Source organism: Salmo salar, chromosome 26, assembly GCF_965601325.2.
Source record: "Salmo salar chromosome 26, fSalSal1, whole genome shotgun sequence".
Taxonomy (NCBI): domain Eukaryota; kingdom Metazoa; phylum Chordata; class Actinopteri; order Salmoniformes; family Salmonidae; genus Salmo; species Salmo salar.
The window spans coordinates 17,102,701-17,391,058 of NC_138316.1; the positions used below are offsets into that span (position 1 = coordinate 17,102,701).

Consider the following 288,358-nt stretch of genomic DNA (forward strand, 5'->3'; position numbering starts at 1 on the left):
CCTGCTGTGCTGCAGTTGTTACTTTTTTTCTAATTTTGTCCCCCACCAATATTGGTCTTGAGATTCACTTCAACGAAAATGCAGAAACGCTGTTTGAGGAAAAGGCTTGTAATCCTGTATCTTACCTGGTTTGATGTGATCATGATTAAGGTGAAGTAAACTCAAAAAAAGAAACGTCCTCTCACTGTCAACTGCGTTTATTTTCAGCAAACTAAACATGTGTAAATATTTGTATGAACATAACAAGATTCAACAACTGAGACATAAACTGAACAAGTTCCACAGACATGTGACTAACAGAAATTGAATAATGTATTCCTGAACAAGAGGGGGGTCAAAATCAAAAGTAGGAAATCACGCACAGACCGAGCAGTATGGCTGGTGGCATTGTCATGCTGGAGGGTCATGTCAGGATGAGCCTGCAGGAAGGGTACCATATGAGGGAGGAGGATGTCTTCACAGCGTTGAGATTGCCTGCAATGACAACAAACTCAGTCCGATGATGCTGTGACACACCGCCCCCAGACCACGACGGACCCTCCACCTCCAAATCGATCCTGCTCCAGAGTACAGGCCTCAGTGTAACAGTCATTCCTTCGACGATAAACGTGAATCCGAACATCACCCCTGGTGATCCTGCCAGTCCTGTCTGGTCCAGCGATGGTGGGTTTGTGACCATGGGCGACGTTGTTGCCGGTGATGTCTGATGAGGACCTGCCTTACAACAAGCCTACAAGCCCTCAGTCCAGCCTCTCTCAGCCTATTGCGGTCAGTCTGAGCACTGATGGAGGGATTGAGCGTTCCTGGTGTAACTCGGGCAGTTGTTGTTGCCATTCTGTACCTGTCCCGCAGGTGTGATGTTCGGATGTACCGATCCTGTGCAGGTGTTGTTACACGTGGTCTGCCACTTCGAGGACGATCAGCTGTCCGTCCTGTCTTCCAGTACCGCTGTCTTAGGCGTCTCACAGTACGGACATTGCAATTTATTGCCCTGGCCACATCTGCAGTCCTCATGACTCCTTGCAGCATGCCTAAGGCACATTCACGCAGATGAGCAGGGACCCTGGGCATCTTTCTTTTGGTGTTTTTCAGAGTCAGTAGAAAGGCCTCTTTAGTGTCCTAAGTTTTCATAACTGTGACCTTAATTGCCTACCGTCTGTAAGCTGTTAGTGTCTTAACTACCGTTCCACAGGTGCATGTTCACTAATTGTTTATGGTTAATTGAACAAGCATGGGAAACAGTGTTTAAACCCTTTACAATGAAGATCTGTGAAGTTATTTGGATTTTTACGAATTATCTTTGAAAGACAGGGTCCTGAAAAAGGGCCGTTTCTTTTTTTGCTGAGTTTAGTTGGTGCTAATTACTATTATTTACTAATTCAGTTCAAACAACAATACAATAACAAAACAGAACATTTACAAACAAAAAGCAAGTTGAATTAGGAACAATATGATTGTTCATTGTTCAAATAGGGAGGACCAATGAGTTGAAGTTTACTGGTGGCTACTGTAGTTGAACCAGTTTAGAGGTGGTGGGTGAACAGATGGTTCCTGTCTGAGTAGGGAGTACTCAGCTGAAGATGAATACAACACACATCCTATTCAGAGACCAATTTCTTTGTGTTACTAAGATCTTCAGTGGAGTCACAGCATCACTGAGAATGATGCAATACATCCTGATCTAAAACCAGCGGAGCATTTCTATGGAAATGGAGAAAAGAAGCCATTGCAATTGATCAAAATGTTCAGTTCATTATGACTCCTATACATTGTGTTAGGAAAACAACTAGCCAGTCTACAAATAAGTCTACGTGGGGTTTTAGACCTGTCTAGCTGTTCCATAACCTGTCTGACTGACTGAATAACGTGAAAGTAAGCATAAGTGACTAGTGTGCATGTGTCTAGCCCTTCTCATGACTCCAAATGCTACAGCATTGGAGTCATTCTACGTTCTTTTTGAATACCTATCGTGATCATTCAAGTTTGAAATGCTCTATCTATAAACAATTGATCATGATACGTTTTTGGAAACCTTGAACACTCAACTTAACCTACTTATTATCCAAAAATAACTTTCCAAATACAAAAGATACACTTTCTGTTGGCTGTTTTACCACAGATTTCCACTAATGTTTTTTTGTGTAACAGCTTCGAGCCCACAGGTTTTTTTTGTTCCCTCCCATGTTTCTATTAGCTCAGGAAGTGCATTGCAGTGACATGAAAGTAGACTTTTCGATGTTCCCGAAATTGTATTGCACTCGGTGATTAGACACGGTTAGACGCAGTTAGACAGAGCGTCGGGACAGCTGTACACATTGGTTACCCACTGTGGTCAATTGCTAAACTGAGAACCCTATGGCTATATGGCTTGTGTTCTCAAGAGCTGGCATGTTCCTAAGAAGACAGCTTACTTACCAGGATCCAGGGCGAGCTCTGTCCTGACTCTTTAGTCCACCAGCCCAAGCAGGTTGCAATGTTCCTAGATGGTGACCAAAATAATATTAATATACACAAAATAAAACAAAAAGGAAATCCATAACAAAAAGGTATCAAACAAATAAGGTAAGACCCTGTTAGGCCAGAAGGCTCCTCAATCCACCTCTCCCTCTGCCATCACCTACCAATCCCTACTCTCTCTAGACAGATGTGCCTCCCACAATGTACCAATCTTCCGGTTTGCTTGCTACTGCCTACGTCATTGATTTATCCGCTTGTTGCCCACATCCCCCGAACACAAAATAGTAGCTAGGAAGATGAAGATCACAGAGGTTATTTTTAATGAGTGCATTCTGCAAATGGCTAGTTTGCATCATCTACCTTCACTAAAACAACGCAAAGAACTTGCGAATTGCAATGTTCTGGCATGTCTGCCTCGTGATTTGTTGGGGGAGTTGTCTGTCTGAAGAGGACCTCCCCCGGATTTTTTTTTGCCCCCTTCAAAGTTACCAAGAGTCTGTCATTAATCCCAGACCCTAGTCACTGCTGTTGCCTAGGGTGTGGATTTCAGAGACTTGCCAATCCCCAACACATGAACAATCAACACGTCCTGGCTGTCAAATCAAATCAAATCAAATTGTATTTGTCACATGCGCCAAATACAACAGGTGTAGAACTTACAGTGAAATGCTTACTTACAAGCCCTTAACCAACAGTGCAGTTTTAAGAAAATACACCAAAAAAGTAAGAGATAAGAATAACAAATAATTAAAGAGCAGAAGTAAATAACAATAGTGGGGCTATATACAGGGGGTACTGGTACAGAGTCAATGTGTCAGAGTTATTAAAATGGCTATGCATAGATAATAACAGAGAGTAGCAGCAGCGTGGTGGGGGGACAATGCAAATAGTCTGGGTAGCCATTTGATTAGCTGTTCAAGAGCCTTATTGCTTGGGGGTTTAGAAGCCTCTTGGACCTAGACTTGGCGCTTTGGTCCTTCTTGCCATGCGGTAGCAGAGAGAACAGTCTATGACTAGGGTGGCTGGAGTCTTTGACAATTTTTAGCGCCTCTCTCTGACACCTCCATGGTTTCTGGTTGGGGTATGTACGTACAGTCACTGTGGGGACGATGTCCTCGATGCACTTATTGATAAAGCCAGTGACTGATGGGGTGTACTCCTCAATGCCATCGAAAGAATCCCGGAACATATTCAAATTTCAAATCAAAATCAAATCAAATTTATTTTTATATAGCCCTTCGTACATCAGCTGATATTCTCAAAGTTCTGTACAGAAACCCAGCCTAAAACCCCAAACAGCAAGCAAAGCATGTGAAAGAAGCACGGTGGCTAGGAAAAACTCCCTAGGAAAAACTCCCTAGAAAGGCCAAAAACCTAGGAAGAAACCTAGAGAGGAACCAGGCTATGAGGGGTGGCCAGTCCTCTTCTGGCTGTGCAGGGTGGATATTATAACAGAACATGGTCAAAATGTTAAAATGTTAAAATGTTCATAAATGACCAGCATGGTCAAATAATAATAATCATAGTAGTTGTCGAGGGTGCAACAAGCACGTCCGGTGAACAGGTCAGGGTTCCATAGCCGCAGGCAGAACAGTTGAAACTGGAACAGCAGCACGGCCAGGTGGACTGGGGACAGCAAGGAGTCATCATACCAGGTAGTCCTGAGGCATGGTCCTAGGGCTCAGGTCCTCCGAGAGAAAGACAGAAAGAGAGAAAGAGAGAATTAGAGAGAGCATATTTAAATACACACAGGACACCGGATAAGACAAGAGAAATACTCCAGATGTAACAGACTGACCCTAGCCCCCCGACACATTAACTACTGCAGCATAAATACTGGAGGCTGAGACAGGAGGGATCAGAAGACACTGTGGCCCCATCCGATGATACCCCCGGACAGGACCAAACAGGCAGGATATAACCCCACCCACTTTGCCAAAGCACAGCCCCCACACCACTAGAGGGATGTCTCCAACCACCAACTTACCGTCCTAAGACAAGGCCGAGTATAGCCCACAACAATCTCCGCCATGGCACAACCCAAGGGGGGGGCGCCAACCCAGACAGGAAGACCACGTCAGTGACTCAACCTAGAGGCAGAGAATCCCAGTGGAAAGAGGGGAACCGGCAAGGCAGAGACAGCAAGGGCGGTTCGTTGCTCCAGCCTTTCCGTTCACCTTCACACTCCTGGGCCAGACTATACTTAATCATAGGACCTACTGAAGAGATAAGTCTTCAGTAAAGACTTAAAGGTTGAGACTGAGTCTGCGTCTCTCACATTGGTAGGCAGACCATTCCATAAAAATGGAGCTCTATAGGAGAAAGCCCTACCTCCAGCCGTTTGCTTAGAAATTCTAGGGACAATTAGGAGGCCTGCGTCTTGTGACCGTAGCGTACGTGTAGGTATGTACGGCAGGACCAAATCGGAAAGATAGGTAGGAGCAAGCCCATGTAATGCTTTGTAGGTTAGCAGTAAAACCTTGAAATCAGCCCTTGCCTTAACAGGAAGCCAGTGTAGGGAGGCTAGCACTGGAGTAATATGATCAAATTTTTTGGTTCTAGTCAGGATTCTAGCAGCCGTATTTAGCACTAACTGAAGTTTATTTAGTGCTTTATCCGGGTAGCCGGAAAGTAGAGCATTGCAGTAGTCCAGCCTAGAAGTAACAAAAGCATGGATTAATATTTCTGCGTCATTTTTGGACAGAAAATTTCTGATTTTTGCAATGTTACGTAGATGGAAAAAAGCTGTCCTTGAAACAGTCTTGATATGTTCTTCAAAAGAGAGATCAGGGTCCAGAGTAACGCCGAGGTCCTTCACAGTTTTATTTGAGACGACTGTACAACCATCCAGATTAATTGTCAGATTCAACAGAAGATCTCTTTGTTTCTTGGGACCTAGAACAAGCATCTCTGTTTTGTCCGAGTTTAAAAGTAGAAAGTTTGCAGCCATCCACTTCTTTATGTCTGAAACACAGGCTTCTAGCGAGGGCAATTTTGGGGCTTCACCATGTTTCATTGAAATGTACAGCTGTGTGTCGTCCGCATAGCAGTGAAATTTAACATTATGTTTTCGAATGACATCCCCAAGAGGTAAAATATATAGTGAAAACAATAGTGGTCCTAAAACGGAACCTTGAGGAACACCGAAATTTACAATTGATTTGTCAGAGGACAAACCATTCACAGAGACAAACTGATATCTTTCCGACAGATAAGATCTAAACCAGGCCAGAACTTGTCCATGTAGACCAATTTGGGTTTCCAATCTCTCCAAAAGAATGTGGTGATCGATGGTATCAAAAGCGGCACTAAGATCTAGGAGCACGAGGACAGATGCAGAGCCTCGGTCTGACGTCATTAAAAGGTCATTTACCACCTTCACAAGTGCAGTCTCAGTGCTATGATGGGGTCTAAAACCAGACTGAAGCGTTTCGTATACATTGTTTGTCTTCAGGAAGGCAGTGAGTTGCTGTGCAACAGCTTTTTCTAAAATTTTTGAGAGGAATGGAAGATTCGATATAGGCCGATATTTTTTTATAATTTCTGGATCAAGATTCGGCTTTTTCAAGAGAGGCTTTATTACTGCCACTTTTAGTGAGCTTGGTACACATCCGGTGGATAGAGAGCCGTTTATTATGTTCAACATAGGAGGGCCAAGCACAGGAAGCAGCTCTTTCAGTAGTTTAGTTGGAATAGGGTCCAGTATGCAGCTTGAGGGTTTGGAGGCCATGATTATTTTCATCATTGCGTCAAGAGATATAGTACTAAAACACTTTAGTATCTCCCTTGATCCTAGGTCCTGGCAGAGTTGTGCAGACTCAGGACAATGGAGCTTTGGAGGAATACCCAGATTTAAAGAGGAGTCTGTAATTTGCTTTCTAATGATCATGATCTTTTCCTCAAAGAAGTTCATAAATGTATTACTGCTGAAGTGAAAGCCATCCTCCATTTGCGAAGGCTGCTTTTTAGTTAGCTTTGCGACAGTATCAAAAAGAAATTTCGGATTGTTCTTATTTTCCTCAATTAAGTTGGAAAAATAGGATGATCGAGCAGCAGTAAGGGCTCTTCGATACTGCACGGTACTGTCTTTCCAAGCTAGTCGGAAGACTTCCAGTTTGGTGTGGCGCCATTTCCGTTCCAATTTTCTGGAAGCTTGCTTCAGAGCTCGTGTATTTTCTGTATACCAGGGAGCTAGTTTCTTATGACAGATGTTTTTAGTTTTTAGGGGTGCAACTGCATCTAGGGTATTGCGCAAGGTTAAATTGAGTTCCTCGGTTAGGTGGTTAACTGATTTTTGTCCTCTGACGTCCTTGGGTAGGCAGAGGCAGTCTGGAAGGGCATCAAGGAATCTTTGGGTTGTCTGAGAATTTATAGCACGACTTTTAATGCTCCTTGGTTGGGGTCTGAGCAGATTATTTGTTGCAATTGCAAACGTAATAAAATGGTGGTCCGATAGTCCAGGATTATGAGGAAAAACATTTAGATCCACAACATTTATTCCATGTGACAAAACTAGGTCCAAAGTATGACTGTGGCAGTGAGTAGGTCCAGAGCATGTTGGACAAAACCCACTGAGTCGATGATGGCTCCGAAAGCCTTTTGGAGTGGGTCTGTGGACTTTTCCATGTGAATGTTAAAGTCACCAAAAATTAGAATATTATCTGCTATGACTACAAGATCCGATAGGAATTCAGGGAACTCAGTGAGGAACACTGCATATGGCCCAGGAGGCCTATAAACAGTAGCTATAAAAAGTGAGTGAGTAGGCTGCATAGATTTCATGACTAGAAGCTCAAAAGACGAAAACGTCATTGTTGTTTTTTTTTTGTAAATTGAAATTTGCTATCGTAAATGTTAGCAACACCTCCGCCTTTGCCGGATGCACGGGGGGTATGGTCACTAATGAAACCAGGGGGTGAGGCCTCATTTAACACAGTAAATTCATCAGGCTTAAGCCATGTTTCAGTCAGGCCAATCACATCAAGATTATTATCAGTGATTAGTTCATTGACTATAACTGCCTTGGAAGTGAGGGATCTAACATTAAGTAACCCAATTTTGAGATGTGAGGTATCACAATCTCTTTCAATAATGGCAGGAATGGAGGAGGTCTTTATACTAGTGAGATTGCTAAAGCGAACACCGCCATTTTTAATTTTGCCCAACCTAGATCGAGGCACAGACACGGTCTCAATGGGGAAAGCTGAGCTGACTACGCTGACTGTGCTAGTGGCAGACTCCACTAAGCTGGCAGGCTGGCTAACTGCCTGCTGCCTGGCCTGCACCCTATTTCATTGTGGAGCTAGAGGAGTTAGAGCCCTGTCTATGTTCGTAGATAAGATGAGAGCACCCCTCCAGCTAGGATGGAGTCCGTCACTCCTCAACAGGCCAGGCTTGGTCCTGTTTGTGGGTGAGTCCCAGAAAGAGGGCCAATTATCTACAAATTCTATCTTTTGGGAGGGGCAGAAAACAGTTTTCAACCAGCGATTGAGTTGTGAGACTCTGCTGTAGAGCTCATCACTCCCCCTAACTGGGAGGGGGCCAGAGACAATTAATCGATGCCGACACATCTTTCTAGCTGATTTACACGCTGAAGCTATGTTGCGCTTGGTGACCTCTGACTGTTTCATCCTAATATCGTTGGTGCCGACGTGGATAACAATATCTCTATACTCTCTACACTCGCCAGTTTTAGTTTTAGCCAGCACCGTCTTTAGATTAGCCTTAACGTCGGTAGCCCTGCCCCCTGGTAAACAGTGTATGATCGCTGGATGATTAGTTTTAAGTCTAATACTGCGGGTAATGGAGTCGCCAATGACTAGGGTTTTCAATTTGTCAGAGCTAATGGTGGGAGCCGTCGGCGTCTCAGACCCCACAACGGGAGGAGTAGAGACCAGAGAAGTCTCGGCCTCCGACTCCGACTCGCTTAATGGGGAGAACCGGTTGAAAGTTTCTGTCGGCTGAATAAGCGACACCGGTTGAGCATTCCTACAGCGTTTCCCTCCAGAAGCCATGAGAAAGATGTCCGGCTGCGGGGACCGTGCGAGGGGGTTTATACTAACGTTACTATCTGTACTTACTGGTGGCACAGACGCTGTTTCATCCTTTCCTACACTGAAATTACCCTTGCCTAACGATCGCGTCTGAAGCTGGGCTTGCAGCACAGCTATCCTTGCCGTAAGGCGATCGTTCTCCTGTATATTATAAGTACAACGACTGCAATTAGAAGGCATCATGTTAATGTTACTTAGCTTCGGCTGTTTGAAGTCCTGACGAACCATGTCCAGATAAAACCTCCGGGGTGAAAAAGTTGAATGAAAAAAGTTGAGTGAGGGAAAAAGTAAAAATATACGGTAATGAAAAAGTAACAGCAGCGTAAACAAGTCTGCAAGTTGTGACCGGAAACAGGCCAGTCTGTGCTAGCAAAACAGTCCTGCAGTTTAGCATCTGCTTCATCTGACCACTTTTTTATAGACCGAGTCACTGGTGCTTCATGGTTTAATTTTAGCTTGTAAGCAGGAATCAGGAGGATAGAGTTATGGTCAGATTTGCCAAATGGAGAGCGAGGGAGAGCTTTGTACGCGTCTCTGTGTGGTGAGTAAAGGTGGTCTAGAATTTTTTTCCCTCTGGTTGCACATTTAACATGCTGATAGAAATTAGGTAAAACTGATTTAAGTTTCCCTGCATTAAAGTCCCTGGCCACTAGGAGCGCCGCCTCTGGATGAGCGTTTTCCTGTTTGCTTATGGCGGAATACAGCTCATTGAGTTCGGTTTTAGTGCCAGCATCGGTCTGTGGTGGTATGTAGACAGCTACGAAAAATACAGATGAAAACTCTCTAGGTAGATAGTGTGGTCTACAGCTTATCATGAGATACCTCAGGCAAGCAAAACCTTGAGACTCCCTTAGATATTGTGCACCAGCTATTGTTTATAAATATGCATAGGCCCCCACCCCGTGTCTTACCAGAGGCTGCTGTTCTGTCCTGCTGATAAAGCGTATAACCCGCCAGCTGTATGTTTTTTAATGTCATTGTTCAGCCACAACTCGGTGAAACATAAGATATTACAATTTTTTATGTCCCGTTAGTAGGATATATGTGCTTTCAGTTCGTCCTATTTATTTTCCAGCGATTGAACGTTAGCTAGCAGAACGGAAGGCAAGGGCAGATTAGTCACTCGTCGCTTGATCCTCACAAGGCATCCTGATCTCTTTCCGCAAAACCTACGTTTCCTTTTCCAGCAAATCACGGGGATCTGGGCCTGGTCGGGTGTCTGTAGTATATCCCTTGCGTCCGACTGAACTCCTCGTCTAGTTTGAGGTGAGCAATCCCAGTTCTGATGTCCATAAGCTCTTTTCGGTCATAAGAGACGGTAGCAGCAACATTATGTACAAAACAAGTTTCGAAAATTGTGGAAAAACAAACAAAATAGCTGGTTAAGAGCCGATAAGACGGCAGCCCTCACCTCTGCCGCCATCTTGTACAGTCTCTCTAGACAGATGTCTCAGCACCTGACCTGGTAGCTGCTGCCCCCTAGGGATGGGAGGTGTTCAGTGGTCTACTTAGGGTCTTCAATACTTACTGCCTCTCTATCTCCGTGTGGTGTGAATAACCCAGTTTTATCAGGATCAACAATCCTTTAATATCTTACATAAAGACTTAGAAACAGTCACAGAATGTCTGGTATGGTTCTGGCATTGAGAAACTGATGAAGTTGTTGTTGGACATAGTGACAAGAAAACAAAGGCATCAAATAAAACAAAAGCTTTTGATTTTTACATTTACTGTTATTGAGAGGGACAGTAAAAACGCATGACATAAAATCATACACTTAAAAGGATTTCTCATGGGTGTACTGCTTTGTAGCTAGAGTCAAGTGACAGTAATACATTATTTTGATGCCGGATGAAATTGTATGCTTGACTCAATTATGATATGACATATCAACAGTAAAACATCTAGGAAAAGCTTTGATGCATTTATAAAACTGAAAAAAAGATACATCAAAGGGAAATAAAGATGAGCAAGTCATCCTATGATTGACAACTCTCCACTCCTTATGCTTACTTTATCCATGACATGCAATGTGCATTGATAAGGAGTCAAAGTTGCCGTATGTCGGCCTTTATAAATATGACTTTGTTCCGCTGGTCGTGCCCCTAATGTGACATAGCTACAAACTTTTATGTTGATACATGAATAAGCTCTTATTTCATTAGAAACCAAACATGCTCAAAGGAACATGGGCCTATTTTACAAATTAGCTGATGCAATTGTTTGAAGTTCAAATATATATGAAGGTTTTTAAATGTAGAAAAAACACTTATGCATGAGTACAGATTCAGAACAAGTGAGACACATTTCATATGAACCGATATTTAGTGGCCAACTGGAAACAGTATAACGTGTTCATTGGCATAGTTTTTGCTGAGCATGTAAAACCCCTGACAGCTGAAATCTGTCACTGAACTCCCTCTTAGAATGGCTGTCTTTACAGAGACAAAGCCTTTGGAACATGAATGCCACAACAAATCGGGACATTATTACGATTCCACATCTTTGTCAGAGAGGAAATGCTGCATTTCACAATACTCTCAGATCAAAATGCCAAATCAAATTAAATAATGGCAGTTTTGCAGCTTTTTATATTTGTAATCTCTGTGGCGCTTCTTCCTTCTATCCCCGTCCTCTAAAAGCGAGACTCTGTCATATGTCTTCTGTAAAGCCTCGTGTCAACAGTACACGTACAGTATGCCTGCTTACCATTCAGAGGGGAACAGAGTAGTGTTAGCGATTCACAGGTGCTTTCAAACTTTTTTTCCTTCCCAGCATGATTACATACTGTTGAGGAATATTTATCTGAGCCTCTATTGAAACTGTTTTGTCCTTCAAGATATTCCGATCCGGAGGTAAAACACTATGAAAGAACAAACTTTCCCTTTTGAAAATGGAAGCAATGACAGCCTCTCTTCTCTGTGAGCATTTGGTAAACTGTGGAGTACCAATCTATCCCTTGCGTGACCTGATCAACTTTCAAATGACAACAACATTGATCTACTCTGACAGTACAATTCAGGGGGAAACGTTGCAACATAAACATGCTTTCAAACCTTGTTTTCATGTTTTGATTGATGAGCAGCGCGTTCGATTTGGTATTTTGCCCATCTGTTCCTCAGAGCTGTCAATGTCTTGACAATCCTGACAGTTTTCTCCATGTTGACTTATTTCCTAAAAAATGTAGAGGTCCAAAGGACGTTGATGGGTACTGGTTTCCCTTTAAAAGTCCTATTACACGTTTTAATAAATGTACCTCTCTGTCATAAATAATTACCCAGAAAATCAAAAGTATCAAATCAAATTAAATCATAACTATTAAGTCAGTCCAAAAACTATGACTGGATAGTCAAGATTGGCTTTTGGAAATGAATCCTCACAAATAGTTGAATCGTGTGTTTTTCTCTGTCTAGCGGTGGGTATAACACCCTGGAGCATGGCTGCTGCCAGTAGTTCTTCATCTATTATTGACTATATTGCACTTTTTAAGCACCATGTGCTAAAGTTTCAAAGACACTTCTCTCGTCCCTTGGTTACCAACGGCTGTTATATTGATTGCTTTCTTTCTCCATACTAAATACACAACTCAATCCCCCTGGCGCGAGGAGAACCATACAGTTTCAAATGTCTGCTGTGAGGTTTTCTCCATTGCTCAACAAACTGTGATATTCCGGTTAACTTTCCACTTATTCCAAACAACACAATAGAACAAAAAATCTGGCTACAGACTCCGGACTCTAGAATAGCATTTGATGCAAATATGTTTACAGTGAGTAATCTTGATTTGAAAGTGTCTCTACAGTACAGTACCCACTGGGCACAGACATCCGTTCAATGTCTTTGATTTACATTTGGTTGAGTTGTTAACCCCCGTGAATTCAATGTGAAATCAACAACAAAAAATGTCATTCTATTTAGTTTAAAATTTGGGTTATGTGATGACTTTATGCAAATCTAATTCGTTTCCACGTTGATTCAACGTCATGTGGTGGGTGAATCAGAATTAGTTGGGTAACATAGATAATTAAGATGTTTTATTAGTATAATATGCTTATGTGAGATACTTGTCATTAGAAAGTGTCCTTTGGACTCTGGTGTCTTTCAGTTGCACGTTTCCCTTAGCTGGGGCTCAGACACTTGGGGCCCAGAGAGGGGAGAGGTCAGACTTGTTTTTACATGTCTCTGTTGCTATGTAGAATATCAGCAAGAGAGGAGGACTGAATGAAACATTGTCTTCATATGTGAATGTGTCTTTACCTATTCTTAAACCATGTGAAGGGATGGCGTGATTAATGGGGAACCAATTATTTGTCTCCACAATGTCTGTGCGCAGATCACTCCCCTCAGTGAGCTTGTCCAAGAGTGGGAACAAGAGGTGTTTTACTGAGGATGGGCCTCTATGAGATAGCACTGACAGAGGAGATTTATGATGTATTTTGATAAGAACGCCTAAAAAGCATTCCAGAGGACATGAGCTAATAGTTCTGTTCTATACCGTACCAGGGAGGGACGGTTCTAGGGAGACCAGACACCGGTCTATATAATGAACACTGTTGAGATAGCAGTTGCTGTCTTCTGTGTTTTATAGATATCTTTTCATACAAACTTAACCTTGTGACCCATTCTATGTATCTGTGGTTCGTCATGTACGTTGAGAGGGGTTGACCTTGAGTATAAAAGCTCTTTGTATTGAAGGTGTAGTCACCTTTTCAATGGCATCATTGAAGGTCAAGTGCTTTTGCAAAAGTATCTTAATTATTAAAGATGTAGTTTAACTCAGACTGCTGTGTTTGTAACTCTCCTCATTTGGTAATGCAGAAATTAGCCACCACAGTCATCAGATTGTTTTTTTTTAGGTTGAAATGACATGGAAACAACGTTGATTCAACCAGTATTTGCCCTGTGGGGTAGCTTCTCTGTTGGCACATTCAAAGAAACCTACTTCCCAATGAAAAGAGGCCAGACTCTGACATGATGAGTTATATACTTGAGGACTGGGAATCTACATCAATATGAAGGGAAGTGGATCATTTACAGGGCTAACAAGCCATTCTGATTTGCCAAAAATCACAGAACCTACAGAGTGGAAGTGAAAGTGATTGGAAATTACAGCATTGTGCTATGTGTGACAGTCTTCCAAATGAATGAGGGCTCGGCGTTTGGTCCACTTGTCTCGCTAGAATGATTTTTCAATCTCAAGGTGCAACAACAGTGTCTAAAGAAGCAGTCAGTGACAGGACCAGTCATTGAGTCTGGTGTAGAGTTCATGCTCCATCTCAGCTTGATGGAATTGATGGGAGAAGGCCAAACTTACAGAGACATTGAAGTCTGAAGACGTTTATATGAAATAAATAAATACAAATGTATGAGTTTGGTTTCAGTTTCCCCTGTTCGTTACTCATTCTAGCACAGTAATCCCCACATGCCATCTGCCCCCTATTCCTCACCTGTAAGATTTAGAACTCCTTGCAGACATCCTGAATTTAGGAAGGCCAGGCAACATAGTATAGTCTTTGAAGTAGAAACTGTTTCAAGGCTGGCATTTTCCTTCTTAAATCCCATGACATTTCCTCCCTGCTCCTGAATGGGAGAATGAGAGTGACACGGAGAGGGGGCAACCAAATAAACCCTTCCTAGGGGCCGAAGCCACTAATCTGTAATTTAATTTCAAGCGGGTGTCTGGGCCATGAGGGCACATGGCAAGGTCAAGGGCTACTGTACAGAGAGCGAGAGAGAGATGTGGATTTGGAAGCACAGCCTTCGGTTTGATAAACAGCTTCATCCAGCTTAGAAGTAATAGTGAGGGGGGGGGGGGGGGCCCTTCCTTTCCTACTTCTCAGAGACAGCCAGCCTGTCCGTTCCACCAGCCCAACCGCAGCCACTTATTTCACACACGACAGTAACAAATACTCCTGGAGGAAATTCATTATTCAAACAACTAAGATGTTTGGGATGAATAAGCATCTGCAAGTCCCTAAGAACGTGAGAGCGTAACTGGCAATTTAACACGTCCGGCTAGATCTGCATGTAAATGAAAGATTTGTATTACTTTTCACCATTATTCTTGTTTTCCTCATTATGTAGAGGAGTATAGTCTGCAGATAAATCAGTTCTAATGGAAAAGTGGAGGTATGAATTGTGAGCAGTGTGGCTAATTCCATGGGTAAGGAGATATGTGTAATAATAGAGTGGATCTTGTTCTCCATGAACACACATGCAGTGGCCCTGGAAATGGACGCAATAATTACCAGTGACCACTCGGGAACATTTTCACCATGTCTCTTTAATGCGAATCGGCACCGGGTTCTTTTATGGACGGCTCTGGCATTCATACGCACATTGACATTTGGCACAAGGACTTGCACGAGTACCTGTATACTGTAACAGAACCTATACAATCACCCACCCACCCTCCATCTTGCATTCATAAAACATTCCACCTTGGCAGACAAGAGTAGCTGAGAAGAGTCCATGTTCATTAAAAACCTTACATATAACGCTGCTGTCAGGTCACTGAGAGAACCAGGGTGTATCCCATGCACCATTTGCAGTTTGCTCGAGCTTAGCTGGCATTCAATTTCAATTCCCCCAAGTTATTGAATATACGAGAGCGGTAGACACTGACAGGTACAAGTTACTCCACGGGCAACCATTAATTAGTGAGTCGAGGAGTAAATGGAGAGCTACACAGCTACACTCTGTCTCTGGCAGGTAGGCAGCTAGGGAGACACTGATGGCAGCCTCAGCTTGGTCATCTCTTAAGCTGTTCACTTCCTATTAGAAATGAGATCCTGGGCCTCTCAAACTTCCTACCTCGATACATAGTGAAGAGAAAATGATGTCCAGGTTTGAGACAGGGAGCCTGTCAAATCCAGTGGCCTTCAAGTGGAGCTTCTCTTTAGCCTATTGCATAGAAATGAATACGACTTCACATCCGCGTTCATATACTGCAGCAGTCTTCGTTAACTGAAAAAGTAGCAGGGGCAGGGAAATGTATAGTGCTGTAATAGGATATGATGGGTTTATGTCTTTTTTGGAAACCCAGGAGGAAGTGGTCCTGTAGGGATGGGTATGATGGACTCATCGTCAGCTCAGTAAGGACTGGACACTGTGTGGGTAGGAGACAGTGGAACCAGTCTCTCCGTTGATGGATAGGTGTAGTGGGATTAAATATAAGACTCATCGCTGTCTCACCGTCTGCCTCCTCACTCCTGAAAAAAAAAGAAAAAAAGATTGTGTTAGAGAGAGGGAGGTTGTCAGACCAAAACCTTATAGGGATTTGTGCTATGGAGAAAATACATTACCGAGACACTTTCTTATTCCAACAGGACAATATTACGGTTTGTTCCTTTTGATGACTGCAACATCCCAGTCTTTAGCCACTTGACCTGTTTTCCATATTACAGGTAACTCTTCTAAACTTTTAATGTAGTTTACCGACTCCGGTCCCAATAGACCCCTCCACACCACTGCTAATGCTACCACAGCAAATGAAACTGCTCTCCCTGAATCATTAAACTGGTTGGAGAATTAACTCAGACACATAGGGTTTATAATGGTGCGGCAGGTAGCCTAGTGGTTAGAGCGTTGGGCCAGTAACCGAAAGGTTGCTAGATTGAATCCCTGAGGTGACAAGGCAAAAATATGTTGTTCTGCCCCTGAACAAGGCAGTTGACCCACTGTTCCTAGGCCGTCATTGTAAATAAGTATTTGTTCATAACTGACTTGCCTAGATAAATAAATAAAATAATGTCACACGTGAAGCTCTCCTAGTTTCAGATTTTAAAAAGCAATATAGCAGGGTATAACCGTAGAGGTTCAGTTGATGTAATTAGAGTGGCTTACCCATAGCTACCTGAAACCTACTGCTCTGGACTTCCAATTGAAAAGAAAAGAGTTCTAAAAATTATAATTTGTTTACATTTTTCAGTAAAATTATAATTTAAAGATGTACATGAAAGGAAATATATAAAAAACAAAGTTTGAGGAAGAGGAATACTTAATGCATTATGACATTTTGCAGTAGCCTACATGCTCTATGTTCCAGAAAGGCCTCATCTCTACTTCCTGTCCAAACCTGTCATGCTTATAAAGCTCCTTTTGATTCTGATCTGTCTCGAAGGACTGAGATTGCAGACCATCAGCAGATGTAATACTCTCAAGCGTGGGGTGAATGCTGTCTTGGTCACTTTGGCTGGAAAAATGGCTGCTGCCACTGTTTGGAAACCTCTCTATCACTTCTTAATCATTACATCTTTTCCCCTTACTGTATCTGTGGCACTTGATATATCTCTATGAAGTGGAGAAACTTTAAATAAACCAACAGAGACGACTTGATGAATTATATGAGTCAAAAGAAGTCAGACTGTTGACATCTGAGTCCTGACAGTTTCCTAGAGGTCTCTGTAAACTCGGTGGCTCTGGATATCCATATATATTAAACAGCAGCTCTCCATTTGAAAACTCACTCCAGTTCCCACTTTCCTTGCCTCCTCTCAGAGGGCAGTGCAGCTTGCCTCCTAATCCATCATAAAAATGAACACAACACAATATTTTCACACCTGCATGTTCTCATCGGATTCAACTCTACTTTTAGATATTCCCCCTTTGGAAATGCATGATGTGTGTGTTCAAACAGGGGGTCATTCTTATTGAGTCCAGGACAGCAGCGTCCTGAAATGAATTTCAGAAATGAAAGACCACCCCAGACCTTTACCAAAGGCTATAGAGATTGTTTGGCTGCATATGCGATACGTGCATACACAAAAAAAAAACTCATAGCTTCACGTCAGACTCCTGACTGAATAGACTGGGAAGTAACACAGACTATCCAAACTTGAAGAAAACTTTCTCTCTATCCAAGAGCTCCAGCAGACAGACATCAGGAGGACAGAACCATTCCATCCCACTTCTTCTTAGCAGGTTGAGATGCTGCATGCTGACAGACAGTTTCATTTACAGCCAGTGCAGGGGATTGCACACTAATTTACTCAGGCTATAGGAGACTGTTCACTTAAAGCAGCAGCGTGCTGGGTCCATTCTAATGAACCACTGTAAATCCACACGGCACTCATTTCAGTCCTCATTTGCATTGAAATGGAAGTGCCATATTTCATTGTCTTCCTTGGTAACCTTCCACCACTTATTTATATATTTGGAGAACCCTGTACAGGGAGCCACGGGCCCGCTGTTTTCAGACATTGATGTAAATGACAACAATCTGAGTCATTATCAGAGAACAACTCCAGCTGGGGGATTCTGACATAAACACAGACGTTTCCAGAAGTCAATACGCAGCTTTGGAGAGATCTTAAAACTGACAAGGTAGGCCAGGTTGTCCATAAGGCATTATGAAATACACAGTGTCCTTATAAAGATGTATTGAACACTTCATTTGTATAATTTGTATACATTTGTATAATTTGTATAAATGCATGTGGTATATGCGTTGTAACACTGCTGGTGGTAAGCACACCACAATGAATTATTACAGACATGACATTGATAAATAATACACAAAGTAAACCATTCCGTCATACATTCCCTCCAAGACGTCACAGTCACAGCTTCACTGACTGTCACCTCAATGCAGCCTCACACATCGCACACACGCCAAATAAATGTCATATGCACCTTTCCCCGTATTTTTATTATGTTGTGTGATTTCCCCCCTCCAATTTCCTCCAAGCCCCCCTGGTGTTAATTATCAGGCTTCTTTCCCCTAGAGCAGCACAGAGCTGTGGAAGTGCATTAATCTTGATTCTACACTCCAGTACAAAGCCTTGTTTGAAGAGACTCCTGTGGTAAGCCCCAAAGGCGGAGTGATTCAGAGTCAGAAGAAGAGAGAGGAGAGGGAGAAAGAAAAGAGTCGCAGATCGCTCTGTGTTTACACTGGAAAACCTGGCCGCCTGGCAAAGCAGCATGCAAACCATTCATCCCCTTCTTCCTCAGTGTTATAATCATCATCTGTATGAAGAATATCAAGCTGTGTGTCTGTGATGACATCAGAAGGGACCATGGGCTGTTATGATTTATTGATTTGGTCTGTGGTGGAGTAATGAGGTCACTTTCATGTCATCATCCCATTCCCACGTAGTGGACTGATGGCTGCTGAGTGGACCTGTTGGTGTTCTGGGGACTAACTAGGGGCTCTACGATTAAATCTGACCCATTTCTAAGTTCCAAAATTGTCTCTCCAGCCATGTCATTTAACCTGTTGGGGCTACAGGTTAGCAATGAACCCCGAGACGGGATTGCTAACAAGGCTGGAAATTCAAAACATCAAAAATCTAATAATTTCAATTTCTCAAACAATCAACTATTTTACACAATTTAAAAGATAAACATCTCCTTAATCTAACCACATTGTTCGATTTTCAAAGAGGCTTTACGGCAAAAGCATAAAGTTAGATTATGTTAGGACAGTACAAAAGTACAAACATCCAGTTTCAATTCAAGGTCAGGCGTCACCAAAAGCAGAAACCAGCTAAAATTATGCACCAACCTTTGACAATCTCCATCAGATGACACTCCTAGGACATTATGTTATACAATACATGCATTTTTTGTTCCATCAAGTTCATATTTATATCCAGAAACAGCATTTTACAGTAGCGTGAAATTCAGATTTTTTTCTTCTCTGAAATGCTTCCGGTGAACATAACAAAATTACTATTCGAAAACATTGGTAAAGTATAATATTGTCATTCAAAGAATAATATATTATCATCTCGTAATTGCTACCGAATGGCCAGATCTCAAAATAAAATCACATTTTGCAATAAACTGGGTGCTATGCTAAGAACAATAGGCTATGCTATACAGTTAGCATCATCTAATATCGATAATAACATTGTAAATATCCCCTTACCTTTGATTATCTCCATCAGAAGGCACTGCCAGGAATCCCAGGTCCAGAACAAATGTGGTTTCTTTTGACAAAGTTCATAATTTATGTCCAAATAACACCAAGTAGTTAGCGTTCAGTATGCTCCCACAAAACGTGGTGGGGGGGGTGTAAAATCACGCCGAAAAGCTAAAAAAACCTAGTAAATAATCTATTTACGTTCGTTCAAACATGTCAAACGTTGTTTAGCATTAATCTTTTGGTCCATTTTTAACGTGAAACATCAGTAAACATCAGTAATATTTTCACACAACCTATCCTATGTCTAGATAAACAATTATGACAAACTCACTCTTCTCAGATTTATGCGCAGGCGCAAAAAAATGAAGTGACGACATGTCAACTTCCCTGCATTCTAATTTGCTCTCTGTTTATCATAGACGCTTCAAACAACTTTATAAAGATCGTTGACATCTAGTGGAAGCCGTAGGAGTTGCGAAATGAATCCTTTCTCACTATGGTATCTATAAAACAATGACACTAAATAGTACAGTCACAAAATTCACATTTTTTTTGATCTATTTTTCACAGGTTTTTGCCTGCAATATGAGTTTTGTTATACTTACAGACACCATTCAAACTGTTTTAGAAAATTCAGAGTGTTTTCTATCCGAATGTGTTAATAATATGCATATCCTAGCTTCTGAGTTGGTGTAGGAGGCAGTTAAAAATGGGCACATATTTTTTTCAAAATTTCTCAATACTGCCCCCTAGCCCCAACAGGTTTTAATGGTCTGCTCACATTGCTTTTGTGTAATTACAAGGTTTTCAAAGCATGTTCCTTCGTAAAAAATGTAGTATATAGTGAGCCTTGTCCATGGATCCTGTGTAGCTAGTAATTAGTGGGGAATCGATGTTAGTGAATTTTTGAGGCTACTATACTGTTCTGTAGCTGCTGGTCTGCTGCTGGCTGGTCACTCTGCTCGCTCTCATCTAATGTCATCCACATCACTGCACAGACACAGCAGAGACAGCAGCACACTCTCTGACAGACACGTCTATCGCCTTCACCTAGGATTTTATCTTTAATTAACACAGGTCATTCCAGATATTTCCACCAATGGAAAGACAGAGATTGTATTATGATTTCCATTTCAGGAAGTTGTTTTAAGCCTGTGTCGGGTCAAATAATCATTAATTGCACTATCATCACTGTGGCTGAGTGACAGAATTCATGAGAGCTCATTCATTTAAACAGTCACAGTGTCTAGGTTGAGGAAGGTGATCCTTTTGAAACCTTCTAGAACTGCAATTCAGAGCGCCTTTAATGGCAAAAAAATGTTATGCCCTTGATTTCTTATAAATCGTTAGTCCTCAGTTCTAGAATAGATTCTCATTATGAAATATAGTTCTACAGCATTGAGGCACTAAGCCCAGTTTGTCAACACAGTGATACACATCTTTCAGCTCTGACGCCTTTCATTTGGAGCCATGTATTTTCTCACTGCGATTTATAACACTGACTCACTTAAAGACATCTTTGGCTGCGTTTACACAGGCAACCCAATTCTGCTATTTTTGGGGTATTTTGGCCAATCAGATCAGCTCTGAAAAAGATCTGATGTGAAAAGATCTGATGTAATTGGTCAAAAGACCAATTAGTGGAACAAATATCAGAATTGGGCTGACTGTGTAAAAGCAGCCTCAGTCTACAAATCCAGCATATTTGTGCCTATTCCCATTTGGGTATGCTAACTACTCTGTATTTACATTTCTGTCTTCTGTAATTCTCTTGATGTTCTCAACACACACCTTTCCTTTGCTGACAATAGTTTAGCAGTATGTATTTCATTTAGCCAATTTAAAAGAACAGTGTATCAACACAATTATACCAGCTCATAAATGAGATGACATTTGTAAAAGCTGTAAAAATGTCTGAAGGTGTGTACTGTATGCCAGTGGAGGCCTCTATAAAAGTCCCAACCCCAGTAGGACACCTCATGTGGCCAATGAGAGAAGAGACAACAGTGCAGGTGCCAGGCTCCCGGCCCTGTGCCCTGGCGGGGTTGATGGAGGACATGATGAATGCTCTGGAGGAGTATCTCTCCATCCATTTAATGCAAGGGGGATTGGACAGTCAGGCAAGACCAGGGGCATCAGGACAGCAGCAGCGACCAAAGACCCTGAGCCAGGTATATTAAGTGTTGCTGACAGCCAGGTGACACCAGAGCTCTGTGTTGTGTTGACTGCACATGACTCAGTACCATGTCACATGATGGAGTGATAAACAGCCTTCAGGATCCATAGATCACCTGAGACGCTCCATATGTAATATATATATGTACCGCTGCATGCATACCGCAGCCCACCGCACTGTCACGGGGCCCCAAGGCATAGGGTTGTAGTGAGGCAGGAGGGAAGGTGAGTGGTCTCCATGCTGTGTATTACATACCCAGGCTCTCATCTGCATTATGAGTAATCTATGCTAGTTAATTGAGCCCTGAGGCAGTTGGTTTCAATGAAGCCTCCTGTATTTTTTGGGTGCAAAATAGAAGAAAAATAGCTCTCAGAGGAGCGGGGCTCTCTGTCGAGAGGCAAACAGAGCAGAACTCCTGCCGTGTTCAGTAGCTGTCATTGATCAGTGATTCAGTCCCCACACTCCCGCTGCCTGCCACTGCACACTGATATTAAGAGTTTCTTGTCATGAAAATCGTTATTAAGGTAAAAAAAAAAAGTGCAGCCAGCCCAGCAACTTTGGTCCTTGTATTTTATTTTTCTCTGCATTATTATCGGCACTATTCTGATGCGTATGGCTTCGCGCCAAACCTCCCCAAGCAAAGCTACAAAATACTATGCAGTCAGTGATATTCTGAGCAGCAAAACTATCCATCCTAGACCATCCTCCAATATCAATATGATGCAGTTTTTTTGCACATCTCTTTATTGGCTTTTCCTCAGTGGTCATCATCAGGTATCTGGTGCTTCTGCCACTTGGAGAAATGTGCAGTACAGTATTATACGCTTGCAGAGTCATTATCCTGATAAATGGCTGAGACAATAAGCTAAATAATGCACAGATGTGAGGATGAGGAGAGCGAGTCGGAGAGGGTGATTCCATAGCCAACACCTCCCGGGAAAGCTCTAGCCCAGCGTAAGTGTCCTGTCTGACATCATCAACATCAGACGAGCCTCGCCGCGGCGCTGAGACAACAGTAACCAGAGGAGCCGCGTCGCCGCCTGGCGCCTGCCCTCTCCCCAGAAACACCCAAAGGTCACACCGACACGCCAGGCGAAGCTTATTCCTCACCTCACGCCAGCTCTCTTGCTCTCGCTGTCTCTCTCTCTCAACGACGAGCCACGGCACAGCAGCTATACTTGAAATGCTCTAGGAACCATTTCCCATTTTTATATCTCACTTTATTTCTTTGCCTAGTTATCTCTTCCTCATTCTTATAAAAAAGAGAAGAGTGGGGCTCCTCAAAGTGATGTGTCGTCTCTGCTCCCTAAAACAGGACAGAGACAGAATAAGCCCCTTGGCCAACACTGTAAAACATAACAATGAGATAGATTCTTAGAGTGACAGTCCAGAGTTTAAGTGGATATACAGCGGAGAATTAAATCAATATTTTAGAGCTCTAGTAGAAAAGAGGGTTAGGAGGGCCATTATCTAGAGCTAATTGTACCTATAGGGCCTGTCCTATTAGATGTATTAATATCTACTCTCTCATTGGAATTAATTTGTGGTAGTCTACTGGCTGTTGCTGGATGACTAGGCCATATCTGTCTCTCTGCCTCCTCTCGCACATTAACACTCACAGGATTTCCTTTATTCGCATTGTGTCTGGCCTTGACAATACATCCTCCTTCCATTGGCAGATATAATATCAGGGCATGTGTGCTGCAGCTCCCAGTACAATGGGATTCTGAGGTTCTCTTTGCATGACTCATTTGGAGTGATATGTCCTCCTGATTAACATGGATCATTAAATTGTGTCAAACATACACGTTTATACTGCATATCTCACCATGCTATAGCCGATAACAAACGCAATCAGGCTGTCTATTAGCATTTCAGGTAAAAGCCTACTGGCAGACAAGGTGAGAGTCCTCCACAATGAATGACACTTCCCTCAAGGACACACAGTCCGCTGTGAGGAATTACAGGAGATGCTTCACCATTGTTCAATGTTTCAGCGAGCACTCACTACGGCTAATTACTAACCATGGCAACAGCTCTGGATGTGAACACAGTATGGACACACAAGGTGAGTGAATTCCATACCCAGTGGCCTGCAGTTGTATGAAATTTAAGAATGAAGCATAGAAAATAATAATGAATCACATACAAACAGATATATCAAGAAGGTGGTAAAAGGTTTTATGAAAACAAAAATGTCCCATGACACTAAAGCAAGATAATCAGATGCACTGAACTTCCGTTATTTAATAAGACATGCTGCACTATGCATAAATGAGATAATCGATAAAAAAAATGGCCACAGAAATATTAAAATAATTGATTGGTGGTGATTCAGCAGGAGAATATGGTTTACAGGATATTGGCCTGCGACAGTGATAGGACTGAACGTGAAGGTCAGGGCATAGTAATGTCAGATAACCTCACAGGCAGTGGCTCAAATGGCACCCTATCCCCTATATAGTGCACTACTTTTTAGCAGGGCTTACAGGATTCTATACGAAATAGGGTGCCATTTTGGACTTAGAGAGTGACTCTTGGTGCCTCTACTTTATTTGGGGTAGTTAGAGGAAACGAGTTCCTCTGCCCTCTGTCATCATGGCTGGCCCTCTCAGCAAAATGTATTTTTATGACTTGATCCAATCACTGTATGAAAAAAAAACATACTGTAACCGTATATAGACGCACAATAAAGATATTGATATCACTGTCTTGACACCAAATAACTTTGCTTTGCGTTATTACAGCAAGAGAAACATCTGTATTATTTGCATAGTAACATAATATGTGTGTGTTGACAAAGTGTGTGTCAGCTGAAATGCCGTGTCAGCTCCTTCACTCCAGCTGGCCCTCGTGATTATTCTCCAAATGTGATGAATAGAAATATAGGGAAACTATCCCATCCTCTTATTAACAGATCCATGTCTTGAACCCCTAAACCTGCCCTATGAAATCCAGCTATTTTATGGATGGAAGGAAAATAAAGAGGAAGCTCCCACACTGCATTCATTGCTTCCTTTAATGTGATAGGTTCAATCTTAATCGGGTGAAAATTGATGGAAAGCTTCTGAAACGCCTCTAAAAATATCCACGAGCAATATCAAACATGCTCGTCATAATGAAAGAGGAAAATATAGATTTCACAGAAAAAGCTGTTGTAACAAAAATGTGCTTGGCATTCACGGCTTTAACCTCCCTCTGTCAGCTAGTGAAGCTTTCCTAAAATAGCCAGAACACGGTTCCCAACCTGGGCTTCCTGGCCTGGGCAGTCCTCTCCTTCAGGCCTAGGCAGGAAGGGTAGGACCAGGGGAGTGAGGTGGAGCCTAACACAGCCTCCCAATGCTTGGCCTGCCGATGGGCCAGCCCATCCCTATCTAAAGACAGGCAGCAGAACAGCGGCCACAGAGGCCAGGCTCCAGTCACTGGGTGATGGATGAGGCCTCACAGTCTGCCACTGCATTACTGCTGTTATCTGTGCATGGTCCACCTGACCCTCACTACACAGAGACAGGCAGACAGACAGATAGATAGATAGACAGAGAGTATACTGCACTGGGCTGTTCTGTTCTGGGAAAGGAAACACACCACACCATCCAGACACTCCATAAGTCTCTCTAGACAGTGTCGTTACACAGCTGCATGGTAGGTAACCATACTGTACATCCTCTTCAGATAGCAAGCTGAATATTAGAAACTGAACGTCAGAGATATTTCTCTGATATTTCAATAGTTAGATAGCTAGCTATTTAGTGGCTTGCTTTTTGAGGAGTGTGTATGTCTACATGGCAGGCAGGGTTGGATAGGTTACTTTCTAAATGTAATCTGTTACTGTTACTATTTACCTGTCCAAAATTGTAATCAGTAAAGTACATTTTGGATTACTCAAACTCAGTAGTATAATCAGATTACTTTCAGTTACTTTTGGATTACTTTCCCCTTAAGAGACATTACAAGAAGACAAACAGGATCCATAAAATGCATTTGGTGTGTCCTCATAGAGGTCTCTTGGTTGTGGTCAGAGAAAGAAATTCAACTTGCATCTTTTCTCAATGCTGAATTAAATGTCATAAAACAGAAAGGTGTCATAATGTATTTTTATTTATTTTCGCAACATCCTTTCTGGATTTCAACATAATCCAAGTAATTATCTAGTTTTTCCAAAGTATCTGTAATCTAATTACTGTTTAGAGTATTTTTTTTTTGTGTAATCAGATTACATGTAACTGATTATATGTAATCATCAGTTACTCCCCAGTCCTGAAGGTAGTGTACTGTACTGTAGGTTGGTGGGCTGAGCCGACGAGCATCATCCCTCCAAATTATTTATACAGTCAAATTCCTCTCACTTTTTTTTACGTGTTAGATAAATACCGTGAGCAAAAGATTGGCATTGTCGAATCCACTAAAGGGAGCAAATAAACTGTAAGAAACAGGTTATAAATAGAGAGACTTGTTGGGGTCACGGAGACTATTATCAACACCTACGTGTCTGTCTGGCTAAGAGAGAGAGAGAACGAGCGAGAGAGAGAACAAGAGAGACAGAGAGAGAGAGAGAGAAAGTTGATGCTTCTCACTTTACAACCAGCATGTCTATTTTTAACCTCCTGTATTCTTGTGTCACTCACGTCTCCCACAGAGACACACAAACACACCTGGTGCTGGCAGGTTAATGAGTCATCGCTCCAATGATTATAGGTCCAATGAGGCCTCAATCTCAATATCTCAATATCAAATCATAACATGCTATAATTGAGGAAAATCACGTGTTTAACATTAATTGGGCTTTAAGGGGGGTTAGGAAGGAGCTGGAACTTCTAATGACATTGCACAGAAATACATTTGTCATGGCAACCAATGGCCCTGTGATTTTGAGAATCAAAATATCAAGACTTTCCCAAATTCCTGATTGTCCTTCACAGAATGAATGCAGCCTGAGGCTCATTACAGAAGCAGTTACCCACAGCCTCTGCAGACCTTGGGGCCTCGAGAGCACGTACTGCCTCCTGAAAATACTTTGCAATCGCTGGAGGGGGAAATGAAATGCGAAGACAACCTGATATGACACACACACAAACACACACACACGCGGACACGCACACAGACACACACACATGAAGGGTGTGCAATGACGTCATCTTATGTGATTCTTACCTGTGTTCTTTTAGCTTTAGCTTTTCAGGGGGGTCATGGCTGAAAGACAGAACAACAGAGGAATATGAGCTTCGTAATGCCAGTAAGACAATTAGGATGATAGAACAATACAACTTTGTACAGTAGAACTGTTGGCTATTAGCAGCTGAAAGTGGTTCCCAGTAGCATGGGATGTAAACATGTATGTAGCCAGCCTTCATACCATCTTTGTAATCTGTGGGTAGGGCTGTTGTGGTGACTGTATTACCGCCACACATGAGCCATGTGACTGTTGAGTCACGGTAATCTCCTTTTATGCACTCTGGACATGCATTAGTAGTACCCAACTTGCTAATGACCATCAGGTCGCTAATGGCCTGGTACTCAGGGCTCTATTGTCCCTCTAACCACTCTGACATTAACGCAAATGAAATAGAAAATCCCATCAAACACATCATCAAAACAGAACGTGCTTTTAAAACCTCACCTCACAATCACCTCACTGTGATTGAACAGTTTGAAGAAAGAAGTTCAACAACAGGTTGAAACTGAGTGGAAAACATGGCCATTGTGGATGTTGTTTCAAAGCCTAACACAATTAAATGGGCAGTGCTTTGTAAGGTGATGATTAATTCAAAACATCAATATGCATATTAGAGTTTATGCATACGCATAGGCCTGTGAGCCCAATCCCCCCCCCCCCCCCCCCCAAAACGGAATTAAAAGAATGATTGTGCCGTTTCTAGTCATCGCCTTCGAGTGTGGACAGTATTATTATGCATACTGGATGAACTAGTTACCTTATGCTATGCACCAAACGCTCTACCCATGAGTCAGGGAGAGAACGTACAGGCCTAGGCGACGCTGTTGGTTAATTGATTGTGCAGGATGGCTTACAGAGTTAGCCTACAATTATAGTGCATTTGTATTAGATTTTGAATAGCCTAGTAATAGGGCATTTTTTTATATTTAATTAATAGGCTTTACTTTTAGCTACAGAATAATTCATTCCTTTCTCCATCACGCAGAGAGAGGAGCTGTCAACAGTTTAATGAAATAGGTTTCGGTGTGAATACATGTTACTATCAATGTTCCTGATCCAATTTCACTAGGTTTCCCAAATGAAACACTTGGTAGCTGTAGGAACAGGGTTGGAGAGAGCATGGCATACAGAGTTTGGGCCGAATATCACCTGTCGCGCAGGTGATAACCAGAGTAGGCTGAAAAACGAACCAGTGTGAAAACGGCCTCTATTCGCTATTAGAGTGCATATGGATGACCTGAACAGAGCGCAAGGCTTCTTTGCTACTTTCTCAAACATCAATAGCCTATAGTCAGTCGTATAATGCAGCGCCATATTTGATTTGTTTTCTAAGACATTCTAAAGTTTGTATCATTCACAACTAAAGTTGCCAAATAACTCTAAATCTAGTGTATCTGACCTGTTTCAAATCACTTTTACGCCCAACATAGTCACTTCATATGCGCACTCGCTCCGGAATGAGAAAAATATCCTTTCTATTTTATTCAGCTAAGTTAAATTATATTATTCTTACTATAAAATCATATAATATACAATAATGGTGCAGGACCTATCAGCATATCTTGTCTGCTAGCCAGATAATATAAAGTAGTCCAACTGTTCATAATGTTTCTTCAGATCTGCCTAAATAACGGATTTATTGGGATGGTGTAAATTCAATTTATTTTAGATTTGTTTTCAGGAAGATGTTCCAAAAGCACACATCAGTGGCTTGGATGCATGGAGGCCTGGAGATGCTAAAAGTGTTTATGTTAATTAGCGGTCAATTACCATGAGACCAGCAGACTTTTGCATGACAATAACCGGCAGACAAAATGTTATGAACGCCACAGTCCGATCTGTGGGGTTATAGGTCCAAAACATCAGACCACTCTGGAGGCTCTCACATTAGAGTATTTAGCCAACCTTATCATGACTCTCCCTAATGAACAAATGAGGAGGATTACAATATAACGGTTGTCTCTCTCTTTAACCCCCCCGTCTCGGCCCACCATCCCTCCCTCTCTCCTCTCCTGTGTGTGTGTGTGTGTGTGTGTGTGTGTGTGTGTGTGTGTGTGTGTGTGTGTGTGTGTGTGTGTGTGTGTGTGTGTGTGTGTGTGTGTGTGTGGTGTGTGTGTGCACCAACCTTGCCCAAGCTAACAGGAAGCGGAGGGCACAGTGCTTTATTTAATTAGCCACTGCAGCGGAGTGCTCATGTGGAACCGACGCGTGGCACGCCCTGGAACACTAAGGGGAGGCAGATCAGGGGAGTGAGATGGATTGACGACACGTCGCCTCCCCCCATGGGCGCTTCACTAGGCTGCAGGGGTATGGGTCACATGACAGGGAAGGGGGGGACAGATGACGTCTGTGGACAGGAATTCATCCTGGGAATGCTTGTTGCTGTCCCATAAACCCTGCTCTACTAATGTAGATGTCAATGGTGTGAGTACTGGGAGAGGAGTCAGGTGCAGGAGAGCAGAGAGTTGTGAACAGGTGCACACTTTATATAGGCAGGGGAAACCAACAGACGGACGCCACTGCGTCGAAACCTCCATCCAATATGCCAAATTGCAAAAACACGCAAACAGTCACAATAATCAAGTACAAACAGACATACCTCGTGAACAATAAATCACAGAAATAAACGTACACCAGAAAATAGCACGTCAAAAATGACACGTAACACGAAACAATCACACACAAAGACATGAGGGGGAACAGAGGAATAAATACATGTAGTGTGATTGGGGAATGAAAACCAGGTGTGCAGGGAACAGGACAAAACGAATGGAAAAAATGAAAAATGGAGCGGCGATGGCTAGAAAGCCGGTGACGTCGACCGCCGAACGTCGCCCGAACAAGGAGAGGAGCAGACTTCGGTGGAAGTCGTGACAGTAGAGCCCAGCCCCTTGATGTACTGTACACCTCTCTCCTCTTCTCCCAAAGACACATCAGATCTAGCACACTCTACGCAATTACTTTAATATTACCCTAATATTCGGATCAGCGCTACATGCCCTCAATGGGCCTCCATGTTGTTGTGATGCAGAATGCTGCTGACTGCTTTCATTAGGTCTGACAGCGCTCATTATTCCACATGATTTAGGAGCACCTATCCCTCCGTTATCTCTCTCATAGTGTGACAATGGCCTTCTCTTCCCGGACCAACAGATAACCCTTGAGAAGAGGCTAAACTCTGCTCAGTACGCAAAGCACACACCATTAATAGTTCAAAGAGGAGAGAGGGAAATCTTCTAGCAACACTCTACCTAACAGGATCTGGCCCAGTAGTACGGTAATATATGAAAAGCCAATGAAAAATCCAACACTGTAGGGACACAATTAGCAGAGTCAGGTGCTGGTCTTCTCAAGTGTTTTGATTATAGGAAAGGTCCCACCCACAAATTATTATTTTACCTTTATTTAACTAGGCAAGTCAGTTCAGAACAAATTCTTATTTACAATGACTGCCTACCGGGGAACAGTGGGTCAACTGCCTTGTTCAGGGGCAGGACGACAGATTTTTACTTTGTCAGCTCAGAGATTTGATCCAGCAACCTTTCGGGTACTAACCCAACGTTCTAACCACTAGGCTACCTGCCGCCCCAATTATGCATGAAAGTAGGACAGAACTGAATATTACAGTCCTCATTACGATGCAATCGGCTTTTGACACCAAAACCCTATTCCCAGGATGCAGGTTGATAGTGTTGAAGTAAGCACCCTCTTGAGGAAGGAGTGTACTGTACTGTATTAAACTAGTGAGGAACACAAGCAGAAGCACACGAGTTATGCAGAGGAACACTAGCCGTAGAGCACAGGGACGTCTGTTAATTAGCTCTCCTGAAGTTCTTCTGAGGCCCACATCCACTAATGAAGGAATCATAACGACTGTATTTACATATCTTTAAGCAGTAATATGTGACCACTGGGACAGCCCATGAGAAAGGAGCACCACAGACTACATTGGCTGCAGTGGCTGTGTAAAGAGAGGCCTGTCGGGTTTGACTGTGGCTGGGGAGAGAGGCTGGGTCTGGGGAGAGAGGCTGGGTCTGGGTCTGGGGAGAGAAGTGGGGACTGGGGAGAGAGACATAGGCTGGGGAGAGAAGCGTGAGCTAGGGAGAGAGGCTGGGACTGGGGAGCGAGGCTGGGGAGAGAAGCGGAGGCTGGGGAGAGAGGCTGGGACTGGGGAGAGAGGCTGGGGCTAGGGCAGGGGGTGGGCCTGGGGAGAGAGGCTGGGGCTGGGGCTGGGGAGAGAGGGTGGAGCTGGGGAGAGAGGCTGGGGCTGGGGAGAGATGGTGGGGCTGGGCCGAGAGCGTGGGGCTGGGGAGAGAGGCTGGGGCTGGGGAGAGAGGTTGGGGCTGGGGCGAGAGGCTGGGGCTGGGGAGAGAGGCTGGGGCTGGGGAGAGAGGCTGGGGCTGGGGAGAGAGGTTGGGGCTGGGGAGAGAGGTTGGGGCTGGGGAGAGAGGGTGGAGCTGGGGAGAGAGGGTGGAGCTGGGGAGAGAGGCTGGGGCTGGGGAAAGAGGCTGGGGCTGGGGACTGGGGCTGGGGAGAGAGGCTGGGGCTGGGGAGAGAGGGTGGGGCTGGGGCGAGAGCGTGGGGCTGGGGCTGGGGAGAGAGGGTGGGGCTGGGGAGAGAGGGTGGGGCTGGGGGGAGAGGCTGGGACTGGGGAGAGTGGGTGGGGCTGGGGCGAGAGCGTGGGGCTGGGGAGAGAGGGTGGGGCTGGGGAGAGAGGCTGGGGCTGGGGAGAGAGGCTGGGACTGGGGAGAGAGGGTGGGGCTGGGGCGAGAGCGTGGGGCTGGGGAGAGAGGGTGGAGCTGGGGAGAGAGGGTGGGGCTGGGGAGAGAGGGTGGGGCTGGGGAGAGAGGGTGGGGCTGGGAGAGAGGGTGGAGCTGGGGAGAGAGGGTGGGGCTGGGGAGAGAGGGTGGGGCTGGGGAGAGAGGGTGGGGCTGGGGAGAGAGGGTGGAGCTGGGGAGAGAGGGTGGGGCTGGCTCTCCTCTAGACTCCTCTCACCTTCTCCTCATCAGTATTACTGAGTAGATCAGTGAGGATTGCAGCTGGACTCCAGGGTTGAGCTGCTGTGTGTTATAGGATGCAGGGCTTCATTTTCATGACTTTGTCGTTCTCCTAATACCCATGGTCATGGGAATATGACTATTTCATGAAAGGACACAAAACAATGTGCAATGTGTAATCTTTATTCCCTGATGAAAGGGAGGGAGATGTAAGCCTAACATGTGAGAGATGGAGATGTGAGAGTTTCTCTACAAATCACGTGGTCATGCCATTTCCCTTCGTGACGTGGTTGTTGAACTTTACTTTTCAGGTTTGTCATGGTTGAAGAGATTAAACAGCTATCCCACTGAATTGTGGAGGCTCTTATAAACACTGCTATGGGAATACACCAACTCTGATGTGACTGAGTCTGAGGCAGCTGCCCTAGCCGTTTCCTGTGCAGTGTATTAAAATCATCAAGATATTTAGGTTGACGAGCTATTGCACCTGACGATCTCATGCGATTCAAGCGACTGTCATCCATCTTTCAGCTGTTGCCTTGGAGGATGCGTGACGTGGTCTCACTCCGTGGTCTCACTCCGTGGTATCAGCATTATGGAGCATGACATTAGCTTGTCTTCAACCTTGACGGCAGGTAGACTAGCGGTTAGAGGGTTGGGCCAGAACCGAAAGGTTGCTGAATCGAATCCCCGAGCTGACAAGGTAAAAATCTGTTCTTCTGCCCCTGAACAACGCATTTAACCCACTGTTCCCCGGTAGGCCGTCATTGTAAATAAGAATTTGTTCTTAACTGACTTGCCTAGTTAAAATAAAAGGTGAAATTGACAGCAGCTTGTCTCTGCAAGCCAAGTAGGAAGGTTAATTCACCTCACAAACCGGAGACCATTTTCACATCTCTCCGCCTCTTTCTGATGATGTTTCCCTCATGAAAGAACTGGGTCACGACGACACACACTCTGCCAGTGCCCTGTTGCTAGGGCCTAGGCTAACTCCACAGAGCCCAGGATGCAGAGAGAGCAGAGCAGAGAGACAGACAGGGGCTAGTGGTGCAAAGAGAGAGATTGCAGCCCACTCCGAACAGTGTGCTGCTCTGGGATTACTGCAGCTAACTCTAAACTGCGCATCACGCTGAGATTACAAAACTAATTTCAGAAAAGAGGTGAGGGGGGGGGGTGTGGTGTGTGTGTGTGTGTGTGTGTGTGTGTGTGTGTGTGTGTGTGTGTGTGTGTGTGTGTGTGTGTGTGCTGTATGTGTGTGTGGAAGTAGAGGAGGGGGAATGGGCGTTGTTGGCTCTTCCAGCTGCAAGCACATCAAGGATTTCAGGCCAGGCATCTTGTTTGTAAAGCGGTACCCTGCTAGCTAGCTGCTGTAACGCCCGGTGAGGGGAATGCCTCCCCTTCCAAACGCAGAAGCCCAGGATGAGTCCAGGCTCCCAGTTATCACTGGTTATTGTTCCAATCAGGCTGGCTTTGAAAAGGGAGGCACGCTCTCCTCCGGACAGCTCATTAAGATAACACACAAACGCAGCTCCCCCCATCATCCTGCGTTTATTAAAGTGGGCTTCATTTCAGCTCCTTTGTCTCACACAGGAACCTCTCCCTTTGTCAGCACAATTGGAGCCAGATGGCAAAACAAAGCCGCTGTCTGGAGTGTTTTAAAGAGGTACCTCAGACGACAGAAGAATGAGCCGCTGAGCCCCTCTTCAGCTCACGCCCACCACCACCCGCACAGGTGTGGCTTTTGAGGAAAAGAGAAAAGTGAGGGGGTTGTTGAGGAGTCAGGAGAAAACAGTGGGATGAGGTGGAGGGTCTTGGAGATCTTCCTGCTCCAAGCCAGTACGGCAGCTGTAGGTATGGTGACCCTTCCACTGGCTGCAGAGTTCACTTTGAAACATTCATGAGACATGCATTAGGGAAAGGAGCCATTGTCTCCCTCCACTCTGCCCAGAGACCTTCCTTCACCTCTCGGCTTATTAAAATCACATAGTATTAACTGTGGCGTTCACAGGGAGGCTAAATAATTCAATCACACTAAAGAAGGAGTCAAATGAATAACTTGAAAGACATTATCACTGGAGGGAGAGTCGTTCAGGCCTGTGCCTGGTATCCACCACGGCCTTGACTCAGAGCACAGAACTTGCTCTGCTTGCTAATTAAAACATTAATTCAGGACACAATATTAAATATTATCTCACTATTGTGCTGAAAAACGTGCTCGGTGCCCAAACATTAGTTCTGCATTTAGACATTGCACCGGTAGAAGCAGAAATCCATTTCATGTAAGTTCTTTGCAATTTCATAATTGAATAAGAATGGGGTATGCATTGAGGAGTAATTAGCCTCTATGTGTATGGTGTAAAAATGGGGTGATGGTTGTTCCAGATGTGCCTTGGCTGACCTGTCTTAGACTGCTCCTCTTCCTGCAGTTCTTTGGCCTCTTCAAGCTCCTTGGCTGTGGAGAGAGAAGCCATCAGACCATTAAACACACAGATACACACACCGGGGAAAACACGCAGGCACGCAAGAGCATGCACGCAATGCACTGTTCCTCTGGCTTTCATAAGGCAGCAGCTCATTTAAACCTATGGTGTGCTCATCCTTCACGGCTCAGTCGGAGGCTGAGGCTGCATGGGGCACTGGACCACAGCTGCCCCCCTGGCCTGGCCCACTCACAAAGACAGTAATCACATTAAGCTATGGCCACTGGCTCTTCTCTCTGGAAACATACTATCAACTGGGCCAGGCTGACAGGAACCACAGTGATGGGCACACACGTGCGCGTGCGCACACGGACGCAGACACAAACGTGCTCACACGCACACACACATACACACAAGCACACCTACACACATGCACACACACTCCAAAATTAGACCAGGAACAGAGGAACCAGAGGATGGCTGATTTGAATTTTCTGACACCATCCTCAGCTCCATTGTGTTTGAGAGAGAGTCGGCATTTAGTGTCAGACACTTACTGCACGCCCAGATTCAACTGATCATTGGACCAAATTAAACACGAAGGAAACAATATTGTCTCTGAGTTTTTTTGTATGTCTGCTGCAATTTACAAGACTGACGGAGAGAGAAAATCCTTGCAAAATCACAAAATCCCCATAATTGCAGCAATAAACAGATTGCCATGTTTCATTTAAATATATATGCTGCTTCTATTGTAATGTCCACAGTCCTTCATCCACAATTCCATTTCCGTTCCACATTCCTTCAAGTCTATTTTGTATTGGCATTTTGAAAACACCACACTCAGACAGTATGTGTATACCTACAGGTTATAATTTCTCAGAGTGATTCATTCAAATCTCCAGCTTTTCAAGTGAGTTGTTTTCCCCCTTTCTTCGCATGGCATACCTACCTATTTCTGGATCCCTCCTCAGAATGATTATCTGGGAGGATTTCACAGGAATCCATTTGAGAAGGTCACATATTTGAGCAGCTGCCCTCCTCTAAATTCTGGTGCCAAGAGAACATTTAGTTTAAACAAACATTCACTAGAAACTTTTACAGCATTTGTGTTTTTTATGATGAAGACAGAGGGAATAGAATCACCGACCTCCTCTCTCTCTCTCTCTCTCTCTCTCTCTCTCTCTCTCTCTCTCTCTCTCTCTCTCTCTCTCTCTCTGTCTCCCTTTATCTCAGCACTATGACATCACACTCTAGCTCTAAAAGTTGGTTAGAAAATATCAATAATGAATGCGGAGTGTAAATGTTCTGTGAGAGACCTTGAGCCGCCTCTCCTCAGTTAACGGCCAACACTTCCTGTCCTGACGGAACAACCTCTGACACTATGGGAAGAGCAGCCTCCAGGGACACTTCAACAGTACCAGGATGAACCAGGCCTTTTAGAGATGCCTCTATGTCAAAGTCAAAATGGTGGCTGCCATCCACTGAGTTTGAGTGAAATCTGCTCTGGCAAGGGGAAGCGGCCATCGTAAAACTCTGAGATGGATTTCAGAGTTTAGGTCCAATATAAGAAGGTTATTTAAGTGATTAGTTACATCCCATATGCATTCAGGGATAAAAACAAGTGAATGCAGCACCTGGATGAAGCACCTGGAAGATAGAAGCTCACAGAGGACAGATATTCCCTGTACCCAGGGGAGTGATGTGAATCATCCATGTCCCCACGATGACCTTCATCTATCACAGAGGGCCATTCGTCCCATGTCACCTACACATAACACACTCCACATAACACACTCCACATAACACACTCCGAGGGTACGTCTGATTAAATCACACGCACATTTGAATGTAAAATGAGCTTCAGGAATATGGTATACTGGTCCATTTACAGCATGTGTTGGACATGTATGGTATACACATTCATTATGCAAGAAAGAAAGAAAGAAAGAAAGGAAGGAAGGAAGGAAGGAAGGAAGGAAGGAAGGAAGGAAGGAAGGAAGGAAGGAAGGAAGGAAGGAAGGAAGGAAGGAAGGAAGGAAGGAAGGAAGGAAGGAAGGAAGGAAGGAAGGAAGGAAGGAAGGAAGGAAGGAAGGAAGGAAGGAAGGAAGGAAAAAAGGAAGGAAGGTAAAAAGGAAGGAAGAAAGAAAGATGTGTACTGCAACAAATACTAGAATAAATTGAGCTTTCATCTCCCAGACTCCAATCCCACTTGCTGCTCTGCCCAGTTAGGATACACATCCACTGCTCCATATACATTATGACAGGGAAGAAAAATGACTTACTCTGTTTTGGACTAGTTTTGACCCCTCTACCCTCACTACCCAGAGTTTCAGAGGAGAGCGTCAACTTCAATCTGGCCAAACCCAAGAACACCATTAAAAGATAAGACAGCCTCAATTAGGTTGCACTTTCCTTCTTCCTGCAGTTCCAACAGCTGTGAATGTGCACTTCAACACATCTCCACATCTGTATTCATACGGTATCAATTTATCTGGGTGTGAGTCTGCGTGCTACGTGAAGAAGTCAGTGTATGTTACTCTTCAACTCGGCAAACAGGGATCATGAAGAACTTGGAAACATCCACAGACAGGGAACAGAATGAGTCTTAACCTCTCATTTAGCTGAGTGGTACACCGCCAGTTTATCAACCCTCTCTCTCTACTACTACTGGACGAGTAGCCTGCTCCTCCTGGTTACTGGAGAACAGGTCTGCGACCCCACAAGACCTTTTGTTCATGGTATGGAATCAGTGTTTCCCCTAGGATTCTTTTCTGCAGCAGCGTGGGGGGGGGATATTATACTTTTTTTTTGCATGTTTTATATTTTTCAGTAGCGGCCATGAAATTAATATAAGGGAAACACTGTATTGTAATACTCTCTCCCTCTCTCTTTCTGTTTCATTTTGATTTCATATGTTCCATCGAGCTATAATTATTCTTGCCTGTCAGTGTGTCAGTTCCAGATGTATTTTTAAACCCCAGGGACCAGTGCAGACACTGGCTGACCTTTATTTAACCGTCTCCTTCACTCGGGGCACATCTCATTACAGCCAGGCCACCGGCTCCCCACCATACATTCTCTCAGTCAGTCCCTACTCTGCCTGCAAGCCATCCCCAGCTATTCAGTAGCGCTAATTATCAGACTCTTCTAAATGAACTTCCTGCAGACAGACGGGGTCACAGCATCCCTCCACAGCAGCAGATAATCTCATATACATACAAACACTGTCTGGGTGTTAAGATTCTGAACCAGCTGTCCAAGACACTGGCACCTCATGTTAACATGTCATCCCTGGTAACCACCACTCTTCTCCCGCTGTCATCCCTGGTAACCACCACTCTCCTCCCGCTGTCATCCCTAGTAACCACCACTCTCCTCCCGCTGTCATCCCTAGTAACCACCACTCTCCTCCCGCTGTCATTCCTAGTAACCACCACTCTCCTCCCGCTGTCATCCCTAGTAACCACCACTCTCCTCCCGCTGTCATCCCTAGTAACCACCACTCTCCTCCCGCTGTCATCCCTGGTAACCACCACTCTTCTCCCGCTGTCATCCCTGGTAACCACCACTCTCCTCCCGCTGTCATTCCTAGTAACCACCACTCTCCTCCCGCTGTCATCCCTAGTAACCACCACTCTCCTCCCGCTGTCATCCCTGGTAACCACCACTCTTCTCCCGCTGTCATCCCTGGTAACCACCACTCTCCTCCCGCTGTCATCCCTGTTAACCACCACTCTCCTCCCGCTGTCATCCCTAGTAACCACCACTCTCCTCCCGCTGTCATCCCTAGTAACCACCACTCTCCTCCCGCTGTCATCCCTAGTAACCAGCACTCTCCTCCCGCTGTCATCCCTGGTAACCACCACTCTCCTCCCGCTGTCATCCCTGTTAACCACCACTCTCCTCCCGCTGTCATCCCTAGTAACCACCACTCTCCTCCCGCTGTCATCCCTAGTAACCACCACTCTCCTCCCGCTGTCATCCCTGGTAACCAGTGTGGCTCAGTGTGTTCCTGTGAAAAGTGTTGTTCAGAAAGACAACAGAGCGGCGCTGCTGAGACAGACTGCAGAGTTGAGTGGGCCTGCTCCGTCCTCCTCACAGTTGTTCAGACAGACAGACATACAGACAGGTACCTGCTCTGTCCTCCTCACAGCTCTCCTTGATCTTCCTACGGCAGACTGCAGCCAGGGCGATGAGCAGACCCAGCAGACACACAGCCAGGCCCACCGTCACCCACAGAGCCACCGGAGGAAACACCATGTTCTGACCTGGGAGAGGGGGAGTGAGAGAGCGAGAAATGGGGAGGGAGGGAGGGAGATAGAGAAAAGGAGACAGATACAGTTAGTAGAGAGGAGGGCACTCAAATGGTCATCACCATGACTACCACCACCATCATCTTCACCACCGCTATGGCTGCCTATCACCATTCCCATAACCATCACCATCATCTCACCATCATACGTGCCCTAACCACATCATTATTGTCACCATATTACAGATTATCATCATCCTCACCACCATCATCATCATCACCCTCCTTATATCATGCCTGTATCCTCTGGATGTTAAGGAACATTTTCTTTATTCGAAATGAACAAGATGTGGTGATTCATCGAGATCCCTTTAACAAACACTTGAGTGTTAAAAACATGGCCAGATGGCAGAGATATCTCAGCAGTACTTTGTGTTGTCTTTTCTTTGCCCACCTCCCTCTCTCTCTACCCAACAGCCTTGGCACTGCGAAAGAGGATGTGGGCTCTAGGTATCCTCATGCCTTCTGCTGCATTCACTATCTGTCATCTGGAGTAATGATGCCCAATGACATCACTCGGTTTTATCCTGTTAATCATAAATATAAATAAAATATGATGTTATATTTGTATAATTCTGATGTTACACCGCCAACGTAAAAAAAAAAACAGAGGCGGAGCATTTTTCTGACGGCTGTGAGGATGACTGTCTATCAGACAGCTTAGCGCATAATTCACTCTAGAGAGACAATTAAATATCAAAGTGAGAGACAGCATCTTGACAAGATAAAACCAACAACAAACTGGTCAGCAAGACAAAGATACTGCAGACGTCCCCAAATTTCCCCAGGGCATTCCAATGTAACAGAATAAAGTAGAGATGGAAAAACAGCTTGAGACACTAAATAGCTTGAAGGCTGGCTATAATACAAACTGGCCTCCTTCAGAGAACCCACTCTGGGAAAATAATTGTAAAAAGTATTGAAATTGACTAGCGTTTGGATGGAGAAATGACCAAGCATCTGTAAGGACTTGGCACAGGACAAACGGAGAGGACAGAGATACACTATTGCACAGCCAAAATGGAGGTCAATAGGAAGCCTCCTTCCTATTGAGAGAGAGAGCGAGAGAGAGAGAGAGAGAGAGAGAGAGAGGGGACTGCTGTCCATTGCAGTGGATGAGGGGGGCCAGGAATGTGTCATAATGGTAGATGAGACAGGATGCAGAGAAATGGAGAGCTCTAGGGGAGGCAGTTGGGGTGGCATTCTCTGAGTAAGACAGAAAAGGTTCATTTCACTGAATGTCACCTCCTATCTGTTTGTTTACCTTTTATTTGGCCAAGTAAGTTGCGTGTTTGAATCAAAACATGTTTTGACAGTATGTGGCCATGTGAGCCTTCATACGTGTGTGATTATTGGAACACATTATGGGAAGCAAGATTATGCTTAACCACGTAATCCTATTTATGATTAACCATATTACATGGCTATTGTATGATATGCAATGAAAAATCATAGGATATACACAATATATATTTTGGCATATATTTAGGAGGGCGTATGATGCGATCCTGGTGCAATATCCAATCAAAAACAATCCGAGTGACTGATATTGTTTAATATATGCAGGATGTTTGACGTAAATTTGACGTATATGTCTTTGCTGGATGTGTTACTACAGATTGGCTTCTAATATCCTCTGTTCCAGTCCAAACCCATATCAACAGCAACATGTCATATAGAGAAAGCAGAAAACCTAGATAGTCCATCTTGTCATTTTGACAAAGCAGTATATAGTTCCTTGGGCCAACCATGACTGATGGGCTCCACTGTCTCTCTATAGAGCTCTTTGCTCTGTGCTATTTAAAGGATGACCACAGTAACTATGTTAATACCAAATGCAAAGGCCAAATTACAGATGAATGCTAGGTAGTACCGTGCTCGGCTCGCTGTACGCTCTGATTCGTGCATGACGTGTCCACATAGAGCTATAATAAGACAGAGAAGTAATGAATGTGTCTGGCACTTTGAAGCAGAGCAGAGCTGTGCTCTCAGCTTCTCCCTCTCTCTCTCACCCCTCCCTCCATTCTCTCAATCCCTAAGGGCAGGCTGATCAAGACAAATGTCGTAGTCGGCTATCATTTCAGCACTGGGGCCCCAAAGGGCTGCAGGATCATATTTTTCTTTTTCTCTTGTTTGATGATGTGATTTTGTTTTCTTCAGAAAGAGATTTGTCTCTAATGGCTCTGTTTACCTATCGTCTCCTTCCCCTCCTCCCATTCCTTCTCTGTTGGGGTGAGGATGGAGGGTTTTGGGCTGCCTGTCACATCATTGAATGTCGGGAGACTGCACAGCTGCAGTAATAGGGCCACAGAGGTGCAACTTCTGGGCTCCGCATTGAACTCAACACATACAGTTTATAGAAGCAAAACACAGGTCTATTTATGTAAACATCACTTTACAGCAATTACAGTGAGATAAGACTTGGAGTTTGGACCGGACTACAGCCCTTAAATATTATCAGGCAGGTCGACTTGGGTGTAGGTGTCGAAAGGAAGTGAAGCCATAAGGTACAAAAAAAATGGGAGTGAATGGTAGTATGATTAAACGCCACCTAGATATGGACTCTTAATAGAGGGCCTGCATTACCAAAAAATAAATGTAACTCCCCATTCATTCTATAAGACACACAGGGGGCCTCACACAGGCCAAGCTGAAGGTAAAAGCCCAGATTGGCATTCATTTTCCTGGTGCCAGAGTGTTTTAAGTTCAGCCAGTGCCTACGGTGGAATAAAGTGCTCAGTCCTGGCCTGTCGTCTCAGATTGTCTCAGTTCTACAACGTCATGACAGACGAAGGATCAAAGCTGCTTTCTCTATTTGTGGGTGTCAGCTGAGTTTTACATGCTCAGGACAAAAAACACCTCCTTAACTGGGACCAAAGGAGAATAATGTCCCCTGACAGACAGACAGATAGACAGAGAGACAGACAGATAGACAGAGAGACACCCCACCACAGGCTAACAGGAGCCCCAGGGCTCATTCCAGGCAGGCTGGGGAATGAGGAGGAGCATAGAGGGGGTCAATAAGCTTGCTCTTGCCTTCAGAGCTGCTCAGGGCTGGTGTGATGTGGGAGAATCAGGGGGCTGCAGACAGACAGTGGTTCAGTGGGGATCACAGGGAGGCAGGGTGGACTGGGGGATAGCCCTAGGGTGGAGGGACACTGAGGCCCACCCCTGCTGGAGGGCTTAGATACCCCAAGGGCCCAGAAGAAGAAGTCAAGTCCACACTGCAGAAAGGAAGAGCAGGCATGAGAGAATGGAAAGAGAGCGAGAGAGAGAGAGAGAGAGGTCCACAGGACTGTTAAAAAGCATTCTGCATCTCTACAATGATGAGTGATGAGTCAGTTAAAGGGGCAGGAGAAATTCATTGTGTGATTACACAGTATAACACAAGAGACAATGAAGCCGTTGAAACGAACGCACGTAAAACCCATTGGGACAATAGCAGCCAGTCGACCTAAATCACATTCACAACTCAGTCTGCTGTGAACAATGTTCACACCTCGCTGGGAACAACAGCTCTGCAATCACCAATCAACAATCAATCCATCAACAATAAGCTGTCTGGTGATTTAAAGCTTTATTTCCTTCCCTACATTTAGAAGTTGTGAGATCTGGGAGGACTGTGATAGGCTGGCAGTCATAATAACAACAGTGAAGGAAACAAGGAGCCAGAGCAGTGTCAGAGGTCAAGGCTCGGCCAGACTAGAAGACAGACAGAGAGAAGACAACAGGATTTCCTTTTTTCTATTATTTGGGGGAATAATTTAATTTAATGGCCGACTTTTAGTTTGTTTCAGACTCACACCCATTGTCACAGTTCATCACGTTCGGGAGAAGGTGATCAAAACATTGCCTCCGCCTACAGCATGAAAGGGCTAGCTGCTAGAGGTAGCACTGCCTCTCTGCCGTCTGTCCTCTGACTGTCCCTGGGTGCATATCTCACAGAAAGGGAGGACAAGGAGGAGCTCACCTCACCTCACCGGGACAGGAAAAACTTGGCAAACTGAGATGGATGAGCACAGCTTTCTGTCCTGTCAGCATCTTTGCACTGAGCATTCTCCCCCTTTTCTTGCATTTCAATGAATTGCTTTTCGGCTAGATACCACGGGGCTGTCTTATTGGCATGCAGGGAGGGTAACCGCCCCCTCTTAGAACAACCAAGCTCACATTTACTTACACAATTTGTCTGACATTATTGCCCTGATTTGATGCCGTGGTCTTGAGGAAAATACAAAAATATGACGTGCACACAGGCGCATTTAAGACAGAATAGTGACTCTGCAGTTATTGGAAGAAAGTTTTCTAACACCACTTGTTTTCACTGGAGGTGTCGGGCGGTGTTTCGTGTGTGTGTGTGCACGTGTGTATGTGTATGCCTCTGTGCATGTGTGTGTGTTGTGTGTGGTGGGTGTGAGTGACTGGGCTGGAATAGGAATAAGGCCTGCATGCAGTACCATCAGCCCACTCTCAAACTCTAAGCTGTCTTTCATGCACATCAGGAAGTAGCTTGTGACCTTTCTCCTAGGATGGATGCTTGGCTCTAGGTTCGCTGCCTTTACTTCACCATTTAGCACAACGCTGCTGAGAGTTTAGAATAGTGGGTTGCAGTGGGAGGTCACCTCCTCGCCGCAATGAGTTTGACTACTGATGTGATCGATCCAGAAGTGAATACCAGTCCAGTGGCCCTCTGACCCTCCCTGCAGCCTTGCACCTCAATGGTCACGTTCCCTTGAGACAGCCTGGATTGAACATGGAATGGCTGTGTTTGGGTTACAATTGTCTGATATTGCCTGTACTGAGCTGGACCTAGTCTCCAAGTGTAGGCAAGTCACACATATTGAGACATTGTCCCTATGGGCCTCTAGATTAACTTCTCACTAAGACACTAGTGTCTCACCCTGCATAAAGACTAACCTACAGACAGAGACAGAGCACTCACAATAATAAAAATGTACTTTCATCTCCCATCCGTTTCACTATAATTCAATACAATCTCTTTAAAAAATCCCCCCAGATAAATATACAAAATGTCTGACTGTGCTATAAAACATTGCTTACAAATATAAAAAATAGGGCCATAAAGAAATTCCCAATCTTATCTAGCGCCTAGTGAAAACAAACTGTCGGCATCAGAGGTGTTGGTTTAACACTATGCTCTCACAGCTAGGAATCATTTTCAGTGTGAAACATCCATATAAATACTGGTTTGGCCATGCATTTAATCAGAGCGTTGGGAATCTAATCCTCAGGTAAATTCAGTGGGGTGATTTAAAATCTCATTCCAGCAAGGTTAACATGATTTTATCATTTACCGTGTACCAGAATCAGACTGTATACCCAGTAGGATGGCTAATTAAGCATATTGGCATCCTAAGCATGTTCCAGACTGAGGGAGAGAGTGAATGTGTGGCGGTGGAGTTGATAAACACTAGCCTAGTATGAGAAGAACTGTGATTGGAAACACAGCGTCTCGTCCAGTCATACCCCTGCTGGCCAGTCTATCCCCCATCTCGACCAGCCCTAGCTCCTCACAGGTAGCCTAGCGGTTAGAGCGTTGGGTCAGTAACCGAAAGGTTGCTAGACCGAATCCCCGAGCTGCCAAGGTAAAAAAAAATCTGTCGTTCTGCCCCTGAACAAGGCAGTTAACCCACTGTTCCTAGGCTGTCATTGTAAATAAGAATTTGTTCTTAACTGACTTGCCTAGTTAAATAAAGGTAAAATAAAAAAAGCTCCTCACTGCTTGTCAGCTCTGCCGAGACCTCCATTAAAAACTCCTCTGACATCTCCTGCAGCTGACAGAGACTCCATCACTTCAGCATGCCCTCCTCTCAGGAGAGACTGGCATTAAGATGTCGGAAGAGGCAGAGTGGACTATCGATTTCTCACCACTTCCATTTCATTCCTCCTTCGGCCGTAACAGCTGAGGCAAACTTTAGGTTGCAATAATCAGTTTAACAAGTCTTGTTCTCTACATTTTTAATTTGTTTTTCAAACAAGGGTCTGACTACAAGAGGGCGGAAGATGTGTAGGAGGGAATCGCTAGTGACAGCTATCAGCATCTCTGCCGACAATCTACCGGGCTGATCGTGTCTGAGATGAGTGGATAGGCTGAGAGCAAATAGACAAGGCCGCACTGCAGAGAGGAAGAGGAGGCAGGAGAGAGAGAGGGAGACCATTTGAATGGCTACTGTCAAGTACAGCCCTACTCCTATCCCTACTCCTAACCCCAATGTTTGCGGGAATAAACACTACCAAAAGCCACTCTGATTGGCTCTTTGGGCATGCAAGTTCTTTACCAGGATCTATTTGAAGGTGTGAGAGTTAACACACGACAGAGGTGACACCCCCAGAGAATATCATCATTATCACAGACTCCACTATCTGATATAATATAGCATGAAAGGTTGATGTGTTTACCCCCACGCCACTCAGCAATATCAACATTTGTAGACACCCACAACATTAAAGATGTTCTTGCATCCATCCTAAACCCTCAGTTGAGTGAGTTTGTTCTTTAGTATCCCTTCTCCTCTCTGCAGTATCACTAGGAGAATATATAATGACAGAATTTCTTAAAAAGACATGCCTCTGTATATCTTTGCCTAAGGCTCTCATTATAAAACAACATTTCTCATTTTGCTCTGCTGCAGTCTTTGGTGGTTACTGAAGAGATGAATATTCTCAGAGCACTCAGGAGTAGCTAGCTACGGCCCTGCCAATGACTCTGTATCAGGTCAGCTCTGTCTCCACCAACCACACAGCTGCACATCTCTAGGAACAGCTACATATTCTCACATTCACGATACAAATAGTCTTAATAAGAATGATTTGAACCCAAAGATAGTGGTGCAATCGGTTGTTTCTGGTTTTTCCATAGAAATGCAAAGCAATGCTTTGGAGTAAAACATGCTAATTGGTGACTTCTTCTACTGCATGAGTAATTTCCTAGTCTTAAATACAGATTTTTGGGTGGGTGGTGATAATATGGATGTTTTCCTGAGCTGACAGGGACATAAGGTCCAAAAAAGGTAGATAACAGAAGCCCTAGCTTGTCAAATGTACTTAAATTCAATTTGTATGTGCGTATGAGAGAGAGAGAGAAAGAGAGAAAGGGAGAGAGAGAGAGAGAAACTTTAACTGCTTGGCAATTGCCATGCAGTTTGGCTGTGGATGTGACTTGCTGGAGCCTCCTCTCCACTCAGATGGCAGAGTAAGGTGGAGGAGGTCTGTAACCTCCACTTCCACTCAGAGCATTACTACACTCACTTCTTCCTTCACCCTTCACTTAAAGAGCATGATGCTCCTGGCTGCTGCATTAGAAGAGACCACAGCATGAATACCAACGTCAAGCTAAATGTATTTTAACACTCTCCAACATTTCAACTTTAAGACTGTATGCCATGAGACTGCCCTGGTTTTAAATCGTGCAAAAATGACGTCAGTCTGCCGTCCACCAGCGGGTGGTCTCTAAAACACAGCGCGCCGAACGATTGGCAGATGAACACCAGATCAACATATGGTGCGATGTGTGCGAGCCTTAATGAGGCCTTTTTCTCTGTCATACTAAACAAGAACCAATACTTTAATTCGAGAACAGACATTAGTAGCATACGGAAACATGGCAATGTGAAATCTGCTCAACACATAATCCCATTGACCATTATATTATGACCATGATGGTGAATTCTTGATTACTTCATGGTGATAAGTATGCCAATAAAAGGAGTAATCCTAACCAAACTGTTCAGACCGATGATGTTCTGGAATGTATTGCAAGGCCATAACAACCAATCATATTGCTGAGGCTTACAATGTGTGGGCTAATCTTAAATAGTGTGTTACTGCTATTTTTCAGCACCATTACCACAGTATCTGATCATTAGGCTACTGTATGGCTTCTGGGAATCAGGGCCCCAGGCCTTTGAAACCACTTGGAGGTGTTTTTGTTCTCTATCTCTCTCTCTCTCTCTCCCCCCCCCCCCCCCCTCTCTCTCTCTCTCTCTCTCACTCTCTCTCTCTCTGCACTTCTCTAAATAGAAATTAACTGTGTCTTATGCGATGTTCTATCTTAAACACATGCCCTCCAAATCCTTCATTAGCTATATAAATAGCACACTGCTCCTTACTGTTGCATTAACTACAAAATATACAAGGATGATCTATTACCATACCCAGGAGCGCAACTTTCACTGGGGACGGGGGGTCATGTCCTCCCTTCATTCTGAATTTTGGACCGTGGACACCACAGAGTGGGCTAACAGGCTGTGTGAAAGTAAAGCTTCTGGAAGGCTGGCTGGACCAGCACGGGAGAGTTGAACATAGTTCAGTGTGTATGTGTTGTGCTCTTTCACCGAGTTTTAAAAGCAAGCAGAGTAGAAACTGGCTACTCTTTAGTTTACTGATGTAGCTGGCAAGGTAAGTGCTGTTTAACTTAACAGAAAAAACGAGTGTTTATTCACAGTGCTGAGCTAGTATTGTAACTGACATGTAACGTTAGCTAATGTTTCATCCCCTCTCGACTGAGGTGAATGAACTAGCTATGCTAGCTAGACTCTAGCTATCTGTCAGATCGTGATACAAGGTGGCTATTATTATTATCTAACAGCGGTTGTTTGTATGGAAATGTTTTGTAGCCTTTGTTTTGTCCCGTTTCAACAGAAGTAAAGGAACTTGGCTAGATTTCGCCAGTTGATGTACCGTTAGAGAGAGAGAGCTGGCCAAAAGTTGGCTAACTTTAGCTATTCTTTTTGCCTCAATCACACTAGACCTGAATCAAACAATGAAACCATAAGCCAAACGATGTAAGATTGATATTCTGAAATGTTTTCAGTGCAGTGTGTGTTTTTATTAGTCAGTATGGCAATGTAACGTTACATGCTTCACTGTCATGGTGCACAGTAGAGGTCTGGTGGGACCGATTTCTTCATCCCGCTACAGCTTTTCATACCGCACTTCGCCCACACCCACTAGCTATCTGTCTGACTAGCACCCGCTACCGCAAGAACTGGTCCCAAACCCAACCGCAGTCCCACAATGTTATTTTAGGCGTATGTGACGCAGCTCACTTGCCAGCCATGGTCCCAGCAATTTTGCTCCCTATAGGCAATATCAAATGCACAAAAATAACTTAAGAAATAGGTTAAATTACTAGAAATTCTCACATGGTCCTTATATTAGGGTATCTATATTACTGGGCAAGATCAGTGAATATGCTAGATGTAGTTTGAAGAGAGCAGAGTAGGAGAGACTTGCACTTTCTCTTGAGCTACTTTCATAGCCTACCTTTTAGGAGTTGGAAGATGGGTGATAAATATTTAGGCCTATTTCTAGGCAATGTAGTAAAGTATTTAGGAAGTACATTTCATTGGAAAGATAACTGCCCAGTGCTTCTCCCCCCAAGCATAGGCTATAGCCTACTCTATTTAATTGAGACCACACCCGCACCTGATCTCGCAGGTATGGTTACTGAACTTGAAGCAGCAAGAATGATAACAGCAACACTTCCTACGTTTTGCATAGGCCTATAGGATATAGCCTACCTTTTAGGAGGACGATTTTCAGGCAGAGACAAATAAATAGGTAATCAATACCTATTGAAAATGAAAAGGCGCAACGCTCGCTCACCATAGCAGCCTAACCTACGTGCACGTTGAGCCTTTTCCTTATCAATGATAATTAAAGTTTTTGATTGCACTTCGACTCACGTTGGTTGAGCGCCCTCCACTTCTATCCATTACCAATAGCCTATTTATTTACAGACACTGTAATAAGCAAGTCTAATCATATTTAAATTAATTTCATATTTAAATTGACTGCCACGTGATTCTCCACCCATGTAGGCAGCCTACTCTATTTCAATGAGTCCGCACTTGATCTCTCACGCCCAACTAGGAGAGGTAGGCTACTGATGTTGAAGCAGCGAATTGTGTGAGAATAATGCGAAAAATATGTGCTTTTAATACAATAGGTAGGCTAACGCATACAAAGCAATATTTTCAACCCAAAGTTGTCTGTCTGGTCACCCTCAACGTGAAAAATGCCGACCGCGCCGAAATGATCTCTGTCGGGACCCGCAGGTCCCGCTGGCATCCCGCAGGAATGCTGCCCTCTAGTGCACAGTCAGTACACAACACTGCTCATCTGTCATGACTTCTTCCAAAGTCGATGCCCCTCCTTGTTCGGGTGGTGTTCGGCGGTCGACATCACCGGTCTTCTAGCCATCATTGATCCATTTTTCATTTTCCATTGGTTTTGTCTTGTCTTCCTACACACCTGGTTTCACTCCCATTCATTATATGTTGTGTATTTAACCCTTTGGTTCCCCTCATGTCCTTGTCAGTGATTGTTTGTTGTTTTACGCGTGTTGTCATTTTTGGTCTCAGCAGGGTCAGGCAGCCAGGGAAGACCAGTCTGTGACGGAGCTGAGGTGAATTTTTGCAGATACAACCCTTTACTATCTCTGTGCAGCAAACACTGGACAAGACAGATGCTATTTTAAGGCAGTCTGACAAACCTCCAAAGTTGATTTGCAAACTGTATCAAGGGTTGATAGAGGCTTTTCGCAATGACACAAAACATGTAAAACAAAAATGTGAAGACCTGGTAGAAGCTATTGATGATGATGAATGGATGCAGATATATTTAAATGCCCAGTCCTGTTCATATAATCTCAGACATAAATTACAGCAGTTTAAGACCATCCATAGAACATACTATATGCCGGTGAAACTAAATACCATGCACTCAGAAATTTAATTCCTCTGCTGGAGGTGTAAAATACAAAAAGGGATATATTTGAATATGTTTTTGTTTTGTGAAGGCTGGCTAATTTTTGGTATGTACTTTTATTTCAGCATGTCTACAGATTCTCCCTTCCCCCCTGTTTTTGTTTGCTTGTAAATGTTGATACTGGTGACTAATATCTGAAGAAACTGTGTAACGAAGCTCTGTGGCTCAGTTGGTAGAGCATTGTGCGTGCAACACCAGGGTTGTGGGTTTGATTCCCACGGGGAACCAGTACAGAGAAGAAAGAAAAAATGCATGAAAATTTATTCACTTGCTGTAAGTTGCTCTGGATAAGAGTGTCTCTAAAACATGTATAGCTGCTAAGAAATTCATTGGAAGGTTGGTTATCCTCCCACAATGTCAAGTTATCTATCACTAGATTTGATTTATTACAAGATTAAAGGTATACTGGGCAACTTTCATAAGGTCTGGATGCCTTATATGGAATACAATATGACTAAAGGAGTCTGTATTGAAAACATGCCCATGTCTGGGGAGATACTTATTTAGGCAATCCCTAGCTGCTGGGTTGCTCAGTCCTGGCCCTCAGGGTCTGCCGTCCTGTGAGTTGTCACTCTGGCCTTTTACGTAACACTCCCAAAACCAATCAATTAAAGTTTCACTAATATCCTAAAGCTGAGTGGGGTGTGTTGGTTTGGGGTGCTGCAGGGCCGTAGACCCATAGGGACAGGACTGTGTGACCCAGCTATATTGTTTGCAAGTAAAAATAGCTTTACAGTACTATTAGGCCCATGACATAAATTATATGGAGGATTTGCTGTTTTTGTGTGTTAATGTATATTTGAGGAGTATGTGTATGTGTTTTTTTGTTGTTTCCAAACCTTTATCTTGGGAATTAAAAACAAATAAAGGTGAGAACTGGGAAGGAAATTGTGTTGGGAGAGAGTTGAGTTATTGACTAGACTGGTGGTGTAAGGGAGTGCGTAACTGGCGGCAGGGAAGTCTGGCACAGGAGAGCAAAACTGGGTAATCAACGGAGCAGTTTTATTCATAAAAACCACCGGTAACCAGAACAACAAACAAATGGGTACAAAACCCGTTGCGCACCAGAGAAAACGTGCACATGCACTTACAATAAACAATTCCGCACAAAGACATGGGGGGAACAGTGGGTTAAATACACAACATGTAATGAGGGAAATTGAGACCAGGTGTGTGAGAAGACAAGACAAAACAAATGGAAAATGAAAAGTGGATCGATGATGGCTAGAAGACCGGCAATGCCGACTGCCGACTGCTGACCACCGCCCCAACAAGGAGAGGAACCGACTTCTTAATAAAGACAATCAAAAGTCTTAGTTTTGTTAGGCTAAAGGTGCAACACAATATGTATTATTGAATTACCTTTGATCTAGTTCAGTCTTATTAATCATTTAAACATATTTAATAATGATCTCTTACCTAGCTTGTGTAAAAATGCAGGAAATGAGCTTTAGACGCCCCAAAAAATTCTGGGGAAGGACCCCAGATCCCCCGCCAGGTTATGTCCCCCCCACTTCTAAAACCAAAGTGGCCCCCCTGACCTTACCCCTCATGTAATTTTGAATCAAAAGGAAATAGAAACATTTCCAAGTTAGTATAGCACAGCCATACTATAACTATCACTGCTTCAGTCTCAGACAATATTGTGGTTGCAGACACATGATATGATGCATTTGACTCCTGAAGGAAGAAGTGTATCACCACTGCAGCCAGGACCTTCACCAAGACTACACTGAGTGTACAAAACATTAAGAACACCTGCTCTTTCCATGACAAATACTTACCAGGTGAATCCAGGTGAAAGCTATGATCCCTTATTGATGTCACTTGTTAAATCCACTTCAATTAGGGAGGAGACTGGATTTTTTTTTGCCTTAAAACAATTGACATGGATTGTGTATGTGTGCCATTCAGAGGGTGAACGGGCATGACAAAAGATTGAATTGCCTTTGAACGGGGTATGGTAGTAGGTGCCAGGTGCCCTGGTTTGTGTCAAGAACTGCAACACAGTTTTTTTTTTTTTTTTTTACACAACAGTTTCCTGTGTGTATTAAGAATGGTCCTCTACCCAAAGGACATTCAGCTTACTTGACACAACTGTGGGAAGCATTGGATATCAACATGTGGAATGCTTTCGACACCTTGTAGAGTCCATGCCCCAAAATTGAGGCTGTTCTCAGGGCGGGGGGGGGCGGGGGGGGGGGGGTGGGGGGGTGGGGGGTGCACTCAGTATATGTGGCCATAATGTTGTATGTGCTTCCATTGGCTGCTGTGATATAATGAACAGAGGGCCTCTGTCTTTACGTAGAAGTAATTTAGCAGGTGTGTAACTAATCCTCTGACCTTCTTAGTGTGCTCCAATCACTACCAGTCATTTATCTCATCCCCATCTCTATATCCAGCCAGCCAGGAGGCACAGCCTATGGCTAAAGCGCAGAGGACTTGACTTGGTTAGCATTTAGCTCAGTTGGCATAGGGATCAGATATACACTGGTGGCTCTGGAAAGTCTATCAGGAAATTGTCATGCTCTCTGTGTCTAATGTAGGATCATGCTGGAGCAGCAGTTTCAATTCAAATGAAGTTGTATTAGTCCTTGAGCCTTGGGTTGGTTATTTTTTGTTACCATAGATATTAAACTATCTATCTTATTATGGATTTCAATATCATTTCACCAGAATCGCTTTCATTTTATCCTGATATTTCTCTCAAAGCCATTTCTGCTACGGATGCCCGTGATAATGTTTCTAAGGCAAACATAATGGAATTGCATCTTATTTGATAACAAGGGACGTCTACAGTACACGGTTGAGGCCCCAAATAACCACTGACGTAACAGAGCCATGGAGACAACCATAACACTAACAACGGCATCAGAAACCTTCACTACAGCAGTAGACTACAGCTTTGCTGCTCATCCCCCAGCAGTACAGTAAGTGGCTGGAAGTAGGCAGACAGATACATTATAGATATGACAGGCAGTATAAGTCGTCATTTCCCTGTGGACAGTTTCTCTGTAATGAGCTGCAGGTTGTCATGCAGACGTTTAGAGGCGTGGGGTTGGGGAGGGAGTCAGAGACAAAGGCATGGCTAAAGAGGACCAGCCAGGCCAGCAGGAAGGAGATGTTAATGTGACCTGAAGGCGATCCTAGCCCTCACAGCTTCCCTCTTTCCACACCGGTCACATTTGGCTATGTCAAAGATGGCTGCCATGTTCTAATCAATGCTTTCGTCACAAATGTAGGAGCATAATATTTGGTTTCAAGAGTTAAAGGGCTGTGATGACACTGTCCCTGCAGATGAAGGCAGATGACTCAGACTGATTGCAGTACTAAATGTTGAGTCAGGTTGAGTCATTTCAGTCACATTTACAGACAGTGAACAAACTCTTTTGAGTGGTTTAAGTCCATGCTGCAGGGAGGTAAGTAAGAAAAGTCCTGGGCCAGTAACACACCTCTACAGGGAGACGGCCACACTAGCTCCATGCTTAACTTTCCTTAATTTCACACTTTGTAATCAATTACTGGTCTCTAGAGCTATCAGTGAGGCGAGCTACCTTCTCCAGGAACGGGCCCAAGTCTCTCAGCGCCTCCTAATTCAAAAGACATTACACCGCTAGACAAAACTCTTTGTGTATGGGTGGCCATTGACTTGGACTGTTTCAAGGCACCAGAACAAAGCGATTTACGGAGGTTGCAAACATATTTTGTGGGACAACAATGCATGGTCTTATCTGGTGTAGAGTTTAAGCATAAAAGAAATGGATATGAATAATTAAACGACCAAGCCTTTGAAGGTATGCCCAACCGTTTTCTCTGGGCTATTCTCTGCCCAATGTCTCTCAAAAGGCTGCACCTAATATGATTTGAAATCGTAAAGCAGAGGCTGACGCCAGGCCTCCAGAAACCAATCCCTCTTACAGGATAAAACAGCAACTGTGTGAAATGTACACTGCAGGCCCCTTGGCTCAACCCCACTGATAGTCAGTCCCCCCTCACTGTGACTCTGGGAGGGAAAATAAAAAATGAGCCTGATCAATGACAAAATAGGGCTTTTGCCCTTTTACTGCAGCCATAAATATAATCTGTCTTGAAGAAGAAAGAAAGCAGGAGAGGAGTGCAGGGCTTAAAGAGACAGGTTCCCTTCAGGCTCTGGGCAGGCATAAAGATGTCACAGTACTCCACAGTGTGGAGAGGAGAGGAGAGGAGAGGAGAGGAGAGGAGAGGAGAGGAGAGGAGAGGAGAGGAGAGGAGAGGAGAGGAGAGGAGAGGAGAGGAGAGGAGAGGAGAGGAGAGGGACGTGCCCAATGCCATGCCGTGGTGGCCTGGGACTGGGGCCGTGGACACTTATAGAGTCATGTACTGGTGATGGCTCCCCTGTGGTGAGGGGGAGGACAGGACAGGACCACACAGCAGACCCAAGCCCACACACCCACACCGACTACCAGACAGCCACTCAAAGCAGAGGTGGTCAGGCCGCAACGCTCCAACATTGTATTTTCAACTGCAGACATAAAATACATTTTGACATTCAGCCATAGCAAAGACCTTTTATGCCAAAAGGAGACAGTGAAGACGACAACAGTGAACAGGAACAGGAAGGCATAAATCCCCAACACAATGAGAGGGAGCTCATTTTATCGCTATGATTGTTGAGATGCTATAAGAGCAATGCAGTGAGCAGGAACTGGCCCGGCCCTAATCCCTCATTCAACCCAACAATCCCTCAGAGCTGCAAACGGCAAGACTGAGAGCATGCCAAATAATACTGTGAAGCCATAATACAGGGATAAAACGTCCCCATGTGGAAGGCAAGGGAGGGAGGGAGAACATTCAAACAACTTAACAACTCAACATGGCCGGGACAGGAGCAAGTGGCCCCTGTTCATAATCCTGAGGGGAAATAATGTGCTTACAAAGACTGCCATTGGCCTACCTGAATTTATTTTAGACTGCTCCCTCCATTACGCCATCTCTCTATTTGGTTGTTGTTGTGCTAGGGGGTCGTGATAAGATAGTGTGTATTCAGGGAGGGAGGTAAAGATAGAGAGGGGGAGAGAGAGAGAGAGAGAGAGAGAGAGAGAGAGAGAAGACCCGTCTGTGCGTTTGGACAGTAATTAACACAGTGTTCCCCCCGCAGCTCTGCTGACAACGAATTCATTCATACTGCTGTTTTCCTCTTTTTCCAAAGGCTTCGTTAATTGCATTTAAATTAGCCCTGTAAAAAAGTAGAGAACAAGGAGTAATACAGTGTTTTGTTTTTAGCTTGCTTTCGTTTGCTTACTTGTTTTTTTAGGCTTGCGTAAGCTTGGCAGGCAGGGCACTGGCAGGTACCAATTTAGACGGCAACATATGTCAGGAACAAGCACCCAGAACAGATAATAACACAGTCAGGGAAAAAGGGAAGAGGCTAGCACAAACGTAATGAAGGAAAAACACAGCAAAGCTTTATGCTGTCTGCTGCAAATGGAAAGGCTGTGCTAGGACTGCCCATTAGCACCTTTGTGACACTGTCTCTTCTGCCTATTAAGAGTAATGTTGGAGTGTGCATGGAGCTATTGAGGCATGGATGTGAGTGTGAACGGGAGCGAGGTGTAAAGTGTGTGTTTGAGAGAGAGGAAGAGAGAGGAACAGGGAGAGAGAGAGAACGTGAAAGAGAGAAACAGGGAGAGAGAAACAGTGAGAGAGAGAGAGAGAGAGGGAGAGGCTGAGAGAGAGGGAGAGGCTGTGAGAGAGAGAAACATGGAGAGCGAGAGAGAGAGAAACAGTGGGGGAGGGAGCGATAGAGAGAGAGAGAGGCTGAGAGAGAGAGAAACATGGAGAGCGAGAGAGAGAGAGAGTATTGTACTGTAATTCTGATGGAGAGTTGGTTCTTTCGGAGCAGGGGATGAGGCCTCCCATGAAGTTGATGGAGCTGGCCAATCCTCTGGAGAGCAGAGCAAAGCAGATTGGACGAGCTCAGCAGCACAGCTTGGGCGATCTCCCTCTGTCACCCTCTCTCCCTCTGTCTCCCTCCCTTCACCCATTTACATTACATTTACATTTTAGTCATTTAGCAGACGTTCCTATGCAGAGCAACTTAGAGTAAGTGCATTCATCTTAAGATAGCTAGGTGGGATAACCACCTATCTCAGTCATAGTAAGTCAGTTCCTTCTCAATAAAGTAGCTATCAGCAAAGTCAGAGCTAGTAGGGGGAAAAAGTCAAGTGAGAGTGTTAGTTCCTCCCTCCCTCCCTCCCCGTCAGTGACTCCATCTCCCTGCCTGCCTGTCAGGCCCTGGTGCCACGGCTCAGAGCTTAGCAAACACTCTCTGCTCTCGTCTCCATCTCACTCTCTGTCATCAGCCCAAACCTCACTCCCCCTCTCTCCTCCCCTCTCTATCTCGATCTTATCCTGCTGCTGGGAACTGCGAGTGCTGTGCCAGCAGTGGAGTCGGGCGGAGAGACAATGGTGCTCTCATCCGCTGAGCAGAGAGACAGAGGGCTTGGGCAGTGACAGGCCCCCCCCCCCCCCCCACCGCCACCACAGCCATACTGCCATCTCTCAGCCCCCACAGTAGGGATACATATCTAAAGCTCTGCGTTCTGCCAGTGGCGGTAAAAATGATATTAGTCAGACAGCATGTCCATAAAGCTCAAAGGGCATTATTCTTTTTTTAGGATAGCAAAGTGGCAGAGAGGGTGGGCAGGGAGGGGGGAGGGGGAGCAAAGGTGGGATTTAGTCTGTCTTAGACTGAGTTGCTCAAACTGCCTCTGCTGCTTTCAGCCAGGAGGATGGTAGGATAGCCAAGCAGGCTGGGGAGGCAGAAGAGGGAGATGCTGAGGAGGGAGAGAGGAGGCTGAAGAGGGAGATGAGGGCGAGGAGGCTGAGGAGGCAGAGTGAGGCTGAGGAGGGAGGCAGCCTGCCAGGGTTCATACAAGGACTGCTGCACCTGCTGCCTCTTGTCTCGTCCATGGACGCTGGTTGCCAGGCATCTCTTTGTGTCTGTTCCAAGTTGGATCCTACTGTATCCTGCTGCTACATCCATCAATATCCTACTACCAACATACATTGTGGTCTCTCTCCCAACAGCTGTCGAACCAACACATCATACGGTCAGTCAGGGCTCAAGCGGGACATGACCTCTTCTAACCTGCACCGAGATAGTTCAGTTGTAAATGGCAGTATTGTGTATGTAGTATTTAGCCAGGCAGCTGTTGTGTCATGGGAGAGGTACTACTATTGACAGTGGTGCTAATGATGATGGCATGGTTGACAAGCATAACTTCTTAACCCATACCGTCTCAACACATGGCTTCACACGCACCCCACACACCGTTCCGTACAGTTAGGGGTTCATTTTCTCCAAATTAACCTTGTCAAACTATTTCTTTTCCCAGGGGGAGAGTTGTATTACTATTGTAATTTTTCAATCAGAGATTGAGGAAAGTGTGAAATTTTAATGTGCTTGTTCTCTCTCCCCTCCCTCCCTCCCTCCCTCCTATTGGGTGGGGAATAGTCCATTTGGAATCTTAAGGAGATTTCACCCCTCCCTATAATAGGATTCTCAGCCTGCCTCAGTCTGGTGTGTGGTAGGTGCAGTGCTGTGATTATCCAGTATATTTACTATATAAACTCTGCTCAGCACACACTCCAGAAGAGTTCTGCTAGGTCAAAATTAATTACAGAAGTTGTTAAGCATACAGCAGCTGTTGTAAACAAATGCAAATACATTTTCATATCAAACAAGCCCCTTGTATCCTGGCACACCAAAATAAATCTGCCACTTGTTTACTAACAAGTTAGGCCATCATCAAGCTGTGCTGGTTAGAGTAAGATAAATGAATATTCTCCAACTAGCCCCAGAGTGCTCAGATCCTGGTCACGCCATGGCTTTAATCAAAACCTTTGCAGCTTTGTCTCTGGGTTTGTTCCATCCTTTCTCTCTTTCTCTCTCTCTCTCTCTCTTTCCATCTCTCCTTCTCTCTCTCATCCCTCGGTCTCTCTTTCTTTTTGGCTGGTCTATTCCCTTTCATAGGTTGGCTGTGTTATTCTCCGGAGCCTTGCCTGGTTTTTCTCTAGGACGGCTTCAGAGCGTGGGTAATTCCTTCCTTTCCACTGAGCTGAACAGATCACTTTTCGTTATCAGCGGGTTTCTGCGCTCGACACAAACTGTCTCTCTGTGGAGAACAAAGGCTTTCCACTAGTCTAACAGAACAGGTGTTCTGCTGGGTTTCGGGTTGGAGGAGGAACAACTGCTCAGTCTGAGAGGAACTCTTCCTTGACACACCGACTGACGAAGATCACAACCATACCTAGTTGTCAGTTCTTTCATACTGCTTCAGATCATCGGTCCTATGTCCATTTCCTCCTCTGCTCTGTCAGGATTCACCTCTATCTTCCCCATCACCTCTATAGATCTGGACCACTGAAACAACTCTATGATCTGAACCAGTTCACCGCCTGAGGTAAAATCTAGAATGCCTTAGACAGGCACCTAATCAGCCTTACGTTCTCTCTCAACAGATAGCATGTAAGCATATCTATGTCCTTTACTAAAACTACAAGATGCAATAGTCTCCCGTAGTTCCACTTTTCTAAAGTCTACTGCAACATGTAAACAGTAATCATACTATGGGCTTAACAGCAACACTTGTTGTCTTCTTCATGTCATGTCTCTTCCTACTGTGGATTTAGCCACATTGTAATACCCCGGAGGCCTTGTCATGACTGTAGAGTGTGGAGCTGTGGAATAGGTCATCAGGCTCAGGGCCCTACCGGCCCCAGCAGCACGGAAACAGCAGTCATTTCCCAGCCCAGCGGAGCAACACTTACTGACCTGACACACACACACACACACACACACACACACACACACACACACACACACACACACACACACACACACACACACACACACACACACACACACACACACACACACACACACACACACACACACATGACACACACACTCCCTGACCCGGGTGCAGGGTGACCTCCCCCTCCCCAGCTCTGCTCCAGCCCAGAGAGCAGGTCCCGGCCACCTCTTCTTATTTATGAGCCATTTCACACAGCACTGCTCCCATTAGAGAGCCAGCCTTGGCCCGTCAGACACACACTAAACACTCCAAACGCTAAACATTACGTACACCAGTAAGGCAGCCCGGGGACAGGGGGTCGGGGACTGGGGATGGGACAGAGAAGACCCCAGGGCCACCACACAAAGCCACCACCCACACAGTCCAGGAAGAGATTATACCACTCAGCTGAGAGGCAGGTTGGAGCTAGGAGTCTGCTCTGCAGGCTGTACAGCTGCTGCACCACCATTACTTCCATTTACCTTTAATATTATTGCATATCCTTTATCACCTTCTAGCATTACCAAATGTCAGATGAGTAGTTATTTTTGTTTCATAGGAATCATCTGGGAAATAATTACCCACTGATGTGATTTAACGATGTGTGGAAACTGATGGTTAGGCTTATTGGAGCATAATTGAACATTTCATTATTTCCCTTCAGTTCTGTGGAGCTCTGAACAGCTAGCTGAATATTCAAGGCATAACATTTGACTGACGGATTGATTTACAAATGCATACAAGACTTTAATAGGCAGCCGTACTCCTGTGTGACTGAAAACAAGATTATCCTGAACTGGCAACATTAAAACACTGTGGGAAGTCTCTGAATGTTAGCTTGTTTATTTTCCAGAAAGTAGGCTAGGGCCTTTGTCAGGGAAGACAGACAGCAATGGGACACACAGACACACATAGACACACACACACATACACAGACACACACACCTGTGATGGTGACGGAGGCGTGGCCATCCTCGCCCAATAATGGGTTGGTCAGTCTGCAGCTGTAAGTGCTATTGGGCTCCAGGGTGACAGTCAGAACACTGTGCATGCTGAACAGCCCTTCCTCATTGGCCACCAGGGAGGTGGTGACGTTGTCCGTCAGGTTGTGCCCGCCCCCGTCCTGCCACAGTACATCAGCCTCAGGGTAGCCACCGTACGCCACGCAGGTCAGCGCCACCTCGTCACCCGGCCGCAGGTTGGAGTTCGGCTCCAGGGTCACCAGAGGCTTGGAGTAGAGGGCTGGAGGGGGGAGAGAGGAGGGGACAAGAACAGACACACACAGAGTTTTAGCCAAGTCGCCAGAAGCTTGGAGTAGGGGGCTGGAGGGGGAGGGGGGAGCAGAGACATACAGAGTTTTAGCCAAGTCGCCAGAAGCTTGGAGTAGGTGGCTGGAGGGGGAGGGGGGAGCAGAGACATACAGAGTTTTAGCCAGATTATCACCAGTGAGGGACACCCAGGGAACGGTTTGACATGATTCCCATTAAATTGTTAATTACATTTAGGGAGCTTAGCATAACATCGAGCTTAAGATCCCAGAGACATCATCTGCAGCATATCCTGGTGCTCCTCTCTGTCCTCCTTCTTCTCCTCCCTGGAGAGAGCCACGGCTCTGAGCCAAGCCGCCTCACAATACAACACAACCACCACAGCCTGGCCCAGCCCGGATGGGGGCCTGGGGGAAATAGGCACGGCTCCGAGAATTTGGGACTGCTGTGCTCTGTTCAGGGGTTTGGCAGGAGGGGGCGTGCGGTGAGGAGGTGAGGGGGGTGAATCCTCAGCCTGGAATGAATTCACAGCTCTCCAATCCCCTGAGCTAAAACACAACCAGAGAGGTGGCGGGCAGAGAGAGGAGGCTGTATTCCCTGAGCCAATCATAACACAGCAAACAATGGGGAGGACAGGGAGGGAGAAGAAGGAGATTAAATAACTTCATGCGAGTTGCCTTTTGAAAAGTGGACTCTCTCGCTCTCTCTCTCTCAGCACTAAGACGGAATGTCAGCCTGCCACTAACCTCCCTGGCTATCCATTTGACTGACAGGCAGATTTCCACAGAGACCCATCATTTTCTCAGAGCACTGTGGGAAGGGAGCTCTATGATGTTGACTGTAAATGCCAGCTAAAAATAATACATCTAGGAATCGAATGCATGAAAAGGGGACAATTTGTCACTGTTTGAGCTACTGTGTCATTGTTTATCTTTTCTCTACCCAGACTAGCCAGCCAAGAGGAAAACTGTTGAGCGTTAACACTGCTTAATGCACATAGATCCTTAGAGGAAAAGACCAATTTAACAACAACACTTGGAAATGAGTGGTGAGGGAGGGAGGAGTTCACCAACACTGTGTGTGAAGCCGTGAAGAATAATTATAAATAAAAGTGCAATCAGTTGTGATGATGGTCCTCTGATGGAACAACCACCTTCATCACCGAGCTGTTAGTAACAATCAATCTTGGCAGGAACTAATAATCAAAGCCAGTGATTGACCACAACCAGAGGGCCACAATCAGGAAGTATCGACCAATCATATTATCGTGCATCCCTGACAGAACTAAGTGTTTCATGACCAATTTCTGTGTTGTGTTAGACATCGATCCTAAAGGTCTCGCATGATTACCAAAGAAGGGCCTGTGATGTGTGACCAAATTGCCCTCTAGTGGCTTCATGGCTGGAATTATTTAATCATTTAATAATTGATAAACATGAATAAATAATTTCAAACTAAAATCCGGTGTTTCTATGTCAAACGGTTTTGTTATAATTCAGTCTTCTGTGAAAAACAAACGTCCCTTTTTCAGGACCCTGTCTTTCAAAGATAATTCATAAAAATCCAAATAACTTCACAGATCTTCCTTGTAAAGGGTTTAAACACTGTTTCCCATGCTTGTTCAATGAACCAAAAACAATTAACAAACATGCACCTGTGGAACGGTCGTTAAGACACTAACAGCTTACAGACGGTAGGCAATTATGGTCACAGTTATGAAAACTTAGGACACTAAAGAGGCCTTTCTACTGACTCTGAAAAACAACAAAAGAAAGATTCCCAGGGTCCCTGCTCATCTGCATGAATGTGCCTTAGGCATGCTGCAAGGAGGCATGTGGACTGCAGATGTGGCAAGGGCAATAAATTGCAATGTCCGTAATGTAAGACGCCTAATACAGCGCTTCTGGGAGACAGGACGGACAGCTGATCGTCCTCGCAGTGGCAGACCACGTGCAACAACACCTGCATAGGATCGGTACATCCGAACATCACACCTGCGGGACAGGTACAGGATGGCAACAACAACTGCCCGAGTTACACCAGGAACGCACTATCCCTCCATCAGTGCTCAGACTGTCCGCAATAGGCTGAGAGAGGCTGGACTGAGAGCTTGTAGGCCTGTTGTAAGGCAGGTTCTCACCAGACATCACCGGCAAAAACGTCGCCCATGGTCACAAACCCACCATCGCTGGACCAGACAGGACTGGCAAAAAGTGCTCCTCACTGACGAGTCACGGTTTTGTCTCACCGTGGGTGATGGTCGGTTTCGCGTTTATCTTCAAAGGAATGCGCGTTACACTGAGGCCTGTACTCTGGAGCAGGATCGATTTGGAGGTGGAGGGTCCATCATGGTCTGGAGCGGTGTGTCACAGCATCCTCGGACTGAGCTTGTTGTCATTGCAGGCAATCTCAACGCTGTGCGTTACAGGGAAGACATCCTCCTCCCTCATGTGGTACCCTCCTGCAGGCTCATCCTGACATGACCCTCCAGCATGACAATACCACCAGCCATACTGCTCATTCTGTGCGTGATTTCCTGCAAGATAGGAATGTCAGTGTTCTGCCATGGCCATGGCCAATTTCATTGTGCACGTCTGGGACCTGTTGGATCGGAGGGTGAGGGCTAGGGCCATTCCCCCCAGAAATGTCCGGGAACTTGCAGGTGCCTTGGTGGAAGAGTGGGGTAACATCTCACAGCAAGAACTGGCAAATCTGGTGCAGTCCATGAGGAGGAGATGCACTGCAGTACTTAATGCAGCTGGTGGCCACACCAGATACTGACTGTAACTTTTGATTTTGACCCCCCCCCCCTTTGTTCAGGGACACATTATTCAATTTCTGTTAGTCACATGTCTGTGGAACTTGTTCAGTTTATGTCTCAGTTGTAGAATCTTGTTATGTTCATACAAATACTTACATGTTATGTTTGCAGAAAATAAACGCAGTTGACAGTGAGAGGACGTTTCGTTTTTGCTGAGTTTATATAAAGTGTAATATTGGGATGCAAACTAAAAATTGAATACATTTCAACTTTATATCTGACATGGTACAAGTGTCTTCTTTCTTTTGTTGCTGCCGATAACCATGAGTGAGAGGTGTATACTCTTGTTTCAAAGTAGATTTGTTTAAGACTACCAAGAAACACTCTGTGTGACCCTGATTTATCCCACTGCAGCAAAAGGTTAAAGAGGGGACTCTACTTCCTCTATGTGAAGCCCTTGAGGTGTCTCCTCCTCACCTCCTTTTCAACCGTATTGGAGGAAACGATCCAAGGTCCTCATCCTCTGACCTTCTTCTCCAATGTGTTTTGAGACAGGATTTGAGGAGAGATGTATCGAGAAAGATGTGGTAGCTATAGGCCAAGCATTGATCCAGCTTTCCCAGTCTGAGGTCGTTATTGTAAAACTTAAAAGAGAATGTGTTCTCAATGACTTACCTAGTTAAATAAAGGTAATAAATTAACAGACTCACCTGCTACCTGGAGCAGTAGGGCTGCACTGCCGTAGTCCTCTACCCTGACGAAGCAGGTGTAGCTACCCTCATCGGCCACCCGGACCCCTCTCAAGAGGAGCGAGGCGTTGCCCGAGCCCAGCTGAGAGGGGTACAGGCTGGTGCGGTTGGCGTAGTGCTCTCCCTGGTCTGCCAGCTGGTCCTGGCTGGCCCAGTAGCTGTGCACACTGCGCTTGGTGTCCGTCAGCTGCCAGAAGACACTGAGGTCAGACAGGTTGAAGGGAGAGGCGTGGCTGAAGGAACAGTTGAGGGTGGTGTCCATGCCATACAGCGCCACCACTGGCAGCTCTGGGACATGCACTTCCAGGACAGCTAGATAGGAGAGAGAGGAGAGAGAGCGAGTATGTCAATAACAGCAAACATAGACCTGTGTGTTTAGCCATGTAGCGGAGAGAGATGTCTAAATACGCTTTAGGGGGATGAATGAACTGCAATAAAGATGTAGCCCCTAAATATCCGCTTGGAGACAGTGGTGAGTTAATAATCTAGATAGTGGTCTGTCTGGTGAGAAAGAACACTCTCCATCTCTTTCCAGAGTGTAGTGTCTCCCTCAACAGAACACTGGGCTAAGTTGCTCAATGGTGAGTGTGATTTGTTTTGTTTTAAAGCAGAAACCCTCCTTAAGCCATCTGATCTCCAGACTTCTTGTCTAGACTGGACGCTTCTGTTCTCTCCTCTTCTCTCTTCTTCTGTTCTCTCCTCTTCTCTTCGCTACTCTTCTCTTCTCTCCTCTCCTCCCCTCCCCTGTCCTCTCTGCAGCCAAGAGCTGGCTCTGCATAATCATTCTGGCTTAGTAGCCATCTCAGACACCACAGAGAGAGGAGGCTACAGCTAAACCATTCTCAATTTATTCCTGTCTCCACTTCTACAGGTCTGATTGTGTGATGAACATCAGGACAAAAAAAAGCCATTCCAACCCCTGAAATGCCCCTGAATCTAGTGTGATGCATCCTGTACTCGACTGCTGCTATTCTTTATGAGAATCTCTTCTGTACTCATGTCTTTCAGATGTAATAACAATCACACACTTTTGCATGAAATAGTTGTGATTGAGGTGTAACAATTGATTTCCCCATTATGAACAAACAGCACTTTCCTCCGAGTGCAATCCGTGGATGAGGATGCTCAGTCAAGGCAAAGATATTTTGGTAGACACCAAACCTCACAGGAGAGAGACCCCATATTCACCAATATCCCCCTGCTCATCTATAGGCACACTGCCACCTGCTGGATCCTCATGTAACTACAGGCCAAAGGAAAACTTGGCAAAACAGACATTTTGCCATCACCTCAAAATCCCAAAATATACCATCCACCACATCCAGAAAACCATGGAAACAGAAGAACAACAAGCCCCAGTAACTAACAAACACAAGAATGTCATTCTAGGTGATGCACTATAGTTCCTCCCATCCCCTGTGAAAATCACTAAGCAGCTTTTTAATTTACTGACATCAACACAGTGGTGTGATGTTTTTCTATAGCCCCATAATGTGACTACACTTCCTCTGCTGTGCCACAGCACAGTCGACAATCCAATCCAGTAATCATGGCATACCATTACAGTAGCAGGGTTTATTGTAGGGCTGTATGGCTGTCTACCAGACTAACGTTCTAGTAGTTTGTGTGCGTGCGTGTTTTTGTAGTGCTTTCTGGGTAATGAATAGGCAACAGGCACTTTGGTAGGACTGTAGTGGAAGTGACGGCCCCCACAGAGGAATGCACACAGAGGAGGGAGGAGACACAGCAATTAGATCACTCCCAGAGCAGACCGGAATGACTCACTCCAATGGGTTCACAGAGGAGGAGAGAGAGGAGGGAGAGAGAGGTGAGAGGGAGGTAGGGGGAGAGAATTGGAGAGGGGGAGAGAGGGAAGAGAGGGCAGAGAGGGGGGAAATGATGGAAGAGAGGAGAGAGGAAGGAGAGTGAGAGGGCAGCTCTGAGCATGCACTTAAAGATAATATCAGGAAACAATCCAGGAGGGGAGAGCACTGCAGCCCATCGCTAATCCCCTAACTCAGGACAGGGCCCAAGTCAGGGAAGAGATAGGTACTCATCCCTCTCTCCCTCAATCTCTTTCTCCCTCCTCTAACCAGTGACCCTCTTCCTGGTGCCGGTCTGGTAAGGGTGCAGTAGGACATTGGTGCAGCATGTTAACACACTGAAAGACATTCTCAGACAGACTGAGAGCAGCAGGAGAGCACAGCGTTTCACACCCACTTCACTGCACCCAGGGGGAGGGGCTTTTAGCTCTGACGTCATGGAAACTGTGAGTAAGCATCTGATGTCCTATTCCTTCAGAGGTGAAACATGGATTGGGCAAACTGGTATTGTTTCTGCTTTTAACTTTAGATATCTCCAACAAACACAACACAGTTAGCACAAATACTGTAGTACAGTGAGGGAAAAAAGTATTTGATCCCCTGCTGATTTTGTATGTTTGCCCACGGACAAAGAAATGATCTATAATTGGTCTATAATTTTAATGGTAGGTTTATTTGAACAGTGAGAGACAGAATAACAACAACAAAAATCCAGAAAATCACATGTCAAAAATTAAATTGATATGCATTTTAATGAGAGAAATAAGTATTTGACCCCCTCTGCAAAACATTACTTAGTACTTGGTGGCAAAACCCTTGTTGGCAATCACAGAGGTCAGACGTTTCTTGTAGTTGGCCACCAGGTTTGCACACATCTCAGGAGGGATTTTGTCCCACTCCTCTTTGCAGATATTCTCCAAGTCATTAAGGTTTCGAGGCTGACGTTTGGCAACTCGAACCTTCAGCTCCCTCCACAGATTTTCTATGGGATTAAGGTCTGGAGACTGGCTAGGTCACTCCAGGACTTTAATGTGCTTCTTCTTGAGCCACTCCTTTGTTGCTTTGGCCGTGTGTTTTGGGTCATTGTCATGCTGGAATACCCATCCACGACCCATTTTCAATGCCCTGGCTGAGGGAAGGAGGTTCTCACCCAAGATTTGACGGTACATGGCCCTGTCCATCGTCCCTTTGATGCGGTGAAGTTGTCCTGTCCCCTTAGCAGAAAAACACCCCCAAAGCATAATGTTTCCACCTCCATGTTTGACGGTGGGGATGGTGTTCTTGGGGTCATAGGCAGCATTCCTCCTCCTCCAAACACGGCGAGTTGAGTTGATGCCAAAGAGCTCCATTTTGGTCTCATCTGACCACGACACTTTCACCCAGTTGTCCTCTGAATCATTCAGATGTTCATTGGCAAACTTCAGACAGGCATGTATATGTGCTTTCTTGAGCAGGGGGACCTTGCGGGCGCTGCAGGATTTCAGTCCTTCACGGCGTAGTGTGTTACCAATTGTTTTCTTGGTGACTATGGTCCCAGCTGCATTGAGATCATTGACAAGATCCTCCCGTGTAGTTCTGGGCTGATTCCTCACGGTTCTCATGATAATTGCAACTCCACGAGGTGAGATCTTGCATGGAGCCCCAGGCCGAGGGAGATTGACAGTTCTTTTGTGTTTCTTCCATTTGCGAATAATCGCACCAACAGTTGTCACCTTCTCACCAAGCTGCTTGGCGATGGTCTTGTAGCCCATTCCAGCCTTGTGTAGGTCTACAATCTTGTCCCTGACATCCTTGGAGAGCTCTTTGGTCTTGGCCATGGTGGAGAGTTTGGAATCTGATTGATTGATTGCTTCTGTGGACAGGTGTCTTTTATACATGTAACAAGCTGAGATTAGGAGCACTCCCTTTAAGAGTGTGCTCCTAATCTCAGCTCGTTACCTGTATAAAAGAAACCTGGGAGCCAGAAATGTTTCTGATTGAGAGGGGGTAAAATACTTATTTCCCTCATTGAAATGCAAATCAATTTCGAACATTTTTGACATGCGTTTTTCTGGATTTTTTTGTTGTTGTTATTCTGTCTCTCACTGTTCAAATAAACCTACCATTAAAATTATAGACTGATCATTTCTTTGTCAGTGGGCAAACGTACAAAATCAGCAGGGGATCAAATATGTTTTTCCCTCACTGTATTTGTGATAACTGCTTTGGGGGCGGCAGGCAGCCTAGTGGTTAGATCATTAGGCCAGTAACCGAAAGGTAGCTGGATTGAATCCCGAGGCTGACAAGGTAAAAATCTGTCGTTCTGCCCCTGAGCAAGGCAGTTAACCCCCTGTTCCCCGGTCGGCCGTCATTGTAAATAAGAATTTGTTCTTAACCTGTTGGGGCTAGGGGGCAGTATTTGGGCACGGCCGGATAAAAAACGTACCCGATTTAATCTGGTTACTACTCCTGCCCAGTAACTAGAATATGCATATAATTATTCGATTTGGATAGAAAACACCCTAAAGTTTCTAAAACTGTTTGAATGGTGTCTGTGAGTATAACAGAACTCATTTGGCAGGCCAAAACCTGAGAAGATTCCTTACAGGAAGTGGCCTGTCTGACCATTTCTTGCCCTCCTTGATCATCTCTAACAAATACAGGGGATCTCTGGCATGACGTGACACTTCCTACGGCTCCCATGGGCTCTCAGAAGGCGGGAAAAAGCTGAACGATGTAATTCCATCCCCAGGCTGAAACACATTAGCGCGTTTGGCAAGTGCTCTATCAGAGGGCCATTAGACTGAGGCTCGTGCATGAGGGGATAGCATGCTTTTACTTTCACTCTCTTTGTAATAAAAAACGATTTCCCGGTCGGAATATTATCGCTTTTTTACGAGAAAAATTGCATAAAAATTGATTTTAAACAGCGGTTGACATGCTTCGAAGTACGGTAATGGAATATTTCAAAAAAAATTGTCACGAAATGCGCCGTGCTCGTAACCCTTATTTACCCTTTCGGATAGTGTCTTGAATGCACGAACAAAAACGCCGCTATTTGAATATAACAATGGATTATTTGGGACCAAACCAACATTTGTTATTGAAGTAGAAGTCCTGGGAGTGCATTCTGACGAAGAACAGCAAAGGTAATAACATTTTTCTTATAGTAAATCTGACTTTGGTGAATGCTAAACTTGCTGGGTGTCTAAATAGCTAGCCCTGTGATGCCGGGCTATCTACTTAGAATATTGCAAAATGTGCTTTCACCGAAAAGCTATTTTAAAATCGGACATATCGAGTGCATAGAGGAGTTCTGTATCTATAATTCTTAAAATAATTGTTATGTTTTTTGTGAACGTTTATCGTGAGTAATTTAGTAAATTCACCGGCAGTGTTCGGTGGGAATGCTAGTCACATGCTAATGTAAAAAGCTGGTTTTTGATATAAATATGAACTTGATTGAACAAAACATGCATGTATTGTATAACATAATGTCCTAGGGTTGTCATCTGATGAAGATCATCAAAGGTTAGTGCTGCATTTAGCTGTGGTTTGGGTTTATGTGACATTATATGCTAGCTTGAAAAATGGGTGTCTGATTATTTCTGGCTGGGTACTCTGCTGACATAATCTAATGTTTTGCTTTCGTTGTAAAGCCTTTTTGGAATCGGACAGTGTGGTTAGATTAACGAGAGTCTTGTCTTTAAAATGGTGTAAAATTGAAGTTTTTGCATTTTTTAGGTATTTGAATATCGCGCCACGGGATTACACTGGCTGTTGACTAGCCCATAGAGGTTAACTAACTTACCTAGTTAAATAAAACATTTGGTCTAGGAGGTTGTGGTTGAAAAAGTGTATTGTGAGAGGTGGTGTCTCCCTATTTGAGGGAGGAGGGTTAAGGGCTCTCCCCGGCCCCTGAGAGGCGATAAAGAGATGCTCAGAGCAGAGAGTGGTGGAGGGAGGGACGGCAGGGCAGATTTACACTCTGCACTTTGTGTTTATGGTCCCAGCTCTGTTTGAGTGCCTGTGAGAGAGACAGAGCCGTGCACTTTCACAGCCGACATGAAATAAACTCATTAAAGCCCCGTGAGCGCTGGCTGGCACTCTTCCCTCAGAGCGGAGCGCCAGACATGCAGACATGTAGGCAGGCAGGGAGGAAGGAGGGCAGACATACAGGCAGGGAGGAAGAGGCAGGTAGGCAGGCAAGCTAGCAATGGCCCTGTTGGATATTTACATCACTCACTCCCCTCATCCCCTCCGCTCCCCTAATCTGTCTCTTCAACCCCTACCTCAGCTCAAGATAACAGTGATGCTGTCACTGGGCCCTGGCTAGACTAGTGTTAAGCTCACCAGTACAGATGCAGCCTCAAGAGTAGTGATGGGGGAAAAATCTACACAGTTCCATATCAGGATAGTAGTGTTTTCAGCACTTTTATTTGAAAACTATTTTTCACATGGCTCTCTCTCATCCCTCTGCAGCAGACATATGGTGAGCAATATGTCTGGAACATGGAATCATAATAAAATCCCAGTATTGAATCGCAATCCATATAGAATCGTGAGAATCACAATACATATCGTATCGGCACCTAAGTATCGAGATAATATCGTATCGTGAGGTCCCTGGCAATTCCCAGCCCTACTAGAGAGCCACCCGGAACTTGTGAGCTTAAGTGAATGGTTCGCTGCATGGATATCCCTGCTAGTACAGATTAGCCCTGGCTAGTGCTAAACTAAGCTATACAGATGAGTGGAGCAGAGGGTCTGAGGGGCCTGCTGAGTGTGAAGCAGCATGGCAGGCAGCAGGCTGACAGGAGAACCACAGGCTTCATACATAGGCAGCTGACAAGGTGACACAACATGACTCTTGGTAAACAAATTCCTTAGCCACAGCGGCAGTGACATCTCACCTCCGTCCTCCAGACGCAGGCAGGTGCACACAAACAAACACACACACACACACACACACACACACACCCACACACACACACACACACACACACACACACACACACACACACACACACACACACACACACACACACACACACACACACACACACACACACACAAGCAGAGGGCATTGTTATTCAGCTCAGTCCTGGCTCCTGACAGCTCCACAGCACTGTGAGAGTCAGTCTGAGACACAGGGCATTCTGACACTACAATATCCACTGTCATAGTACTGCTCCACAACAGTCAGGTCCCAATCACCGTGTTCAGTGACACCCACACACACACCTACACGTAGGCACACACAAACACATTAACATCTCACTCTGCTTGCGATCACTAAAGTTGAATTCCCTCGGTTCAATAGAATGTACCCCCGTATCCACATCTAGTAGAATGCAATACATAGCCTACACATTCAGTGTTGATGTTCCATTGCCATTCAGTTGACCCTGGTCAATGGAACACAACCCTAAACAGAAATACCTAAACCTGTAATAACCGGATCCCTTTAATAACCTGGGCTGTTAAACACAAGGGCTTCAATAAGACCACAACTTCCATCTCCCTCCAGCTCCTGATGCAATAACCCACACTGTTCAATAACCCTGGTTCATAACTGCTTCTCCAATAAAGGGGTGGCAGGTTGCCTAGTGGTTAGAACGTTAGGCCAGTAACTGAAAGGTTGCTGGATCAAATCCCAGAGCTGACAAGGTAAAAATCTGCTGTTCTGCCCTAAATAAAACTGTGTTCTTAACTGACTTGCCTAGTTACATTTAAAACACACAGTAGAACTCAGTGTCAAGTGAACTGTGCTTAATAACATTGAACAGCACATAGGTTATCACCTACTAGGCCTAGGCACCTTACACAGAGGTTAAATTACCCCTGCTTGATAACAGACGGCAGAGCTACCAGTACTACTGTTCATTAGAAGATCTTAGGTACACATGTTCAGAGATATGGTAAAGCTCCTTTGTCGAACACGGCATAAAGGAACAGCCATGATAAGAGTGCACAGACATACATACACTGGAAGGCAAATTGCGATGGTAATATTGACTTAACTAAGTAAACACACACAGGCAGTGTAGTTAGTGTTCTGTCTGGCTAAGTAGTGAGCTGCTTAAAAAGCTGTGGCAATAATGCCCCCATTGGGTGGACAAAAGTACTGCAGCTGCAGGCTTGTTGGTCTTTACACGAATGACCCACCTGAATATCAAAAGAACAGGAAGTTCACAGATGCTTAGTGCCCTTTCACAACAGCTATTCTTTCCGTAAATGTTGTTGTTCAAACATGCCAACTAAAGCCTTTCTTCAAAGCGTTTCTAAATCACACTGTCCAAGCCCAAAACCTTTCAAATACGTCCAGGGGAACACAAATAAAAACCAACATCTGGAATACATTGAGAAATGTAGTAGTAGTTTAGACATGGTAAGCTTAACACTGCTCGGAATTAGCCCTCACGACACATAGGGAATCTATTCTAAAGCTGAGCCTTTCCTCCCTTCCTGAAAGAGAGACACAAAATGGAGGGGATTATGTAGGTCTCTGAGCCTTGAATAATGGGGTCACTCCTGACATTTACCAATTTAACACTGTCTCCCCATATCTGGGCTACAGTCATCATAGTGTGAAAGCCATCTCTGTCTGTGAGAGATATATGAGGTGCAGATAGCTAGTGGAGCAGACAGGAGCTCAGGTTGCTTATTTTCAGCAACGTAATAAATCAAGATGCACCACACTTCCTTTCTCCTGACTGTCTGTCTATCTCTCTTTCTCCCTCTCTCTCCCTCTCTCATTTGTCGTTTATGCTCTCTCCATCTTCTTCTCTCCACAGACAGGGCGGGCGGGTGCTTTATCAGGGGGAGCTGGTCTCATATCCCGTCAATAAGCTGTTAATGGGCTCTGACAGGCAGATAATGGGGGCCAGTTGCAGAGGAGCTGCCTGGGAGATAAGGACAAGCCTAACCTTCCTCCACCACCTGCCTGAGAGAGAAGAGAGAGAACACAACCTGGGATGAGTATGAGGAGCGAGCCATAGGAGCAAATCCATTCCAGCAGGAGGGGGTGGGGTGGATTTGAGTTTGTGCAGCTTAATCCAAATGACTGGGGTTAAGGTGAGCCTATACGCTATGCATACGATTACAGAAAAACCAAGCTAAGTTGATCAGAAAGCCAAACTGTGTTATCGTAGGGGTGGCAAAGGTTTGGGTTCTAATCCCTCAGATAGACAAGTGTTTGACACCTGCTGGCCCTGGTAATAACCAAAACCATGTCTGGGAGGGCAGAGTCCTTGCTCAAATCTCAGGCTGTAATTTTGTTCTGCCTTATGAAGGGGTCGGGGAGCAGTGGATGTCTACATTAATGCAGGGGGTTAAGAGGTTAAAGGCTCAGTGGCTGGGGCGTGTATCTGGATGTTAACCTGAGCCCGTCTCCTGCTGAGACATAGTGACCTCACTCAGGGCCCTGTAACCATGGCAACACCTGACCCCGCCTCTGCTGAGACACAGTGAACTCACTCAGGGCCCTGTAACCATGGCAACACCTGACCCCGCCTCTCCTGAGACACAGTGACCTCACTCGGGGCCCTGTAACCATAGAAGCACCCGGTAACTGTGGTAACAACCTGTAGGTAAGTGTCTCCTCTCTCTGTGTGTCAGGCAGGGAAGCTTCTTACTCAGCACCAAGCAAGGATGCTGCTTTCCAGGCACAGATTAGAGCGGTGGTGGTGGGTCATTCATCCTGCTCATCACAGCCCACTAAACACAAAGATATTTGGCTCCAGGCCCCAGCAGCCCCCAGGTCCCGCTCAGCGCTCACTACGCAGAACTGCAATCTCCGCACGTTACCCGCATCAATGTTTAAGCGATCCCACAAGATAGCTTTTTTAGGACTTGTTCAAATAATCATGAGGTGCTTGATGGGTAATGCACTCTGTTTAAATGGCTAGGCTACAGTGCAGAGTGAGCGTGGAGAGAGAGGGAGGGGCCAGTAGCTCAGTGCAGTAGCCAACCTGCTAGTAGACTGACTGGGCATTATGTATGCATCGCAGCGGAAGCAATCTTTGTCGAGCCTGTCCTCGATTGTTTTTAAAAGGATACTTCACTGGCCACAATCAAATTAGCAAGAACATCACTGATATGGGGTAATAACCCGAAATTGAATTTCTGCGCGGGCCAAAGAGTCCCCTCTCTACAGAATCAATTGCTGTGAAGAGAAAAGGAGGACAGGGAGAGGGCATTCCTAGTTAGCAGACCTCAAAGGGTACACCAGAGATGCGGGCGTGAGCAGGATATTTACACGCTTCAGGGCCTTGCCATAATGTCTGCTGCTCTCTGACTGCCACACTAGATGTGATCTATTCAATTATGCTAATTCATTAGAATTTCCTCCCAGCTCTAGTCATTAAAACTGAATCCAGGTCAGCTTGCCATTTTTTCATTTGCATGAATACAATTTCCCTTTTAACATGGAGATGCTAAGAGCGGGCAGGTGGGCGCAAGCCGCAGCAAATGGCAGAGGCCTGGCAGGCTGGTGGCAGTGCTGACAGAACAGAGAGCATGACAACAAGCAATTAGCCAGACAGCATCCTGTTAATGCTTCTGCTTTACACTACTGGCTCTACTGCCTCTCAGCTGCTAATGCTGCTTATGGAGCCTGGATGCTAGGCCTACTTAATGTGCTGCTGCTGCTGCTGTTGCTTGCCTGTTACCTCAGAACAACCCCACTGAGAGTACTGCTACTAGCCTAGTGCAATTCAGGGTTATTAACGGCCTCCAACTCAATCATCAAGTTTGCAAACGACAGTGGTAGGCTTGATAACCAACAATGACGAGACAGCCTACAGGTAGGAGGTGAGGGCCCTAGGAGTGTGGTTCAGGAAAATAACCTCTCACTCAATATCAGCAAAACAAAAGAGATGATCGTGGACTTCAGGAAACAGCAAAGGGCGCACCCCTCATCCACATTGATGGGACAGCAGTGGAGAAGGTGGAAAGCTTTAAGTTCCTCGGTGTATGTATCACCGACAAACTGAAATGGTCCACGCACACAGACAGTGTGGTGAAGAAGGTGCAACAGCGCCTCTTCAACCTCCGGAGGCTGAAAAAATGTGGCTTGTCACCGAAAACCCTCACTAAGTTTTACAGGTGCACAATCGAGAGCATCCTGTCGGGCTGTTTCACCGCCTGGTATGGCAACTGCACCGCCCACAAGTGCAGGGCTCTCCAGACGGTGGTGCAATCTGCGCAACGCATCACCGGGGGCAAACTACCTGCCTTCCAGGACACCTACAACACCCGATGTCACAGGAAGGCCCAAGCCACTGCCTGTTCACCCCGCTTCCATCCAAAAGGAGAGGTCAGTACAGGTGCATCAAAGCTGGGACAGAGAGATTGAAAAACAGCTTCTATCTCAAGGCCATCAGATTGTTGAACAGCCACCACTAGCACAGAGAGGCGGCTGCCTACCAACAGACTTGATATCATTGGCCACTTTAATAAATGGAACACCTGTCACTTTAATAATGCCACTTTAAGAATGTTTACATATCTCACATTACTGAGCTCATATGTCTATACTGTATAATGTATACTACACTATCTATTCTATACTATCTATTGCATCTTAGCAGCTCTGTCTGTCACTGTTAGATATTAGGTTTTGTTGTGGAATTGTTAGATATTACCTGTTAGATATTGCTGCACTGTCGGATCTGGAAGCATAAGCATTTCGCTACACTCGCAATAACATCTGCTAACCATGTGTATGTGACCAATAAAATTTGATTTGATTTGCATTAAAAGTACACTAAGTATAGCAAACATTAGGGACACCTTTGACTCTACAACGTGTCGAAAGCACTCCACAGGCATGCTGGCCCATGTTGACTCCAATGCTTCCCACAGTTGTGTCAAATTGGCTGGATGTCCTTTGGGTGGTGGACCATTCTTGATACACACGGGAAACCCAGCAGCGTTGCAGTTCTTGACACAAACCGGTGCGCCTGGTACCTACTACCGTATCCCGTTCAAAGGCACTTACATTTTGCGTCTTGCCCATTCACACTCTGAATGGCACACATACACAATCTATGTCTTAATTGTCTCAAGGCTTAAAAATCTTTCTTTAACCTGTCTCCTCCCCTTCATCTACACTGATTGAAGTGGATTTAACAAGTGGCATCCATAAGGGATCATAGCTTTCACCTGGTCAGTTTATGTCATGTATACTCAGTGTATATGTATACTGAAACAAAGAAACCTGTCACCGCCACATTAAGCAACAATTCCATTGGGGACGAGTCCCTCTGCAGAAGAACTGACAACAGCTGTGCTAAGCAACATTTTCTTATTTTACGCACCAGGACAATGTTACACACCAACAGTTTAGACGAGGACTCTACCTCTGTACTCAACTAGAGGTTGTCTTGGGAGAGTGCAGCGGCAATGTGGCAGCCTCAGAGTGTAATCCTGTGTGGAGATAGGGGTATTTAATGGTGCAGCACAGGAGTGACACTGCTACGGTTATTTAATGGCGGAGTAGAGGAGAGACACTGTAGAAGACAAGTGGGATTAGCAAGGGCCTATAATCCTAATCAGAGACCTACTGGAGACAACAGAGGACCCCAGGTCTCACACACAGATACAGACACACACACATCAGCACATACACATGTGCACACCCACTCACTATTTCCACATGACAGTTTGTCTCTATCGACAGACTTTCAAAGCACATGACTTAAGAGTATGAACTAAAACATGCTGTACAGTGTTACCTAATACTGTAAACCCTTAATTCAACAGTAAATTCCAGTAATTCAATAAAGGACAATCATAAAGTTTGTGAGGTAAAAACATTATTAACTACAACTTAAAGAGATACACAGAATCGGTCCGAGACGCCTCTCGCCTCCCAGCGCGAGGGCCGAGGGAGCCGCCACAGCCAGTAATGAGCAGGCCAGAGACCCATTAACTGGAACAGTACTAGGCCCTAATGAAGCCCTGCTCCTAGCTCTCTCACTCTCAGAGTCTCTGTCTGACTGCTGACTCCAGCAAACTGCCCTGAGCACTACAACAACCCCGCTGCCTAGTGCCCAGGCTACACCAACCACAACTCCCCCTTCTTACTGGAACACAAGAGGCTGACTCCCCCACCACACTCTCTGACTCACTGGAGAAAAACGACACTCTTTGCAAGTCTCTTCTCAGGCAGGACCTCACCCTACTAACTACCCCAGGGCTCCATTCTAGCTCTGGCTAGAGAAGGACAAACCCAACCAATTTTCCTGTCCAAATCTAATCTTCCGTCTATTAAGTCATAATGTTCTAAATGTTCCCGTTCTGTAAAGTTTTCATTGTCTTTACTTTTTTTGCACTGTTTAGGATATTTATTTGCGCTGTTGTTTTGTCTTCCTTGTAATTTCTTTGAAGGGGATGACTAAAAAACCCTGTTGAGCGTATTGTTTAGATGGCGGTGGAATTACACTTGGTGGTAGCTTTGATCTCTGTGTAATGGCGGGCTGTGGAGGGGGACAGGGGGACACCACCCACCGAGAGCTTGCACAGCAAGCAGAGTGGGCAGCAGGAGGGACAGCATGGTCTTCCTGGGGGTCTCGGTAGCGCGGGTCAGCCTCGTCAGGCACAGCACTGTGGAAACAAACACAGAGACATGATCCGATTCACTCTGGCCCAATTCATTTAAATATAACATTTCAGACAAGAAATCATCAAAAGAAAGACAGGGGAGTGCAAACAGCTACTGCTCATGTCAACTAAATCAAACATTAAACCAGCGCGTGTGCTGTGGGAAATCCTGCAAGAGAGAGGGAAAGAGAGAGAAAGAGACAGAGAGACATAGAAAGAGAAATAAAAAAAGAGAGAGAGAGAGGAGAGTGAGGGAGAGAGAGAGAGAAAGGCAGAGAGAGAGAGAGAGAGAGAGAGAGAAAGAGAGAGAGAGCTGGATTGCGACCTGTTGCCACAAGAAAAGTGCAAGCATTGAAGAACAAACACCATTGTAAATACAACCCATATTTATGTTTATTTATTTTCATTTAAAATGTATTTATTCTTTTGGAACTTTTGTGAGTATAATGTTTACTGTTAATTTGTAATGTTAACATATATTTCCCATGCCAATAAAGCCCTTAAATTGAAATTGAAATGGAATTGATAGAGGGAGAGATAGGGAGAGAGAGAAAGAGAGCGAGTAAAAGAGCTGTACGCTTTACAAGGCATTTCTTTCAGGTCATTAGAGCTGAGTGAAGGGAACTTCCATTCTGACAGGAAACAGCCGAGTTATTCATCTAGTGGCTTCAGGACGCCCACCAATGGGAAAACATTAGAACTCTACTGACTCCTACCACACAAAACTGTCTCCTGTCTTCCACCACTCTATTGATGGGAGAAGGCAGAGACACTGTGTGTGTGTGTGTGTGTGTGTGTGTGTGTGTGTGTGTGTGTGTGTGTGTGTGTGTGTGTGTGTGTGTGTGTGTGTGTGTGTGTGTGTGTGTGTGTGTGTGTGTGTGTGTGTGTGTGTGTGTGTGTGTGTGTGTGTCAGGGTTTCCAATAGCCAGTAATAGCTGGCTTTTGGCCTTAAAAAAAAACAACAGAAAAGCTGAAAAAAATATATATTTTTATTTTATTATATTTGAAATACAATAGAAAGGCCATCATATAATATTGCAGTTTAGGAGCAAATTAGATTTTGTCCACTAGATGGCAGACGTGTGTGTGCAAAGTTTCAGAATGATCCAGTGAAGCATTGCAATACTGGACAATATTTTGTATCAAGTCTGCCAATGTACCGAATTGGTCAAATGATGATATGGTAATACAACATTTAAGTTTACACACTCCCAGGAATGTCATACAAGATGGATCATTAGCTTATACAGTTCACTAACTTTCACACATCTAGATGGCCGGGCAGGGTGGGTGTATTTAGTATTTGCTATTTTATTAGGATCCCCATTTGCTGTTGCAAAAGCAGCAGCTACTCTTCCTGAAACCAGATACAGCAGAGGTTCAAACTGTAGAACCCAGTTCCTACATTTGAATTTAAAACTTGATTTTATCAAACAAAACTACGCTACATTTTATCTCTGGGACCCTATGGATGAAAAATCACAGCAAGATTACTGAATGTAAGTACATTATTTACCTTCAGAGGTGAATGTATCAAACCAGTTGCCGTGATAAAGGTTTGTTGTCATTGTGCACTTTTCTCAAACAATAGCATGGTATTTTCTCACTATAATAGCTACTGTAAATTGGACAGTGCAGATAGAGTAACATCATTTTTTGTTACTTACAACGTCATGCTAATCACATTAGCGCACGTTAGCTCAACCGTCCCGGTATAGGGACATTGTTTTTGGACAATAATTTCCTCCTCCAGTTTAGATGGACGTCATATTCTATTTGTGTCTCCCCTTCTCATAGGCCCGTTATATGGACGTCACTTTTATTGATCTGTTTATCAGTGTCAGCAGAGCAGGCTACCCTGTAATTTGTCGTATTAAAAAAGATTCTGCTAATGTCTCCAGTCATATACTTTAAAGTGTAGAAGAAATGCATAAAATGTGTTTTTCCCATGCAATGAAATAAGAAACGTATCTTACATACCCTATAGCCCACGTCTCTACGCTATACGCGCTCAGCCATGATTGACTGGTCTTTTTTGCAAACAGGGATTTAAATGATATTGTTAGCCTAAATTATGACTATCCAATCTACTCATCACATTACAAATATAGTAAAAAAAAAAAAATTTAAGTAAGATATCTTACATAAGTTCGCAAATGCAATGATGCATGGAATGCTTTATTATAAAGGTGCAGTTTCATGGTGAAAATATGCTTCCCCAAACTTGAAACTCACGCGCCGTCTATCCATAGGCTTGGGATTTGGCGGTTCGTACTCGAGGAAAAGTACATGTGGACAGTAATTCTAACATCTTCAAATTGTGTGGGAAGAAGGACACACATCATTGCATCCTCGACTTGCATGTTCTGTTAATATGACTTACCATAATATAAATGTGATTTCTGTCATTCTGAGCACCGTGGCACGCCCTAATCAGGTTACGCACCCAATGCATATGGGTCAGGTAAATGTCTCAAATGTCCAGTAAATTAAAATGCTGCAGGTCAAATGTCCGGCGCCACGTTTTCATAATAGAAACCCTGGATTGTGTGTGTGTATACACTACCCATGGCCCACATAAAATTGGATAAGGAAAATGAGAATAAACACTATAAAATGACAGCTGGGCACAACAATCGTGTGAATATAAACGTTTTGGGGATACTGAACATAGACGGGAGGGGTGGACACTGACCAACTAGTGAAATACTCCTATAAAGCCCGGGAAAATACTTGCAATATTAAAATAAAATACTAAAACTATCCAGCATACTATAATAGCACAGACCTCACAGACTGGACAATACTGATTATGATTAAAAGGATACTGTCTACATACAATTTAATTATGTGTATAGTTATTCTATTGCATATTGTTCCAGGAAAACTGAGATCTGTTTCCGCTCTGTTATTGAACTCCTCATTTCCCTTTGGCATACAGTATATCCTGTACTGTATTCTCCCTCAACACTCATGCCCTCTCCTGCCCACTATTCTCTCTCCCTCCCTTCCTGAATCCTGACACAGCTAGCATACCCTGCTGACAACCCCCAGAGAGAGAGAGAGGCTGTGAGGGGAGAATAAGGACTATAATGGGTAATGCCAACTGGGTTCAACATGACGGCGTGGTATCAGGTGGCTTGTGGGTAGGCAGGCTACAACATAAGCAGACAGCACAAAAGGGAATGGTACACTAAGAGGTATGGTTAATGCAGTCTTCACCTATGGTGACCAGATTTGTCTGTTCACAAAGATGAAAAGTAGAAGCCTCTGACACGCACTTCGGTTTGTACTGCTATTAACAACGTTATTGAGATAGAACGAAACAATTCCCCACCAAATACTCAATCATAACCAATGTAAACATAGCCTACTTCTTACAGTTAGAGAGCTAAATGCATGTGTAATAAATTAATTACAAACCGTTTCCAACTATCCAGGTTTGTGCATTGCCAAATGTTCCGATTCACATCAACACTGCTATGGTCACCAGCTTAATTCCTTGGCTTAGATGAAAACCTATGATGAAAGACTTTCCATGAAGTCTCCAGATGAGCTCAGCAGAAAGAAAGGATGCGGGTAGAAAGGTAACTTCCACACAAAGCTACTTCCATAATAGGACTGTTCCCTGGACCCTGGCTGTCTGTCAGTCTATCTGTCTGTATCTCTGGTCTGGACAGCTGTCGAGCAGGCAGCAGAAGCCAGCCTGCCCATAATTAATTTAGCACGCTAGGACTAGGGACTAGGGAGCTTACTATCTAGAAATATTTGTCCTGATCACTGGCTATTCATGGCAAGGCTGATGCATTGTATGTGTCATAACATACCCTCATGGCATGCATAGAAAACATTACAACAAACAGATGACATACCTAAGAGCTTTTCATAGTCACAGGTCAGATTTCCTGACACATTGTTCAGTTCCTGTTTTATTCAGTTTCACTTAGCTCAGCCCATATGAACTCAGACATTCTTGAGTATGACTGGTAAGCAGTGTGAAAGCCACTGTCTGTCGAGGCTGTCTGGCATTCCCATTTTTTTGTATTGAACTACTCAACGTTATTTCCCTTCCCCCTGTCTAACTTCTCCACCAGGACTGGTAAATCCCCCTTTTCCTCACTCCCTGCACTACCCAATTTATTTTGGCCAGCTTAATGTCAGAGGTCAGATCAAAGTCATTTGACCACACCTGCAGCCTGAGACAGGTATAAGGCAGGAATTATTTCAGCACACTAACGAGTACAATAAATCTGTACTCTATCTTCACTCAGCAGATCCATTTACATTTGTTGCGGATTTATAGGTTGTGGTATCACGTACACAAATGGTAGTACCTAAACTTAAGGTGTTTTCTGGAAAAGTCTGATATTGCTCGTGCTTTTCCCTCCATTTTAAGTATGAAGTATTTCTCTTGTCTTTCCCCAACGTCGGTTATAATTTCCTCTCTAGCCAGCTTAGTATCAAAGACTATCGTATCCCTCCAGGATGCTGTACCTGCCAAGAAAGCCCAGCTGCTCTGCTCTGACAGTCATATGATAGGCAGCATCAGACCAGTGGTTCTGAAGTACAAGTCCTCTAACGTAGTATTGAACCACTGGTCTGATGATAACTCTACCCTCAAGGAGAAATAAAAAGCAAAGCCTTATATAGAAGTTTAGACATTGAGATATGGGTAAAGAAAGTATAATTGCATTGTAACCCTCTGTAAAACAACAATGACATTACATCGGCTTGGTGAATAAAATTTTATTTGATAAAACCGATTGTAAGTGGGGAAAAAGTGACAAAGTAAAAGTACAAATTGTTGCTACAGGGAAATGAATGACAGGATAGGTACAGTATGTCATTGTTTGGGAGTCACTGAAATTCCTAGACATCCAGGCAGATTGTGTCATTCTTGGTGGTGGTTACCTGTCATATTCTAGAACAGGGGTTCCCAAACCTTTTCACTCAGGTAGGCCCCCCTTCCAGAATGGGGAAACACCCCTAGTTGATCTGGACATTTCTAACAAGTCATAAATAGCTCTCTAAGGTATGAAATGACTGACATGATAAGAGGAAAATTGATGATGCACCACCCAATTTTAGAAATTGCACCTTGTATTTTCTACTATTAAAACTTTCAGGAGTAAGTTAAAAGCCGGACTAAGTTCATTAAAAAGGCACGCCCCACAGTTTAAGAACCATTGTTCTAGAAGACCTTATTATACTTTATAATCACCCAGGTTGTTTGCCCTATGTTGCCCTGGGCCTGAACATTTTTCTCTGTGATGGGGTAATGCTGCTATGTGTTCCAAGTTCCAACCACAGCGGGTTCCAACAAATAGGAGACCACCCACTGGTCACAGATGTCCATTCAAATCAAATCAAATCAAACTGTATTAGTCACATGCGCCGAATTCAACAGGTGTAGACCTTACAGTGAAATGCTTACTTACGAGCCCCTAACCGACAATGCAGTTTTAAAAAAATACGGATGAGAATAAGTGATAAAAGGAACAAGTCATTAAAGAGCAGCAGTGAAATAACAATAGCGAGACTATATAGAGTTGGGTACCGATACAGAGTCAATGTGCGGGGGTACCGGTTAGCCGAGGTAGTATGTACATGTAGGTAGTAGAGATGAAACGGTATGAACATTTCATATCACAATTATAGTGACCAAAATTATCACGGTTATCAGTATTATCGAGGTGTTAAAATGTGCTGGAAATTTTCAAAAAGTACTGATACACACACTGAAATCATTTCACCAAGTTATATATTGAAATCCAACAAAAAACAAATAAAATTAGCAGCACTAAGCACTTTTTGTGTGCATAAACATTAAAATAATAACATAAACATTAAAGATGGCACCATGTGGCCATGAGAGATAAGTTTCCCTAGTGCAGCTTTAAATGAACACAACCTTAAGTAAGCAAATCAAATTAACAAACAGCAAATCAAATTAGCAACACTCACTTTGTAGTGAGGCACGGCAACCTTCATCAGCCTCAGAAAGCCAGGCCTCTCAACAATTTGAAATGGCATCATGTCCTTTGCAATGTAATATGAAAGGGCTGCAGTGAGGTCTTGAGCATTTTTTGATGTGGGTGCATAAGCAGCCTGCTTTTTAAATGCTTGATCGAGTGTCTGTGTCACAACTGTAGATGAGGGACCAGTAGCATCACTGGGTTTGCCTGCTGCACGCCCACTCTGTAAACAAGGGAATAGCAAATGTATTATTATTATTATTAGTGTTGTTACATTATAATTATAATTATTCACTTACACACACACACACAGTCTATCTTCTGTGTTGCATTGAGTATATGCAATGACCCCATGCAGAAATACAAATGAGTCTTAAGAAGACAGTGATAGTAATTGCAATGAGCCCAACAATTGACATAAATACAGGAGACTTGTATAGGAGTCTATAGTGTTTCTCCTGTTGGAGCACTTTTACAACCAAGTCGACGTCTACCGGATTTTAAATGAACATAATATTTTGCTTGGGTGACTAAACTACATAACGTGTTATCGTGTGCAATGGGCAAAGAGTCCGCAAACACACGACGCAACCATCAGCAGAATAACGTGTAGTGTTTTTACAAGAGTAGCTAACACTGAAAACTTCAGTTTACATTATTGACAAGCTATTAGCAAGTTAGACAGACAAACCATGACATTTTCCCCCATTCCGAAGTCCCCACATCATGCATTGAGCTAAAAGTTAACATACCTTGCATTCACTATAAAGTAGTGAGTGGTGGTCACGAAGCTGACTCAAGAGATTTGAAGTGTTGCCCCCTTTCGCAGCGATTTTTTTGTTGTTGCATGTTTTGCAGACAGGGTGACCATCTTCAATTAAGCTTCCCTCAGCACTCTTGTAAATCCCAAAATACGACCACACTTCCGATTTGGTCCTCTTAGAAGGCTGAAAAAACTCCCGAGCACTGGCAATGGCCTCTGCTGTGTTTTCACACAAAAAATAGTTTTTTATTTGAAACGGTGATACTAATCACTGGGAATTTTACTGTGGTTTATCGTGAAACCGGTAACTGTTTCATCCCTAGTAGGTAGAGTTATTAAAGCGACTATGCATAGATGACAACAGAGAGTAGCAGTGGTGTAAAGAGGGGGAGTGGGGGCAATGCAAATAGTCTGGGTAGCCATTTGACTAAATGTTCAGGGGTCTTATGGCTTGGGGGTAGAAGCTGTTTAGAAGCCTCTTGGACCTAGACTTCGTGCTCCGGTACCGCTTGCCGTGCGGTAGCAGAGAGAACAGTCTATGACTAGGGTGGCTGGAGTCTTTGACAATTTGCAGGGCCTTCCTCTGACACCACCTGGTATAGAGGTCCTGGATGGTAGGAAGCTTGGCCCCAGTGATGTACTGGGCCATTCGCACTACCCTCTGTTGTGCCTTGTGGTCAGAGGCCGAGCAGTTGTCATACCAGGCAGTGATGCAACCAGTCAGGATGCTCTCGATGGTGCAGCTGTAGAACCTTTTGATGATCTGAGGACCCATGCCAAATCGTTTCAGTCTCCTGAGGGGGAATAGGATTTGTCTTTCCCTCTTCACAACTGTCTTGGTGTGCTTGGACCATGTTAGCTTGTTGGTGATGTGGACACCAAGGAACTTGAAGCTCTCAACCTGCTCCACTGCAGCCCCATCGATGAGAATGGGGGCGTGCCCGGTCCTCTTTTTCCTGTAGTCCACAATCATCTCCTTTGTCTTGATCACATTGAGGGAGAGGTTGTTGTCCTGGCAGCACACGGCCAGGTCACTGACCTCCTCCCTATAGGCTGTCTCATCGTTGTCGGTGATCAGGTCTACCACTGTTGTGTCATCGGCAAATTTAATGATGGTGTTGGAGTCATGCCTGGCCATGCAGTCATGAGTGAACAGGGAGTACAGGAGGGGACTGAGCATGCACCCCTGAGGGGCCCCTGTGTTGAGGATCAGCATGGAAGATGTGTTGTTACCTACCCTTACCACCTGGGGGCGGCCTGTCAGGAAGTCCAGGATCCAGTTGCAGAGGGAGGTGTTTAGTCCCAGGATCCTTAGCTTATTGATGAGCTTTGAGGACACTATGGTGTTGAACGCTGAGCTGTAGTCAATGAATAGCATTCTCCCATGGGTGTTCCTTTTGTCCAGGTGGGAAAAGGCAGTGTGGAGTGCAATAGAGATTGCATCATCTGTGGATCTGTTGGGGCTGTATGCAAATTGGAGTGGGTCTAGGGTTTCTGGGATGATGGTGTTGATGTGAGCCATGACCAGCCTTTTAAAGCACTTCTTAGCTACAGACGTGAGTGCTACGGGTCGGTAGTCATTTAGGCAGGTTACCTTAGTGTTCTTTGGCACAGGCACTATGGTGGTCTGCATAAAACATGTTGGTATTACAGACTCGGACAGGGAGAGGTTGAAAATGTCAGTGAAGACACTTGCCAGTTGGTCAGCGCATGCTCGCTGTACACATCCTGGTAATCTGTCTGGCCCTGCAGCCTTGTGAATGTTGACCTGTTTAAAGGTCTTACTCACATCGGCTGCGGAGACCGTGATCACACAGTCTTCCGGAACAGCTGGTGCTCTCATGCATGTTTCAGTGTTATTCGCCTCGAAGCGAGCATAGAAGTAGTTTAGCTTGTCTGGTAGGCTCGTGTCACTGGGCAGCTCTCTTCTGTGCTTCCCTTTGTAGTCTGTAATGGTTTGCAAGCCCTGTCACATCTGACGAGCGTCAGAGCTGGTGTAGTACGATTCGATCTTAGTCCTGTATTGATGCTTTACCTGTTTGATGGTTCATCGGAGGGCATAGCGGGAATTCTTATAAGCTTCCGGGTTAAAGTTCTGCTCCTCGAAAGCGACAGCTCTAGCCTTTAGCTCAGTGCAGATGCTGCCTGTAATCCATGATTTCTGGTTGGGGTTTGTACGTACGGTCACTGTGGGGACGACGTCATCGATGCACTTATTGATGAAGCCAATGGCTGATGTGGTGTACTCTTCAATGCCATCGGAGGAATACCGGAACATATTCTAGTATGTGCTAGCAAAACAGTCTTGTAGATTAGCATCTGCTTCATCACCACTTTTTTATTGATCTAGTCACTGGTGCTTCCTGCTTTGATTTTTGCTTGTAAGCAGGAATCAGGAGGATATAATTATGGTCAGATTTGCTAAATGGAGGGCGAGAGAAAGCTTTGTATTTGTCTCTGTGTGTGGAGTATAGGTGGTCCAGAGTTCTTTTTCCTCTGGTTGCACATTTAGCATGCTGATAGAAATTTGGTAAGACGGATTTAAGTTTCCCTGCATTAAAGTCCCTGGTTACTAGGAGCCTCTGGGTGAGCGTTTTCTTGTTTTCTTATGCAGAATACAGCTCATTCAATGCTGTCTTAGTGCCAGCCTCTGACTGTGGTGGTATGTAAACAGCTACAAAGAATACAGATGAAAACTCTCAGTAGGTAGAGTGGTCAATAGTTTATCATGAGATACTCTATCTCAGGCGAGCAATAGCTCGAGACTTCCTTAGATATCGTGCACCAGCTGTTATTTACAAAAATACATAGTTTGCCGCCCCTTGTCTTACCAGACGCCGCTGTTCTATCCTGCCGGTACATCGTATAACCAGCCAGCTGTATGTTGATATTGTCGTTGTTCAGCCACGACTCCGTGAAACATAAGATGTTACAGTTCTTAATGTCCCATTGGTAGTTTAATCTTCCGCGTAACTCTGCAATTTTATTCTCCAAGGATTGCACATTTGCTAGCAGAATGGAGGGAAGTGGGGTTTATTCGATCGCCTACGAATTCTCAGAATGCAGCCCGCCCTTCGGCCCTTTTTTCTCCGCCTCCTCTTCATGCAAATCAAGGGGATCGGGGCCTGTTCCCGAGGAAGTAGTATATCCTTCGCATCAGGCTCATCAGAGTCGTGAAAGGAAAAAAAGTATTCTGCTAGTCCGTGGTGAGTAATCGCAGTCCTGATGTCTAGAAGTTATTTTCTGTCATAAGTAAAAAAAAAAATGTTTAAAAAAGTTACAAACAACGCAAATAAATAAACAAAAAGCACAATCGGCTGGGCGCACGTAAAACGTCTGCCTTCTTCTCCCGCGCCATCTTCAATGTCTATTCCACGTTTGTTCAACACAATTTCATTGAAATGACGTGGAAACACTGTTGATTCAACCTGTGTCTAGCCGGTGGGAAGGTCTTTTGTCTCAAAACAAGACAATCATGTTATTATCAAGCTTTACAGTCTATAATTAAGTTTGGAGCAGTGGATGCTCCTCAGAGGAGGAAGGGGAGGTCCATCCTACTCAGTGAATTTCAGATAAATAAAAATTGTGAAACATTAAAAAGTTATTATTTTTAGATACAACTATACTAAATATATTCAAGTTACCAAATAACTGATTAAAACACACTGTTTTGCAATGAAGGTCTACAATAGCCTCAACAGCACTCTGGTGTAGCCGTAGAATAGCTATTTTCGTCCTATTCTGGGTACATTTACTTCAGTACAAAACCTAGGAGGCTTAAGGTTCTCACCACCTTCAATAGACTTATAGTACACAGTAATTATGACAACTTGCGGAGGATGTCCTTCAACCTATCAGAGCTCTTGCAGCATGAACTGACCTGTTGTCCACTCAATCAAAGGATCAGAAAATGAATCTAGTACTGAAATCATAAGCTACCGCTAGCTAGCACTGCAGTGAAAAAAATGTGGTGAGTAGTTGACTCAAAGAGAGCGATAAAGACAATAGTTGAACAGTTTTGACCAAATTCATTTCTTCAAAAATTAAGAAGGAGCATCAGAGAGAGATAGCTATATTTCATTGTATTTTTCACCTTCACTTTCACTTACTTAGCTAGCTAATGCAGCTAGCTAGTTTAGCCTACTCAAACACCTGGCTCTAACAGAGGAATGCTATTTATGTTACCTAGCTAGCTATGGCTATCCAACACTGGAACTCTTCCAAGTCAAGGTATGCTTTTGGTTTTATTCATTTATTGCCACCAGGGCATGCTGGTGTAACTGCTAAACTGCTTGCTGACTGTACAATGTACTGCATGATTGTAGCGGGTTTACTAGTAGCTATGTTGACTATGAAGTTAGCTAATATGGTGACAATGACATAGGCTGTGTGTAGAGGTAAGCGGTTATGGTTAAGGTTTGGCTTGGAAAGGTTTTATTGCCTGGTCACAGACAGCTGTTGTGTTGTGCACTGAAGTCCACAAGTGAAGGGAAAAGATGAGAGGAGGAGAGTGTGTAGATGCGAGAAGGAATTATACAATGAGCAAAGTAATGATGCTGTTTGTATGTGGCTGCTATGAAAGTGAACTGTGTGTGCGGGTGATGAGAGGTGTATTCATTCTGCCAATTATGTTGAAAAACATTTCTTAAACGGAAGCAAGCAGGACGAAATGGGGATAAACCTACTTGAATTTGTCTGTTTCTCGTTTAAGAAGAGATCTAGCTAAGTGCTTTGGTAAAATGTGATATACAAAACCGCTATTTGGACATTAACTTACTGAGACTTAAATCAAAGTTACTTAACAGTGTATTAATTGTTAATGAGTTTCTTAAACGAGTCTATTGTCTTTTGTTCGAATAAGATGCAGTAGTAGCCATATATCCAATCATGCGGCGTTTCTGCTTCATTCACTCCAGCTGTTGCTTACATCTGCAAGCACCACGAAATGTTCGTGGCTCATTCTCAAAATCAACAGAAAATCGAAACGACGCGTTATTACATGGTTACTACACCACGTTTCACTTAATTTTCTTTGACTAATGTAAATAAAAAATAATGTGAAAACTTACCATGTTAGGGGAACGCAACTTATGAATCACCAACCATCCACCGGCAGTGATTTGTTATACAAAATAAGCGCTAATAGTGTTCCCTTAAACCCTTTTGACTTGAGAAAGTAATAGTTCGGCTACAGGAATTGAAAAACCTTACATTCAGGAGGATTCATTCGATTCTAAGAAACCACTCCCATATGGTGCTTTGTCCAGTATGATGTCACGCGTAAGAAAAGTGTTTGCCCCCGACCCCCACCGCTGGTTAATGTTAACCCTTTATTTAAATGTTTTATTATTTAACCTTTATTTAACCCTTTAAGTTGAAGGCAAGCATACAGTATATTAAACACCTGTGGTGCTCGTCAATTTTCATAAAGTATAATATTTTGTACATCTCAAATTCTTCATACACAACTATATCGTTTTGAATATACTAAGGCTAATAATAATACGTGTAATACCTTAATTACACATTTTTGTCTGATGAAGGATCATATGCTTTGATGAAAATAACAAACTGGATAGGCAATAGTGTTGTATGAACTAGATGCCATTGTTGAACTGGACGTTTGCAATACATGTCACTAAAACAAAGAGAGCTGGTTTTACACTGCTATAATATTCACTCTTTGTCCCAGACATGAAGGCTGGATAGCTGTGTTGGAAAGAACATCCTGAGCCAATGCATTCAGCAGGAAAAGTAATCTGGGTATTTTGAGACATTAAGGCTTCCTGCTTTTCTCCTCAACAGCTTCTCTGTTGTTATTACATTCTGATACTCCAATAACACATTAGAAACAGACACTATCGCTTCAAAGGATGTCATTTCGCTACACCCGCAATAACATCTGCTAAATATGTGTATGTGACCAATAAAATTTGATATGATTTGATTTTTATTTGATGGGCTCTGCTGAACTCAGCTGTGTGATAAATTATGCTTCGCACCCTCCTGAAAAGACCTTAGAGCCCATGACCTTACAAATTGTTACTTTCGTTTTCAATATGACATTTAATTGTTATTTCCTAACAACAACAAGGAACATTTTTATTTCAAATTATGTTTTGATAAAAGCCTAAAAATCATTCCGTTTTTTGTTTCATCTTGGGGGGCAAAATTACTCCAGCTGGTAATAATCATGTAAAATACGTTGGTAGTTTGAGGGTTAAAATAATTTGATAATGGCATAGAAAAGTTGGAAAGTTTGGAAAGTAGGCTTTGCGGCCCAATAACTGACCAAATGTGCAACAAAGGGTGTGGAGGGTCTTGAAATTGCTGTAGAAAAGGTATAGTAAGTTAGATTTGCTACATCTACATTGCAGTTGTTACATTTTGCTTCAGCAAGGACCGTGATAGCAAATAAATGATACATTCGGCCATCAGATTTGCCACCAACGCTCCCTATAGGACACATCACTGCACTCTATCTCTGTATACCTGTCACAAGACACACTGGTTGATGCTTATTTCTAAAACCCTCTTAGGCCTCACTCCCCCATATCTGAGATATCTGCTGTAGCCTTCATCCTCCACATACAACACCCGTTCTGCCAGTCACATTCTGTTAAAGGTCCCCAAAGCACACACATCCCTGGGTCGCTCTGCAACAAACAAGATGCAACAACAAACGAGCTGCAACAAACACTCAAACTGGGCAGTTTTATCTCAATCTCTTCATTCAAAGACTCAATCATGGTCAGTTGACAGTTGTGGCTACTTGGTGTGATGTATTGTTGTCTCTACCTTCTTGCCCTTTGTGCTGTTGTCTGTGCCCAATAATGTGTGTACTATGTTTTGTGCTGCTACCATGCTGGGTTGCTACCATGTTGTTGTACCATGCTGTGTTGTCATGTGTTTCTGCCTTGCTATGCTGTTGTCTTAGGTCTCTCTTTATGTAGTGTTGTCTCTTGTTGTGATGTGTGTTTTGTCCTATATTTATATTGTATTTGTTTTTTATTTTAAATCCCAGGCCCGTCCCCGCAGGAGGCTGTCATTGTAAATAAGAATGTGTTCTTAACTGACTTGCCTAGTTAAATAAAGGTTAAATAAAATAAAAAATACATTTTTGCCATGTATATCCCATTACTTCCGTTTTGGTCAGCGTGATTGTGGACCACGTGAATAACACGGAAGCAGATCGTGTCAACAAAGCAAATTGTGAGTCTGCAGCATAATTTTGCAATGGGTTTCATGTGTCATTCGTGGATTTAATGCGTTTTCGTGGCTGCCATACGAACGTTATTTTTGAAAACGTCATCCAAACGGTCTTTACTTGCTAAAAATATTCATGCCTAATGTTAGTGGCATTATAGAAGCGATAGCTAGCTTGCTAGCTTAATGGCTAATAGCTAACGGTAACGTTAGCTGTACATATCAGAAGATTAGACATTGCTTTTCCAAACTTTAGCTAGTTTTAGATTCGTGAATGTGGTGCTGACCTCACTATGTTACCAATGTAGATTTTCGTTGTAACTTGTTCCTGTCTAGCAACAGCTCATGATGTCGGAGTGGCACCTGTCATTGAAGCTGGTGGATCAGCCCAAATCCACCTTCCACTTCCCTGAGACAATGCCTGGAGACGTGTCTCCCGGCGGGTACCGAGTCTCTACTCTGAAACAGCTCGTTGCAGCACAGCTTCCTGATTCCCTACCGGACCCCGAACTCATAGGTTTGCATTGCATAAGTGAACAACTCACATGTCAACTAACTTAGCTAACTTCTGTACTGTATTTATGATTTGTGTCTAAAGTTTTTATTTATTTCATATGTCAGAGCTGGTACATTGTGGTCGCAAGTTGAAGGACGACCTGACTTTAGACTCCTGTGGGATCCAGCCTGGATCCACCCTGCACATCCTCAAAAGGACCTGGCCTGAACCAGAGATCAATCCAGGTGGGTTTTGGCAGACTCACTCTAACCCTCTTAGAAGCGCCATGTCACTAGACATTTCCATTTATAAGGTTACTTCTATAAAGAACCACAGTCATTTATTTCTCCTGTCTTTCTCTCTTTGTCTGTAGAGCCAGTGAACAGGACGACTGCAGCCAGGGAGTTCCGTGTGCTGCAGGCAGCCCTCCACTCCAACTCCACCTACAGAGACTCGGTAATAACATTGTTATGGTGTTGAGAATGAAAATGTAGACAAATGTCTTTATCAGAAATCCTATTATATCAGTTACAGTGGGGTCCAAAATGATTGACAACCTTGATAAAGATGAGCAATGGTAAATTTATAAAATACACTGAACAAAAATATAAACACAACATGTAAAGTGTTGGTCCCATGTTTCATGAGCTGAAATAAAAGATCCCAGAAATGTTCCATACGCACAAAAAGCTTATTCTTCAAATGTTGTGCACAAATTTGTTTACATCCCTGTTAGTGAGCATTTCTCATTTTCCAAGATAATCCATCCACCTGACAGGTGTGGCATGTCAAGAAGCTGATTAAACAGCATGATCATTACACAGGTGCACCTTGTGCTGGGGACAATAAATGGCCACTCTAAAATGTGCAGTTTTGTCACATAACACAATCTGACAGATGTCTCAAGTTTTGAGGGAGCATGCAATTGGCATACTGACTGCAGGAATGTCCACCAGAGCTGTTGCCAGATCATTTAATTTGGATTTCTCTACCATAAACCGCCTCCAATGTCGTTTTAGAGAATGTGGCAGTATGTCCAACTGGCCTCACAACCGCATACCAAGTGTATGGCGTTATGTGGGCGAGCAGTTTGCTGATGTCAACGTTGTGAACAGACTGCCCCATGGTGGCGTTGGGTTATGGTATGGGCAGGCATTCGCTACGGACAACAAATACAATTGCATTTTATCGATTGCAATTTGAATGCACAGAGATACCGTGACGAGATCCTGAGGCCCATTGTCGTGCCAATTATCCGCCGCCATCACCTCATGTTTCAGCATGATAATGCTTGGCCCCTTGTCGTAAGGATCTGTACACAATTCCTGAAAGTTGAAAATGTCCCAGTTCTTTCATGGTCTGCATACTCACCTTGCATACTCACCAGACATGTCACCCATTGAGCATGTTTGGGATACTCTCGATCGACGTGTAAGACAGTGTGTTCCAGTTCCCGCCAATATCCAGAAACTTCGCACAATCATTGAAGAGGAGTGGGACAACATTCCACAGGCCTGATCAACTCTGTGTGAAGGAGATGTGTTACGCTGCATGAGGCAAATTGTGGTCACACCAGATACTGACTGGTTTTCTGAGCCAAGCCCCTACCTTTTTTAAAGGTATCTGTGACCAACAGATGCATATCTATATTCCCAGTCATATGAAATCCATAGATTAGAGCCTAATGAGTTTATTTCAATTGACTGATGTCCTTATATGAACTCTAACTCAGTAAAATCTTTGAAATTGTTGAGTGTTGGGTTTATATTTTTGTTTAGTATAAATAATAAAAATACTGAGCTATATTTTATGCTCAAAAGAATGGGAAAGTTATATTATTTGATACTAATACAATTGGTCAGAGAAAGATAGTTTGTTGTAATTAGTAATACTCAAAAGGTAGTGTTCAAAATTATTGACACCCCTAAAAATTATTATAAATAAAGTAGTCAAAGGTGTAGTATTTTGTCCCATATTCCTAGCTCGCAATGACTACATCAAGCTTGTGACTGTACAAACATGTTGGATGCATTTGCAGATTGTTTTGGTTGTGTTTCAGATTATTTTGTGCCCAATTGCAATCATCAAATCAAATGTATTTATATATCCCTTCTTACACCAGCTGATATATCAAAGTGTTGTACAGAAACCCAGCCTAAAACCCCAAACAGCAAGCAATGCAGGTGTAGAAGCACGGTGGATAGGAAAAACTCCCTAGAAAGGCCAAAACCTAGGAAGAAACCTAGAGAGGAACCAGGCTATGAGGGGTAGCCAGTCCTCTTCTGGCTATGCCGGGTGGAGATTATAACAGAACATGGCCAAGATGTTCAAATGTTCATAAATGACCAGCATGGTCAAATAATAGTAATCACAGTGAACACGTCAGGGTTCCATAGCCGCAGGCAGGACAGTTGAAACTGGAGCAGCAGCACGGCCAGGTGGACTGGGGACAACAAGGAGACATCATGGCAGGTAGTCCTGAGGCATGGTCCTAGGGCTCAGGTCCTCCGGGAGAGAGAGAGAATTAGAGAGAGCATACTTAAATTCACACAGGACACCGGATAAGATAGGAGAAATACTCCAGATATAACAGACTGACCCTAGCCCCCGACACAAACTACTGCAGCATAAATACTGGAGGCTGAGAGAGGAGGGGTCAGGAGACACTGTGGCCCCATCCGATGATACCCCCGGACAGGGCCAAACAGGCAGGATATAACCCCAGCCACTTTGCCAAAGCACCGCCCCCACACCAATAGAGCGATATCTTCAACCACCAACTTACTACCCTGAGACAAGGCTGAGTATAGCCCACAAAGATCTCCGCCATGGCACAACCCAAGGGGGGCGCCAACCCAGACAGGAAGACCACGTCAGTGACTCAACCCACTCAAGTGACGCACCCTTCCTAGGGACGGCATGGAAGAGCACCAGTAAGCCAGTGACTCAGCCCCTGTAATGGGGTTAGAGAATCCCAGTGGAGAGAGGGGAACCGGCCAGGCAGAGACAGCAAGGGCGGTTCGTTGCTCCAGTGCCTTTTCGTTCACCTTCACACTCCTGGGCCTGACTACACTCAATCATAGGACCTACTGAAGAGATGAGTCTTCAATAACGACTTAAAGGTTGAGACCGAGTCTGCGTCTCTCACATGGGTAGGCAGACCATTCCATAAAAATTGAGCTCTATAGGAGAAAGCCCTGCCTCCAGCTGTTTGCTTAGAAATTCTAGGGACAATTAGGAGGCCTGCGTCTTGTGACCGTAGCGTACATATAGGTATGTACGGCAGGACCAAATCGGAAAGATAGTTAGGAGCAAGCCCATGTAATGCTTTGTAGGTTAGCAGTAAAACCTTGAAATCAGCCCTTGCCTTAACACTAAGCCAGTGTAGGGAGGCTAGCACTGGAGTAATATGATCCATTTTTTTGGTTCTAGTCAGGATTCTAGCAGCTGTATTTAGCACTAACTGAAGTTTATTTTGTGCTTTAGCCGGAAAGTAGAGCATTGCAGTAGTCTAACTTAGAAGTAACAAAAGCATGGATTAATTTTTCTGCATCATTTTTGGACAGAAAATGTCAGATTTTTGCAATGTTACGTAAATGGAAAAAAGCTGTCCTTGAAACAGTCTTAATATGTTTGTCAAAAGAGAGATCAGAGTCCAGAGTAACGACGAGGTCCTTTACAGTTTTATTTGAGACGACTGTACAACCATCAGGACTAATTTTCAGATTCAACAGACGATCTCTTTGTTTCTTGGGACCTAGAACTAGCATCTCTATTTTGTCCGAGTTTAAAAGTAAAACATTTGCAGCCATCCACTTCCTTGTGTCTGAAACACAGGCTTCCAGCGAGGGCAATTTTGGGGCTTCACCATGTTTCATTGAAATGTACAGCTGTGTGTCATCCGCATAGCAGTGAAAGTTAACATGTTTTCGAATGACATCCCCAAGAGGTAAAATATATAGTGAAAACAATAGTGAATGGTAAATGATGTATTGTGTCATTATGGAGTCACTTTTTTTTAATTGTAAATAAGAATATAATATGTTTCTAAACACTTCTACATTAATGTGGATTATACCATGATTACAGATAATCCTGAATGAATTGTGAATAATTATGAGTGAGAAAGTTACATAGGGTCAAAGATCCTACTTCCAAAACATGCTAACCTCTCACCATTACCAATAACAGGGGAGGTGAGCATGTCTTGGGGGTAAGATCTTTGACCCTATGTAAATGTCACTCATCATTATTCATGATTGTTACTTGTTAAATAAGAATATTTATCAAGGCAATTGTATTAGTATAAAACAATATTGTTTCACCATTTTTATTTAGCATACAATATAGCTCAGTATTTGAATGATTTACTTTATACGGTCATTATTGCTCTTCTTTATCAAGGGTGTCAATAATTTCCGACCCCACTGTATATAACTTAATTTGCTTCCCCAGGTGTTTAAGATGCTGACTAATAAGGAGTCTCTAGATCAGATCATTGTGGCCACGCCAGGGCTGAGATCTGACCCGGTAGCACTAGGCAAGTACTGGTTAGCCCTGCCTGTTATGACATGACATCATCCTAACCATGTCACCAAGAAGGTTATGTCTTACAATGCTATTCTTCTGAATCTTGCAGGAGTGCTCCAAGACAAAGATCTATTTGTGCAATTCACAGACCCTAACATGCTGGATGTGTAAGTGTTTTTGTTCCATATACTGTAGAATGACTTTGTCATACCGTGTTGTGAATGAGTAACTATACTGTGGATTTGTGACATTAGGGATAATACAAAAGTATTAAATGTTTTGCCTTGCAGGTTGATCAGTTCTCACCCAGCCTTGGTCAATGCCATCATCCTGGTCCTCCACTCAGTGGCTGGCAGCATGCCTGCTCAGTCCAGCGCCGGCTCTTCCCGCAACGTTTCCTCCAGCTCCTACAGTGACATGCCAGGTGAGTATCACACTGGTGGACACTACAGGGTCGTGTTCAATAGGGCAGACCGTAGAAAAATGGTTTGCAACGGAAAACAAAAATCTCTGTTCTTATTGGACAAGGTTCAGGTAGCACCTATCTGTTTCATTCTTTTTCAAAATGTTTAGTCCCTACTGAACACGACCCAGTAATGGCCACATCGGTCTGTCACGCACCGTCACAAAGACTGGAACATGTATGACATTTGCTTTGTCTTGTCTGCAGGAGGGTTTATGTTTGAGGGCATGTCTGATGACGATGAAGATTTCCAATCGGTGAGTCAATCTAGCTGGATTGAGATTTAAAATGTAAATATAGATGGAGTATAGCTAACACCGTTGCTATGTGTGTAACTAGGGAAATCCGGCAGGCCCATCCAACCGAACCGGGGGCCCAGCAGGAATGCGGCCTGTGTCCCTTGGCCATAGTGGAGCTACAGGCCCTCGACCCATAACACAGAGTGAGCTGGCCACTGCCCTGGCCCTGGCCAGTACTCCTGAGAGCAGTGCTGTTACTCCCACTGCGGGGGCTCAGGTAAAGAATGGCCCATAATCCTCCCACAACACACACAAACACACTCCTCTACCAGTGACACAGAGCAGACACTTTCCCTTCTAGCTGCGTGCCCTTTGTTCTGTGTTGCAGCAGGACCCCTCATCTGGAGTGCCTCCCACGCCAGCAGGGACTCCTGTCAGCAATGACCTTTTCAGCCAGGCACTGCAGCAGGCTCTGCAGGCCTCCAGCATGTCCAGCATGTCCTCTCTGCAGGTCAGTCTCTTCTCCTTTCCCCCTCTCCTCTACTCTCTCATTCTCTCCTTTCCCTCTCCTCTCACTGTGAGGAGCCGCGAGGACAGACCAGATCCACAGGTCTCGACCTTTAAAGGACAACACTGTGAATAGAAGCTGTGCTCTTAATCATAATGCCTGGAGCAATGGTACTCGCTGCGTTTCTATTTGGTCTCTCTCTAGCTGGAGTAATGACGGCCTAAACTTCAATGTCTCTGACTGTGTGTTTTGATCTGTTTGCCAGTAGTTTTAAGGCTAGCTTTGTTCTACTGTCTTATAGGGGCGTTGGCAGTCCCAGCTGCAGCAGCTGAGAGACATGGGGATCCAGGATGAGGAGCTGATGTTACGGGCGCTGCAGGCTACAGACGGGGACATCCAGTCAGCTCTGGAGCTCATCTTCGCTGGAGGGCCAGGACTCTGAGCCAAGCCAGGGCCCTGTGAGAGGAGAGTGCAGGGGGAAACGTCTCTACACAGACGCAAGCTGATGGCTCTGGTCATTCTGCCATTAGGCTGTGATATGGACACTTATATGGACACTGCTTCAGACATGAAGACCTCATTACTACTCCTCTACGCTTTCATACACAGCCTAAATGGAACAACCTTTAAATGGCTGGCAAAACATTTCTTCTTTTTGTTTTTGACTTGTAATAAAGATAAACATGTACCTTATCTACCCCCTGAATCTGACTGACTCATTTAAAGGAGGGTTGGTGTTAGCCCCTGAAGGCTTTAATCTCATCGCTGTGTGAATATGTACATAATCAAAGAGGGCTGTGTTCTACCAGAAATCTTCATTTTTGTTTCAGACACTAACATTGACTCAGATCTGCTATAAAATATGCATTGGAAGAAAGCAGTGTTGAGACTTCACCTTGAGTCTAATTGTAATTCATACAGTTGTACACTAGGTGGCAATGTATAACCACTTACCATAGTTCCTTTGCAATTCCATTCAATAGAGAAATAAGGAGTAGAAATTTGACAAATATGGCTAGCTAATGTTTGAACTGATTCTGAAGCTGTTTCAGTTAGGCTGCCAGATCAATAAACACATAATACATCATGTAAATACTAGTATTAGACTTTTGTGGTTTGATAAAAATCTAAGCTCATCCAACATGTATGAGATGTATTACATTTTTACTCAACAGCTGACATTATGCCGACGTTGTACTGTAGAAGGATGTTATTGTGTCTGAGCTGAACACGGTCGCAACGAGCAAATGGGCTTGCTCTTTATTCAAATGGTTTTGCTCTTTAAACAACCAAACCCATTTTGTGAACTGCTTTGTCTCATTGTCTCCCATTGGGGTGCTGTGGAAGAAGAGGACAAATTGTGTGCCCCCCTCACCCTACCGTTCTCAATCTTCAGTAATTGCCCTGCTTAGTTTTAGAACTGCGTCTTGTTGAATGCGGCTGCTCAGTCAGTGAATGGCCCTTTCATGAGCGCAGCACCCAAACAGTGCTTTGTGTCTTTCCGTCCCCATTACCATTTTACATGCCATGCCCACCTGCGGGCAATTTCCCTCTGAATATCTCCTACAGAGTTTCAAAAGTGAGGTCTCCCCCTGGACTCTTCAGAACTACTTCAAATAATGTTGAGTCTTCAATTGGTTAATACAACATTTGATTGCCTTTCAAGCTAATTTAAGTAAATAATGATGCACCATAGGAATTGACTTACTGTAGGCTAATTAGACAATATATTGGTGTTCTTTGTTTGACAGATCACGTTAAAAGCGTTACAGTAATGGTAGAGGTATTGTGATGATTAAACAGAAACCGTTTATTCTGCTGGTCGTTGCCATGTCAGACCTATCCTCTTAACTGCAGCATCACATCCTCAAACCTCCAACAATATACTGTCACAACATCCAGGGAAGTTGCCATGGAGACACATTTATCTGATTCAGATGGGGATATGTAATCACATTCCACATCTTCACATATTGCTGTCATTGCACTACATTTAGGTTACACACATTCTTTCTCTTTTTTATTCTCCACTCGGAGGACAATGTAAAGACGATGAAACGCCTTCCTCATCTGTCCCCTGTGCTGCTTGACATCAAAATGGAGGTGGAAGAAGGTGCTGTCCAGACAGATCTGTTCAGTTTGTACCTGTGGCTGTATAGTGACCTCTCTCCCACTTCTGTCCATGCAGACAGGCTTGTGTGGGACGAGGGTGCAAATAGGATGTTATTTGTGGATGAAGGCAATGTCTTGGCTGGGTAGGAAACTGCACTTAATCGGTGGAGTCACTAATGTTTGACTAAAACAGTAGAGGGACAGAAAAAATGCAGGGAAATAGGGGAGGACAGTCCTTCCTCCCATCCTTTCTCTCCCCATTACCCCTGTCCCCCAGAGTCTTAGGTCATTATAGCTCCTCTTTCATGTATTTTGCTGCTCTGTGAATGCCTGACTATATGCAGACTGCAAACACAGCGACTCAACCCAGGTTCATTGCTGGTTCACATGACCCTAAGAAGAAAATTACCTTTCATGAGTACAGCAGCTCCAGCACCACCCTGCTCCAGCTCTCTTTCATCTAAACCACTGTTACGACAACGTAGTTGGTTGGAAGAAGCTGTAATTCAAAAAGGAGGACAATAAATTACATAGAAACACCCAGCCACCAGTGTCTGAGTAGAGTGGCTTTGCTCTGCAGCAGACAGAACTATCCACATTGACCAACACAACATTGACCTGTAGATTCAGGGGATGGATTAGGACAGGCCTACTTCATTATACTGTATGACTACACAGTGGATAACTCTGCAGCCATAATAGACCATTTTAAGCAGAGTAAAAGTTAAATTAATCTAACTGCCAGAGACTGCAGAATAATAACAGGTTTCACTTCGGGTCACCTCCTCACACGTGTCAGAAGGGAATTGGAGGAGAGTTGCTTTATTGTCTCCCCATTTTCTTTTTGTCTTTTTAAATGATGCAGTTCATGTGTTATTAGCATCAAGTCTGTTTACCTGAGATTGCTTTCTGTCAGGCCTGACTGGGCTGAATATCAAATTAGTTGGTGATGGACAAGGGCCATTTTTTCTATCCATCTGTGGAATGGATGCATTCATTGCTGCTTTCAAGCCATGTCTTTCAGGCCTGTGGGTGCTCTTTTGTCCACCAAAGGACGCTTTGATGCATTTCCTCTCAGGTGTTTTAACCCTTGGTGGCTGTCTAATCCCTGGGAGAGGGTGATATCGCAGCAGTGGGAGAAAGGTTAGAAATGATACATCTCTCCAAGACAGCTGGAAGGACCGCCATGAAGCTGCTGTATGGTAGAGAACAATAAGAGTGTCTGAATGAGATGTAGACGTGAATCTAAACAAAACAGCAATACCCTAAATCACCTTGGATGGATTCTCAGGAGAGTATATGAACACACTTCTGTTCAAGTATCAACTAACTAGTTCATCGCAGTTATGTCAACTTTGCGTGGAAAATATTTCTCCACACTTTCACGAAAGAGGTGGATCACACATTCCCTGCCTTCTCCTTATTGCTTTTGGTTGTCCGTGGTAACATCCATCTGTCTGTCCTCTGTCTCTTCATACAAGCTGTATGTAATAGAAAACACTGCAGACTTTATAGGCCAGCTTGGCTCCATTGTGAGGCTCTGAAAGGATGTTTACACATTGATCTAGCCCCAACTACTAACAGGAGGCAACAGGAGGAGAGCTGGGGAGAGGAGCAGAAACACTGAGCATTCAAACAGACATACATGGGCCTGTGTTCTCCAACAGTAGAGCATCAAAGCCACGTGGTCCAAATCCCCAGTCTGTCTGGTCTGCTTGTTAAAGCCACGCTGTGCGTTTGTGTTTAAATGAAGGATTCTCTAGCACCATCACCATCAAAGCCCAGGGTGTGTTTTCTGTAATCTGAACCGCTGTTCTCTGTCTCTCAGAGCTCTCCTGTAGTTGTTTATTAATTCATGAATTAAGTATGCTCTCGAAGAAAGACGCTAGAGACCGACTCAGACCGTGTTTGGCATATACAGCAATTAATACATTTCCTCTGTACAGATCTTGGGTTGGTTAATTAAATCAAATAAAATTACATTTTATCAGTCACATGCGCCGAATACAACAGTGTAGACCTTACAGTGAAATCCTTACTTACGAACCCCTAACCAACAATGCAGTTAAAAAAAATATGGATTAGAATAATAAATAAAAGTAACAAATAATTAAAGCGAAGCAGTAAAATAACAATAGTGGCACTATATACAGGGGGGTACCGTTACAGAGTCAATGTGCGGGGGCACCGGTTAGTTGAGGTAATATGTACACTACCATTCAAAAGTTTGGGGTCACTTAGAAAAGCCATATCTCAGACTGGCCAATAAAAAGAAAAGATTAAGATGGGCAAAAGAACACAGACACTGGACAGAGATATGGCTTTTTCTTTGCAACTCTGCCTAGAAGGCCAGCACCCCAGAGTCGCCTCTTCACTGTTGACGTTGAGATTGATGTTTTGCGGGTACTATTTAATGAAGCTGCCAGTTGAGGACTTGTGAGGCGTCTGTTTCTCAAACTAGACACTCTAATGCACTTGTCCTCTTGCTCAGTTGTGCACCGGGGCCTCCCACTCCTCTTTCTATTCTGGTTAGAGCCAGTTTGCACTGTTCTGTGAAGGGAATAGTACACAGCGTTGTACGAGATCTTCAGTTTCTTGGCAATTTCTCACATGGAATAGCCTTAATTTCTGAGTACAAGAATAGACTGACGAGTTTCAGAAGAAAGTTCTTTGTTTCTGGTCATTTTGAGCCTGTAATCGAACCTACAAATGCTGATTCTCCAGATACTCAACTAGTCTAAAGAAGGCCAGTTTTATTGTTTCTTTAATCAGCTCAACAGTTTTCAGCTGTGCTAACATAATTGCAAAAGGGTTTTCTAATGATCAATTAGCCTTTTAAAATGATAAACTTGGATTAGCTAACACAACGTGCCATTGGAACACAGAAGTGATGGGTGCTGATAATGGGCCTCTGCACGCCTACGTAGATATTCCATTAAAAATCAGCCGTTTCCAGCTGCAATAGTAAATTACAACATTAACAATGCCAACACTGTATTTCTGATCAATTTGATGTTATTTTAATGGACAAAAAATGTACATTTCTAAGTGACCCCAATCTTTTGAACGGTAGTGTACATGTAGGTAGAGTTATTAAAGTGTCTATGCATAGATGATAACAGAGAGTAGCAGCTGTGTAAAAGAGGGGGAGGGGGGGCAATGAAAATAGTCTGGGTAGCCATTTGATTAGAAGATATCACTATAATATCATGGCCGGCCGGTGTGCAGTGAGAACTGGGTTGGGATTGTGTGTGGAGCAGATGGCCATTCATTACTAGGTTGACGGCAGTGACTTTATCCTCTTTTACTATTCTTGCAATACCCCGTCCTTGACTCAACCAACAGAGAGTAGCTCTATGGCACTTACCATTGTATAGACCTTTACCGTGGTAGCTGGTAATCACAACGGTATTGAGTTATTTACCAAATACCTTTTGGATGCAATTTTTTTTGTAACATGTTTGTTGCAGCATCAAGAAAGAGCCAAAAGAGAGGGTTTGGACTCATAAACTCGACTTTATTTAGGTTGAAACTTGATGCCTCTATGTCCCCATACAATACATTCAGTATATACATTTGGCGATGAGGGACTGTACAGATATGTTATAGTAGTGAATACATACACGGGAAGAAAATGTACACAAAAGCATTAAAACCACTTGACCTCAGAGTGGCTAGAGAGACACCGACTAAGACAATGGCTGATGGCAACACACACACGCACACTTCTTTGAGGGTGAGAAGGACTATTTCAGGTTCCCAGAGAGACATGTGAAGAGTGAGTCTGCTGATTGAGACAAAGCCCCTTCTCTGCCTTCCAGAATCACCTCTCCTCCTCCCTCCTAGTCAGGCGAGGGGACTTCCTCCGTGCAGTGTGGACAACGTACGTGGGACCTTGCCTACAGTAACATGCATCTGTCAGCAGCACTGAATAAAGATTCTCCTCTTCTTTATGTTTCATCTCTACCACACAGGAACATTCTTAAGACATATAGTGCATCCGGAAAGTATTTAGACCCCTTGACTTTTTCCAAATGTTGTTACATTATAGCCTTATTCTAAACTGGATTAAATCGTTTTTTCCTCATCAAATCTACACACAATACCCCATAACGACAAAGCAAAAACAAGTTTACACATTTTTGCAAATTAAAAAAAACATAGAAATATTACATTTACATAAGTATTCTGACACGTCACTCAGAACTTTGTTGAAGCACCTTGGCAGAGAATACAGTCTTGAGTCTTCTTGGGTATGACGCTACAAGCTTGGTACACCTGTATTTGGGGAGTTTCTCACATTTTTCTGTGAAGATCCTCTCAAGCTCTGTCAGGTTGGATGGGGAGCGTCGCTGCACAGCTATTTTCAGGTCTCACCAGAGATGTTTGATCGGATTCAAGTCCGGGCTCCGGCTGGGCCACTCAAGGACATTCAGAGACTTGTCCCGAAGCCACTCCTGCATTGTCTTGGCTGTGTGAGTCTTGGCCAAAGAGTTCAATCTTGGGTTTATCAGAGCAGAGAATCTTGTTTCTTACGGTCTGAGAGTCTTTAGGTGCCTTTTGGCAAACTCCAAACAAGCTGTCATGTGCCTTTTACTGAGGAGTGGCTTCAATCTGGGCACTCTACCACAAAGGCCTGATTGGTGTACTGCATAGATGGTTGTCCTTCTGTAAGGTTCTCCCATCTCCACAGATGAACTCTGGAGCTCTTTCAGAGTCACCTCCCTGACCAAGGCTCTTCTCCCCCAATTGCTCAGTTTGGCTGGGCGACTAGCTCTAGGAAGAGTCTTGGTGGGTCCAAACTTGTTCCATTTAAGAATGATGGAGGCCACTGTGTTCTTGGGGACCTTAAATGCTGCAGAAATGTTTTTTTACCCTTCCCCAGATCTGTGCCGACACAATCCTGTCTCATAGCTCTACGGACAATTCCTTCAACCTCATGGCTTGGTTTTTGCTCTGACATGCACTGTCAACTATGGGACCTTATGTGCCTTGCCAAATCATGTCTAAACAATTTAATTTACCACAGGTGGACTCCAATCAAGTTGTAGAAACATCAAGGACGATCAATGGAAGCAGGATGCACCTGAGATCAATTTCGAGTCTCATAGCAAAGGGTCTGAAAACGTATGTACATAAGGTATGTTTTAATTTTTTATAAATGTGCAAAAATGAAGAAAAACTGTTTTTGCTTTGTCTATGGGGTATTGTGTGTAGATTGTGATTACTATAAAATTATTTAATCCATTTTAGAATAATGCTGTAACATAACATTTTTAACAAAGGAAGGGGTCTGAATACATATATATATATATATATATACACACACACACACACACACACACACACACACACACACACACTCACTCGTGGGCAAATGTTTTGAGAATGACACAAATATTAATTTCGACTAAGTTTGCTTCTTCAGTGTCTTTAGATATCTTTGTTAGATGTTACTATGGAATACTGAAGTATAATTACAAGCATTTCATAAGTGTCAAAGGCTTTTATTGACACTTACATGAAGTTGATGCAAAGAGACAATATTTGCAGTGTTGACCCTTCTTTTTCAAGACCTCTGCAATCCGCCCTGGCATGCTGTCAATTAACTTCTGGGCCACGTTCTTGCATAATCAATGCCCATTCTTGCCCATTCTTGCATAATCAATGCTTGGAGTTTGTCAGAATTTGTGGGTTTTTGTTTGTCCACCCGCGTCTTGAGGATTGACCACAAGTTCTCAATGGGATTAAGGTCTGGGGAGTTTCCTGGCCATGGACCCAAAATATCGGTGTGGTTCCCCGAGCCACTTCATTATCACTTTTGCCTTATGGCAAGGTGCTCCATCATGCTGGAAAAGGCATTGTTCGTCACCAAACTGTTCCTGGATGGTTGGGAGAAGTTGCTCTCGGAGGATGTGTTGGTACCATTCTTTATTCAGGCTGGGTTTTAGGCTGGGTTTCTGTATAGCACTTTGAGATATCAGCTGATGTAAGAAGGGCTATATAAATACATTTGATTTGAATTTGATTTGATATTCATGGCTGTGTTCATAGGCAAAATTGTGAGTGAGCCTACTCCCTTGGCTGAGAAGCAACCCCACACATGAATGGTCTCAGGATGCTTTACTGTTGGCATGACACGGACAAGCTTTTTTCCGGATGCCCCAAACAATCGGGCAAGGGGATTCAGAGAAAATGACTTTACCCCAGTCCTCAGCAGTCCAATCCCTGTACCTTTTGCAGAATATCAGTCTGTCCCTGATGTTTTTCCTGGAGAGAAGTGGATTCTTTGCTGCTCTTCTTGACACCAGGCCATCCTCCAAAAGTCTTCGCCTCACTGTGTGTGCAAATGCACTCACACCTGCCTGCTGACATTCCTGAGCAAGCTCTGTACTGGTGGTGCCCGATCCCGCAGCTGAATCAACTTTAGGAGACAGTCCTGGCGCTTGCTGGACTTTCTTGGGCGCCCTGAAGCCTAATGCAGAGGAAATGTTTTGGGGGGATTCAGTTCATTTGCATGGCAAAGAGGGACTTTGCAATTAATCTGATCACTCTTCATAACATTCTGGAGTATATGCAAATTGCCATCATACAAACTGAGGCAGCAGACTTTGTGAAAATTAATATTTGTGTCATTCTCAAAACTTTTGGCCATGACTATATATATATATATATATATAGATATATATATATATATATATATATATATATATATACACACATACATACATACATACATACACACACACACACACACACACACACACACACAGACGCATATATATACAGTACCAGTCAAAAGTTTGGACACACCTACTCATTCAAGGGTTTTTCTTTATTTGTACTATTTTCTACATTGTAGAATAATAGTGAAGACATCAAAACTATGAAATAACACATATGGAATCATTTAGTAACCAAGAAAAGTGTTAAACAAATCTAAATATATTTTATATTTGAGATTCTTCAAATAGCCACCATTTTCTTTAATGACAGCTTTGCACATGCGTGGCATTCTCTCAACCAGCTTCATGAAGTAGTCACCTGGAATGCATTTCAATTAATAGGTGTGCCTTGTTAAAAGTTAATTTGTGGAATTTCTTTCCTTCTTTTTGCATTTGAGCCAATCACTTGTGTTGTGACAACCGGTAGAAATCTGTCCTTTGGTCTGATGAGTCCAAATGTGAGATTTTTGGTTCCAACCGCTGTGTCTTTGAGAGACCCAGAGTAGGTGAACGGATGATCTCTGCATGTGTGGATCCCACCGTGAAGCATGGAGGAGGATGTGTGATGGTGTGGGGTGCTTTGCTGGTGACCCTGTCTGTGACTTATTTAGAATTCAAGGCACACTTAACCAGCATGGCTACCACAACATTCTGCAGCGATACGCCATCTGGTTTGCACTTAGTGGGACAATAATTTGTTATTCAACAGGACAATGACCTAAAACACACCTCCAGGCTGTGTAAGGGCTATTTGACCAAGAAGGAGAGTGATGGAGTGCTGAATCACCCGACCTCAACCCAATTGAGATGGTTTGGGATGAGTTGGACCACAGAGTGAAGGAAAAGCATCCAACAAGTGCTCAGCATATGTGGGAACTCCTTCAAGACTGTTGAAAAAGCATTCCTCATGAAGCTGGTTGAGAGAATGCCAAGAGTGTGCAAAGCTGTCATCAAGGCAAAGGATGGCTACTTTGAAGAATCTCAAATATCTTTTGATTTGTTTAACACTTTTTTGGTTACTACATGATTCCATATGTGTTATTTCATAGTTGATGTCTTCACTATTATTCTACAATGTAGAAAATAGTAAAAATAAAGAAAAACCCTTGAATGAGTAGGTGTGTCCAAACTTTTGACTGGTACTGATATATATATTTATTTAATTCATAAAATGTGAGCGCAATTTCCCTCCATTACATACAATGGCCCTCTCCGTCAACATCAGTTACCTCATGAAGGTGTGGGATAGTCTAATCATGACATTGACAGACAAACTCCTAAACCTGCCATGAAGAGTCATATACTGTATGCCAGTGGTTCCCAATCATGGGTACTAGAACCCCTGGAGGGTACTTGGTCTATCCACAGGGGGTACCTTGAGAAGACTCATGAGACCATAGGCCTACTGGAAAAATGCACATGAGGGGGTACTCCGGGCAGAGTAAAATTCAGTTGGTGGTACAGTAACCAAAAAAAGTTTGGAAACCATTGCTGCTGTATGCAACCCTACTTTACTTGTTCCCTTATCTTACCAACAGAATCAATTCACCTCCACGAAACACTCATAATTCTCTGGAAATGCCAATTGGAGGACAGCCTTAGATTTCCACATCTGCAATGATGCCACCTACTGGCTATGGGATTGCATAGCATGCTTCAGCACTCTCCTCATTAACATTTCGATTTTAAAGGACACGTCAGTCCCTCTGGTTCAGGGGAGAAGTCAAACTCAAAGAACAAAGAGAGGCTTCAAGCAATGTCTCTAACCTCAAGGTCTGTACCAGAATAAGATAGGGTTGTGTGGGTAGAAATGATAGAACACAGAGACAATGGAGGAAATCAAGAGTAAAATGAATAAGAAACCAATTTTGAGGTGTGTATTAAATAATTCCAACAAATAGATGGCTTATGACAGACTGGAGGTCTGAGTTCATCCAGGAAAATGGAGTCCTCCGATTGGTCCATGGGGCTTTTACAGACAGTCTTTATGTGAGGCTTGACAATCCCATTGGTCACGAGACACCATTACTCATCAGTGTCTCAGAGTCAGAGTCAGGCCACAGAGGCAGTTGGACACATGAAGCAGAACTGACTAAAACACATAGCGAAGCACCACAGTATATGAGGCCAGGCCCGGGGTATTCAAGCTCTGCGCAAACACGATCACATGGCAGAGAATAGTGAGGGCCGGATGCCACGAGGCAGGCCTTCACAGAGAGGAGTAACACATCTGTAATAAGAAGAATTACCCCAGAATAAATTACAGTCACAGAACAATCGTTGAAAGAAGCAGAACTCTAGAAATCAGCAGATCTAATCCGACTGATTCAACCCATGCATTATAAGGCATTAACCAAACATTTGTTACTGACATCACACAATTTCATAGTGACTATACATACAAATGCTGATCTGTAAAATGTAGTTTTAAAAAAAGAACCCAAAAACATTATCTGATTGACTGGTTTATGCAAAAACGTATTCTTAAACCATAGATGCAATTTGTTGGGAATCGGAGTCGCATGGTGGGGGTTGGATCAATATCTGCAATCCCATTGTACCTATTGATCTGCAGATTCACAAATGAATTTGATTTTCTGAGGTAGACAATGCAGGCATATTCCATTCTACCCATGCAAAGATATTCTACGATGGGGGATTGGGAAGGTAATTTAGCCCATTTTGATACTAGGCGCCCATCTCTGGCTCATTTAGCCAATGGTGCTACTGCTGTGTAACATAGTGATCCATCTATCAGTCTGCTGACTGTCAAACCAGAGCTGTACTTACACTGTCCTACCAATGGGACACCCGTGGTGAAGGATATCAGAAATTACAGTCCCAGGAATAGACAGAGACGTCAGTCTGTAGACCGTACAGCACTTAAACACTAAACTGCACTGACGGGGAAAGTATTCACACAGGGCAGGTTTATTGAGTTTGCCGGCCACTGTAGAGTGCCCATATATAACCCAACTCCAATACATTAATGTGCCTTGCCTGCTTCCTTTATGAAGGACATTACAATCTTTAGCTTCCCCTGACTAAATAAACACTTTCAGCATAACATGGAGCCAAATCCAATATGAACAGGTCTTGTGTGGAGGAGATTGGTACAGAGTGGTACTGTTGAGGAAGCAGCTGTGGGATCAGTGAAACAATGCTTGTCAGCAGATAATGTGTCAGTCAATAATGCAATGATAATGTTGTCGCAAATACAAACAAAAAGTTAATAGCTGGTCTGGGATCAGGTGGGTGATGACAGGTGAGCTGTGTTATCATCATCATCATCCCTGCCTCCTCCGCCAACTTGAACTCTGTCCTTCAGACCAATCAGACAGAAGGAGATAGGCAGAGCGACAGGGTTTCCCATGGGAGGTGGCAGGAGAGGGCATCTGACCCCTGACCCCTGTGTGACCTTTGGGGAAGGACGTGTCACTATAGTGTCCTGATGGCCACGGGGTAGAGCAGGGACATGTGCTCGGCCCCCTTGATGGGCAGCTTGCGGCTGGAGTAGAAGTGGATGATCTCGGGGACACTGTCGAAGGGACAGCTGTTCTGACCCAGGATGTACTTGTTCTCCTTCGTCCTCGACAGCTTCATGTGCATGAAGCCCTGGCTGCTCCTAGAAGAGAGAGAAAACAGTATTTCAGCTCTAAAAACGATGAATGCTTTATCTCCCAGCGGTACAGTGTGACAGATCATTCCCAGCCGATGCAGTACAGTAGGGCTGGTTTAGAACCCAGGTCACATACTGCGTGCTCCTATGTACAATAAGTAGAGAGTGCTACTAGTCTAATGAGCAGCCAGGAAGAATCACTTAGGCTACACCAGTTAATAAATGCAGAGCAAATGAAAAGCTCCCTGGGATGTGCTCCCTTCAGTATTTCTAGGGCTGAGCCAGAGCCTTGGATCTGTGTGCTTTACAGCTCTTAAGTAATCTCCTGCTCTGGAGCCTTGTCTTAATGAGAAATGTGGCTGTATAAAACCCATTATGCTGCACTAGACAGAAGCTGCAGGGAGGAGGGCAGTGACACAGGCCTTTGATCACATAGAAGGAGAAGGAGAGGAGGAGTGGAGAAGAGGAAGAGAGAGGGATGAGAGAGAGGTAGATGGTGAAGTAGAGGGGGAGAAGAGGAAGATGGTGAGGTAGAGAAGAGGAAGATGGTGAGGTAGAGGGGGAGAAGAGGAAGATGGTGAGGTAGAGGGGGAGAAGAGGAAGACGGTGAGGTAGAAAGGGAGAAGACGAAGACGGTGAGGTAGAGGGGGAGAAGAGGAAGACGGTGAGGTAGAAAGGGAGAAGACGAAGACAGTGAGGTAGAGGGGGAGAGGGGCTAGCGGAAAAGTATATATACAATATTTAGCAGAGCAGGTGTCACCTCTCCTGTCAACAGAAATAAAACAGTGGAATAACAGCCAGACAGTGATGGACTGCAATGACTTCCTGTTCCCATAAGAGGGGAGTGGCATTCAAAGATGGAAATATGTTTTCTTATCCATTCTGCGTGTGTGTGCGTGTCCATTATCAGCAGAAAGCACAAATTGCTGGGCATCTTAAATGAGATGTCCATACTTCCCTTATCTTAAAAATGCATTCAAAAAGCCTGAAGCCATATTATCTCACTAAGACACCAGCAGAAACAAAGCCATGGAGAGAACAACATTAGGATCAAGGGGAAATTTAACAGGTTCAATTAAGGGACAATAACCATTAAAAATGACATTTCTCAAAAACATCAGAGGAAAATCCTTACTTTAAGTCAAATCTTTCATCAGTTCATGAACCAAGAGACAAACACTTTGTGTGACACGGTGAAACTAGTAAGGACCAATGCAGATGGAGAGTCAACAATAATTCTCTCATATCTTCTCTTCAACACATTAATGCTGTAGGACTGGCAAGTCACAGCCTTGACATGTATAGTTTCTGCACTAAAAGTATGGTTAGAGAGGGGGAGATAGAAGGAGAGAGGAGACGGAGAGGGGGAGACAGAGACCGTAAAAGAAACGAGGGAGATTGAGAGCATCTAGCGTGAGGAGAGGTGGATGATCGTTTTATAAGAGAGCTGAGGGAGACTGCAGGGTTTCTCTGCTGCTATAAAAGTGAAGTAAATACAGCCAGCTTCAGCCTCCTCCATCACTGAGCCTGATCAGCCAGCCAGCTCCTCCAGTTGAATACGTCTCTGTCATTACTAGGCTGTTCATCAAATCAAAGTTTATTGGTTGGAGTAGATGAGGACAGATATCTCTAGTCACACAGCCTGTTCACTGCCTACATTCCAAATTACACCCTGTTCCCCATTTAGGGCTTAGGCCAAAAGTAGTGCACTATATAGGGAATTAGGGTGCCAATTTGGGATGCAGTCACTGTGTAGCTGCTTCTTAAGCTGGGCCAGGAGAGGAGAGTCCACTCTGAAGGCAAAGTGTGTTTGATTCATCAACAGCTTGAGGAGCTAGGCCTTGGGTTACACGAGCACACCACTTAAAAAGCTAAACACATCAATAGGAACATTTTAAAAATCCCCCTAAGATTTCCTTCCCCATCAGCGTTTAGCTACGCTTATCGCGTTTCAGCTCCATGGAGACTCAGAGACAACGGCGCAACAGACCACTACTCACTGCTGTCTGATAACAGAAATGTAGGGCTATTTCTGACAAGACTGGGCCTTTTGTGTTTGTTATCTTATCCTATTTAGTTGTGCGCTTTTATTGTCTAATCGGGATTCATTTCCCTCTGGATGACTGGTGTCCTGTTCACCGGGGTCTATGACTTTCACTTGAACCCTCTCATCCTCACAGTAGAGAAATAGGCTGACAGCCATCATCGTTTATCTCTACCTCCCATATATTAGACTGCACCCTGAATGATGCTTCAATGTAATGAAGCCAAACTCACCCAACAGAAGATAATGATCCAGAAAGAAAGCCATGACCTTATGAAGCATTGTGGGACAGGAAATGTCTTGAATAGCTATTCTTCCGGTTTAATACGTACTGTGGCAGCCACAAACAGAGCGTGTCTGACTGGAAGGATTACGAACATGATCAGGACATGACCACACCTGTTCCTCGTGGTTTAGAGTGACTTTAAAAACAGGAATGTGGTTGGTGCTGCTCATTATAGGTCAACTATATTGTACAAAACACAAAGCTGTGTTGTTGTTGTGTTTCATTTGGGAACCATTCCAGTTGTGGTAATATCCAAGAACAAAACATGCATTAATAAAACGCATTGAACTGTGCACTGGACTGCACGCACACTGAACAGCACACTCCACAACAAACTGGGAGAGCCCGGTGTCTCTCACAAGAAAGACCAGGAGAGGACACTTTTCTGAGACACTTTTGCCTCTCCTGACACGAATTCAACTGCCAACGTGGAGAGCTTTTGTTGTTCTTTCTACAACTCCAAGGCTTTCTAGTTTCCCATGTGTTATAGCATCAACACATTTTGTTGCATAAATCTTTGTTTTCCTCTTTCATCAACGGTTTATTTTCTACCTCAGCCAGCCCGTAAACCCGGCTGTGTAAAACACCTCCCTGGGGGAGGAGGGAGAGCTACGCCTCTCAGAGACCAGTGAAAGGCTAAATGTGTTTTATGCACCTAAAAGACCACTCATCATCAGAGAGAGGAGGAGGAAGAGAGAGAGACAGAGACAAGGTACCCTCTCTCCCTGTCAAACGGCTCTCGAGACTCATGGTTAGTGAAAGTCTGGGCCTTCATCAATGATGCAAAGCACAAACGTGTCGCCGAATTGGCCCCATGAATATTTCAGCGGCTCCAGACATGGAGTATCTAAACACAGGGTCTCCAGCCTCTGCCACAGAGGTTTCAGCATCTGCCAACATGGAGTATCTGGCCTACACATTGGGTTTACAGCCTCTGACACAAAGGTTTCTAGGAAGCAGGAGAAGGAGAAGGCTCCAACATGAGCAGACTGAGCTCTGTCACCCCCTCCCCACTGCCGGCTCCATGCATCAACCCGCTGATTGTTTACTGGGTTGATCTGAATGACCCTACAACCTCCTCTGCTTCCTACCAGTACTGCACAACAAACACAGTCACGCTGGCATGACACAGGCACATGATCCACCACACACACCAGAGCGGTTTAGAAATATCTGCCTTCCTGCCTTTGCCCTGTGTGGATGACATCTCCACTGATCTGTGCAGGAGGTCCAACAAAGAGAGTGTTGTAAACAGCCTTTTACACAACTATGATTTATGGTTCACAAGCACACAGACACGTAACAATTCATTCCATCACTCCTTTCTGGATTAGTGCCATTATTCTGGGATGGACATTGGTGGTCCTAGACACACTCAGAAGTCTACGCGTTTGAACTTTGAACTCAGATTCAATATGACTTTCTACTACAGTGACTGGCCATGGAGGCAGCCGTACTGACAGGGTCAGAGGTTCAGTGCTGCTGGCTGAAAGGTCACAGTGTGTGGGCTCTGACTGAGAAGGACAGCTCCTACTGGAGATCAACAACACTCCTCAGACACAGCATGGGACGTGTCCTAGTGGCCTCCCGAGTGGCGTGGCGGTCTAAGGCACTGCATCTCAGTGCAAGAGGCATCACTACAGTCCCTGGTTCGAATCTAGGCTGTATCACATCCGGCCATGATTGGGAGTCTCATAGGGCGGCGCACAATTGGCCCAGCATCATCCGGGTCTGGCCGGGGTAGGCCGTCATTGTAAATAAGAATTTGTTCTTAACTGACTTGCCTAGTTAAATAAAGTCACCCCAAACAACCCCAGCCCTGTCTATCCAATAAGGCCTACAGACAGTCCAGCCAATGGCCCAGCACTGTCTGTCCAATCAAGCCCACCAGTCTAATTCCCCGTGTGTGTCCCCTGGCAGGCTAGAGCAGAGTCCCAGAACTCTGGTAATGAAATGAGCAGTAAGTCAGTGTGAGGAGCAGTGGAACAGCTCTGGACAGCATCATCTCCTCCTGCCAGCAGATATGAGCCTAAAGCACACTGGTCCTCGGGACCAGTGTAACAGTATAGCTTCTGTCCCTCTCCTCGCCCCTACCTGAGCTCGAACCAGGGACCCTCTGCACACATCGACAACAGCCACCCTCGAAGCATCGTTACCCATCGCTCCACAAAAGCCACGGCCCTTGCAGAGCAAGGGGAACAACTACTTCAGGTCTCAGAGCGAGTGACGTCACCCGATTGAAACGCTATTAGCGTGCACCACCGCTAACTAACTAGCCATTTCACATCGGTTACACCAGCAACGGTTTTTCCTCCTGCTGCAACGCATCTAATCTATCGCTGACTTTATCGACAGATATGTGCTTTACTGTGAATAACAAGAGCACAAATGCCAGTTTATATCTGAAGAAAGGTGACAATAATACTGTAGAACTGTCTTCCATGGCCATAACAAGCAGTTATCCTCTCTGCAGCTCATATCAGAGGCACTTTCACTGCCCCTGTGGTGAAATGTTTTTCTCAGCCAGGTATTGCTGTGTGCTGGTGAAATGGCAGCCCGCTGACACTCATCAGTTGGCTGGCTCCCTGCGGTAGTGTGAGCCCTCAGAGCCTCTGAGTCGATGGGATGTGACTGCCCTGTGGAGGTGAATGCCAGCTGTGCAGCGAGACCCTTTAAGCTACCCTCCAGCCAAATGTCAGACCAGACTAAACAAATCAGGGCTTGTCCCCTGGACCCTCCGCTAGCCTGGAGACAGGTCACAGTCAGGGGGCAGAGGTCGGCTATGGGGGCATTATGAATTCAGTTCTGGGCAAGTCAGCAGGGCCAGAGATGTTCCCTGGTGGAGGTGAGAGGGGAGGAAGGGGAGGGCATCATGTAGGAAGGTCAGGGTTCTTAAAGGTGATGTGCATAACCATACTGAAGAGACAGTCAGCAGGTAGGTAGGAGGTGAGGAAGACTCCTGGAGGCAGAATAATGGTGCTGTACTGTGTGTTGACCTGGTACTCTATAGAACTCTACTCTATGATAACCCGTGAACACCCTCAGTGAAGTGTGTGTGTGTGTGTGTGTGTGTGTGTGTGTGTGTGTGTGTGTGTGTGTGTGTGTGTGTGCGCGTCATACTGTATATAGTGGGGTATTTATTATGGGGTATTATGTGGATTAAATTAAAATGGATTAAATCGAAATAATACATGTTGAATTCAGGCTGTAACAACAAAATAAGTCAAAAGAGGTATGAATACTTTCTGAAGGCACAGTAGGTGCTGGGTGGTGGTGAGAGGGTGGTGCGTCATCAACTGTACACTGATTACTTGTGTGTAGTGGACAGTATGTATGGGAAGGGTCTTACTTGAGTGAGAGGGAGAAGTCGTTCTTGCTGGTCTCACTGTTCCTCACCAGGTAGCTGGCCTCTTTACACAGCCTCAGCAGAGACTCCGCATCCGTCCTGCTGATCGCTCCATGGTACCAGCTACAGGGTGGAGAGAAGAGGGAGGATAAAACAGAGTTTCAAGTGGAGAAAGTGTCTTATCTAACATCAAAAGACAAATATCTCCACACAGCTCTACCTCAGAAGCACCAACACAAAAGTACCAAATCCCTAGAGAGAATCACAGGAATAGAATTACTACTCATTATAATTCTGTGGATAGAAAGACGGTAGGGGAGGATGACTTACAATTGGCTCTCCAGGGACATGGAGGGGTCAATGCGTTCCCCCAGAGCAGCACTGCAGTGGTCCAGAGAGCTCATCTTGGTGTTGACCAGACAGCAACTGGAGTGGATGCGAGGCGGACGCCCTCCTTTTCCCTCCTTGGTGGGCGACATTCTGGACTTCTCCACCCCTTCAAACTGGACTGTAAATGAAGGAGAGACCCGCAGACAGATATGAGTATCACAATATAACAGCATCTCAATAGAGGTCTTCCTGGAGACATTTCAAATATTAGCCTTGGAACATTGGACACCCCCCCTCCGTTTTTGTGAAAAGCTAAGGGACGGGCCTCAAGAAATGTAACCACTCAAATTCATAGAGCTATGGATGCAAGGACAGACCATCTATGACGTCATAATTACAGTTTTAACCATGTTTTGAGGCTATTCAGTGTTTGTTTACATTGTAAACAGAGTAAAAACAAGCTGATATTTTGGAGCCTGATGGTGTATGACAGTTGAACTAAGCTCATGACATATTTACAAGTTATATTGTTCAAGAATCAATGGGTATATATCATTACATTATAAGTCTAAAATGGATGTAGCAACTAAGGATTCTAGCTTCAACAATCTGACCGTTGAAATCCATCTTGTGTTTCCTGTACTCATCAATTATAAGCAATTGAATTAAAGTGGCGTTGAGTTCAGAGAAGCATGTGTTCAAAACATCAGGAATATCTGTGAAACTCTGAGCTGCTGTGACTTAATTTTCATGATTCCTCCTGGTCTTTCCCGGCTTGTATGCGCTGTGCTGCAGTGAGACGTGTTAATGAGAGGAGACAGCCATGCCTCAGTGTTTAAACACACACCCCACCACTCTGTACAACACATCCCCCTCAAGGAACTTCACAGATGAAGGCAGAGCGAGACAGAAATCAATCCAGCCACACTGTGTACACAATGCCAGACGGGAGGGAAAACACAACATGCACAAACTAGTCCAGGTTAATCATTGAGCAAGGCCTTGAAAAGTGCCAAGGTCACTAACTAGAGAATAGACAGGCTCCCTTGGAAGTTGGCACTTCTCAGGGCTTTGCCGCTCGGCCTGATGGGGGATCGGAGGTGATCCATCCAAATCGTGACATGACCCTGACAAAGTTAGAGGTCAGAGATTTGCTTTTAGACCAATCAGAAACAAGCTACTCAATCTCCCTATTTACACAGTCTGATGTGAGATCAGAGGGTGGGAGGGGACCAGGAGTAGAAGTTGAAACCTCAGAACTTCCTGGTAGTGGTCAGCGGTCAGAGACACTGACACAGGAGAGGGGGCTGTTTTACTCCACACCTCATTTCTGTAGTTGATGTCACACCATCCTTTGGAAAGAGCCTCATTTCCAGTTGCCTTGGCTTGCTACCCCCAGTAGTAAACTGAGGTCACCCTTCAACATCAAACACATTACCAGTCTGTCACTGCCAAAATGCTGAAGACCGCTTTAGGGCTTCAAGAGGAGTGGAGCAACATCAAACGTTGAGACTCTGATGGAAGCAGTTCATTTAGCATACTCTTAGTTGTGATTGCATGCCCCCCGCCACCACTCATCTCAAGGGCTAATCTCACTCCAGGCCTGGGTTTAACTTCACTGAGTGGATCGGATCGGGACAGACAGACAGACAGAGACAGGCAGACAGACTGCAGGAATGTCCACCAGAGCTGTTTCCAGTGAATTGAATGTTAATTTCTCTACAACAAGCCACCTCCTATTTAGTTTAAGAGAATTTGGCAGTATGTTCAACCGGTCTCATAACCGCAGACCACGTGTAACCACGCCAGTCCAGGACCTCCACATTTTACTTCTTCACCTGCGGGATCATCTGAGACCAGCCATCCGGACAGCTGATTAAACTGTGGGTTTGCACAACCAAAGAATTTCCGAACAAACTTTCAGAAACAGTCTTAGGGAATCTCATCTCATCATCCTCGCCAGGGTCTTGACTTGACTGCAGTTCACTGTCGTAACCGACTTCAATGGATAACTGCTCACATTCGATGGTCACTGGCACACTTCACGGCTGAATCCCGGTTGAATCCCGGTTTCAACTGTACCAGGCATATGACAGACAGCGTTTATGGCGTTGTGTGGGCCAGCGGTTTGCTGATATCAACATTGTGAACAGAGTGCCCCATGGTGGCAGTGGGGTTATGGTATGGGCAGGCATAAGCGGCGCACAACAAACACAATTGCATTTTATTGATGTCAAATTGAATGCACAGAGATAGCGTGACGAGATCCTGAGGCCTACTGTCGTGCAATTAATCTGCCGCCATCACCTTATGTTTCAGCATGATAATGCACAACCCCATGTCGTAAGAATCTGTACATAATTCCTGGAAGCTGAAAATGCCCCAGTTCTTCCATGGTCTGCATATTCACAAGACATTGGCATGTTTGGGATGCTCTGGATCGACGTGTACGACAGCATGCTCCAGTTCCAGCCAATATCCAGAAATTTCGCACAGCCATTGAAGAGGAGTGGGACAACATTCCATAGGCCACAATCAACAGCCTTATCAACTCTATGCAAATTAGATGTGTCGCGCTGTATGTGGCAAATGGTGGTCATACCAGATACTGACTGGTTTTCTGATCCATGACCCTATCTTTTTTTTTTTAAGCCATCTTTGACCAACTGATGCATATCTGCATTTCCAGTCATGTGAAATCCATAGATAAGGGCCTAATGAATTTATTTCAATTGACTGATTTCCTTACATGATCTGTAACTCAGTAAAATTGTTGAAATTGTTGCATTTGTATATATTTTATGAATGAATAAATGTAGATGTCTTCTAGAAAACAACCTCATGTAAATGCCTGACATGCACAAATAGAAGCAATTAACTGTCTGTCTGATGCTAAGCTGCATACTGAACAGCAAAAACCTATTCTAAGCATCCCTGAAGCATGCACAGCATGTGCTTACCACTGGCAAAGCTACATCATACATACATGATCATGTTGTTCCACCAGTGACCACCAGGGGCTCCCCTTAACCTAATTTCTATAGTTCATGTGAATAATAAGTACTTATTTAATTTAATAAATTAGGCTGCGTTTACACAGGCAGCCCAATTCTCATGTTTTGCCCAGATAATTGGCTAAAGATCTGACTGGTCAAAATACCAATTTGTTCCAAAAATAAAAAATATCTGAATTGGGCTGCCTGTGTAAACACAACCTTAGTGAAACATTGCTCTAAAGCTCAAACCAGTTCCATGGCTTGGCTATACAAAATTAAAATTATACAGTTTTTGCACTAATACATAGTTGAGTCTGAAGATGACTCCCATTGTACAGTATAAATGAGGCCAAATTATTTGTTTTACTAGTCTCCGTTGTTCCATAAAAGTCAAATATGGAGGATATATTCTCACACATCCGTTTCTGTAAACGGTACAAGTAGCTTCCTTTGTATATGTTTAATGTATATGTGTGTGAGATAGGGTTTCCATGGAGACTGACCGGGTGGGAAAAGATGCGTGTTTGCAGCCCCTCACCCTGTCAGCCAGGACACAGCCAATCTGTAGCTCTGCAGCAAACCTTCCCCTGAGTGTACGTTTGTGCAATAATGTCAGAGAAAGAGACAGTGGGAGAGGGACTGCTGTAGTCTATATATTTCATTTCCTCTTTAATGAAACAAAACCCTATCTCTATAAAAAACAATGTCCCCTGTATCTCTGAAACATTGGAGGCTACAGAGGGGAGGATGGCTCATAATAAGTGGCCGGAACGGTGCAAACGGAATGGTATCAAACACCTGGAAGCCAAGTGTTTGATACCATTCCACTAATTCCACTCCAGCCTTTACCATGAGCCCGTCCTCCCCAATTAAGGTGCCACCAACCTCCTGTGCTCTGAACGTATATGTGTGTGTTGGTGTTGGCTATAGGAGTGTGTCAGTATGTGTTGGTGAATGTGAGAGTATTATCAGAACACGAGGAGTTCCCATGTGAGGAAACTTTCGGTCAGCTATCTGTCATCACTGTGGCAGACAGAACACGCTCCGATGCTATCAGCTATCACATACCAGTACATGACATTGGCAATGTCTGTCTCCATTCCATGTCTACGGCTATGAAGAAATATGAACCAACACTAAAGTCTGTTATTATTGGTTTGATCGTGATAGTTTAGACTGACGTTCACCTGAGCCCTATTCAGTGCTCTCAATCCCACTTTAAATTATGCCTAATACTAATTCCTAAACACCTCAATTAAACTCTGACATCTACAGTAATATCAGATCCACAAGGAACCAGCTCAATGTGATTAAATAATTGTTCTTCTCTTGCTTTTGACTCCTCCACCTAGGCCGGGTGAATGGCTATCCTCAGCGGCATTCACCACTCAACCTCTACCGTCAGAACAGGCCTTTTCAGAGGCAACGCACATAGCTTCAAAGAGGCATTACTAAGGAGTGAGCCACTAACAACAACTAAAAAGCGACCATTTTATTTGTTTGAGTGTGAAGAGCCCGTGTCTTCTATGATTGCCAACTGTCTCCCCCACAATAGCTGGAGCGGTATTATAGTTTGGCTGATTCCTGGCGATACTCAGCCCAAACTAATTTCCTTTCATTCTCCACCTCTCACACTCAGGACAGACAAGAGGAGATTGAAGAGAGGATTGGCACACAGGTAATGAGCCCTGGGGGGGCAGTTAGAGTGATGGAAGGACCCACGCGGACGCACACACACGCCATTCTGTGTCTGTGTCTGCCAGCCTGTCTACACTACCTGTATTGTGGCGTGTAAAGCAGAGCAAATGGAATCTCGGTATCAGATTGAACCGTCAGTCAGACGGTGATGGATGGTTGAAGGGCCCACCCTCTCCAGCCTTCCACCTATCTCTACAGGCTCCCAACAAAACACAGGCTGCAGGGATGGAGGGAGGGGGATGGAGGTAGAGAGGAAGGGAGATGGAGAGAGGGAGCTGATTGGCTGGGACTTAGATAAACGCAGGCCACAAAGGTCAAAGGGACATCTAGAGGACCAGAACATGCCTAGAGCAAAGCAGAGCAGAGAGAAAGCGACAAAGGAATCCAGCAAGCTGAAAACCACTCACTACTGGCTCCTCTCACTGAGACAACCACCCACCTTCCACACAGCACATTTACTAATTAAGCCAGCTAATTAATTCTCATTTACTAATGGTACTTCCATCAAAAGAGTGAGTTCATTGGTCAGTGGGGAAAGCTTGAGATCTACTGCTGTATTATAGGGTTACAATTAAGATTTCCAGCTTGACATGTGAAATGATTAACAGGTCTGAAGGCTCATTGAAATGCATGGCACATTGTGAGCATCAAGCCATGAAACCATACAAGGCCATGGGAGAGAACGAGCAGCTTGTAAAACCACTGCTTTCTGTTGACATCCAGAGAATATTGTGCTTCGGGAAGTCGAATAAGGATCTGTTGAAAGGATTATATAGAAACACATTTGCTGAGCCCAATGGTCTTGTTCTCTGATGAGTTCAACATCAAGGCATGTTATTTTTCTATCTAATCCCAAAAACAAAGGAACAATCCTCCAAAGGCTTAAAAGCCTGCAGATTCCTTGAACAAAAACGAAATCTGGATATCTTTAAATTACACTGTTTTGTATTCTAGTGAGACAAAGGGAGGAGAAGGTAAGAGAATGGCCTGAACACCCAGACAATGAATTCACATCAGAAAACAAAGGCAAAAGCTCTTTATTACGTCCAGACAAAGGACTCTGTCTTCTATTTATATGTAGATGTACTGTCACGGCTGTCAGGCAATATTTAAATATGATAATGATGTTGAACTGGTGAGACAGGTTCTGTTGGGCTGTACCGGGCGCTGTTCCATCCAGGTCCATATCACACAGCTAATCATAATGACCCTGGTAACACTTGTAACCTGGAGACCTGGCTAGGGCCAGGAGGAGCAATGGCTTTTGCCCCTAACAACAGTTCTAGGATCAGATTAATTACCCTACACCCAACTTTAACCATTAGGAGGATGTCAAAACATCTGACCCTGTAGCAGTGGTTAGGAACAACTTCTACCTACTCTTACTATGTCCTCCTGCTTGAGTGGAGGCCTGCCTGTAGCCAGAGGCGGCAGGAGGTGAGAGGCATGCAATTGTACTCACAGGAAGGTCAGAGAGCCCTCCACCCCCAGTCTCTATATCCAACATCTGACCCATGTGATGTAGTGGGAGTTCAGACAGAGAGAGGATCCTCTTTCAGCCAGACGCCACACTGAAACCCACTCATATCCCATGCATGGGGGAAGTGGAGCCATTCCCAAGGCATTATGGGGCATAAATCAGACATCTGCCCTGTCCTCACCCTCAGAACACAGACAGCTCATTTTACTGGCCCACTCTCTGGTGGAGGGAGGATGGCTCATTGTACTGGTTGGAATGGATAGAACAGTATGAAGGACATTAAACACATTTAAACCCCAGTCTCCACTGGTCTCTCTATAGTAGAACACCACCTCTACACTACCAGGGGAGTACAGAGCCTCAGCCTGAGTATTAGTTCTGCTAAACATGGTCCCTCTCCTCCCTCTCCCTGGATAATTAGTTACTGATTGTAGAGCTGTGGGAAAGCTGCAAACATTGGCAAACACATGGAGGCTTCATAATTGGAAATGGACCAAGACACTATTAATCGAATCACAAGCAAGTCTCATGTCACAAGGTCCATGTCTCAAGTGAGTCTCAAGTAGAATGGGTCGAGTCTTGAGTCAAGTCCAAGTCGTGCATTCTAAGAGGAAGTCAAGTTGAGACACGTTTTTTTTAAGTCAATTTAAAAATGCATCTATACATGCGATGACTGCAAATCTTTGTCTATTTATTGAGGCTACTAGACAGCCCTTTTTATAATTCTGTCTACAACACATTTAGATGTAATTGTGAAATAGGGATCTTGTAGCAGTCGTCAGGGCGTGACATCAGCAGAAGGCAAGGCAGGTTGACGTGCTCAGAGTGTAGATTTATTTTACAGGTCTCAGGGATTCAATGGTGAAAGCCCATATCATACAAATATACAAGTAGAGTTACCAAATATACACAGCCCAAAAGAAATAGCTTCTGTATGAGGCATAACCTGTCCTATCTGAACGGACATAGGTAGCGGACAAGACAGTACAGCCTCCCCTTGAGAAACCAAATCGAATCCATCTAACAGGAGCTCAAACAGGTACATATAAGCACTTGACCACTCCCAGGACCATACAATTACCCAATTGGCAATTACAACAAATAAGCTGGTTCTACAATGTAAAAAGCAATTTCCACATCCATTGTTACATTTCTACATTTGTTTTTAATCAGACTTGATGATTATTAATTTCATCACCATTCATACATGAGAAAATAGTTGATCTTATTCAACGTACTGTCTCCATAGCATGGCGCCCAGGCCACGTAGCCTTTTCTATGCGCACTGGGGCACGCTCCTATTACGCACAACCAGAATGACAGAGACATGCAGTATGGCACACGGAACTCGGACATAACCCGGGAAATATGAACAAAAGAAGCCATACATTGAACTAACTAAACAGAACTTCTACCACAGGAGTCTTGAGAACGTTCATGTGCACAAACATCGCGTCCACTCCAAGGGTAAGAAATGGTATGATAAATGAAAATGGTTTTTTTGCAAGGGCGATGCTGCGGCTGTCTCTTGCTGCGTGTTGCATAATCCAAGGAGACTCTGCCATAAAATGAGTGACAAAACGTTACAAAACCTGGCCAGATCATTTCAAGTCATCAGTCTCAAGTCAAAGACGAGTCCCGAGTCCAAGTCATGTGACTCAAGTCCAGAACTCTGGAAATAGGGTTATTATTTGGTCACCGAGCATTATAAGATCAAGGTCAAACACTTTGTGCTACATGGATGTTCTCACCAAAATAAAGAGTAGTAAACTTTGGGATTTGAATGGGTTCTTAATAAAGGGTTTGAGAGAATGATCTATAAAGAGCAGTGGGCAAGGGGATGCTTGCCTTGGAACAGTTATGCCTCTGTTGACAGTAGCATTATGGGTCACCTACACTTCCAATTACCCATTCAGAAGGCAATTCAGCACCATTAAAATTAATGAGCCTTCGTCCACACAACCTGGCTAGTAATAGTGATTTTCTGCCATATGTAATCCAGATGGAAAAGGGCAGTTATTACAGAGATAATGTGAACCGCCAAACTGATTTAAAGATACTGTAGAGCTGATCAATCACTTCCTCCTCACTCAATGAGGTCACACAGTAAACGGCTGTTACTGTTTTCATATGTTGTCATAGTGAATGGAATGTTGTCTTACAACTGTATGGTATGTTGTCGCCCATGCAATTTCTCTACTTTGTCAGACAATGACAGTTCACCATTACAGTACCCTATCAGGGAACAGGAGGAAGAGGAGGATGAGCCATGGAAATTAGATATGGATATGGCAAGAGAAAGAGGCACGGGGACATTGTTGATGAGGGTAAGGGGCGCTGGATGAGACTCTCTGATGGTGGTGGGATGGACAGACAGGACAGGGACAACAAAACCCACCATGGTGGTGCTGGTCACAGGCAGTGTGTCCAGGGGAGTGCTGGGCTGGCTGGGGGGGCAGAGCGGGGGGTGACTCCACCCCCTCCAGCAGCGCCAGGGCAGGACTGTGGTTGAGCTGGCCGACAGGAGGGGGCCACGGCAGATCCTTGATCACTTTAATCTCTACTGCAGGCAGCCCAGGTCACCAGGACGGGAGCAAGAGGGAAGGAGTGGAAGAGAGTGAGGTAGAGCGAGTGAGAGAAGAGAGAAAACGTGAGAGAGATAAAGGGATAGAGGCAGAGAAAGATACAGAGAGAGATGAAGGGGAAAGGGGAACACAGAAGAGAGCAGAGTAAGAGAAATGCTGGACAGTAGCATCCCATGCAGGTACAGGTCAGGTTAGTATACCACAGCATAGTCAATAGAACAGCAGGGAAACCAGGAGAGAGCAAGACTGAAAAGGAAGGAGTATTAGTTTACCTGAGAGAGACAGACTGTGCTCTTTGACCTCTCCACTTTGCCTCTACATGTTTCTTTGACGTTTTACAAGGAGTCAACCAGTGGAATTTTCAACTGCAGGTCAGAGTCATTAATTACGCTCCAGGTTTAGCAGGGAAAGTGGCTGAAGAGAGCTACTAATGAGGCTTTTAAAACACAGAATCAAAGACCTGAGCATGACTTGGCTAGTGTGAATAGCCTCACGGACAACACAAGCTCTGGTATGGCTCATAACTGAGTTACAAAGTCTGAAACTGCCTCCACAATAAGATAAAGGGCAATATACAAGATTCTCTACTGGTGCCTGACACAGTGGAATCCATTGTACTGTAATGGTGGGGGGGCACCCCACAGACCTAGCCCCTCAGTAATGTATCGCTCATGTCCAGATGGGGTATTACCAGAGTAAATCGAGTGCTGGTACGCCGGCCCATCTTTCACTGGGAATGGCCCACTTGTTTAATAGCACAGGAGGCTCGATAAATAAGGGGATGGGAAGGGGAGTGCATTTCCCTATCCACCAGGGAGCTGCTGGTCTGTTTGCTGCAGTGGCTAATAAAGAAACATGGTGCACCGGGAAACATGACTGGCTGTGCAGGAGGGAGTTCTACAGCCAGGAATGACATGTTGCCTGTCAAGTCTCATCATTCTCTGGATAAACAAATAGAGTCCTGATGTTATGTTTCATCATTGAATTGCCCTCATATAATAGTAGTAGAAGCAGTAAGATGCATTGTTGAAAGTAGAAAAAAAACACACCACAGAATGCCTAGCTCAAATACATTCCGGTCTAACCATTGTCTCAAAAACAATGACATTCAACCCCTATTCCAATGGATTCTTTACTATCCTCATGCCAAGTAAGCCATTCATTTAGAATCACCCACCCCAGGTGGAGTGACTGCTATTTCCACTGCTGATGAAAAAAACACAAAAAAAGCTGGGAAATTGCTCACTCACGCCTGTCTGTTGCCAGGTTTTATAGGCTGCTAAACTAGCTTTTATGCTGTGAGTTGAACGGACACATTATGGACTTGTCCTTGTTCTGGCCTGCAGGAAAAGGCTGGGGTGCAGAACATGCTAATGAGGAGGGGGGGGGGGGATCAGCTCAGCAGATGAAGAGGGGAAACAGAGAATATTATTTTGGACAAGCAATTAAATACCTCAGCCTTAGTGCTGTTGTGGCAGGGTGAGAGTAATGTGGCAAGGGCTCACATGAGGATGGAGTCCTTACTATGAATGGTGTTCTCGGAATGAAGTTTCCTTACTTTAATGGTGTCCTTTCCTCACTATGACAGCCAATGGGAGAGAGAGTTATCCCTGGTTCTCAGACAAAGGCAAATAAGACAGAGGTATAGGGTTGGGACAGAAGTCAGAGCACTAGCAGCTAATATAATAACTTCCTGCCTTGGGATGCCTCACCGCTGAGCGCTTAAAAGTCTAATTCTCATTTCACATTCCAGGTTAGCATGTAATTGTTTTGGGAGTAGCCGGCGTTGCAGTGTTACGCAGCCTTGCTCTGGGGATGTAAAGCCCACTCTTACAGGTCGGTCTCAGCTTAGCTCAGCTCTACACAGATGCACAATGCAATAGTGGAGGTGAGCTGTCACACAGCCACTTCTAAAAGAAAGGTAAACTGATTCAAGTGGCAGAAGTACAATGGCAGTCTTCAAACCTCCAGGTGTCTGATTTTTCCCTTACCCTATAACCTGTTTCAATTTTCTGTCAGCCCAAGGGCCTTTTCTGAATACATTTTGGCTTGGATGTTATGTTGCGGCACGAATGAGTGCATCTTAAGGCCTCGACGCGTTGCTCTGAGACACAGTGTGAAGTGACCTGCCTGGGACTGGGGAGCAATGGGGGCCAATTCTTCATCCTAATTTTTCAGGCTGAGGTGATGAGAGAGGCTGAAACACAGCAGAGAATGCACAAAGACATTTGCACTCAAACATCTCTGGAGCCTCTATCACAGTCTATCCAAGTCACACATACTGCGTAGTACTGTGTGCCAGATAGAACAGTCTGTGTGTGTATGACTGGGCTGGCACAGACAGGCATCAGGTCCTTTAGTTGGTACTGCCTCACCTTTGACATGTCCCCACAGTGATCCATGTGTTTTGCTTTGGGAAGAGGTGAATCATGGGTAGAAGGTTGTTCTCTTACTCAGTATGACATCCCGTGGGACTCCGTGACAGTGGAGGTGCCTTGAGCATTATGAGGAAGAGGAAGATAAAGAGCCCAGTTTACTCTGCTCTACACTGTCTCTCTCTACAACTATACAGTCCATTCTACCAATTTTCAGGACCTTATCTCTCAGTCAGGATGAATGTTGATGTCTCCAGGGCATATTGGATGGAAGCAGCAGACCCACATGAAAAAATACTATAGTATTCACTGTAGTGTTTTTGCTGACTTTAATGTAGTATTCACTTTAGTTAACTGTAAATACTACAGTATACTATAGTATAAATTATAGTTAACTATAGTATAAATACTGTAGTAAAATAACTGTAGTATATACTAAAGCAATTAATGTAGTGCTTTTGCAGATTGTTGAAAACTGTAGTATTTACTGTAGTGTTTTTGTGGGCCGTAGTATACTGTATTATTTACTAACGTGTTTTTGTTTTATTATCTTTGACTTAGAAGTGGAGGCTTTCTGCTTTAGGAAACCTGCTGAGCAAATGTTCCATAACCTGTAGGTAGGTTGAACTGAGGTCTGAACGGATAGCTCAAGCTTCTGCTCTTTCTGTAACCTGTAGGGAACACAATATATATTTACATTTACGTCATTTAGCAGACGCTCTTATCCAGAGCGACTTACAAATTGGTGCATTCACCTTATGATATCCAGTGGAACAACCACTTTACAATAGTACATCTATATATATTTTTTTTTTTGGGGGGGGGGGGGGGTTAGAAGGATTACTATATCCTATCCTAGGTATTCCTTAAAGAGGTGGGGTTTCAGGTGTCTCCGGAAGGTGGTGATTGACTCCGCTGTCCTGGCGTCGTGAGGGAGCTTGTTCCACCATTGGGGTGCCAGAGCAGCGAACAGTTTTGACTGGGCTGAGAGGGAACTGTGCTTCCGCAGAGGTAGGGGGGCCAGCAGGCCAGAGGTGGATGAATGCAGTGCCCTTGTTTGGGTGTAGGGCCTGATCAGAGCCTGAAGGTACGGAGGTGCCGTTCCCCTCACAGCTCCGTAGGCAAGCACCATGGTCTTGTAGCAGATGCGAGCTTCAACTGGAAGCCAGTGGAGTGTGCGGAGGAGTGGGGTGACGTGAGAGAACTTGGGAAGGTTGAACACCAGACGGGCTGCGGCGTTCTGGATGAGCTGTAGGGGTTTAATGGCACAGGCAGGGAGCCCCGCCAACAGGGAGTTGCAGTAATCCAGACGGGAGATGACAAGTGCCTGGATTAGGACCTGCGCCGCTTCCTGTGTAAGGCAGGGTCGTACTCTGCGAATGTTGTATAGCATGAACCTACAGGATCGGGTCACTTGTAGGAGCAGGAGCACGAGGCAGCTTGATGTACAAGTACACCTCCTGGACAGGACACTAGTCTATATCGCAGGGCCTTACCCCCTATCCATCTCCTTAATGCTGAGTGTCAAGCAGAGACGCATCGGGTACCATTTTTAAAGTCTTTGGTATCACTCGGCCAGGGATCAAACTCCCAACCTTCCAATCTCAGGGTGCACACACTAACCACAAGGCTACTGAATTGCAGTATAGTTTTAAAAAAACTGTAGTGTTTTTGTGAACATTACTATAGTATTGGCTACAGTTTTTTTGTTGTTGCAGAGAATGCTGTAGTACTACAGTTCACTACAAAATTCTATAGTATGACACTCCTTTGAAAGCAGTTGATGGCCACTGTTAAAAGAGGAGCATCACTGAGCTTTCTAGTGTTACTAGGCTACACTTGTTCCTCAAATCTAATAAATGAGTAAAATGCACCGTTTTAGAACCAGAGTTTTGAGCAGATGGATGGTTTATGTGTGTTAGCGAGCAGATGGATGGTTTATACGCCTTAGCGAGCAGATGGATGGTTTATACGCGTTAGCGAGGACCAATGGCATTGAATGCATAGGGAAGGGCGGGGCTAAATGTAACACGGATCAGGTGTAATAGGTAGGTCTACATTATATTCAGAGCACATCATCCTTGTTTGGCTGAGTGACAGGAGAATGTTTTTTGGGGGGGGACATTCAAGTCATAATGTTCCTATAACTAGCAACAAGATAGCCAAATGTTTAGACTTTAGAGTTTGTGATCTAGCTAATGATTAGCCCAATGGGGTAAATGGGTAACCCCCAGCCTATTTATTTATAGCCACTATGCTGCATCAGTTGGGCTGCTTCAGGTGATCATTATTGCTAAATAACAAACTCAGCAAAAAAAGAAACGTCCCCTTTTCAGGACTCTGTCTTTCAAAGATAATTCATAAAAATCCAAATAACTTCACAGATCTTCATTGTAAAGGGTTTAAACACTGTTTCCCATGCTTGTTCAATGAACCGTAAACAATTAATGAACATGCACCTGTGGAACAGTCATTAAGACACTAACAGCTTACAGACGGTAGGCAATTAAGGTCACAGTTATAAAAACTTAGGACACTAAAGAGGCATTTCTACTGACTCTGAAAAACACCAAAAGAAAGATGCCCAGGGTCCCTGCTCATCTGCGTGAACGTGCCTTAACCATGCTGCAAGGAGGCATGAGGACTGCAGATGTGGCCAGGGCAATAAATTGCAATGTCTGTACTGTGAGACGCCTAAGACAGCATTACAGGGAGACAGGATGGACAGCTGATCGTCCTCGCAGTGGTAGACCACGTGTAACAACACCTGCACAGGATCGGTACATCCGAACATCACACCTGCGGGACAGGTACAGGATGGCAACAACAACTGCCCGAGTTACACCAGGAACGCACAATCCCTCCATCAGTGCTCAGACTGTCAGCAATAGGCTGAGAGAGGCTGGACTGAGGGCTTGTAGGCCTGTTGTAAGGCAGGTCCTCACCAGACATCACCGGCAACAACGTCACCTATGGGCACAAACCCACCGTCGCTGGCCCAGACAGGACTGGCAAAAATTGCTCTTCACTGACAAGTCGCAGTTGTGTCTCACCAGGGGTGATGGTCGGATTTGCGTTTACCGTCAAATGAATGAGCGTTACACCGAGGCCTGTACCCTGGAGCAGGATCGATTTGGAGCTGGAGGGTCCGTCATGGTCTGGGGCGGTGTGTCACAGCATCATCGGACTGAGCTTGTTGTCATTGCAGGCAATCTTAATGCTGTGCGTTACAGGGAAGACATCCTCCTCCCTCATGTGGTACCCTTCCTGCAGGCTCATCCTGACATGACCCTCCAGCTTGACAATGCCACCATCCATACTGCTCGTTCTGTGCGTGATTTCCTGCAAGACAGGGATGTCAGTGTTCTGCCATGGCCAGCGAAGAGCCCGGATCTCAATCCCATTGAGCACGTCTGGGACCTGTTGGATCGGAGGGTGAGGGCTAGAGCCATTCCCCCCAGAAATGTCCAGGAACTTGCAGGTGCCTTGGTGGAAGAGTGGGGTAACATCTCACAGCAAGAACTGGTAAATCTGGTGCAGTCCATGAGGAGGAGATGCACTGCAGTAGTTAATGCAACTGGTGGCCACACCAGATACTGACTGTTACTTTTGATTTTGACCCCCCCTTTGTTCAGGGACACATTCAATTTCTGTTAGTCACATGTCTGTGGAACTTGTTCAGTGTATGTCTCAGTTGTTGAATTTTATGTTCATACAAATATTTACACATGTTAAGTTTGCTTAAAATAAACGCAGTTGACAGTGAGAGGACGTTTCTTTTTTCCCCCCTGAGTTTACATGCCTGATCATATGGAATAATAAAGTTATATTGGGCTCATTTCTGGAGGGGAAATTATATTGTCAGTATCATTTTATTTTCATTCATTTTGGAGTAGGATGTTCTTCAATGTCCTTCCCACTTTCACACCCTCCCCCCCCCAAAAATGTTGATCTATCCGCAACCTGTAATATGCTGTGATATGTGCTTTTATCAGTATATATTTATGCTAGTACCCTTAACGTAACAAAATATAAAAGCAACATGCAACAATTTCAAAGATTTTGCTGAATTACAGTTCATATAGGGAAATCAGTCAATTGAAAAAAATTCATTAGGCCCTAATCTATAGATTTCACAACCCTGGGCAGGGGCGCAGCCACGTGTGGGCCTCTGCATAGGCCCACCCACTGGGAAGCCAGGCCCAGCCAATCAGAATGATTTTTTCCCCCACAAAAGGGCTTTATTACAGACAGAAATACCCCCTCCCCTCACACCTGTCAGGTGAATGGATTATCTTTACAAAAGGATAAAATGCTCACTAACAGGGATGTAAACAAATGTGCACAAAATCTGAGAGAAATATCATTTTTGGGCGTATGGAACATTTATGGGATCTTTTATTTCAGCTCATGAAACATGGGACCAGCACTTTATATATATATACACATCATACCCCCCCCCCCAACCTCCCAAATACCAATTTAACCACTGGGTATGCCATACACACAGATCATCATGACTACTGTATGTACAGGACTTGTCGACAGAAGGATATCTCTATATGACTGGTGTTTAAGAGGTATTTCACCAATGCGCCATACGTCTATTACATAAGCTTTGCCCATGTCGGTACACAAAACATTCTGTTGACACACAGAGCGAGAGAGCATTTTAGGAGGGAAGTTAACCTGTTGGGTGCAATCCCATTCTAAATCCACAAAGCTTCAAACATCCAATTGACTGAACATTGGCCAGAGCCAGGACTTGTTGGACAGGAACAGAAAGACACAATGACATAGCTTCCTGTGACATCATCCTGCCCTGACAGCTCTGTGGTGTGTGGATTTCCGGCAAGTCATGTGACATTCTGGTACTGTGTCACGTGGTGTGTTCGGTCTTGTGCCAGTTTTGACTGGTGATAAAGAGAATGAGAAACAGAGATGGAGAGAAAGAGAGAGAGAGAGAGCCCAAGAAAGTCATTCCATAAAGCTCTAGACAATTTTTTTTTAAAAGGTCTCTACAACAGGTATTTGTTTACCTTGTCCTTTTAATTAGGCAGCACTACTTCATCAGTGTAAACAGCGATACCACATAAATCACTGGCCCACTTGTGCCATTTCATTTAGTTCTGCTTAATTTGCCCTGCTAATTGCATGCATATTCAAAATAAGTTGGTAGATTACAATATTTATGGCATTTATTAGGAGATGGAGGAGAGCTCAGAAAAACAAAAATTGCTTTTGCAGATGCTCTCATATCACCATCACCAGAAGCTACTAGTTCACGACTCATTGTGGAAGAAACCGCCAAATGCCACTTCATAGGAAATGCACGTTGTATCCATCGCATCACCATCCACCTCCCTCTAACCCTCTCTCCCAACACTTATCCGTTGTGAAGAAGAGAATCTGTTCCTATTAAAATATGAAAGTGGAGGTGAGCGAGCGAGCGAGTGATGGAGGGGAGATGACAGCGTGCCCGTTCTGCCTAGACTCACAGCTGGCCATCCAGCGGGGCTCCCAGGGGAGAGCAGAGCTACGGTCAGGTTGGCAGAGCGCCCGCTCTGTGCAGGGGGAGAGGAGGTGGGGGTTAGGGCTGGGTGGCCAACGTGTGTGAGTGAAAGATAACAGGCAGCGGGCTGCGCGTTCAAAGGCAGTGGAGCCATTTGAGGCTCATGAAAGAGGCCTGTCAGGGAGGTTATCAGGTGTGGAGCAGCGGAGGGGAGGCCAGACCGGGGGGATGAAGCACTGTGGAGTGACAGGCCATCACACGGGACAGGTCTTTCACAGAGAGAGAGACAAATCCATGGGGCCAGGGCATGGATCAGGCTCACCAACAACTCTTAACTCCCCTTTAAACACACTGCAGCAATTACTACTGTAACGAAACTGATTCAATGATTTACTTAAGAACAGAAGAGTTTTGCGCTTCAGATTTCTCTGGGTCATTAAGTCCTTGAAGAGTCATTAAAAACCCATAAAGCGGTGTGTGTTGCTCCTCAGGACCTGGCTTAGGGCTCTGAGAGCATCTCCTGTTATCTCGCCTGCAGTAAGTGCACTGGGTTACGCTGGCTAGCAGCCAACTTAATGGTGTTTAACAGCCAGCAACAGGGCCTACAGATTAAGTACGGGCTCTCGAGCCAGACACAATGAGGCACTACTCAGATTTCCAATGGCTGCCTGTTCAACGTCTGGGTGTATTAGTGTGTGTGGTGTGCATATTGAACATGGACACCCACACGTACTGTACATACACATGCAAGTGTGTATACCCGCACCCCCACAAGCCCTCGCCGCACAAAAACCCCACCACACACCAACACTTATCACACAGAGGCTCTCTTCATATGGTCAAATTTTAATGGATCTTCCTCACTCCTCAACCCTCCGTCTCATCCATCACAAAGTCAACGCCCGAGGGGGAAGGGGGGGAGGAGCAGCGAGGATGAGTGATTAACCGAACGGCATGTACACAACCTCCCAACACCCTAACAAGGGAGGGAATTTACATCCCATTGCATATCTGTCAAGAGATAACCCAACAGTGAATAATAAGCGAGGACCTGTAAAACCAACAACGTACTGTATGTGTAGATGCACTAGGCAGGGAGGCAGGCAGTCCCACGCGGCAGGGACAGCTAAGGAGAGGAGGTGGTTTACATTCAGGCAGCATTACAGTTCTGTCCTTTAGAAAGCTCTAATGAAGACAAACAGTGCTTTATTCAGATGGCATTACAGCGTTCAGCTAGAGAGAGAAAGGTAGCTACATTATGGGGCTGGTTTAATACGTCTTATACACCCACTCTCCACTATTTGTGGGGGGTGCATTTTTCTTCATTAAACATTAATATTTCGTGCTGACACTTTAATTCCGCATACAAACGTCTAAATATAAACAGCATCTATGTGGCATCTTCAAGCGGCTGGAAACCACGAGGAAATCTGAAGTGAACAATATCATTATTCATCTATGCAAATGGGAGTTTAAAATGCAAACAATTTAACTTCACCAACAGAATATAAAACACATCATATACACAATATCTGAAGCTAGGTGGAAAGCACCTTCCTAATACACCCAATGGTCTGATGGTAACAGATGACAAGTCATTAAGGTGACAGCCAGAAGAAAGGGACTGTGCATTGTCCTGACCCTTGGCCTGGGTCGATGACCTGTCCTGGGTGATCTGAGACTTCTGGCTGAGCATGAGGAACTGGCTCATTCAACCTGTCCATCTGCAGTCGCCAGGGTCGCATAATGACGACACACTTCTTACAGGGGTCTGACAATGATGAGCTCATCTTCAAACAGCCTGGATATTGAAGATAACGCATCAGACCTAAAGTCTACCAGAGCTGTCACCTTTAAGACCTAGGTCTATAGACAGTGTTAGAGCTGGGGCCCTTTCATATAAAGTTCTTGAGCTTTTTGATGATCAAGACGTCTGGAGCAGAGCCAGTTCGCAGCCAGGTCTTCACACGCTGAGAGAAAGAGAGAAGGGAGGCATTCTTCTTTCAGAAAGCTCTGTTTTATGACAGATTGTCAGAGGAGAAGTCTCTCTCCACCAAACACTGGGATATCATTATGGGCTGAATGGAACAGAAAAAGGTTGAAGACATGCAATAAATCAAAGCAACTCCAGTCTTCCTCTTTGAAGGATAACTTCAGCACTCTTATCTCTGTTCTCCCACAGCAGACATCACTTTGACATCCCGTGCAAATGAAATTAATTACCATCAAAAGAAATAATGTGAGAGGAGTGTTTGTAAATAGCATCCTAAATAAACTCGTCTTAGTGCTGGATGAAAGACAAAATAATGAGGGGAAAGAAATGAATGAAAGAAAGCAACATCCGTTTTTCCTAACAGCTGAAAGAGACCGCACACATGTACTGCAGTATGAAACAGAGAAACGTAGACGGAGTAAATACGGAGATAGAAACAGAGGGACAGAGACAGACCAGCCAGGGTGGTGTGTGTTAGTGGTACCTGTGAGGGATTTAGAGGTGTTGTCCATCCTTGTCTCTGGGTCTGATCCACTGCCACTTACAGAGCCCTTGTAGCTAATGCAGTCAGAACAGAGCAGAGCTGTTCAAAGAATACAAAAAAGGTCAAGAAAAAAGGAGGAAGAGGTAAAAAAAAACCTTTAAAGGATTTTTTAATATTTGGTATAGTATAGTTTCAAATTGAGGAAAGGTGTTGGATTTTCCACCAATCTTTTTGTTTGTTTGTCTTTGTCTTCCAAAGCCAGAGTTTGTCTTGGAACAGCCCTGTTCAGTTATGGCTGTGTTAGCTATGCTGGAGCTCTCTAAACCACAGTCGACATTCAGTAACATTGAGAGACATTGAGACAGACAGATGCACACATACATGCACACATACACTACATGACCAAAAGTATGTGGACACCTGCTTGTCGAACATCGCATTCCAAAATCATGGGCATTAATATGGAGTTGGTCCCCCCCTTTGCTGCTACAACAACCTCCACTCTTCTGGGAAGGCTTTCCACTCGATGTTGGAACATTGCTGCTGGGACTTGCTTCCATTCAGCCACAAGGGCATTAGTGAGGTCGGGCACTGATGTTGGGCGATTAGGCCTGGCTCGCAGTCGGCGTTCCATTTCATCCCAAAAGGTGTTTGATGGGGTTGAGGTCATGGTTCTGTGCAGGCCAGTCAAGTTCTTCCACACCAATCTCGACAAATCATTTCTGTATGGACTTTGCTTTGTGCATGGGGGCATTGTCATGCTGAAACAGGAAAGGGCCTCCCCCAAAAGCACAGAATTGACTAGAATGTCATTGTGTACTATAGTGTTAAGATTTCTCTTGACTGGAACCTTACAGTTGGCACTATGCATTTGGACAGGATTCCTTATCATAGCATTCTCCAAACCCAGATTCCTCCGTTGGACTGCCAGATGGTGAAGCGTGATTCATCACACAAGAAAACGCATTTCCACTGCGCCGACTCTTGGCATTGCGCATGGTGATCTTCAAGAAGGCCATTCTATTGCCAATGTTTGTCTATGGAGATTGCATGGTGGTGTGCTCGATTTTATACACCTGTCGGCAACGGGTGTGGCTGAAATGGCCACTCATTTGAAGGAGTGTCCACATACTTTTGAATATGTAGTGTATACTGTATATGAATGCATGAGAACAGACAAACACAGTCATGCTCCCCTAACTACCATACACCATAGGTCTCTCCCAAGCTGCAGGTTGACGTTTATTGTCATGAATCTTCCCCTGGAACTGATCGATTTCTGCTAGATGGGACAGCTGCAAAGTCAAAATTGGATATATTGTAAAAATGTATGAAAACTAAAATGAGCTTTCTGGTCTTAACTAAAATTTCCAGTTGACAGTGTGGTTAAGGTTAGAGGTAAGGTTATGTTTAAAATCAGATGGTATGACTTTGGTCACGAGCTGGCACAGTCACACTCTGCAGAGCTGCCTCCAGGGCAAGATTCATGACAATAACTGCCAAAGACTAGACATACACCCAGAAAAAGGCCCCACTCAGCAGACCAGACACCTGCAAATTAACTTGATGTTATGCTTCACGAGAGGGAAGAAAATTAAAATTAACAATGCCTTTCTGAAGATAAGATACCGGAAACTACGAAAGAAGCAGTAATCACATTGGTTAGTGCTGGAAAAGGGTACCTGGTCAATTAGTGGGATGGAGAGGGACAGCAGAACAGACACAGAGTGACAGTAATGTAGGGGACGTAGAGCAGGAGGAGAGGAGTGTTACATACGTGCTATCCTACCTGCGAAAGCCTTGGAGATGCGCTCTTTCTTCCACTCCCAGGGCTGGTCGTACTCCTCCGGGGGCCTCTCGTCGTCCTGCGGCAGCCGACTCTCTCTGGGACAGCGGGGACGCTCGCCGTCTGAATCCCCTCCGTTCTCAGCTGGCTCGTAGGGCGTGTCGTACAGGGGCAGCGACCTCAGTGACCCCTCCTTAGGCCCCCGGCCACCGCGGATCTCTGGCAAAGGAGAAGAGGGTTAGATTTAATAGACTGTCAATGTGGATGTAAAGGTAAAACGATACGAAGGGACTGTATATGTGAATATTTATGTGAACAATCCAACCAACAGCTTTTATCAGCAGTTTCACTTCCAAAATATCATTTTCTCTACATACAACACTAAGACAGCCATGTTCCAAGGTAGGCTAAATGCAGCTAACCATGGGCAGTGAGATCCAGCTGTCTCTTTACGTACCTACCCCCTGAGACCCAGGAGAGGGAGAAGAACCAAACACGGGACACCAACAGCCATGTTAATTATTGCTGTGTTGACCCAATCAAACTCTATACCTGCTAACAGGGATTAGCATAGCCAAGCAGCACACACATTTACATTTTAGTCATTTAGCAGACGCTCTTATCCAGAGCGACTTACAGTAGTGAATGCATACATTTCATACATTTTTTCTCCGTACTCGTCCCCCGTGGGAATCGAACCCACAACCCTGGCGTTGCAAACACCATGCACAACTGAGCCACACGGGACCACACATGATCAGGAGAGGCAGCTACAGATGCCTGTGTGTGATGGAGGCAGGTCTATAGGTATTAGGGCTGGGCGATATGGCCAAAATATATCATGGTATTTTTCACGGTATGACGGTATTTTATGTTTTTGATTAATAAAAGTTGAAAATGTTCTTTATGAGTAGTGCGTGACCCTAGGGAGGCAACACATATATTCTAAATGATTTCAATGGGTCTGTCTGCATTCTGATTGTTTATTCTGTTCAATTCAACTTCAACCTAAAATAATTTCCTGCATTTCCTGCACTCAAATGAGATAATTTCCACACTGCCACGATATGGGCAAAAATATGCCATGGACGAGTTATTGTGACAGGATAGGAACCAAAGTGATGTTCCGTGTTTCCTATGGGACCCTATAATCTTTGGCTACATTAAATCTTTATTCATATAGCCAACATATTCATGCTTCGCCTATTCCTCTTTGATTTAGAAGATACTGTTGCACAAACAACATGCTGATGTAGGCCTCCACCAGCACTTGTATCAGGCTGTATTAGCTAGCTACATTTGTACTGACTCAGTACTTTTTATTAGCTACCAAGCTAACTAGTGATTAGTGTTAGTGGCTAACACGATTAAGCTTAACTTGCTAAGAAAATACAAACTAGCTGATTGCAGATGTAAGAAACAAACTAATATTGTAATTATAGAATGCTTGGGGGGGCGGTGGGGGAGGCAATGTGAATAGATTTATCTAGATGTTCAGCAGTCTTATGGCTTGGGGGTAGAAGCTGTTTAGAAGCCTCTTGGACCAAGACTTGGTGCTCCGGTACCGCTTGCCGTGTGGTAGCAGAGAGAACAGTCTATGACTAGGGTGGCTGAAGTCTTTGACAATTTGCAGGGCCTTCCTCTGACACAGCCTGGTATAGAGGTCCTGGATGATAGGAAGCTTGGCCCCAGTGATGTACTGGGCCATTCGCACTACCCCCTGTAGTAGAGGTCGACCGATTAATCGGAATGGCCGATTAATTAGGGCTGATTTCAAGTTTTCATAACAATTTTTTTAGACCTTTATTTAACTAGGCAAGTCAGTTAACAACACATTCTTATTTTCAATGACGGCCTAGGAACGGTGGGTTAACTGCCTTGTTCAGGGGCAGAACGACAGATTTTTACCTTGTCAGCTCAGGGATTCAATCTTGCAACCTTACGGTTAACTAGTCCAACGCTCTAACCACCTGCTTTACATTGCACTCCACGAGGAGCCTGCCTGTTACGCAAATGCAATAAGAAGCCAAGGTAAGTTGCTAGCTAGCATTAAACGTATCTTATAAAAAACAATCAATCAATCATAATCACTAGTTAACTACACATGGTTGATGATATTACTAGTTTATCTAGCCTGTCCTGCGTTGCATATAATCGCTTAGGTACACGTTGCTCCAACCATAAACATCAATGCCTTTCTTAAAATCAATACACAAGTATATATTTTTAAACCTGCATATTTAGTTAATATTGCCTGCTAACATACATTTATTTTAACTAGGGAAAATGTGTCACTTCTCTTGCAAACAGAGTCAGGGTATATGCAGCAGTTTGGGCCGCCTGGCTCGTTGCGAACTGTGAAGACTATTTCTTCCTAACAAAGACAGCCGACTTCGCCAAACGGGGGATGATTTAACAAAAACGCATTTCCGAAAAAAGCACAATCGTTGCACGACTGTACCTAACCATAAACATCAATGCCTTTCTTAAAATCAATACACAGAAGTATATATTTTTAAACCTGCATATTTAGCTAAAAGAAATCCAGGTTAGCAGGCAATATTAACCAGGTGAAATTGTGTAATTTTGCGTTCATTGCACGCAGTCAGGGTATATGCAACAGTTTGGGCCGCCTGGCTCGTTGTGAACTAATTTGCCAGAATTTTACGTAATTATGACATACCATTGAAGGTTGTGCAATGTAACAGGAATAACGTTTTGTTTTCGAGATGATAGTTTCCGGATTCTACCATATTAATGACCTAAGGCTAGTATTTCTGTGTGTTATTATGTTATAATTAAGTCTATGATTTGATAGAGCAGTCTGACTGTGCGATGGTAGGCAGCAGCAGGCTCGTAAGCATTCATTCAAAATAGCACTTTCGTGTGTTTTGCCAGCAGCCCTTCGCAATGCATTGCACTGTTTATGACTTCAAGCCTGTCAACTCCCAAGATTAGGCTGGTGTAACCGATGTGAAATGGCTAGCTAGTTAGCCGGGTGCGCGCTAATAGCGTTTCAAACGTCACTCGCTCTGAGACTTGGAGTAGTTGTTTCCCCTTGCTCTACATGGGTAACGCTGCTTCGAGGGTGTCTTTTGTCGATGTGTTCCTGGTTCGAGCCCAGGTAGGAGCGAGGAGAGGGACGGAAGCTATACTGTTACACTGGCAATACTAAAGTGCCTATAAGAACATCCAATAGTCAAAGGTATATGAAATACAAATCGTATAGAGAGAAATAGTCCTATAATTCCTATAATAACTACAACCTAAAACTTCTTACCTGGGAATATTGAAGACTCATGTTAAAAGGAACCACCAGCTTTCATATGTTCTCATGTTCTGAGCAAGGAACTTAAACGTTAGCTTTTTTACATGGCACATATTGCACTTTTACTTTCTTCTCCAACACTTTGTTTTTGCATTATTTAAACCAAATTGAACATGTTTCATTATTTATTTGAGGCTAAATTGACTTTATTGATGTATTATATTAAGTTAAAATAAGTGTTCTTTCAGTATTGTTGTAATTGTCATTATTACAAATAAATAAATAAATAATAAAAACGAATGTAAAAAAACAACAACAAAAAAATCGTCTGATTAATCGGTATTGACTTTCTGGTCCTTCAATAATCGGTATCGAAAAATCATAATCGGTCGACCTCTACTCTGTAGTGCCTTGCGGTCGGAGGCCGAGCAGTTGCCATACCAGGCAGTGATGCAACCAGTCAGGATGCTCTCAATGGTGCAGCTGTAGAACCATTTGAGGACCTGAGGACCCATGCTAAATCTTTTCAGTCTCCTTCAAATACTGTTATAGAAGGTAAAGTAAAAACCCAAACCGGTCTGTGCATCAATATATAGTAAAATACGGTATACCGCCCAGCCCTAATAGGCATCTGTGAGTCTGTCTATGCTGATCACCCTCTGGCTTCATAACGTTAAAGCTCTAGTCTCATATGACCCATAGTGAGTAGCAGTAGCTCCAGGTTTAGAGCTATAGGAGGTGTAGCAGGGCCTCCTGTGTGCATGTTGGGAGCTGGGTGTGATGAAAGCCTGCTCTAGCTGATGATGAGCTGACAGCGTGTGGAGAGGAAGAGAAAGCAGAGGCGCCTGGGGGCCTGAGCACCTGTGACTGTGCACATCGTAGCCTGCCTGGCTGACTGGCTGGCTGTCTGTCTGCATGCAGACCGCCGTCATCATCACCAAAGCTATAAACAGCCTCGCCACGGAACACCTATATATCCCTCCCTCACCCTCTTAGCTCCACTCCATTACTCTCAACATACTCCATTCCTCTCTGTATCTTTCCCTCGCTCTCTGAGACATTTATGAATGACATAAGGCAGGGTATAAATGCAAATTCTATGCAGTGCTGTATAGTGTTCCCACCTATCCAGTGAGTGAAGAGAGCAGCCCATCATGCCCTTGAGAAGTCTCCCTCCTCTCTCTTATCCCCCCCCCCTCATCCATCTCCATGTCTTTCCAGTAGCAGGACAACGTTAGCAACCAGCTCCCTTCCTCCTGGGCCGTATGAAGCCATAGAGTAACGCAATGTGAGGAGAATGAAATATTATGCCACACCACTGCATAATTGCCTTGCAGCCCAAGGGAGCTCTTGCGGAAAAATGAGAGAAGCACGGAGCCTAATGGAGCTACCCGGTGGGGGTTGCCAGAAATCTCTAATGTAATCGTGCGCCAGGCAAACTCTCACCCTCTTTGATCTCACAGTTAAAAATCTTGGCATTGTGAGATCCTAGAGCGATGAGTGCCCACCTTCTGCCGGAAGAATCAACAGCGATATGAAGGGAAGGAAAGGGATGAAGGAGAAAAGTGGGAAGGAGAGGTGGCTGCCAGAGGACTGAAGGAGGATGGGGGGGGGGGGTGTAATGTTTAGGGGTTTGGTGGGGAGTAAATCTTGCTTGAAGGACCCTTTAATTGGGAGCGTGCTGCCTTGGATAAACTGCTGAAGGGGTATTAAGACTCCCCACCAGGCCCATGAACAAGGCTTACGACTACTCTGTGTGGGGTTGGGAGGGGGGCTGTGGAAACCAGCAGGAGCCTTCTGACACGTTGCCTCAGTGCTTTCCCAGCAGGACTGCATGCCTCCCACCTCCCTCTCGCCTTCCTTCTTTCCCTCTTCCCCCATCCCTTCATCCCTCCCTCCATCCCTGTTGAGGCATGCTTTGTGAGCTGGGAGGGGTAACATCTGTCTGTTTATATTACCGTGATTAGCTTGATGGTGGAACAGAGCTACAAGTTGTTACACAGCTGGAGCATAGCTACCTCTGCCCTCACTGCCTCCGCTCAGGGTCAGGGGTCACCCACCACACCCACACTCGCCTTCTCCTCCCCGGATGTGAGAGTTCCACTCCAGATGGCACTTCCTCCTGACCTCCTGTCGGTCTGAGACCACTCTCACTACTAGGTAGTCCAGAATTGACCTTTGACACCCTACATTCACCCAGTAGTAGACTGACTAGACTAGACTAGAGGACAGGTTGCTGTGTAGCGAACTCACTAAGGAGAACAGAGGACACATCTAACTCAGTGAGATTAATAACAATGCACTGCTGACTGCATAGACAACTAAACGCTAAGGTCAAAGGTCGGTTAAATGCCTCAACTCAGGTTCAGAGCTAGTGATATAGATGGAGCGAGAGGGAGAGAGGGAGGGGGGGTGAGAAAGCAGAATCTTCCTTCCTTTCTCCATCGTCTCTGGTTCGTGAAATAAAGGGATTCATTCTACTGGAAAGAGATCAAGATATTGCTCGCCATAAATCCAAGGAGGCTCCTCTTCAACTTACTGAAGGAGGAACCTTCTGGGCATATTAGCATGGCTGTACGTGGGGAACGGGTGGGAGCTGGTGGGAGCGGGGACGCTGCTCTGGATTAAATCAAAGCTATTATCTTAAACCAGCTTGGCAGCCAGGAGACCTGACCCATCACCTCCACACTGCACCCCTCTCCCCCTTCCCTCCACTCTCTCTCCAACCTGAGACATCATATCGTCACATAAAAAAAGGAAAGAGCAAACAGCCAATAATCTCTGGGTGACTATTGGCTGACTACCGCCCACTCCTATAGCTCCAGAGAGGATTTGCTGCTATGAAGCGCTTGGAAGGGCACAGTCTATAACAGTCTATCTGGACTCGATTGAGGGGATTTCTTTGCACAAGTGAGGGATTAAATGTGATTGACTTTACACCCCTGGAAAACAATGGAGCGGCAGTACCCATGCTTCAAGGATTTAGTCTTTCGGCTCCTCCGAAGAATCATTCATAAAGAAGTCTGATAGTACAGCGCCTAGACTAGGATGTATGCTGTACTACCCACTAGTTGCATTGCACAGTGTGTTCATTGCTTTAATCGTCTGATATTCCAGAGCAAGCCGATACTATTCAGTATGCACGGGGATGAGTATTGTTAGGTCAGCAGACAGTCTTCACTTAGCAAGATTCTGCTGTCCCCCATTGAAGAGGCTAGTCAAGATTAAGTAGTACCAGAGTAACAGACATACTGTATCCAACTCAGGTTGTTTTAAAGCAAGACGTATGGAGCTGGGAGGAAACTGCTTTCTCTTCCCAACAAGCCATTATTTCAGTCAAGTCTTGGCGTTCAGCTGCTTATGAATGCGAAGGAAGGCTATTGAAGACTGGCCACCTGTAACAAAGCATTCAGTCGAGCTTGTTTAGTGACAAAGAGACAGCGAGAGAGAGGCTGATTAACAAAGCTCCCGTGCCAAGACGTGTCTATCTAACCGTAGCCAGCTGACTTTCTACCCCGTTTCATTTCAGTTTTTCATATCGACGTGGCCAAACTGTGAATGCTGAGCAGAGTAGCAGACTATCAAAGCCCTCAGTGGCACCGAGGGCTTTGAGTTATCTGTGTGTCACCCAGAGGTATTGTGTGTCAGGCTGAGAGCTGGCTGACAATTGGAGGTGTATGCTCCCTGACCCATGTCGGCACACTGCAGAGATGTGCTTGGCTTAGTCTGCTGTGAGCAGGGCTGTGAGTGCTAGGAGGTCTCACTGCCTTTTGTTCCCCAGACCCCATAGAGAATAGACACATAATGGAGTCAGTCTGGATGGAATGGAACCTGAGACTGGAATGATATGGAGGGAACATGGGAAGGGGGGTACAAGGGTTCAGTTGAAGAGGCAATGCATTACAATGCTTATATGTTATACCAATTTGACTATAATTTCATATACAGTATCTCACAAAAGTGAGTACACCCCTCACATTTCTGTAAATATTTGAGTATATCTTTTCATGTGACAACACTGAAGAAATTACACTTTGCTACAATGTAAAGTAGTGAGTGTACAGCTTGTATAACAGTGTAAATTTGCTGTCCCCTCAAAATAAAAATTAATGTCTAAACCGCTGGCAACAAAAGTGAGTACACCCCTAAGTGAAAATATCCAAATTGGGCCCAAAGTGTCAATATTGTGTGTGGCCACCATCATTTTCCAGCACTGCCTTAACCCTCTTGGGCATGGAGTTCACCAGAGCTTCACAGGTTACCACTGGAGTCCTCTTCCACTCCTCCATGACGACATCACGGAGCTGGTGGATGTTAGAGACCTTGCACTCCTCCACCTTCCGTTTGAGGATGCCCCACAGATGCTCAATAGGGTTTAGGTCTGGAGACATGCTTGGCCAGTCCATCACCTTTACCCTCAGCTTCTTTAGCAAGGCAGTGGTCGTCTTGGAGGTGTGTTTGGGGTCGTTATCATGTTGGAAGACTGCCCTGCGGCCCAGTCTCCGAAGGGAGGGGATCATGATCTGCTTCTGTATGTCACAGTACATGTTGGCATTCATGGTTCCCTCAAGGAACTGTAGCTCCCCAGTGCCGGCAGCACTCATGCAGCCCCAGACCATGACACTCCCACCACCACGCTTGACTGTAGGCAAGACACACTTGTCTTTGTACTCCTCACCTGGTTGCCGCCACACACGCTTGACACCATCTGAACCAAATAAGTTTATCTTGGTCTCATCAGACCACAGGACATGGTTCCAGTAATCCATGTCCTTAGTCTGCTTGTCTTCAGCAAACTGTTTGCGGGCTTTCTTGTGCATCATATTTAGAAGAGGATTCCCTCTGGGACGACAGCCATGCAGACCAATTTGATGCAGTGTGCGGCATATGGTCTGAGCACTGACAGGCTGACCCCCCACCCCTTCAATCTCTACAGCAATGCTAGCAGCACTCATACGTCTATTTCCCAAAGACAACCTCTGGATATGACGCTGAGCACGTGCACTCAACTTCTTTGGTCGACCATGGCGAGGCCTGTTCTGAGTGGAACCTGTCCTGTTAAACCGCTGTATGGTCTTGGCCACCATGCTGCAGCTCAGTTTCAGGGTCTTGGCAATCTTCTTATAGCCCAGGCCGTCTTTATGTACAGCAACAATTCTTTTTTTCAGATCCTCAGAGAGTTCTTTGCCATGAGGTGCCATGTTGAACTTCCAGTGACCAGTCAGTATGAGGGAGTGTGAGAGCGATGACACCAAATTTAACACACCTGCTCCCCATTCACACCTGAGACCTTGTAACACTAACGAGTCACATGACACCGGGGAGGGAGAATGACTAATTGGGCCCAATTTGGACATTTTCACTTAGGGGTGCACTCACTTTTGTTGCCAGCAGTTTAGACATGAATGGTTGTGTGTTGAGTTATTTTGAGGGGACAGCAAATTTACACTGTTATACAAGCTGTACATTCACTACTTTACATTGTAGCAAAGGGTCATTTCTTCAGTGTTGTCACATGAAAAGATATACTCAAATATTTACAAAAATGTGAGGGGTGTATCTCTCATGATGTGGAATTACTGCAAATTATACATTGTCTTTGTCATACGGTCTGATATACCTGTCAGCCAAATCAGCATTCAGGGCTCGACCACCCAGTTTATAATGTCTACTATCGCATTCGAGGGGTGGAGTTGGAGGGGTGGAGATAATGACAGGAGAAGCAGCTGGACCAGCTCATATCTCCATGAATCTCTCCACAAGGCCGCTTTTTAATGTGCTCAGCAAAATCAGACGTGTCACAAATGAGCACGACTTGAACTTCAATCAACTTGCAACAGCCAACTACATAATATTCCATATCATACTGTGTGAAGAAGTGTGTGATCTCTGTAGCCAGCCCCTCTCTGTTTTACAGGATCTCTGTATGTAGGTGGTCCCCTTCTCTACACTCCACTGCCCTTGGGACACAATAGGAACACTTGCTAGACATGGAATCAGTACAAAAGAAAGAGTGGAATTGGAGTCGAAATGTAGCAGTCTACAAAAAAAAAGGGGGGGGGGGGGAATTACCATGCATCTTTGTTCGTGTCTCTCAGAGAAGCAGAACTATATTCAATATTTCAATATTTATTTTCTTCTTGATTCCAAATTTGGAAACAGTCTGAAAAGCTTCTGAAATCGATAAGCTATGAGTCACTGCTCCATCAGAGTCTCCGTCGGTCTATCAGTCAATGTGTGCGTCTCCGTCGGTCTATCAGTCAATGTGTGCGTCTCCGTCGGTCTATCAGTCAATGTGTGCGTCTCCGTCGGTCTATCAGTCAATGTGTGCGTCTCCGTCGGTCTATCAGTCAATGTGTGTGTGTGTGTGTGTGTGTGTGTGTGTGTGTGTGTCTCTGTCGGTCTTTCAGGCATGGTGTGTGTGTGTGTGTGTCTCTGTCGGTCTTTCAGTCAATGTGTGTGTGTGTGTCTCTGTCCGTCTTTCAGTCAATGTGTGTGTGTGTGTGTGTGTGTCTCTGTCGGTCTGTAAGTCAATGTGTGTGTCTCTGTGTGTGTCTCTGTGTGTGTGTGTGTGTGTGTCTCTGTCGGTCTTTCCGGCTGTGTGTGTGTGTCTCTGGCGGTCTATCAGTCAGTGTGTGTATCTCTGTCGGTCTTTCAGGCAATGTGTGTGCGTGTGTGTGTGTCTGTCAGTCTATCAGTCAGTGTGTGTGTCTGTCGGTCTTTCAGGCAATGTGTGTGTCTCTCCGTCGGTCTTTCAGGCAATGTGTGTGTGTGTGTGTGTGTGTGTGTGTGTCACTGTCGGTCTACCAGTCAGCGTGTGTCTCTCCTGCCACTCAGCTAGTGTGTCTCTGTCGGTCTGTCAGTCAGTGTGTGTCTCTGTCGGTCTACCACTCAGCTAGTGTGTCTCCTTTATCTGCCTCCTGCAGAAGGAACAAAACCAGCCATGCTGTCCGTCCTCCCTCTGCTCCTCACTCACACTGTGCAAAGCTTGTGGTGGGTAGCCTACTCAGAGCCCCTGCCAGCGCCTCAGACATACTTTTGGGAAGGCTGGAGGCAGATTGAATCAAGCGTCCTATTCATTGGCGGCCTGGAGAGGAGTGAGTATTTTGGGTCTTGCTGCTCTTTCGTTGTGCTGTGTGCTTCCTTGTAAACATGCCTTGCTGCAACTGGAAGCCGTGGCCACTCGTGTTTCAGCCGGAATATTCTGGAATCTTCACTTGGCAATGACAGTTTGGACAGAGAACTGCTTAGCTAGCTGTTTACTCACAGATAGGATATATGCATTCAGAATGATGACACATTATGCCTATAATGAACCTTTGGCTTAACCACAGCTGGTACCATGCCATGATCCTTATAGGGTACTGGTGGGGAAAACTAATCATAACATGGCCATTTGAATGTGGGTTAAATGAAGAATAGCACAGGCAGTCACAAATAATACCCTAACTTTTTTGGCGAGTGTGTACGTATGTGTTTATTTTCTGCTTCCCAGGCGGCCAGAGGGAAGGTAAGAGATGCTGAGGAGATGTCTTCTCCCTGAACGCACTGACATGCATATGGATTCACTGGCCTGGAGACGTACACAGAGAAGAAAATGACAGAGGGGGGAAAGAGAGAAAGAGAAAAACAGTGAAGGCCTTGTTCCACCAGTACATGAGCAGCCGTCACCTGAAGGCTCAACACAACACTGATGAAAACAAATGCGGAATTATTTTGGTTTTTAAAGCAATATCAGGCTACTGTCTCTTCTACTAAGTTGGCCCAAAGACAAAACATCTCTCCCAGCGCATACAACTGAGTGTTCACTGAGTTAAAAGTGAAGTTCCTTTCATATCCTAAAGTACAAGCCATACTATATCATCCTACAAAACCATGAAAACAGCAACTTGTAATCCCTAAGGAACCTTTATTTGTATTTATAGACTGTTGTGTATCCTCAAACTGTTCATTCACCAAATACATCAGAGGACAAATAAAACCCAGGAGGGTTCACACAGCACTGACTGTCCAACGTAACACACTGCTGTAATCTGCTGCACTGTTTCTCATCTAAAATCCTAACATCACAATCCATCCAGCACCCCCAGAAACCATCGTCAGGTCAAATCCCCAACACAATACAGATCAGCCAAAATGAAGCGTCCAATTACAACGAAAGGATTGTTAGGCTTATTACGAAGCAATGGCACCAATCAGTAATTAGCTCAATCTGGGGTTAAGCATGGGATGATGAATGTCAGAACTACAGCACTGCATTGTGGGGAAGACAACAGAACAGAACTGATCTACTGATGCCTCGCTGGCCTGTTTAACAGTCTGTCCCTAGCCCCCTACATGCAAATGACTGTCCAGTCTCCGGCCACAGCACGGACAGCAGCATTGATTCCTACACGGTGCACAGCAGCAACTACAGCTCGTAAGGACTGTGGTGAAGGCTCATTAACATGAGATGGATGTGATCCTGGGCTTGGAAAGGTGCCCTGTTTAGTCTACCTACATCAGGGTTCCCCAACTGGCGTCCCACGGGTCGTGGTTTCATTTGCCCCCCCCCCCCATGTTTTCTGAGCAATTTTATATATATATATATATATATATATATTTTTTTTTTTATTATTTTTTTTTAATTACATTGTTGGACATAAAAGACTAAACACCAGGAATTCAGCTCCAAGTGATTTTAATTTTGGAAATCTGTTCCCAAGTATTCCCATGCATAGAGACACATATGATCGTATACAAATGTAAGCAGTTTGAAATGATTGTGTTTTAGTCAAATATTATATCTGCTTGGGATTATTATGGTCAATTTGCAGTCTACAAATTATTTGTAATTATTTTCGGGTCCCCAACCATATGCTCAAGAAAGAAAATGGCTTCCGGCTACCTGACATACACACCCGCAGGCATACAACCGCCAGATAGACTGTACTGTTCATCACGCTATGGACAAAACAGTAGCATGTACTGTGGTACCCTGACTTGTTTTTCATTGGGTTCATTGCTGTTGATTTGCTTGCCTCATCCACATCAAAAGGGATTACATTTTGATGCCAGGCGGGTTTACAGGGATTGAGAAACCAGGACTTATAGAGTCAGTGACAACCAGTCTGAGCCCTGAGGCAGCCTGCCTGACACCACTCTTTGTGGGCTCTACAGTAGCTGGAGTCATTTTGTAAAATATTCCTTTCTGAATAGCTGCAGGGGCTGCCTGCTGCTCTCTCTGTGTGTCTATTGTTCCTGAGCTGAGATAAGACTGGCTCAGGATTAGAGGAGAGTGCACCCAGAGTTCAGCTCCTGTGAGAAGGCTGGGGTGGGACCAGGGAGCAGAGTGGAGGAGAGTAGCCATTGGCTAAGGGCAGTGTGAAGGCCAGATGTGGTTTTGCTTGCTAATCTTTCCCTGGGATCAGCCAGTGGAGGACAGGCCGGATGATGACACGTGGACATTGCTGTGATGAATAGCCACTCGACCTGCCCCCCCCCCCCCCCCCACCCGGGGGTCAACAGCCCATTAGTGGTGACGGCCGGGTCTCCAGCAACAGACCGTCAGGCCCCCCTCCCCCCCAAAAAGAGAAAGAGTGTGAGTGGGTGGGTGAGGAAGAGGTCTCTTCTAGCCCCAATCTCTAATGACTTCCTTTGACAATCATCTGCATCGTTCATAGCCAAATTAACCCAAACCCCAGCTGGACTCTAAATGGGAGTCTCTCTCTATCCTTGTCTCTGGCTGTTGCCAGGAAATGGCTATTCTTTAGCAATTGGCAAATTAAATATCTTTCTCCTTATTGTGCGTTAATCCGATAATCTCTGCCTCCAGCACAACAAAGCAGGCAGCAGCGGAGAAATCTGTGGGAGATTAAACTTCATCACCTCGGTACTGTGGCGAGCAGACAGACAGACCGACAGAGATAGAGAGAGAGTGTTGTCCTCCTCAGGCTTCCTGTCTCTCAGTGTAGAAGCGTGTGGAAGCGCTGCCACTCTTTACACTCTCACAATCACACACCCGCTGCTAGTATCCGTGGCAACAGGAGGAACGGAACCACGCCACCACCTTTCTCGTGACAACAGAACAACACTGACCTCCAGGCAGCTGTAATAATTAGGTCCCTCAGATATAATGGCCCATACACACCACATGAGGAACTGAAAATAGACCACTGCCACGCCGCCATTCATGCCATTTCTGAATGCTGTCACACTCATTGTCCACAACAACATTAGGACCGAATTGTAACAAATCAGAAAAGTAACACCAGTGTCTTGCTCATTAGGCCACACCGTAGCAAAACGTTTTAATGTTCGTAACAGAAAACGAAAGAGAGCATTTCTGTTCGTTTCATGACTTTTTCCTCCGTTTGACCTACTGAACACAGCCCACTTCAACATTTAGCTCCACAATGAACCATCAGTGAAGCAGAAAACTGGAGCAGCAGAACCCCGGAGGCAGATATAAACACTGGTCAACACAATGCATGGTATTGATCCCTCCCATTTATTGGAAAATGCTCTTAGTAAACAACAAGTCAACAGTGAGACCTGTTTACCAATACTTCCCTGTAGATTGATACAGGACATGGACGCCCTCAGGGGAACATGGATTAACAGAGCTCTCTGACAATACAAATAGTTACACAGCCAGCCATTCAGCCAATGACCTCACTCTAGGCTGAGTCGACCTTCAGCAGGTCATTTAAATACTGTGGAGGTGGATAACCACGGTAAGCTTCTTGCTGTGTTTCCATCATGATGTGATCTCCTTTGCCCTTCCCTTTGGCGGTATTAAACAAAACATTACCGCCAACAACGGTCTTTCTGAAGGCAGAGAAAGTGAAACATTCTCTGTGTTCAGCAAGTCCTGTTAGACTCACAGATAACCCCTGCTACTCTTCCTAGGGTTCTGTATCTGTCTGTTCTAGATTATAGCTTTGGCACCTCTCCATCAACAGTGGACCATATCACTTTCATCTTTATAAATGATAGATAACATGATGCCAGGCAAATGCCTCTCCTTCCGTGTTATTTTAGCGGCCGACAAGGGCCTGTCTTTTAACTAGACCCAGTGGTGGTGGTGGTGTTGTCCCCTTCTGCTCCCATTAGATCAGGCCTGGCCTGGGGGGAGGATGGGGGAGGATGGGGGAGCCAGGGCCCAGGACTCATCTCAGCCCAGCCTGATTGCACTTGACAGAGGATAAAGTCTCATCCGGGACTACAGTACACAGGTGATTCACTGGTCTGGTACATTTGTACCACCAAAAACTCAGACAATCACAGAAGGCAGATAAGAGTGGTCCCAGCATAAACCAAATGACGCCACACAAGTAAGATAAAGACATTGTACTCACAGAGGATAAGAAACTACAAGAAAATCACTGACTGATGTTGATAATAAATCAGAGAGCTTTAGGGCTTTTAGATTGTGTGGGGGAAATGAATTCATCAGTTACTGTTGTCCAACTCCCTCCTGTGGAGCAAACCAAACAAAAACAATTAAAAGGAGGAATGGTTTTTCTTTTGAAAAGTAGTGAAAGCAATTCAGGACTCCTGACAGTCACTCATGAATAAATAAGATTTGTGTTATTGTTCTCCTTGGTGAGAGACCAGAACACAGTGACTCAGTTTGTTTGTAAATCAGCTTGGGAATGGAGATTGAGAAGTGACGGTAGACTACAACTGAATCCAAAAAGAGCCGACAACATTGAGTAGACAACATGTCAGTCAAGTTCATAAAGGATGCCTAACCCCCAGATGAACCTCCTTCCTCTTACATATTCACGCTATTTGCATATTGTTGGAATGAGAACATAAAAGAGAGCTCATTTTCCTTAATGAATAAAACACAAAGCAAAAGTCAAGAAGCGTAAACAAAATGCTAATCGCTCCCGAGGGTTCTCTATGCACAGAATGGGCTCTTCTTGTAAACAAAAGTCATCAACCAACAAATACAAGGCAAGTCCTACGTAAATATGAACATTTAACTTGACTTTTACCCAATGAAATAGTATAGGCTAGACCTAACCCTTCACTATACTGTTTTAGTTGGTGTGACATAATGCATGTTTGTATAGTTCAGTATACATTATAAGTGCAGGAGCAGTCCAGAGGTAGTTGATTGATGGGCTTGAGTACTGTACAGCCCAAACGACAGGGATTATAGCTAAAGATTTGTCTTATTCCTCTGTGACCAGGGTCAAGTCACTTCTCGTCACCGCCATGCCAATCTGAGCCCCAAATGGAAAAGTCATTAGCATTAGCATATTTAATTCAGCAGCCCAGAAAGTCATAGCTCTGCTTGGAAATGGGATCTTGCTCTTCATTTCCTCTATTAAGACAGAGCAGGAATCTCATCTAACTCCACAGAACTATAGTCAGACATTCAGAGCCACATTTCCTATGAATGACATTAATACAGGCTGTATAAAGCAGAGCAGGTTTACATTCACAAAGGCACTGTTAATCACGGAGCTGAGCCTTAGCATATTGTTTTTTAATCCATTTTGTGATAGGATCTAATGTCAAAAAGCATAACGTTATTCTAGTATCATATAAATCCTACCAAGGCTGTAATAATTAGCTAACAGAGTGCAGAAGCTATGGTATTGTAACAGTCTGCCTGCCAGGCTATGTTAAACCCCATGCTTGTGTATTTTACGATGCCTCTCTGCCTAGCTGGCTGGGCACCATGGCTGTGGCTACATCCTGCCACGTGGGCTTCGTCCTCCACACTACACCAGGAGGCTGGAGCTCGGCATGGAGGAGAGCTCTGCCATTCCCAGCTCCTCCAAAAGCACCTCTAGTGAAAGTATGGGCCATTTGGGTCGGGTCGACTCTGTTCTGCTCTGCTGGCCCGTTGTTTTTGGAAAGGCAGTGTCACTCGGCACCCTCATTAACATCAGCCACATCCATTACCATCAGGAGTTCTGAGTCATAGGGTGTCGGGAACATCAGCCCAACATCAGGACCAATGAATCCCAAAGCAATAAAACAGAAACCCAATAAACATGAACGATGCTGAGTGAATAACCTCCGTGTCTCATCCATTATTTACAATGCGGAAAAACACAGGGAGACGGGAAGAACGGCACACAATCGATGTGGAGATGTAACGTCAACGATATCATGGAGGTTGTTAGTGATGCCATTCATGGGTAGGATCAGGTAGCATCATGGGTAGGATCAGGTTGCGTCATGAGTCAGGACCCGTTCGTGATCAGTATTTCCCTTCACCTCATTGGACGTCATCCTACTTCTGTACGCTGTCAGTAACACACACTTCCCTAACCGGTCTCTCTCAGCCACTGCAGATGTCACTGTGGTAAATATACGCAGCTGTTAGAAAAAGTACTCTCTGGAGAACGCTGACCTTACAAACTGAATCAGAATCGATCGTCTCATTGCGGCGTAAACCTGTCATTGAGACTGAACATGTAGAGTAGTCAGGGAGAAGAGCAGTAGTTGGAGCTGATCAGGAACGGACTGGAACTGCAGTCAACAATGACGCAGAGACTAATCACAAGACTTTGGGAAAAGAGATGGTAAACTGACAGGAGTTATGTACCCAACCAAGTCTCTCCCACTATATACACTGCTTGTAGCAGCAGTACAATCATCCTGCATGTGGTTTGGCCCACTCCTTCACTTCAACAGGAATGTCTCCATCGGTGCCAAACTGCCTTTCACAAAATGTAGATACAAGCAGAACCAAAAGAAAGACAGGATGAAAAGAGTTTTGGTTGAGAGAGTACAGTGGGAAGGGAATGCACATTTTGATTGAAGCTGTCTGCTGCCTACGTCATGATACGAACAGAATACCACATGCCATGATACTACACACCCGATCATATTATTTCATAATAAACTAACCCTAAATACACACACACACACACACACACACACACACACACTTCACCTCAGATGATAAACCCTTCCATTAGAGAGTTCTAAAAGACTACCCAATGAAATGCCATTGCCCTGTTGTCCTGACCTCAGAGAGGCAGGCTGTATCTGCTACTCGCCTGGTATTCAGTGAATGAGAGGAGTGGCAGATGGAGGGGGTGTTTTGGATTCCTCACCAGTAGGTCTGGGCATCTATTCTCAGCTGGCCACGGTCCCGGTCAAACAACCCCACTACAACCACACACAAACAGTTGGAAAGGCAAACACACATGCAATCACACATACTTGCTCACATCACACACGCCCTCCCCATTTCTCCACCCACAGTGTGCCAGGGGTGGGCTGACAAGATCCATCCCGCTCAGAGCTGCTTACTAACACATTCTTCTACCTGACGTCTCCCTCCCTCCCTCTCTCATTCATCTATTTTCTTCGGGGGATGCAATGAATTCCATACTGGTGAGGTGGCAAAACATCTAAAATTCCTAATCAGAGCAGAGTGGTATGTACAGTTGTGGTTCTAACTATTGACCCATGTAATCCTAACTATGTTCTCTCATTCCATAAATGTATAAACCACATTTCACTGTGAGAAGGCCTCAAGTAGCTGAGAGGAAATTATTTTTGATAGAAATACAAGTAGTAGCAGAACGCAGTACTAAGGAAGCTCTGTGTGCCAGGAAGCATGTGCTTTTGATTCATAGCGAGTATGTATGACAATGAATGTGCTTACTAGAGTGCAGTTTTCACATGAAGGTTTAGGTGTGTGTGGTGTGTGTCTGTAGAGTAGGGTGGGCCACCAGTCCTGTGGGTGTGTAGATGAAAGACTCCACTGACTTCTTGCACTTCCTGCTGAGACACAGGAAGCTCCCAGTTTCCTGTCAGGAAGGGGAGGAGCCAAACTCGCATGAATCCCAACTCAGATTCTCTCGCTGTATTCCAACAAAACCCCTGTCAAAGAAAATGGTTCTTGCACCTTTGAGTGCACAGAGAAACGTTTTGTGAAACAGGTTAACCCTTTTACACAGTATACCGTCGGCGTTAAATCTCTCAGAGGAGGCGCAGATGGCCCTTGCCATCTGATTATCACACTCCTTGTGTAATGACATTTTCCTCTCCTGTTGTCTGAATTCCTGTGGACACACAGCAAAGGATGTGGCCCCAGCAAACACAGTCGTAGCTGCTGAATGATGGCTGACCTTTATCCAGGCAATATTTGAGACATGAAGCCTCAGGACAGATGAAAGGGAAGGACTAGAGTGGCAAATATCACTGGAAGTATTGATGATTTGACCAGCCAGGGCTTCTCCTGAACAATAGCGTGGATCAAAAGATGTGTGGTTCAGTTCGGGGTCTAGTCTCTCTACAAAAAGCGTTTTTTGTTCCATTAAAAGAGCCTGGTCTGAATGGCTGTCTCGTTGGAGTCCCCCTGCACATTAATAACCTTCAATAGCTATTCAGGGTCCATTTGAGCAGAGTGAAGACTGAACATCCGCCGTCCCCTCTGGGTGAAGCACTGATACACTCACATGTAATGCAAACAGGGCAATTCAATTAAGGCAAATGCATTTGATCACTCTGAACGAAGAGGGTGGCTCGGGCTAAAAGGAACATCTATCACCATCAAGGACTGTCCTGTGACAATGGGGGAATTTGGTATCCTGACTGTTTCCAAAAGGTGACGCATCACAGCTTGCTAGAAATATGAGTCATGAAGCTGATTAGAAACAGTAAAAGTGCCTTTCCTCGAGAAGGAGTTATGCATCATAAGATAACAGAGATGACTTCTACTTTTTACTATTTCCTCATTGAGCGAGAGCAAAGGAGCGAGACAGAGCGAGACAGAGCGAGAGCAAAGGAGCGAGAGCATAGGAGCAAGAGCAAAGGAGCAAGAGAGCGAGAGCGCGCGAGAACGAGAGAGCGCGCGAGAGAGAGAGAGAGCGCGAGAGAGAGCGAGAGCGAGCAGCCTTCCATATTCAGCAGTCCTCTGCCAATTGACCCACTGGCTCCCATTCTGGACTGTGGCCCTCCGCTGCTCTCAACAGTACACAGGCACACAGGGTGATCTTGGGTAATTTGGTTGCTTGTTTGGATAATCCACCATCTGCCACACTGTGGGCTCTCAAACTACACACCAAACCATATGAGGACAGATTACCATGAAGCTGATTCAAAACAGACAGAAATAACAGAAGAACATTAATCAGCAGGAAAACAATTATATGAACACAGAGGGTTTAGCGTCTTAGCTACAAGACACTTAATGATAACTAGGCCTCATACATACTGTAAAAGTTGTATAGTTTAATACAGTCATAAGTGAGCTCCTGTTATGAGACTGGCGTATCTGCTTAATAGGCTTCCTTCACCATGTCATTATATCAGTATAGGACATGTGTATCGGTGTGATCCAACAGCACTCTTTCTCACTTTATGCTGTATGTGGAGCCCAATAACACTCCACAGTCTATTTTACATGCAGCATGTCACATAGTTAAAGATGGGAAGTCTATATGAAGATCTCTCTCTCTCTCACACACACACACACACACACAACTCTTTACAACCTGCCGTCAGTCAGTCAGCCGCTGCTAATTTCACACCCTGCTAAAGTGCCAATTAAATGTGTATAACATTATTGCTAAATATAGAAGGTGAACTCACTGGAGCTGCTCTTCTTCCATCTGATAAAAATGACAATTACGCTTGTGGGTTTCCTGTGACAGGAAGACATGGCTGTCTGCCAGGATGAAATCACCAGTGGTGGGAGTGATACCCTGGTATTGTTAGTTCCTTTCACTCATGTCCCTCTCCTTCACTTCTATCCTCAATTACCATTAACATGTCCTCTCCCACAGGGTTTCTGGAGCTTTATGGAACATGCATTCAGGCACACACACACAAAGGTCTAATGCAACCTTACTAAAAGGATATTTGGGAACCCGCTGCAGAATTGCAGGAAGTCAAACATTGGCTGGTGAGTTAAAAATGTGACAGTGTGAGAGTGCAGTATCACTTCTGAAACAGAGAGCTTTGATCTCATCATTTCCACTGGGCCTACCTATACATATTCTGTTTGCCCACCCATCCATTACTGACTGTAGACAATTAACACAGTGTCTCTTTAATCCATCCCCTTTAAAAATCATCAAACGCAACCTTCATCCTTTGATAATGTAACAACAGCTTCAAACTTCTACCGATGATCAGGAGAAAAAAACCCCAGAGGAATTAGTCAGAGCAGTTTAATGGAACTAAGTATGTACAATGAGTTTATAATAGATATGGTGGCTCAATAAAAGGGTAGCTAAGCCACCTTGCCAAACCCAGTCATTTTTCTCTTCTACTGCAAAGGTCAACTCAGCGAGCTCACCACAGAAGTTCATCGTTGATTATCATACCATGGGAAAATCCATCTCAAACTTCCGCTCTGCAATTCAGTGGTCATATATCATGAATCATACGTTTGATTTGTTGCTTGTTTATGCCCGGGGTCAGTTATACCAGTCACATGGGAAGCGTCACCTTTTGAGTTATTGGATTTTTTTAAGGGACCTTTAAGAATTCAGGGAATAACATTAGGATTCAGAATAACCTCGTGGGTGTGCAAATGAAAGCAAGGACTGAATACTGAATGATCAAGGGTAGAAGGGGGTCTGTGTGAGAGGGAGAGAGTCTATAGGTAAGAGCAGACGTCCACCAGACAGCTTTCATCTTCCCAAAACTACGTGATAGGACCCATTTCACACACAGACAGAGGGCCAGAGAGGTGAAGCACACAGTTCCAGTTCATAGCGCTATACATGAGGTCCTCCCAACTTCTCCTCTATTGTGTTTCATTCTATACACTCTGTGGCTAAGAGCACTCTTTTCCTGGGAAGTGTGCTTTCAAAGAAGGCTTTGAAGTGTTCTTGAAAGTCCCCATGAGAGGGCAGAGGAGGTACAGTATTGTATAAAAGAAGGAAGTGATCTGTCCCAGTCACAGGTCAGTGCTGTGAATAAGCCTGGAGATGATGACAGCACAAGGGCTGAGGGGTGAGTAATTGGGAAGGAGGGTGGAGGGAGGAGGGTGTTGCCGGGCCGCCTGGCTGAGCACCACAGTACTGCCACCAAGACCAGTCATGGAGAAAACCCATGTAGCCACGACCTCAATCTAATGACAACGACGTCTTAATAATATGTCTACAGAAATTCTGGCTAGCGCTGTAGGCTACTTCAGGGACTAATTTAACACAGCTTGGACCAGCGCAGAACGAGCATCTACAGAATAATGCTAACGCAATCTCCTGAATGCTGGAGTGCAAATTGCTGTAATGAAGCTATTTCATTACCGAGACGGCAAGCATTGCTGAATAAACAGGAAAAACAACTCGTAGTGCTTCATGAGCCATCTGTGGAGGTGCTTTGGCAAAGAGTGCCGCAGTGTTTACAACACTGATGGCAGGAGGGACACAGAGGATGTCTACTGGAGTGGAATAACGTGCCGATCCAACATCCCCTTATCTTACAACGTCATTACCGCAATGTAATGCACAGTAGGGGTGGGAGTTTGACAATATTTAAAAAATAAAAATGCAGATACTGGATTAAGGCTAGATACTGGATTCATATATGTTCCAAAACAGAGATTTGCAGTAACTTGTTGCTCCTAATCCCTTGCTTTACCATAAACACTAACAGAGAGACACATCATTCTGTCATCTGAATAACATGACACGGTTTGACCTTTTATTGTTAACCTTTATTTAACTAGGCAAGTCAGTTAAGATCAAATTCTTATTTACAATGACGGCCTACCCCGGCCAAACCCTAACCCGAACGACGCCGGGCCGATTGTGATACAGCCTGGAATCAAATCAGGGTCTGTAGTGACACCTCTAGCACAGAGTGCTAGAGTGCCTTAGACCGCTGCGCCACTCGGCAGTCCATAAAGACCGAACCTAACCTCAGCATCTACACACAATGGACTTCAGGTACGAGACGCCAATCACATCATCTAGTAGGGAACACTATAGTTTTGAGAGAGTTCACCTACACCTCTGTAGAGAAAAGGAGCCTGTCCAGACACATTAGTTAGGTATAATATATCTGCTGCAGTGTGCTGGATCATGTCCTCTGTGTGTAGATAGATACTTCCCAGCAGGCAGCTGAAACGCTGCTAATGCTTGTAAAAATAAACTGACTTCCTCAGCATGAAACAAAGCCAAGGTTTCTTCTTAAAACAGGAAGCAAAAAGAATCGAAAAGCCCCAAACTTCTGACATGTCTGAAATACACACTCACACAGCACACACGACAGAGGTAGATTCGTGACTCCAGAACTCCAACAGATGTCCTTTGATAATTCAACAGAGAAAGCAGCCTTCATCTATCCGATCAAGTTGAAAACCTTGGGCTGACAAGATACAAGAAAAGCTAAAGTACACATTGAAAAAAAATACATGTTCTGCTGGGTTTGGGGACTTTGCAGAGAGAGAAGGAAATAGGCCTGAAAAGCTGGCCTACTTACAGCACGTCTTCCAAGAAGCTATGTTTGAACAGAGGCCAAGGGAGCCTTAAAAGTATTTAATAATTTCCTTTACAGTGGGTGAATGCAGTTCATACGCTATGTTCAGATTGATGTAAAGGACATCTTTAAAAGGTGTGAGACGTGTGTAACTTGTAAAATTGCGAAATTGAGGCAGACCCTTTTCCTTGAGCTGTGACAATGACTTAGGATATGCCAGGCATTCACAAGAGTTATGGCGTGGAGTTTGACATCTGAGAGAGAAAAATTGTCAGCCAATTTAGCCCGCTAGCAGGAAGCAATCCACATTGTTGCGCTAAGGAGAAAGGGACATGTCTGACTGACATCGACTGCAGAAAGACTCCGAATGACAACCTTGAGACCAAACATGCAAGTATTGTTCCATCTTTATAAGTAGCATGAGTACGAGTCATAGAGCGATACACGTGTTCAAAATGATGAAACCAATACATTCCCTCTATGATATTAGCTACTATTGTTCTCGGTAATACTACAGATCTGCTCATTTTCATGCAGTGAATTACTTGAATGACGAAATCAGCACCAGAGTCATGCTCTCCAGACATGTCATAATGACTTGTCTCCTGACATTCATTAAGTGACAGGCTGATTTTCCTCCTCCTTCAATTGTGCCTAATTGACCGCTTTTAAAAGCCAAGCTAGTTCCTCTATTAGTACAAAGCAGATGGCTAATTGCATCAGAAATGAAAAAGTGTGTGTGTGATTTTCGGTAATGTTGATTGCGGTAATGGACTTGGGCAGCTTGTCTCATCCAAGCTGCCATCCCAGTCAGGCTGATGGAAACCAGACTGTGGTGTGGCTGGTCACTCAAGCCCTCTTATATCCCTCTCTCACTCCTAATGATCCTACTGCACTCATTACACCATTCTGTCCAACACTGAAGAATTATGTTAATTCACTAAGAAATGGGAGGACCGATACGGTTCTGTGTGATGCTAAGAGAGGAAATGAGTGACAATCAAAATGCAATGCAAAATCAAAAAGGCACCCTTCGGTTAAGTTTATTGCAGTTGCATTTTTCTGTGTTATAATTCTGAGGGGAATCTCACTTATTTGGTTGTCATCACTTAGTCTATTTGCAGTTTCAGTAGACTCATTTTTCCCATGGGTCTGTAGAAGAGGCTGACTAGGAGACCAGCAAGTGTCCACACTCCACAGGGAAGATCTCTGCTAGGTTAAACGTCTGACTGGTGCCTGTAGGCTTCTTATTCACATGCCAGGCCAGGGACTGGGGGTGAGCTCCTGCTCCCCATGCCACCTGCAGCTCTCTGGGAGCAGACAAGCTGATCTCCCCTCCCAGCACGTCCTAATCAGAGTAGATGAGAATCATAAGAGGAGAGGACTGGCATTGACACACAATTATCCTTTAAAACTAGAATAGAACAGCATGAGGTTCAATGGAGGGAGCCATGGGAAATTAGAACCCACTGACAAAGTCCCTCTCAAGCCATTTTGGGCAGAGGACTTTACTTCAATGGGCCCAGTGCTGGTAGTATACTTTATGAGTAGTCCAACATGAATAGATCCATAGGATCTGTTGATAACCTGTTTTTAACCAGCTATAAATCATGTTATTGGTGTGAATTCAACAATCAAAATGCACTGGTAGAGTTTGTGGGTTAGGTGAATTATATTGCATCCTGGTTAGAGACCGAGACTTTCCCTTCAAAATAGTTAATAGTTCTGCTTTACAAGCCAATAAAAGCGAATGTAAATATTCCCGTTGTGGGAAAGAAGAGTTTAAATCAGGAACACATTTCCCTCGTTGGGCAGAACGGTTGGTTGAGCTGTAGTGGAATGAGAAATACCAGTGAGGCTGACTGAGGCCAGCCTGGCCTATCATTTCCCCAAATGAGTCTGCTTTAATCTGTCAGCTTCATGGTGTTTAAATACTGATTACGTCCAGAGACCCAACTCTGTGACACATCTGAATTAGACAATCCTCACCCAGATGATGTTAAACCCACTCGTTGTTTTGCCAGCAGGGGCCACGGGCCGTTGCTTCGCTCCCCTCCACACGAGTTCAGACTCCAAGAGAGCAGAAACGCAATCTCATTCATTTTAACTTCTCTCATCTCTCCATTTTGTTCAGGATCCTATTGTTCATTCAGAGCACCTGACCACAGTCATAAAGCGTATTAAAAATGTCATTTTCACTGTAATAAAATATGAAACATTTTAATGAAATGTCAATTCACCTGATAGGTGCATGTCATTAGAATGTTAAGTAGCTGGGGTTCCGTTACTTCTCTCAGACACGGTAATTGGAGTTTTAATTGACATGGGGTTGATGCTGTAGAAGGATGGAGGGATGGCCAGGGTAATGACAGTTCTTCTCTCTGTCCATGGCCTCTTAACATCCCACTTCAATTACCCCTCTAAGGCTGGGCCTACAGGTATTAATCTCCTACAGAGTATTAATCTCCAAATACATTTATGCTCTATACATATACATATTTCTAAATACAGCCACGTGTCGTACAAAGTTTAGAGGGGACTCAGAGGACAAGTGTAGATTAGTGTCATATGGAGGCCCTAGACAGTGATTTGTAGCATTACACTGCCAGTTCCATGTTGCATTTTGTGGCAAAGCCAGTGAAAATGGGAATTATCAGTTAGTTGAGGGTTGTACCTATTTTTTTTTGCTACATATGTTTTCCCGTGACATATGTCTCAGTGAAGCAGAGCTGATGACATGCTATGGTTTTCAAGTTGACTTTACAGTGCCTTGCGAAAGTATTCGGCCCCCTTGAACTTTGACCTTTTGCCACATTTCAGGCTTCAAACATAAAGATATAAAACTATTTTTTTGTGAAGAATCAACAACAAGTGGGACACAATTATGAAGTGGAACGAAATTTATTGGATATTTCAAACTTTTTTAACAAATAAAAAACGGAAAAATTGGCCGTGCAAAATTATTCAGCCCCCTTAAGTTAATACTTTGTAGCGTCACCTTTTGCTGCGATTACAGCTGTAAGTCGCTTGGGGTATGTCTCTATCAGTTTTGCACATCGAGAGACTGACATTTTTGCCCATTCCTCCTTGCAAAACAGCTCGAGCTCAGTGAGGTTGGATGGAGAGCGTTTGTGAACAGCAGTTTTCAGTTCTTTCCACAGATTCTCGATTGGATTCAGGTCTGGACTTTGACTTGGCCATTCTAACACCTGGATATGTTTATTTGTGAACCATTCCATTGTAGATTTTGCTTTATGTTTTGGATCATTGTCTTGTTGGAAGACAAATCTCCGTCCCAGTCTCAGGTCTTTTGCAGACTCCATCAGGTTTTCTTCCAGAATGGTCCTGTATTTGGCTCCATCCATCTTCCCAACAATTTTAACCATCTTCCCTGCCCCTGCTGAAGAAAAGCAGGCCCAAACCATGATGCTGCCACCACCATGTTTGACAGTGGGGATGGTGTGTTCAGGGTGATGGGCTGTGTTGCTTTTACGCCAAACCTAACGGTTTGCATTGTTGCCAAAACGTTCGATTTTGGTTTCATCTGACCAGAGAACCTTCTTCCACATGTTTGGTGTGTCTCCCAGGTGGCTAGTGGCAAACTTTAAACGACACTTTTTATGGATATCTTTAAGAAATGTCTTTCTTCTTGCCACTCTTCCATAAAGGCCAGATTTGTGCAGTATACGACTGATTGTTGTCCTATGGACAGAGTCTCCCACCTCAGCTGTAGATCTCTGCAGTTCATCCAGAGTGATCATGGGCCTCTTGGCTGCATCTCTGATCAGTCTTCTCCTTGTATGAGCTGAAAGTTTAGAGGGACGGCCGGGTCTTCGTAGATTTGCAGTGGTCTGATACTCCTTCCATTTCAATATTATCGCTTGCACAGTGCTCCTTGGGATGTTTAAAGCTTGGGAAATCTTTTTGTATCCAAATCCGGCTTTAAACTTCTCCACAACAGTATCTCGGACCTGCCTGGTGTGTTCCTTGTTCTTCATGATGCTCTCTGCGCTTTAAACGGACCTCTGAGACTATCACAGAGCAGGTGCATTTATACGGAGACTTGATTACACACAGGTGGATTCTATTTATCATCATTAGTCATTTAGGTCAACATTGGATCATTCAGAGATCCTCACTGAACTTCTGGAGAGAGTTTGCTGCACTGAAAGTAAAGGGGCTGAATAATTTTGCACGCCCAATTTTTCAGTTTTTTATTTGTTAAAAAAGTTTGAAATATCCAATACATTTTGTTCCACTTCATGATTGTGTCCCACTTGTTGTTGATTCTTCACAAAAAAGTACAGTTTTATATCTTTATGTTTGAAGCCTGAAATGTGGCAAAAGTTCGAAAAGTTCAAGGGGGCCGAATACCTTCGCAAGGCACTGTACAAGCCCTTCAGCAGAGCTGGCAAGGTCAAACTCTCCCTGATATGAAGCGATTGTTCCTACAGGCAGCACTCTGGAGCAGATCTCCTGTGTTGGTTTGGGGTCATTGCCAGCTCCTGCATTCGGAGTGGAGAGTTTGAAGAGTTCAATATTTTGTTTGTGTTGACACGTGTGATAGACAGCGTACCTCTCACAGTTGGAGAGAGCTGTGAGCTCAGGTTAGAGACGTTTCAGAGAGAACAGGAAGACATCAACACCAAAAGACTCTGCAATGCAGCTCCCTAGGAGTCTGACACAGTAGGGATGGTTTCAGGCAAGGAAAACTAGTTTCACTCTCTCGCTCTGTGTAGAATGTCCCTAGCAGTACACACAGAGAGATACGTGAAAACAAGTAGGCAATCATTAACAAGAGAGACCACAATGCATTTTGCACTCTTTTTCAGTGGTTACAATGCTTCCTTGTTCTTGCAATGACCATGACATGTAAAGCTACAAAAAGGACTATCTAAATTGTGTTTATCAATCTCAAAACACAATCACATACAGCTTCCCTTCAAGACAAACACACAGAAATTAAACATGAAAATGTAAGGTCAGGTGACTGCAGCTCAGCAGAGAAGACTATGTATATAAAGTTGAAGTCGGAAGTTTACATACGCTTAGGTTGGAGTCATAAACTCGTTTTTCAACAACTCCACAAATGTCTTGTTAACTTTTTGAGGAAAGGGGGCAGTATTGAGTAGCTTGGATGAAAAACATGCCCAAAGTAAAATGCCTGCTACTCAGACACAAAAGAATATGCATATAATTAGTAGATTTGGATAGAAATCTAAAAAACTGTTTGAATGATGTCTGTGAATATAACAGAACTCATATAGCAGACAAAAACCTGAGAAAAATCCAACCAGGAAGTGGGAAATCTGAGGTTTGTAGTTTTTCAAGTGATTCCCTATCTAATACACAGTGTCTGTGGGGTCATTTTGCACTTCCCAAGGCTTCCACTAGATGTAAACAGTCTTTAGAACCTTGTTTCAGGCTTCTACTGTGAATGGGAAGAGAATAAGAGCTGATTCAGTCTTGTGTCTGGAAAATTGGCGAGCTGCCTTTCCTTTCAATTCTAAAGAAAATGGAATTGTCCGGTTGGAATATTATTGGATATTTATGATAAAAACATCCTAAATATTGATTCTATACATCGTTTGACATGTTTCTATGAACTGTAATGGAACTGTTTAGACTTTCTGTCTGGAGTAAACTCAAGCGCTTAGTGAATTTGGAGTGCTGGACTAAACGTGCAAACAAAATGGAGGTATTTGGACATAAATATGAACTTTATCGGACAAAGCGAACATTTATAGTGTAACAGATTCCTGGGAGTGCATTCTGATGAAGATCAAAGGGAAGTGAATATTTATAATGTTATTTGTGACTTCTGTTGACTCCAAAATGGCGGGTATCTGTATTGCTTGTTTTGATATCTGAGCGCTGTACTCAGATTATTGCAAAGTTTGCTTTCGCCGAAAAGCTTTTTTGAAATCTGACACAGCGGTTGCATTATTAAGGAGAAGTTTATCTATAAATCTGTGCATAACACCTGTATCTTTTGTCAAAGTTTATGGTGAGTATTTCTGTAAATTGATGTGCTCATTCACTAGAAGTTTTGGAGGCAAAACATTTCGGAACATTACACGCCAATGTAAAATGGGTTTTTTGGATATAAATATGAACTTTATCGAGCAAATCATACATGTATTGTGTAACATGAAGTCCTATGAGTGCCATCTGATGAAGATCAAAAGTTAGTGATTCATTTTAGCTGTATTTCTGGTTTTTGTGACGCCTCTCCTTGCTTGTAAAATGGCTGTGTGGTTTTTCTTTTCTAGGCGCTGTCCTAACATAATTTAATGCTTTCGCCGTAAAGCCTTTTTGCAATCAGACAATGTGGTTGGATTAACGAGAACATTATCTTTAAAATGGTGTATAATACTTGTATGTGTGAGAAATTTGAATTATGAGATTTTTGTTGTTTTGAATTTGGCGCCCTGCACTTTCACTGGCTGTTGGCGAGGTGGGACGCTACCATCCCTTATGTCCTAGAGAGGTTAACAAACTATAGTTTTGGCAAGTCGGTTAGGACATCTACTTTGTGCATGACACAAGTAATTGTTCCAACAAATGTTTACAGACAGATTATTTCACTGTATCACAATTCCAGTGGGACAGAAGTTTACCGTGCCTTTAAACCGCTTGGAAAATTCCAGAAAATAATGCCATGGTTTTAGAAGCTTCTGATAGGCTAATTGACATGATTTGAGTCAATTGGGGGTGTACCTTTGGATGTAGCTCAAGGCCTACCTTGAAACTCAGTGCCTCTTTGTTTGACGTCATGGAAAAATCAAAAAGAAATCAGCCAAGACCTCAGAAAAATAATTGTAGACCTCCACAAGTCTGGTTCATCCTTGGGAGCAATTTCCAAATGCCTGAAGGTACCACGTTCATCTGTACAAACAATAGTACGCAAGTATAAACACCATGGGACCACGGAGCCGTCATACCGCTCAGGAAGGAGACGCGTTCTGTCTCCTAGAGATGAACGCATTTTGGTGCGAAAAGTGCAAATCAATCCCAGAACAACAGCAAAGGACCTTGTGAAGATGCTGGAGGAAACAGGTACAAAAGTACCTATATCCACAGTAAAACGAGTCCAATATTGACATAACCTGAAAGGCCGCTCAGCAAGGAAGAAGCTACTGCTTCAAAACCGCCATAAAAAAGCCAGACTACGGTTTGCAACTGCACATGGGGACAAAGATTGTATTTTTGGAAGAAATGTCCTCTGGTCTGATGAAATAGAAATAGAACAGTTTGGCCATAATGACCATCGTTATGTTTGGAGGAAAAAGGGGGAGGCTTGGAGTGGCCATCACAAAGCCCTGACCTCAATTCCATAGAAAATCTGTGGGCAGAACTGAAAAAGCGTGTGCGAGCAAGAAGACCGACTCAGTTACACCAGCTCCGTCAGGAGGAATGGGCCAAAATTCACCCAACTTATTGTGGGAAGCTTGTGGAAGGCTACCCGAAACGTTATACCAAATTTAAACAATTTAAAGGCAATGCTACCAAATACTAATTGAGTGGACGTAAACTTCTGACCACTGGGAATATGATGAAAGAAAGAAAAGCTGAAATAAATCATTCTCTACTATTATTCTGACATTTCACATTCTTAAAATAAAGTGGTGATCCTAACTGACCTAAGACAGGGAATTCTTACTAGGATTAAATGTCAGCAATTGTGAAAAACTGAGTTTAAATGTATTTGGCTAAGGTGTATGTAAACTTCCGAATTGAACTATACATCTGAAGTGAGGGGAGCTGCTGCCTGGCCAAGCAGCTGACATAAGGACACTATACGTTTAGCCAGGTAAGGTAGGGCTGTGCAGACCACGTGCCCTCTCTCACACAAAGCAGCAGGAATGAGTGTGTGTGTGTGTGTGTGGTAAATAACTTTGTAATCTCACACCATCTTCTGCTTGTGGGACCTACCGTGAGTCTCAACCCCTGTGCTTTATCTGCTTTTGGACATTATCATAGGGAAGCTAGTCACCATTTCCCCCCCCCTTCCTTCAATGTTGATATTTTCATGAGACAATGAAACTCAAGGCCAGCGGTATTAGGTATAGTCTTAGAAGACTGCAATTCAGCCCCATCAGCATACTGTCTGAATCATAATATCTGAGCCTGTTGATCTGAGAGAGACGGACAGCCCTGTCAGGTACTGAGCCCTGTACACTCAGACTGAGGCAAAGAGGGAGAGACAGGAGCAAAAGCTGGGCAACGGCCCACTTGCCCTCATTTCACATCTGAACTCTACCTTTCTCCACCTCCCTTTCTTTAGAGTACTGCCAACATTTCAGCAAGGCAAGCATTTTCCTCAGAGCTCCATGCAACTCTGATCCAACACTTTGCAGGAGCCGCCTTTAGATGTTAATTATGCATTAACTAGTGATCAAAGACAACTAATAGGCAGGTCAGCCTTTTGACTTTGCCAAGGCTCTTATAACCTCGTAGGCCCCCCGTTTTCCCCTGAATAAATAATGTCTCTGTTGGATCTTGTGTGCCGTGCTGCTGTCCGGTGTTGTGTGTAGAGACTAATAGGACTGCTGCGTGGAATACTGTCTACACTAAAAGGCACCTCTCTCAGTCTGCAGCCCTGCTCTGGCTACAGTACCCACATCCCAGAAGACCTGCCATCAGCTGCTCCAGATCCTGTGCCACTCCGGTCATGCTGCCAGTGTCCGGGCAACCCTATTAGTGCACATCAGACAGTGTGTTGGCAGAGATATAGTGCTCAGGTCAGGATATATCAGGAAGACCATCACACACATGCCCTGGACTCTAAAAGCCAACGTGGATAAGAGGTTATTCTGAGAAGGAGAAGGCTGGATGGATACATCCAATATTGTGGAACAAATGCTTTGGTTGTATATGACTATCAGTTAGGCCCATTCTTAAAATGTGTTAGAGAGTTTTGCGTCAAAACAGTCAAAATGTTCAGAGTACATGATGTATTGCACAGTGTCCTAATTGCAACACCTGTCAACACCACTCACACTAGCTATTTACATTGATAAATACACAGTATACACATCATTAGGGAACCTGGGAAGATAATGTGCACACAAACACATTACAAGAACACATAACATAGCTCTGACTTTTCTACCACTCATATATACCCAGTATTCTGCTTTCACTGCACCATGGTTCAGTGCTCTTGTTGTTTAGGTTTCTACACAAGGGAGCAATTTATTGCACATTATTTCAGCAGCTACTGTTCAGGTCCACATAAAGCGCCTCTGGCAATGTAACTCGGTTAAGGTTGAAAAGAAGTACCTCACCAGAATCATTACAGGGACTTTAGAGACAGGCTGTATGTCAAACTCTCCTCTTTCACATTGTTTTAAGAACCTGACCTATTTCCTCCACTGGCTTCCCTGTACATTTTGTTTTCTTTCCGCTGGTACATTTCCCTGCTTTCACAGAACAGGGACCTGAATAGAAATGGGAGTTTTCACCCCGGATCTCCTTTTCAATTAAACTACCACTTGCCAGAAGAGGTCTAGTGCTTATGTAATCACAAGAACAGGGAAGATACGTGGCACAGAGACACACAGACAGAGAGAGAGACAGACAAAGAGACAGAGAGAGAGAGACAGACAGAGCGAGAGATAAATGGAGAGGAATGAAAAGAGAGCGAGTGGGAGGGAGGGAGGGCTAGTCCTTAGATGCGTCTGGCTCCGTCTGACTTTGTGAGTGTGCTTCCTTTATCAGGAAGCCGAGGGGGGCGGGGGCCTCTGCCTCTACCCGCCTGTGCCTTCAGTCTCTATTGACACGCTCACTGACACAGGGACACAGTCGCCTGGCCTCACGCCTCCACACAGCCCAGTAATGGTGCCATTCAGCTGGTTAATAAACGCTCTGCCCACCTGACGTCACAGCCCCATTCATTTCAACGGCCACTCAGATGGATCCCTTGCAACAGTCACAGTTTCCATCTCCTCACGGCTACGGAGGCCAGGCGGGGAGATGTGAGTGAGATAAAAGTCGGCCACGGCTGGAAAAGTCAGAGAACACGTTGATAAATATAGGACAATATTGAGCTCTCCAGGGAGGCTAGAGTGGAAATACAGAACAAAGGAGAGCCAATAGGTCTGCAAATATACTGCAGTGGCTGAATGTAGACAAACCCTCTTCTTCCACCCCCTCCCATCCCCATCCTCAAAATACACAGCCTCGGCTTAAAATAGTAGGTCATCCAGCCTTATACAGGCTTGAGGCTGAAGGCTGGAGACAAGAGTGGTGGTTTGTTACAGTGTGGCACATCATCATTCACGTCCCAGAGAGTCCAATTACAGTACTCTCCAATGCTTTTGAATGTTCTATAACCTAGACATGTCTGCACTAACAAATACGGGCAATCATCTTTGCTGAACTCCAAAATAAATGTAGATATATCGATATGAAAAGCAAGTTCCAGTTACCGCAATGATAAACTGAAAAGAGTAACTACCCCAACCTAAAATGTCTAAGAAGGGAGTCACGCATGAAGTTTCCAAGAACACTAGTGCCATAGAACTAAGACATCTCACTCTGGTTTGGCTACAGTACACTGGCTGCCTAATCCCTCTAAACACACACACAAACACATCGTCTCTACTGTTAGCCTGCGATACTCTGCATAATCCCTACCTCCATAAAGATCTCTAGTCTAGTGGGAGAGCAAGCAGGAGTTGCTGTTGCCAGAGAGAACAAGCTTCTAAGTATTCTGTGTGTTTCAACTAATAGGGAGGTGGTCCAGTACTGCAGAGGGGGTGGTGGTGGAGGTGGTGTAAGGTTCTGAAAAGCACCTCTCCATTTCCTAGACATGCAGTAATGATAAAATACGTGCTGTATTCACCTGCAACTCCAAGCTACAGGATTTTGAGATATGCATGTCATTATCTGCTAATCCTTATTATACAAGTCCTATCTTTGAAATGGCTTTAAGTGAAGTTATTGAGTAGAATTTGTGCAGAACTGTGAATGACGATTTCACAATACTCATCAAATCCCCTTCCCACCCAAACCCTCCCAAAGTCCACCACAGAGCTGCTATAAGCCCTATCCTGATGTGGCTGTAACCTCCTAGCCAATCTCCCAGCGTGCTTACTCACACTGAACAGCACAATGGTGTTAATGTCCTGGCCAATGGTGTTTATGTTCTTTATTATTTTAATAATTTACAGGCTCTCTGAGGAGCACTGCTAACATGGGCTGAGAGCTCATTGTCATGCTAATGACTCAGTAGCAGCAGTAGTAGTAGTAACTCGGATCACACACACTACTCAGACCAGGAAATAAACCACTTGGGGCAATCAGACAGCTTACTGTGTTTGGGCCTGGCTGTAGTCTATAGAATGGGTCCTTAAAGAGGAGGAGCTGTGAGCCTCGAGTGGATCCGACCCGTGGCCCTTCAGCGGACCCCTCAGGGGTCTGCAGCCTGCCTGACATCCTCTCTCCAGACCCCATCTCAACATGGATCAATGCACCGCCGTGGCTCTGTGAGCTGCTGAGTGTACCCTGGTACGTTAGGGACAGGACTGGAGATGAGGTAGGACAATGTACATTAAAAGGGGTCAACACAGAATAAATAAGCAAACAGGGCCAATTGAGCGTAGCGCTGTGTTGAAATGTCGTTTGTCACAATAGGGGCTGATACTGATACTTGATAGGCGCAATTATGTCTATGCTCTGTTCAGTTTTGAGGAGCGTCACACGAGAACCTTAACCCTTCGATGAGGTTATATTCGGACAAGCACGCAAAAAGACAACATCAGGAGGGAGATTTCACAAAATTTGAACACCGAAACTGATATAAAAGAAACATGGAGAAAAGGATGCAGGAGATGAGGAATGTTGCTGCCGAGACTGTCCGACAACTGGATTCTCCATTGCCCCCTCTTGTAGTGTTCAGTGAATGAACTATTTCATTTTCTCAGCTTCCTCCCCCCCCCCCTTCTCCTCCTCAGTAGTAAGAGCAGTTTAAGCACAGCAATTGCAATTCATAAAGACACATGTTTGTTTCTGCTTCTGTTGCAAAAAAAGTTGTTGTGAAGAATATAACAGCAGACTAGCCTGACATGTAGCCAGCTAGCTAGCTAGCTAGTATTTGTAAACAGGCATAGAACACTGGATACAGAAGTTCAAATGTCGTTGCTAGCTACAGTCAAAAAGAGCACCTTGGCCCCTTTTGCTTGGTAAGCTACTCTGGCTCCCCAAAAGGATATGCACTACACAAGACAGACTTCCTTTCTGGGTGTAATGAAATGAAAAGAGTCCGCTGCCCCAAAAAACAAACTCCACCCACGCTCGTAGATCTACGAAAGTAAACTGTGTACACACACACACACACACACACACACACACACACACACACACACACACACACACACACACACACACACACACACACACACACACACACACACACACACACACACACACACACACCACACACACACACACACACACTTCTTGTCCAGATGCTGTAATCGTATTTGCAAAAGCATATGAAAGAGGCGGCCCAGCCCAGCCCCTCAATCTCTTCCCTAGTCTGAACACACTAATCATATTAGCCTTCCCTCCCGTTTCACTAGCGCTTTAAAAGGGAGCTTTAACTACCACACACCCTCCCCCCTCTATAAACCACACCAGATGCTGACGGATTGTCCTCTTAAAGTTTCCTCTGATAACTTCTGAGAAGTCCAGTACGCAATCACAGACACATTCATAAATTCAGACAAACTAATGGCAGAAGAGGGCTTCATGCAGGCGGACAGTCTGTTCTGAATAGGCCAGCTGTTGGCTCCAGCTCTCCTCCACACTGCCCACTGAGTGACCAGGCTGGGCTACCAGAGGAGGGCTAGTGCTCCACCCCTACAGCACACATGACCAACAAAGGCTTCTTTGTGGGGGCACCATTCAGGCGGTAACTCATTCACTTCAGACGACCACAGGGACCATATGGTCAAGCCAGGCTAGGGCTCCGGCAGTGGCCATCATGAATTCTAACTCCCGACCGGACCACACAGTCCGGCTCCACACAACCCTGGGGGCGACCCCAGCGAGGGAATGTTCCTAGTAAGGGAATACCTGAACACTTTGATTTTTCGTTGTAAAATGTTTTGCTACAGTGTGCCCAAAGGAACACAACCCAGGCTGCAGCCCTGGCAGCCCGCAGGTGAGCTGCGAGCCCCTGGGAGGTGTTGATGGTGTTGCAAGGCCTGCTGACAGTAGTGACATGTGGGCCTGCTGATGGAGTACTGGGGGACCTGGGAGGCTGGGTGCACACTGCGACTGCTGCTGCCTAGACATCTGTGGCCCTGCGTGGGTTAGCTAGGGCTGGGGGGGGGGGGGGGGGGGGGGGGGGGGGGTACAGCAGACAGACAGACATGGCTTAAGAACGTGTGGATCTCTGGACATTAGCAAGATAATGATAATCATTCACTTTTATAATTGTCTATTCAACTAAATGTTTTACTCTCTAGTGACAAAACGTTTAGAATAGAATCTTTGAATATAAACGTGTTTTTTTTTTTTATTAACCTTCACTTCAAATTGTAATAAAAATACTAGTCAAGCAGTCAGTGTATGAGCTGCTATCTCTACCAGTGACTATACAGAAGACTGTGGATCATTAAGGCATGAAGTGACACTGCATTGAGTAAACAAGTGAGTCAAATCATTAATGACTTAACGATTACCTATTTGTTACACGTCTAATGAACAGAAAGTTCTTTATCTTCACCAGGAACCCATATTATAGGAGAACCAGATAGTACTGTAGCGATGGCCAACATCTCACAGAGCCAAGGGAAAGTCTGGCAACACATACATGCATGGCAGCATACTGAAACACACTGCCAGCACAATGCCCACATATAATTTGAATGTGAATACAAAAACAGACTGCAGAAACACATACAGCACCCCCCCAGTCAGTCAGTAGTCTATCCGCTGCCTGTCTGTCGGCTCCTGCTAACAGTGGCCAGTCCGTTGTAAAGCAGTCAGTGATAGGCATGATATTTCTCTGCTATCACTGAGAGCACATAGTGGAGATGTCCCCAGTTCAGCTGCTGTGATATTTAACGTCCAGCCTTCACTTGTGTTCCTATCTATTCCCCAGAGTTATGTGTGCTTGCCAAGACAGCCACTGTCTGCTCCGCTCCGCACACGGCCAAATATAATCCGGTCTGACAGTGCTGCTCAACGCAAATACGCTCCGACGTTAATGCAGAGCAGAATGGCTTCATGTTCATCTTGTTCCAGGACTCTTCATTGTGTGTGTGTGTGTGTGTGTGTGTGTGTGTGTGTGTGTGTGTGGTGTGTGTGTGTGTGCAGTCCTGCTTGCTCAGCTGCCAGCTTAAGTGGCGAGGTCCCATGTCCATTCACTCAATGACTCAGCCAATAGATACTGTGTCTCTCTGATTTCACACGGCCAAACACATCACACACACACACACACACACATACACACACACACACACACACACGATGTCAAACTGAACCATGTTTTCAACATGTGGAGAGCTCACATCCAGAGGGTGGTAGACAGTATTGTTTGTTTTTCATGTCTGTGTTTATCATGTTCTCTCTCTCTCTCTGGTAAAAATCAATACAGTCTCTGTTTTTAGAAAGCCTGTCAGAAGTTATTATCTGCCTGAGTCTGGAAGGCTCCCCAGCACCACGGTGGTCTGGGTCTGATGCCAGTCCCCTGGGTGGGGGTACAGGGAGAGCTGAGGATCCAAAAGACAGAGGGCTCCTAGGGGGAAACCAGCTTTCGCACTCAGTCACTAAACCCCAGACTCTCTCCATCCACCCCACTCAGGGAGGGAGAAGCTAGGCTACAGCCATCCACATCCACCATGACAGTCCAGTCACCAGTCATTCCCGTCACTATCAGACGAGAACAGTAAGAGATGGACAGAGAGCCCTAACCATGACCTGCTCCCTCCCCACAGAATCAATATGGCCAGCGACATTTCCCTGGTTTGACTGATGTGTGGCCAGTGTTGGCTGTGGCATAGAACAGGTTCATCCAGGGCAGGTCGCTCTGTGAGGTCCCCAGCCCACCTCCAGGAGGCTGACACTGGGCTCCAGTCTGGGCAGGGCATCCTTAATCACTTTAACCAGAAAGTCAATACTGTGCATGAGTCAATTACCCAGAGAGGGGCCTGGAACCACGTGACCTTGGAGTCTCTCCTCCCTCCCTTATCCAAACAACCAATCTCTCAGACAGTCAAATCATATGCAGTTTATTAGATTCCAACCAGCAGGAGATCTTTACATTAATAACTTATGCTGCTCCCCGTGGCTGTATCTCGCTCTCCAACCTTCATGCGTCTCTCTCACTCTGTACTAGCATTTTTTTTTAAACACACACACACACACACACACACCGGTGCCCAGTAGGGGCAAATATAATGTTTGCTTGGCTTGATAACCACTCTCCTCTGTTATTGCCGTTTTTCCCCGTCCCTCCCTCCCTCCCTGTTCTGGTCTAGTGGTGACAAGAGTTTTGGTGCCCTCTCTCTGCTCCTGTCCCCTAATGACCCCCTCCGTCACACCATATACAATTAACAGTCGCTGTGCAGAAAGCAATTACAGATCAGCCCCACCAGCCAGGCCCGGGCAGCCTGCGCCTCACCATGCCGCACTGCCCGGCATGCAGACTCACTCCAAAGCTATTGATTGATAAGATGTTTGGAAAACATAGCGGAATGACTACTTGACTACTTCCTGGTCTCATTCTTGCTGGCATCAAAAGTTTAAAAAGTATTAATAGGGGACTCAATGCGATCAGACCACCATCTAATTTGCCTCCAAATAACTCCCTACAAAATTTTCACGTGGACGGGGATATAGGAAATGTATCAAAGCCTACAGGATGACAATTTGTTCTTAACTAAGATAAAAATTCATAGGTACAGCAGATCCCCTTTTTGTACAGGACAGGTTTAAATGTACGTTTAGAGGCCATTCAATACAATACTCACCATTAAAACAAAAGCAGTTTAGGTCAAAAGAGATAAGACTAATAAAGGAAAGAGGAAATAACATTGCAGGTAGATGGTAATGGAAACTGTACTAGAGGCACAAAATAGGTTAGAGGAAAAACAAAAAGGATTGGAGGAACTTATTCAAGAACGATCAAGTATAATTTATTACAAAAATAAAGCGAATTGGATGGTACATTTTGAAAAATGCACTACATTCTTCTTGAATCTTCAACATAGAAATGCTACCAAAAGGATTTGACAGAAACTCATCCATGATTCACCAAATGATATTTTGAAAGAGGAAGCTAAATATTTTAAGCATCTGTTGTTTTCTTTTCAGTCTCTTCCATCTCCACTGAATGATGTTAACTGTAAGGATTTATTTCCTAGTATAATAAATGTAAAATGAACAAACATACAGAAAGACCTGTGTGAAGGCCAACTTAGAGGAGGAAATTCTTGAGGCAATTAAAATCTTTTCAGTCTGGAAAAACACCCGTGCTTGAAGGTATACCAGCAGAGGTATATCAGACCTTTTTTTGATGTACTCAAAGATCCATTATTAGCATGTTTTAATAACTCCTATAAAAATGATAGACGTTCAGGTACTCAAGGTCTGATTTCATTACTACTGAAACAGGACCCATGTGGAAAGTATAAACATCCAGGCCTCTTACACTTCAGTGTTGTGATGCGAAAATCCTGGTGAAATGCATAGCACATAGAATAAAAAAAGATTTGACTAGATATTGTTCATCCTGATCAGACAGGTTTTTACATGAACGATATATTGGAGATAATATACGACAATTACTTGAAACAATTGAACATTAAAGATACCAGACCTGGTCATCATAGCAGATTTTGAAAAGGCATTTGATAAAATACGACTAGAATTTATATAGAAATGCCTGGACTACTTTCATTTCGGTGAATCTCTTATATAATGGGTTAAAGTTATGTACAGCAAACCAGGTGTAAAATAGTAAACGTTTACTTCTCGGAAAGTAGAGCTTTTAAGAGGAGTAAAAGAACGCTGTCCATTGTCTCCATATACATTTATTATGGCCATCGAAATTCTAGCTATTAAAATTAGATCCAACAAGAACAGAGGGTTAGAAACAAAAGTGTCAATGTATGCTGAAGACTCAAGTAATTTTGTTAAGTCCACAATATGGATCCCTGCAGTCTCATTGAAGATCTTGATTACTTTTCTAGAATCTATGGACTAAAACGTAATTATGACAAGTGTACCATATTACCTATTGGATCGTAAAAAAAAACTATTTTGTGGTGGTGCCTACTCCAGATGACTAGTTTTTTAATTCATAAATGCCAAAAATATTTCACTTTATTTGAAATGCTAAACAAGAAAATTAAACGTGCATATTTATAAGATGAATATGAGTTTGGGGGGCTACATTTTATAAATATTAAAGCATTAAACATCTCACTAAAAGCTTCACTCATAGATAAATTACACTTGAACCCGAAATGGTTCTCCAGTAGATTATTAAGAAAGGCTCATCCTTTGTTCAAAAATGGCCATTTTGCCTTTATACAGATTACAACATCTAATTTCTGACTAATTGAAAATGAAACGTTGTTTAAAGTATAGCCCTTTCTTAAACAAGCCATAGAAAGCTGGTTACAATTTCAATTTTATCCTCCAGAAAAGGTAGAAGAAATATTACAACCAATATTATGGTTAACATTATGGGGTGGACCAGTGTGGTTCAGTTGGTAGAGCATGGCGCTTGCCACACCAGGGTTGTGGGTTCCATTTCCACGGGGGACCAGTACGAAAAAAATAAGTAAAAAAATGTGAAAAATGTATGCATTCTACTGTAAGTGGCACTGGATAAGAGCTTCTGCTAAATGACTAAAATGTACATGTAAAATGTTAAACTCCAATATACTGATTGATAAAATAAATTCTTTATGGATTTTATTTTATTATATTTATTAATGATATTATGAATAGAAGAAGGGGGAGTTATGTCACATATGCAGCTATTTAAAATATTTGGGAATGTCTGCTCAATCCAAAGTTACAACCAAGTGATTGCAGCATTACCACAAAAATGAAGGAGGCAAGTGGAAGAGGGAGAAGGTAGGGAACGAGTTTGTCTGCCATATATTCAAATATACAAATTGGCTGAAAAGGATTGGCATAAATAGAAAAAAATGGCAGTTTCATTTGAGGAGGAAACTGTTGACTGCTACGCCATACAGGTTGCAAAATAAATGGGAAGAGATGTTAGATGTACCGATTCCACGGCACATAGTATATAAACTGATAAAAACGACACTTGATTCAACACTTCGAGTTTATCTATTTAAATTATAGAAAGTTCTTGCCACCAACAGAATGCTATATATATGGGGCATACAACAATTTCAGCTCTGCAGATTTCATTGCGAAGAGAATCACTAGATCATTTACTCTGGTATTGCCCTTATGTAGCTTGTTCCTGGTCACAGGTTCAGCAAAGATTATATATATTTTTTTATGACAACATTCACTTAAAATGAACCTTACACATAGTAGTGTTGGGCGGTTTATGAAAGCCATAGTCAATCAAGCAGTAATATAATAACACTCGTAGGAAAGGTTTTCATCTTTAGCTCACAATCTGTGGATAGATACTACACGATTAGAAAGGTTCCAAATTAATGTAAAACATCACAGAACGGTTGAAAAATATATGACACATGGAAACCAAATGAGGGTGGTCTATGGGATTGGCTGAGAGTGGCTGGGATTAAAGAGCTCATGTTCGGTAATGTATTATTGCTATGCGATTGCTGTATATAGGAGGTGCCATATACGTGCAATGTATATGTAAAATGTGTGTATATGTAGACGAAAAGCTGTAAAAACGAAACAAAAGACGTGTCCTCCGAAGATAAAAACACAGCGGAATAAGGACACAGAGAGATGGAGAAAACTGGTCGAGAGAGAGGGACTGAACCAAACCCCACGGCACTCACACACAAAAAGGCGAGGATACACTCAACTGAGTTTTTATTTAGCCTTCAGAAGTCAGTCAAATTTCCACCGTTTAATTATTTCTGATGGAGAACGCAATGAGGGGACAAAGGCCACGAATTACTAATACACACACTGTACATGACGCTATGAGTCACTGCTTATTGCCCAACTGCTCCTAGTAATTGAAGTATACAGCTCCAGTAGGGTTGTAATCCCATCTACACTCATACAGTAGGCTCTCACTGAGCTGATTCATTAGCTATCAGAATGCCTTACTAGTATGACTGGTGGCTAGTCGCTTCAGGAGGACAGAGATATAAGACCAATGAAACATACACATATTCATATAATGTGTGCGTGTCATTTATGTTCAATGACTGGTACTGTCAGCAATAGACTTACATTATTTGTGTGTGTGTACGTGTGTGCGTATGTGTTATTGCTCATTGTAGAGATGCCTATAGAGAAGAGAGAAGGGTAAATGTTTAATTCTACAGTTGAAGTCGGAAGTTTACATACACTTAGGTTGGAGTCATTAAAACTTGTTTTTCAACCACTCCACAAATTTCTGGTTAACAAACTATAGTTTTGGCAAGTCGGTTAGGACATCTACTTTGTGCATGACAAGTCATTTTTCCAACAATTGTTTACAGACAGATTATTTCAATTATAATTCACTGTATCACAATTTCAGTGGGTCAGAAGTTTACATACACTAAGTTGACTGTGCCTTTAAACAGCTTGGAAAATTCCTGAAAATTATGTCATGGCTTTAGAAGATTCTGATAGGCTAATTGACATAATTTGAGTCAATTGGAGGTGTACCTGTGGATGTTTTTCAAGGCCTACCTTCAAACTCAGTGCCTCTTTGCTTGACGTCATGGGAAAATCAAAAGAAAATCAGCCAAGACCTCAAAAACATACCGCTCAGGAAGGAGATGCGTTCTGTATCCTAGAGATGAACGTACTTTGGTGCGAAAAGTGCAAATCAATCCCAGAACAACAGCAAAGGACCTTGTGAAGATGCTGGAGGAAACAGGTACAAAAGTATCTATATCCACAGTAACACAAGTCCTATATCAACATAACCTGAAAGGCCGCTCAGCAAGGAAGAAGCCACTGCTCCAAAACCGCCATAAAAAAAGCCAGACTACGGTTTGCAACTGCACATGGGGACAAAGATTGTACTTTTTGGAGAAATGTCCTCTGGTCTGATGATTTTTTTTTTAAACTGTTTAACCATAATGACCATCTTTATGTTTGGAGGAAAAAGGGTGAGTCTTGCAGGCCGAAGAACACCATCCCAACTGTGAAGCACGGGGGTGGCAGCATCATGTTGTGGGGGTGCTTTGCTGCAGGAGAGACTGGTGAACTTCACAAAATAGATGGCATCATGAGGGAGGAAATTGATGTGAATATATTGAAGCAACATCTCAAGACATCAGTCAGGAAGTTAAAGCTTGGTCGCAAATGGGTCTTCCAAATGGACAATGACCCCAAGCATACTTCCAAAGTTGTGGCAAAATGGCTTAAGGACAACAAAGTCAAGGTATTGGAGTGGCCATCACAAAACCCTGACCTCAATCCCATAGAAATGTGTAGGCAGAACTGAAAAAGCATGTGCGAGCAAGGAGGCCTACAAACCTGACTCAGTTACACCAGCTCCGTCAGGAGGAATGAGCCAAAATTCACCCAATTTATTGCGGGAAGCTTGTGGAAGGCTACTCGAAACGTTTGACCCAAGTTAAACAATTTAAAGGCAATGCTACCAAATACTAATTGAGTGTATGTAAACTTCTGACCCACTGGGAATGTGATGAAAGAAATCATTCTCTCTATTATTATTCTGACATTTCACATTCTTAAAATAAAGAGGTGATCCTAACTGACCTAAGACAGGGAATTTTTACTAGGATTAAATGTCAGGAATTGTGAAAAACTGAGTTTAAATGTATTTGGGTAAGGTGTATGTAAACTTCCCACTTCAACTGTAGTTGTGTTTTCCCTGAAGGTCAATAAATGTCATAGATACATTTGCTCTGGGAGGGAGAAAAGGCCTCTTGGATTATTTTACAAGACAACAAGACTTGTATAAAGAAGTCATTCTATCACAGCAAGCCCATCACTCTCTGGCTCCTGTACAGTGTGAGTGAATGAGTGTTAGAGAGAGGAGAGAGAGCGAGATGGGGGTAGGGGTGGAGAGAAGTACAGAGAGAGAAAAAGGAAGAGAGTGAGCAAGAGAGAAAGGGAGAAAAGGAGTTAGAGAAAGAGGGATTGGGAGAGAGGGCGAGAGGAGAAGGATAGAGAGAAAGAGAGGGGTTGAGAGAAAGAGAGGGATTGGGAGAGAAAGAGGAGAAGAATAGAGAGATGGTTCAGGGTTATGACAGCTTCATCAGTGTGTTTGGCCCTCAGACCCACCTCATCCAGCCCTGCAGTTAGACTGCTGTCTCTGCTGCATTACACAGACAGACACACAGGCAAGCAGACAGACACACAGGCAAGCAGACATGCCCAATCCTTTACGACCACTCTCCTCCTCTCCACTACAGTTCACTCACCACTACTGCCCGAAGCCCCATCACACACACTGGGGGTCCCCAAAGCACAAAGGGTGAAGTGAGGGGATCACATTTGGGTTATGTTAGTCAAAGGGAGCGTCTTGGGCTTAAATGTATCCAGGGATGAAATTGATCCTATGTCTTGCTTTTAGAGTGCCTATTGCAGACTGAGATGCAGTAAACGTTGCAGTAATGGTGTAGTTCTGCCGTAACGCTGGCAGAGAGCCCAGCACACTCTCAGATGTCTGGGAGAGAGCGCGGTTCTGCATTACCTCCGTCTGTCTGTCGCTCTCATGGTGCTCAACAGCTGTGGCTCTCTCTAGCCTTCTCCAACACAGTCACACCTAATAGAGTTTGCTCTCACACCAGAGTGCCAACAGCCCTGATTTCCTGTGTGCGTATGCAGCTCGACCACCACCACCGCAGAAACACAGCACTCCATTCAAACCAACCAGAACAAACCAGCTCCTTCACTCAGCAGCTCAGCCTGCCAGATCTGACCAAACCACCCCATCAAGTAAAATATCTGACTGCAGGAAACCCACAGACTGGGATGACTTTGGGCCCATCAGTATGACAGAATGGGGAAATTGATACTTGACATCAAATGACCTGCAGCTTCTCTTTCAGACTGTTTTGTCTTTGAAAAGCATGACTGAATAAATTAACATTGTCTGTGAAGCAGACAGACAGGCAGGAGGCAGGCAGGCAGGCAGGGCAGGCAGGCTGGCAGGGCAGACAGGCAGAGCAGGCTGATCAGCTGAGCTAACAGAGAGGAGAGGAGACAGTAAATAGCGAGTGTAAATCCTGCAGGTGGCCGTCCTCTACTCTGCCCTGACAGGGATTAATGGAGCCATTCATCTTAGAGAAGAAATGAATGACTTTAAAGACCCCCAACCTGCGCTGGAGTTGCTGCCCGTCCCACCTAGCACTGTCTCTGCCCACCCAGGCATGACGGATGGTTGCCCAGCCTGACAACCCATGCATCCATCCCTTGCACCTGCCACAGTCTGCCTGCCACACCAACACAGCGGGGCCTTTTTTAGATATTTTTTTAATTGTTTTATTTAACCTTTATTTAACTGTGGCAGTTGGCTACCCACCACTTCCTCTACTCCCATTCTGGTATTACAGCTCAGCCAGCCCCAGTCTGAGTGTGTGTGTGTGTGTGTGTGTGTGTGTGTGTGTGTGTGTGTGTGTGTGTGTGTGTGTGTCCTAACAGGCCAGTGTAAATTCAAAGTGCCACCAGTACCTAGTCAGGGAGAGAGGCTGCTTTTACACCCTGTGGACAGGGAGTGGAGGAGGGGAAGAGGAGGGGGGAGGAGGAATGGGGAAGGTAGGGCCTGTAACCAGCCCTCTGTGGTTTGGGGCTGTGGTAGAGGCCACATGGTGCTAGGCTGGTGAGGGGGCATGGCTCTGGTAGGTGTGGCAAAGCATGGCCTGCAGTAGTCAGATGTAGCTTACCTCTCCCCAGCAGTTAGTGAAACCAGACACAGTAGTCCAAACTAGGGCTGTTACAGCGACCGTATTACCACCACACCGGCGATCAACGGGTCATGACCACAGTCAAATCCACGTGACCATTTAGTCACGGTAACTAGACTCTGATGCTGCTGATGGTCATTAGTAGCCTACCAATCTTGCTCACTGCCTGGTACTCCGCATTCAATTGTCCCTCTAACATCAACGCAAATGTAATCAAAAATCAAATCAAAGACTTCACGAGAGCCCATGAGCTCATGTTGCACAACATTTCTATAGGCTATGCAATTGCGTGAGTTTTGATGGCCTCTATTAAAAAGAGCAGGATCCAATCAGCTTGCTAGGCCTACTATATTTATTTCTCAACTTTCCTAATATTAACCACATTGCTTTGCTTTACAACAGGAGTATAGCCTACCTGTCTGGCATGAAAATTAACCACGGGAAAAGGCTCCTCCATACGCTATTTAAGTGTATTGATGACATGTATTTTTTTCCCCTGTTCCGAGACAGGGGCATGATAACGGTCCATTCTAAATCAAAACACATTTGACACATACATGTAAAGACAAGACTAAATAAAGATTAGTCTGGCAGGTGACAATATTAGCCTATCACTTGTGAATGATGCCCAGCGTGTGCAGTAAGGCAAGAAACAGCGCATTACTTTTTCAAATCATAGTCGCACACCTCATGTAGCCTAGCCCATAGGCCTATTTGTTTTTTTAAATGTTTTGATAAGATTTGTTTAACAACTAAAGTAGCCAAATGACTTCTTAAAATGAAGCACATTAATCCATTTTACAACCGGTGTAGAGCCTAACTGGCATACATAGGCAGCGCGTGAGTTTCAAGTTTGGGGAAGATACTTTTCACCATAAAAATGCAGCTTTATAATAAAGAATTACGTGCATAATCACATTTGAGGTCACTTTTGAGAATGGTGTTTTCCCGCTAATTGATTTCATTTCAGAACATTTGAGCTTATTGCCATGCGCACATTGCTGCCCTTATAATGTGAAGAAATAGCCTTATAGTTTATCAACATTTTAAGCAAAACATTCTGATCTGTTGCATCAGCCTCACTGCTTTTAAAAGGTTTGATGCGAGTGGTTGTATTCATTTGGGATCTATCGCTTCCCACAACTGTCCCAGACTATGTTTGGGATAATTATCTCACACAGAAGGACAAGTTGACCAATGGAATAGGTACATGTTTGTATTATGGGGGATAGTAGATTGACATAGGCTAGTGCTTTTGCAGTTCTTTAGGCCTACTCATCTTGTTGGCTGACGAAAAGTAAATGTGGACAGTTCTTCTAACATCGTCCCCGATGTGTCGGTCTTCACTTGTAGCCTACTTCTTAGCTGAGATGCTGGTAGGAAGGACCCGATCACGTGACAGGCATTGGATAATAAGAATGGAAATATCTGAGCGAGCCATGTGAGTGATAGCTGCTTCGGAGCACGGCAATTAGCAGCTGGGAGAAGGGAATTATAATTATTATATTCAGCCCAATGGCACAATGGCCACTAGCCGCAAAAGGCATGGATTTTTTTAGTGGGCATTACGGCCACACAAGGGGGATACCGCTGGGAAATTCGAGGCATTATCAAGTGTTGGTCAAATTATGAATGAGAGACTAATGAAGTGTGTGCAGCCTGCGCATTAAACAAAGCAGCGCTCATGCCTTTCATGTGACTTTTTTCAAATCATCATTGCAGCCTTAGAATGTATTAAAAATCAAAACATAGCCCCACGTTTGTATCACAACTATTTCTTTGTTAACCGCTCAACATAGAATAGCCGCACGTGCGCACTCCCTCAAAAATCGTTGGGAGAAAATATCCTTTCTATTTTGATTCAGCTATGTTCAATTGTATTTTTCATACACTAAAATAATGTCACAGAATTCTAAGCAAAATCTTATCTGCTAAATGAAGTGTAGCCCACAGCCATATGGCATAGCTAGATCAGGGCCTAACATAAGGACAACTCATAGTATGCTATTCTGTTCTTCTGAAATAGACTACATTTTCTTCATATCATGTTTCGTTAGACCTTTCTAAAATAAATAATGGATTTATTGTGATTGTGTAGGCTATATTACATGGATTTATTAGACTTCTTAAACTAAACATGTTCCTAAGGTCTGCATCAGTGGCTTGTAGGCTATGCGTGGAAGCCAGGAGATGCTAAACGTGTTTAAGTTAATTAACAATCTATTACCGTGAGAGCAGCAGTTATTTGCTTGACAATCACAGCCCTAGTCCAAACCAACAAATCCACTCTAGGCAACATTACAGGACTTGCCGTTTGAGCACATGCAGGTGTAGATGGAACTTGTGGAAATCCAAGATGTCACTGTTGAAGGATTGATCATTGGCTCAAGTTGCTTGTGGAATGTATAAACATTTAAATCAGGATCTAATCCACAGAACCTGACGGTAAACCTACACCCTTCATTACCAAGAGACTACCACTATAATTTAAATCTCTCCAACTACGGCATCAGGATTCAACGTAAATGCAATGGTGGATATTAAATGAGTGGACGGCCGTGTATAAAATCATAGAACAGCACAACAAGCCAGCGACAGTAAGTGAGTGGGTGGGGCTGGGGGGTTAACGGGTTGCCTGCCAGCGCGAGACCTCTCATCTCATCAATAAGTCGTCAGTCCTTCTGCCTCGACGTCGCTCTGCCCATCACCTCCCGCCTCCCACGCTTCCTGTTCCCTGGCCTTACTAAATTACCCCTAAGCACCAAGGCCACAGAACGGTGGACTACACAGACACAGCAGCAGTAACCCTTTCTACTACAGGTCTACTCTGAAACCAGGAAGAGAGAAAGCCTTGTATTTGTGACTGCTGTGTACTTTAAGTACCAGGGCCTCTGTACCGGCAAGACAATTATCCTGACAAGCTCTCAACATTTTGCATGACACACATCAAAAGACCGCAATGTCAAACTCTGGAGGAGAGGATCATGACAAAATAACACCATGAAATCAGAAAACAAGGATACGCTCAAATCCCCATTTCCATACAATCAGAACACAGTGCAAAGCTGAGAAAATCCCCCTTTCAAGAGTTTAGCACTGTCTGTACATGTCCATGATATACCTCAAGTTTCAGCTCGAAGCAAAACCAGCTTACGGGCCAAGAAATGTGCCGACACATGTACTAGCCTAGCTCTCATAGCCCTGAGTCAGTTTCCCCCCATATGAAAAAGCTATTGGAAACCACTCTGCATAGCACTCTTCCTTTCTCTCCCCTTAAGTGGCCCAATAAATAAAGCCACAGGTAGGGATGTACTGTGGGGAAACACCCAGCAATGTGCAGGTATCCCAGTCTGACATATTGCCATGCCAGCAATATCTCTGGCTGTAAAACAGTGCCCTCCTCCTCCATAGAGCTGAGTGGGTAGTAGTGAGCCACGCCATTGTGTGTAGTGAGTAATTGGATTAATAACCCACAGTAGGAACCACAACACATCTGGTTGGCATGGGACGCTCTTGTGCCAGCATTAGGAAACTTTTCCCAGCAGCACTGAGTGAGTGATTGAGCATGTTCCAGTTGGAGATTTATGAGCAGTAGGCGAAAGCAGGTGCCAGCTAGGATGGTGGAAAAAGCCAACGTTTCTGCTGCATTCACAATCTCCACTAGATAACTATGTGGGTATGACTGGGAAGTGAGGATGAAAACTATCCGGAAAGAGACACCATACAGTGAAGCTGCTTTGGTTGACACAGAGTGTCGTAAATTCACCACAGAGACTCAAACTTTTTCACACCTGAGGGAACAGTTCTGTCAAGTTCCTCAGGCCTGGGGGCTCGGGTTTCCCCTCACCTGAGATGATGTGGCTTGGCCCTGTAGCAGCCCAGGGTTCAGGGTGGTGGTGGGTACTGGTCACGTCTGAATGCGTTTGCTCATCACAGCCCACTCATGCCGGTTGTTTGCATAACGCCTCCCACACGGTGTGGGAAAAATCTCATATGACTGACGGATTGGGCTGGGAAGGATGGGCCCCTGTGTGAGAGTGTTGGGGGTGTTGTGTGTGTGTCTGCCCACACACTCAGGGAGTGTCACGTCTATTACTGGAGCCATTGAGAAATAGCCTGAAGAGTACAGCCCTGCAGTATAAACCCAGCCTTCTCTGTCTGCATGGCCCTGACTGCAAGTCTCAACAAATACAACAATGTAACAGAGAGGAAAGGAGAGAGGAAAAGAGAGAGGAAGGGAGTGGAAGAGAGAGAATCCGCAATTCCATCTTCCGGCAGCCCCATCTGTAATTAGCTGGTGCTGGGGTACGTGAAGAATGGCCCAGCTGACAGCTTAGAGTGCCTGTGTGTGCGTGTGTGTGTGTGTGTATGGGACTGTGGGGTCTGCTGCACGGCTTGCCCATCCACTCACACACACACACGAGCACACAGGCCCAACATAAATAAGCTTGGCTGAACAGCCAGGAAACACCAGCACATTCCAACCAGTCAACGTCTCAGAGAGCCACACACTGCAAACACACGCCTCTGCCGACGCAACACACTGCAAACACACACAGAGGCAATGTGATACACAGTATCTCTGCAGACGTCCGCAGGCCCTGCTGTAAGCCAAGCCAGTAAAAACAGAGAGGAGATTATGGCTCTGGCTTTACAGGTTAGTAAGTCGTGACAAGCACCTCCAGCAGGTTCATAAATCAGATGGGCTGGGGGCACAGAGGGGGAGACTCCAGGGAGAGGGCTGGATTACACCTTACACACACACACCTTACACACACACACACACACACACACACACACACACACACAGTCAGCGTAACCGTTAAGAAAATGGCTGTGTAATAACCCCATTCTTTATCCTTGGCCGCACATCACACATTCCACACTGTGTTTGTGTTGCGCAAGTCAAACATAAGGATTATGGCATTACAAATCCAGAAAACACTATTTCTTATTAGCCCACTTCAAAATTTGTCATCACCATTTTACCCAAAACCCATGAAATCACAAACTAAAGACAATCTACTAAAACAAGGACTGTAATAAATGTACATGCACTCCTACAGTGGTTATAACAAACAATCACTTGAGGCAAACAAATGACTTTGCTCAGTGTTTAAGGCTACGCAATTATCAATCTGATTCCTAAATACTAAACAATCAACAACTCATGAGGCCATTAAATGAGCACATGTTTTGGTCTCGCCGTCTGTTGAAGACCATAGAGGTTAAAACGACTTATCCTGCAGCAGAAATACCGGCATTTAAAATAATAGGCCTGACAAAGGGAGCCAGAGAGAGAGAGAGCACGCATATGAAGAAAATGTTTAAATGAAAGCAGAGTTAAGTTAGCAATACAATGTAAAGGGCTTAGAGTTAACAGCAGACACACAGAGCACAGAAACCAGGGCACAAGCTAGCATCAGAGGTGGCATGGAAACATTCAAACCACCACACGCTCATGGCTGCCATGGTCTTCCTGGTGTGACAGTTTCCTGTCATCTTGTGGTTATAAGAAGGAACCGAAAAAGAACATTCAGAACAGTCTAGTGTTGGGCAAACACGCCTTAACAAACACACACTAGTATCTCAAAGCGAGGAAGACTAACAGGTATAGTTGGAGATGGCAGAGTTTGCCAGTGCAGGGAATGATGAATCCGATGGGGAACTCAATGAGGCATATGAAAGCCGTTCTTGAACGGGTGAGAATGGATGTACACATGAAGACCAGAACTGCAGAAAACAACCAGGTGATGTCTACCACCCCAGGGAGAAGACGACTGTACAGACTGGCTGCTTTGTGTCTTGGGTTGATGTGTATCCTACAAGCTACTCTCAATATCACCCTGCGTCTCCTCTACAGAGACTCTTCAGAGACTAGCTACATCAACATGACCAAAGTAAAAACCAGTTACAGGTTGGGAGAGATGGTCTTCAGACAGAGCTCCCTGTCCTGGAGTTGAACCACCCTGGGATGGAGGCGTTTTAAATCCAGTTTGTACTACATCTCTACTGAGAAGAGAAACTGGGAGGAGAGCAGACAGGACTGTGAGGAGAGGAGCTGACCTGGTGGTCATAAAACAGCAGAGGAACAGGTATTTGTCAACGGATTCTGGGAAGTCTGGATTGGTCTGACGGACAGAGATGAAGAGGGGGTCTGGAATTTGGTGGATGGCATACCGCTTACCACTGGGTAGTGGGCAAGTCGACAGCCTAGTAGTCATCTAAGACTGCGCGGAGCAATGGCCTTGTCCTTCTTCTGTAGAAAAAGCTGGCATGATGCACCATACAGCGAAGTGCATTTCTGGTCCTGTCAGAAATCGGCCTAGACATAACTAAAACTTAAAACCCAACTAAAGTTAAACTCAAGTCAACTACTCTCGAACCAGGACGTCATTAACGAAGACATCAGTGCTAGTGCTTAATTACACAAATTCATAATGCAAATGAATTGTGCTTAAACATGCACTGTCGAGTTCATTTACGGTAATGTTTATGTTCTCCTTTTGTAGTAATTGTGTCAAAACGGTCATTTTCAAGTTGAATGAATAAAATGTTGTATTACTGTATAACTCAGATGTATCTCAGACAATAAAAGTTTCTTTAAAAGTTTGTTCCTGTGAGTTTGTGTGCCTGTGAGTGAGTCTGGTGTGTGAAGAGACTCCGGGTTTGAGTGGTAGATGGAGAAACCTGAGACTGCAGAGAGGCTGGTGTTGACAAGCAGAGAGAGAGAGAGGAGGGGGGAGAGAAATAAACCAATACTAATAGAAACTAATCTGATTTATCAATGATCCAGTGTCTCTAATTAATTAGATACGTTGTATATGAAACTACGATTCACACAACTCTGAAGATTACAGTCGCTTTTATGTGGAGGTAAGCCCAATGCTCTTGTCACGTATGCTCCTTCTCCGGCCTCTAGGTCACCAGGCTGCTCGTTAGGGCGCACACCTGTCACCAGCGTTACACTCATAATGACACTCACCTGGACTCCATCACTCCTTGATTACCTGCCTTTATATATGTCACTCTTTGGTTTCTTCCCCAGTCGTCACTGTTGCTGTTTCATGTCGGTGCGCTGTTTGTGTTTCTTGTTTTGTTCTGTTCATTTATTTATTAAATGTACTCACTGAACTTGCTTCCCGACTCTCAGCATACATCGTTACAGCTCTTCAGTCTATAGAAATGTGGCCGGTGTGAATTAAAAACGTGCTCTGACAGAGAACCCTAAATAGGAGCGCTCCAGTTGTTGTTTTGGGTATTACAGCCAGTCGATGCACATCAGTGAAGTCCAGTACCAGTGGACTGAGCCTGTACAGCATCACAGATACAACAGTTTCTCCTTAGCTAGCATTCAGAGCAGAGCTGGGAGATGACAGAGAGAAAGTCAGGCTCTGCTGTTGTTAACAATGCAGAGGGTCACACTGCCAGGGAAAACCTATTTCAGCCTGGACCAGGAGAGAGAGAGAGAGAGAGAGAGAGGGGAGAATTTCTGACCAGGCCTCACTCCAGTAAATCCCTCCACTGCCATACTGCAGAGGTCTGGGCAGTGGCTCGTCTCCCTCTCCTTCTTCCTCTCTCGCCACAGAATTGTAGGACGCGAGCCTGACAAATATGCTCAACACTGCCAGTGCCAGAGCCTTGGCAGGACATTGGTCAATCAGGGGGAACATAGTAATTACACTGTCCATAGACAGAATACAAGGAATGGGGCCAATAAAGCCATCCTGTGTGTGTGTGTGTAAATCAAAGTGTACTATTTGACACTTGCTTGATGAAACAATCAGCGTGAATCTGTCCTTCAGTGCTCTGCTAGTTTACTGTGGTTATCAACAGGACGGCAGAAGTGGGCTGAATAAATCTACAGAACAGCACCATTTCAAATGCTCCCTGACAGCTCAGTCAAAACAACAGCAAAATTAGAATTGGAAATCAATAGAATAAACTACAAGGAATATGCCAGAGTCTCTGAACACAGCAGAAATGGACATGGCCGTCAGTAAAACTGTATGATCCTTACAGACAGGGAGCTTTATTACTCAAGTGATATCTTCTCATGATGAATGAGAAAATATAAAATGGTGGACTAGTAAAATGTACGTTGAAAGGATCGCCAATCTTATGCAGATCTAATGATGTACACAGGCATGAGTTATACACTGAGGACATTCATACAGATATTTACTGATGTAAAGTTTATTCACGCTGCGTTATTATGTCTTACTATGTGATTGCTCTCAATCCACATTTCTATCAACCTTGTTGTTTGGCAATAAAGGTTTCTAATTCAAATGCAACAAAAAAAGGAATTTATAGCTGAACCCTGTCAGGGTTATGACCCTGTTTTATTATGGTCCTCTAAGCTTCATCCACATGGGTAGGAAAGACCATAAACCAGAAGTCTCTGGTCACATTAAACCTTAATATTCAGCAGTGAGAGAAAAGGCCAGGATCCTCGCTTGTCGTCAAGGTATGGATCAGAAGAGAAGAGTGATGGCGACAATAAAGCCACTACACTGTGGAGAAAGGGCGGCTGAGGGGAGGGGGATGAAGATGGAGGTCAGGATCTCTCATAAAAAAAATAAAAAAACACCACGTCTTCTGAGCCTTGGCATCCCCAATGGAACAGACCACAGGTCACTGGTCCAAAGCTCCAGAATGTTCATTTAGTGAGGGAATATGCTAACCGCAAGATTCTCCTTTAAATATCTTGGAATTCTGTGATTGTTTTCTTCATTCTTTGTTGATGTTGTTCTGTCTTTGCCACTGCATAACCATGTTCATTTTGACAAAGTTGTGGTGAGTAGGGATTTTGCTGAATCCTAGCGTTAGCAGAGCTATTGTTGTCTCAAATCCATGTCTTCCTTCACAGCAGTACGGTTGTCACCAAATATGACTAGCTCAAAGAATAAATAAAATCTAAAAAGGTATGTCTTTCCTGAAGATGTATTTAACTGGGGAGGTTGTTTTCACATTACCTATCTGCTATTAGAATGTCTTCTCTGTATATTTAAAGAGCAAAACAACTGCATTTCTGATACCCAGCTCTCCACAGAGATCATTTGTGGTCTACCGCATCCGTCATGTAGCACGCCATGTGGCCATCTGACCAAGTTAATTAGTGACAAGCCAACAAACATAAGGTCAAGTGACATAAGGTCAAGTGACATGCTAATTAATTGTCAACAAAGAAGCAGCTTCCATATGCAGACATAATGAAGACTAAGATGCATTACTAGACATGTAACCTGTAATTCCACAGAGAGGCTGAAGTTCAATGGAAGGCTAATCCAAGATACCAGACAGTTGACCAACAAATAAGGTCTGGCAGTAGTCATATTAAAATGCCACACTAAACCCAACCAGAGAGGTAGCATTGCTTAGATTTTCTTAACTTTGCTCTGCTCTGCCTTGCATATTACCTCAGAGAGTGACGACTCTGCCCTCGGGCTCAGCTGGCTCTGGCTGACAGCACCCAGTTAGAGCCCCCACCCAGGGTTACGGGAAAATTTAGGGTAGACTGGGATTTCTGACGGGCAGGCAGTCGCTCCAATTACAAAGCCACAAGTCCTCAACGGCTGACCAAGGGGATGCAGGAATCCCATCTCCCAAACGTCTGGAAAGACGAATGAAGGTGGCAACTGATAACTGACGAAATTGTATGCACTCACTACTCACTCTGGACAAGAGCGTCTGCTAAATGACTAAAATGTCAAATGTAATGTGCCGAGATTTGAAGAGCCCAGGGGAGAACAGAGTATTGATCTACCTGCCATCATCTTCTGGGCCTCATAGGGCTCCATGTAGCCATCGTTCTCTGTGCTGGTCTGGGTCACCTTCTCCGTGGTAGCCTGGGTCCCCCCGTCCTGCTCCGCATCAAACGGGTCTGCATAGTCATCAAGGATAATGAGCTGGGGAGAGAGAGAGAGTGAGTAGGTGAGAAAAGATTAGAATACATTTTACTACTCTGTTTAAAACCACAACACATTCCGCAGCCCAGGGAGTTACGTTGCAGAGGCAGGAGACGAGGAGAAAATGTAACTAGAACCTTAGGAGAGGAGTGGAGGTGACAGTATTAGTGATAGTACCATTCTGGGCTCCGCAGGAACATGTGATCTCCACACGTCACAACACCCAGACAGAAAAGAAAAAGAAAGAAAGAGAGAAAGAGACATAAATAACAGCATCTTTCTCCGTGTGCCTCAGTTCCATCTCCTCTTTAGACTTCATGCTCCCTGCTATGTCTAATTATACCGCGGTACTCTGATAGTGCCTGCTTTTCAAAAAGCGGGGAGGAGGACAGCCCACAACTGGTAAACTGTCTTAAAGAGAAACAATTCTGCAGATTTACAGGGATTTGGCAGTGAGCCATGGCTAATTGCAGTCTTGCTCTCTTTACTAAGAAAGTCTTGCAGAAGCTGACAATTAAGTGGACATCCTGTCCTGAGCCCCAGAAATACAGCCAACTCTTAGGGTATCAAAATGACTGTCCACACACAGTCTTAGCATCTCTGGCCAGAGCATTTTCCTGAGTCCCAAGAAAACTGCTCCCCTTCACATACAAAATTCTCTTCCAGATAACAAAGTACATATTTCAAGTTCTCTTTCATCTGCCATGTTGGACAGGGACTCCAAAGAGAAAAGCTGGCTAGAGGGGGTTTGGACTGGCTACTATCAGTACCAGGAGGTGAACATACATGGGCTATCTTCAGTTGGGACTCTAGAGAATCAATAGTGGTGCCAGTCTGTTCACACAGCGGGCAGACAGACGGATTGGAGGAGTCGGGGGGCTGGGTCCAAAATCTGGGAAACAACTCAATGGAGACCTACCATGATTAAGTCAACCCACACACAAAATGTGCAGACAAGCATACTGTACACTGACCAGGACACATTCACACAGACAATCACACACATGCAGTCAAGCACACACACGCAGACACACACACACACACACACACACGCGCGCGCAGACACACATGCACGCACACACACACAGGAAAGGAGTCGATTGGCACTACACCCCATGAGTCATGCTTTAGCAGGAAGGGTTTTGGTGTCATTCTACATAAGCTCGTCAGTCATCTAGTGGACAGAGCTGGGCAATCCTAGGGTGAACTAGACTAATGCATGCCATGGCTGTACCACCAACCAACCGTCCTTAAAAACAACCACAGCCCTTCCTCCACACCCTTCTCAGAAATACAGCCCACAGGGGAAGACACCTGCCAAGCCTCCCGGGCGGGGACTTTAAGGGGAATTGAGGAATCCAGTACAGTACAATCCATATCGAAAGCATTTCCCCAACTCCAGGCTTTCACACCACCTGGGAAAGCACCGTCCTTCTCCTTCTGATCCAGTTTTGATTTCACTGAACAAGATAAGATTCGATATACAAAACTGAAACCTTTCAAAGTGCATAGCAGTAAAGAGTGAAAAGTTCACCTTGGATGATGCGAATGCTGCTTAGGGTAAGAGGAGCAGATGATTTTACAGGAGGAAGGTGGCATATACAGTCGTGGCCAAAGGTTATGAGAATGACACAAATATGTATGATGGCAATTTGCATATACTCCAGAATGCTATGAAGAGTGATCAGAGGAAGTGCAATGAATTGCAAAGTCCCTCTTCGCTATGCAAATGAAGTGAATTCCAAAAAAAACATATCCACTGCATTTCAGCCCTGCCACAAAAGGACCAGCTGACATGTCAGTGATTCTCTCGTTAACACAGGTGTGAGTGTTGACGAGGACACGGCTGGAGATCACTCTTATGCTGATTGAGTTCAAATAACAGACTGGAAGCTTCAAAAGGAGGGTGGTGCTTGGAATCATTGTTCCTCTGTCAACCATGGTTACCTGCAAGGAAGCACGTGCCGTCATCATTGCTTTGCACAAAAAGTGCTTCACAGGCAAGGATATTGCTGCCAGTAAGATTGCACCTAAATCAACCATTTATCGGATCATCAAGAACTTCAAGGAGAGCGGTTCAATTGTTGTGAAGGCTTCAAGGCACCCAAGAAAGTCCAGCAAGCGCCAGGACCGTCTCCTAAAGTTGATTCAGCTGTGGGATCAGGGCACCACCAGTACAGAGCTTGCTCAGGAATGACAGCAGGCAGGTGTGAGTGCATCTGCACACACAGTGAGGCGAAGACTTTTAGAGGATGGCCTGGTGTCAAGAAGGGCAGCAAAGAAGCCACTTCTCTCTAGGAAAAACATCAGGGACAGACTGATATTCTGCAAAAGGTACAGGGATTGGACTGCTGAGGACTGGGGTAAAGTCATTTTCTCTGATGAATCCACTTTCCGATTGTTTGGGGCATCCGGAAAAAAGCTTGTCCGGAGAAGACAAGGTGAGTGCTACCATCAGTCCTGTGTCATGCCAACAGTAAAACATCCTGAGACCATTCATGTGTGGGGTTGCTTCTCAGCCAAGGGAGTGGGCTCACTCACACAATATTGCCTAAGAACACAGCCATGAATAAAGAATGGTACCAACAAATTCTCCAAGAGCAACTTCTCCCAACCATCCAGGAACAGTTTGGTGACGAACAATGCCTTTTCCAGCATGATGGAGCACCTTGCCATAAGGCAAAAGTGATAACTAAGTGGCTCGGGGAACATAACATCGATATTTTGGGTCCATGGCCAGGAAACTCCCCAGACCTTAATCCCATTGAGAACTTATGGTCAGTCCTCAAGAGGCGGGTGGACAAACAAAACCCCACAAATTCTGACAAACTCCGAGCATTGATTATGCAAGAATGGGCTGCCATCAGTCAGGACGTGGCCCAGAAGTTAATTGACAGCATGCCACGGCGGATTGCAGAGGTCTTGAAAAAGAAGGGTCAACACTGCAAATATTGACTCTTTGCATCAACGTCATGTAATTGTCAATAAAAGCCTTTGACACTTATGAAATGCTTGTAATTATACTTCAGTATTCCATAGTAACATCTGACAAAAATATCCAAAGACACTGAAGCAGCAAACTTTGTGGAAATTAATATTTGTGTAATTCTCTAAACTTTTGGCCACGACTGTGTATGCTCCAACAGATCACCTACACAAAAATTGGTAGATTAGGCACTAGACAGGTTTTTAAAAAAGACCCTTAAATGTGCTTCATACTGGCTACCGTGTATTATACACCGATGGCCTGCCTCCTGCTTTTCCATCCGTTTTCGGGACATAATATAACTAGGACTAGTTTGCCACAGCGTAATTATGGGTTCCTCCTCCGTTTTTCTTCTGAGATATTAAAAGAGAAAATGCATCCAATGCAAACACTCTTTTGGCTTGTTTTGCTACAACAAATATAATACAATCTCCCGCACAACTTTAATTAAATTCAGCCAGTCAGGTTACAGATGTTCCTGTCCCTGACAATGAAGTATTCAACAGTTACAAATGGCATGTTTCCCCTCACATGGAGTATCTTTATCCACTTCACACGATATATCACCTTGGGTCCATCTGGAAACAGTAGCACAGCCCAAACCAGATACTAAGTAATCTTGACCAAAACAGAGGAGTGTACTTACAGCCAGCTCAGATCACTAGCAACCCAGTCTGACTGAACACATTCCATGTGGGAGAGGGCAAGAGAGAGAACCTCAGTGCATTAAGCTGCAGCAGTGTATGCCAGGAGCCGTCTGTGTGTCCACGTGGTAAACACAGTAGAGAAAGCCTGGTTTAGTAATTAAGGGAAACTATGCCGTATGACTGGCATGCCTTCAATCCCATACCTCAGTGTATATGAAAGTAGGAGATATTCAACGACTCATGTCAGTGCCGACAGTAGGACAGTTCTACCGTACGTCCTCATTCTACACCTTCCCCTTGTTAGTGTACTGCCACAAAGCTGTAGCTAGCTTAACGATGGATGGCTGCTGTGCCCACAAACATTATATTGGATTGTGTGGTCCTGTCATCAAACAGCAGGGACCAAAAAAGATTTATGTATTAAACGAAGTGAAAAAGAACATTGCAATCAAGCCAGACATACTATATATTTAGCCCTGTGACAGGTCTTGTTCGCTCAATAATTTTTCACAGTCAGCCAATGAAAGCTCTTTTTAGCACCTGGTAATGTTGCTGCTGCTGAGGGAGAGAGAGCCATTCTGCTTGTCCTCTGGAGCCTGAAGCTGAGGTTGATACGGAGGCTGGTTCTGGATGGCAGCGTCCTGCCTCCCACCACCTCTCCTTATCACATAGTACTAGCTACCCCACCAGATTTTCATATTTGTTTTCATACTATTTTTTTCCCGAGATTTTAATTTGTCGTCCGCGATTTCTCTGCCTAAGATACCAAGAAACAGTCCTAAAAATTTACAAAAGAAGCAATGGAATGGACAAACTACATTCCATTTGATATCAATCTAACAGTTCCATATCCATTATTCAGAGAAAATGAATTTAGGTAAACAAGCAAACAACTCGCAAATGAAAGTAAAAGTTGGCAGTTACCACACTACTTGGGTGTTGACTCCCCCCTGCCTTGGGCCACATCTAACACCAGTATTTGGGAGGAGGGGATCAATTAGCCTGAGTGTTTTTTGGGAGTTACCCCTTCTGTGTGAAGGTCCTGCTACACTGCACTAATGCTACCCAGCTGGATGAGTAGGGGAACATGAAGAGAGGGGACCGTCAGAGATGAGGCTCTGCCTGCCTGCTTCCCTACCTGTCTTCCTGGGGCCTCCCTGCCCGCCTGCCTACCAGCTTCCCTGCCTGCCTCCCTGCCAGCCTCCCTCCCTCCCTGGCGGCCTGCTTGCCTGGGGACCCACCATCTGTCTGCTGGCATGTCAGGGTGTGTCAGGACCACAGCCAAGCCACCACACTTGTCATGAAAGTCAAATTCACCCACAGTGAGTGCAATACTGCAGTGCGTCTATATAGAGTGCTATACTGTATGTGAGCTTTTCTAAGCAGAGATGTAAGCTGTGAGTAGCCTCACAAAGCAACCTTGTAGGCTTATGACATCTCGCCCCCCTGGAAGCAGTCAGGACATATCACTACACTGCAGCAGCACAGTGAGAACATACTTAAATGACTCCCAGCCTGGTGTCGTGCTGAGCTACCAGGTTCACCATGTCTTACACCTGCAGCTGCTTAGATAGCCAGGCAGCCATAGTAGGAGAAATAGACCCACACTGCTTAAAAATACATTGCAGCGCTCAAGGAATGAAATCTATTTCGAATCAGTGTGAGCCTAGTGAGAGCATTAGCTAAGGAGAGAGTGTAACAGGCACCTGCCACTTGGCATTCCACACAGTTAGCGCAGAGAGAGCTTCTGAGATTACAATTCAATTGGGCTGCAGTCCTCCATTAGAACTAGGAAAATACACAATCTTCCTTCTCCCACACCATCACATGCAGACCAAGTGGATCTAACAGGCAATTATCATATAGAGCATCTGGGGCCATAAAAGGGAGAACATTAAAGTCTTAGTTTGTGGTCATCGTATAGGATGATAGGTTTTTGGCAGTATGCTGCACCAATTTATAGCTTTCCCCCACGTCCAAACTATTTAGTTAAATATGCCATTCCGTCATTGACATCTCATGAGCAAAATCCAACTCCTCAAACTATAAACACTAAAAAACAAATAATACAAGTAAACTGCTGCTGGATGCACCAGATAGTCATGTGTGTGCATGCGTGCATGTCTAATATGACAGCCAGCCTCCCTGCCAGCCATCTGAGTAGCCACCTGAACGACTGGTGACAGTAATGTAATGTGGAGACGTTACACAGAAATGTGACAAATGTCACAGCTGGTCCAGAAAGGATGAGGGATGTCAGAGCTACTGGGGGCTGAAGCCTCCCCAATCTCTCCCACTACCAGACCACCACAAGAGTCGGTGTGCTAGAGAAGGAGGGGGGCAGGAGGAATGGAGGGAAAGGGAAAAAAAAGGGCCTGGCATTTGTGATTTATGTCTCCACGCCACAGGGGATTTGAGCCACTGATAACCTAATACAACTCAGGGCTTAGCTGCTCGATTGAATTAGGGCGTTTCAAAGGGCTCTTTTTTGCTGCCATGGCTCTTTTGTTCTTAAGTTTTAAAAAATGATATCAGAACTAATGAAAACCATCTTAGAGAGGGGGATAAGGAGGGGAGAGGAATAGGCTGCCCAGCATATGTTTACGCTCCTGTTTAGACAAATATTCATTTAAAAATGGGAAATTGAACAACAGATAACATCACACTGCCTATTGCTGAATGCTCCAACTTATCTCCAACTAGAAATACAGGATACATGCACTCAGCTCAGTTCCAGTCATCTGAAGCTAACAGCTTGCCATCAAACATTGCCACAAGGCAATTTACTAAAGCAGAACCAATTGCAACCTCTGTTGTTGACACAATACAGCTACTATCAATAAGATACTAGTATGATTCACAGATGGGAGAGGAAATCTGGTTAGGACTCAATGGAACCCAATTTTGAAGCATGATTCCACCTGTGGGCTATATTCCTCTGAAAAGACTGTATAGATGGAGCTTTCCCACAATACAGCTCAGACGTTAATGAAACTTTATTATGACATCTCCTAAGAGGGGTTGTTGGCCTGGGAATCAGCCTGTGGATCTATGGGCCTCAACAAGGATGTGGCAACACCAGCCCTGAATGCCTACTTAAGAACCAGGGAAGATAGCTGCAAGCTAATCAAATGATGTTTTCCATGAGCACCCATTGTTTTCAATCAGTCACAAGCAATAGATGCTAGAGCAACGCTATGTGGAGGAGAGCACTTCTCATAAGTAAAGCGAAATCATGTTTGTCTTCTTGCAGCTGAATGAATTTGTCAGCTTTGCTTTTAGCCTTATTAAAGCCCTCTCAAAGTCAATGTTCCGAGGATAAAGCATGTTGCTGGATTAGGAAAGACCGGAAAAAAAGAGAAATATTAATGGCTAGAGAAGACCTGTAGAGAATCAATTTAGAGATAAAAGCACACTCAGCGTTCAATAACCTATTCTGCTGTTCAGATTATAGATAATTAGTACATGTGGTGACACTGGGTACAAAAGAAAACATATTTAGACCTCCATTCTCCCCAACATCGCCCAAACATGCATTTCCCCAGTCATAGATGACTTGCTTTAAAGGGAGTGAGGATTTAGGAAAGAGTGCAACACATGCCACTTCAACCATCATGCTCCCTGTTGCGAGGGGATCATTTCTAGCATCTCCCTTCTTTGCACTCCAATGTGTTCAGCCATCATTCTCACGTGTCTCTCAGTCTTTTCCCCAGTCAGACATCTGCGCTGTTCAAAGCACAGCTCACACTTTTTCATGTTAACCTATTTTTTTGGTCTCCTTAAAGATTCAGACCACATAAAACAGGCTTCTTTAGATCTCTGGGCTGCTGCACATGTGGGGTGGCTTTTCACGCGCCAGTCGGGAAAAGCCTGCTCTTTTGGCACATGGAGAAGTGGTTTAGTGCGTCATTGATCATATTACTTTGCATGGGAACACTTCCAAAACGCAACGACAGTGACACGGATACCCTGCAACACGGGTCAGTATTACAGCAAGAAAAACATCAGCTGCATTATAAATGGGAGAAAAGAGAACAGCACTTGACACTTTACATTGAGATAAAAAGAGGTACATCACACAGCTGTGTACAGTGTAGCCCTCCTACACTTGTGAGTGGGATATACAATGGGGGAAAAAAGTATTTGATCCCCTGCTGATTTTGTACGTTTGCCCACTGATAAAGAAATGATCAGTCTATAATTTTAATGGTAGGTTTATTTGAACAGTGAGAGACAGAATAACAAACAAAAAAATCCAGAAGAACGCATGTTAAAAATGTTATAAAATTATTTGCATTTTAATGAGGGAAATAAATATTTGACCCCTCTGCAAATCATGACTTAGTACTTGGTGGCAAAACCCTTGTTGGCAATCACAGAGGTCAGACATTTCTTGTAGTTGGCCACCAGGTTTGCACACATCTCAGGAAGGATTTTGTCCTACTCCTCTTTGCAGATCTTCTCCAAGTCATTAAGGTTTCGAGGCTGACGTTTGGCAACTCGAACCTTCAGCTCCCCCCCACAGACTTATGGGATTAAGGTCTGGAGACTGGCTAGAACACTCTAGGACCTTAATGTGCTTCTTCTTGAGCCACTCCTTTGTTGCCTTGGCCGTGTGTTTTGGGTCACTGTCATGCTGGAATACTCATCCACGACCCATTTTCAATGCCCTGGCTGAGGGAAGGACGTTCTCACCCAAGATTTGACAGTACATGGCCCCGTCAAATGATGCGGTGAAGTTGTCCTGTCCCCTTAGCAGAAAAACAACCCCAAAGCATAATGTTTCCACCTCCATGTTTGACAGTGGAGATGGTGTTCTTGGTGTCATAGGCAGCATCCCTCCTCCTCCAAACACGGCGAGTTGAGTTGATGACAAAGAGCTCCATTTTGGTCTCATCTGACCACAACACTTTCACCAGTTGTCCACTGAATCATTGATGTTCATTGGCAAACTTCAGACGGGCATGTATATGTATTCTTGAGCAGGGGGACCTTGCGGGCGCTGCAGGATTTCAGTCCTTCACGGCGTAGTGTGTTACCAATTGTTTTCTTGGTGACTATGGTCCCAGCTGCCTTGAGATCATTGACAAGATCCTCCCGTGTAGTTCTGGGCTGATTCCTCACCGTTCTCATGATCAGGTGAGGTGAGATCTTGCATGGAGCCCCAGGCCGAGGGAGATTGACAGTTCTTTTGTGTTTCTTCCATTTGCGAAAAATCGCACCAACTGTTGTCACCTTCTCACCAAGCTGCTTGGCCATGGTCTTGTAGCCCATTCCAGCCTTGTGTAGGTCTACAATCTTGTCCCCGACATCCTTGGAGAGCTCTTTCGTCTTGGCCTTGGTGGAGAGTTTTTAATCTGATTGATTGCTTCTGTGGACAGGTGTCTTTTATATAGGTATCAAGCTGCGGTTAGGAGCACTCCCTTTAAGAGTGTGCTCCTAATCTCAGCTCGTTACCTGTATAAAAAGACACCTGGGAGCCAGAAATGTTTCTGATTGAGAGGGGGTCAAATACTTATTTCCCTCATTAAAATGCAAATCAATTTATAACATTTTTGACATGCGTTTTTCTCAATATTTTTGTTGTTATTCTGTCTCTCACTGTTCAAATAAACCTAACATTAAAATTATAGACTGATCATTTCTTTGTCAGTGGGCAAACGTACAAAATCAGCTGGGGATCAAATACTTTTTCCCCCCACTGTAGGTTATGCAGCAGGCAGGGCTATTCAGGCCTCACAGGAGTCATGTTGTTTTCCCACACCCACAAAGGACAGCCACACTACAGTCACACCAACACAAGGTTTAAGGGAGCACTAAATCCTACTGATCATCTACGGAGGGATGATACGCTCATGATAATCACAGACCTAGCTTCTACTGAAGATCTGTACTTTCACGGCATGTCGTGCTGATGATCCCTTAAGAAAAAACAGGATTAAGAACAACGCATTCTACATTTCTGAGGATGTTTTACCACTGCCGTTGAAAGTTAGTGACAAAAGAATGCTACACAGCCAGTCTGCCACAGTATCAGCTTTATGTATTTTCTCTTTATCCCTGAAGTGAGACTCAAGGTCGCAGGTCGTTTCTCTGACAACGCCATATGGATCCTCAAAAAGGTTACGAGGGAGCTGCTGCATAAACTTGTTCTGTATTCGTTTTTCTATTCTCATTCCAAGGTTCTAGAAACCCGAGTGACACAAAACATATTGCGTAACGCCGAGCCAAGAGGCAGGCACACAGCACTTTGGACAGCAGAGCAGCAGGCTACTCGCTGAGGCGGAGCCTTTTCCTTATTTTTATAAACCATTTTCATTTCATTTGAGCTTACTGGGCCTGAACAGGTGCTTCTCTACTTCTAATGTAATATCACCTAACGTCAGGCCAGAAACCCAAACACAATGCTTCACCATCCTCCTAGTCTCACAGGAATACCTGCTGTACTCTACCCTTTCCGTACGATCCCCTATTTTATTCCCCTTTTTAGCCAATCATCCCTTTCTATGAAAGAATGTCTCTTTTCGACTCTTTCAGTTCCCTGTGCACTCAAGGGGGACCAAGTCCAACCTTCTCTCCAGAGAGCCCTTATAGCATACTGAGGACCTCGGCTGGAGGGTGGCTGGCCCACATTCAGGCTCTCTTCATATTCAACAGATATTCAAGATTAACACTTGAGGATACGCTTGACAAAATCCAATTTCCTTTCTCTGCTCTCTTTCCATCTGAAATAGATTTATGACTCTATGAATTTAAGGAAGAGGGAGTAGTGGTTAAGTTGTGAGGAGGAATGGGCTTGTTGTTGGTCCACTAGATGTATAAAAGGCTGAGGCACACACACCTACGGTAGTTGTGCTTGGGAGAAACAGCCTTAGATAAAGTTTTATTTATTAAATGTCACCTTTATTTAACCAGGTAGGCCAGTTGAGAACAAGTTCTCATTTACAACTGAGTCCTGGCCAAGATAAAGCAAAGCAGTGCTACAAAAAACAACAGAGTTACACATGGGATGAACAAACGTACAGTCAATAACACAATAGAAACATCTACATACAGTGTGTGCAAATGTAGTAAGATTAGGGAGGTAAGGCAATAAATAGGCCATAGTGGCGAAATGATTACAATTTAGCATTAACACTTGAGTGATAGATGTGCAGATGATGTGCAAGTAGAGGTACTGGGGTGCAAAAGAGCAAAAATAAATAACAATATGGGGATAAGGTAGTTGGGTGGGATATGTACAGATGGGCTGTGTACAGGTGCAGTGATCAGTGTGTGGTTTGCTATGCTAGAGAAAGAGAGAGTAGACAAAAATGACAACTACGAAAAGTAGGGCTTGACATAAAAACAACAATGTGAATCCAGTGAGCATGACCTTTTGATTTGGGTGTGTGATTTATAGACAGTAGGGAAAACAAAATGAGGCAGGCCCAGGAGCCAGCTGTACATAAACAAAGCAGGGAAGTTTGATGTGACAAGGATGACTTGATTGCGGTCGGAAGCGACGTGACCTCAGATAGCCTTTGTGTGGTGAGCGTGTACAAACGCAGCACGTCAAACCCAACAGCTCCGAGACTGACAATAGACCTTGCAGGCAGGCAGGGTGGAGTCTTATGTCACCCTGCCATCGCTACGGGGCTTTCCACCTCCCATAACAGGAGAGGGAGAGAGTCTTTACACGGACTTCACTGCAGCCTGACCTGACTAGGAGGTCCCTAACAGAACATGACACCACAGCTTTGTATTGACACAGTACAATGTCACAATCACAAAGCCCTTGCCAGTTTGCTCAAGCTGCAACATGAGGAAATATTAACCGTGTCTGATTATATTTTAGCACAGATGTGAGAGCAGAGTCAACATTACCAGACTGTTTGAGAGTGGCGAGCTAGCGTAGACTTGCCCAGCCCCAGTCAAAAGGGAATGTCACCAAGTTGTAAACACTTCCCGTCAGGAAGGGAGCACTTCCTTAATCCTGGAGCAACCCTCTTGTTCCTTATTTTCCACCAAACAAAAGCAGACAGTCAGTGGCCTGGTTGCTTTACCTTTGGTCCAATCACTGCACCAAGCAATTAATATGGTGGCTGAACTATATTAGGCCTACACCTAGAGACAGAGTAATAAAACAGTGTTACATGTCATACAGTAGTAACTATAGGATATTACAGAAGGGAAAACAGCAGGGCAAACTCTCAAACCCTAATCCGAACAAGATCTGTGTCCTACGAAGCCTAGGAGAGACATCAGTGCCCATCCAGTCTATAATGAGAGGTTTGGCCAGTTCCCCAGCGGTGCCCGTGTCTATGGAGACTACAACCCCACTGGCAGACACACACACTCCAGCCTCAGCACCTGTCAGTGAGCACAGGTCATAGGTCAGCTCCACTGTGAAGGAAGGGCACAGACCTTAAAGAGCTCCACTCTACCTCCAGGATAGTAAATACAGAAACAGTGCAGCTTAACTCCTCTACACTATATCTAAAATACCATGGGATAATTCCTATGTTCTACACACAGAAAACCCAGCAAGGGTCAGATATGGCCAACTACGTGGGGAGAGCAGCAGTGTTTGGTTTTACTCAGAGTTGAGGTTAAGGGCCGTCCTACTGTTAGCTATCAGTGGGGCGGTTAAAAATACCAGTGCTTCACGCAGGCTTTCTGTACATGCCCTGGATGGCATGAAACCTCAGGGCTCAATTTGTTTCCTTTTAATCAGTGTCTGATGACGTGCTCACAAACCAGGGCTTCCCTTACATGCTCTACTACACTGTGTTATTAAACAAAACAGTGCCATGTGTCCACAGACAACTCTCCAGACTGCAGTGGCCAATAACTGCCTGCATACAGGGCCGGGTATTATGTGACCTGAAAGCCTAGAGAAATACACAGTGGAACAGCTACAGTAACCCTCTTTAGGAAAAACAAAGAGAAGGGAAATGTTTTAATGCCACTGCTTCCACATCTCAGGACTAGAACTGTACATGGGGGTTAATTCATTAAAACTTTGCCATCGTGTTAAATTGGTTAACAAGTCATCCCCCCCCCCCCAAAAAAAATTGCAACAAAATGTTTTGTGACTTACAACAGATAGGTGCAGTGAAATGTGTTGTTTTACAGGGTTAGCCATAGTAGAACGGAGCCCCTGGAACAAATTAGGGTTAAGTTCCTTGCTCAAGGGAAGAGATTTTTCATCTGGTCAGTTTGGGTATTCGAACCAGCGACTGCTTGGTTACTGGCCCAACGCTCTAACCGCTAAAAGCAGGTGAAGACTCCTCTTAACCCATTGTAAACCTCTAATCATACACCATATGCTACTCAGTATTTTGAGTATTAGGTATGCTATGCATCATTCAGCTTTCAAAAACACTCAATGTCATTACAAAGTTGTATAAACCTCTATAAAATAGTCCACTTCAGTATCAATGCATAATCTCTTTCCTGACCAGATCAACATTTCACATCTGAGTTTTGTCCTCATGTGATTCCTCCATGTCATCCTGTAGTGTAGTCATCTTCCCCATGCAGAATGACATCATCCTGGTGGGTTGAGGCGGGGTGTAAATAAAGTTAGCTTTGTTGGCCCAGCACCAGCAGAGGTTCCTTCCTCCTAAAGAGCTCTTCCAGGATTCCTGCCTGGGAAATAGGAATTTAGAACTAACTGATTCCCTGTGCAACTGTTAAGGACAGAATATGATATACCCATAAAACACCACAGAAGGGTAATGTTTGGAGAACAAAAAAAAAAAACACATGGCTGCCCAGTCCACCTGGAAATGCTTGATAATCTGTTGCTGGAAAACAATAGTGCCAGTTGCCAAGGCAGCTGGGATACCTTGAAGAGTTCAACAAATGGATGGCCCTCTTGGACACTTCAGAGAACAATAACATGATTGATAACTACCCAACAGTCCTCTAACTGGACTACAAGGAGATGCTGCGCCAAAGCAATCATCTTAAACCAGGTTCAGCTGTAATTATGGGGCAGTGTATCCATAGCAACCAACAACTTTTTTTAAATCAATTATCATAATGTGGAAAGTATTCATTTTCTTGTGAAACACACCCAGTGAACATAACAATAATTGTTTTGATAATCTTTAAATTAAAAATCAAAAATGTTGTCCCCTGCCATTGGACCTAGCTAGCTTTCAATTCCACATAGTATCACCATCTAGGCTCTCCGATAGGGATGCACGATATATCGGTGACCATAACGGAATTGGACGATATTAGCTAAAACTGCCAACATCGGTATTGGCCGATGTCTAGTTTAACACTGATGTGCAAAACCAATGTCAAAGCTGATGTGCATACCTATATAACGTAGGTACATGACGTAAGTTCATCTCAGCCTATGCTACCCTCCAGTCCCTAGACTTCCTGGCGCTGACGGAAACATGGATTACCACAGATAACACTGCTACTCCTACTGCTCTCTCTTCGTCTGCCCACGTGTTCTCGCATACCCCTAGAGCATCGAGCCAGCGGGGTGGTGGCACTGGAATCCTCATCTCTCCCAAGTGGACATTCTCTCTTTCTCCCCTGACCCATCTGTCTATCTCCTCATTTGAATTCCATGCTGTCACAGTTACCAGCCCTTTCAAGCTTAACATCCTTATCATTTATCGCCCTCCAGGTTCCCTTGGAGAGTTCATCAATGAGCTTGACGCCTTGATAAGTTCCTTTCCTGAGGATGGCTCACCTCTCACAGTTCTGGGTGACTTTAACCTCCCCACGTCTACCTTTGACTCATTCCTCTCTGCCTCCTTCTTTCCACTCCTCTCCTCTTTTGACCTCACCCTCTCACCTTCCCCCCCTACTCACAAGGCAGGCAATACGCTTGACCTCATCTTTACTAGATGCTGTTCTTCCACTAATCTCATTGCAACTCCCCTCCAAATCTCCGACCACTACCTTGTATCCTTTTCCCTCTTGCTCTCATCCAACACTTCTCACTCTGCCCCTACTTGGATGGTATTGCGCCATCCCAACCTTCGCTCTCTCTCTCCCGCTACTCTCTCCTCTTCCATCCTATCATCTCTTCCCTCTGCTCAAACCTTCTCCAACCTATCTCCTGATTCTGCCTCCTCAACCCTCCTCTCCTCCCTTTCTGCATCCTTTGATTTTCTCTGTCCCCTATCCTCCAGGCCGGCTCGGTCCTCCCCTCCTGCTCCGTGGCTCGACGACTCACTACGAGCTCACAGAACAGGGCTCCGGGCAGCCGAGCGGAAATGGAGGAAAACTCGCCTCCCTGCGGACCTGGCATCCTTTCACTCACTCCTCTCTACATTCTCCTCTTCTGTCTCTGCTGCTAAAGCCACGTTCTACCACTCTAAATTCCAAGCATCTGCCTCTAACCCTAGGAAGCTCTTTGCTACCTTCTCCTCCCTCCTGAATCCTCCTCCCCCTCCTCCCTCTCTGCGGATGACTTCGTCAACCATTTTGAAAAGAAGGTTGACGATATCCGATCCTCGTTTGCTAAGTCAAATGACACCGCTGGTCCTGCTCACACTGCCCTACCCTGTGCTTTGACCTCTTTCTCCCCTCTCTCTCCAGATGAAATCTCGCGTCTTGTGACGGCCGGCCGCCCAACAACCTGCCCACTTGACCCTATCCCCTCCTCTCTTCTCCAGACCATTTCCGGAGACCTTCTCCCCTTCCTCACCTCGCTCATCAACTCATCCTTGACCGCTGGCTACGTCCCTTCCGTCTTCAAGAGAGCGAGAGTTGCACCCCTTCTGAAAAAACCTACACTCGATCCCTCCGATGTCAACAACTACAGACCAGTATCCCTTCTTTCTTTTCTCTCCAAAACTCTTGAACGTGCCGTCCTTGGCCAGCTCTCCTGCTATCTCTCTCAGAATGACCTTCTTGATCCTAATCAGTCAGGTTTCAAGACTGGGCATTCAACTGAGACTGCTCTTCTCTGTGTCACGGAGGCTCTCCGCACTGCTAAAGCTAACTCTCTTCTGCTCTCATACTTCTAGACCTATCTGCTGCCTTTGATACTGTGAACCATCAGATCCTCCTCTCCACCCTCTCCGAGTTGGGCATCTCCGGCGCGGCCCACGCTTGGATTGCGTCCTACCTGACAGGTCGCTCCTACCAGGTGGCGTGGCGAGAATCTGTCTCCGCACCATGCGCTCTCACCACTGGTGTCCCCCAGGGCTCTGTTCTAGGCCCTCTCCTATTCTCGCTATACACCAAGTCACTTGGCTCTGTCATATCCTCACATGGTCTCTCCTATCATTGCTATGCAGACGACACACAATTAATCTTCTCCTTTCCCCCTTCTGATAACCAGGCGGCGAATCGCATCTCTGCATGTCTGTCAGACATATCAGTGTGGATGACGGATCACCAGCTCAAGCTGAACCTCGGCAAGACGGAGCTGCTCTTCCTCCCGGGGAAGGACTGCCCGTTCCATGATCTCGCCATCACGGTTGACAACTCCCTTGTGTCCTCCTCCCAGAGTGCTAAGAACCTTGGCGTGATCCTGGACAACACCCTGTCGTTCTCCACTAACATCAAGGCGGTGACCCGATCCTGTAGGTTCATGCTCCACAACATTCGCAGAGTACGACCCTGCCTCACACAGGAAGCGGCGCAGGTCCTAATCCAGGCACTTGTCATCTCCCGTCTGGATTACTGCAACTCGCTGTTGGCTGGGCTCCCTGCCTGTGCCATTAAACCCCTACAACTCATCCAGAACGCCGCAGCCCGTCTGGTGTTCAACCTTCCCAAGTTCTCTCACGTCACCCCGCTCCTCCGCTCTCTCCACTGGCTTCCAGTTGAAGCTCGCATCCGCTACAAGACCATGGTGATTGCCTACGGAGCTGTGAAGGGAACGGCACCTCCATACCTTCAGGCTCTGATCAGGCCCTACACCCAAACAAGGGCACTGCGTTCATCCACCACTGGCCTGCTGGCCCCCCTACCTCTGAGGAAGCACAGTTCCCGCTCAGCCCAGTCAAAACTGTTCGCTGCTCTGGCACCCCAATGGTGGAACAAGCTCCCTCACGACGCCAGGACAGCGGAGTCAATCACCACCTTCCGGAGACACCTGAAACCCCACCTCTTTAAGGAATACCTAGGATAGGATAAAGTAATCCTTCTAACCCCCCCCCCTTAAAATATTTAGATGCACTATTGTAAAGTGGTTGTTCCACTGGATATCATAAGGTGAATGCACCATTTTGTAAGTCGCTCTGGATAAGAGCGTCTGCTAAATGACTTAAATGTAAATGTAAATGTAATGACGGCATGCAAAACTGTGCGCTACACAGCATTCCTAACCTAGCCCAAAATGTCTGCTGTGTGGATCGAGCAGTCAACAAGTCGAGCAGTCATTTGAAAGAGTAAGAACATTTCAGCAAGACAACTCAAATGTGAAATCCATTAAAGCCAAGATAATGGAAATCATTGCACTTGACAATCAACCGTTCTCTAAGCACCGGTACACACTACCAAGTAAGCTATTTTTCAGATGTTGCCCTACTGGAGTTACACAGCATCACTGCTATTAGCTTCACGACATAAATACAGTTGAAGTCGGAAATGTACATACACTTAAGTTGGACTCATTAAAACTTGTTTTTCAACCACTCCACAAATTTCTTGTTAACAAACTATAGTTTTGGCAAGTCGGTTAGGACATCTACTTTGTGCATGACACGTAATTTTTCCAACAATTGTTTACAGACAGATTATTTCACTGTATCACAATTGCAGTGGGTTAGAAGTTTACATACACTAAGTTGACTGTGCCTTTAAACAGCTTGGAAAATTCCAGAAAATAATGTCATGGCTTTAGAAGCTTCTGATAGGCTAATTGACAATTTTAATCAATTGGAGGTGTACCTGTGGATGTATTTCAAGGCCTACCTTCAAACTCAGTGCCTCTTTGTTTGACATCATGAGAAAATCAAAAGAAATCAGCCAAGACCTCCTTGGGAGCAATTTTCAAATGCCTGAAGGTACCACGTTCATCTGTACAAACAATAGTACGCAAGTATAAACACCATGGGACCACGCAGCCATCCTTCCGCTCAGGAAGGAGATGCGTTCTGTCTTCTCGAGATGAACATACTTTGGTGCGAAAATTGCAAATCAATCCCAGAACAACAGCAAAGGACCTTGTGAAGATGCTGGAGGAAACAGGTACAAAAGTATCTATATCCACAGTAAAACTATTCCAATATTGACATAACCTGAAAGGGCGCTCAGCAAGGAAGAAGCCTCTGCTCAAAAACCACCATAAAAAAGACAGACTACGGTTTGCAACTGCACATGGGGACAAAGATCGTACTTTTTGGAGAAATGTCCTCTGATGAAACAAAAATGTAACTGTTTGGCCATAATGACCATCGTTATGTTTGGAGGAAAAAGGGTGAGGCTTGCAAGCCGAAGAACACCATCCCAACTGTGAAGCACGGGAGTGGCAGCATCATGTTGTGAGGGTCCTTTGTTGCAGGAGGGACTGGTGCACTTCACAAAAATAGATGGCATCATGAGGAAGGGAAATTATGTGGATATATTGAAGCAACATCTCAAGACATCAGTCAGGAAGTTAAAGCTTGGTCGCAAATGGGTCTTCCAAATGGACAATGACCCCAAGCATACTTCCAAAGTTGTGGCAAAATGGCTTAAGGACAAAGTCAAGGTATTGGAGTGGCCATCACAAAGCCCTGACCTCAATCCTATAGAAAATGTGTGGGCAGAACTGAAAAAGCGTGTGCGAGCAAGGAGGCCTACAAACCTGACTCCGTTACACAAGCTCTGTCAGGAGGAATGGGCCAAAATTCACCCAACATTTGACCCAAGTTAAACAATTTAAAGGCAATGCTACCAAATACTAATTGAGTGTATGTAAACTTCTGACCACTGGGAATGTGATGAAAGAAATAAAAGCTGAAATAAATCACTCTACTATTATTCTGACATTTCACATTCTTAAAATAAAAGTGGTGACCCTAACTGACCTAAGAAAGGAATGTTTTACTAGGATTAAATGTCAGGAATTGTGAAAAATCCCCCCACACACACACACACACTATGGAACGTTGTTTGGGTCTTTGCATGTCAAAAAATATACAGTAGCACTGTCAAAACCGTAAAAAAGGCTGCAAACACCGGCCACGAACAATGTGTTTACGATACCGCGTTGGTAATAAAGCATAATTTGTTTGACCGCAACTTCTGAAGTAGCTAGCTTTAGCTTGGTACCTAGCTAGCACCAAATACAACCAGCCTGAAAACAATGACCAGTAAAAACTGCAGTCATTTTCATTATTCTTAGCAATGATTTAGAAATCCTTGTGAGTAAATATTAGCTAGGTTGCCACTTGTTGTTCCCCTATTGAAATTGAACTTCAGTTCATGAAAATAAAAAGCTAGCCAGCTACTTAACCCTGTTGCCCAAAGCTAATGTTATAAGCAGCCAGCTAGCTTCATCTGGCAAGTGAGGCTCGACCTGACCGGGTTACGTGTTGTGAAGCTAGCCACAATAAGTATTAGGCACAATAGTGGAATTTGCGGTTATATTCAGGTCCTGATTGGTCAACAAGCTTATTTGACACATCAAATAGTGCAAAATAGTATATTTTTGACACGCAAAGACCCAAACGGCGTCCCATAGAAATCCTGGTTGAGAATGAAACGACTGAACAACGAAACAGCACAGCAAATAAAGTTAAGAAATAGGTTTTGATTATGTTTTACTGGTAATGGGGACATACGTAAATGCCAACAAAATACATTTTTGGTCAGTGTGTGTGTGTAACCTTTATTTAACAAGGCAAGTCAGTTAAGAACAAATTCTTATTTACAATGATGGCCTACCCTGGCCTCTAACTGTACTAAAATGCTTAAAAGGCCGTTACAACGTTAAACATCGGTATCGTTTTCTTATTTTTTTGGGCAAGGAAAATATCGGAATCGGCCAAAAATGTGATATCGGTGCATCACTACTGTCTGGTAATCATGAACTCAATTTTTTTAACTGTATAGTTATTTGCATTCTTAAAACTCTGTTGAGCATTAAAAGTAAAGGGTCAGCATGTTTTAACTCCTACTCTATAGGCCTACTGTACTCTGTGCCCTCTACTCTGTTTGCCTGGACCATATTCCATGTGTACCAGAAATATCCCTTTAAGAATGAAAGAGAACATTTAACCTCCCATGGGTGTTAGATCTGGAAATGACTTTCACAGAGCAGACAATTAAGCAGCAATACAACCCCTTTCAGGTTTGACACTTACAAAGCAATTCCTTTCAGACGTCTTCCTTGGTGATACAGTGCAAGTAAACAGGCGTGTGTTTGTGTGGAGGTGGGAGTGGGAGGAGAAGTGCACTTCCTGTAATGCTCTGACAATCAGCTAAAGCCAGCTATCAGAACCTGTCAGCTTCCATCTGATAGTAAGACAGGTATGAGACTGCTCATACGTCTAGAGACACCCACGCATCACATGATGGATTCTGGTGCCCGTCCACCAGGAGGTCAGATGCCCCGGTAGTGTTTACGTCTGACATTTCTCCTATCACTACAAGGACTGAGAGAGGAGCACAGTAGAAAACAGAACAACAAAGAGCTAGGCACATCCCCCTGAAGAGAGGATTGCCAGAGTCAAGGCTTTAAAGCAAGACTGAGATAGTGAGGGAATGAAGATGAGGAAAAGTTCAGAACCCCAAGCACTGCTAATCTATAGGCCAGTCAAACAGCCTTGATTTACCCACACACCAAGAGACTGCTGCTGGAGGGAAAACCACTGCAAGAACACACACACACACAAAATCAGATTGGAACAGAAAGCCAAAGACAAAGGGACGCGCGCTAAAGCCGTAGCATGTCTATTCCATGGGAAATTAAAGAGCGTCGGTTCAAACCCCCACACGCTGTTGAGACGCTACTCGTAAGCTAATTACACATGACTGTCCCTTCAAGGACTTGGCTAAACAACACCCGATTGGCTCACAGCACCTGCTCTGATTCCATTATCTGAGATGTGATCTGGGCTGGGGAGTGTTGGGGAGGCTCAGGCAGCTGAGATGTGATCTGGGCTGGGGAGTGTTGGGGAGGCTCAGGCAGCTGAGATGTGATCTGGGCTGGGGAGTGTTGGGGAGGCTCAGGCAGCTGAGATGTGATCTGGGCTGGGGAGTGTTGGGTAGGCTCAGGCAGCTGAGATGTGATCTGGGCTGGGGAGTGTTGGGGAGGCTCAGGCAGCTGAGATGTGATCTGGGCTGGGGAGTGTTGGGGAGGCTCAGGCAGCTGATGCCCACTTGTAGCAGTCATCATTCCAACACGCTCAAATATACATGTAGAGTAGAGAAACGCCATGCGTATGCAGGGAAAGACAAAGACAAAGCATAGAAACGAAAGAATTTGTGAAAATGGGATTTTGAGATGAACAACCGGAGATTGGCAATTGAGACAGGAATCGGTCTCAAGGACAGGAATAGAACATGTTAATGACAAAACAAATAAGCCATGGTCTCCCCGGCTGCTAATGCATCACTTGACTTTATGAACTGCTGAGTCAATGGCTGTTAAAGGTACATGGAAGGAAAAGAAGGAAATAACCATGAAATAAATCTGTCTAATCTAATGTCTCACCTGGCTGTGGGACAGCTGCCTATATTGTGTTTATGATCCTATACTGCCTGATTCTACACATAGATAGTGTACGGAAACTGGCTTATGGACTCAGAGGCCCCATTCACTCAACTGCTTCCGTGGACCATGGTGGGAAGTATAACGTGGCTAAAATACTGCTGCATAGGGTCTCAAGGCCAGAGCAACCCTGGTGCTTAGGACAGTTTATGAATTCATAAAGCCACACAGCAATATATTTAGCCACATGATTTTACAAGGGAGACTTAGGCACTAACACTTTTGTTTACACATTTCATAAGTTGTGCCTGTCATCACTTTCATGTGTCCTTGAGAAGTTAGTTAGTGCCGAGTCGAGTAGGCGAGACCATGCCAGGGGGAAGAGCGATGATGAGAGCATTTAAATTAGCTGGATAATAATTGATCATCTCCCTCTACCATGAAGGTCTTGTCATTATGAAACAGGAAAACATTTAAAAAAATAAACAAATCAAGCTGGTGCTCTTACCTGTGGCTGGCTCCTACGTGCTTGTCGTCATAAAAGAAAGTCCATAATAGAGTCCATCAGAATGGCCAAAATGGGGGAGGCCTAAGTTTCATGTAATCACCATACTGTACATTTACATTACATTTACATTTTAGTCATTTAGCAGACACTTATCCAGAGCGACTTGCATACATTTCATACCATTTCATGCATTTAAAAAAAAAAAATTGTACTGGCCCCCCGTGGGAATCGAACCCACAACCCTGGCGTTGCACACACCATGCTCTACCAACTGAGCCACAGGGAAGAACTACATTGTATCATCCCCCCCCCCTTTAACTGAATGAAAAAGCTTTGGAGGGTTAAGATTAGACAAAACACTAGATGGCATAGACTCTGCTATTGGCAGCACAAGCATTAGGTAAGCAGTTATATAATTAGCATCCACTAGTCAAGTAATTAAAACATCAATGGGGTTCAGGCTGTAACAAGACAGTGGTGTGGTCCTCTCTTCCTAGCACTCCCTCTCCCTATAGTCAGCATTCAAACACTTCACTCCAGCCAGTACAATTGACTAGCCAATTCAGTTCCTGTATAGTGTCCATAAATTGTGAGGTCTACAATAGATCATGTTCAGTGGAAGAAATGTAATTAAGATCAGAATCCTAGCATTCTTTGATATGCTGTAGGCCTAAACTAAGAATAATACATGCCTTGATATGGCACTACGTTACAAACTGTGAAATATCTTAATAAATAGCAGCTCATGTCAGAACACGGCTGTTTGGAAATTCAGCATTATCATCAGATGAAACTGCCTGACACTCAAGGCCTGTCTACACCACCCCTCTGTATCTGAACAGAGAACACATACCGTTTTACTGAGAAACCAGCTGAAAATCATATGTTCTCACAGTAATGGTGCAGCAAGGATTTTACACATCTGGTTGTTGGTAAAGGCCAATTCCACAGCAACAGGGTGATGCTGAGACTCCGATTTTTCACGTTGACATGTCAAACAAAAACCAATGATATCAAAGTTACACAAACCATACAACGCTATGCAAAAGGTCCACTTAACAATTGACCGAACATTTTACAAAAACACATTTACTTGAAGAACAGTGCAGTTACTACGTTTGGTAACAGTGATGGTTTGTTTTGTAATTCCGTTACCAAACGTAGAACAGTCATTCTCAGCTGCATTTTGACAAGGGCAGAGGCTAGTGGTATTATATTAGAAAATCCTCACCGTGACATCCTCCAAAACTGATACAAATTATGATGACCGTCTACGAAAAACAAATCCACAACAAGTGGAATAAATACAGTGTAATACCTGATAAGCCTATTTGCTTCTACAGGTAGTTCTACTGGAAACGGAATAGGCTATTCTACATGCCTGTTCATAACCATCAGACTTGGGGTCTCTCACTCGCACTACACCAATGTCAGTTGTGCATCTCAGCAGACAGACCCTACAGGGGTCAAGACAATAGATCCTTCTGGAAGAGTACCTGACAACATTACCTTGGCCTGTCTGTCGGAAAAGCCAGCACGTGTAAGGTTGAAGGCCTGTGTTGCCTAGTGATCAAACTCTCGTGGGGGACGGTCTGCTCTCATTATTACTTAACCCCCCTCCCATTTCACCACAGTACTAAACGAAAACCCAGTCTTCTGAATCAGAATCCCTCTAACTCACCTACCCCTCACATGGATGTGATACAATTTCAGCATATTATCATGTTCATGTTTGAGAGTGCAACATTTTTAAACCATGTTACAGAACAATCTGCCTGGCTGCCAGCTCCTCCAACATGTGCCCACTGCACTGCAAAAGAAAAGAAAAAGGGGGGGGGGGGGGGGTGAGACAAAGGCAACAGTATTTTCCTGCTTGAGAATTCCATCCCTAATTGACTACCAAGATCAAAATAATCCCCAATTAACAGGAGACAGCGGTAATCCATTTAATTAGCCAACAGCAGTCAGTTACTGTGAGGAAACAGTCTTCAGTTTCCAATTATTTTAATTTGGTCAGCTCTGGAACATCGTTTATCATAAAATTCCAAAAACCCTGCATTGTTGAATGTGATGACAACTGCATACGAGAAACTAAAAGACCATTTCTGAATACACAAATTACTGTACAATTATTAAATGAGGTTTTCAAGCTTTTAAATAGCTTGCAAATTGCCATGTTCCTTTGGTGCACGACACTGCTTACTGGCATACTTTAATGACCACCAGTTGAACTGAAATAGAAAAACTCCTATGGAATGGCAGGCAGGTACCCTCAACACTAAACAGACTGCACCTTACAACAGGACGTGTGGAAAGAGGAAGTAACCTGTTTAATTAGGGACTAAGGAATTTCATAACAGAATTGTAAATGTGCAGCACTACTTTGCATACTTGCATAAGGTTTTGGCTGTGCTCTAACTAAACTACTATGAGATTGTCTGACATAGTAAGCTTGAGTAAACAAATACCTGGCAACAGGTGATTAGTGCTTCAGAACAGGGAGTAGCAGACTGAGTTATGCAGTATGGGTGTTGTCAATGTTGAGAAATAGTTACGCACTTTTACTCTCTCACACACACACACACACACACACACTTGTGCTTTTCCTGGGTCCTCCCCCTGCCTGCGCTGGAGGGAGAGGCATGTACATTCATAAACAGAATCACATTCTTCCTTAACCTCACTGACATTGAATGTCTCAGGTTTCTTCCAATGAACCAGTGTGTGTTCCTAAAAAGCAGTAGGCTTCAAGGCACGTGGTGTACACTGACTGACTGCGCAAGCATTCTTCCCATCGGTCTCCGGTCCACACACTATCTGTTGATGACAGGGACAGAGTAGACTAGGGTACAGAGATGACATAGTTGTAAAAGTGTAGATTTTGCTTGGTGAGCAGAGAGTTGAATGAACCTGGTCTGGATTATTTGAAAACGTGCAAAGTGAAATATACACTGTTAAGTTCTGCCAGTTTCAACAATCCATTTCCTGTTTGAATAAGTCCCCACATGATGGAACGTGGTCTGATCCACCGCTTTCAATGGAAACCAATGCATTTGAATAGTGAAAATGCCAACATCACATCACTATTGAACCAGCTCTTTAATTGAACCTAGGTGGACAGATTGTAATCTCTTAAATTTAAGGAACTGTACCGGCATATGGCAGAAAGCGTATGGCATCGTGTGGTAGAGCGGTTTGCTTCAAAGTTGTAAACAGAGTGCCCCATGGTGGCAGTGGGGTTACGGTATGGGCAGGCATAAGCTACGGACATCAAACACAATTGTATTTTATTGATTTGAATGTACAGAGATACCGTGACGAGATCCTGAGCACCACTGTCGTGCCATTCATCCCCGGCCATCATGTTTCGGCATGATAATGCATGACCCTATGTCGCAAGGATCTGTACACACTTCCTGGAAGCTTAAAATGCCCCAGTTCTTCCATGGCCTGCATACTCACCATACATGTCACCGATTCAGCGTATTTGGGGTGCTCTGGATGGACAGCATGTTCCAGTTCCCCGCAACTTCGCACTGCCATTGAAGAGTATGACAACATTCCACAATCAAGTCTGATCATCTCCATGCGTTGGAGATAAATTGCGCTGCATGAGGTAAAAAAAAAAAATGGTGGTCAGACCAGAGACGGACAGGGTCTGAGCCACACCCCTACCTTTGTTTTTTAAAGGCATCTGTAACCAACATCTGTATTCCCAGTCCAGTAAAATCCATAGATTAGGGCCAAATTAATTTCTCTCAATTGACGGATTTCCTTAGAAATTGTTGCATGTTGCATTTATATTTTTGTTCAGTGTACTTGAAGTAGGCTATTTTGCTTAGGGTAAGTAAAAGAAATGGTTTTGGCCAATTTGTACCCCCCATTTTATGGCATTGGAATGTTTTCATACTGGAAGCAGAGATATTGTAAATAAGAATTTGTTCTTAACTGACTTGTATAGTTAAACATTTTTTAAATAAATGGGATCCACATGTTCATCTGACTGTGGGGAAAAAGATGATTAAGGGCTTCTTTGCCAACATACAGAACTATCCATTTCATTGAAAGGTTAGAGTTTAAAATATTGTAATAAACTTCATGCTTGAAGACAGCATGTATCTTCCTTTCACCTACTGACATGCAGGCTACTACACTCCTTCATCCAATGTAATCAAATGTGTCAGTAAAGATTTCTGAGCTAGAGTCCTCATGTACTGTGCAGCTGTTGTCTGACTGACCCAGCCATTGACAAACACCTGAAAAGAACTACACTGAACAAAAATACAAAAACGCAACAAAGTGTTGAAACCATGTTTCATGAGCTGAAATAAAGGACCCCAGAAATGTTTAATACACACAAAAATGTACACAAAATGTATTTTACATCCCTTAGTGTGCATTTCTCCTTTGCCAAGATAATCCATCCACCTGACAGGTGTGGCTTGTCAAGAAGCTGATTAAACAGCATGATCATTACACAGGTGCAACTTGTGTTGGGGACAAAAGGACACTAAAATATGCAGTTCTGTAACAACGCCGCAGATGTCTCAAGTTGGAGCGTGTAATTGGCATTCTGACTGCAGGAATGTCCATCAGTGGTTGCCAGAGAATTGAATGTTCATTTCTCTACCATAAGCCGCATCCTTGTTTTAGAGAATTTGGCAGTATGTCCAACCGGCCTCACAACCGCACACTGCGTGTACGGCATCGTGTGGGTGAATGGTTCGCTAATGTCAATGTTGTGAACAGAGTGCACTATGGTGGTCGCTGGGGTTATGGTATGGGTAGACATAAGCGATGGACAACGAACACAATTGTATTTTATCAAATGGCAATTTGAATCCACCGAGATACCATGACAAGATCCTGAGGCCCATTGTGACATTCATCCACCCACAATTTTCTCATGTTTCAGCATGATAATGCACGACCCCGTGTCAAAGAGCTGTACACACATCCTGGAAGCAGAAAATGGCATGCATACATACATACATACTCAGACATGTCACCCATTGAGCATATTTGGGATGCTCTGGATTGACATGTATGACAGCGTGTTCCAGTTCCCACCAATATCCTGCAACTTCACACAGCCATTGTAGAGGAGTTGGACATCAATCAACTCAAAGGAAATGTGTCATGCTGCAAATGATGATCACACCAGATACTGACTGGTTTTCTGATCTATGCCCCTATTGTTTTAAAAGCTATCTGTATTCCCAATCAAGTGAAATCCATAGATTATGGCCAAATTAACTTATTTCAGTTGACTTATTTCCTTATATGAACTCAGTAAAATCTTTCATTGTTGCATGTCACATTTATATTTTTTTTAGTGTAGTCCTGCCGGTTTCAATTATCCTTTCCCTGTTTGAGTAAGTCCTCGCGATAGTAACATGATCTAATCGACCACTTTCAATGGTTATCAATGCGTTTGAATAGTGAAAATGACGACATCACATAACAATTTAACCATCTCTTTAATTGAACCTAGGTGGATAGATTGTAACATCTTACATTAAAAACAAATCTAAGAAGCAATTTAGACTTGTTCAAAGTTGTGTAGGCTATGACGCCGCATAGCTACAATGTTACTGGTGTGAGATATTGGAGAGGCAGGCTAAGGGCAACAAAAAAAAAACGTACCTTTTCTTTATTCTCATTTTCAGGAGGCGGTGACGTGGGAGATTTAACGTTCCCAACAGCAACAGCTTGGGCTACAATACCGCTGCCCGGAGCAGAGTTGCTTTTCTCGATTGTTTCCACCTTTATAAGCCGGTGCTTTGGTGACACATACTTTATGTCCGGCGACCCCCCAGAGCCCAAACCAGTTCCAAACGAAATATTTCCTCCTCCCGTGTACGGATCTTCGAAGTCCAGTTCCTTTTGGAGTTTGTAAGCAGCAAGAATGTCCGGCTGTGCAGGGCTTGGATAGAGAGATGTGGCCCCGGAGCTTGGTTGTTGGTAGCCAGGCGTACCGGTCACAGCGGCGTGACAATGTCTGTAGTCTGGTTTCGGGGGCGCCGGAGGTGGTGCTTTGGTAGTTTTGAATCCTAGGTGTTCCCTGAACCATCTGGCCATGCTGCCAGTGCATTGCTCACAAGTCTATTTAAATATTTCGTTGCACCTTTCCTGACAATAGCCTCCTGTTTTCCTGAGCGTAGTTTTTCTATAGGTCACCTCGACTGGCTTCTGAAATGTTTCTCCAGCTCCTACTCCTCTTGTACGCGGCGCTGACCACTGACGAACGCAGCCACATGCACTTTCTGAGCTCCCGCAACTCTGACACTTTCGCTCTGACAGCAGAGCGCTCTTTGGCTGTGGCGAGTCCTCTCCGCTACTCAACATGGGAGAGCGCTTTTGCACGCGTGGGATACGTTTCCCTGTCCTCATACCTGAGAACAATCACTGCCACCTACCGGACTGTTAATTTAGCCTACTAAATGCTTGGTTTTACTTGTAATATCCCTGAGGTCGTTACATTTTCATTGTTTGTTCCCTAATAATATGCTGTTGTACTGGATAACTTAGTCAGAAGTATCTGAGCCACTAACACGTGGGATTACAAATGTTTAAAAACGCGTGCAAAACTGATATTTAGTGGTAGATATTGGATGGGTCTTTTGCCCATTTAAAAGCAACAGAGAAAAAAATATAATTTTAAAATCAATTCCATACAGGCAGACCTGATTACTGTAGGAGCATATAATTGTTCCAAGGTGCAAACAGCGAGCATACTAAGAACTGCATACCTGTGCATTCCTACTTCCTGGTCACCTGTGTGCCTAGTGACCCATCATACAGTGCCAACTAGTGTACAAATGAAGTGCAATACACAATGACAAACTGTATACCACACAACCACAAGGCCAAAAAGGCTCCTTCAATGATTTATAATGTGGATGAGAATCATGTAAGTACAGGTAGGCTGCCTTCATTCAGTACCATGGGAGTTCCTTGTCCCTCTTTTTCAAGTGTCCATGTGTATGCAAGAACCAGGATTGTTCAATTACAGTACAGTTGGACTGAAGGGTAAAATGCCCTGTTCATGCAAACTACACCACTTTCATCTCCAGATGGCCATTGAAGCATTGCAAATGACCAGTGAGGAGAAAGAGGTTAGTGCAGGCACTCTAGTCTCTCCACAAATCCCTCCCCTACAGAAAGGTTTAGACTAGAGCATTGGGCTATGCTCCCACAGAGGGGAAAATCTGTAATGAATATAATCTGTAAGAACCAGTATTTAATGAAAATGGAAACTCCTACACTATCACACTTTGTAAATTGCATTCTGTGTGTACTTGTCTGGAACTGCAGGGCCAAAGGATCACTGCCGCTACCTCACTTTCCAACCAAGGAGGATGAATTGAGGAGCGATTCAGCATTACTTGGAGGACAATGGAATGAATGGAACTGCATCACCACAAACAGGCAGAGAGAAAAGAAAGCTAAGTCTCTCCAAGGTCTGCTCCCCATCAGAGGGACCTTGAGATCATGTGGTAAACTAATTGACTTTGCAATCAGAGCGCAGACAAGTTTTATTTCCTTTAGATGGCAACGCATCACAGCAACAGCCCACATTAGCAGTGTTTTTTTTTTATGAAGCAATATTTATATTTATTAACGCCACACCCCCAGGCAAGGAGCACAATGTGCAGCTACGAGTTTAACCTTGAAAGACCCCTGGGAGAGGCAGCAGCGCCATGCATTGAAGAAAATACATTTTGTATTCCCCCTCACTGAAATCTTGCCATACACTGAAGGTGGGTGGAGTAATTCCTTTTATCCCATCCCTGTTTCACTTTGATCACTCGTTTTTAGTTAAACACCCCCATGCATGAGTCTGCTGTGGACGCCAAAGTGGAGCTTACCATTTTCCAATACCATGACAACATATCACATGAATCTTGCTTTTAAAAATCAAGACAAACCATTGAAAACTAAAGACTTATTAAAAAATTGTTTTAAAAAAAGTCCTAAAAACATGGGGTAAATCATTTGTGTCAACAGTGAGAGTTGGACAGTTTGTTAATGTAGGCGTAAGCCCTGGTAAATGCCAGCTCTGGGAGACAGCTGACCCTGAGTAGCTTGACGTTTTCATACTTCTGCTTAATTGACTGGAGAAAAAAAAAAGGGTTTCAGTTAAACATGGCCCTACAGTACATCGCTGGGCTAGAAGTCATCTAAAGGCTGGGCTCACCAACTGTTTCATGTTGCCATCATTCAAGCGCTCCAGCATCTTGGCAATGCATTGCATCACAGGTAGCAGAGAGACCTCTGTGTAGCCCGTGTAGTGCTGCAGGGCTGGGGTCTATGGCGCAAACATGAATGAATTCAGTGACAACTTAAACACTGTTCTGTTGACACATAGCACTCCATAACTGTACCTTTATCAGGAATCATAAGCCAAAGAAATCAACTGACAATGGGTTAAAAGTATCTAGTTTCATACACTTCACATAAGTCAATATTCGTTGCCCATAACTGACCCATTCATAACCAGCAGAATCATGAAGATGAGGGATGGTGAACTGAGGCATAGTCCAGAAGGGTCAGCTCCAGCAGGTATTTAGCCAGCCCATAACCAACAGGCTGAAGCTGGAAGATAAATTGTACTGGCATGCAATATCATTTGTTGCTATGTGGCTCTGAACCAATGGTAATTTTTAAATAACTGGTTAGCAAGTACAATTAAGCAATACAAAAAAACAAGGCTGTCAGTTACAGCATTTAGCAAATTGGGTTAGTTCGCTTCAGGAGAGTTAAACAATGTGTATTACATTTTCAAATTCAAAAATTCACCTTCAACCTTGGCGGCTCTCCTTAGAAAGTGAACTGGTGGTGGTCGTCCCAGTTCATAGTTCAAGGCTTTCAGAATGGTAATTTCCATCAAGCGTATCTCAGCACAGGAATATGTGAAGTCTGTTGCATGGGCAAAGTCCTCCACCATGGGAGGAGGCGATTTCCTCGTACTTGGAAGCGATGAGCATCGCAGTGACACCAACCAGTTGCAGAGACTTCTTTGGCACTGGATAGTTCTGAGCAAAAGAGAAAACAATTCATTTAAAAAAAAGTAATAAATGGATCTGACCATCAGAGGAAAAACAAGCCATACCTGGAGAAAGCGGTCAATGATCCCAACAGTTATGTAGAGGGTCTGCTGGTGCAGTCTGAACTGCCTCTGGCCATGTACCAGCCAGTCAATTAGAATACGCCACACGCTCCCAGTCACATCCCTCCAGATGGGGTTGATAGCCATGGCAACCTGTCAGACATTAAGAGAGGGGTCTGTGGCAAGACACAGGAGGTTAACAGGTGTTGCCGCTTCTTGACAACCCAAATAAATAAAAATCACATGAAATTGAATTATGCTCAGAACAAACAAGAGTTGAGATGAGTCCAATTTAAAAACCTCCAGGTTCCTTAGATGAGCGTAAATGTCCTTCACATAGTCATTGCACAGCAAGGAGGCACCTGCATGTGCAGAGTCCACATCTGGGATGTTGAGTAGGGCATGTGAGAAGGCCTGTGGCACATTGAGCCCCTGGACCCAAGTGGCCTCATGGCTCTGAGGCTCCTCAGGGGCAGCTGGAATGGGCTTGGCCTAAAGCAACATGATATAGAGAAGTGGATGGAATTCTCTGTGAAGCTGAACTACAGACAACTAGTACACAACATCCATGAAGAGATGACAACTCAGATTTTAGCATATTGGATTAACATGAAAATGTACATAGAAGAGTGATGCCTATCTACAGTGAGGGAAACAAGTATTTGATCCCCTGCTGATTTTGTACGTTTGCCCACTGACAAAGAAATTATCAGTCTATAATTTTAATGGTAGGTTTATTTGAAGTGAGAGACAGTAACAAAAAAACACATGTCAAAAATGTTATACAATTATTTGCATAATTATTTGACCCCTCTGCAAAACATGACTTAGTACTTGGTGGCAAAACCCTTGTTGGCAATCACAGAGGTCAGACGTTTCTTGTAGTTGGCCACCAGGTTTGCACACATCTCAGGAGGGATTTTGTCCCACTCCTCTTTGCAGATCTTCTCCAAGTCATTAAGGTTGAGGCTGACGTTTGGCAACTCGAACCTTCAGCTCCCTCCACAGATTTTCTATGGGATTAAGGTCTGGAGACTGGCTAGGCCACTCCAGGACCTTAATGTGCTTCTTCTTGAGCCACTCCTTTGTTGCCTTGGCCGTGTGTTTTGGGTCATTGTCATGCTGGAATACCCATCCACGACCCATTTTCAATGCCCTGGCTTAGGGAAGGAGGTTCTCACCCAAGATTTGACGGTACATGGCCCCGTCCATCGTCCCTTTGATGCGGTGAAGTTGTCCTGTCCCCTTAGCAGAAAAACACCCCCAAAGCATAATGTTTCCACCTCCATGTTTGACGGTGGGATGGTGTTCTTGGGGTCATAGGCAGCATTCCTCCTCCTCCAAACACGGCGAGTTGAGTTGATGTCAAAGAGCTCCATTTTGGTCTCATCTGACCACAACACATTCACCCAGTTGTCCTCTGAATCATTCAGATGTTCATTGGCAAACTTCAGACGGGCATGTATATGTGCTTTCTTGAGCAGGGGGACCTTGCGGGCGCTGCAGGATTTCAGTCCTTCATGGCATAGTGTGTTATCAATTGTTTTCTTGGTGACTATGGTCCCAGCTGCCTTGAGATCATTGACAAGATCCTCCCGTGTAGTTCTGGGCTGATTACTCCACGAGGTGAGATCCTGCATGGAGCCTTGATTGATTGCTTCTTTGGACAGGTGTCTTTTATACAGGTAACAAGCTGAGATTAGGAGCGCTCCCTTTAAGAAATCTTTCTGATTGAGAATACTGATTGCAAATCAATTTAACATTTTTGACATGTGTTTTTCTGGATTTTTTTGTTGTTATTCTGTCTCTCACTGTTCAAATAAACCTACCATTAAAATTATAGACTGATAATTTCTTTGTCAGTGGGCAAACATACAAAATCAGCAGGGGATCAAATACTTTTTTCCCCCCTCACTGTAACTACAGCCAAGCCCGGCTTCAACCTTCGCTCCTTAAAATCTCACCTGTCTGACCAGATCACAGTTGCCAGCCCCAGTGCTCTCCTTGTCCTCCTTTGAAATAACATGAACACTTTCAGTAGCGCTCTGCTTACATTGAGCTGGTTTGACGTGAACACCCATCTGTTTCTCAGGGAAAATAAAACAATTATTCAAAGATGCACCAAAAAAAAGAAATATTTACATTTGTTTTAATTCCTTTGGCGTTGTTGTTCAGTTTGTCTACTGCATTTCCCAAAGGCACCCTGGACCTCAGGCTATATGAGGTGACAGGTTTTCCTGGTAAGGAAACATTCTCCTCTGACTTGGTCTGGACCTTCAACTCAACATAAAAGCACAATTGTGAGTTTATTTCAGCCCAACACTAGCCCGTCACTTGGTTTGTTATAAAGTATGTTTACATTTTACATTTTTAGTCATTTAGCAGACGCTCTTATCCAGAGCGACTTACAGTAGTGAATGCATACATTTCATTTTTTTTCATTCCATAAATTTATTTATTTATTTATTTTTTCCGTACTTGGCCCCCCGTGGGAATCGAACCCACAACCCTGGCGTTGCAAACACCATGCTCTACCAACTGAGCTACAGGGAAGGCCAGGGTTGTGGGTTCGATTCCCACGGGGGGCCAAGTACGAAAAATACTAAAATGTCAATTTATATTTTGGATTAAGATGTGGAAGTCTATGCATTCATAATATTCTTCAATACCCAATGGGCATAAATTAAGTGAAATGTCTACTGAACATAAGTAAATATCCTAGCTCTTGAGAACCCAAGGTCATAAGGACTAGAAATATCCCAGTGTGTCCCTTCACAGTAGCCAAATAAGAATTGTTGATTGCCTCAACAAGAGACTGCCACATGAAGAATAACAATATTCTTGTACCCCAGTAAAACCAATGACAGTTCACTATTAGCCTACCATAAATATCAAAGCATCAGTCATAAACTTTACCTTGGGAACTGCACATTTTCTGATAGGTAGGATTGGTCACTTTCACGGGCAATTTGGACCTCAAGTTGTAAGGCATTGAGACGACAGGTTTTGCAGTAATAATGGTCTCTTCCGGCCTTGCTTTTCGGGTTAAGGCCGCCTAAAAACAGATCTATAGAACATGTATCGTTCTTCAGAACATAAAAATACGCTGTACCCGCACATCAACAAAGTTAATAGAAACCCATAGGCCAATCAGTGACCTGGACTCAGGGGTAGATATAGAAAATCTGTCTCCATCCATTTAGCATGATGTTTCATTTGGTATGTATTAAATTTTGGATGTCCATCTATTTCGTACAATGGTACGTATTTCCAACACATGTTACAAATTCAAATGAAAAACAACCTACAGGGTTAACATTAGCTATGTGGCTAACGCTAAATGTTAGCTAGGCTTGGAGTTAGGTTTAAACTGTTAGTTAACATACTAAATAGTTACTAATTAGATAAAATGTTAGTTGTCTATGAGATTCAAACACGTAACCATTGGGTCGCTAGACATTCCCACACACCATTTACATTTACATTTTTACATTTTAGTCATTTAGCAGACGCTCTTATCCAGAGCGACTTACACCCTCCTTACAATTTTGCTTAAGTAAGCTTGTCTTACGTAACCATACCAAAACATACTAATTTGAGTGTCCCGTATTTACGTTTACTATGCTACATCTGACAGCAACTGGCCGTAACCTACTGCAGCCAAATATGTGTATATATAAATCACTCACTGTAGCTTACCTGTGTTATTCTAGAAGCCACGAGGAAACAATAACAGAGAGCTGTTTCAACTTCACTGATATTCCATGACATTTACAGCTGCCATATAGTGAGTTCACAGCAACAGCTGTGTTCAATGACATTGATTGGAAATGGTCAGACTCATGCTGTGTTTATGTAACCAAGTGGGAATTTACCACATACGACTGGGAAAGATCCACTTCAACTGCCCTCCAACTGGTAATTACTAGTGGGATGCCGCGGAACTACGAAACTCCGTGCCGTGTTCAACCAGTCAGCAAGTCAGGGATTTCTGAGTTTTTCTAGTTCGGACTTGCACATGAACGTGGCATGAGCTCCCACATGCAGACCTCTGACATCACCTATTAAGGAAATTACCGCAAAAATATCATTTTCAGGTGGTTGGTTTACCTTTATTTAACTAAGTCAGTTAAGAACAAATTCTTATTTTCAATGACGGCCTAGGAACAGTGGGTTATAACTGCCTAGTTCAGGGGCAGAACGACAGATGTACCTTGTCAGCTTGAGGCTTCGAGCTTGCAACCTTTCGGTTAGTAGTCCAATGCTCTAACCACTAGGCTACGCTACCGCCCCGTTAAAGGTTAAATGCAACAACAGTTAAATGCAACAACAAAACATTATTTATAAAACAGCAATCTATTTAAAAAATATATGTTAACACTTATTTATTTACAATCATGATAGCTGTACTTTTAGTTTTCTGGTTTATGCAGCTGGTTGGCCATTATCCAATTGACATTTCTCAACGACTTCAAAGCACGCGATTGCATTTACGACTTTACAACTGGTAAATTCCCACCTACCACTTTTTTGCGAATGCAGCATGAATCCATAATAAAAAAAAGCAATTATCTAGGGCAAGGCTACTTCAACTGCGCTTAGACAAGCATCCCAATTCTGATCTTTCTTCCACTAATTTGTCTTTTGCACGATCGAGGAGCTGATCTGATTGGTCAAATTTGGCCAATTAGTGAAAAAAATATCAGAATTGGGCTGCCTGTCTAAATGCTGTCTAAATGCTGACCCATCATAATATAGTGGGCTAGTTTATGAAAATTAGATCATTAATAGGATTCACAGTTTCATAGAGTATATTTGAGTATTTCAGAGATATTTTCAGAGACCCCCTATAAATCTTTAAAAACATGTTTTTGATTGCCCTATAATTTCTACCACAGTACATTTGAATTACTCATAGGTTCCATGTAACACTTGAAACGTGTTATGAATGGGTTTGCATTTAGATGGTTTAAAAATGGATCAAAATGAAAATCAATGGTCTTGAGGTATTGATTCATTCCAGACAGAGCCATTCTGACACACAGTTTATGCTTTTGTTCTTAAGCTCCTCTGTGAAGCCCCAGTGTTCACACAGTTGTGAAGGTACAGTAAGTGTTTGGAGAAGTCAGAGGGAGAGGGAGATTACAGTACAGAGCCTGCTTTATGTTGATAGGCTTTATATCTCCTGCTACGAGAACACACAGGGATGCAGGCACACACACGGACACAGACATGCACACACGCACACTGAATATCAGACTGTTTTCCTACCTACAGTACCTTGGGTGTTGTTGCTGGCAATTCAGTTTCAAGTCATGCAACAACATACTCTCATTTAGTAAACTGAGCTCTTTGAGAAACATCAATAATTCATAAACATTTCTATATCAGGTAAACACTGAAGCCTACAAATTTCACACCACCCTCCACTGGTCTGACTGCATTCATACAAACAAGTAATGAGTACTGGGTCAAGTAAGGCACTGGCCACCAATACCTACAACTACTAAGCTACTTATCTCAGTCAGCTACTTATCATTCTCACTCCAAGATCTGTAACCAGCTTTAATTATGTAATACAATAATGTAAGCTGCTTAGCAGATGCTTTTATCCAAAGTGACTTATTGTGCAGTGAGTACTTACATGTGTACTATGTGTTTGTGGTCCCAGCAGGATTTGAACCCATGACCTCTGCATAGCTAGCCCCCCCACTCTAAACATCAGTCATGGAGAGGCTCCCTCACGACGCCAGGACAGCGGAGTCAATCACCACCTTCCGGAGTCACCTGAAACCCCACCTCTTTAAGGAATACCTGGGATAGGATAAAGTAATCCTTCTAACCCCCCCTTAAAGATTTAGATGCACTATTGTAAAGTGGTTGTTCCACTGGATATTATAAGGTGAATGCACCAATTTGTAAGTCGCTCTGGATAAGAGCGTCTGCTAAATGACTTAAATGTAAATGTAGGAGGGCAGCATCTGAACAGTCTACATTCTCCAGCTGTGGATATTCTCCATATTCTCTGTACAAAGTCTGCCTTATCAATCAAGTCAGGCAACTGAGGCTATGAATATAAACACGATATAAACCTGTGGTTCCAACTTCCAACCTAGCACAACATACATAGAGAGGTAAGAGTGTCATGTCTCTTTGTCCACTGTTTCTCCAGTAAAGCATCAATATTGCAGTGCAGTTCATGTCTTATTTGATCCTGTTGCACGCGGATAGGTCCCACACGTCCGCTTTCGTTGTTTGATTGCATTGCTTTGTTTGCTATCCATACCTGTCAATCACCGTGGAGACCAGAGAAATACAGACCATCACAAGCTAAGGGCAGAGGCAGGTGGCTTCAGCAGTTCATTCAACATCACAGTGGCTGTCACCTGCAGCCTCTAGTTCCATAAAGCCACCTAGCAGGTGAGATGAAATGCAGTATTAATGTTTCCTGTTCCGTGAGGGCGGACAGGGATAGATTACTACTCATGTGTTGTCCTCTGCCTGGGCCCAGCTGTACAAGGTACGAGGAATGAGATAAGAGTATATTCATATATAGTTTATTATGGAGTCATCTCAGATGTGTTCTATATACAATGAAAACACGGGTTGCTTGTCTTGACCTTCTTGAGAAAGTCTTTATGTTGCTTCAATGTGAAATAAAGGTATCAAATTGAATTGTCTGTAGCTTGAGTGTTTTCCACTTGTTAGTCAGTTTTTCTTTGTTCTCAACGTGTACTCTGTTTTCATTGGAGGGCCTGTTGTCCGAACTTCTGGCAGTCTCTATGGGGGTGCCACAGGGTTCAAGTCTCGGGCCGACTCTTTTCTCTGTATACATCAATGATGTCGCTCTTGCTACTGGTGATTCTCTGATCCACCTCTACGCAGACAACACCATTCTGTATACTTTTGGCCCTTCTTTGGACACTGTGTTAACAAACCTCCAGACGAGCTTCAATGCCATACAACACTCCTTCCGTGGCCTCCAACTGCTCTTAAATGCAAGTAAAACTAAATGTATGCTCTTCAACCGATCGCTGCCTACACCTGCCCGCCCATCTAGCATCACTACTCTGGACAGTTCTGACTTATGAATATGTGGACAACTACAAACACCTAGGTATCTGGTTAGACTGTAAACTCTCCTTCCAGACTCACATTAAGCATCTCCAATCCAAAATTAAATCTAGAATCGGCTTCCTATTTCGCAACAAAGCATCCTTCACTCATGCTGCCAAACATACCCTTGTAAAACTGACTATCCTACCGATCCTTGAATTCGGCAATGTCATTTACAAAATAGCCTCCAACACCCTACTCAGCTAATTGGATGTAGTCTATCACAATGCCATCCATTTTGTCACCAAAGCCCCATATACTACCCACCACTGCGACCTGTATGCTCTTGTTGGCTGGCCCTCGCTTCATATTCGTCGCTAAACCCACTGGCTCCAGGTCATCTATAAATCATTGCTATTTAAAGCCCCACCTTCTCTGAGCCCACTGGTCACCATAGCAGCACCCAGCTGTAGCACGCGCTCCAGCAGGTATATTTCACTGGTCACCCCCAAAGCCAACTCCTCCTTTGGCTGCCTTTCCTTCCAGTTCTCTACTGCCAGTGACTGGAACAAATTGCAAAAATCACTGAAGCTGGAGACTTATATCTCCCTCACTAACTTTAAGCATCAGCTGTCAGAACAGCTTACCGATCATTGCACCTGTACAGTACACAGCCCATCAGTAAATAGCCCACCCAACTACCTCATCCCCATATTATTTATTTTTTGCTCCTTTGCACCCCAGTATCTCTACTTGCACATTCATCTTCTGCACATCTATCACTCGTGTTTAATTGCTAAATTGTAATTATTTTGCCACTATGGCCTATTTATTGCCTTACCTCCCTAATCTTACTATATTTGCACACACTGTATATAGATTTTTCTATTGTGTTATTGACTGTATGTTTGTTTATCCCATGTGTAACTCTGTGTTGTTTGTGTTGCACTGCTTTGCTTTATCTTGGCCAGGTCGCAGTTGTAAATAAGAACTTGTTCTCAACTGGCCTACCTTGTTAAATAAAGGTGAAATTTAAAAAATTGGGCCACATCACAGTGCCAATACATTATTTTAGCTGGACCGTCTGAGATGCACACCGTTCTTACCCAATGAATCATTGCTGGGCCCATCTCTCAGTTCGCCTCTCAGCCCTGTCAATCTTTTATCCCATTTGACCTGATGGCTTATTCACATTTTTGAAGGCCAGCTGGTTAATGGGGGTCTATATTTAGATACTGCTCTGATTATGGTTATTAATCATGTTCTCACCACTATCTGTGAGGTTCAATATCCTCCAAAGGCACACAATGTTCTAATAACTAAATCTTCTCCCATCTTCAATCAGGCTCCTCTCTTGAAGATTTGCATGAGAAATCTCCCTCACAGTCAAATATTATTCCTGAGCCTCTCTGCAATCTAAAATGCTTCAGATGTTTGCTTTTTGAAGTGATAATCCCATACGTTAGACCTAAGTAGAACACTAGGACTACCTGATGGGATGGCCTACTTTTTCTTAGGGGTATTAGGGTGCTTCTCAAACACCCTCGAAAATCATATAGGCCTATCATATGAAAGGAGTACATATCATAAAACAGTGTTATTTTTAAGGTAGAATCCACAGGGTGACTCACTTATGGGGGTGGCTCTCCATTTGCTTGTGTGACGTTGTGCAGGTTTGACTCTCCCTCTGCGGCAGCTCATCCTCCCCCAGCATCACTCTCAGTTCTAGTTTTGTCTTATGATCCCATTGCATCTCATTGGTCACTCACTCACTCACTCACTCACTCACTCACTCACTCACTCACTCACTCACTCACTCACTCACTCACTCACTCACTCACTCACTCACTCACTCACTCACTCACTCACTCACTCACTCACTCACTCACTCACTCACTCACTTTCAATTCAAGGGGCTTTAATGGCATGGGAAACATGTTTACATTGCCATAGCAAGTGAAATGGATAAACAAAAGTGAAATAAACAATAAAAAGTGAACAGTAAACATTACACTCACACAAGTACCAAAAGAATAAAGACATTTCAAATGTCATATAATGTCTATATAAAGTGTTGTAGGGATGTGCAACTACAAAAGGGAAAATAAATGAATATGGGTTTACAGTGGTGTTTGTTCTTCACTGGTTGCCCTTTTCTTGTGGCAACAGGTCACACATGTGTTGCTGTGATTGCACACTGTGCTATTTCACACAATAGATATGGGAGTTTATCAAAATTGGATTTGTTTTCGAATTCTTTGTGGGTCTGTGTAGTCTGAGGGAAATATGTGTCTCTAATATGGTCATACATTTGGCAGGAGGTTAGGGAGTGCAGCTCAGTTTCCACCTCATTTGTGGGCAGTGTGCACATACCCTGTCTTCTCTTGAGAGCCAGGTCTGCCTCCGGCAAACTATCTCAATAGCAATGCTCACTGAGTCTGTACAAAGTCAAAGCTTTCCTTAATTTTGGGTCAGTCACAGTGGTCAGGTATTCTGCCACTCTGTATTCTCTGTTCAGGGTCTAGAAGCATTCTAGTTTCCTCTGTTTTTTTGTTAATTCTTTCCAGTGTGTCAAGTAATTATATATTTTTCTCATGATTTGGTTGGGTCTAATTGGGTTTCTGTCCTGGGGCTCTGTTTGAGTTTGTGAACAGAGCCCCAGGACCATCTTGCTTAGGGGACTCTTCTCCAGGTTCATCTCTCTGTAGGTGATAGCTTTGTTATGGAAGGTTTGGGAATCGCTTCCTTTTAGGTGGCTGTAGAATTTAACATCTGTTTTCTGGATTTTGATAATGAGCGTGTATCGGCCTAATTCTGATCTGCATGCATTATTTGGTGTTTTACGTTGTACACAGAGGATATATTTGTGAATTCTTAGTTGGTGAGCAGACCCCGGACCTCACAACCATAAAGGGCAATGGGTTCTATAACTGATTCAAGATTTGTTTTGCCAGATCGTAATTGGCATATCAGACTTTATGTTCCTTTTGGTGGCATTGAAGGCCCTTCTTGCCTTGTCTCTCAGATCGTTCACAGCTTTGTGGAAGTTACCTGTGGTGCTGAGGTTTAGGCCGAGGTATGTATATTTTTGTTGTGTTCTTTAGGGCAACGGTGTCCAGATGGAATTTGTATTCGTGGTCCTGGCAACTGGACCTTTTTTGGAACACCATTATTTTTGTCTTACTGAGATTTACTGTCAGGGCCCAGGTCTGACAGAATCTGTGCAGAAGATTTAAATGCTGCTGTAGGCCATCCTTGGTTGGGGACAGAAGCACCAGATCATCAGTAGACCGTAGACATTTGACTTCAGATTCTAGTCGGTTGAGGCCGGGTGCTGCAGACTGTTCTAGTGCCCTCGCCAATTCGTTGATATACATGTTGAAGAGGGTGGGGCTTAAGCTGCATCCCTGTCTCACCCACGGCCCTGTGGAAAGAAATGGGTGTCTTCTTTGCCAGTTTTAACCCCACACTTGTTGTTTGTGTACATGGATTTTATAATGTTGTGTTTTTTTCCCCCAACACCACGCTCCATCAATTTGTACAGCAGACCCAAATTGAGTCAAAAGCTTTTTTGAAGTCAACAAAGCATGAAAAGACTTTGCCTTTGTTTTGGTTTGTTTGTTTGTCAATAAGGGTGTGCAGGGTGAATACGTGGTCTGTCGTACGGTAATTTGGTAAAATGCCAATTTGACATTTGCTCAGTACATTGTTTTCACTGAGGAAATGTAGAAGTTTGCTGTTAATAATAATGCAGAGGATTTTCCCAAGGTTGCTCTTGACTCATATCCCACGGTAGTTATTGGGGTCAAATTTGTCTCCACTTTTGTGGATTGGGGTTATCAGTCCTTGGTTCTAAATATTGGGGAGATACTAGAGCTATGATGTTAAAGAGTTTAAGTATAACCAATTGAAATTTGTGGTCTGTATATTTTATCATTTCATGTAGGATACCATCAACACCACAGGCCTTTTTGGGTTGGAGGGTTTGTACTTTGATCTGTAGTTCATTCAATGTATTTGGAGAATCCAGTGGGTTCTGGAAGTCTTTAATAGCTGATTCTAAGATTTGTAATTGATCATGTATATGTTTTTGCTGTTTGTTCTTTGTTATAGAGCCCAAAAGATTGGAGAAGTGGTTTATCCAAAGCTGATTTCTGATGTTCTGTTCCATCTTTTTCCGTAGTGTATTTCTGTATTGTTTTAGTGATTCACCATAGTTGTCACACCCTGATCTGTTTCACCTGTTCCTGTTATTGTCTCCGCCCCCTCCAGGTGTCGCTTATTTACCCCAGTGTATTTATCCCTGTTTCCTGTCTCTCTGTGCCAGTTTGTCTTGTATGTTTCCAAGTCAACCAGTGGTTTTCCCATTCTCCTGCTTTTTGCATTCTTCTTTTTCTAGTCCTCCTGGTTTTGACCCTTTCCTATTTCTGGACTTCGTACCCGCCTGCCTGACCATTCTGCCTGCCACTCTGTACCGACATGACTCTGATCTGGTTTTGACCTTTTTGCCTGTCAACAACCATTCTCTTGCCTACCCCTTTGGATTAATAAACATTGTAAGACTCTAATCATCTGCCTCCTGTGTCTGCATTTGGGTCTCACCTTGATAATAGTGAAGTTGTGGACTCAGGTTCTCTATGTTTTTGGTTGGATAGGTTTCTCTATCTTTCTTATGGTTTGATGAAGAATACAAAACCCTTTGTCATTGTTGCTCATTTGATTAGATTTGATAGGGAAGCTGAAAGGTCAAATATACTGTCTAGGCTTTCTACTGCCAAGTTTACACCTTCACTATTACAGTGAAATGTTTTGTCCAGGAAGTTGTCTAAAATGGATTGAATTTGTTGTTGCCTAATTGTTTTTTGGTAGGTTTCTAGACTACTTAACTTCCATCTATAGCATTTCTTAATATTGTGCAGTTCCTTTGGCTTTGATGCCTCCTGATTGAGTATTGCTTTGTTCAGGCAGACTCTGATTTTGCTGTTATCTCATAGGGGTGTTCGTTGGCTGACTGTGAACGTTCACTTACTCACTCACACTTTCTTACCCTCTTTACATATCAGATGACAGCAGCAGTGTCACTGTAAAACTTCAATGTAGTCAATTATTTAGATGTCTCTCTATTGACTGATCATCGTGCCACTAGACGTGTACCAGGCATCTATTCTCCCAGGCACATGTAACATAGAGGATGATATGTTACCTATTGAACCCTCCTAAGTATGTTACTCATTTCCACAGGATTCAGACAGCATACATATCTCCCTGTCAGTTGTTTCTCAGCTGCGTGGTTTACAGGCTGGCAAATTTTTGGGGAGCATTGGGAAATGTGGTATCTGTGTTTCTGAAGAGCTGAAATGAAAAGTACAGTGGTCCATTTGAGTATAACCTTCTCCAAGAAGTCCACGGCTCTTAGATGTACTCAGCATCTATCTTTGGATAGAGAACATTGACCTGGCTTGAGTGACCTGAGTGTAACTCTTGGCTGATGCTACCATATGTCTGTGTATTTCTGTGGGAGCTCCTGATGCAGCTGTGATGGTCCACAGCCCAGCCTCCCCACTCAGCCTGACAGAGTCAATAGCCACTGACAAATGAAAGTTTACAGGCAGCTCAGATCTCTCTCTCTTCTGTTCTGTTCCGCCTCCTTGCCTGTCCTCTAATGCATGGCTGGTATGTGTCACCATATTTACACACCATACGGGGGTCAAAGCTCTGCTCATCTCTTTGAACCTGCTAATGGACTAGCTAGCTTTGCATAATCTCCATCACTTGTTTTTTACTCTCATTATGTTGGTCATGCCCCACCTTGAGCACAATTTTATTTATTCAGAAGCGTAATTATCAAAGTCAGAATTGCCATTGGGTTGGTTAAATTCATGTTGATTGTCTTGCAAGACAGACATTGTGCTGAAGTGAATCACCCTCTTCCCCTCATTCTCTTTCAGCTTCATTTGCTGTAATGCATTTTTATGATGGCAACAGTCCCTGACAGACAGTCCAGGTAAACTGCACTATGTCTTTTTAAATATCAGGTCAAATCGTCAGTCTTTACCGCCAGTCTGTACACACTCACAGCAGAGTTACAGCACCACCACCAGCCTATCTGAGATGTTAGCTTTGTTCTGGGGGATGCAGGAAAAGGATTTAGTGTAATAGATGCTCTTATGGAAAGCTGTAGAGGGCCAATATGGAGTGTCTCAGGGGGCTTTTCTGGGAAATGTGCTCCAGCTTCTGCAGTTTTGGGGCATTAGAAATATTTGAAATTTGACCCTGTTGTTTTGTCTCAGTCATATCGCTGTTATTGTCATGCTAATGCATCTGCAGTGTCCCTGCACATGCCACGGCGGACTGGGCTGATTGGGGTCTTCAAACGTTGTTGATATCAAAAGCCATTAAAAGAGAGAGTGTAGTACTTTCCATTCCCTTGAGACTGAGATCTCTTCACCCTAATGTCAACCTATTTCCTTCCCTGGGTGTACTTCTGTTGGAATGGAGGCTGGAGTGAGGAATGGAGTGTTCATGACTCTGGTGTTGCTGAGACATGTGGACCATCCCCTCCCAGCCCCTCCCATCAGTCCCCACGTGGGTGTGAGGCTGACAGGATAAGCAGCATCAGAACTGACACAAGTATAGAAGGCTTTCAAGCCCCTTTAGAATTAAGTTAGCTTTTTGGTTGAGTCCAAATCCTGTACCTAACCAATATCTGACAAATTATGTAACATTATATGGGGGGGAAAACATTTGGTTTTTGGAATGTTTGAGTCTGTGAGGGTGGCCACGGGGGGTTAGGGATTGCTTACTCTGGTCTGTGATCTTATTAATTATATATTGATTTCTCACTTGTGTTTTCAATGTCCTGGTTGACCGATTCTCAGCAGTCTTTAGTATACTATCAATACCTTGTTTGTCTTTTAATTGCATATTGATTCAGTGCATTTAATGAGGCTGTTAGTCTTATTTTCTTTAGGCAAAACCACCAGTTAGACTGAAAGTAGACAATTGCAGTCTTCATTTTTCTTCCAAGGTAAATTAAAGCATTGATAACCTTCCTGGTAGAGAAATATTATTGGAGTCTATCTGGGAGAACAACAACAAGTTGATTCTTAACACTATGAAACAGCCCCTATTTGATGCTGCCGGTAGAAATTTGAGACATTTGTTATAACTTCCCTCATTTTCTTGTCCCAAAGTTCCAGAGAACTATGTGTTGAAAACATTTGTGTTGAGATTTCATGTGCCACCCAGGCTTCTTGGGTACCTCTACCACCTATCCAGACAGCCCAGCAGTATTCGATGGGCCTCACCCCTGGGAAACTATCAAGGCAACGTGCTTCTCATCCTAGTTTTGTGTTCCAAGGAGAGACTGAAGAATAAAAGAAAAAAAAGAGAATTCTGAGACCCCATCTAAAGACTAAGAGAGACAGCGAGTTCTCAGTAATCACCCAGCCGTGAATGATAAATAAGTCATTTCCTTGCGGGTTTGTCAACGCACGGGAGCGGATCCCTGAGACTCCATAGAAGTGTCGTTTTTGGAGGGAAAATTAGTTGCTGAGGATAATGGATGTATGAAGTGTGATCTGGGAGACGGGGGATGTCCGGGCCGCTTGGTGGCTGATGCCTCGCCACTAGTGACCATAACGACAGGCTCATTACACACACAGCACAGGCTAAACTTTTTATCTTATGACTTGCACAGCAGATAGGTGATTTCACTAGTCCTGCTCAATTTACCACCAACTACCACAGGCCACCCATTAGATAGAAACACCTAGGTTTGAAAATGTGTTTTAAAAAAATGATGTAGCTTGCTGAACATGTATATCTGGTGGCATGTCATGTGTAGATTACCAAGTAGGTGTGCAGTTGATAAGTGTTTTAATCCACTGAACGCACTCTGTTACACTCATTTACAAATTAAATGGGCTCCAATTATGTTACAAAAGCCAGCATTTACAGCAGCTTATACAGATGCGCAATAAAAGAGTAGCCACTGGTATGGTAACATTGAGAATGAAAGTGTCTTGCTGTAAGACAGTGTACTGCTTATGCAGTGAGGAAACATACCCTGTCAATTAATCCCTGGCAACTCAGGAACCTCTCAGAGGAACATAGCCAGTAGCTTTTTAGGACTATCGACTTTACTTCCCAGAATTGCTAGAGACTCTGGAACGGAGAATGGAAACCTGTTTTGTGGTTGAGTAAAGGCATTATTTCTGTGAAAGTTTGAGATGAACCAGGCACCTTTTCTTGATGACCTGTGTCTAACTGCTGAACCTCACCGACCGGAGAGTATTTCCTCAGCAGGCTATTAAATCTCAGGTTCCTACAGAGAGAGAGAGCGAGAGAGAGAGAGAGAGAGAGAGAGAGAGAGAGATAGAGAGAGAGAGAGAAAGAGAGAGAGAGAGAGAGAGAGACTTTGACTTTTTGTCTTTCTTTACTGAAACATTCTCATTTCATTTAAAACTCACCCCCCCCCCCCTTAAAAATAAAAACCCAAAATATATCCTGTACTGCATACATGTAGCATAATCACCTTTCCATCTACCACATGATACAAACCAACATCACAATACCCAAAACAATACCCACTCCTACAACCGTATATCCAAAACATCTTCCCCAGCTATACAGACAGCCCCCCCCCCAACACACCGTATCTCCTGAAACATCTCAACACTTTTTATCATTTTATAGAACTCAAACTCAACCCTAAGGCGCGCAGAGACCATCCCATTAAACAATAGTAAAGGGTCTGTTATCCCCCCACCTTTGACCCTGTTCCTCCTTGTTAGCCAAATAGCTAACTTTGCCTAAGCAAACAGAAAATTCAACAAAACACATTTGGCCTTCTCCTTACTCGAATACCTGTATCCCATTATAAACATCCCAACAGTAAAAACCTCCCCCAACCTCTCACACAGACATTCCAACAGAGACATTAATGGAATTAACCTGGTGCACACAGAAAACACATGAATCACAGTTTCTTTCATTTTACAGAAAGGACTCCCCTGCCCGACTCCCGGTTCAACCCGTGCCAACCAGCTGTTAGTGGCCAGGGCTCCATGAAGAACCCTTCACTGGAGGTCCCCTGACCTCTTTGGTACTGGGGGTTTGTAGAGCCCCCTCCATCTAAAATCCACCATACTCTCTGCCCCACATACCCCCTGCCACTAATGTGCCCTCACTCCTGTTAGGCTCCTAATGTTCCTAACCTTAACGCAGAGGTTGTAGAGGGCTTTACCTCCCACCCCTTCAAACTGCCCCAGGCTCGGAGTTTTAAAATCTAACAAGTCCTCCAGACCCCCTTGCCAGTCTCCAGTCTCTGCTGTCACCTGCAGTGGCGGAAACATTGGTTGCCCCTCTCCCTTTGGCCGCTCAAACATCCCCCTTACCGGCTCAGACAGTGCCTCCTGGACCTCCTCCAGGAATCTCTCCAGCAGCCTAAGAGACGTTATTCCTGTTTGTTGTGCCAAGACTTCCGGGGTTTTCCACCCATCCTCTCCCAGCAGTCTCAGGTCACCCAGCCTTTGTAAACCCCCTGCCATCAGTTGCCTCTGCAGGGTGGCCGACTGAACCGATCTCAAAGGGATGGCTGGGTTGTGGAAGATAGGCTCCTCCCACACCCACAGCCCAGGTTCCACACCCCCTTCTTGTGTGGGCCTTAGCAGCTGCCAGGCCCTCAGCATTGCAGAGTAAAAATCTGAGAGACCTGCTGTACTCAGCCTCTCCAGCTTCATGAGGAACAGCTGCCGGTTCAACCCTAATCCGCCAGCTCTCCTCAGCAACGCGCATGCTGGTTCCCTCCAGCCAACATTAGTATGGTACAGCAGTCTCTGCACCGCCTTTAGCCGGAAGGCAGCGATCCTGCTCTCCAGTTCCACCAGGCCCTGTCCTCCTTCGTGGACGGTCATGTACAATACTGCCGCCCTCAGCCAGTGATGGCCCGACCATAAGAAGTCCACCAGCTTGCGTTGCAGGTCTGCGAGCAGACCGGCGGGGGGGTTGAGGACAGCCAGTTTATGCCACAGGGAAGATGCCACCAGATTGTTAATTATCAGCACCCTCCCTCTATATGACACTTGGGACAGGAGCCACCTCCACCTGGCCAGTCTTGACACCACTGCCTGTGACAGCCCCTCCCAGTTCTTCCTGACCCACTTCTCCGAGCCCAGGTACACTCCCAACACTTTAAGCCCTTCACAACCCCACTGCAAACCCCCTGGAAGCAGAGGAGGAGCCTTATCCCCCCATAACAGAGCTTTGCTCTTGCCCCAGTTTACCCTCGTACACCTTCAGACTGGTTTCTAGTGCCTGCATATTTTGACCATCCCTGACCATCACAGAAACATAATCTGCATATGCCGACACTGCTATTCCTGTCACCACTTCCATGCCTGTCCAGCACACTCCCTGCAGTCTCCTGCGTAGCAGTCCTAAAAAAGGCTCAATGGCTAGTGTGTATAACTGCCCAGATAGAGGGCATCCTTGTCTAATGCCCCGTCTCACCCAGACTGGCCTACTGAGCCCCCCTCCCACCTTAACCATACATGACGCCCCAGCATACAACAGCTTCACACAGGTCAAAAAGCTCTTCCCAAACCCAAACACAGACATCACATTAAACAGATACTTATGGTCCACTCTATCAAAAGCCTTCTCTTGATCTAAAGAGACCAGTCCAAAATTCACATTAGAACCTCTCGACAAGTCCAACATGTCCCGAATTAAGAACAAGTTGTCCGTGATTGAGCGTCCCGGTACACAATATGTTTGGTCCTTATGTACTATCGAGTCCTAATGCGACTTCAGTCTGTTAGAGAGGACCTTGTCAAATATCTTGTAGTCTGCACAGAGTAATGACACAGGCCTCCAGTTCTTAAGTTCACACAAGTCCCCTTTTTTGGGCAGGAGAGTCAGAGCCACCTGATGGCAGCTCATCGGCAACTCTCCTACCCCGACGCATTCACGCAACACACAAAAGAAGTCCTGTCCAATTATTCCCCAGAATTTTTTATAAAACTCCAATGGGAGTCCATCAACCCCCAGTGCACGACTGGGGGACATCTGGGTTACGGCCTCTGCCAGTTCATGGGACAACAGAGGAATGTCCATTTCGTCTCTCTGTGCCAGAGAGAGCTTAGGGAGTCCTGCAAACAAGACCTGAGCACACATAGGATCACACACTTCTGCCCTATACAATTCAGTATAAAACTCCATAGTCCGCTCCCGCATCTCACCCACCACAGAGGTCACCCACCCATCAGACAGCCGTAGTCAATGCATACCCTTGGCTTCACTGCTCTGTTTTTACAAACCAAAGAAGAAGGAGCTGGGAGCATCCATCTCCTTGAGCATGGAGAACCTAGCTCTTACAAGTGCTCCCTTTGCTTTAACCTGTAATAAACTGCCCCGGTCCCTACGTAATTCAGCTAAATTAGCCTGGAGGCCTACATTGCTTTGCCCCACCATCTCTACCTCCATCTCACTAATACAACGCTCTAGTTCCTCCAATACTCTCCAAGCCTCTGAGGATGAGAGAGCTGTGTACTGTTGACAGAAAAGCCGAATTTGGACTTTCCCCACATCCCACCATTGACTCAGAGACTCATACTCCTCTCTTCGCTGCCCCCACCTTTCCCAAAAGGTCTGGAAACCTGAGCAAAAAGTGGCATCTTGTAAGAGCTTTACATTGAACTTCCAATAGGATGCCTGCCGGGGCCCTGGTGAAATAGACAGCCGAGCCATGGTTATGTGATGATCCGAAAACTCCCCCGGGAGAATGGTAGCGCCCAACAGCCTATTGCTCTGATTCCTAGACATGTAAAATCGATCAAGTCGGGCTGCACTCACCCTAGCCCCAAAAACCTTCACCCATGTATACTGTCTTGTGTTTAGATGTTTAGTTCTCCAAACATCCACTAAGTCGAACTGATTAATGATGTCCCTTAACACTCCCACTGACACTGAATTATGCTCGTCCCCATTTCTGTCTTTTGTAAAATCCATTGTACAGTTCCAGTCCCCTTCAGGGTCTCTTCAGGCGCTACCTGTGAGAGTTCCTATCTAAGACTCCCAAATAGAACCCCTCTTTCCCTCCCTGTATTAGGTGCATACACATTTATAAAGACAAAACCCATGTTGTTAATTTCTGCTTTAACAACAAGCAGCCTACCCCTACACACCTCCTTTGAGGAGCAAATTTTTACAGACAGACCCGGTGCAAAAAGGACTGCCACCCCTGCACTAAGATTTGTCCCATGGCTCAACACACTTGCCCCTTTCCACCAGTGCCCCCAATCGACTTCATTCAACACATCACTATGTGTCTCCTGCAGAAACAACACCTGTACCTTTTTTGGTTTTACATATTCACCCAACACACTCCTCTTTCCCGCATCTCTGGCGCCATTTATATTGAGCAACTCTACCCGAAGAGTCTCCATAAGAAGTGGGAGAAAAGCCAGCAGAGAAATAGACCAATAGCAATAGCCCCAGTGTCAGAAAGAAAATATACATCTAAACAGTGTCTGAAGGTAAAACTTTACGCACTGTTGTGACCCACTTCCTCAACCTAAACCATTTCCTGGGTGAGAGGACACCATGCCCCTCATTTTTCATAGAATGTTGTACTGATCTTACAAACGTTCTTGGATCAGAAAAAAAAGCCTCAACATTAACTTTTTTCCCCTTGGTCTCATTCAGGAACCTTGTCAGTTCTCTCAACGTGTACTTAGACCCCTCTGCTTGACTGGCTGTCAGCTCCGGGCACATTGAAGAGGAGTCTGAAAAAAATAACTCCTAAACAAATATTGCATTAACCCTCCAACATAGAAAATAACATGTAAAGATAAGAATCAAGAAAGTTAGTTAGTACAGAGCCCTCCACACCAAACACTCAAACTCCAAAAAACTCCCAGCATGCGAGAGAGAGAGAGAGAGAGAGAGAGAGAGAGAGAGAGAGAGAGAGAGAGAGAGAGAGAGAGAGCGAGAGAGAGCGAGAGAGAGAGAGAGAGAGAGAGCTTTGAGGCAGGGAGCTAACTAAAAAGCAGCCTTCGCAAATGGAGGATGGCTTTCACTTCAGCAGTAATAAATTTATGAACTTCTTTGAGGAAAAGATCATGATCATTAGAAAGCAAATTACAGACTCCTCTTTAAATCTGGGTATTCCTCCAAAGCTCCATTGTCCTGAGTCTACACACATCTGCCAGGACCTAGGATCAAGGGAGATACTAAAGTGTTTTAGTACGATATCTCTTGATACAATGATGAAAATAATCATGGCCTCCAAACCCTCAAGCTGCATACTGGACCCTATTTCAACTAAACTACTGAAAGAGCTGCTTCCTGTGCTTGGCCCTCCTATGTTGAACATAATAAACGGCTCTCTATCCACCGGATGTGTACCAAGCTCACTAAAAGTGGCAGTAATAAAGCCTCTCTTGAAAAAGCTGAATCTTGATCAAGAAATTATAAAAAACTATCGGCCTATATCGAATCTTCCATTCCTCTCAAAAATTTTAGAAAAAGCTGTTGCACAGCAACTCACTGCCTTCCTGAAGACAAACAATGTATACGAAACGCTTCAGTCTGGTTTTAGACCCCATCATAGCACTGAGACTGCACTTGTGAAGGTGGTAAATGACCTTTTAATGACGTCAGACCGAGGCTCTGCATCTGTCCTCGTGCTTCTAGATCTTAGTGCCGCTTTTGATACCATCGATCACCACGTTCTTTTGGAGAGATTGGAAACCCAAATTGGTCTACATGGACAAGTTCTGGCCTGGTTTAGATCTTATCTGTCGGAAAGATATCAGTTTGTCTCTGTGAATGGTTTGTCCTCTGACAAATCAATTGTAAATTTCGGTGTTCCTCAAGGTTCCGTTTTAGGACCACTATTGTTTTCACTATATATTTTACCTCTTGGGGATGTCATTCGAAAACATAATGTTAAATTTCACTGCTATGCGGACGACACACAGCTGTACATTTCAATGAAACATGGTGAAGCCCCAAAATTGCCCTCGCTAGAAGCCTGTGTTTCAGACATAAAGAAGTGGATGGCTGCAAGCTTTCTACTTTTAAACTCGGACAAAACAGAGATGCTTGTTCTAGGTCCCAAGAAACAAAGAGATCTTCTGTTGAATCTGACAATTAATCTGGATGGTTGTACAGTCGTCTCAAATAAAACTGTGAAGGACCTCGGCGTTACTCTGGACCCTGATCTCTCTTTTGAAGAACATATCAAGACTGTTTCAAGGACAGTTTTTTTCCATCTACGTAACATTGCAAAAATCAGAAACTTTCTGTCCAAAAATGACGCAGAAAAATGAATCCATGCTTTTGTTACTTCTAGGCTGGACTACTGCAATGCTCTACTTTCCAGCTACCCGGATAAAGCACTAAACAAACTTCAGTTAGTGCTAAATACGGATGCTAGAATCCTGACTAGAACCAAAAAATTTGATCATATTACTCCAGTGCTAGCCTCCCTACACTGGCTTCCTGTTAAGGCAAGGGCTGATTTCAAGGTTTTACTGCTAACCTACAAAGCATTACATGGGCTTGCTCCTACCTATCTTTCCGATTTGGTCCTGCCGTACATACCTACACGTACGCTACGGTCACAAGACGCAGGCCTCCTAATTGTCCCTAGAATTTCTAAGCAAACGGCTGGAGGTAGGGTTTTCTCCTATAGAGCTCCATTTTTATGGAATGGTCTGCCTACCAATGTGAGAGACGCAGACTCAGTCTCAACCTTTAAGTCTTTACTGAAGACTTATCTCTTCAGTAGGTCCTATGATTAAGTATAGTTTGGCCCAGGAGTGTGAAGGTGAACGGAAAGGCTGGAGCAACGAACCGCCCTTGCTGTCTCTGCCTTGCCGGTTCCCCTCTTTCCACTGGGATTCTCTGCCTCTAACCCTTTTACAGGGGCTGAGTCACTGGCTTACTGGTGTTCTTCCATGCCGTCCATGGGAGGGGTGCGTCACTTGAGTGGGTTGAGTCACTGACGTGGTCTTCCTGTCTGGGTTGGCGCCCCCCCTTGGGTTGTGCCATGGCGGAGATCGTTGTGGGCTATACTCGGCCTTGTCTTAGGACGGTAAGTTGGTGGTTGGAGACATCCCTCTAGTGGTGTGGGGGCTGTGCTTTGGCAAAGTGGGTGGGGTTATATCCTGCCTGTTTGGCCCTGTCCGGGGGTATCATCGGATGGGGCTACAGTGTCTTCTGATCCCTCCTGTCTCAGCCTGCAGTATTTATGCTGCAGTAGTTTATGTGTCGGGGGGCTAGGGTCAGTCTGTTACATCGGGAGTATTTCTCGTCTTATCCGGTGTCCTGTGTGAATTTAAATATGCTCTCTCTAATTCTCTCTTTCTCTCTTTCTGTCTTTCTCTCAGAGGACCTGAGCCCTAGGACCATGCCTCAGGACTACCTGGTATGATGACTCCTTGCTGTCCCCAGTCCACCTGGCCGTGCTGCTGCTCCAGTTTCAACTGTTCTGCCTGCGGCTATGGAACCCTGACCTGTTCACCGGACGTGCTTGTTGCACCCTCGACAACTACTATGATTATTATTATTTGACCATGCTGGTCATTTATGAACATTTTAACATCTTGACCATGTTCTGTTATAATATCCACCCTGCACAGCCAGAAGAGGACTGGCCACCCCTCATAGCCTGGTTCCTCTCTAGGTTCCTTCCTAGGTTTTTGGCCTTTCTAGGGAGTTTTTCCTAGGGAGTTTTTCCTAGCCACCGTGCTTCTTTCACATGCTTTGCTTGCTGTTTGGGGTTTTAGGCTGGGTTTCTGTACAGCACTTTGAGATATCAGCTGATGTACGAAGGGCTATATAAATAAATTTGATTTGATTTTGATTTGATTCAGTGCTGAATGGAACCAAAACAATCCCAACAACACCTAAAAGCCACAACAATACACTCTTAGAAGAAAAGGTTCCAAAGAAGTTCTTTGGCTGTCCCCAAATGAGAACCCTTTTTGGGCTCCAGGTAGAACCCTTTCGGGTTCCATGTAGAACCCTTTCCTCCGAGGATTCTACATGGAACCCGAAAAGGTTCTACCTGGAACCAAAAAGGGTTATTCAAAGGGTTCTCCGATGAGGACAGCCGAATAACCCTTTTAGTTTCAAAATAGCACATTTTTATCTAAGAGTGTACATGACAACGGGTAAAGACGACATGGCAAAGAGAATAGCCGACTACGCCAGCTGATTGATAAAAAGTTGTTGGTAACCTGAGTAAAACCTATTTCTATACTGTTTATGTGTGGGTGCCTGTTGCCTGAAAACACATGCACACACATTTATTCCGCTTTCCTCACTGCAAACTAGGTCTAGTTTTACTGGGGAACAGCCATCTCAGCAATAACTTGCAGCATTTATTAGACGTGAGCAGTAAAGACTACAGAGCTCCAGGCAGTTCTCACCAGTGACTGAGCTTTGCCTCAGACGCACATCTCTCTCTGAATACTGACTAGGGGCTGCTGTAATTCTAGGCCTGTTACACCCAGTCGGAGGATACCTGAATATTTTCTATGTCAGCACTCTGAGTTTCATAGTTACAGTTTACAATTGTACCCATTTATCTATTACAAGTGCTTTTCCATAGAGGAGACCAAGCATAGAAAGTGTCAGAAGCTGTATATAAAATGAACCTGCAGAGAATCCTTTCATGTAATTACATCACGTATTCCACCTATTATAGCTAATTACAGCAGCAGACATTCTGGATTTTACTAAAGGTAATACTTAGCTTTAGTTCAAGGACTGTGTGTGACTTTACATAATAATAACCCATGGTAAAGTATGTGAGGAAAAGAACAAGATGAAGACCACAAATGTGTGGTGACTGGCTTGACCTTCACACAAGACAGTTAGACAGACCGTTACACAGAGAGAAGGACAAAAACATGTCCTCTTCCCCCAGGAGCTAATCTATGTGACAGATAGTTCCCCATACTATAGTTCTGTGAGACCATTGTCTGAACCTCTACTATTAAACACTAAAACAGTCCTTAAGGGAGGGAGAGAGAGAGAGAGAGAGAGAGAGAGAGAGAGAGAGAGAGAGAGAGAAGAGAGAAGAGAGAAGGAGATAGAGCCTATTTGCTTGTTTGTTTGTTTATCCTGCACCAACTAACCTCATGATTATATCCATATAGTATGCCCTCCATAGGGAGCATAGACCCTTTACTGTACTCACTCAGTAGAATACTCCACTGCCTTCGAGAGCAGAGCCAGCCTGCTGTCCGGAGGACACAACCCCCATCCTCTCTGAGTGAGCACAATTAGCACTCAGTGATATCAATTATCCCCAAGGGAGCTATCCATGCACAATATATTTAATTGAACTAAATGAAATAAGGGGATAAATTAAATGGGAGTAATACAGAGCATCCCAGAAAAAACATCTCAATCATACACTATTATAAAGGCACAGTTGTTTGCTTTTGAACATTCATCAGATAATGGGTCGAGGCATCGGGGACAGAGTGGGGGAATTATACGGCCACTCTCTCTGACAATGGCCTGTGTGTCTGTCTGCATGTTAATTAGCTCTCTTTCTCTATGTGTCAGACTGTACCTGGTCCGCTGCGCTTCCTTCAGCCCGGCCTGCTCTCTCTACTCTACTGACAGACCATCACAAAGGTCATGACCTTTCCAGACAGGGCACTGGCATGTTGTTTCACTGCTACACTGTGAGTTGACCGCACTGCACCTGCTAGGAGTGCACAGACCTACATGGACACACACAAACAGACACAAACACACATACACACCCACACACACACAGATTTGCACACAGGTGCACGCATGGAAACACATCCACACATTTTCACGCTCGAATACACTCGGCATTGAATACACTCGGCCTGCTGCCCTGGCCACCACCCTGCTTCCACCTCTCCCTCCCTTTGAGCTCCTCATGCTTTCTTAGTCTCACACCACTAGCCCTCACCACTCTAGCTACACAGCTGTCTGATGTACCCATATTTACACCTACACTCCTCTCAACATAGTATCACATTTCTCTCTCTGTGTGCGTGTGTATGTGTGTGTTTTTCATTATTTTTACTATCTTCTAAGTTGTAGAATTATAGTGAAGACATCGAAAGTATGAAATAACACATAAGGAATCATGTAGTAACCAAAAAAGTGTTGAACCAATCAAAATATATTTTAGATTTTAGATTCTTCAAGGTAGCCACCCCTTTGCCTTGATGACAGCTTTGCACACTCTTGGCATTCTCTCAACCAGCTTCATGAGGTAGTCACCTGGAATGCTTGAAGGAGTTACCACATATGCTGAGCACTTGTTGGCTGCTTTTCCTTCACTCTGCGGTCCAACTCATCCCAAACCATCTCAATTTGGTTGAGGTCGGGTGATTGTGGAGGCCAGGTCATCTGATGCAGGACTCCATCACTCTCCTTCTTGGTCAAATAGCCCTTTCACAGCCTAGATGTGTGTTTTGTGTCATTGTCCTGTTGAAAAACAAATCATAGTCCCACTAAGCGCAAACCAGATGGGATGGCGTATCGCCGAAGAATGCTGTGGTAGCCATGCTGGTTAAGTGTGCCTTGAATGCTAAATAAATCACTGACAGTGTCACCAGCAAAACACCCCCACACCATCACACCTCCTCCTCCATGCTTCACGGTGGGATCCACACATGCGGAGATCATCCGTTCACCTACTCTGTGTCTCACAAAGACTCGGCGGTTGGAAACAAAATCTCAAATTTGGACTCCAGACCAAAGGACAGATTTCCACCGGTCTAATGTCCATTGCTCATATTTCTTGGCCCAAGCAAGTTTCTTCTTATTATTGGTGTCCTTTAGTTGTGGTTTCTTTGCAGCAATTCGACCATGAAGGCGTGATTCACGCAGTCTCCTCTGAACATTTGATGTTGAGATGTGTCTGTTTGTCACACCCTGACCTGTAAGAGCCATTTTATTTCCTCTAGTTTGGTTAGGTCAGGGTGTGACATGGGGTGGGCATTCTATGTTTTCTATTTCTTTGTGTTTAGCCGAGTATGGTTCCTAATCAGAGGCAGCTGTCTATCGTTGTCTCTGATTGGGAATCATACTTAGGCAGCCCTTTTTCCCTCCTTCAGTTGTGGGATCTTGTTTTTGTACAGCTCAGTGAAAGCCTGCAGAACGTGACGTTCGTTTTCCTTTGTTTGTTATTTTTGTTCTGAATATAAATAAAATGTAATCATGAGCACTTACCACGCTGCACCTTGGTCTCCTCTCTACGACGTGCGTCACACTGTTACTTGAACTCTGTGAAGCATTTATTTGGGCTGCAATTTCTGAGGCTGGTAATTCTTATGAACTTATCCTCTGCAGCAGAGGTAAATCTGGGCCTTCCTTTCTGTGGCAGTCCTCATGAGAGCCAGTTTCATCATAGCGCTTGATGGTTTTTGCGACTGCACTTGAAGAAACTTTCAAAGTTCTTGACATTTTCCGTATTGACTGACCTTCATGTCTTAAAGTAATGATGGACTGTTGTTTCTCTTTGCTTATTTGAGCTGTTCTTGCCATAATATGGACTTGGTCTTTTACCAAATAGGGCTATTGTCTGTATACCACCCATACCTGGTCACAACACAACTGATTGGCTGAAATGCATTAAGAAGGAAAGAAATTCCACAAATTAACTTCTAACAAGTCACACCTGTTAATTGACATTAATTCCAGGTGACTACCTCATGAAGCTGGTTGAGAGAATGATTTGTTTTAACACTTCTATATCTGTTATTTCATAGTTTTGATGTCTTCACTATTATTCTATAATGTAGAAGATAGTAAAAATAAAGAAAACCCCTTGAATGAGTAGGTGTGTCCAAACTTTTGACTGGTACTGTACATTGTCCACTTGTGAGTCTAGTGTGAGGTCCTGTTCATCAGTGATGGGGTCATTGTACGAAGAGCTCCATTTAAAAGACTGATAAAAGACTTTAGTGAACAGCAGAGGATGAGCGGGTGTCTATTAGAATGAATATTGACCTGTGAGTCATTCAGGACAGTCATCAGCTAAATGAGTTAATGTAGACCTACTATAAGCCTTAATTTACATGCTGAGAATGATGTACATTTTCCTTGGTACAAATGATTTAGTTAATGGTTTGTCCTTATTATAGAACATTTATGTTCTGCTTTTATTCCAGGTCAGTGCACCTACCACCTGCTACTTGTCTCAAACAAGTTTAATGACTCTATCATTATTATTATTATTATTATTCAACACATGCAAAATAGCAACGGTCATCAAACTTGCTAAAAGGTTTTAAACACAATTCTAATAAATGCAACAGTTGGAAAATGGATGAAGATACTCCAAACGTTTTGAATTGTTATATACCATCAGATATTGACTGAATTATAGCACATACATTTTTTTACTGGCATGGACAAATAATGAATAGAGTTCATGGATTTTAGTGGAAATTCAGTTATTAAATGTATTGCAAAATGTCAACAACAAAACATTTTAGAATGCACTCATATAAAAAATGTATTATTGTATTAGGTATTTATATATATATATATATATATATATATATATATATATATATATATATATATATATATAAATAAAAGGGGTCTGAATACTTTCCGAATGCACTGTATAATTTTCTTGATATAAACACAATACATATATATACATTTGTTACGTTACAGCCTTATTCTAAAATGAACAAAAAATAATAATAATTCTCATCACAATACCCCAAAAAACTGAAATACCTTTTCAGATCCTTTGCTATGAGACTCAAAATTGAGCTCAGGTACATCCTGTTTCTATTGATCATCCTTGAGATGTTTTTACAACTTGACTGGAGTCCACCTTTGGTAAATTCAATTGATTGGACATGATTTGGAAAGGAAACACCTGTCTATATAACATCTAACAGTTGGCAGTGCAAAAACCAAGCCATGAGGTCAAAGGAATTGTCCAAAAGGTATCTGAAGGACTCTCAGACCTTGAGAAAAAAGATTCTTTGGTCTGATGAAACCAAGATTGAACTCTTTGGCCCAAATGCCAAGCATCACATCTGGAGGAAACCTGGCACCATCCCTATAGTGAAGCATGGTGGTGGCAGCATCATGCTGTGGGGATGTTTTTCAGCAGCAAGGACTGGGAGACTAGTCAGGATCGAGGGAAAGACGAACGGAGCAAAGTACAGAGAGATCCTCGATGAAAACCTTCTCCAGAGCACTCAGGACCTCTGACTGGAGCGAAGGTTCACCTTCCAACAGGACAGCGACCCTAAGCACACAGCAAAGACAACGCAGGAGTGGCTTCGGGACGAGTCTCTGAATGTCCTTGAGTGGCACAGCCAGAACCCAGACTTGAACCCAATCTAACATCTCTGGAGAGACCTGAAAATAACTGTGCAGCGACGCTCCCCAACCAACCTGACAGAGCTTGAGAGGATCTGCAGAGAAGAATGGGAGAAACTCCCCAAATACAGGTGTGCCAAGCTGGTAGCATCATACCCAAGAAGACTCACGGCTGTAATCACTGCCAAAGGTGCTTCAACAAAGTACTGAGTAAAAGGTCTGAATATTTTACATTTCAGTTTTACATTTTTAATACATTTGCAAACATTTCTAAAAATCTGTTTTTGCTTTGTCATTAGAGGGTAATATGTGTAGGTTGATGAGGGAAAAAACGATTCAATCCATTTTAGAATAAGGTTGTAACGTAACAAAATGTGGAAAAAGTCAAGGGGTCTGAATACTTTCCAAATGCACTGTATGAGCCTCATTTGCATAAACATACCAATGTATTTGCATATATAAATAATTTAACATAATGGGGGTGAACAAGGCTTCAACCACCAAACACTTGCTCTGTCTACACTACCAGCACTCAATTGCGCTATCAAGACTGCCTCATTAATTACTGTTGTTGTCACGTTCTCTTGGATAGTTCAACAAGTGTGTCAATAGCAGGATACCCTCAGATAAAAAAATCGAAACGCTTGGCACTAGATTACACCTATCTAAACATACTTTACATTGTTTGCAAGATCATACATAATAATATTATTATCATCCGAGTGTTCATTTTATAAAGTTGATTTCGTTTCAGCGCATCTAATTTGTAAACAGTTCAATTGTATTAAATTCTTACTTTTTTCATTTCCACAAAACATGAACACACATCAAAACAAAGTGATCTTTCTTGTGACGTGAGCGTTGAAACAGTGCGTTAAATCCCGTACCAAGCTTTAGCGTTCTTATAAATGCAATGGAAAGCCAACGTATCCAATTGAGCCCATTTCAGCCATTACCGGTGTGTATTTGACAGGTCATTACTAACATTTCCGCGGTCGTAATGTTAACGGGAGAAAACGACAGGCACAAGCAAGAGTATGAAAGAGTCACAAAAGTACAATTAAAGCAATCAATCCAGCGAGCTTTAAGTGGCAAGTGGATTTTGCACCGCTCAAACCAGTGGAGGGTCCTCAATGAATTTTATAAACATTTAAACAACAAAACATTACAAAAGTATCATTTTTAGATAAAACTATACTAAATATATTCATTTCAGCAAATAATTGATTAAAACACACTGTTTTACAACAAAGGTCTACAGTAGCCTCAACAGCACTCTGTAGGGTAGTACCATGGTGTAGCTGGAGGACAGATAGTTTTTTTCTTCAGTTTTGACTTCAATACAAAACCTAGAAAGGCTCATGGTTCTCACTCCCTTCCATAGACTTACACAGTAATTATGACAACTTCCGGAGCACGTCCTCCAACCAGAGCTCTTGTAGTATGAACTGACATGTTGTCCACCCAATCAAAGGATCTAGAGAATGAATCTAGAACTGAAAGCATAAGCTACATATGGCTAGCACAGCAGTGCATAAAATGTGGTAATTAGTTGACTCAAAGAGAGAAAGACAATAGCTGAACAGTGTTGAACAAATTAATTTCTTTAAAAATTAAGTAGAAGCAAGAGAGAAAGAAAGCTAGCTATATTTTGTTCAATTTGTTTCACCTTCACTTAGCTAGTGAATGCAGCTAGCTAGTTTAGCCAACTCAAACACTTGGCTCAAACAGAGAGGGATGCTATGTTAGCTAGCTGCGTATGGCTATTCAACACATTTACATTTACATTTATGTCATTTAGCAGACACTCTTATCCAGAGCGACTTACAAATTGGTGCATTCACCTTATGATATCCAGTGGAACAACCACTTTACAATAGTACATCTATATATTTTTTTTTTTTGGGGGGGGGGGGGGTTAGAAGGATTACTTAATCCTATCCCAGGTATTCCTTAAAGAGGTTGGGTTTCAGGTGTCTCCGGAAGGTGGTGATTGACTCCGCTGTCCTGGCGTCGTGAGGGAGCTTGTTCCACCATTGGGGTGCCAGAGCAGCGAACAGTTTTGACTGGGCTGAGCGGGAACTGTGCTTCCGCAGAGGTAGGGAGGCGAGCAGGCCAGAGGTGGATGAACGCAGTGCCCTTCTTTGGGTGTAGGGACTGATCAGAGCCTGAAGGTACGGAGGTGCCGTTCCCCTCACAGCTCCGTAGGCAAGCAACACTGGAACACTTCCAAGTCAAGGTAAGCTTTTTGTTTTATTCATTTATTGCCACCGGTGTAACTGCTGAACTGCTTGCTGGCTGTCCACTGTACTGCATGATTGTAGCGGGTTTATTAATGGTTTAGTTCTAGTAGCTATGTTGACTATGGCATAAGCTAATATGTTGACAACAATGTAGGCTGTGTGTAGTGGTTAGCGGTTATGATATGAAGGTTTGGCTTGGAAAGGTTTTTTCGCCTGGTCACAGACAGCTGATGTGTTGTGCAATGAAGTCCAGAAGCGAATGGAAAATGTGAGAGGAGGAGATTGCATACATGCAAGAAGGAATTACACAACGAGAAAAGTGATCATGCTGTTTGTATATGGCTGCTATGAAAGTGAACTTGCATGTGATCAGGGGTGTATTGATTTAGATATGGTATATTAATTCCGCAGATTATTTTCTTAAATGGAAGCAAATTGAAAGAAACTCGGATAAACATGCCTGAATTTGTCTAATAGAAACTTGTTCGCAACTGTAGGACTAATGATTACACCTTAGACCAGCAAGATGCAGGCAATAGTGTGCAAGGTGGTATTGAATGTGTCACTGTCTGTCACCTTGATTACTCACATTTTTCTCTCGACCTGTGCATCTACGTTGTAAACTGTTATTCATAGGCTAGGTTGTAGCAACCTCATGATGGGTACAGGGTTTAGTAGCCTAAATCTATTGATGTTACATTGAGCTGGGTGAATGGAATATGAATGACAGTCATCCATTATGCTGTAATAGAAATAAGGCCATGCTCATAAAAAAAATCCTCGCCAACCGCCACTGGCTCAAATACAGGAAATAGATGGCTGAAAAAGACAGATCCTCATGTGGGCGGGGCATGTGCATTGCTACTGCTACGCAAACACACACACGCACAATTTGCGCACACACACAAACAGACCAAAAGATGTAGAGTGAGATATCACAGTAGCATTGTGTCGTTGATTTCATCACCTCCACAGCCCTGCCAAAGCCCCGCTGCGTCTCACGCTGCCGTCCCCCCACCTTTCCCCACCCTGTCACAGGCGAGAGAGGAATACAAATGCCCCCGTCCCTGAAGCACAGCCCAGACCCCCTCCCACCCCTCTCCCACAGCCCACAACGCCCCCTGCTTCCCGCCCTCCACCCGCCTCCCTCCATCCCTGACTGCTCACTGCTCTCTTCCAAGGACAGGCAAAGACATCCCCTTTGGTGAGAGGAGAGTGATTTCCACCAACACAGACTTGACGGAGCACTTCAGCTCAGAGAGCGGATGGTGGAGGTGGAGGGGTTGTGTGATTGAGACTTAAATGCATATGTTTGACTCCCCCCATTGAACCACAGAGACACTTCATACTGAAAGCCATCCATATTGGCCATTCTGCATTAGTGACTTCTGTCAGACACTCTAAGGTCGAAAGAACACATATGCCAATGGGGATGGGAGACAATTGTCACAACAGCCATGCTGTCCAGGCTGAAAAGTGGAGAACAGACAGGCCTATTGTCAACTTGTAAACATGTTGGATGGATCATGGAAACAACGGGAATCACTGTCAATGTGTGTGCATGTGTGAGATTTCATCAATGTTCATAAATTTCATTTGGTTGTAAGATGTTAAAGTGTGTGTGTGTGTGTGTGTGTGTGTGTGTGTGTGTGTGTGTGTGTGTGTGTGTGTGTGTGTGTGTGTGTGTGTGTGTGTGTGTGTGTGTGTGTGTGTGTGTGTGTGTGTGTGTGTGTGTGTGTGTGTGTGTGTGTGTGTGTGATGCATGCTTGCCTCTGTCTGGGTACGTCAGACAGCCAGGTATTCCTGGACAGGGCACGTATGGGCTTTATGACCCTTGTCTATGAAGTGATTTGGCTCCAGAAGGACAAAGCTGAGAGAGGTGATTAAAAAGCTGAATGGAATGTCACACCTAATGGATACAGAGAGGGAGTCACAGGAAATAGAAAAAGGGAGAGGGAAAAATAGAGAGGAAAATGAGAAAACGGGAACAGAACAGAGGTAGTATAAAGAGGTGATGGTGTGTGTGTGTGTGTGTGCTCGTGCGTGTGGTGAAATTGGGGTATGAGGGAGTAAATACCTTGGTTCCCCCAATTCCAGGTGTAATTACCAGACCTGGTGATGGGAGGTAAGTGAAGCTGACACACGCCTCCTGTTCTGTAACTCTGCCTCATACCTCACAGACCACCACACTACAGTACAGACAGACAAGGTTTCATGGACACAGGGCTTTATATGCCTCCTCATTTCAACAGACAATACAACAGAAAATAGATATTTGAGGAGGAGGTCTTGAAGCAAAGCGAGTGACAATGTTAACACAGTTTCATAAGAAACATAGACAGTGTACTGTTTCCAGCTGGAAAGGAGACACTGACGTTAGATTCACACTGTGTTTGGGTGGTATGTATTGTAAGTATGAGACATCACAGGGCAGGCATTAGAGACATGTCTAGTTTGGTATCTCTCTCACCCAAGACCACGTGGGCTAGCTGGTCCCTCTGTGTGACTCCTCATTGTCTTGCCTGCTCATGATAGTTCCGGTCTGTGGCATTTGAAAAGTGGTGTGCAGAGGGATGTCTAAATGCAGGCAGACATGTTTTATTGCATGACCTTCTCCACAGACATTCCCATCTCCCCTCCTATATCACTCTGTTTCCTCGCTCGCCCCCTCTTTCCCTCTTTCCCTCTTCTCCTCCCCTCCCTTTGCTTAGACAACTCTGAGGTGCTGTTGGTTGGAGGCTTGCACGCACGCACACACACACACACACACACACACGCACACACACACACACACACACACACACACACACACACACACACACACACACACACACACACACACACACACACACACACACACACACACACACACACACACACACACACACACACACACACACACACACACACACATTCACGTCCAGTTGGTGGTGTGGGGCAGTCAGAAGAGCAGACGGCTGCTGTAGTCTGGACCTCTCTGTGTCCTGGGGGAAGGGGGGTAGGAAAGAGAGCCGAGGTGGGCAGGCACAGCCAGTGGAGCCAGGAGGAAAATAAACATATTATATTCCCCTACTATGAAAAATACGTGGAATAAATACTGAAATACATGACTGCAGACTGTTTGTACCTGACAGGTGTGTGAATGGAGAAAGATTACATTCTGGCTAAGCCCTTCATATGAGGCATATCCCTCTGTTTGAACTGGTCTCTCTTTGGTCTCTGTAACCACAGAGGGAAGAATCACAGGTGGTCTGGCACCAGGGCTGAGCTCGACACACAGCTTGTATGTCTCAGATCTGGTGTTGGCAACTACACTCTTAGAAAAAAATGGTTCCAAAAGGGTTCTGAAGCTTTCTCCATAGCAGAACCCTTTTTGGTTCCAGGTAGAACTCTTTTGGGTTCCATACAGTTGAAGTCGGAAGTTTACATACGCTTAGGTTGGAGTCATTAAAACTTGTTTTTCAACCACTCCAAAAATGTCTTGTTAATAAACTATAGTTTTGGCAAGTCGGTTAGGACATCTACTTTGTGCATGACACAAGTCATTTTTCCAACAATTGTTTACAGACAGATTATTTCACTTATAATTCACTGTATCACAATTACAGTGGGTTAGAAGTTTACATATACTAAGTTGACTGTGCCTTTAAACAGCTTGGAAAATTCCAGAAAATAATGTCATGGCTTTAGAAGATTCTGATAGGCTAATTGACATCATTTGAGTCAATTGGAGGTGTACCTGTGGATGTATTTCAAGGCCTACCTTCAAACTCAGTGCCTCTTTGAATGACATCATTGGAAAATCAAAAGAAATCAGCCAAGACCTCCACAAGTCTGGTTCTTCCTTGGGAGCAATTTACAAACATCTGAAGGTACCACGTTCATCTGTACAAACAATAGTATGCAAGTATAAACACCATGGGATCACGCAGCCGTCATACCGCTCAGGAAGGAGACGTGTTCTGTCTCCTAGAGATGAACGTACTTTGGTGCGAAAAGTGCAAATCAATCCCAGAACAACAGCAAAGGACCTTGTGAAGATGCTGGAGGAAACCGGTACAAAAGTATCTATATTTCCACAGTAAAACAAGTCCTATATTGACATAACCTGAAAGGCCGCTCAGCAAGGAAGAAGCCACTGCTCCAAAACCGCCATAAAAAAGCCAGACTACAGTTTGCAACCGCACATCGGGACAAAAATCGTAGTTTTTGGAGAAATGTCCTCTGGTTTGATGAAACAAAAATAGAACTGTTTGGCCATAATGACCATCGTTATGCTTGGAGGAAAAAGGGGGAGCCGAAGAACACCATCCCAACCGTGAAGCACGGGGATAGCAGCATCATGTTGTGGGGGTGCTTTGGCATCATGAGGGAGGAAAATTATGTGGATATATTGAAGCAACATCTCAAAACATCAGTCAGGAAGTTAAAGCTTGGTCGCAAATGGGTCTTCCAAATGGACAATGACCCCAAGCATACTTCCAAAGTTGTGGCAATATGGCTTAAGGACAATAAAGTCAAGGTATTGGAGTGGCCATCACAAAGCCCTGACCTCAATCCAATAGAACATTTGTGGGCAGAACTGAAAAAGCGTGTGCAATCAAGGAGGCCTACAAACCTGACTCAGTTACAGCAGCTCTGTCAGGAGGAATGGGCCAAAATTCACCCAACTTATTGTGGGAAGCTTGTGGAAGGCTACCCGAAACGTTTAACCCAAATTAATCAATTTAAAGGCAATGCTACAAAATACTAATTGAGTGTATGCAAACTTCTGACCCACTGGGAATGTGATGAAAGAAATAAAAGCTGAAATAAATAATTCTTTCTACTAACATTTCACATTCTTAAAATAAAGTGGTGATCCTAACTGACCTAAAACAGGGCATTTTTACTTGGATTAAATGTCAGGAATTGTGAAAAACTGAGTTTAAATGTATTTGGCTAAGGTGTATGTAAACTTCCGACTTCAACTGTAGAACCCTCTGTGGAAAGGGTTCTACATGGAACCAAAAGGGGTTCTTCAAAAAGTTATCCTATAGGGACAGCAGAAGAACCCTTTTTTTAAACCCTTATTTTACCAGGTAAATTGACTGAGAACACACTCTCATTTACAGCAACAACCTGGGGAATAATTACAGAGGGGATGAATGAGCTAATTGGAAGCTGGGGATGATTAGGTGCCCATGATGGTATGAGGGCCAGATTGGGAATTAGCCAGGACAACGGGGTTAAGACCCCTACTCTTACAATAAGTGCCATGGGAGCTTTAATGACCACAGAGTCAGGACACCCGTGTAACATCCCATCCAAATGACGGCAACCTACACAGGGCAATTTCCCCAATCACTGCCCTAGGGAATTTTTATATATTTTTTTAGACCAGAGGAAAGACTGCCTCCTACTGGCCCTCCAACACCACTTCCGGCAGCATCTGGATTCCCATCTAGGGAGCGACCAGAACCAACTCTGCTTAGCTTCAAAGGCAAGCCAGCAGTGTGCTGCAGGGTGGTATGCTGCTGGATAGCACTGTTTTTCTAGGAGTGTGGCTCTGTGTCCTTGTTTCTTCTGTGTGATGGAGACAAGTCTTACAGAATATATTAGGCAGGTGGAGAAACAGCAACTGCACCTGCATGTACAGCATGTGTTTGCAGACAGCACCTACCTGGCTGTGTCACTGTTACATACAGGTGGATGTTCTGCATGTTGAGTAGACCCATTCAATGACCCTAACCTATTCCAACCTCCATCCTCCAACCTCTTCCATTCTTTCAAGTAAACACCGGAACAATGTAAATAAGTAACTTTGTATTGATCTGGTTAGCATGCTAGTACCTGTATGAAATATAACCAGTGTAAAAGCGTATCAGCTAAAAAATGGGTCAACAGTTGATTTAGTTTAGTGAATTGAATGTTTTTGTCATTCAGTGGCCAGTTCTCCTAATAGTTTTAACCATCTTATCTTCCAGAGTCAGCATTTCTACTCAGGCAGGCACACACCCAGCCATTACCAACAGGTCAGCAGGTTGCTGTTTTATAATCAATTTTGGACCATGGAGAGTTGGATGTTCTGTAGCAAAGTGATTCCCAAAGTGACTGTTACCATTATATTGCAAGGAGGGCAATCAATTTTATCATCCTCCTGACTACAGGGAGATGGTGGCTCTGAAAGTTATGAGTCCAGGATAGTGGTGACATTGGGCTACACTGAGAGGTAGCTTCCTGCTTTTCCCTCTGTGTGCCGTGCAACTACCTCCGTTGTCCCCACACGGATCTCCATTACGGATCCACGCCCCTTGACTGCTTCGGTCTCATTAAGAGCCACTCCAGACAGCCATCAAATCTTCAGGTCTGTGGCCCATACTAACACCAATATGCCTTATCTCACTCCTGCTCTTCTGGTGGGGAAATGGAAATGTCATTATCCTCACAGGCTGCTCTGAGAGATTGTTATTGCATCATGTCACACAACAAAGTGGGACAAGGGGAAGATATGAACAGAACAGAGGCTCAGCTTCCACAGGGATAATAGATGGAGAGAATGACATACAGTATGAATTAAACACAAAACATTACATTTCCCCATTATAACAAGACAAGTGATGCAGTATTTCTGAGGACTGACCAATATCAAATGGAAGCAGGGCATACAAAGGACTTTCATTGCATTGATTCAGTCAAGTGGAATAATGGCCAACCCATTGGATAACAAGTGATGTAATGCATGCTTTGGCAGGGCCTATCAATAATGATATATATTCATCACAGCCTTCTATACCCTTTTCTTTTTTTATTAAGTCCTTCCTTTTTTATTAGCAATCTCATAAATGTGACTCTTTGAAATTGCCAATTGACTAAACAGTCAGGGCATCAGGTTTTTCATCTGGCGTAAAAGCCCATTCAGAACATGTAAATCAGCTTGCATGCATGATGTCATAAGCAACACCAGAGGACAGCGTCACTCTTCTTCACATAAGTGCAGTGTAATTAGCTCTGCCTACCTATTCTAAGATGAATAAGGTAGCAATTATCTGGGGTTCGACAATCTGACACCCTTATTAAATGACATGTATAGGTATGCTTCCCATGTTTGTTGTTAGCATGTGAGGCCAGGCCACACAAACAACAACTAATAGATATTTTCACACACACTCCCACTCATTTTCCTGTGCATGCAGCCGGCGCTGGTGGGGCAGTGTCCAGTCATCACTCTTTGAGCCCTGTGTTTGGCCAATCAGAGCTTCCTATCGTCTCGTGTGTGTGTGTGTGTGTGTGTGTGTGTGTGTGTGTGTGTGTGTGTGTGTGTGTGTGTGTGTGTGTGTGTGTGTGTGTGTGTGTGTGTGTGTGTGTGTGTGTGTGTGTGTGTGTGTGTGTGTGTGTGTGCGTGTATGTGTGAGTCCCATGGCCCTTATTTATTCAAAATCCTTTCTCTCCACTGAACACACACACACACTCCACAGATCCAATGATGCAAACTGACACCTGAAATATAGCTGATTGAAAAGTCTGATGATGCTTCATTCTATTTGACAACAAATCAATGTTTTCTTTTTTCCTCCCATACTCCACAATGTAAACTCTGAAACAAAATGTCTCTCTGAAAGAGACCTGCTCGAGGTATTTAAAGATCAATCATAAAATGCCCTCCAGCTTCCCATTACAGAGAAGGTCATTTATGACTGACAAGATAGTGCATATCGCTAGTTTGTCTGGTTGATGCTCAGTAAATTGAACATGAAAACCTGAGTGATTCCCAGAATGAGTCTGTTTTCATTTTGTTCAATTCTTTTTAGCAGTATTACTTTAGTGCCTTGTGGCAAACAGGATGCATGTTTTAGAATATGTTAGTTCTGTACAGGCTTCCTTCTTTTCACTCTGTCAGTTAGGTTGGTATTGTGGAATAACTACAATGTTGTTGATCCATTCTCAGTTTTCCCCTATCACAGCCATTAATCTCTGTAACTGTTTTAAAATCACCATTGGCCTCATGGTGAGATCCCTGAGCGGTTTCCTTCCTTTCCGGCAACATAGTTACAACGGACGCCTGTATCTTTATTGTGACTGGGTGCATTGATACACTATCCATCTACCAATAGGTGCCCGTCTTTGCGAGGCATTGGAAAACCTCCCTGGTCTTTGTGGATGAGTCTGTGTTTGAAATTCACTGCTTGTCTGAGGGACCTTACAAATAACTGTTTGTGTGGGGTACAGAGTTGAGGGAGTCATTCAAAAATCATGTTAAACACTATTATAGCACACAGAGTGAATCCATGCTACTTATTATCTGACTTGTTAAGACAATTTTTACTCCTGAACTTTAGACTTGCCATAACAAAGGGGTTGAACCTGTAGAATACTTATTTGACTCAAGACATTTCAGCTTTTCATTTTAATTGAATTTGTACAAATTTCAAAAAACATCATTCCAATTTGACATTATAGGGTATTGTGTGTAGACTTGTGACAGAAATCTCAATTTAATTCATTTTAAATTCAGGCTGTAACACAACAAAATGTGGAAAAAGTCAATGGGTATGAATACTTTCCGAAGGCACTGTGCCGTCTACAAGTGATGGGTGGGTTTCCCTACATGTACTATTTTCACTTAACACCTAAAAAGTGACCCTCTTAACCCCAACCATCAGAGGACTGTGGAGGTAATGTATTCTCCTAATAAGTGGGCCGATCCTACAAAGCCTCTGTCAGTGGTGTCACTGTCATCTACTGCCAGGTGGTGTAATCCTCCTCTCTCTACAGGCCGGGCCAGATCACTAAATAGTACTCTCTGAGCATTACACTGGAACCTCTTCCACAAATGAGGTTTAACAAAGTCCCCTCTGTAATTTTGTAAGCATTCCGCACTTCACCACTCTTCCCAGGCACCATCAGCATAACCGCGGCCCACCGGAGGTGCCCTCTAGCCCCCATCGCTGCCACAGCGCATCCCAGGCCCATCCTGTGCCCCACCCCCTGGAAATCAAATACACTTAATGGGGAGATGAAACAATATAGCTGTAATCGAACCTGGAGCAGGATACCTTTATCTCCGTTCACCGCTCATCCCCACATATCAGATCTGATAGAGAGGGGAGGGGTGCAGGATGGTGTAAGCATGGTTAATAACCAGTGTCATCTAGATAGAGCTATAGAGCTGCTTTCACTGTCTGTGCCTCCCACTACCATTCATTCCTGTGTGTGTGTGTCTGTCCCCCAGTCCACGCACACAGGCACGCACGTACGCACTCACACACACACACACACACACACATATCCATCCACTGATGGCCCGAATGGGTCATGACAGGAAATGGAGTGCATGGCCAGTGGATCAGGTTCTCTATGTGATGGAGGAGAGAGAGGGAAAGCTGCAGAGTAGAAGCTCATACTGTAGGTGCTCCACTCACCACAACCGAGCTCTACTTTCAGGGGGACATATGCTGTGTCCAGAGGGCAACCTCAAGGTGAAAGAGTTGACAGCTAACTGCAATAACGACACTGTATACAGTAAAGCCATGGCTGAAAACAGCATCAGAGAGAAAGCCATATCCAGGATGGGATTACAGCACGTTTTAATGAGAGTTACTTCAGTACTTTACTATGTCTGCTAACTGGTTTCCTATACCTCTGTTACACATGTTCAGCCAGTCACCTCTGTACCTCTCTGTCTACACCAGTCATTCAGCATGGTGGTGTCAGTGGCCCTCTTTCCTCATCAGTGCAGCACATTAATACATTATCAATAAATAATGTGGAAATCCATTAGAACAGACTTTGCATATAGATAGCCTACTTAAGAAGGAACTGGTCATTAACACAACCTGCGGGGGGGGGGGGGGGGGGGGGGGGGGGGGGGAGTGGCGAATCATAAGACTGGCTCTCATTCTGCTCTTCCTTCTTCCTGCCACGCCAAGAGGGAGGCCATGGTGGCAGCGGGATGGTGGGCACACACAAGTCTGAGGCAAGTTGTCCACACACCCCTCACGTCGCCCACACTCACGCCTCTCCACGACACAGAGAAGTCCTTGTTCCTCATAGGCAACAGTTGTTCAGGGCTTTGAGCACCAGATACCCAGCAGGCCTGCTCTGCTCTTGATTGAAAAGCAACTAGTTCCAGATGAATCATGGATGGAATGGTAGCAGTCAGAGTGGGCACGACCCAGGTTGAGACATCAACGACCAAGCCATAGTGGGCAACAAGCTGGATCTGTCAGGTGGTAATTAAAAAAAAGAGTATAATGTTTTATTGTCACACATCGCACAAGGGCACATCGACAGGTTTTTCAGGTATTCAAACTAGCGACCTTTTGGTTACGGGCCCAATGTTCTAACCACTAGATGCCCTGTCTGGTTCTGTCTGTATGGATGTCAAAGATCAAACCACAGACTAACATAAACTGACATAGACCCTGTGGGTCCTGTGGTATAGACAGTGACGATTTTAGCATGTAAATCTTGGTGGGGGAAAGAAAAAACGTGGGATGCATGCCAGCAAAGCAACTACATCACACAACTCTAAACAATACATGAATTGCACTATAACGGTGACAAACGGTGCCCACAAACTGTTAGGGTCTACATAAGTCCCAACAGCAGTCCCAACACCTTATCTGTCACACCCTGATCTGTTTCACCTGTCCTTGTTATTGTCTCCACCCCCTCCAGGTGTCGCTTGTTTTCCACAGTGTATTTATCCCTGTGTTTCCTGTCTCTCTGTGCCAGTTTGTCTTGTATGTTCCAAGTCAACTAGCGTTTTTTCCCGTTCTCCTGCCTTTGCTCCCGGTTTTGACCCTTGCCTGTTTCTGGACTCTGTGCCCGCCTGCCTGACCATTCTGCCTGCCTTGACCTCGAGCCTGTCTGCCACTCTGTACCTCTTGGACTCTGAACTGGTTTTGACCATTTGCCTGTCCACGACCATTCTCTTGCCTACTCCTTTTTGGATTATTAAACATCTTAGACTCCAACCATCTGCCTCTGGTGTCTGCATCTGGGTCTCGCCTTGTGTAATGATATTCCCACTGCTACACCTGGCTATCAGCGGAGCCTTGTCTGGCAGCGAAACAGTTCATTCAGCCTCAGTTACTGCCTTTAAAAAAACATAGCTGATATGGCTGACTTGCTTAAACAAATGTGGTTTCTACTGACAATTGAGATGTACAAACTATGGCATAATGGGACAACAAGCAGATAGGAGGCAATCTGTCATTTTGATAAAGACATTAATAAGCGAGCTAGGACGGACATAGTCAATATAACTATTTGTTCAGCGCTTTGAAATGTACAGCGACAGAATTCAGAACATGGGCCATTCTTAGTGTTCTCCCTGTACACCAAGTCAGAACCGTAGTATAAATAAAGGGGGCATATAAGCAGACTATGAAAGCTCTTACAATATTCAATGATTACATTTCTCAAAAACAGTTTATAGGCAACATGTGCACCAGAATAGTAGGCGAAATTAAGAGGGGAAAATATACCAAATTACTAGGGTGAGGCACATGGGCTACTAACAGCTTACTACACAACATACGCGTAGTATTACTTTCTTAGCTACAGTATACATATCTCCCTGGCATATTACATACTTTTTCCAGCAGCATAGAAGACATTTTTGGACTCACCTTGTTGTGCTGTGCTCACTTGAACAGGATGGTAGCGCGGCAGTCTTTCGTGGGCACATTTTGTCATCAAAGTCTGGCATTCTCTGGATTTATGGTGCTTTCGAGACAACTGGGAACTCTGGGGGGAAAAAAGGGTCAAATCATGATGATGTCAGTGATCTTCAGGTCATAGCTCTAGAAAGAGGCCCGAGTTCCCGATTTACAATTCTGAGTTGGATGAAAGTTCAAACTGTATTTTCCCAGTCGTAGCTCGTTTTTGCCCGAGTTCTTGAACTCAGTTAGCCACTGATTCCTTCCAAAGCACTCATTGTTGAATTTGCGATTTCCAGTGGTGTCAAGTACTTAAGTAAAAATACTTTAAAGTACTACTTAAGTAATTTTGGGGGGGTATCTGTACTTTACTTTACTATTTATATTGTTGACTTTTACTTCACTACATTACTAAAGAATATATTATACTTTTTACTCCATACATTTTCCCTGACAACCAAAAGTACTCATTATATTTTGAATGCTTAGCAGGACAGGAAAATGATCAAATTCACACACTTATCAAGAAAACACGTGGTCATCCCTACTGCCTCTCGTCTGGTGGAACCGTCTTCCCTGGGGCTCAGTTGGTAGAACATGGTGTTTGCAACGCCAGCATGGTGTGTGCAACGCCAGGGTTGTGGGTTCGATTCCCACGGGGGGGGCCAGTACAAAAAAAATATATATAATAAAAAGTGCATGAAATGAAGTTAATGAAATGTATGCATTCACTACTGTAAGTCGCTCTGGATAAGAGTGTCTGCTAAATGACTAAAATGTCAAATGTAAATGGTGGACTCACTAAACACAAATGCATATTCTGTTAATAATGTCTGAGTGCCCCTGGCTATCTGTACATTTTGAAAACAGGAAAACGGTGCCGTCTGCTTTGCTTAACGTAAGACATTTTAAATACTTTTTACTTTTGATATTTAAGTATATTTTAGCAATTACATTTACTTTTGATACTTAAGTAAGTATATTTAAACCCAAATAATTTTTGACTTTTACTCAGGTAGTAATTTACTGGCTTACTTTCACTTTTACTTGAGTAACTTTCTATTAAGTGGGCTGCTACAGCAGCTTGGAAACTGTATGAGTGAGTGCGCCAACTACATCCATTCAATGCCTGCTGCTGGCCATTATTTACTGCTTAACTCACAATGTATCAAACTCTACGAACTAAGGGCATCCCTGCCATCTTATAAAACCCGTCCTCCCCCATTGTTTGTGAAATGGGACAATCTATGGTTTCCCATGCATTGGGCTGATGGATCTGCATGAGTTCCACCCTGCAGAAGGGAGAGGGGATGGCAGGCATCTGATGGATGACACAGTAACGCACATGATGTTAGATTTATCTTGTATTTAATGACCCGCTCATAGTGATTCGTATAATTAGCTGAGTGCAGGCTAATTCCTGCCTCTGCCGTCCGAGGATTGGCAGTTCATCTGTCTTCCGACAGAGCCCTGTGGGTGCTGAGGTGATTTAGTGTCAGAGCTGGCCTCTCCTCTCTCTCGTCTGCCTGCCTACCTGTTTGGACACAAAGCAAAGTGCTCTCATAGGTAGATACAGCGTTTAGCCTCATCTATACCTCAGAATGCAGTGGATCACTGAGAACCTGTATCTATACCCAGTGGCAACCCGTCATTCAGGGCATTGAGCCCCACATTTTTTGGGGCATGTCTGTTTTGTATGTTATTTTGGCATTAATACGTGTCACATCAGTTTGCAAACAATGTCAAAAAATATATAATTGAGTTAATAAAGCCGCATACAAACATGGTTTGTTTTTTGTTTTCTTGAGTAAGGGAGCTCCAAAATGCAGGTGTTTCAGCCTAGCTTAGTGCTTTCTGTGGTGGTGGGGCTAACCAGCAGAAAATACGGAGCATTTCGCCGTGATTGGCTCAGTATTCTGTCATTCATGGGGACACTACGTCAACGCCAAGTCTACAGGGAGACTTCGAAAATTCTAGCCCCTTGGGTGCTGCCATAGAATTACATTAGAAGTGCCCATCCAAGAAGGCTCAAGGTCATTGGCCACAGATAACATGGTGTCAAATCACATTATATCTACAGTAGCTTTGATTGGACTGATCATGTCAACATCATACTTTCAAAATCTTAGCTAGCAGTCATCATCATGAATCAAGTCGACAATTTACTGGCAAATCCTTTTTAATCCTTGTCAAGAGAAATAATGAAGAGAAATTATAGATAAAACGTATCAGTGCTCATCGGCCATTGGACAAGTTGTAAATCGCCAGTGGTGGAAAAAGTACCCAATTTTCATACTTCAGTAAAAGTATAGATACCTTTTAAGGATCCGACCCTTTTTTTCAATTTTCACCTAAAATGACATACCCAAATCTAACTGCAAGTAGCTCAGGACCTGAAGCAAGGATATGCATATTCTTGATACCATTTGAAAGGAAACACGTTGAAGTTTGTGGAAATGGTAAATTAATGTAGGTGAATGTAACATATTAGATCTGGTAAAAGATAATACAAAGAAAAAACATGTTTTTTGTGGAGGTTTTTGTACCATCATCTTTGAAATACAAGAGAAAGGCCATAATGTATTATTCCAGCCCAGACCAATTTAGATTTTGGCCACTAGATGGCAGTAGTGTATGTGCAAAGTTTTAGACTGATCCAATGAACCATTTCATATCTGTTAAACATTTTGTATCAAGACTGCCCAAAAGTGCCTAATTGTTTTATTAATAACTTTTCAAGTTCATAACTTTGCACTCTTAAACAATAGCATGGTATTATTTCACTGTAATAGCTACTGTAAATTGAACAGTGCAGTTAGATTAAGAAGAATTTAAGCTTTCTGCCCATATCAGATATGTCTATGTCCTGGAAAATGCTCCTGTTACTTACAACCTCATGTTAATCACATTAGCTTACGTTAGCTCAACCGTCCCGCGGAGGGGACACCGATCCCGTAGAGTTAAGAAGGCCCTCCACCTCGCCTCTCACAATGGGGGCGATCCAGGGAGGGGAGCTAGGCAGCCATCCATCCTAAAAGCAGTTAGGAACCAGGGAGGAGGGGTAGAAACACTGCAGGCAATCTCTCCATCCTCTCTCCTTCCTTCTCCTCAGAAAGAAAGTCTGCACTGCACATCCTCACCATCACCACATCTACCATAACCTTTGCTCCATCCTCTCCCAAAGACAGCTGTTGGAGTTGTTACTTGTTGAGTGATATTTTGGAAGTGGCTTTTGGAATGTCTTGTTGATTGAAGTTACAATAGTTGTGCAATGGTGGAGGCAGTCTAATGGCTGAATTGTTGAATGAACACTCACACATATTGTACTGGATGACGAGTGAGAACGTGTGTCACTGTTAGAGCACCTTGATTTGCTTGCGGTTACTCAACTGTGCTATTTTCACACCTTGACATCTAACTGACTAAAAATGCATCTTCACCAGCAGCCTTGCACGGCCTTAAGGGAAAAGCGACAGGAGAGAAGTAATGCATGTCAGAGCCATAGATGGATGGATGATATATGACTCTGATGCATGTGTGCCTGATCCTCACGACACCATCTGTCAGTCATGACACATTTTCAAATCACTGGGCTGTCGAATCCGCCTACAAGTCATGCTATCAAAGAGATGGCAAAATCATCCAAGGCAGTCCGGTAACATGTGCGATAGAGGAGACGCGTTAGCTTTACGCCACAGGGACCTTTATTTAAAGTTCTATGTGTCCTGTGGTGAATGTATCACAGATGCTGAAGAGATTTGTGGTGAGACACATTGCATGGCTTATTTTGCAATGTGTCATCTATTATACAGTTATATGCCCTCTTATCTTAATAATTGGTGTCCCCGGTTACTCTATTTTCAGGATTCTACTTCCAGTAGGTGGTGGATGTAATGGGATGAATAGATAGAGCCATACAGACCCCTTGGTGTTAAAACCAGCAGGCTTCTGAGCATTAGCATCCCTAACAAGCCACTGTTTCCATGACAACCCAGTTAGCTAATGTCAAAGAGATGCACTCGACAGCTGGAGATTTTAATGGGATTGTTCTTGTTCGGGGAGCGACGCTCTATCGACTGCTTGAAGGAGGACCCCCTTTGTGAACCGAAATGAACTCTTGAGTTTGATGACTCCTGGCTCTAGGAAGTTGGCCCAACCTCATCTCCTTCTATCTCGCCCAAGGCTTCAAAGCACAAGTCTATTTAGGGGCATAATTCATATGTATTTGAAAATGAAGTATCTCCGCTGGGTTGTTCGGAGAAACAATCTAATGGGAACATATTTAATGCTTAACTAACACAGCCTGGAGAATCTCCATCTAATTGGGGTGCAGGAGGAAACACAAGGTAATGTATGTCTTCTCTCTGTGTTGTGGGCATATTGCATTACCAGTCACTGAAAACACAATAATGTTGGATATGGAAAATACTAAGAATGTCTTATGTGTCTACAGTCTGTACAATAACAAATGGTACAGCATAAATGTTCAGCATATCTGTCTCCTGCTTTAGCATTCTAGCTGTGAGAAATGATAACAGGCTTCATTGAAAGACTGTCTAACTGCTTTTTCTGCCAGCCAGTGTGACGGAATGGGAGGAATAGAATGGGGCCTTTATCTTCAGGTAACAGAGGTTGTCCGACATTCTGTAATACAACATGTATCCTCCTCAGGAAGTTCCTGCAGACACTGACAAGATGCTTATCACAGGCAACCTGCTGATGGCACACAGGCTTATCTCTCCAGACTGCTGTTACCCTCTGGCTTCAGCCAGACAGACAATGATCCTTTAAAAAAAGAATCTCACTGCAGAGAGGAGAGAGAGTAAGAAAGATAACTTTGCTTTGTTTTACCTTGTCTTTTCCTTTACAGTGCTGTGCTGTTGCTCTCGGTGTCCAATACACATATGACATTCATCCCTGGTCAACAGTTATGTGACATAGCCTTGTGTCCATACTGTAACACTTATGACAGATTTATGATTCTAGTTTTCTTTTATTATATTACTTCCTACATATAAAAAAACTGTATCTGAAAATAAATGGTGGTTTCTAGATAATATGATCCAGGAAATCCAGGCTGTCCAGTAGTTAGTATTCATTGCAAAGAAACACCTTTGTGCCAATTACACCTGTCTCATGTGTCACAATACTCATTACTTCCTGTCAAAACTTCCTGTCTGTCTTCCTCTTTTCACTGTAATCCACTAATTTAAAGATCATTCATCTTTGTAAATGATGGAGAATTTCACAGTCCTCTTTTTTTATACCCTTTTCCCTCTGGTGGTGTGACAGAGGCAATTTAACCAATATAGCCATCCCATTCATCAACCCTGGAAGTGCACCTCACCTCAGGCAATCGGCCAGCAGACATGAACATCTCTCCTGCTCCTCATCTCTCTCCTGCTGCTCCTCAAAATAGAGGGAGAAGAAAATGACTCTATGGGCTCCATCTCCCCCCACCAACCCTCCAACCTCAACCTGCTTCCTCCTTCTTCTCCTCCTCCTCCCCTCCTATGTTGCCTCCACCTGATAGAGCCATAAAGCAGCCCAGGGTCCAGATGCTGTGCTTCATTAGGGAAACACAGGGAGGGTGCTTCCTTAGGACCAGGCCGCTGGCTGGCTGAGACCTGAGGCCAGACCAATCTTAAATGGGGGGAGAGGATCCACATGACTGGCTGTGCTTCCAGGTCACTCCACATTCTGAGTGTCCCTCAATTTACTTCTTCAAAAACTCTCTCATCATCACTAAACATGGATAGAAAAGTAAATAAAAGAAGACAAAAACAACATTAAATACCTGTTCCTTAGAAAAAATTGCACACAATTCTAGTATTAATCTGGAAGGAAAGAAGGGTTTTGTTACTACTTGTCTCTTACAAATTATCACAACACGGCACTTTGTGAGAGAAGAGGAGACAGTATCTCCAGTTTAAATCAATGTCAGGACGATAAGTCAGTTCCATCACTCTGCTCTGTAGTTTAGGCACATTAAGAATCACAATACGATAGATGGTCTGTTTCAGTGAGATCATTGCTTTCCTCATTGATCTGCTAGTGCAGGTATTCCCAAACTGGGGTATGCGCAATACCGTCGGGGATACGCCAGATAAAAATGTGATTCACATAAAAATAAAAATAAAAAAGTATTATTATTTTATATACATATATATTTTTCAATTTATAGTTTTATTACGTTTTCTTGTTTTTCAATCAACCAACAAAACACATTCCACATTCACAGATGTGACAGACTTAATAAAATAAGAATAAAATAAAGAATAAAAATAATAGTAATTTAAAAAAATAATATATATAAAAAATTGAAAATAATAAAAAATTATTTAAGAATAATTATAAAAAGAAAAAATAAATATATATATAAACTTGCAGCAGAACTATCAAGGTTCTTATTAGCTATTTCCAGCCTTAGCTGAGACGACGAGCAAATAATTAGTTTTTAGTTTTTACAGCATCTTACACAAAATGTATCTGCTCATTTCCCTAATCACCCCATTCACTCTGTCCAATTTGAAATATAGTTGAGTAGTGGAGACCAGAGTCTGTCAAACTTGGGCTGTCTCTTGCGGAGGTCATAAGTGAGCTTTTCAAAAGGGAGAAAGTCAACAATCTGGTCAATCCACATTTTAAATGTAGGAGAAGTATTAGAGGCCCACAATAGAATAATACATTTCTTAGCAAAGTATGTAATAGTCATCAGCTAATTTTCTCTGTCAGGATCAAGAACAAAGTCCTGCTGGGCATTAAGATAGATAGATACACGGGGTCATATCAAACTGTACATCTAGTATTTTCTGTGCAGCAGTATGTATAGATCTCTCTACAGCTCCAAAATACATGCATATAGGTTCCACTTTCAGAGGTACATCTTTTACAGTTAGGAGAAATGTCTGTTTTCATTCTATGGAGTCTCATTGGAGTGTAATAAAATTTGTACAAACATTTGTAATTAGATTCTTTCATTTTTACATTAGTAGAGGAGCAGTATACCCTGTGGCAAACCTCCACCCATAACTCATCACTGATAGTCAGACCAAGGTCCTTTTCCCAGATTATTTTCAAAGGAGTAAAGGAGGAGCCTCCTTTCTCAGAAAGGAGTCTATAGATATAGAAGATTTGGCCTTTAATGGATTGTGCTGTGACAAGAAGGGTTTCAACTTCATTCTGCTGAGCGCTAAACCTCCTCTTGGAAGTAAATGAGGAAATGACATGTCTAATTTGAAGATTTTTTTTTTTTTTAAATGGGATCTTGGCGCATTGAATTCACTGCAGAGCTCTTGAAAGGATTTCAGTATAGTGGTTTTCTGATGAAATAGGTCTGAAAAGGTCCTGATTACTAGAATATGCCAAAGATTAAAGTTGGCATCACTCAGGGCTTTTGGCAAGTCTGGGTTGCCTGCGATAGGTGAGTGAGAACATATTTGGGAGAAAATGCCCAGGTATTTCTTACAGTCACTCCACGCTAGTAGGGTGCTGTAAATCACAAAGGTTTTGGCTATGTTGCCCACTTTACTAAAGTTATTAATGAACATAATTGAGCTTAGGGGCAATGAACCATAGGATTGGGCTTCTATCTGAATCCACGTTGACTCTTGTCTGTTTGTGATCCATGTTAGCATGTTGCGGATTTGGGCAGACCAGTAGTACAATTGAAGGGAGGGAAGGGCAAGACCAACATTAGATTCAGGTTTCGATAGAGTGGAGAATTTGATCCTAGGTTTTTTATTGTCCCATATAAATTTGGTGAAGCTTTGGTTAGTTGTTTTGAAAAAGGAAACTGGGAGATAGCATGGGAGCATCTGAAATAAATAGTTCAGTCTAGGGAGGATGTTCATACGGATGACATTAATTCTTCCGACTAGGTTAATTGGGAGGGAGATCCAGGTTTGGAGATCGTTCTTGATTCGATCCAGGAGTGGAAGATAATTTTCCTTGAAAAGGCTATTCAGATCTGGTGTTATGAAGATCCCAAGGTATTGAAACCCCTGTGTCTTCCATTGGAATGGACATAGTGTCTTCATAGAGCTGGTGAGTGTAACATTGAGAGGGCAGACAGTGGATTTGTTCAAATTTATCTTATATCCTGAAAATTTGCCATACTGAGAAATTGTGTCTAAAATGGGAGGGATTTCTCAGGGTTGGATATGTAGAGCAAGACATCATCCGCGTAAAGCGAAATCTTGTGCTGCAGGCCGCCTGCAGAAACACCCATAATACTTGGATTGCTCCTTATTAACTCTGCCAGAGGCTCCGCCCCCAACAAGTAGAGCAGGGGGGACAGCGGGCAATCTTGTCTTGTGCCCCATCCCAAAGGGAATCTGTCAGAGTTCAGACTGTTAGTAGTCACCATGGCACTTGGATGAGAGTATAGGGACTTAATCCATTTAATAAAGTTTGGGCCCATATTGAACTTTTCTAAGACTAAGAACAGAAAGCTCCACTCCATCCTGTCGAACGCCTTCTCAGCATCCAGTGAAGCCAGCAGGACAGGGGTCTTCTTGATCAATAATATCAAAAAGACGGCGAATGTTGTCAGAAGAGTATCTATCTCTAATAAATCCAGTTTGGTCCGCTTTTATTATTTTGGGAAGAAGAGTGTTTATTCTTTTGGCGAGCAATTTGGTAATTATTTTGTAGTCGAAATCCAACAAGCTTATGGGCCGGAAGGACGAGCAGGATAGAGGGTCCTTATCTTTTTTGAGCAACACTGTAATGCGAGCTGTGTGCATTGAGTCTGGGAGAACTCCGTTTCTGCAAAAATCATCCAGCATTGGCATGAAAATAGGGCTAAGCTGGGGCCAAAAAGCTTTGTAGAACTCTCTGGGGAATCCATCTGGGGCTGGGGACTTATTAGGTGGCATGGAGGTAATTGCCTCCAGGATCTCCTCAGGAGTGAAGGGGGAGATGAGATCTTCTCGGTCGGTCTCTGATAGTTTAGGTAGCGAGATTCCCTCTAGGAAGGAGTGGAGTTCTGCCTCCGTATGTTTTCTCTCAAAGGTATATAGTTTGCAGTAAAAATCATGAAAAGTTAAATGTATCTTTTTTGGGTCATATGTGATCTTGTCCTCTGCTGTTCGGATAGCCATGATTGTACGCTCTGACTGCTCTTTTTTTAATTGGTAAGCAAGCAATCTACTCGGCCTATTGCTATACTCATGGTATTTCTGTTTAGTAAAGAAAACTTGTTTTTTTTATCTCCCGACTATAGTCCAAATTCAGTTTGGCTTTGGCTGCTTTAAGTTGACTCCAGGAGGTGCTGTCTGGGGATTGTTTATGTACTTTTTCACAGTGCTCCAGTTCTAGCCTGATCTAGCCTGTGTGCTTCCATAGCTTTTTTCTTAGAGGAAGCATATGCAATTTGCTGACCTCTTAGTGTGGTTTTAGCAGCGTCGCACATTGTGGCCGGAGAAACAGGATAATCTTTGTTGTCTTGTGTGTAGTTGTCTATCCATGTAGTTACCAATGAATGGAACGCTTCGTTTGATAACATGGAGGTGTTGAATTTCCAGCTCTTTGACAACAATGTTTTTGCAGAGGTCAAAGCGGAGGTGGACAAAGGCGTGATCTGAAAGTGCTATGGGTCCGATTGTACACGTGGCTGAATTTATGAAACTCTTTGAGGTAAAAATGTAATCTATACGGGAGTAGGTGTTATGGACATTAGAGTAGTATGTATAGTCCATAGTTGATCTATTAGTCTCTCTCCAGATATCTATTAGTCCCATCTCTTTAGTAAGAGAGTTTAACATCTTTGCAGATCTAGGATTTGTGGTGGGGACTTGAGATCATTTGTCTAGGGTTGGGTTGAGGGTACAATTAAAATCTCCGGCACCACTCCAAAGGAAACACAATGCTCATTGAACAGGGTTATCATTTTTGACATGAAAGCAGGAGTATCTGTGTTAGGAGCGTATGGTGACTTTAACATTCACATGGAAAAGTCCACAGACCCACTCCAAAAGGCTTTCGGAGCCATCATCGACTCAGTGGGTTTTGTCCAACATGTCTCTGGACCTACTCACTGCCACAGTCATACTCTGGACCTAGTTTTGTCCCATGGAATAAATGTTGTGGATCTTAATGTTTTTCCTCATAATCCTGGATTATCGGACCACCATTTTATTGCGTTTGCAATTGCAACAAATAATCTGCTCAGACCCCAACCAAGGAGCATTAAAAGTCGTGCTATAAATTCTCAGACAACCCAAAGATTCCTTGATGCCCTTCCAGACTCCCTCTGCCTACCGAAGGACGTCAGAGGACAAAAATCAGTTAACCACCTAACCGAGGAACTCAATTTAACCTTGCGCAATACCCTAGATGCAGTTGCACCCCTAAAAATTAAAAACATCTGTCATAAGAAACTAGCTCCCTGGTATACAGAAAATACACGAGCTCTGAAGCAAGCTTCCAGAAAATTGGAACGGAAATGGCGCCACACCAAACTGGAAGTCTTCCGACTAGCTTGGAAAGACAGTACCGTGCAGTATCGAAGAGCCCTCACTGCTGCTCGATCATCCTATTTTTCCAACTTAATTGAGGAAAATAAGAACAATCCGAAATTTATTTTTGATACTGTCGCAAAGCTAACTAAAAAGCAGCATTCGCAAATGGAGGATGGCTTTCACTTCAGCAGTAATACATTTATGAACTTCTTTGAGGAAAAGATCATGATCATTAGAAAGCAAATTACAGACTCCTCTTTAAATCTGGGTATTCCTCCAAAGCTCCATTGTCCTGAGTCTACACAACTCTGCCAGGACCTAGGATCAAGGGAGATACTAAAGTGTTTTAGTACTATATCTCTTGACACAATGATGAAAATAATCATGGCCTCCAAACCCTCAAGCTGCATACTGGACCCTATTCCAACTAAACTACTGAAAGAGCTGCTTCCTGTGCTTGGCCCTCCTATGTTGAACATAATAAACGGCTCTCTATCCACCGGATGTGTACCAAGCTCACTAAAAGTGGCAGTAATAATGCCTCTCTTGAAAAAGCCGAATCTTGACCCAGAAATTATAAAAAACTATCGGCCTATATCGAATCTTCCATTCCTCTCAAAAATTTTAGAAAAAGCTGTTGCACAGCAACTCACTGCCTTCCTGAAGACAAACAATGTATACGAAACGCTTCAGTCTGGTTTTAGACCCCATCATAGCACTGAGACTGCACTTGTGAAGGTGGTAAATGACCTTTTAATGATGTCAGACCGAGGCTCTGCATCTGTCCTCGTGCTTCTAGATCTTAGTGCCGCTTTTGATACCATCGATCACCACATTCTTTTGGAGAGATTGGAAACGCAAATTGGTCTACATGGACAAGTTCTGGCCTGGTTTAGATCTTATCTGTCGGAAAGATATCAGTTTGTCTCTGTAAATGGTTTGTCCTCTGACAAATCAATTGTAAATTTCGGTGTTCCTCAAGGTTCCGTTTTAGGACCACTATTGTCTTCACTATATATTTTACCTCTTGGGGATGTCATTCGAAAACATAATGTTACATTTCACTGCTATGCGGACGACACACAGCTGTACATTTCGATGAAACATGGTGAAGCCCCAAAATTGCCCTCGCTAGAAGCCTGTGTTTCAGACATAAAGAAGTGGATGGCTGCAGACTTTCTACTTTTAAACTCGGACAAAACAGAGATGCTTGTTCTAGGTCCCAAGAAACAAAGAGATCTTCTGTTGAATCTGACAATTAATCTGGATGGTTGTACAGTCGTCTCAAATAAAACTGTGAAGGACCTCGGCGTTACTCTGGACCCTGATCTCTCTTTTGAAGAACATATCAAGACTGTTTCAAGGACAGCTTTCTTCAATCTACGTAACATTGCAAAAATCAGAAACTTTCTGTCCAAAAATGACGCAGAAAAATTAATCCATGCTTTTGTTACTTCTAGGCTGGACTGCTGCAATGCTCTACTTTCCGGCTACCCGGATAAAGCACTAAACAAACTTCAGTTAGTGCTAAATACGGCTGCTAGAATCCTGACTAGAACCAAAAAATTTGATCATATTACTCCAGTGCTAGCCTCCCTACACTGGCTTCCTGTTAAGGCAAGGGCTGTTTTCAAGGTTTTACTGCTAACCTACAAAGCATTACATGGGCTTGCTCCTACCTATCTTTCCGATTTGGTCCTGCCGTACATACCTACACGTACGCTACGGTCACAAGACGCAGGCCTCCTAATTGTCCCTAGAATTTCTTAGCAAACGGCTGGAGGTAGGGCTTTCTCCTATAGAGCTCCATTTATATGGAATGGTCTGCCTACCAATGTGAGAGACGCAGACTCAGTCTCAACCTTTAAGTCTTTACTGAAGACTTATCTCTTCAGTAGGTCCTATGATTAAGTATAGTCTGGCCCAGGAGTGTGAAGGTGAACGGAAAGGCTGGAGCAACGAACCGCCCTTGCTGTCTCTGCCTTGCCGGTTCCCCTCTTTCCACTGGGATTCTCTGCCTCTAACCCTATTACAGGGGCTGAGTCACTGGCTTACTGGTGTTCTTCCATGCCGTCCATGGGAGGGGTGCGTCACTTGAGTGGGTTGAGTCACTGACGTGGTCTTCCTGTCTGGGTTGGCGCCCCCCCTTGGGTTGTGCCATGGCGGAGATCGTTGTGGGCTATACTCGGCCTTGTCTTAGGACGGTAAGTTGGTGGTTGGAGACATCCCTCTAGTGGTGTGGGGGCTGTGCTTTGGCAAAGTGGGTGGGGTTATATCCTGCCTGTTTGGCCCTGTCCGGGGGTATCATCGGATGGGGCCACAGTGTCTTCTGATCCCTCCTGTCTCAGCCTCCAGTATTTATGCTGCTGTAGTTTATGTGTCGGGGGGCTGTTACATCTGGGGTATTTCTCTTGTCTTGTCCGGTGTCCTGTGTGAATTTAAATATGCTCTCTCTAATTCTCTCTTTCTCTCTTTCTGTCTTTCTCTCGGAGGACCTGAGCCCTAGGACCATGCCTCAGGACTACCTGGCATGATGACTCCTTGCTGTCCCCAGTCCACCTGGCCGTGCTGCTGCTCCAGTTTCAACTGTTCTGCCTGCGGCTATGGAACCCTGACCTGTTCACCGGATGTGCTTGTTGCACCCTCGACAACTACTATGATTATTATTATTTGACCATGCTGGTCATTTATGAACATTTTAACATCTTGACCATGTTCTGTTATAATATCCATCCTGCACAGCCAGAAGAGGACTGGCCCACCCCTCATAGCCTGGTTCCTCTCTAGGTTTCTTCCTAGGTTTTTGGCCTTTCTAGGGAGTTTTTCCTAGGGAGTTTTTCCTAGCCATCGTGCTTCTTTCACATGCATTGCTTGCTGTTTGGGGTTTTAGGCTGGGTTTCTGTACAGCACTTTGAGATATCAGCTGATGTACGAAGGGCTATATAAATAAATTTGATTTGAATTTGATTTGTATACAGTGAGGGGAAAAAGTATTTGATCCCCTGCTGATTTTGTACGTTTGCCACTGACAAAGAAGTGATCAGTCTATCATTTTAATGGTAGGTTTATTTGAACAGTGAGAGACAGAATAACAACAAAAAAATCCAGAAAAACGCATGTCAAAAATGTTGTATATTGATTTGCATTTTAATGAGGGAAATAAGTATTTGACCCCCTCTGCAAAACATGACTTAGTACTTGGTGGCAAAACCCTTGTTGGCAATCACAGAGGTCAGATGTTTCTTGTAGTTGGCCACCAGGTTTGCACACATCTCAGGAGGGATTTTGTCCCACTCCTCTTTGCAGATCTTCTCCAAGTCATTAAGGTTCCGAGGCTGACATTTGGCAACTCGAACCTTCAGCTCCCTCCAAAGATTTTCTATGGGATTAAGGTCTGGAGACTGGCTAGGCCACTCCAGGACCTTAACCTGTTGAGGACAGACGTTACGCTAGCCGAACCCCGTTCCACCTGCGGAACCCCTAGCCAACAGCCAATGGCGGCGCGAAATACAAGACCAACTAAAATACCACAATTCAATTTTCTCAAACAATCAACTATTTTACACCATTTTAAAGATAAGACTCCCGTTAATCTAACCACATTGTCCGATTTCAAAAAGGCTTTACAGCGAAAGCAAAACATTAGATTATGTTAGGAGAGTACATAGACACAAATAATCACACAGCCATTTTCCAAGCAAGCATATGTCACATAAACCCAAACCACAGCTAAATGCAGCACTAATCTTTGATGATCTTCATCAGATGACACTCCTAGGACATTATGTTATACAATACATGCATGTTTTGTTCAATCAAGTTCATATTTATATCAAAAACCAGCTTTTTACATTAGCATGTGATGTTCAGAACTAGCATACCCACCGAAAACCTCCGGTGAATTTACTAAATTACTCATGATAAACGTTGACAAAATGCATAACAATTATTTTAAGAATTATAGATACAGAACTCCTTTATGCTATCTTTATGTCCGATTTTAAAATAGCTTTTCGGCGAAAGCACATTTTGCAATATTCTGAGTGCATAGCTCGGCCATCTTGGCTAGCTAATTTGACACCCACCAAGTTTGGGACAACCTAAACTCAGAATTACTATTAGAAAAATTGGATTACCTTTGCTGTTCTTCGTCAGAATGCACTCCCAGGACTTCTACTTCAACAACAAATGTTGTTTTGGTTCCAAATAATCCATAGTTATATCCAAATAGCTCCGTTTTGTTCGTGCGTTCAGGTCACTATCCAAAGGGTGACGCGCGAGCGCATTTCGTGACAAAAAAAATCCAAATATTCCATTACCGTACTTAGAAGCTTGTCAAACGCTGTTTAAAATCAATTTTTATGCTATTTTTCTCGTAAAATAGCGATAATATTCCAACCGGGCAACGTTGTATTCATTCAAAGGCTGAAAGAAAAAAATGGAGAAGTCTCGTGACCGCACATCTCCAGTGTCACTGTCCCCAGGCTGACCACTCACAAACAGAGCTGCTGTACTTTGCCCAGAGACAGCAGACACCCCAATTCACTTTCTGGTGGCTTTAGAGAGCCAATGGAAGCCTTAGAAAGTGTCACGTTACAGCACAGATGCTGTAATGTCGATAGAGATGCAACAGAAGGACAACAAATTGTCAGACAGGGCACTTCCTGTATGGAATCTTCTCAGGTTTTGGCCTGCCATATGAGTTCTGTTATACTCACAGACACCATTCATACAGTTTTAGAAACTTTAGAGTGTTTTCTATCCAAATCTACTAATTATATGCATATTCATATTCTGGGCAGAAGTAGTAACCAGATTAAATCGGGTACGTTTTTTATCCCGCCGTGAAAATACTGCCCCCTATCCCAAAGAAGTTAACTGTTACTCTCTCGCAGGAAACCTTCACTTTTGCACAGACATTTAGAAACGAAACATGACAATTTGAAAAATAAGTTACAGGAGTTTTTTGAGCGAGAATAAAGACGACTTTCGAGTAGCAAGACATGTATAAAAGCAACAGATACCATTAATAAAAAGGGGCTAGAAGCGTCTTATATGGTGAGCTACCGAGTGGCTAGGAGAGGCAAGCCTGATACTATTATTGAAGGACTTAATTCTTCCTGCTGCCGCAGATATGGCTGGGACAATGCAGAGGGGAAAGGGCCAAAAAACTATACAGACAATGACTTCATCAAACAACACTGTTTCACGACACATCAGTGACATGGCAGGAGATGTTTTGAAACAATTACTGCTTCGCATACAAGCCAGTGAATTACAGCTGAAGTCGGAAGTTTACATACACCTTAGTCAAACACATTTAAACTCTGTTTTTCACAATTCCTGACATTTAATCCAAGTAAAAATTCCCTGTCTTAGGTCAGTTAGGATCACCACTTTATTTTAAGAATCTGAATTGTCAGAATAATAGTAGAAAGAATTATTTATTTCAGCTTTTATTTCTTTCATCACATTCCCAGCAGGTCAGAAGTTTACATACACTCAATTAGTATTTGGTAGCATTGCCTTTAAATTGTTTAACTTGGGTCAAATGTTTCGAGTAGCCTTCCACAAGCTTCCCACAATAAGTTGGGTGAATTTTGGCCCATTCCTCCTGACAGAGCTGGTGTAACTGAGTCAGGTTTGTAGGCCTCCTTGCTCGCACACGCTTTTTCAGTTCTGCCCACACATTTTCTATAGGATTGAGGTCAGGGTTTTGTGATGGCCACTCCAATACCTTGACTTTGTTGTCCTTAAGCCATTTTGCCGCAACTTTGGAAGTATGCTTGGGGTCATTGTCGATTTGGAAGACCCATTTGCGTCCAAGCTTTAACTTCCTGACCGACGTCTTGAGATGTTGCTTTTTACTGTGGATATAGATAGTTTTGTACCTGTTTCCTCCATCATCTTCACAAGGTCCTTTGCTGTTGTTCTGGGATTTATTTGCACTTTTCGCACCAAAGTACGCATCAAAGTACGTTTATCTCTAGGAGATAGAACGCGTCTCCTTCCTGAGCAGTATGACGGCTGCATCGTCCCATGGTGTTTATACTTGCGACTATTGTTTGTACAGATGAACGTCGTACCTTCAGGCGTTTGGAAATTGCTCCCAAGGATGAACCAGACTTGTGGAGGTCTACAAAAAAATTACAGAGGTCTTGGCTGATTTCTTTGGATTTTCCCATGATGTCAAGCAAAGAGGCACTGAGTTTGAAGGTAGGCCTTGAAAAACATCCACAGGTACACCTCCAATTGACTCAAATGATGTCAATTAGCCTATCAGAATCTTCTAAAGCCATGACATCATGTTCAGGAATTTTCCAAGCTGTTTAAAGGCACAGTCAACTTAATGTATGTAAACTTCTGACCCACTGGAATTGTGATACAGTGAATTATAAGTGAAATAATCTGTCTGTAAACAATTGTTGGAAAAATGACTTGTGTCATGCACAAAGTAGACGTCCTAACCGATTTACCAAAACTATAGTTTGTTAACAATACATTTGTGGAGTGGTTGAAAAACAAGTTTTAATGACTCCAACCTAAGTGTATGTAAACTTCCGTCTTCAACTGCATATGTGTTAAGGCTGGATGAGTCAACAGAAGTGGCGGGCCTGGCACAGCTCCTGGTATATGTCCGTTACGTTAATAGGGGTCAATTAAGGAAGTCATCCTCTTCTGCAAACCAGGACAACATGAGAGGTTATTTATAAAGTACTGGACAGCTTTGTGACATCAAATGGACTTTGGTGGTCAAGATGTGTTGTTATCAGTACTGATGACACAAAAGCCGTGACAGGGAGACATAGTGGAGTGGTAACGCATGTGCAAGCAGTTGCTCCCGACGCCACTTGGGTACACTGCAGCATCCACTGAGAGGCTCTTGCTGCCAAGGGAATGCCTGACAGCTTGAAAGACGTTTTGGACACTACAGTGAAAATGGTTAACTTTGTTATAGCAAGGCCCCTGAACTCTCGTGTATTTTCTGCATTATGCAGTGATATGGGCAGCGACCATGTAATGCTTTTACAACATACAGAAGTGTGCTGGTTATCAAGGGGCAAAGTATTGATTTTTTTTTTTATTGCGAGACGAGCTTAAAGTTTTCTTTACTAACCGCTTGCATGATGACTAATTTCTCACACAACTGGTCTATCTGGGTGATATTTTTTCTCGCCTGAATGATCTGAATCTAGGATTACAGGGACTCTCTGCAACTACTGTAAATTCCGAACTATAAGCCGCAACTTTTTTCCCAGCTTTGAACCTCGTGGCTTAAACAATGACACGGCTAATATATGGATTTTTCCCGCTTCAAATTTTTTTTCTCCAAAAAAACACATTCTGTGACGTGCTCAGTTTTTTGGCGGCATGAAGCTTTCATTAGACCAATGAAATTGCCGAACGGGTTAAGGTCAAACAACTTTTTTGTTTACTGTTTAGATTAAATCGAGCGCTCTCGAACTTCCCATCATTCTGATTACGGTAGTCATTTTGTCACACTCATCATGGCAAAGACACGGAGAAATGCATATGATGCAGGTTTCAAGTTGAAGGCGATTGATCTGGCTGTTGGAAAAGGAAATAGAGCTGCTGCACGGGAGCTTGGTCTTAATGAGTCGATGATAAGACGTTGGAAACAGCAGCGTGAAGAATTGACTCAGTGCAAAAAGACAACTAAAGCTTACTGCTAATTTTTTATTTTTTGTTACAAGCCGTGTTTCGTTAAAGCCTATTTATTTTTGTTACAAGCCGTGTTTCGTTAAAGCCTGTGTAAAGTTCATTTGTTTCAATGTACCGGTAGGCACCTGCAGCTTATAGACATGTGCGGCTTATTTATGTTCAAAATAATAATTATTTTAAAATTCAGTGGGTGCGGCTTATACTCAGGTGCGCTTAATAGTCCGGAAATTACGGTATATTCAATGCGCGGGACAAAATTGAGGCTATGATTAAGAAGTCGGAGCTCTTCTCTGTCTGCATTAACAAGGACAACACACAGGTCTTTCCATCATTGTATGATTTGTTTGTGTGCAAATGAACTCAAGCTTACAGACAATGTCAAATGTGATATAGCGAAGCACCTGAGTGAGCTGGGTGCACAATTACACAGGTACTTTCCCAAAATGGACGACACAAACTGGATTCATTATCCCTTTCATGTCCTGACTCCAGTCCACTTACTGATATCTGAACAAGAGAGCCTCACCAAAATTGCAACAAGCGGTTCTGTGAAAATTGTATTTAATCAGAAGCCACTGCCATATTTCTGGAAAGGGCTGCCTTCAGAATTTCTTGCCTTGGCTGTTAAGACACTGATGCCCTTTGCAACCACGTACCTATGTGAGAGTGGATTCTCGGCCCTCACTAGCATGAAAACTAAATACAGGCACAGACTGTGTGTGGAAAATTATTTAAGACTGAGACTCTCTCCAATACAACTCACCTTGCAGAGTTATGTGCATCCTTTCAAGCACACCCTTCTCATTAACCTGTGGTGAGTTATTCAACATTTTTGATAAACAAATAAGGTTTTATAGGTAAGATGGCTAAATAAAGAGCAAAATTATTGATTATTATTATTATTTGTGCCCTGGTCCTATAAGAGCTCTTTGTCACTTCCCACGAGCCGGTTGTGACAAAAACTCACACATAATTCTTACGTTTAGTAAATATATTGTATAGTGTTTGTGTGGCAGGCTTACAATGATGGCAAAAAACAACATTTGAGAGTGCGCTGACCCTGGTGCTAGAGGGGGTACGCAGCTGGAGGTTGAATGTTTGAAGGGGTGCGGGACTATAAAAAGTTTGGGAACCACTGTGCTAGTGCAATTGTAGCCTGAGTCCAGGCAGGGCACTGATGCATTATAGCAGAGTTAAATAACCTTCACTCACCACTGGCTGAATTCTGCTCTCTCATACAAACAATGGTGCAGCCAGTAACTTACAGCGTTCAGGGATAATAATACATTTAAAAAAATTATTTAGCAGACACTCTTATCCAGAGCATCTTACAGTAAGGAATTCATATATTTTACTGTCCATTACTTTGTTCTGTCTGAGGTGGACTTTCTGCTACAATGCCCCTCCCCCCCCCACACACACAATATTGAGTAAGCATCTAGAATGAATCATAACCCCCTATAATGGATATCCATTTAGTTTAGAGTCCATGTAAGCCTATGCAAGGAGGCACATCATCACTGTGACAAACTGCCTTCTATCTCTGATCTGACATGCAAGACCACCTCAGAGAAACCAAATATCACCCAAGATGATAGTGCGGTCATCTGGGTAAATTAACAGTTTTTGTTATTTTGGTTCATTTCCGATCTTTCTGGAAATGTTGCATGGTCTTGACATGAAACATTTGCATTGCTAGACAGTTAAAACAGGCAAGTAGTTCATTATTAGTAAGATACTTTGCATTCTGTTCCGTGGAGGGGAAGTAGAAAGAGAACGGACCAATATGTCTCTGGCTGGATACATTCCCTGAAAAGGTTAACTGGTCTGTGATGAGAACTTTGAAACTTCCAGAAGACAGAGTGAAATGCAGGCGGATGCACCATTAATATTTACCAAAGACTTCAAGCCGGAAAGAATTGGATTGTCAGGCTGGCCTTTTACTGTAATATATGCATCCTATCTCCTGATTGTGACTCTGTGGCAGTCTGAAAGGCAGACCGTGAATACATTTGAAGTACATTTATGAAAAGCAACATGGAAAACGCTTGTGAAGGTCATTCTCACCGCAGTGCTGCCTGCAATTACATGCCCCTAAAACGCTGATTTGGATAGTTGTAATGAAATAAAATGAGCTCTCTCCCTTTGTAGTGTGAAAGCATGTAATATAAATATAAATCTCATACATTGTGTAGCATTGCCTCTCATCACTGAAAATAAGCAGCCCACTGTGTTCTCCAGGCCAAATAATCATCATTATAGAGAATATAAACAGCCTATGCTGTTTGAGAGAGAGAGAGAAAGGACATGCTTTACAATTCAATTGAAATTCAGCGTTGTGTCCCAGGCATCTGTCCAATATTCTCCTGGGATTTATTTGCAAGCCCTTGAGGGGATCTGTCATCAGCGGTGCATTGAGACATTCAGGCGCTAGAACAGTGCTCCTGGTGACAGAAAGAAGCAGAGACCATTCCCCGGTTAGGTCAGGCTGACCTGACTAACTTTGTTTTAAATAATCTGATCCGTTCCCAAGTGCTTGTCCCTAGAAATACAATATACATTCTGCACATAGATATACTGCTGAAGGAATGCATCATCTTAATGTCAATCAACTAGCAGTATTACAACACACTAGTATACAGCATACATCCCTAGGCTGTGAATTATTACAGATGTCCACCTTGCTGGTACTTTGGTATTCAGAGAATAAAGACAAATGACCAAATACTCTCTGACAGTTTACTTCAATTCAAGGTACAATTAGATTCCACATTCATTGCCATTGGCCATCTTAAACTCATCACTTGTCTTGTTTTCTCCTCCATCCCTATTTTATGTGACAGGGATGGTTACGTCAAGAAATGTTACATTTGTTTTATAGATACCTCAGGCTTTTGCACTAGAACATGTTTCCAGTTAACTGGGGCTGTATGATATGTGAGGATGATCGTGACACCTGCCTGTGCCTGATTGGTTCCCAGCTCTTCCAATGCAGCAGCAGGTCACTCAGGGCCACTGTGATTGGCTCCTTGCTCATTGACCCTGTTGCTTCACCTCAGAGGAAGAAGATATTACAATTGACCTTTGCTTGTGTCTCCAATTTACTCTAACAGGGAGACCTTCTTACATACCACAAGACCACTGCATATTAGTGCACAATATACTGTAGCAGGTTCATAGTTCATCAAACCAGACACTTCACACTTGATTGTGTTGCTACCATGCTGTGCTGTCTTATGTCTCTCTTTATGTAGTGTTGTGTCTCTTGTGTGTTTTGTCCTATATTCGTATTTTATTTTTAATCCCAGCCCCCGTCCCCATCGCTGCAGGAGGCCTTTTGGTAAGCCATCATTGTAAATAAGAATTTGTTCTTAAGTGACTTGCCTAGTTAAATAAAAGGTTAAATAAAAATAAATTAATAAAATAATAGCATGGGCATGATACTAGGAGGAGAATGTTATGATTAATGCTCATAACAGGCAGCTTCTGAAGTCAGATAACCTGTGAAGGCATCTCTTTCCAGACTCCATTTGGAGGAACATGTTGACAGCACAATCTGTAAGGTTAAGATGCTGAACAGTGAGGAGACTTGAGAGTTATCAGAGAACATGTGAAAGTATGTCAGATGAAATCCTCACTATGTCTTTGATGTAGTGCCGTGTGGCTCAGTTGGTAGAGCATGGTGTTTGCAACGCCAGGGTTATGGGTTCGATTCCCACGGGGGACCAGTACGGGGGAATTTTTTTTAATGAAATGTACACATTCACTACTGTAAGTCGCTCTGGATAAGTGTCTGCTAAATGACTAAAATGTAAATGTAAAAACGTAGTCCCTGACTCTGGGTGATGCTTGTGTATTTGGCTGATGGAAGGCTGCTGGTGCATGTCGAGTTCTGATGGACAACAACTGTTCAGCTTCAGGCTATCAATCAACTACAGTGGATTCTGCGTGCAAAGCAAACTGCAGTATGTACTAGGATCTGGCCTTGGGATGAAGGAAAAGCCAGCATTATCCCAGTCTCAGTATGGCCTCCGTAGAGGTAATCACAGTGACACACACTCCTTCCACCCCCTCAAAGACATCCTCACTCGCCTGTCAGACCTGGAGCCGGGCGAGCATCCGGGAGACAGGCTGAGGAGCCAGAGAGTATGGCCAGAGCCAGGTAATGAGGTTTTCTCCACTACAGCCAGAGGACAGTCAGCCAAGACTCCAAATCAACAACAAAAAAATGATTCAAATAAAATGTCATTAATAAGCAATTAGCCTTGCTAGGGGAATCGTGGAGCGCTCTACTTCTCATCTGTCTCGCTCTCCTTTCCTTCCTCCTTTCAGTCAGAACTGCTTGCCCTGCATACAAACTATCCATAAATATGATTAAAGTTATCAATGTTTTATAATGGAAAATGTAGTTTCATTGTCTTGGGCATGCTCCGAGATCGTTGTGGGTAGAACGTAAGGGAGCGGTGCCTCTGTTTCCAAATGCACAATGTCTGTACTTGGTTTGAGTGGTTTATAACCATAACTGTTGTTCATGCAGGGATGAGAAGAGCGACCAGTATAGAGGCATTTGAAGGAGGGCAGGATGTTGTTTGACTGTCTTTGAGAAAAAGAACCGACTACAGCAATGTTCCCCCGTAATAACCCATAGGGATTAATTTGGCTTTTACATCAGACTTCATCTATGGGATTGCTCAAACCCTGCCAACTCACTCTACCACTGTGTGACTCAAGTATTGATGAGGGAATATAAGCCAAAACAGACTTGACTTGTGATATTCATGTCAAAATATCAAATAATGAAAACAGCTACTGAGGGAGAATGCTCCAAATTTAACATACGGATAAAATACAGATATACAGTGCCAAAACATTTCTGCAGCATTGAAGGTCCCCAAGAACACAGTGGCCTCCATCATTCTTAAAATAGAAGAAGTTTGGAACCACCGAGACTCTTCCTAGAGCGGACCGCCCGGCCAAACTAAGCATTCGGGGGAGAACGGCCTTGGTCAGTGAGGTGACCAAGAACCCGATAGTCACTCTGACAGAGCTCCAGAGTTCATCTGGAGATGGGAGAACCTTCGAGAAGGACAACCATCACTGCAGCACTCCACCAATTAGGCCTTTAACTGAGTGGCTTCTTTCTGGCCACGATCATAAAGGCACGACAGCCCGCTTGGAGTTTGCCAAAAGGCACCTAAAGGGCTCTCAGACCATGAGAAACAAGATTCTCTGCTCTGATTAAACCAAGATTGAACTCTTTGGCCTGAATGCTAAGTGCCACGTCTGGAGAAAACCTGGCACCATCCCTACAGTAAAGCATGGTGGTGGCAGCATCATGCTGTGGGGATGTTCTTTAGCGGCAGGGACTGGGAGACTAGTTAGGATCGAGGGAAAGATGAACGGAGAAAAGTACAGGGAGATCCTTGGTGAAAACCTGCTCCATCCAGAGTGCTCAAGACCTCAGACTGGGGAGAAGGTTCACCTTCCAACAGCGCAACAACCCTAAGCACACAGCCACGACAACACAGGAGGGGCTTTGGGACAAGTCTCTGAATGTCTTTGAGTGGCACAGCCAGAGCCCAGACTTGAACCCGATCGAACATCTCTGGAGACCTGAAATTAGCT

The 288,358-nt window shown here is 44.0% G+C and overlaps 3 protein-coding genes across 9 annotated transcripts; 1 reads left to right on the plus strand and 2 right to left on the minus strand.

The window, feature by feature from the left end:
- Positions 1–14,773: 14,773 nt before the first annotated feature.
- Positions 14,774–88,274, minus strand: LOC106587232 (CD276 antigen). Of its 2 annotated transcripts, none has more exons than XM_014175426.3 (8): positions 88,078–88,274; positions 76,178–76,273; positions 62,823–63,173; positions 59,029–59,325; positions 38,280–38,414; positions 34,122–34,175; positions 26,705–26,743; positions 14,774–15,721 (listed from the first exon to the last, which is right to left on the minus strand). In XM_014175426.3, exons 2-7 carry the CDS (start codon positions 76,221–76,223, stop codon positions 26,721–26,723), a joined length of 906 nt encoding a protein of 301 aa, XP_014030901.3. In that variant the 5' UTR covers positions 76,224–76,273; positions 88,078–88,274; the 3' UTR covers positions 14,774–15,721; positions 26,705–26,720. The 2 variants fall into 2 exon arrangements, with proteins under 2 accessions (XP_014030901.3, XP_014030902.3); XM_014175427.3 differs by lacking the exon at positions 88,078–88,274 and adding an exon at positions 79,694–79,905.
- Positions 88,275–90,153: 1,879 nt separating this feature from the next.
- Positions 90,154–97,147, plus strand: LOC106587231 (ubiquitin-like protein 7). Of its 3 annotated transcripts, none has more exons than XM_014175424.2 (11): positions 90,154–90,220; positions 90,551–90,731; positions 90,836–90,955; positions 91,084–91,166; positions 95,166–95,250; positions 95,350–95,407; positions 95,531–95,664; positions 95,911–95,960; positions 96,043–96,219; positions 96,331–96,453; positions 96,752–97,147. In XM_014175424.2, exons 2-11 carry the CDS (start codon positions 90,560–90,562, stop codon positions 96,890–96,892), a joined length of 1,143 nt encoding a protein of 380 aa, XP_014030899.1. In that variant the 5' UTR covers positions 90,154–90,220; positions 90,551–90,559; the 3' UTR covers positions 96,893–97,147. The 3 variants fall into 3 exon arrangements, with proteins under 3 accessions (XP_014030899.1, XP_014030897.1, XP_014030898.1); XM_014175422.3 differs by having other exon boundaries at positions 90,214–90,327; XM_014175423.3 differs by having other exon boundaries at positions 90,214–90,327; positions 96,334–96,453.
- Positions 97,148–107,150: 10,003 nt separating this feature from the next.
- On the minus strand, positions 107,151–219,552 carry LOC106587230 (SH2 domain-containing adapter protein F). Of its 4 annotated transcripts, none has more exons than XM_082969463.1 (7): positions 218,818–219,552; positions 191,281–191,422; positions 135,825–136,040; positions 123,485–123,646; positions 114,913–115,090; positions 114,586–114,705; positions 107,151–108,912 (listed from the first exon to the last, which is right to left on the minus strand). In XM_082969463.1, the coding sequence occupies exons 1-7, from the start codon at positions 219,250–219,252 to the stop codon at positions 108,726–108,728; spliced, it is 1,440 nt and encodes a 479-aa protein (XP_082825589.1). In that variant the 5' UTR covers positions 219,253–219,552; the 3' UTR covers positions 107,151–108,725. The 4 variants fall into 4 exon arrangements, with proteins under 4 accessions (XP_082825589.1, XP_082825588.1, XP_014030895.1 ...); XM_082969462.1 differs by having other exon boundaries at positions 123,485–123,649; XM_014175420.3 differs by lacking the exon at positions 123,485–123,646 and adding an exon at positions 134,036–134,134 and having other exon boundaries at positions 218,818–219,551.
- Between the last annotated feature and the right edge of the window lie 68,806 nt (positions 219,553–288,358).

Bases quoted from the DNA above. Each gene is read 5' to 3' on its own strand.
- LOC106587232 (XM_014175426.3), bottom strand. From the start codon at position 76,223: ATGCTGTCCCTCCTGCTGCCCACTCTGCTTGCTGTGCAAGCTCTCG. The intron at 63,174-76,177 runs GTGGGTGGTGTC...TCTCCTATCTAG, and splicing joins GCTTGCTGTGCAAGCTCTCG to CTGTCCTGGAAGTGCATGTC. The intron at 26,744-34,121 runs GTCAGCCAAGGC...TCTGTCTTTCAG, and splicing joins AGAGGAGCAGTCTAAGACAG to CCATGACCCCCCTGAAAAGC.
- LOC106587230 (XM_082969462.1), bottom strand. From the start codon at position 219,252: ATGGCCAGATGGTTCAGGGAACACCTAGGATTCAAAACTACCAAAGCA. The intron at 191,423-218,817 runs GTACGTTTTTTT...CTCTCTCCCCAG, and splicing joins AAAATGAGAATAAAGAAAAG to CTCATTATCCTTGATGACTA. The intron at 136,041-191,280 runs GTAGATCAATAC...CTCCTTTGCCAG, and splicing joins GGCCCAGAAGATGATGGCAG to AGATCCGCGGTGGCCGGGGG.
- LOC106587231 (XM_014175422.3), top strand. From the start codon at position 90,274: ATGCGTTTTCGTGGCTGCCATACGAACGTTATTTTTGAAAACGTCATC. The intron at 90,956-91,083 runs GTGGGTTTTGGC...CTTTGTCTGTAG, and splicing joins TGAACCAGAGATCAATCCAG to AGCCAGTGAACAGGACGACT. The intron at 91,167-95,165 runs GTAATAACATTG...TTGCTTCCCCAG, and splicing joins ACTCCACCTACAGAGACTCG to GTGTTTAAGATGCTGACTAA.